This window comes from Leptinotarsa decemlineata, unplaced genomic scaffold (assembly GCF_025532065.1).
Source record: "Leptinotarsa decemlineata unplaced genomic scaffold, Ldec_3_MD MMD2_tig00003736_RagTag_RagTag, whole genome shotgun sequence".
In the NCBI taxonomy this organism is placed as follows: Eukaryota; Metazoa; Arthropoda; class Insecta; order Coleoptera; family Chrysomelidae; genus Leptinotarsa; species Leptinotarsa decemlineata.
Window position 1 is genome coordinate 2,405,617 of NW_027412593.1, and position 288,358 is coordinate 2,693,974.

The 288,358-nt window shown below is 34.7% G+C and overlaps 12 protein-coding genes, 1 long non-coding RNA gene and 1 other non-coding gene across 15 annotated transcripts in view; 6 read left to right on the forward strand and 8 right to left on the reverse strand.

Moving 5' to 3' along the window:
• Positions 1-3,754: 3,754 nt before the first annotated feature.
• On the reverse strand, positions 3,755-68,253 carry LOC111509482 (uncharacterized). 2 transcript variants are annotated; one of them, XM_074178266.1, is made up of 5 exons: positions 63,746-68,253; positions 59,135-59,250; positions 57,285-58,476; positions 55,085-55,329; positions 3,755-6,531 (listed from the first exon to the last, which is right to left on the reverse strand). In XM_074178266.1, the coding sequence occupies exons 1-5, from the start codon at positions 68,220-68,222 to the stop codon at positions 6,340-6,342; spliced, it is 6,222 nt and encodes a 2,073-aa protein (XP_074034367.1). In that variant the 5' UTR covers positions 68,223-68,253; the 3' UTR covers positions 3,755-6,339. The 2 variants fall into 2 exon arrangements, with proteins under 2 accessions (XP_074034367.1, XP_074034368.1); XM_074178267.1 differs by lacking the exon at positions 3,755-6,531 and having other exon boundaries at positions 55,177-55,329; positions 57,265-58,476.
• LOC141483558 (52 kDa repressor of the inhibitor of the protein kinase-like) lies at positions 28,927-32,385 on the forward strand. The gene is made up of 2 exons (XM_074178268.1): positions 28,927-29,329; positions 29,864-32,385. The coding sequence occupies exons 1-2, from the start codon at positions 29,053-29,055 to the stop codon at positions 32,119-32,121; spliced, it is 2,535 nt and encodes an 844-aa protein (XP_074034369.1). The 5' UTR covers positions 28,927-29,052; the 3' UTR covers positions 32,122-32,385.
• Positions 68,254-68,268: 15 nt separating the features above from the next.
• LOC111509486 (uncharacterized) lies at positions 68,269-86,284 on the reverse strand. The gene is made up of 3 exons (XR_012466154.1): positions 86,156-86,284; positions 72,421-72,625; positions 68,269-68,896 (listed from the first exon to the last, which is right to left on the reverse strand). It is a non-coding gene; the product is annotated as an uncharacterized protein (transcript).
• Polr3F (RNA polymerase III subunit F) lies at positions 84,142-86,691 on the forward strand. The gene is made up of 3 exons (XM_023165244.2): positions 84,142-84,445; positions 85,418-85,664; positions 86,185-86,691. The coding sequence occupies exons 1-3, from the start codon at positions 84,267-84,269 to the stop codon at positions 86,674-86,676; spliced, it is 918 nt and encodes a 305-aa protein (XP_023021012.2). The 5' UTR covers positions 84,142-84,266; the 3' UTR covers positions 86,677-86,691.
• Positions 86,692-89,821: 3,130 nt separating this feature from the next.
• Wdr37 (WD repeat domain 37) lies at positions 89,822-116,738 on the reverse strand. Its single transcript, XM_074178270.1, has 7 exons — positions 116,410-116,738; positions 116,244-116,351; positions 115,248-115,436; positions 111,680-111,852; positions 103,411-103,639; positions 101,715-101,853; positions 89,822-98,965 (listed from the first exon to the last, which is right to left on the reverse strand). Exons 1-7 carry the CDS (start codon positions 116,594-116,596, stop codon positions 98,596-98,598), a joined length of 1,395 nt encoding a protein of 464 aa, XP_074034371.1. The 5' UTR covers positions 116,597-116,738; the 3' UTR covers positions 89,822-98,595.
• On the reverse strand, positions 95,346-96,077 carry LOC141483522 (uncharacterized). Its single transcript, XM_074178199.1, has one exon. It carries the CDS (start codon positions 96,075-96,077, stop codon positions 95,346-95,348), a length of 732 nt encoding a protein of 243 aa, XP_074034300.1.
• On the forward strand, positions 107,914-109,626 carry LOC141483560 (uncharacterized). Its single transcript, XM_074178269.1, has 3 exons — positions 107,914-108,410; positions 108,470-108,691; positions 108,749-109,626. Exons 1-3 carry the CDS (start codon positions 108,240-108,242, stop codon positions 109,394-109,396), a joined length of 1,041 nt encoding a protein of 346 aa, XP_074034370.1. The 5' UTR covers positions 107,914-108,239; the 3' UTR covers positions 109,397-109,626.
• A 2,936-nt stretch (positions 116,739-119,674) lies between the features above and the next one.
• Positions 119,675-120,981, forward strand: mRpL40 (mitochondrial ribosomal protein L40). The gene is made up of 5 exons (XM_074178272.1): positions 119,675-119,830; positions 119,885-119,962; positions 120,019-120,189; positions 120,517-120,715; positions 120,788-120,981. Exons 1-5 carry the CDS (start codon positions 119,796-119,798, stop codon positions 120,896-120,898), a joined length of 594 nt encoding a protein of 197 aa, XP_074034373.1. The 5' UTR covers positions 119,675-119,795; the 3' UTR covers positions 120,899-120,981.
• A 1,289-nt stretch (positions 120,982-122,270) lies between these two features.
• mRpL13 (mitochondrial ribosomal protein L13) lies at positions 122,271-124,301 on the reverse strand. Its single transcript, XM_074178273.1, has 4 exons — positions 124,100-124,301; positions 123,925-124,048; positions 123,692-123,846; positions 122,271-122,538 (listed from the first exon to the last, which is right to left on the reverse strand). The coding sequence occupies exons 1-4, from the start codon at positions 124,121-124,123 to the stop codon at positions 122,305-122,307; spliced, it is 537 nt and encodes a 178-aa protein (XP_074034374.1). The 5' UTR covers positions 124,124-124,301; the 3' UTR covers positions 122,271-122,304.
• Positions 124,302-125,573: 1,272 nt separating this feature from the next.
• Acf (ATP-dependent chromatin assembly factor large subunit) lies at positions 125,574-150,954 on the forward strand. The gene is made up of 15 exons (XM_023165247.2): positions 125,574-125,982; positions 126,195-126,542; positions 127,101-127,692; positions 130,856-131,132; positions 131,227-131,428; positions 135,457-135,903; positions 138,709-138,922; positions 138,993-139,309; positions 139,445-139,950; positions 143,605-143,864; positions 144,258-144,481; positions 145,347-145,531; positions 146,645-146,814; positions 150,353-150,516; positions 150,645-150,954. Exons 1-15 carry the CDS (start codon positions 125,870-125,872, stop codon positions 150,766-150,768), a joined length of 4,143 nt encoding a protein of 1,380 aa, XP_023021015.2. The 5' UTR covers positions 125,574-125,869; the 3' UTR covers positions 150,769-150,954.
• Positions 150,955-152,613: 1,659 nt separating this feature from the next.
• Positions 152,614-158,189, reverse strand: LOC111509487 (CDAN1-interacting nuclease 1). The gene is made up of 5 exons (XM_074178274.1): positions 157,988-158,189; positions 157,589-157,916; positions 157,477-157,526; positions 155,301-155,540; positions 152,614-152,886 (listed from the first exon to the last, which is right to left on the reverse strand). Exons 1-5 carry the CDS (start codon positions 158,083-158,085, stop codon positions 152,727-152,729), a joined length of 876 nt encoding a protein of 291 aa, XP_074034375.1. The 5' UTR covers positions 158,086-158,189; the 3' UTR covers positions 152,614-152,726.
• Positions 158,190-186,533: 28,344 nt separating this feature from the next.
• Positions 186,534-204,510, forward strand: LOC141483534 (uncharacterized). The gene is made up of 2 exons (XM_074178210.1): positions 186,534-186,842; positions 204,235-204,510. The coding sequence occupies exons 1-2, from the start codon at positions 186,563-186,565 to the stop codon at positions 204,300-204,302; spliced, it is 348 nt and encodes a 115-aa protein (XP_074034311.1). The 5' UTR covers positions 186,534-186,562; the 3' UTR covers positions 204,303-204,510.
• Positions 204,511-267,034: 62,524 nt separating this feature from the next.
• LOC141483542 (uncharacterized) lies at positions 267,035-267,537 on the reverse strand. Its single transcript, XR_012466147.1, has 2 exons — positions 267,419-267,537; positions 267,035-267,254 (listed from the first exon to the last, which is right to left on the reverse strand). It is a non-coding gene; the product is annotated as an uncharacterized lncRNA (long non-coding RNA).
• A 19,055-nt stretch (positions 267,538-286,592) lies between these two features.
• Positions 286,593-288,358, reverse strand: part of LOC111510536 (forkhead box protein D3-B) — a 17,671-nt gene continuing 15,905 nt past the window's right edge. Inside the window, exon 1 of the mRNA XM_074178275.1 lies at positions 286,593-288,358. This exon is cut by the window's right edge and continues 15,905 nt beyond it. The gene's annotated coding sequence lies outside the window, so the exon portion shown is untranslated.

The window sequence follows — 288,358 nt, forward strand, 5'->3', positions numbered from 1 at the left end:
GTCATCCAGGTGTTCAATCTTTGTTTGGCAAAGCCTCAAGCGATGCCAATGACAGGTTCTGGTTCGATGAAGCTGCTTGCAGAACCTCTTTCGTAAGGGAGTCGGCAGCCCCATTGCCTTCCAGGCCAGTTTGACCAGGAATCCAGACCAGAGACAATCTGTTGAGTTTTCCAATCGAGGAAAGTCGTTTTTGACAATTTGCTACCAATTTAGACGTTGCTCGGTAGGAGCTGATAGCTTTCAACGCCGCTTGACTATCCGAAAATATTTTTATTGACTTGTGTATGAGGTTGGATTTTTCCAATTTCTCCGTACACATATCAATAGCGTTAATTTCCGCTTGAAATACAGTCACGAAGGTTCCTAGGCAGGTTGACATCTCTGTCCTGGGTCTGCGACTAAAAACACCTGCACCAGAACGAGAAGGTGTTTTTGAACTATCTGTGAACCAACAACTATCTGCTCTTAATATTTCCTTCTCCCGGAGGATCCAGTCCTCTCTACTCGGGAACAGTACTTTATAAGGCAGTTCGTAGTTGACAGTTGGTGACATAAAGGCAGAGGTCATTTCCAGAATGTTGTGACTTTCAATGTCAACTAACAGTCTGCTTCACATTGATTTGTGTAGTTGGCAATGTACACAAGTCTATTTGCAGTCCATTTAGCCTCTCTCTCTCCAGAAAAATGTGGAGATGAGGTAGATCTAGAAGGATACCCATGGCCGCTGACGGTTTGGTACTGATGGCACCACTGATGACCAGACAAGCCTGTCTTTGTAGGCCAGAGAACTTTATCTGGGCCGTGTTCTGTAAAGCCTTCGGCCACCAGGCAATTGCACCATGAGAGAACATTGGTCTGACTATCATCACATAAATCCAATGAATGGGACATAAACCCCAAATTTTACCACAAATCCTTCGACATGGCTTGAAGGCAATGAAGGGACAGTCTGACTTTGTGTAAAACTTTTTCCAAGTGAGCGTTCCAGGTGAGTTTTTCATCAAGGACAATGCCAAGATATTTCATTTCCATTCCAAATGGAATGGCTTTACTATTGAGGGAAAATGGAAAGTGGAGTTAGATCGTCCAGTTTTCTCTTCCTGGTGAAGGGAATTAGCACAGTTCTGCTGGGGTTGACAGACATCTGCTCCCCCAGGCACCAACTGTGAACAACATCCATCGTGCTTTGGAGAATATTACAAGCTTCCCGACGTGGACCTTGCCAATATGACAAGGTAATCTACATAAGCTCACAAATGTACTTTTCTTCTGTCGAGTGCCTCAAGTAGACTATCCTTCAGAAGTGACCATAGAAGGGGAGCTAGTACCCCACTTTGAAGGAAGCCTCTGGTGACCCTGAACCTAATGGCCCTGCCTTGAATAGTCGTAGTTGCAGTTCTGTTTACCAGCATGGCATAGATCCAGCCAGTTATGGTCGATTCTTTACTTTTCCCAGACAGAGATGATCCTATAGATTCAGGTAGTGCATTGTCAAATCCTACTTCAATATTGACAAATAGAGCAACCGCAATCTCCTTGTTGTCAAGGGATTGAGAGATTTTCTCTACAAGGTTGATTAATGCTAAATCTGTCGATTTGCCGATTTGGTAGGGATACTGGCGGTTATTTAAAGGGATGCATATAATGCACCACACCCTTCTGATGAGTCCGTTCAGTATCCTCTCGAGTCCTTTCAACAGGAAGGATGTAAGGCTGATTGGTCGTAACGATTTAGGGTGTGAGTCTTTCCGACCCACTTTAGGTAAGTACACATACCACCCTTGCTGCCAACCAACTTCCAGACTAGCTCTTCATAATTTTATGACCCCCCAACTCAACCAAATGAATTCAGCTGCTCCACGAAGCCGATTACTTTATTCAGTGTATCAAAAACCAAAGGAACCGGGCATAAGAAAATTTTATCATTTGAAGATTTGTGCGCAGCCTCATTATTATATCAAAACGTCTGTATGTCATATAAGCACATCGACTCTATAAACAAGTGAGGCCGATCACATGTCGTTGGTTTCTGGAAAGTGTCTAAATTTGTAATGATGTAAACCCAGTTGAATGCTGTATTCATATGTGTACCTAAATAAAAGTGTAAACGAAGTAAATGGGAATATTCACAAAGCTTCAACACCGACTCATTTGCCAAAATTTCTGTTTGAATGTTCGCAGAGTTCCTATACTATATTTCCAAAATAGTAGGCAGTAATAAGTGACTGCCTTGAGCTAATTATACGAAACAGATGATGATAAAATATATAGAATCACAACCTTGACAACAATATTTTCATTTTAATGCAATTTAGAGTACTCAAAATGAGAAATTCATTGAATTCAGAATGTACTTCTGATCACAAATTGCCGTAAATTACTTTTTAAATTTTCTTCTTGAAATTTCATATTCAATTTTCAATCTACTCGAACAGAATAACTACGTTTTTTTAAGGACAAAGCACAAGCACTACAGAAAAATCCTTAAGGCGATCTAAGAGCGGTGCCTGTACGAAAGTAGCGATTCACTTTGGATTTGAATCGCTGGAGATTGAATTTATTTGGGAAAACGTTCCCAGGAAGTTTATTACACATAAACGCAGTTCTCCAGAGGAAAGAGTTCTTGAAAGGTGAAGTTTGAGGTGTACTGAGTTGAACCTCAAAATGATGAGCAGCCACAGTTTGTCGCGTATTTCTCATATGTACCGCTCTTGGTGGAATCAAATGTACCAAGTCACTTGAGCACCTCCCGTGAAAGTATCTATAAAAGAGAGACAAATCTCCAACCTTTCTTTGATGTTTCAGCCTATCAAGGTCGCAAGTGATGCTCGTGTCTTAAATCAGACGGGTGGCTCTTTTCTGGGTGGAATCCATCAGCAGCTTCAGGATATGCTTAGTGTTGGAGCTCCATACATGTGAACAATAATAATGATCTGAGCTTCATACAGCATCAAAAGTTGCTGAAGATTGTACAGTTTTCTGGTTCGGAACATTATTTCAAGTTTTTGAGAAGCAGCCTTTGCAATTTCAGCGACATGATTGTGCCAAGACATATTGGTGTCCATTTCAACCTCCAACAAATTTATCGAAGCAGAAAGCATAATTCGAATGTAAAAACAATTTGAAAAACAATGACTGGAGCTATAACTACCAACAGTTTGCAATTACTTTCAATATCTAACGGTGGTATCGAGACTAACATTCAAGTCTATTGCACCAACGATCTGCGTTCTATTCTCCAAAGAAAACTTTTTTTATGACGTCACGAAACAAAAATGTGTTGAGCGAAAAGCTATACTGTCTGCCGTCTGTCTCGCTCAATCCTCGCTCTCCCTGCTACTATTATCCGGTTCGAAGATATTTATTTTCTTGGAGAAAATCGATGCCTGGGTTTACGTGGCATCGAATTGAACCTGACTACTTTCACCCCAATTCGAAATCACTTCTGGATCCTCATTAAAATATGCAACCTCCTGCTGCTGGTGAAAATGTCCCTCCGCAGCCAATGTCCTGGAATCTGAAGGAAATGACGAGACAAGTGTGCTGTCGTCAGCAAAGCAGTATATTAGATTCTTGGTTTTTTGGTTTTATAATGAATCCTAATAACATATCCTGCTATCAATTCATTTTGCTTTCTGGATAGCACGTTTGAGTTGAGTAGCATATCTAGTCTCCTCATTGGAGGTTGAATCAGCCCTCAATGTGGATAGGATAGTATCTGGAAATCAGATACTGAGGATAAAAATTTCACTGAAACAGTGTACTTCTTTGGATTTATTTCACAATTATCACATAGTATATAGGTGTGAATATATGTTTACGATACACAACGTAAAATTAAAGTTGTGTTTATGAAAATAACTATCAATATCAATTCCTTTTCTTACTCTAAATCACATTATTTAAAATGAATGTTAGTTTATAAAATACTTCCACTTTTATTTGAATACAGTTTTAAGATACTATGTTGAAATTATTGCAGGTCAAAATATCCGGAACTGAATTCAAGGGTCGATATTTCATTATTCACTTGACTTAAAAAGTTGAGAAGATATGTTATTCAATAGCCATTATATATATATATATATATATATATATATATATATATATATATATATATATATATATATATATATATATATATATATATATATATATATATATATATAGATTCCTAACACGGTTGCAGAATCATCCCAGCTTCAACCAGATAAATTCTCTCGAGAAAAATATCTGGTCGAGGCAGGAATCAAACCCACGGCCTTCCGATCCTGAATCGGGCGCTCTACCACCGCGGCCAATTCCACAATCAAATACAAATAAAATAAAAGAGACATTCTACATACATGGTTCTATCACTTTATTTTTTGGTACTTACTAATTATTTTTTGTCATTAATGTTTTTTTCGTGGATGAAACTAGGTTATCTGTTCTTGAATTAATAAGACATTTGCAATATTTCTTTCATTATTAAAAAAAATAATATATTTTCGCAATAATATTGTTTTAATTTATAGAAAGTATCCTTCTCCAGCCGAGATGAAAAAAATGTTCATTTTTGGGAGATGAAGTTTCATTAAAAACCATAAAAAAGTTGGAGTTTTGAACTTGGGCCCTTTCAGAATTTGGTAACTATCAATAGTTACTTGATAACTTCGAATAATCAAGAATATATAAGGTGTGCCACATAAAAGGCTAAGTCTAACGATATTGCCTCTGGAACCGACGTGTATCTTCACATTATATTTGTAAAGTTTTGTTCAATCTATCTAACATTCTGATACTCCAAACTAAATATTTTTCATACTCCCAGTTTTCACAGAGATCAAATCATGTGACCTCTTTCAGGAGTGCATCATATATTATTACCATTGCTCGAATCCTGTACCTCATTTTTTTCTTGTCCATTGCTTCAACTGAATCAACAGTAATAATGAAAGCTCACTATATAGCTCATAAAATATAATGTTCGATATGTTCATACGGACATCAACATTGATGCTTAATTTTTAAGGAAATAATATTAAGTTTTTATGAATTTGATATATCCAAACTTCAAGTTAGAATCATCGGCCCTCAAATTTTAATTGGTTTTGCAACATGATTACCTAGTGTAAAATTCCACAAATCCGTAAAATATCGACCCTGACTTACATTACCTGATTAATGATGTGATGAAATTACAACTTTAATGAGGTGTTAGTGACAGGCTATCGGGTGACTACTGCCTATAAATAGTTGAAAAAGATCAACATGCACAGTAACGTGGGTAAAAGTGATATATAATTTACTGATTCTTTATTCCCAATCATATTTCTGATTCAAGTGAAATCTGGATGAGCGGTAGATTTGTCTAATTCAACATGGATTACTAATTCTTCATCTTATCATTTTATGTATACAATATTATTAGTGTATTTTTATGGCCAACACATGTGGTGGGAGTTAGATTTAGATAAAATGGCTGACCACTTCATGATTACATGAAAGGATTTTTTCATTGGCCTACTTTGGGTGTTTTCACATAATCTGAAAAACATTTGAATTGTAATGGAGAATGTTATACCTACACATGTAAAAAGGGCAAACTTCTCAATATACCACGATAAGTTATTGCGTAAATTCAAAATTTTATTTATTGATGACTTGCCATATTCAATAACTTTGCCTTCTTACAAAACAACAAGTACACTGATATTTATATTCACTCATACAAAAGCCAACTGAGGGCAGTTGCAAATTTTAGCCTATGAAGCGTAAAAAATCTGTATAATTTCTCTGCTCTTTTTTTGATAAATGAACATTTCTTTTGTAAAAATACTTTAAATTCGCGCAGTACATTTTCGTGGTGAACTGAAAAGTTTGTCCTTTCTACACGTGTATACAATTTTTATATTCTTCAGATTGTGGTAGGTGAAAATACCCGAAAGGGGTCATTAGAAAAACTCTGATTCGCGCCATAGAAATGACGTTTGGTGATGAAAAAAGATTTTGCATGTAGGTTCTATCGAAAAAAGTTTTCATAGTCTTCTCCCCAAGCATTGAAAAAGCAGAATTCAGCATAAAGTCAGCCATCATTTTAGAATATTTGCCCATCTTCTAGAATATGGTGTTGAAAGTGACTGCGGAGAGACTGACTTCTCCATACAATCAATATTGTCATAATCAGTTCTGATAAGACATATTTGTTAGAACGACTTAATTGAACTATTGTTAGTAATGCCGTTCCTATCGTTCCTAAATCTACTCAATATATATTACAGTTATATGTGTGCATAGTTTAACACCCTGTATTATTGGGAATATTTATGTCTATATTTATGTCTTCGGAACCGCATCTCACGACTCTTGGTTGTTTTGCTTCTTCTGTCGTCGTCTGACTAGAAATCCTCGAACCCCGGCTTGAATTTTGACTGCTGATTTCTCTTCCACGTCTTTATTTCGACTGTTTTGCGATTTTGCTGAATCCGATCGTGTTGGGCCCTTTCCTCGACATTGCCGTTTTGCGGGAGTCATGTCTGAAGATCCATTCTGAAAAATTTCGAAAAACTGCCATCAGTTTCTGTACTATTGAAATTAATTTTATAGATGCCAACTTGTATTTCAATCATGTCTAAATTTGCTTCAAATTATCTAAAAGAACAATTTGTTCAGGTCATCGAATAGAACTGGCCGATACTTGTATGATTTTCACTATAAGAGGGTGTTACAGAAACCGCGACACGTGTTTCGCAAGCATAAACTCAGTTTATGCTTGAGCAAGCTATTGTATAGCGGAACACGTGTCTATCATCAACAAGAAGTCGATGATTTCCAATAATTGAAAATCGAATTAATTTCAGAGAATCACTCCTCGAACTAGACAGAAGCGAACTAGGCAAATATTTTGATTTGTCCGAAAAACAAATTTTATCTAAGAAATTCTGATGCAAGTTGATACGTTCAGTGAGACTTTCACAAAACTCGATACGTCTATCGAAATCATCTTCGTTCAATTCATAAACTACTCTAATCTTATATGGATGAAATTTGTACTTATGAAGGATCCCGAAAAAATGTGTACGACTGATTCCTGATTATCGAGATAACTTAGTAAGAGACTGCGAATTTTCCATTAGTCCAACGTGCCATAAAATTGCAGTACAAATAGCTTCATTGTTGACAACTCCTGAACGGTTATGCCTTTTTTTTCAATTTATTCACATACAAGTTACACAGTTATACAAAATTAGTATGAAAAATAATGCGTTTATCTATTTTACCAACACATGTCGCATTCCATTTATTGAAGAATTCATTAGCCATTCCAAAATTATCGTATATTTTGATGTGCAGCCCTACTTGGCATGACGAACAGGAAGTACAAAATATCGATGACGAATTAGGAAGGATGCTGGAACTCATTACTAATAACCGTATCGAAGACGAAACTTGGAGTTTTTAGAGGAGGATTAGGAATTCGTTCAGCCACTTCACTCGCTTTGCCATCATTTCTGTCCTCATTTTGCAGTGTTTCCGATCTGATAGAAATCATCTTGCAATACCCAAAGCCAATATCTGATTGTTTTTTGATCGGGGAAAATCTCTTTGGGAATCTAGAACTGACCAAACAATTACAATTGAAGACATGCAAAACCAGAGGGCATGGGATAAACAATTACTAGATCAAGCAACTAGTATTTTACTGAAGACAGCTTCTGACACTTCAAAAAATAAGGCTCGTCTTCTCGCAGTAACTGTGAAAGAATCTGGTGCTTGGTTGAATGCTGTTCCTGTAGCATCACTTGGGACTCTATCGGATGACGACTCTTTCAGACTTGCCATCGGATTTCGACTTGGTACACCACTGTGTGTTCAACACTTTTGTAAATGTGGTGCATTTGTGGATGAATCAGGTACTCATGGGTTGAGCTGCCGTTTAAGCGCCGGTCTTTTATCTCGCCATTATGCAATTAATGATCTAATCAAAAGGGCTTTAACTTCAGCAAAAATTCCTGCGATTTTAGAACCCATAGGCACAAGTCGAGACGACGGCACTAAGTTCAGTGAAGACCCCACGACGTCCATAAAAAATGAACAGTTTGTTCATCAAACACTCCAGTCAGGAAAGGGGGCACAGGGCATAGAAGGCATGTGCCTTTATTTGGCAACCAACCACTCTCATGACCAAACTTCGATACTATTACTTATCGGATCATTTATGTGTATGACTCTTCGGCTTCCTAAAAGAACGTTTTCTGCTGGTGGCCGTCAATAGATATCTCTCGAATACTTTCACCATTAACGCTGGTGTTTCCCAGGGATCCTTATTGTCTCCAACATATCGTCTCCAACCCCCAAAAAAGCGAACTTTAATATACGATTATTCAATCAACAATACTACATTTGTTTGAAGGTGATTGACAATGTTTCATGATGAATTTCACTAGTTCGGACTTCCATTGTCTAATAAATAAAATGACTTGAAATCCCTGAAACAACTAAAAAAGAACAATTGAAAATAAATAGCTGTGAATAACAATTATATCAAGCAAAAAAAACCTGAAATGAAATAATGGTGAAATAAAATAAAAGTAAACATAAAACAATTGAACAAAAAATAAAAATAAAGAAATACAAAATGAAAATAAAGATGAAATTAAAAAAGTTAAAAGATTACAAGCCAAGTTAGTTCACAAGGTTTCGATTGTTAGTGTCCACAATCGTCAGTCATCACCCGAAGACGATTGTGGATACTAACAATCGAAACGTCGTGAACTAATATGGCTTGTAATCTCTTAACTTTTTTATTTTTATCTTTATTTTCATTTTGTATTTCTTTATTTTTATTTTTTGTTCAATTGTTTTATTTTTATTTGTATTTTATTTCACCATTATTTCATCTCAGGTTTTTTGCTTAATATAATTATTATTTACAGTTATTTATTTTTTATTCTTCTTTTTTAGTTGTTTCAGGGATTTCAAATCATTTTATATATTAAACAATGGAAGTCCGAACTAGTGAAATTCAACAATACTACAATCAACCTCGTACACGAGATAAAAGATCTTGGTATAACATATGACAGTAAATTAACATTTACGACACATATAAGGAACATGACTGCTGATGCTAATAAAATGCTTGGATTCATTAACAGAAATGGCAAACCCTTCAAAAGTAATTCCACCTTAAAATTGCTATATTTTGCGTATATCATATCTAAGTTAGATTATGGCTCTGTGTTATGGAATCCAGATTACGACCACCAAAAAACATCAATTGAGAGCGTGCAGAGGAAGTTTCTAAAATACTTATGTCTAAAAGTTGATGGACAATACCCCACTAGAGGCATCGATCATAACATTTTGTTGACACGATTTGATATGACATCCTTGGAAAATAGGAGAGTTATCCTTGGTATGAAATTCCTGCATAAATTATTCAACAACAATGTTGACAGTACGGTTTTTTTTACCCGAGATCAATTTCTTAGTACCAAAAAAGGAAGGTCAACACAATCTGAAATTCTATTGCGAAGCATCATGCACAAATGTTATGCTATGATCACCATTGAATTTTATGTGCAGTAGCTTCAATTTGTGAACATTGCGATATTTATTTCGACTCTCTGAACGCCTTGGTATCATGTATCCACAATCACTTCTATCCTTGTGTCAGTATTGCTACATTGCATGATTTGTAACTTTTTGTGTTATATAATCAATTTTTCATTCCTCTTTTGAAATTCTACTAATATGAATATTTTATATATACTTTGTTTCAGCTTTTACTTTTATACATTTATACATTTCATTATTTTTAATATTTATTTCATATATACTCTGTAATAATAGCATTTCCTGTAACTGGGTACTCCTGTTGGAAATAAATCGCTTTTTATATCAACGACTTATTGGAAAGAAACAAGAATCCAATTTGAATTGAAGGTGTTATATTTTTTAGGAGTGATTAATTTTTTTTTGGGAAAGAAAGTTTTTGGCTCTCTACTACTCCATCTTGATACAAAAAAAAGAAGAAAAGAAAAAAGAAGAAAAAAAGAAAGAAGAAAAAAGAAGAAAAAAGATGGAGTAGTAGAAAGCCAAAAACTTTCTTTCCCAAAAAATTAATCACTCCTAAAAAATATAACACCTTCAATTCAAATAAGATTCCTCTTGGCTGGGATTAAATCAAATATGTGAATGAATGTCATTACGATGTCATCGATGACATAAGCAGATCAAGCTTATTTCTTGGCATTAAAAAATCGTAATTCATGAATGAAGTGTGTGTATTTTCTATAATGTTATCCAATTTGGTACTGAAGAGCCTTAGGGCAAGTGTCTTATGGCGAAACATCGGTGTATACCAGTGAGGATGGCAGTGTTCTATGTAAGTGCAATTTGTTACCATTCATTCAAAGTAGAACTCATGTGAATGATATCTGATTTTTATTCCACAACGAATGTTTGAAATACAAACTGAATAGAGAAAAGTATCTTCTGTATAATTCAGTGTTCATATAGAAGTATTTGTTTCGAAAGAATGTTTTCTTTCGTATAATTCAATGTTTATATGAAAGTAGCTGTTTTAGGAGGACTTTCTTTCAGTTTGTGTCTGAAAGTTACTTCTTTGCATGATCTACACATCCATGTATAAAGTTACTTCCTTCCTTTCTTTGGAAGACTCCCTCATCCTTCTTTTTTTGTATCAAGATGGAGTAGTAGAAAGCCAAAAACTTTCTTTCCCAAAGAATCCAATATATTGCTTTGCTGACGACAGCACACTTGTCTCGTCATTCCATTTGAATTCCAGGACATTGGCTACGGAGGTTCATTTTCACCGGCAGCAGGAGGTTGCAAATCTTAATGAGGATCTAGAATTGAATTCGAATTGGGTTGAAAGTAACCAGGTTCAATTCAAAGCCACAAAAACGCAGGCATCGGTTTTCTCCAAGAAGATAAATGTCTACGAAACGATTATAATAATGTCAGGTAAAACAGCTCTGTTTTCTGCTTCGATAAGTTTGTTGGGGGTTAAAATGGATACCAATATGTATCGGCACAATCATGTCGCTGGATATGCAAAGGCTGCTTCTCAAAAGCTTGAAACACTGTTCCGAACCAGAAAACTATACACACCTCAGCAACATTTGATGCTTGATAAAGCTCTTATCAGACCTTCTTTGGAGAATTGCTCTCATGTATGGAGCTCTGCCCCCAAACATAATCTGAAGTTGTTGGATTCCATCCAGAAAAGAGCGATCCGCCTGATTGGAAACGCGAACATCACGTGCAACCTTGGTAGGCTTGAACATCGAGGAAAGGTTGGATATCTGTCTCTCTTCTATGGATACTTTCACGAAAGGTGTTCAAGTGATTTGGCATATCAGAAATACGCGACGGACTGTGACTGAGGTTCAACTCGGTACTCCTCGATTTCCCCTGTTTAAGAACTCATTCGTCTGGAGAACTGCGTTTATCTGGAATACATTTTCTGAGAACGTTTTTTCAAATGGATTTAATCTCCAGCGATTCAAATCCAATGGGCATGGGGACATTTTCAGTTTGGGCATGGCAGCAACAGAGATAACTCCGATGGGTTGCCGCATCGTCTTTGATAATGTCTGTCGCAATAGCAGAAGTAATGTCGGGTATAAAAACGTTCAGACCACGGCTAATAAACCCGAAAACATCGCACAATTCGTTTCAAAGTATCAATTGACGTTTCAAAAATATTGTTAGATTCTTGCTTTGGCACTACTCCACCGTCGCGTCGTAGGTACGTGTACATCTTTCGGAAAAATCGGTCAATTTATTTTCATACCTGACGACAGACAGGTATTAAAAATCACGTAAGAGTTCGGTTCATGTGTATCGGATGGCCAGTATAAATAGACGTCAATTTTCGGCTCAAAACTCGAAGAATGTACATCCAATTATTTTATAATTAGAACCTGACGAACATTAAAAATACTTGACATGCAGCGCACCACAATAATAACGTCGTTTGTTGTATATTAACGGTTTGTTTAAATGCGGCAAGATTTCAGCTTGTGAATTAGTAATAAGCTATTTTCTTGCCGAAAATCAAAATAAATATGTTGGAGGAGTGGAAAACCTTGATTTATGAGACTAGGCTTGACATAAAACGCGGAAACGAGTTCTTTTTTTTCTCGTTCGAGATCATTACTGTTTTATAAACTTTGCCAAAAAATTCAGTTCATGAAAATCTAGTACAACAAATTAGTTTTGAAACGCTATGTGTTCCAGAATTCTAGAATTTTAAACTGGTTTAACTTCATACGTTCTATTAGTTATTTAATGTTCATGAAATTTTTATATTATCTTCAATTTGGTTAACTCTGTTAAAATTTCAATGAAACTACCTCCTAACGGCAGACCGAATTCAATAATGTCATGTCAGACAATTCCGCTTTCTGCTTCGATAAGTTTGTTGGGGGTTAAAATGAAGACCAATATGTCTTAGCACAATCATGTCGCTGGAATTGCAAAGGCTGCTTCTCAAAAGTTTGGAACACTGTTCCGAACCAGAAAACTGTACACACCTCACCTTCAATAGATTTACAACGACGTTGAAGTTTCTACCAGGCGATTTATCTTTTTAGCCACCAGGCTAAATAACTATTTAGCCACCAGGCTGTGGTGGCTAAATAGCTATTTATGATATGAATGTTAAAAGTATCTAAGGTTTTATTTTGTGAGTGAAAAAGTCACTTTCACTTTTAACACAAATATCATACAAAGTTTTTTGTACAACTGTCCAGTTTTCATAATAAAATAGATAAATTTAATATTTTTATAAAAACACATTTTGGCATCTCTTGTCAGTTAACTATTTTCATGTTATCGCATTTGAAGTGGCCGTGTCTGGTGACGCCGAATCACCTGGTTACCAAGAAATAGTATTGTTTACACTCACGCGTTTTATTTAAAGTTACATTTACAGTTCTTGCTGGTGTTTAGTGTCTTGCATAATAAAGAACAAGAGTGAGGTATTATGTGTTTCTGACGATATTGAAGAGGCTGCAAAAAGAGCTTCAATTGAATTGTTACCAAAAAAAAATCGGCTCATCAGTACGACATCGCATATTCTAATTTGTGTAGCTAGTGTAGACAGCTAGTGTAGTGTAAAAACGTCGAAAGAAAGTTCAGCGAAACCGTTTTCTTAGCCTATCTAGAACAGAAATCAAAAATATTGAACACGTCAACTTTTTACAGCAAGTTTTCAACAATAAAGTCGAGTGCGCTCGTTGAAAATGGTGTCAATACAAGCAAACATTTCAAGATAATTGCATTCTCAAAGCGGAAAAATGAAAGTTATAGGCCCAAAAAATAAATAATTCTTATGTTTGAACAAATCCAGAGGTTTATAAATGAGGCGCCAGATGAAAAATATTTGATGATAAAAGGTGCCACTATTTTCGGAATATTGGGGCCTGCCGGCGTGAAGAGCTGCGCCATTTATTAATAGAAGATATTAAATTAATAGATAAATCATTGATTGTTCAAATTCCAAATACAAAAACGAAAACAGGTCGTTTTTTTTGCATTGTTGGAAAAAACATTGACTATTTTAATTAATTCGTTGCATCACGCCCCTCTGTTATCAATCATCAACATTTTTTTCTGAAATACTCAAATTATAAATGCAGTGCCAACCCAGCTGGTATAAACACGTTTGGGAAAATGTCCTCTTCCATTGCCGAGTTTCTGCACCTCCTGGAGCCAAAGGAATATACAGGACTCTGTTTCAAAAGATCTGCTTCTTTGCTAGCAGAATCACGAGCAAATATAACGAATATCAAGAAACGCGAGGATGGAAGTCTACTACAGTAGCTGAGGCTTACATCGATCAATCTATTTCTTATGAAAACGCTATTACTGTTTAAAAAAAAAAAAACTGTTTTTCCGTTAACCAGCTGTCGCTCCCCTACGAACGACAACCCTCAGAAGTCGAAACTTGTGCGAGCCAAGGATTAACGAGGTCTTACCTTTTAACGTGTGATTCCTAACACGGGTTGTCGGTAGCAAGTGAAGATCGATCGTTCAGACTAGGGCTTGAACCACCGACCAGCACGGCAGTCAATTCGAGTGAGTGAACAAAGCACCCACACCGAACCGCTTGGCTACCGACTGACTGACTGAAAGAATAATCCCAACAGCTAGCTCCAACGTTACAGCATCGTCCTATTCACTTCAAGAATTGATTGAAATTGAATGAAATTGTCAACTCAGCTAGTTCAAATGTATGACAAGGCTCTTCAACATCGCAAGATATTAAAATCAGCAGTTGTTCTAATTATACTTTTCATATTAACGTTCATAAATAATAAAAATGTAATTAATGAATATATTACATTCTTAACAGAATTTTATTGTATCTAAATATATTGTACAAAATGAAACTTTCTTGAAAATTGAATAATTATATTTTGTTTATTGCTATTTGATCGGAAAAAATCGTGTTAAAAATTCTTTTAACACGATACTTTGTAAACATCATCTTTTATTACTCTAGATAACCATTAAAAAGGTCATTTTTAATGACACTTGTACAAAAACGATATTTTTGTGGTTTATTGGATATTTGGTAGTGAAAAATCTATCGTTTGATATAGTTTCAGAGTAATACAAGCAATGATTATTGTAACTTGTGTTACCACGAATCATCCCACAATTTGAATTATCAGACAATTGACAATTAGAAATTGTAATTTCCAGTACAAATGGAAAATTATAATCACATAAATTCGAGTAAATATTTCATACTTCGAACAATGAATCACTTGTAGTCTAATCAACAAGTTCAAAAGTATGAAAAATAGAGATAAAGGTCCTAAAAATATGAGCGATAGCTCATTCGCTTCGGAATCACCTCTAGAAAAATGTTTTTGAAGAACTTTGGTGCAGGTAAAAAAATGGTATTTAGTTTTTCGTTAATAACTCAAAAAATATTAATATTTAAACAATTTTGAAAAAAGCTCGTGAAAGAGGAGAAAATTTTCGATAAAAAAGTACCGACTCCCGAAACTCCATCTCCATTATTTATAATTTTAATTTGACGTTGAAAATAGGGTTCCGCGCGGCTGTTACGGCTTGCGCGCGCTGCCGCTGAAGAGAGTTTATCAAAAGAAATAATTTTTTATGGCATAAAATATCATTTTAAAAATTTGAAAAAAATCTAGTATCTTCTTAGCACTTGAATGAATCGAGTCGCGTAGAAAAAAAGTTTTATCACCATTTTTCAAAAAGTTATTCAATTGTTAACTAACAAATTTTTTCCCAATCTCCGTTGGCATAAATAATGGGATAAAAGTTTTTAAAAATTTATTAATTTGTCAATTATGATTTTTCATAACTATTGCAAAATGAAATAGGTATCTGAAAATTGTTGATGAATTTTTTTTTCAATTGATATTTAGCTATATCTGTTTTCACATTGAACAATGGCAGTTATTAACAAAGGATATGAATTTTTTACGTAATTTGTTTATTAAATTGTTTTATATACTCTCTTTCTGCTCTTTTTCAGCCTCTTCGATATCGTCAGAAACACACAATACCTCACTTTATTTCTTCATTATGCAAGACACTAAACACCAGCAAGAACTGTAAATGTGACTTTAAATAAAACGCGTGAGCTGTAAACAATACTATTTTTTGGTAACCAAGTAATTCGGCGTCACCTGACACGGCCACTTCAAATGCGATAACATGAAAATAGTTAACTGACAAGAGATGTCAAAATGTGTTTCAATAAAAATATTGAATTTATCTATTTTATTATGAAAACTGGACAGTTGTACAAAAAACTTTGTATGATATTTGTGTTAAAAGTGAAAGTAACTTTTTCACTCACAAAATAAAACCTTAGATACTTCTAACACTCATATCATAAATAGCTATTTAGCCACCACACCCGGACAAACTTCGAACTGAAAAACTTCTGACAAAAGAGAAATCTCCTGGTAGATACTTCAACGTCGTAAATCTATAGAAAGCCTATAACAATAACATAAGACACTTCCTACTATGCTGAAGATGATAAGAACAATTATAGACTGAATGAAGTTATATAATTCGGTCCACAAATAGTAGAATTGTCTCGAAGCAATAAAGTTATGGATTACAGATAAAATGAAACAAAAATCAAGAGAATATCATTACTTTGAACTCAATCCAGAAGTTTCTATTTCCAGTCACAGTACACAAAAATGGTGAATGAAAGTCATTTTTTTTAAATAAACCAGAGTTTCTCATTGCTTTTTCTAAGAATTTTTAGTAGTGTTAAAATTTCATCTATCCAAAAAAGTGAAGAATTGCATTGTTTCGGAGATCAAAATCTGCCTGGATCTTCAGAATTGAAAAATCAAAACTATTTCTTGCAGTGTTCCTTCTCAAATTCGAATTATTTTATATATGGAATTTTATATGCGGAAATTAAAAATTCCCTAATTTAAGTTCATCGATAAATCACACTGGCATTCGTCTGTTTCACATGAAACCCATATTATTTATCATTCATTGCAAACAAGTCCTTCGTTAAATATAAATGTTTGTAGCAGAATACAATATATAAAAACAAAATTGTGTAGCTACAATTTTTGTGGTTGACTTTTTAAGTAATTATGAGTTCAATGGTAGGCGAAAGTAATGATGAATAGATAACGTATAAATATTTCTGCTTCAACGACTAAATAAATCACTTCACAGCATATGTTGTTTACCTGCTGCTTACTGGGATAGAAATCCAAGCTGAACTTCACATTACTTGATGAAAGTAATGAGGGAAGAAAATGGCAGAAAATTCATAAGACATTTTTGTAATTCAAAATTCAATAAAGGCCATTAGATAAATAAAAGTCGATGCAGGGATGTTAAATGGGGGTAATATTGCGTATCATAAAACCCATTATCGTGATGCTGAAAAATATCAGTTTACCCTTATACTTTTGGGGATCTAAAAAAAATGATTTTTCATTATAAATTCTGTTAAGAAAATACCGGGGATCGATCATTCAAAAAGCCCGTGTGAAGGAATTGTCGATTTTCTTAGGGACTACAGAAAAATCCTAAGGACGCTCTAAGAGCGGTGCCTCTGCGAAAGTAGCGATTCACATTGGATTTGAATCGCTGGAGATCACATCCGTTTGGAAAAACATTCTCAGCAAGTTTATTCTATTTAAACGCAGTTCTCCAGATGAAATAGTTCTTAAACAGTAAAGTTCGGGGTGTACTGAGTTGAACCTCAAAACGATGAGTAGCCACAGTTCGTCGCGTATTTCTGATATGTACCGCTCTTGGTGGAATCAAATGTGCTGAGTCATTTTAACACCTCTTGTGAAAGTGTTTATGAAAGAGGGAAAAATCTCCAACCTTTCTTCGATGTTCCAGACTATCAAGGTTTTAAGCGATGTTCGAGTCTCCAATCAGGTGGATGGCACTTATCTGGATGGAATCCATCAGCTTCAGGGTATGCTGAGAGGCTGAGCTCCATACATGAGAACAATACTCCAAAGAGGGTCTGATCTAAGCTCTATAAAACATTTCAATCCCCAACAAACTTGTTGAGACAGAAAGCGGAATTGTCTGTTCTAACATTATTATATCTGTTTCGGAAACAAATATTTTGGAGAAAACCGATGCCTGAGTTTTCGTGGCACTGAATTGAACCTAGTTACTTTCACCACAATTCGAAATCACCTCTTGATCCTCCTTGAGATATGCAACCTCCTGATGCCTGTGAAAATGTGCGTCTGCAGCCGATGTCTTGGAATCCAAATGGAATGACGAAATAAGAGTGCTGTCGTCAACAAAACAATATATTGGATTCTTGGGTTTCTCCAATAAGTCGTTGATATACAATATAAAGAGGGCTGGAGACAATATGGATTCCTGAGGAACACCAGGGTTGATGATGAAGTATTCCAGAGATTCCATCGTCGACCACTTGCAGGAATCGTTCTTTCAGGAAGCTGGAAAGCCATACACAAAAATGATCCGATAAGCCATAGCATGGAAGTTTGGCCAGCAAACCCTCATGCCATACACCAGGGGTCTCCAAATTACGGCCCGCGGGCCAAATCCGGCCCGCCAGTGTCATCAATCCGGCCCGCGACAACCAATGATTTACTGTCATCAATCTGGCCCGCGATAGCCAATGATTACCTAATTGTTGTTACTATTGCTGTGATAAGTTGAAGAAGAAAACACAGAATGATAATTACTCGGTTTTATATACTTGCAAGGTAAAACTTAACGACTGAAATGATGACAAAGAAAACTTAACTTGAGTATCTAATTAATAACTTACAAATAATTTAAATGAATCACAGTAAAACAAAAACATCAATGAGATTTATGTAATTGTGATTTTCCACCGACAATACTTTGTAGTTGTGGATGGATCAATTTTACTTGTACCAATTATTATCAAAAGAGATTTAAGATGTTCATCGGTTAATTGAGATCTGTAAACATTCTTTGTGTATTTCATCTTGGAAAACGTTTTCTCACACAAGTAAGTAGTACCAAAAACAGAAAACAACCCACGAGCAAATTTATGCAAATTATCAAATTGTTCCAGTGGAAGACTCTTAAAAAATTCCCAACAAAGATGAATTTTGATATTTGTTCTTAAGCATATCACTGCACCGTAAATCAATAATTTTCATTTGGACTTCCGGAGCCAGGGTTTCTCAATGTCAGAATCAAAAGGATTTTGAAAAAGCTTAATTTCATTCGCAATGACATTTATCTTCAAAGCACTCAAAGTTTCGGTTGCAAAATTGACGGAAATTCAGTCTCTGTAGTGTGGCTGAATATTTCACATGTTTCAAAATGTGTGAAACATTTTTTACGTAATTGCAATTGAAATAGTATTATTTTCTGCCTGAAGAATCTGATATTGGTGTATAAATCAGGAAGAAGCTGATTTTCTCCTTACAATCTCAAATTCATTTCGTTCATATGATTTGTTAAATCGACATAGAAGGCTAACTTCCACTTCCATTCACTATTTTCTAAATCGGCAAAAGGGCGCTGCTTTCGATCGCTGCTTGAAGTTCAAAAAAGCACTTAAGGACTTTTCCGCAACTAAGCCAGCGTACGACAGTATGATATGGTAAATCATTTTCTCCAATCTATTGAATAAACTCGCGGAATTGTCGGTGATTGAGCCCAGTGGATCTGATGAAGTTAACAACTGATATGACTGGTTTTAGAACTTCAGACATATCCAAACATTTTCCGCACAAGGACTGTTGATGAATGATTCAATGTAAGACTAATGGTTTTGAACCACCATCATTTTCTACAGCCTTTGACACAAGTGCAACCACTCCTTTATTTTTACCATACATATTTTCACCTCCATTAGTTGTTATAGATTTCAAATTTCTACATCGAAGGTACTTTTTATTAATGGCATTTTCAACTCCCTTAAATATATCTGCCGTGAATACTATCAATATCAAGAAGTTCTTTATACACTTCATGGCTTTCATCTACTCCGCGAATAAAAATCAACACCTGAGCAGTATCTGACACATCCGTTGACTCATCCAATGCTAGAGAAAACCACTCATGATGTCCATTTTTGTCAGACAGTTGATATATTGAGAGATGATATATTTTCTGCGATGTCTTGCACCCTCCGAGCCACGGTGTTTGCTGACAAACTGACACTTTTAAATAAATTTACCTTTTCGGGGCATATTTCTTCGGCTTCTGCAATCAAGCATTCTTTTATCATTTCTCCATCGGTGAATGGTTTGCCACGTTTTCCGATTTCAAGAGCCACACAAAAGCTGGCGCGAGTTACAGCTATGGTTTCATTACAAATTAAACATAGCGCCTTATTACTGGACTCAATCATAAAATACTGAAAGTTCCATTTTTCTTGGAACGTTCTGCATTCACTGTCGATTTTTCGCTTCTTTTCCATACTAACAAATCACACATAAAAGTCAAATCAAAATACTTTTATTGATGGGTGTTACTTCATTTCACAATAGACAGTTTCGTTTTCTTCGCCTTTCCTACGCAGACTAACTCGCAGTTGCGCCGCTAGCCTTTTTATATGCAATTATTACTCCCACCTCGAGGTGATCGGAATACACTAGCTAGAACCAGAACTTTCTCGAATCAGGGCGGTAATTCCAAATATTTAATTACGCCTAATGCCACCTAGCGGGTAGTTGAAAAAGATAGTACATAGTACCACTACTCGCCACTAGATGTCGTTAAGTGTCACAATATACAATAATAATTGAAATGACAAAAAAGCGTAAGTTTGTTTAGGTCACGCACTTTGCGACTATCCTAGTCTACAAATATAGTCAAGGGCAGAAATTGGAACAAACTGAAAAAATCATTATGGCCCGAAGGCTTCAAAGTTTGGAGACCCCTGCCATACACGATCAAAGGCTTTAGAAATATCAAGCGAAACCGTTCTTGACTCTCCATATTTCTCGATTGCGTTATTCCAAATATGGGTGACATACGATAGAAGGTCGCCTGTTATTTTTTTAGCTAGATTGGCCACAACTGTCCTCTATATTCACGCCGAGTTTGAGCCTGTTGAGCTCTCTTCGATACATTGTTCAGACTTATTTTGTCTTAGACGAAGGTTTCATATATGCCGTCAAGACGCACACTGCTGTTTCATTTCGTTGTGAATTCTCACTATTCAAATATGTGGCAAACTTCATCAGTTGAATACTACTATATCAAACTATAGGAACTCCTCAAAGGGGTTGACTAGGTATGGGAGCTATCCTGGGCCTGTTGCTTTTTGCTATATACACTCTCAATTTGATCAAATCTCTGAAGTTATGTAAGATTCACGTCTATGAAGATGACACCCAAATCTATTACAGTTTTCCTCGCCCACTAGTGGATAATACTTGTGAAATTATGAATCAGAAATTAGCGACTTTCACTGATTCAGCTTCTGATCACTGCTTATTGATCAACTGCATAAATCAAAATGATAGTTATTTGGTTCTGCATATAATCGTGCTGAAACGCAGCAAATAAACGTTAAAATCAATGATGATTGGTTAACTGTAGTAAATGAAGCCAAAAATTTAGGAGTCATATTAGACTCAGATTTAAGATTCGAAAAACATATCAATAAGTTAATTCAACGTGCATATAGCTCATTGAAATTGATTTATGGGAACCGGCAATTTTTTCTAAAAAGTGTTGAAATATAATTATGTGAATCATTAGTTTTGTCAGATTTTAATTATGAGGATTCTTTATATGGTCCAAATCTGACTACTGTTTACATTAAAAAAATCCAGAAAGTACAAAACTCATGTTTAGGATTGATAAGTATATGACATAAAAAAGTTTCAAAAAAATCACACAAATTGCTTGAAATCAGATGATTGGATATGGAAATTAAAAGAATTCACCATACAAATTCATTAAATGATCAACTTGAATTTGAGATTCGGAGGTTTGTTATCTCCACCAGCATTAAAAGCGAAAACATTCAGACGTTCCTTTACATATCCAATTTATAAGTTGCGCAACTCCGTTCCTAAATCCTTGCAAAATCTCTTAAGTCAAATTATAAAAATTTCTTATTTAAAAATCAAAGTCAGTTTTATCATAACTTGCTCTCCTGTGTACTCTTGCAACCTTACTATAGCTAATAATGTAATTTATGTATTCTTTAAACAGGGCTATTCAAATTCGTTTTTGTACATGGGAATCTCATTAACAATAAGAGGTAGAGTGTCGGTTGAAGTTGTGTATTTTAGAGACTTATTCAATGATGTAAAGAAATCGAATATAGCTGTTTTGGTTCTGGAGATATAAAGGAAAAAACAAAAAATCTCAAATTATTTTCTTACCTATATCTTCTTTATTCGCAGACATATTGAAGATCTGTCCACATTTTGCTATTGGCACTTGATGTGGGCTCTCAGAATATATCCATGAATCTTTTATACAGGGTGTATATTGACTTGGGCCACACCCATCTTTGAATTTTTAAATACGGACCTGTATTTTTGTTGTAGTTGTTGAATCGTAGACGTTCACTTTATACTGAGAAATTATATTCACTTTTATATTTCGGGATTTTTCGTTAATATTCGATTATAATTGTGTGAATTATTCCCTTTTAAATTACGGCCCTGAAAATTGGTTGACTGAATTGAAATAAAACACAATAGCAACTTTCACGTCTCCCTCTGTAAAGTAGAGTTTTTCGAGAGTTTTTTTTTTTCATTTTTAGGTACCTATTCATTTTTTTTCCATTACTCTGAGCGTTTTCTACAATGAACTTCGAATAAGAACACCTTTTATGATTATCTGAAACATATCAACAACAAAAATATATTATATGTGTTTTGATGAGCAGAAAAAAAATGGTAGCAATAATAATATCCGAAACAAACACTATAATTATAATGAAAATCGAAAAGAAGTAAGTAATTTATGTACACAAAAAACTTTATTATGCAATGAATGTTCGAATTAGAGTTCTTCCATTTCGAGACAAATAATGGGACAATAAGATGGTCTGCAAGATCAACAGATCTTACTATTTTGGACTATTTTCTATGGGGGACATTGAAAAATTAGATTTACGCTGGCAGAGAGATAGAAAATGTGGAAGACTCAAGATTGAGAATTTTGAATGATTTCGCCACAATGCAGCAAATACATGTATTAAGGGCAATAAATAATATAAAAAACTGAGTTTCAAAATGTTTCGAAATGGAAGGACTTCAATTCGAACATTTATTGCCCCAATATTCTTTTTGGGTACCTATATAAATTACTTCATTTCAGTTTTCATAACAATTATAGTGTTCCTTTCGGATGTTATTATTGCTATCATTTCTTTTTCTGCTTATTAAAACACATATATTTTTGATGTAGATATATTTCAAATAATCATAAAAGGTTTTCTTATTCGAAGTTCATTGTAGAAAACGCTCAGAGCAATGGAAAAATATGAATAGGCACCTAAAAATGAAAAAACACTCTCGAAAAACTCTACGATACATAGGGAGACGTGAAAGTTGCTTATATGTTTTTATTCAACTCAGCCAACCAATTTCCAGGGCCGTAATTCAAAAGGGAATAATTCACACAATTATTATCGAATATTACCGAAATATCTCGAAATATAAAATTTGATTTAATTTCTCAGTATGAAGTAAACGCCTACGATCCAAAAACTACAACAAAAAATGCAGGTCCTTATTTGAAAATTCAAAGATGGGGGTGGCCCAAGTCAAATGACACCCTGTATAAAAGATTCATGGATATATTCTGAGAGCCCACATCAAGTGTTAATAGCAAAATGTGGACAGATTTTCGATATGTCTGCGAATAAAGAAGATATAGGCAAAAAAGTAATTTGGGATTTTTTGGTTCATCCTGTATATCTCCAGAACAAAAAGAACTATATTCGGTTTCTTCACATCATTGAATAGGTCTCGAAAATACACCACTTTGCCACGATTTAACCGATACTCTATCTCTTATCGTTTACGAGATCCCCATGTACAGAAACAAATTTGAGTCGCCCTGTATATTGTCTATACTCACTACCTTATTATTATTGAGTGAAAATATGCTATATAGACTTAAGTGGAAGAACATATTCCTGATGAAGTAAGTGATTGCTTCATGGGAGAAAATGAACTTCGCTCTTTATTTTCCAACTTTTTTAATAAACATATTTTAGTATAGATGTACTGTATGTGGAAAATAATAAAGACGTATTATTATCAATATAGTAAGTTCAAAATGTGTGGGTCTATCCGATCCTCTAATGACTCTTATGCAAGTCAAGATGGTTCAATGCGGCTTTCACGAAGCCGATTACTCAATTTGGTTAGGGTTTATAAACTGTTCAATAAAAAATATGTGAACAATGTAAACGACAGAAATGTCTATCCATTTGGTTTAATAAACTAAGAAACTGCCAAGGTTGGTATAATCTCCTTCTGAATAATCACAAATGTAATATTTCTGTATTTTTATGCATGTAGAAGAAAAAGATGATGTATAATAGTTTTTGTTTTATCGCGTATTTTATTGATAACGCATGTGCATTTTTTCGTCATCCCAACTCTAAGTTTTACAGACTACTTTTTTTGTGATATATTCCCGTATATTGATCATTTCTTGTGATTTATTTCGGCAGTTTGGCATCTGAACTTTAGGTCAGTTATATATTATAATGTCTTGAAATTTCGAGAACTATATTTTTAGGATTTGAGTTCTCTGTTGTTTCTGTGACATTAGTATATAACTGACTCAGGTTCAGGTTAGTTGGACATTTCCAGTCTATCCATATGAGTTATTTCTATATTAATTAATTGTCCTTCAAATTATATCAGATCGGTATCATTGGATCGCAGCCAAATAATATTTCCACATCTGCCGATGCCAGTTGTATCAAGTTATCCCAATTCTTTTAATAATTTCATTTTTGTTGAAACGTTAAGACAAATCATCTAATTATACAAGGTACAGCGCGATAACGGGCGGTTAGCCGTATTTTTGGAAATAATAAGATTCATATTCTGAAAATTGGCAAATATAGGATTTTCAATATGCCTTATCGAATGAAAATAATGACGCTTTTTCAACACTTTCCGTCATACCGGAAGTTGGTACCAACTTCCCCAATTAAAATGTAACAGCCTGTTTTCAACACCTAACATAATTCTCATTTGAGGTTATGTGATACATCATATACCAAAAATACGCCGTTCTCGAGATTAATTAAGTAAGTATTCGGCTTTTGAGTGATGATTGAATACATGACTAAGTTATTACTCATTCATCAAAATACTTAATTCCATCGTTTTGTAGGAGTAACATTTCCAAAATATTATACAAGGTGTTCGGAATCGATGACTAACTCTGAAGATACAAAAATTGGCCAAAACTCAGTTTTTTCAAATGAAACACCCTGTATTTCAGGATAGCTTTGATATTCCGAGATGATTTTGACTCATCATCATGAAACATTCTGTATATCAAAAACCAACCATTCATAGGATATATTTCGATAAATTCCATACTTTCCGTTTCTAAATCGTTGAACTGTCTATTCCACTGTCAATTTTAATATTTCTTTTCTTCCATTTGAAATAATTTTATATTCAATTGTAATTTTGAGGATATATTATTTCTGTCATGGAGTTCAGTTAAAACTTTGTATGTCCATGTTCAAACCATGGATCAATAAAAACAGTGTGATAAGAGACATCTGCTGTTAAAATATATAGCTCTTACTCTTCGATTTTATAAAATTGTTGTCATTCAAAGTGTCCACTCAAGTTAACATCTCCATTTTTTATTTTTATTTTTTATAATTATTCTACGTAAGGACTATTTCTAATTTATTCTATATATTATATTATTTGAAAAGTATATTTGGGTGAATACCAGAACAGAATTGTACCCATACAAGTTATTCCAATTTTTCAATACATTTCATTATCATCTTCAGGGAAAATCTACAAAATGGTTATGATAACATCAATATTCGAATTCACAAAGTTGCGACTTACTGGTTTTGAAGTTGGCCGTGTCAAAAATGATATGAAATTTATAAAAATAAAGCATATCAGTGAAATTAGACAAGCCACAAAATTAAAACAGCTTGGTCCCTCAATAACGCACAATGATTACTTGACAATTTCTAAATGAACATTTCGAATATTGAAAACTAATATACCGATGAATACCATGTGGTTTTAATCAAAAAGGGAGAGACAAAAAACATGTCATTGACATCTGTCATGGAGTTCAGTTAAAATTTTGTATGTCCATGTTCAAACAATGGAACAATAAAAATAGTTCTGGTACAAGTGTAATGAAATGCTACTGCCATTAAAGTATTAGAAACTCTCTGCCAAATTTTTGATATTTTTGAAATTTGTCAATTGTTAGAAATACACAATACCTACTTATGTCCAGAGAATTTTATTATTCCATTTTGAAACAACTTGAATATGATGGATTGAATATAATAATAATAATAATGATAACTTTTATTTGTAGTTCTTTATTACATATAAATACAATAATTATTCAATCAATAAAAATGATTAAAAAAATACAAATGAGGCCGTGAAGACTGGTGAAGAATCAGTTACATTATTTATTAATTGATGTGAAGTATAAGTCAAAAAATGGAAGTTATTATGGTTCTGATAACAATTCAGAATTATTATTAGCTTGAAATTTATCTATATTGCTTGACATTGATTAAACTACACATACATTTCAAACTGATGATAATTATATTTTTGAAAATTTTACCTCATTTTTGACACGGCTAACCTCAAAAACAGTAAGCCTCAACCCTTTCTGTAAATTCGAACATTGATGTCATTATAACCTTTTTATAGCTTGTCTCTGAAGATGATAAAATTTATCGTAATATTATGAGAGAACACTTCTGGCTGTTCTCCAAAATATACTTTCCAATTTTCGTTCTTAACTAGTCAGCAAAGACTATATCCTTGAACTATATTATATTCTCTTCAGTTTGCTTATTTCAGCATATATTTAACACTATGTCTATTCATCTATTATTAGGTCTAGAAAAATATACTGTGAACAACAGTTTATCAAAAATTATTCAACATGGAAGTAAAAGTTGTTTAAACATGTTTCCGATGATTTTAACATGATAACAATTGCCACGATTTTTAAATTGAAAACTAATAATAAAAGTAAAAGAAAATATTTTGGAGTAACTTCAATTAACTTTTCGCATGCTTTTGTACGCGCTGAAATGTTTCGAAAACATTTCTGTTGAGTCAAAACAGCTTTATAGATAGAATAATTGAATGAAATTTAATTTTATTAGTTTGACCCTGTTCTCAATTCAGCACAATCTTCGTGATGCACATCTGCGAAGCGAATTTATCTTGTCATAAATTTCACGCTATTTTTACTGTGACAAACAAGAAAGCCCCACAACAATAAATATTATTGAGTTTGTTGAAACTGGAAGAAAAATAAATAACTACCTTGAATCGTCCGCATTCTGTGATCAACAAATTTTTGCTAACATGCACAGTGATTGAGAAAGTGGCATGAGTAATGGAGTGAGATATAAAAAAATGGACACATGGACACAACAGTCGATTACCTTTTTCTATGAGAATGAGAATAGCTCAATATGTGGTATTCAAAAAACACACTTCAATGTGAAATTTCCACTTGAAAGTTTACAAAACTGCGGAACGTGTTTCGCTATAGAGGGTGTTTCAAATTCGATCCTCACCATTGGGATCTCGAAAACTATGAAAGATACGAAGATGGTTGAATCGGAGCAAAGTTGCGCATTTACTTGACAAACAATGTGACGTTGAAGTTCTGAAGTATATCCGGAGATATCCGGATAAACCAGAAATTTCGGAAAATGGTTTTATTTTTTTCTAGCTATATTTTTCGAAGGATTCGAAAATAAATTACACTTCTACATTGCCACTTTTTCCCTGCTACATAATGGTGTTTTCAGATTTGCCTATCCGACGTTTCGTCTTCCGGCCACCATCATCAACTTTATTTTTAGTTATAGGCGCTACATTGAATTCTGTCTGTTTTGAATAGAACCATATTGTACCTTTTCAATGATGTATCATAAGTTATCATTCTTTTTCAAAAAATTAGAGATATTGAAAAAAATGCATTCTCATTATAATACTTAACTGGAAGCAGTAAGTAAGTGGAAATTAGACAAAGTATTTTATTCCTATATCTAATTGAAGATGAATTTCCACAAAATAAATATGTCATCAATATCACAAACTCATTATAATAGGGTTTGACTTTGATGTTTCTGAATTTGACTTTCAGTTTGTTACACTCAATGACATTTTGTTATTGTACAAGTCATTGAATTTTTGGCGAATAATGGCTTTCACGAATGAAGAAAATTAGATCTGATACAAATTTATTATAAAAACGATAGAAACAGTGTTGGGACATCGGAAATGTTTTTAAACTTGTATCCCGAAAGACGACAACCACATCGAACTATGTTCAAGTTATTGGATCAAAATCTCACCGAGTTTGGTTCATTTGAAAAGCCGAAAAAAAAATACGGGGACAGAATGGACCAAGACATTGTGTCGTTCTAAATAAAAATTAATAATTTGCAGATAAACATGAAGACGGGGAAATCTACACGTCTCTACATATCCCTTTTTTCTTCATTCGTGAAAGCCATTTTTCGCCAAAAATTCAATGACTTGTACAATAACAAAATGTCATTGTGTGTAACAAATTGAGAGTCAAATTTAGAAACATCAAAGTCAACGCCTATTATGATAAGAATTAATTTTTTTCAATATCTCCATTTTTTGAAAAAGAATGATAACTCATGATACATCATTGAAAAGGTGAAATCTGGTCCTATTCAAAACAGAAAGAAGCCAATCTGGATATACTCGGAATTTCAGAATTTTCTTAACGGCATTTTGTTGGTCAGGCCTGTATAGTTTACAACAAAAACAAGATTGAAAGACAGAAAGAATCCAATGTAGCGCCCATAAGAAAAAAATAAAGTTTATGATGGTGGCCGGAAGACGAAACGTCGCACAGCATATCTGAAAACACAATTATGTAGCAGGGAAAAGGTGGCAATGTAGAAGTGCAATTTATTTTCGAATCCTTCGAAAAATAAAGCCAGAAAAAAATAAAAACCATTTTCCGAAATTACTGTTTTTTCCGGATATATCCGGATATACTCAAAATTTCAGAACTTTCTCAACGGCATTTTGTTGGTCAGGCCTGTATAGTTTACAACAAAAACAAGATTGGAAGCATGGATGCGAAAAGTGGAAACGAGTATACCCAACGCCAGTTTTTCCAGGAACTCAATATTGAAACCAAGGGCGTCGCCAAGGGGGGGCAGGGAGGGGCAGCTGCCCCCCCTAGAGATTCTAAAAAAGTTGCCAAATATAATGCAACCAAAGTCCTAAGTATTTGAGTTGATTTGCTTGAAGTTCAAGCCTTGAACAATCATTCCCGTGCGTCGAAACTCGAATGAATTCACCAATTCTTAATATTCCGTACTACGCTGCGCTCTGCTCTACTCTATCGTTGAAGCGGGAGAGAGGGAGTGGGGAAGCAAAGCAACATGTAACCGCGTGGCGCCCGCGCCCCCCGCACAGCCGCCTTTTGTTTTATCGTCTGTCTGTCATTTATTCGTGCGTTAGCGTTGCCTGCCACTGCCCGCTTTTACGTTTGTTTTGTGCGCTATTATCACATCTAAATAGTTGCTGTGACCACGTAATCAATATGGACATCAGAAAGTTTTTTGGTGAGTATCACTTGCGTTTAGCTTTCGTATTTTCCGTCCGTAAAATAACGTCAATTGATTTGATTATAAATGCTGATTTTGCATCGGTTTTTAAAATCGCAAAGATCCGTTTCTAGGCACGATATCCGATTCTTAAGGGTCGTCAGCTTAAACCAAAAGGAAAATTGCTCAATTTAATGGTTCAATCGAAAATAGGACCGTATTAACATAGCTTAAAGTAGAAAATTGTATGAATGAATATCGGCAGTGCCGATTCGGCACAGTCGGCTCGCGTATGCTTGAGACTCCGGCGCGTGCGTGTCGTCGCGCCCGCTCTAGAGTGCTCGAGCGAGGATGCCCGAGACCGCGCGAGCATAGCCGCGGCGGTTAAACCACTCGAAATAGCTAGGACTGTTGATATAAAAAATATCGTTATCGTTGACGCTAGTCCTTGCGCGGGCTCGAGCCTGCCGTCGTCTTGAAGGGCATTTATGCTTTCAATGTGAATTGCGGACCAGAAGAAGTTGTTGCTATTTCAAATATTTTATTTTGCAGTTTTAAAAAGAAAGAAACCTGAAGGAGCAAGCAGTGACAGCGATGATTCCGTGGGTGACCTGGCGAGATCTAGCACATCTAAAGAACCGAACTTAGTTCCCGACTCTTCGATAAATGACTGCAACGAAAATGACATCGGTAAATTTATTGGACAAGCATCAATGTTATCGACTGAAATGAAGAAAGAATTGCTTGAAAACACTTGGTCTCCGTCTGCGACGTATGATTTTGCGGAAGACGCTAAACATTTGAAGAGGAAATTCAATTATTCATGGTTGGAAACGTACTCTCCATGGTTGGCCTATTCCAGGCACCAAAAAGGAGCCTTTTGTAAATATTGTACATTGTTCCCGCCAAATCCAAATTCTTTTAGAGGCGTATTAGGGTCATTTATCATAAGGCCGTTTTGTAAGTTCAAAGATATTCACGAGCATTGCAAAAAGCACATGGAAACCCACTTCCATAAGATGGCACTGGAAGCCGCTAAATCATTTCTTGGAAGTGTGCCTGTAGATTTACAACTCAACAAATACTCCCGAGGCATTATTGAAGAAAACCAAAAAATTATAACATCTATTATTTCCTGCATTACGTTTTGCGGGTCGCACGACTTAGCTCTGAGAGGAAAACATTATGGCGAAGGTATTCTCGAGGACTTATACAAGCTACGAATTGACGCGGGAGATTTAGTTTTGAAGAAACACATTGAGCATGGGAAAAAGAATGCAAGCTATCGATCGATTCATATTCAAAATGAAATTATCGCAATTTGTGGAGATGTTATTAAGGCAGACATTGTGAAAAAAGTTAAAGAAGCAGAAGCTTATAGTGTGTTAGCAGACGAAACAGCTGATATTTCCGGTACTGAACAATTATCGATTGGGCTGCGATATTTTGACGAGGAAGCCAATGAGGTCCAAGAAATGTTCGTCGGATTTGTTGAGCTGAAAGGTCTGGATGTGAAATCTATTGCATATTGCATCGATGAGTTTCTGACTAAAGAAGACCTTAATCCTGCTGATAAATGCGTTGGTTTTGGATTTGACGGTTGTTCGACGATGTCCGGAAAAGACGGTGGAGTACAAGCGATCCTTCGCAAAAAATATACCAAAGCACTGTTCTTTCATTGCTCGTCCCATAAACTGAATCTGGTAATAAATGATCTCAATATTCTTCCTGAAATTCGAAACACCATGGGAACCACTAAAGATATTATTAATTTTTTTCGGGAATCTGTTTTGAGAAGAAAATTGGTACCTAATATTGCCAGGCTCTGCGAAACAAGATGGAGTGAGAAACATAAAACTATCAGAGTATTTAAGGAGAATTTTCCTGTTATATTGGAAGCCTTAGAAAACTTATCGCGTGAAGGAAACAGTGCTACTCGAAAAAATGCCTTTCAACTCCATGCGGCTGCTTTCAAAATTTCGTTTATACTTTGTATTACTTTGATAGCTAAATACTCTGCTTTGTTAGAACCTGTTGTCAACGCACTCCAATCCATAGCTTTGGATGTGGTTAAGGCCTCGCAACACGTCAAACGCATTTTGCAATTGCTTAAGAGCCACCGTGATAATCCCGAAAGAGTCACAGATGAAATTATAAAGGATGCTACTGTTGTTGCGGAGAAAGTCGGCCTGGAGGAGGATATCACTTCAATGCCGCGCATTGTTGGGAAACAACGTCATCGAAGCAATCACCCAGCAGAAAGCCCTTCAGAATTCTGGAAAAGATCATTAATAATACCATACTTGGACTCCGTTATTACATCGCTTGAAACACGCTTTGCTGAAGAAAATACTCCATCATTTGCTTTATCTAAATTACACCCCGCACAAATGCAAACGATGTCAGTCGAAAATCTCACAGAAACTTGTGAAACTATCGCTCAGTTTTATAATTTACCAAACATAAAAATTGAAGTCGAGCTTTGGCAGCAATTCTGGCATAATAAACCAAACTCAACAGATCAAACCGTTGTTGATATCCTAAAAGAAGCAAAAACCTTCTTTCCCGACACGGAAAAAGCGTTGAAAATTTTGATCGCTCTTCCATGCACGACGTGTACGGTAGAGCGATCGTTTAGCAGCCTTAGGAGACTAAAAACCTGGCTAAGAAGCACTATGAGTGAAAATCGCCTCAATGGTTTGGCCATGATGAGTGTGCACCGAAAACTTATACATGGAAACTTACAAGATTTTAATAATAAAGTGGTCGAGAAGTTTACAATGAATCCCCGAAAATTATATTTCAATTAACCTAATATAAACAAACAACGACCATTATAATATTAAAATCTGATTGATAATTAAAAAAAATACGCTGTACACTTATTCAAATTCAAACTCCTTTTTATTCTATTTTTCTAATAAATGTTATTATAACTTATTTACATGTTTTTTATTGCATAGTCAAGAGCTCGTGCTCGTGTAGCTTTACACATTGGACTCTGTACTGTCACAGAATACCTACAATTCTCATTCATAGAGAATGAGAAAAGTATGAATTGTAGTATATGTAAAGTCAACTTGCCCCCCCTGCGCCATCGGCTGGCGACGCCCTTGATTGAAACTATACGACATTGAATGAAATAACAGAAATTCTTTTTTTAGATTGCTTTTCGTTATGAAATTCAAGGATAATAATTATACCCATTCGGCACATCATTCATTAATAAAATTCAATCAAAAATATCTCTGTTATTATTTATAGATACAGTGTAATATTTTAGTAGCGAAAAATGGCAATTACTCGCTCGAGTGGTTTACGACAAACTCCATTCTCACGAATTCCTCTCGTTGAGTAATAAACTTCAAGGTGCAAGATATAACTTAGTCGATGTATTCACTTGAAATACCTCTTGAAATAGGTATGATGATAATATGAAATATAGATTCCTTCTCGATACAGTCTTCTAACTTATTTATTTCCAGCTTTAAGCTTTGTTCACGAGATGGAGCTGTTATCGGTTAACAATCTTTCTTTCAAACAAAGGTTTCATACATGCAGTCGAGTCGCATTGAAACCAATCGAATCCCAAGCACACTGCTCTTTGGATCAGATCTTTCCTGCACTGATGAGAGACAATATCATGAAAACGGGTAGATGATAAACTGAATTGATTTCTGGACGAACGAGAAACATCTGGAAGACCAATATCCGTGAAATATTTTGCATGAATGTTTGTCGGATATAATTCAATGTCCAGTGTGGTATTAGTCGGGGAAGTAGTTGTTTTCCGGCAGGCATTAATCAGAACCTACTCTGTAGGTACTTTGGGGTAGATGAATATTTCCAGATTTTATTTCGAAATATTCATTTTCTTAAACGTATGTATGTCTCTCCGATACATTATTCAGACTTATTTTATCTTAGACAGCTTTCATACACGCCATCGAGTCACATACTTCTGTTTCTTTTTAGTTACGTTCAAACTATATGAACTTCTCAAAAAGGTTGACTAGGTATGGTAAGGGTCTGTCCTCAAATGAGTCTAATGCAACTCAAGATGGTTTAATGTGGCGTTCACCTATTCAAACTCGACCAAATGAATCCAGCTTCCTAACAAAGCCTATTACTCCATTTGGTTAGGAGTTTTCAAGGTCAACTATCAAGCGTTTAATTCTGCCAAATGCTAAAAACCTAATTTGGTCCTCTGCTACCACTGCAAGGTTGACAGACCATGGTACGTTTTCCTCAATCTGATAAGGACCTGATCGGCGGTCAGTCTGCCAGTCTGTAACCTCACAGGTAACTTGTAGCTATTCAGGCCGGAACGTGCAGCTCTGGAATCTACATGTGGACCATTTTCTGGAAGTCTTCTACGGCAGCCATAATGACATGCTAACAGAAATTCAGTTGTTTGGTCGATATTAAGGTTGTCGAATATTTCAATTGCAAAATTCGCACCTTAATGACCGCAACAACTTTCCCTTAATAAGACATCTATAAAATAGCTACAACAGATGACCCCGTAGATTCAGCGAGGCATGGCTCTTCGCCTCTGGTTTGGACGAATCATGGTTTGAGTGTAAGCGTTTGCTGAACTGGTTAGGGAAAGTTTGTTTCCTCTCCTGATGCAGATTCTGCTTCTGCTGATCAAGAATTTGATGCGAAACAGATTTATAACATACCTTGCTCTTGAGAAGGCTGTACTACATAGCCTCTGTCTTAGATTTATTGATAGCATCAAGAGTTGTAGAATGGAAAAAAGATAGGCTTACTCCGATAGGGAAATGTGACAAACCAATTGAAAATCCTTCTTCCTTTCGACCAGTTTGCCTACTGAATGTAGAAGGCTTCTATGCTCGAGCGCATCAACGGAGAATTTAGGCGAACCGGAGCGATATTAGCGACTTATGGTTTCCGAAAAAAAGGACAAACCATGGACTCAGTAAATAAAATGATACGCTGGGCAAGGGAAGCCATAGCCCAGCTCATAGCCATAGCTCTACGTTGCGATCAAGCTGAACATCAAGAATGCCTCCAATAGTGCATCGTGGTAGTTGATTTTGAACAAACTAAGAAACAAAAGAATAGTAGAGAGCCTGCAGGCTCAAAGAAGATAATACCAATCATGATTGGTATTATCTTCTCGTACCTGTCAGAGAAGAAAGTGATACTGAAGAGTGAAGTCTGTTAAAATAAGTAGTGGCGTGCCCCAGGAGTCGGTGTTTGGCCCCACTATGGAGCATCCTATATGACGACTTTCTCAAATCGGAAATGCCTGACGGAATGAAACTGGTTGGCCGCAATAGTGACAGCCAAAACAGAAGACCTTCTGGTGAATTTGGCGAACAGGGGATCACTACGTTTCTCAGATGAGATCAACCACCTGTTATCCTACTCTCTAAAAGAAGGAAACTGAAACCAATAAGATTCGACATCCAAGGAACAACGACAACAAGGAAGACTCAGCAAAACTGTGGAATATTTGAGTATATGGCTAGACACACAGCTTACTTTCACTGAACATATAAGTCAAATGAGAACATGAACACACTTCCTGATACCAGATATACAGGTCTGGATCAATAGACCTTTTGGTGGAGTGGACTCATGCATTTTCGGGGTATGGTTGTTTCCCTTAGGAGCGCAGGAGAGCTGAATCCCCAAATTGTCCATATTGTCATGCAGAAGACGACGTAAAGCATACACTCTTCACTTGTACAAGATGGCAAGAAATAAAGACATGCAAAACGGGAAGAATTTTCTGTGCAGAGATCGTGATACAGTGTCTTCAGGGTAGAGAAAAATCGTAGAAATACGCATATAACACACTTTGATCTATCACCGAAACCAAAGAAGTGGAGAATAAGCAAAGATTAATGGAAGATGATAATCAATTCCCCAAATTAATTAATACTACTGAATCTTTAGTCGAGCTAAGAATGACCTTTGAGTTTTCATAAATTGCTACGAATGAATGATGACAAAATCCAAATCCAAATCTTGATGATTCACCGATGAGAATCATCAAGAATAATAAACCTCTGAGGAAGCCAACCACTCGTGCTAGCGAAGCTTTAGGATGGAGTTCCAAACTACGACGGCCTACAAACCCGATTGAAGATAATAACACATATAGAAACTATTCGTTCAATATCAATTTCACATAAGTTTCATATACAGGGCATGATATTTTCAACAAACGACAGTACCCAGTAATTGAAGACTGAATCAGTTGAATCTACATACGTTCTCTTTAATGATAATCGTGTCATGTAGGTTTTTTCCAGGGTTTCCCCTGCAGCTGGAAAGTGAACGTACCATCTGGAGAATGTTACTTTCTTTCTGAATACGGGTATATGTCTACATTAGAAATATTAAATTGAATCCTGTTCTTGTTTCTTTCATAAAGAAACATAAATATTTTTCATTAAGTTCCTTACGAAAAATTTCGTAACAGGATATTACAGGAAATGAGAATGTACTAACAACCATGAATCGAAAATCTAGTTTTAAACAAAACCAGTGTTTGAACTCATTTCCTATCTGAAAAAACATATTTTCCGATATTTCGAAAATAAACAAAGCAAAAATGTGTTGCTGTTGAACTTGAATCACACATTCGATTATTTACAGAGGAAGTAAACTGTTTGGAGGAATCAAACTATTTATTACCGAGAACCTCATAAAAAGTATAATAAACTCGTAATTTCAGTCAAAGAAAATTTACTTGAGGAGTAACGTTTGACTTTATCGACGCTTCATATAGAATGACACAATCTTTTTAACGGTGGAGTAAAATGTTCCTAATGCTCTAATTGAGTAAATCATATTCTTCGGCAAATTTGATCTTGGGAAGTTTATTCCACAAAGAGCCCTTCTCAAAATGGAAGATTTTTCCAAAAGTGTATTAAGTTGAAGCAATGAGTAGCTTTCATCAACCATTTTTCAAATACATCACTTTTGAAGAAATCAATTGGTCACACGCTTCCCGTAAAAGTGTCTATAGAACAAAAACAATCCCCCAATGGGCATAGAACTGAAGAAAATGATTTAATGCGGGATGCATGATTGCTCAGGCACCCAGTACTGGTAATTGAAGAATTGCTACAGTACATCTGGGTTCAGAAGAATTAGAAGGGGAATTGGGGTGTATGATGAAGACTCAAACTGCAGGAAATGCAATAAAAGGATGGAGAGCGCTCATCGTATTTTTTACGGATGTGAGGAACGGGATTATAAGAAACAATCAATTTATGGACAATCCAAATTATGTCCAGAAGAATATGACAAACATCCAACAAGAGACCTGTGCTACTTAGTACAGGAAACAATATTTTTGATATTGGTGGTATAGAATGAATATGGGTTATCTTCCGACAGGGAAAAACCCCCTGTCTCTAAGACAATTTAAAGAAACTTTTTGCCCAACATTAAAAATCTGACATGGCACAAAACTCATTATAGTATGTTTCAAAATAATCGGTAAATGTATAGGTTTTTAGTGTAGGATGAACTCAAGTGGTCTTTTAACAAGGAGAAATGCCCCATTTTCTGACATATTTGCCTAAATCGAAAATGAACAGATAAATACAATACAAAACTTCATTATTTTCTTTAGAAGATTTTCAGTTATTTTGAAGATTTTCTTTAACCTTTTTGGTGTAAGATAAAGTCGAATGATCTTCCAATAAGGAGAAAGACTCCTTTTCTCTGAAACAAGTCTGCTCAAAATAAAAAAAACTATTATTACACAAAAATTATGATATAGAACTATACTCTTTTATTCCAGAATATTAAGTTGAGCAAGAAGTTTGCAGTTATTTTGACTTTTCTTAATTTGGTTTTGGATAAACTTGAGTGATCTTGTAACATACATATTCCTTGCCAAAAGAGGATTTCTATTCGATTTTGCATAACTAAATAGCATATCAGTACTTTCATCATTTAAATTCATCTTTGATATATTCATAAACGTCTGACAGTTCTAAACAGATATCAACCACGCATTCGTTTTTTCTGTCATAGAAATCAGACAAAGCCTACGCGTTTAAGATGCTAAATGAATCGAGATGCTATTTGATTAAACCAAAATATACAACAATCGAATTTTGACCAAAAACTGATATTTTTGTTACTTCCAGGATTGAGAATTATAAAAATATTACGAATTATAATTGATTAGGGAGAAATAAGCCTTGAAATAAGGATTACGGCAATATAAAAATTTACAAAACGAAGAATAACTAATTTTCATTGTATTGGGGTGCCTACCTATCGAATTTATTGGGATTTCTGTATTATATTTTGAAGAAATCGGAACAATTTACAAAAAATGTAACGACAGAACCGTAATTTGAAATTGTTGTCACTGATGATGTTAGTTATTTCAAATGAAACGCTATAAAAATATCAAGTGTGATATACCTTTGAATTGTGAGTTTATTGCTTCATCAGTATCTGTAATAAAAAAGAAATGTCCCTATATAAAAAAAAAGTTGATGTTGGTCATGTTGACACGAAACGTTTTATTGAATATTTATTATTACATCGTCATAGTACACTTCGAATAAAATAACATTTTCCTCTTCCATTTTTTTATATTCTTCGATATAACAATTCCATTCGAACAAAACCAAAAACAGCATTTTTGGTTTTCCCCGTATAACTCGAGAAGGGGTTGTATTGTTCCCGATGACAGTTACATTTTTTACTATTCAGTCGTCTTTGTTACTGTTACGGTTCCTGAATACTATTTTTCATTCAGGAAGTGTTGAGTGTTTCATTTGTTACTAAGTATTGCTCGGAATAAAGATCAAAATTGAAAAAGCTTTCACTTTTTCAATATAGATTGATTATAGTAATTCAGGTAAATAGAATAAAACTGTGTACGAATATCTCTACGAATAAGAAAGTTGAGGGCAGTTGATGTTGCGCCTGCAAGAATAATTTCGTCAGGCGTGTGGCGTCATTTGACCCATACAACGATATTTACAGTCGCTACTTCAATTTTTGCAGTTGAATTCGTCGCTCGTGTGCATTAAATTCATCACAACATCTAAAATTGAAGAAAAGTACACACAACAATTCGATGATCCAGTTTTCAGTATATTCATTGATGAATTTTCAAAATTATTTCTCTAATTTCAATGTATTGTTTTATATTTCGAGTTGAACTAGATTCATCCGGCATTAACAATATTGTGAAACTTATTCGTTAAATGTGTCAGAAATGCACTGTACTGTTCGCATCCTTGTCTATTATTGAAGGCCATGGAACAAGGTTAACTAGATACAATCATAGTTCAACAACAATAGGTCAAATCGTTTTCCAGAAAATTATTCAAAGTAAATTCAGCTTATCTGTAGGAACATTTATATATACACATTATAAACAACTTTGTACATCTGTACATACCGATAAACTGTTGTCAAGACTGGTTTCAAGAACGCTTCTTGAAACGATTATTTTTTTATAGTTAAAAAAAAACAGTTTCAGTCACGCCTGCAGTGGCTTTTCTATATCGAAACCCATAATGCAGTTTGACAAACTGTATACAGGGACAGGTTTATAAACAAAACGCTTGAGAACAATTGAAAAATTCGATTTCATTTTTGCAATGATGCAAAACTTTCAGATCATAAGTAAATATTATGAACTTCTTTCGAAGAACGACGAAAAAGCTGTTGAAGCTCTTATTGCTGACTAAAAATGCACAGAAAACGAGCCTATATATCATATAAATGAAAATATTTGAAGAAATTGGTCAAAAAATCTTGAAAATTTACAAAATGTTTAATATAAAAACAATAAAATAAAATTTTGAAGTAATAATAACAGTGAATGGAAAGAATATATTCAACATTCCACTGAAAAATAGTATTTACGAAACCTAATGAGTTCAACCAAAAGTCAAGCCAAAATAGTTGATAACTTCAATATTTCTAGAGAAATGAGTTAGCCTCATCACGTGCATAGAGCACTACCACAGACGCACAATGAGAACGTAATTTGCTCTACCTATGTCTAGAGAGATACATTACTAATTAGGCATTTGTTTCCATTTACGACATATAAGAGAGAACAGAAAATATTACCTATAATTTTCAAGAAAGAATTATTATAATGTTATTCACATCCTGCAAATGATCGATAAATAAATATAGTTTGAATAACTTATAAACACGCTTTAAAAGAACATCGAACTAAAAAGTTAAAAAATATTTTTTAAATAAGTTTACAACAATAACGAACAAGAAATACCAGTATTATTGTGAAAAAAGCGACGGACTCTTGATATACAAAAAACATGGCACAAAGCGCGCATGCTTTTTTCATAATAATACTAGTATCTTTCGTTCGTTATTGTTTGAAGCTTATTTCAAAAAAAAATATTTTTAACTTTTTAGTTAGATGTTTTTTAAAAGCGTGTTTTTTGTTTTTTAAACCATATTTATTTTCATTTTTTAGTATCGTATGCTATAAAAGCGTGTTTTTTAGTCTTTTTAAAGCATTGATACTTTCCGATTCCAAGACAGCTGGCGCGCATAGGAGGGTTACAAATAAGGCAGCAGGCGCGCGTGTTATTAAAAAAAAGACTTTTTTCAAATGAAGAAATACATAGATCAAGCAATAATGTCAATAATTCTGTCAAATACAGATCCCGAGCTTGAGAGTTGCGAACAAACATACATACATACATACAGGTGAAGCAAATAAAAGCGTGTTAAAAAGATTAACACATACAGCGACTCTATACAGAAAGTTCATTCTGGAATTCTACAGACGTATCCTCCTTTTTGGAAAACTGCGAGGATTTGTATTTCACTAGTTCGGACTTCCACTGTCTACTATTTAAAATGATTTGAAATCCCTGAAACAACTAAAAAAGAAGGGATTTCAAATCATTTTATATAGTAGACAATGGAAGTCCGAACTAGTGAAATTCATCATGAAACATTGTCAATCACCTTCAAACAAACTGCGATGATTTGTTCAGTTCCGAAATGAAAGGCGATCCAACTCAAATCGAAAATCATCGACCAACATAAATTTTGTGTAATTTCTCCAAACTGTTTGTAATAATGTTGCACAGTGTAATTGGAGAATTCTGTCAAAAATGAAATATCGGAAAATAACTTGGCTCACAAAATAAAAAATCAATCTGTCTTGTATGGCACAGTTCTTACCAAATGCACTTGATAAGAAACCTCAAGTTGATGTCATTCATTCCCACTTACAGAAGGCATTCAATCAGGTCAATTTGGAAATTTTGATTCATGAACTTAATCTATTTGGCTTCAGTACTGATCTGATCGATCCCTTCAGATCTTACTCATTCGATAGATATCAGTATGCTTAAATTGATGGCTACAAATAGGTGAGCTATTTAGCCACATCAAGGACTCCACAGGGTTCCAATTCGGGTCCACTGCTATTTCAGTTATTCAATGAAAGTCTCTCACGAATGATTGTTTCTCCAAAAGTATTTGATGCCAACGATTTCAAGGTTTTCAACAAAATAGATAGTGAATCTGACTATTTACATTCACCGAGTGATGTGTCATAATTGAATATTTGCAAAATGTTCCGTTGTTTCATATCGTAAGATGTATGAGACGATGAGATATAACGTTCAAAACACGAATACGTAGAGATATTAGTGATTTGGGTATCACTTTTGATCATGAGTTGTCTCATACGGACAAAATGATATCCTCAGCATACAAAATGTGAGTTTTTGGTGAGACAGAGTATAGAGTTCACAAATTTTCAAACAATAACAGTGCATTTCATTAAAAGCGAGTCACCCTGAATAACTTTTGGTACAATTATTTGCAGGAAAAATAAAAAACACGCCAACCATAGCATACAGGGGGACACATTTTGACATATTCATATTACATATTACTTCCCCTATCGCAACCCCAGAGCATGTCACCTTTTTTTTTAAATGGATCACCCTATATTATCCATGATGAGCAGATTTCAACAAAGTATAAAACATATAGTCTGAAGCTCATGGTTCGAGAGCTATAAATAATTTGAGTTGTAAGCGAGCCAATCTGAATAACTTTTGGAGCAGTGATTTTTAGGAAAAATAAAAACACTTGGTATACAGTAACAATAGTATACAGGGGGACATATTCACACTTGATCTAACTTTCCCTATCGCATCCCCAAGGCATGTCACCATTTTTTTTAATGGATCAATGGATCAGAGGTTCCATGATGAACAGATTTCAACAAAGTAGAATACATTATGGTCTGAAGTTCATAGTTTGGAAGCTAAAAATTATTTGAGTTGAAAACGAGCCACCCTGAATGAACTTCTGTACAATCTGTCACCTTGGTTTCATAGGTGTTTTTTGTGAAGTATACTTCAAAAAAGTCTTATTTTGCCTAGGTAGGTTTGAATTGGATATTCTCTTCATTTTGTATTCGTCTCATTCTACAAAAACGACTACCTACCAGATGAAGTTACAATAGGGAATGATCCTCAATTTGGGTTATTACAGCAAATGCAAGTTTGAACAAAATAAAGTTGGCTTAAGGCCAATATTGTCAGTCCTTTTCAGTGAATTTGCTTGCATGACGAGGTCTGATTTATTTCTAGTATCATGATGGTGTATGTCTGTACGATAGGTATAATTATTTATATTTAGTCGAATATGTAATAGGTTTTCATAAACAATGACTGAATACAGTGTCATTATTTTGAGATTTTTAAATGTTGGACGGCAAGTTTCATCCCATCTGGCAGAAGTTATACCTCTTACAGCCAATTTCTGCAGGATAAACACTTTTTCCAGATAAAATTTTGATACACTGCTGCAGGATATTATTCCATATCTTAGAACTGAGTGAAAAAGAGAATGATATGTAGTTAGGGCTGCATTCTGGTTCACAGATCTTTTAATTACTCTAATTGCGTATGTTGACCTACTCAGCCTGGTACATATGTTATTTATATGTTCTACCCACCATAAATGTGTGTCAATATAAACCCCTTAAAATTTAACTGCAGTTTTATCAGCTTGGTTTGAGTTTCTTGTTTCAAAAGTTAGTACTTCTGTTTTTTGTTCATTTAAAATCAGTTCATTTGATCCAAACCAAGATTGTGCTTTGTCCAGGATATTATTTAGGGTATGTTGGGGAGTTTTAAGTTCGTCCACTGCTCTGCTCAAGGTTGCATCATATCCGCATACATGGTAGTCTTAATTTCTGATGAATTCAAGAAATGTGGTAGATCATTAATATATATAAGAAAGAGAAGTGGTCCTAATATGGAGCCCTGAGGAACTCCTCTTGTCAATTCTCCGCATTCTACCACTTGAAATCTCTCAGTCAAGTATGATTCTATCATATTTAGGCACACCCCTCTAATACCATACCAGTATAATTTGGTAGTATACAGAGGATTTCATGATTCACACAATCAAATGCCGAAGTGAGATCAGTGAATACACCAATATATTCATTTTCATTGTCAAATGCATCTTTTATGTAATTTGTGAGAGAGTTGATTGCATCAGAGGTTGATTTCCCTCTTCTGAAGCCAAATTGATGTGGACTCAAAATATCGTTGACTTCTAAAAATTCAACAAGTTGTGTGTAAATGGCATATTCAATTATCTTCGAGAAATATGGTGAAATGGAAATTTGTTGGAAGTTTTTTTCTTCTGAGCAGTCCCTTTTTTTGTGAATGGGAAGGACTTTTCCAATTTTCAGCTCTAGTGGAAAATAACCCTCAGTGAAGTATGCATTGACTATATCCGCCAAGGGATCAGTTATGTATTGAGCACAGCTTTTGATAACAAACATATTTACATCTTCTATATCTTCGGTTTTTTTATTTTTCAATTTGTTCAAAATAATTCTAATATCGTCTGATGTTAAAGGTCGGAAGAACATAGATTTATTTATATTATATGCCTTGTCTATTACATTGATTGACTCAGTTTCAGATAAATTTTCCAAAGTGGAATTTATATTATTGATGAAGAATTCATTCATTTGATCCGCAGTTAGGTTTTCAGGGTTGTTTGAAATTTTATTTTTTCTACCAGTTTCAGTATAAATGATCTGCCAAACTGTTTTACTAAAATTATCTGTAGATAGATGTTAATAGACTTTGATAGTACTCTTTTTTAGACATCTGTAATATATCCTGATACTGTTTTTTATATTATTTATATATATGTACGTTTTGCTCAGTTGGGTTTATATTTTGTGACTGAAACAGAAACATCAAGGTTTCTTTAGCTGCTCTAACTTGAGGAGTTATCCATTTTTGTTTTCAGTATGCCCACTATAGGTATGTGAAAAACTATTTCAAATATAAATTGTCCTTCTCAAAATAAAATATTGAAACAAAATCAGTGTTCTCGATATTTCAATAATTTTCGCATCATACAGAATATATCATTGGAAAATTTCTATTAATACCCCCAGTCCGACGCCTATTACTACTGTCTCAACCCAATATGATGAACAGCATCTATTTTAATGGCTCCTTAGCGGCGTCTCAAGGGATATAGTGAGTAGAAATATCTCGGTGACTTTGTGGATGAATTGCAGTGCCACTTGCTTCAGATGACTATGTTGCTTTCTTTGATGTAAAGGCATGTTTGCATTCTTGAAATTCTTTCATTCTCAGATAATATCGAATAGATTATAAGTAATATCGTTTGAATTACTATTTACTTTGGGAACACAAATACCATATCACAACTTTCAATCAACCTAAGCAATGTGCAAAAGTAATATATTTCATTATTGAACAACTGAGTTATGGAGTGGAACTTTGATGTTACTGGCCAATGGCAAATAGTGAAGTTTTCGGTTGAGATGTTCATCATCTTCCATTCCTAGAAGTTTGCCAATTTTTTGTTTCATTCACTCGAGAGTGAAAATTTTCTCATCTACATTTTATTAAAGTTACATTCAACGAAGTACTATCAATTGTTAACTATTCGTGATGAAAATTCTTGATGAACTTATTGACAAACACTTTATTGCGAGATTTCCCACAAAACAGTTTACAAAAACGCGTTCCATGTTTTGCAAACAACTACTATAGAAATCTCACAAACAATTTAATACATTTATTAGAATCAACTTCCAAAGTTTAATTGAAATAATATTGGGTCACACCTATTTCTTGTTTTGAACATTTCAGATTTCCTCCCACGTATGCACCAACATCATTCAACTGTCTCATTTTTGTATTTTGAATCACATCATATAAAGATTCCCATTTCTATTTAGAGTGAAGAACAGATGATGTCTGAATTTGCCAGGGAATGAAACTCTTTGCCAGAAACTTGTAGATTTATTTTTGTTGACGTGCGCAATCAAATATTTATTTATTTTTCAAAAAGAAATTTGAAAGTCACGATATTATTCATTGGTGGTTTTCTAATAGCTTGGTTCTTTTTTGGCCCAAAATCATCAATAGATTGATTGTACGAAATAAAAAATAAACGTTTTAATGTTAAGAAGATGTTTAGCAAATGAACATGTTTGTGAAAAATCCAAGTTGATTTCTGATAGATACTCTAGAATATTTTATAACCGATTTTACGAGGGAAAATGATTCGTCTCAAGGGATTGAAATGGCCTCTTTTCGGTTGATTTCCCAAATAAACATCTGTTAAAAGATGTATACATTTTGCATGAAACTGCAGTTTGTTTTGTGGAATATATTATTTATGCTTGTTGATATAGTCCATTTTTTTAAACCATATCCTGAATCCTGAGATATTATATGAAAAAGAACCATTGAGTTGCTTCGTCATCTTATTTTATTTGAAAACATAAATCGTGTGGATATATTTTCAAGACGTAACAAAACAACGAGAACAAAAATGAAAAATCATGTCAATAACAAATACTATTTTGAATCATCCGTTAGATACTTTGATTCATTAGAGCACGTGTGGATGATTTTAATGTTTGTTAGTATATTGATAGATAGCAAATATGTTATTTCGCAATGTACTTATTGCATATTCCATATCTTTCAATTATTTTTCGATCATCCCTTTTTTTTCTCAAGTTTTATTTTCAATTCATTTCAAAGTTGATTCATTTATAACTTCTTCTTTATTTGCGTTTCTCATTTTTGTCTTCCGTTACTATTCTAAATCTCTTAGTGCTCTTATAACTTGAAATTAACGATAATAATTATTGACTAAGCTCATCAGAATTCTGCCTTGAAAATTAGTGCCGAAATTTAAAGTTGCAACATAAAAGACTGCAGTTTAAAAAAACAGTTTTATGAAATTTATCCAAGATGATTATTGAACAATTTTCAAACAATTTTCAAACAATGAACATTCGTCAAAACTTGTTTTACTGCATAGTAGCTTCTTCAGTTCAACTGTTCTTTGAACTACAGAATCCAATTAGTTACTATTGATTAGTTCTAGGTAAAAATGTAGATTTGGAGATGAAGTAATGACAATACAATATTGGTCATTACGAATAATTCAAAACAATATTGATTTTGGAAAAGCAGATATATTTTGAAAACAATGAATGGTTAATAACAATTGAATATAGTAAATTGTTATGAAAACAAATTCAACGAGGGTGAGTGACTACCTTCTTGTTGTTTGTTTAATAGAGAATTATATTGTATATCGCTTTCCAAGGATTGCAGCAGGTGGAATTGGTTCTCTTCAGTTCAAAACTTCTTTCGTCTTCTGAAATCCTCTTATTGAAATTTCTAGTCGCTAGTAATTCAATGGTTAGATGAGAATTGCAACACGTATAGAAAATAAACATCGACCAGTCGAATATGTCTAAAAATAATATAGGAAGAATGTCTGAAAATTTCGAAACGAGAATTTTATAACACAAAAAAAAGTTCATAACTGAAGAAAACCAATTTAATATATTAATCTTAGGCACGACTCACTTGTCATTAGTCTCATCAATCCATTTGATTATTAATGATTGCGGTCATTTAGAAAGGACCTTTAGAAATTACAAAACGAGAATTTTAGAACACGAAAGTTTTGAACTGAAAAAAAACGGCAATTTCGATATAAACGTTACGCGAAGAACAAAAATTGAACCTGCTGGAATTCCTGAAAATCAGTAATCGGCTGTTAAACGACTAACAAAAAGTTAATCACCCTCACTCTTGATTTTTTTTTTCATAAAAATTTACTGAAATCAATGGATATCGACCACTCATTATTCTTGAAATCTATACCTACTCACCCATAATCAATCGTTTTGACCAATATTGATGACTACTTTTCCCTGAAGTCTACCTAGTTGCCTTGAATTCATAATTTAACTGTTTATCTGTTTTCTGTTTGAAATTTGTTTTCCGATAATCAGCTGTCGTCCCCATACGAACGACAACTCTCAAAAGTTGAGAACTTGTGCGAGCTAAGGACTAACGAGGTCTTACCTTTCAACGTGTGATTCCTAACACAGGAATACTGATTGAATACTGTTGAAAAGTTGAAGGTATCAGTTCAATTGAATAAGAGGCTACTATGTAGTGAAACCCGTTTTGTATATAGATCATTTTGTAAAATTTATTTAATTATTATCACGGATACAGACGTTGTTAAAGAATAAATAATTCTATCCCAAGTTTGGTTTCGAGGAAAACAAACTATTTCAAACAACATCAAATTTGACCGAAATTCCTTTCTCAACTGTACTTAAAATAGTCAAAAACAAACCTTATAAACGCAAGACGGGATGTGATACGGGATTACTGAAACCTTTAGATGTTCATCTAATAAAATCATAGAAAAAAACAATATGACACTGTTACAAAAGCATTGAAATTCCTACAACTGTAATCATTAGGAAGAAATTGAATACTTCCGGCCATAACGTGAGCTCTTCAGAATTGGATAAAGAAACTAAGGAACAGAAGAATAGTGGAATTGCGTAACAAATACTTATAGCAAATAAATAAATATAGACAAGAACAACGGCAAATATTCTATTCAGACGAAACTTGGTATAACACTCACGACACAGTTACGAAAGGGTGGACTGATGGTTCGAGAATGTCTTCGCCTAACATGCATGCGAAAAAAAGGATCGCGACTAATCATTGTGCATTGCGGAGGAAGTAAAGGATGAGTTCCGAATTCTTTGAAATTATGTGGAAAAACAATTGTGGACTGCAATGTTGACTATCATAAGAACATGGAATCTAATATCTTCGAGGAATTGTTGGTTTTAAAACACATTGATCCGAAATTTGGATACGAATAGTGTACCAGTCCTTGACAACGCTTCCTATCATTCGCGACAGCTCATCAAAGTACCGAATAAAAATTCGAGGAAAGATGAAATACAAAGTTTTTTAATGGATAACAATTTTTTTTACAGACAAAAGCATTTGAAAAAGTGTATGCCCTAGAGAGTATTGCGGAAAAGTATGGACACACCATACTGAGACAGAAGAAGACTAGCAGAAAACGAGTAAAAAAGTAATTTTAGTTGACTAGTAGAATATATGGAGATTGGACACTTCCATATTAATAGTGAAAATGAATTCATTATTGATTTAAATGACGACCGTGGTAGTGAAACACAGAATAGGGAAGAGGAATTATCAGAAGCTTTCAAAGAAAGTTAGTGAAGTGTTTTTGAAGCGATCGATTGTGCGGTTTGCCTCCATTTTTTGAGTGTTCTGTCCACGAATTTTCCCTTTTGATTACTATCATACACACTCAATAAAATCAATATCTCTGTATATATATATATATATATATATATATATATATATATATATATATATATATATATATATATATATATATATATATATATATATATATATATATATATATATATATATAATATAGACAGCTGTATATAGACAGCTGTTTCAGCCTATTTGGCATCGTCAGTACCGGGCAGGCGGTCTTCAATTGAAGACAAAATGAGAAAAACCAAGAAAGTACTTGATAAAAATAGCTGCGTAAATGCAAGCGAAACATAAGTGGAACCACCTATTGGTGTGACACCCAAGTCAACTTGCCAAGTTTTTTATGTCAGTGTTGGTGGTTTGACCAATCAACCGACAACTGCGGTAGCAGAAATTTGAGAAGCTAACCTGAAATGCCATCGGAAAACGAATCCACATGTTTCTAGAAATGATATGAAATCTAGAAAGGTTGATGCAGTCAAGCTGCTGCAAAATAATTCCATGAAAATCAAAAAATAAATAGATTAGTACTTCTTGATCACTCCCATATTGATTTCAGTTTGAGAGCCACCGGTAGACAGCTGTTTCAGCCTATTGGGCATCGTCAGTACCGGGCAGGCGGTCCTCGATTGAAGACAAAATGAGAAAAACCAAGAAAGTACTTGATAAAAATAGCTGCGTAAACGCAAGCGAAACATAAGTGGAACCACCTATTGGTGTGACACCCAAGTCAACTTGCCAAGTTTTTTATGTCAGTGTTGGTAGTTTGACCAATCAACCGACAACTGCGGTAGCAGACATTTGGGAAGCTAACCCGCTACTGACGATGCCCAATAGGCGGAAACAGCTGTCTACCGGTGGCTCTTAAATTGAAATCAATATGGGAATGATCAAAAAGTACTTATCTATTATTTTTTTAATTTTCATGGAATTATTTTCCAGCAGCTTGACTGTATTAACCTTTCTAGATTTCATATCATTTCTAGAAACATGTGGATTCGTTTTCCGATGGCATTTCAGGTGTGTGTGTGTGTGTGTGATTATTGAATAACGAAATTAGTAAGCTCCCAACTATATTATTAAAGGGGAGCTGTTGGAAGGTAGGTTGCACTATATCGGTAACTTGTACTATACTAACCTATGAAAGGAATCTATTGAAACTTCATGATATTCTACTCATAAGTTTGTGACTTATTGTGCGGAGAGTGAGGCTACTTTTGTTATTTTCAAAACAATGGATCAAAAACAATTTTGTGTTTTGATTTTGCACTGCTTCTTGATGGAAAAAAATACCGATGAAGCAAACCAATGGCTCGAAAAGTGTTATGATGACTCCGCTCTATCAGAAACAAAAATTAAACGTTGGTTTGCTGACTTCAAATGTGGTCGTAGAAACACCAATGAAGCAGAACGCAGTAGACGTCCAAATGAGGCAGTAACTCCAGAAAACATAAAAAAATCCACAAAATCGTTTTGAATGATCGAAAAGTGGTGTTGCGGGTTAGCTGACATTGTGAAGATATCAAATGAAATGTGTTGGCTTTATATTGCATGAACATTTGTCTATGAGAAAGCTTCGTTCAAAGTGAGTGTTGCGCCAGCTCACTGTTGACCAAAAACAAGAACGTCTTGATGATTCTGAGCAGTGTTTAGCTATTTTCAAAAATAACAAACTTGTGACAATGGATGAAATATGGAATCAAATCACAACGATCATCATCTAAGAGGAAAGCAACTGGTGAACCTTGTTCAAAGCGCCCGAAAGCACACAATCAGCTGAAAAGGTTATGGCATCGTAATTTAGGGATGATCGTGGTGTACCTACTATTCATCGACTATCTTGAGAAGGGAAATGGCCGCACATGGCATATGGCACTAAAACAACGCACTGTGTCACAAATCATTCGAAACAATGTCAAAACAACATCACCTATACATCACCTTGGATTCAGCAAGACGTCAGTGGAACTCCTCAAATCATATTTAACAGATCGTTAACAACTTGTAAAGATTGATGATGAAATTTTAGATAGTCTAACCATTCAACGAGGTGTACCACAAGGTAGTATTCTTGGTCCTCTTTTATATACACTATATACTTCAAACTTTCATCATCATTTTTTCCATTGTAATTATCATTTATATGCCGATGATACTCAAATATATTTTTCTTTCAATATGGATGAAATTGAAAAAGCTAATGTTATAATTAATGCAGACCTGTCGCGACACGTGACATTATCGAAAAAATATTTTCTAAAAATCAATTCTTCGAAATCTTTCGCCATTTTATTCGGAAACGAAATTAATAAAATAGAAGCTACGAATAGATTACGAATCTGTATCATTGATGATGTAATCAATTTTAGCGGTCATGTGAAAAATCTTGGTTTACATTTGGACTCAAAATTGCGATTCGACAAACATGTTACTTCTAAACTGAAAACGGCATACTCAGCTCTGAAATTGTTATATCCTCATCGAAATTAAATGAAATTGAAAACAAAAAAAATGTTATCTGACTCGATGATTTTATCACATTTCAACCATTGTGATACAGTTTATGGTCCTTTTCTTCGGAAATCTGATGCCTTTCGTATCCAAAAGGTACAAAATTCATGTCTACGTTTAATTTATAATCTCAAAAGATTAAGGAAATGGGCTGGTTAAATATGTCTAATCGTCGTTTACTACATTTACGTTGTTTTTTTTATGAAATCCTTAAAACTGATACATCTGAATATCAGTGCAGGAGAGTCACATACAGGACAGATATTCATAATCTCAACTTGAGGAGAAAGAATCTTATTGATATACCAATGCATAATGAAGAAATATTTAAATCCTCCTTTTCTTATCAGATTGCTATAATTTCCTCTTTACTGGATATTTCCGATTTTGCATTGTCCCTGAATTCCTTCAAAAAAAAAAACAAAAAAAATCTTGTTGACTCACCAATGATATAACCTAGTGAATAAATGCATCTTTTCAGTTTATATTTTCTAAATCAGTGGTATATTTTGAGTATTAGATATTTTCGTTTATATTTGTTCAACTAGTGGTATATATGAGTATTAATTATCTATATAGGTTATAGGTACTCACTTTATCATAACTAGGTAGATTTTCATTAATGGTTCATTATACAGCGTGACTCACGGTTGATGGTAGGTTAGACGTTTCTGGAAAACGCGAAGTATGCTTTTTCTGAAAATTTCACCTCTCACATTTCCTTACCTGTTTTATCGATCTAAAATATTTTCAGCATTGCGGCGCTAACACTTCCATCAAAAAGTCCTAGCAACTTTATTTTTTTAAATGGAACACCCCGTATATTAATACATTTTTCGAATCGCTCTGGTATTTTAATACTTTTTTGTTGATAATGTCTTATACCTATCTCTATCCGTTTTCGAGATAAAAAATAAATTGTGCTAAATATGGTCCAAAACATAGCCTTAATTGAAATTAAGTACATCAGTACTCTCAATTCATGAAATGTTGATATTTTGGACAAACTCGAAATATTCAAATAACACCAAGACATCGCCTCCATATCATACAGGGCGTGCTAAAATTACTATTATTTCCATTGTGCATAAAAGTAGTCAAAAGTTTCAAATGAAACCCCTGAATATCACTCGGTAAATTGGAAGATGGTGAAAATTGCTTCAAGATGATATATCATGTCCCTATACCTAAATCGTCAAGTTTTATCTCAATAAAGTCGCTTCTTCTAGAAACATTATTTTTTTTTAGAATTTGGATTTAGGTAGCAGTGGGATTATCAAGCTTATAGCAGTTATAAGAGTTATCGACGGTGTTTCGAATCATCTTCCAAAATGAATGCAAATATCGATTATTCAAACGAAGCTCTTATGAAATTATTTATTATACACATGAAGTGATCAAATCATTGTCAGAACGTGAAAAAAACCCAACCAAATGTATCCTGAATTAACACCAATGAACGAGAGGAAGTTTGTAAGGTTACAAAATAATTTCCTTAACTATGGGTCAAAGTTTCCAGGGAACAACTGTACCAAAAATCACTCATTTCTAGGTAAAAATAAGATTTTGTGGGCTAAAACATGTGAAAGTACAGACAATAACAGAATAGGATGATTCAAAATAACAAAATTGTTAACAAAATATCACATTTTCACAATAAATGCTGAAAATGTTGTCCATTACATTCTAAACACTCCAAATGTTTTTTTGTACGCGACTTGTGGTTGCTTTTTCAATTTCCTGGGGATCCAGATCTTCAATACTCCACACTATTCGCCGTCTCAATTCTTCTTTGGTAGGCACTGGAGTACTATATGTATATCCTTTCTTTTGAAACACCCCATAAAAAAATCAAGTGGCGTGAGATCGGGTGATCTCGGTGGCCGATCCCACGGCCCTAAACCAAGCTTAAACCAACGATCGTCGAAGAGTTCGTCAAGTTTCCTGAAAACTTCCTGGGTGGAATGAGCTGGCGCTCCGTCCAGTTGAAACCACGAATTCCTATATTCCTCTGAAGGCAAATTTTCAAGAAAATCGGTTACAGTCGTCCTTAATATTTGGAGATATCTTTCTGCATTCAGTGTGTCTTCATAAATAATAAAGCTAATTTTATTGTTCTCTAGAATACAGAAAACATTCAGGTCAAATTTTTCTTGAAAACCCATTTCTTTTGTAACATGAGGATTATGATCAGCTCAAAAATGTTTATTCCTTCTATTGAAAATACCATCCCTCGTAAATTTTGATTCGTCGCTCCAAATTGTTTTTGACAAAAAATTCCCGATCTTCCTGTGTATGGATCAAAAGGGATTCACAAAAACGCATTCTACGTTCGAAGTCTTCTGCTTTTAGAGCTTGAACTTTGGTAAATTTATATGGATACATTCCGTGATTTTTCAAAATTCGTTGTACTGAAGCATGTGATACACCTAAATCTGTTTCTGCACTGCGAATGGAAGCTTCTGGATATGCATAAAAATATGCCAAAACGTTAACAGTATTGTCCTCATTTGAAGTAACAGGTTTTGGTAATGTTGAAGGCGCTTTTAACATGGAGCCATAGTTAAGGAAATTATTTTGTAATCTTACAAACTTCCTCTCGTTCATTGGTGTTAATTCAGGATACATTTGGTTGAATTTTCTACAAGTTCTGGCAATGATTTGATCACACTGTCCGTGTATAATAAATAATTTCATAAGAACTTCGTTTGAATAATCAATATTTGCATTCATTTTTGGCGATTTTTTGAAACACCGTCAATAACCATTCATCAATTACTTATAAAAGTCACCAAACTATCATAAGCTTGATATTTCCACGGCTACCTAGAAATCAAATTCTTTAAAAATTATTTTTTGTACTACTGTTATTGAAAATCTCTTTGATAGACACACTTCAATCAGAACACCTACCAAAAAATCATTTAGAAAAGTTCACACATGCAGTTCGTGCTATTGGTAATATTAAATCCCTGTGAAGTTACTGACGATGACGAAGTAGTATTCAGTCCAAATGTAGAAAGTCCTTCATGACTAACCAATAATCCTCCTTGAAATAACGTGAGTTGGCGTATGTAGTTGTAACATATGCCTTGTAATCCAAATATCGTGTGTTCAAATCCCATAGACCCTATAATTTTTTTATTATCAGCAGTAACGTTATACAACAAAAATTTGTATGATACATTTGTTAAAAGTGATTTTATTTTGCTCGTGAGTTTGCTCCACTTGCTGACGCTGGTTTTGCAATAATTCCCACTCACAAAATAAAATGCCACTTTCAACCCTTGTAGGTAAAACGTGAATAACTATTTTTCCACAAAAACTGCTTTATTAAGAAAACTTGACGATTTAGGTATAGGGACATAATATACAGGGAGTTTCATTTGAAAAAATTAACTTTCGACTACTTTTATGCACAATGGAAATAATAGTAATTTTAGCACGCCCTGTATGATATGGAGTCGATTTCTTGGTGTTATTTGAATATTTCGAGTTTGTCCAAACTATCATCTAAATATCAACTTTTCATGAATTGAGAGTACTGATGTACTTAATTTCAATTGGGGCTATGTTTTGGACCATATTTAGCACAATTTATTTTTATCTCGAAAACAGATAGAGATAGTTATAGGATATTATTAACAAAAAAGTATTAAAATACTAGAGCGATTCCAAAAATGTATCAATATACGGGGTGTTTCATTTAAAAAAATATAATTGCTAGGACTTTTTGATAGAAATGCCAACGTCGCAATGCTGAAAATATTTTAGATCGATAGAACAGGTAAGGAAATGTGAGAGGTGAAATTTTCAGAAAAATCATGCTTTGCGTTTTCCAGAAACGTCTAACCTACCATCGACCGTGAGTCACGCTGTATATTTTGTGTTCTTTTAGGGGAGTGTGAAAGAATCGGTCAACTGGCCTAACACTGCTTCTTTTGCTTTGCTGTGTTCTTTAGGTTAAGTTTCACAGTTCTGTAATTATTTTACGGCAAATAATAAACAATTTATTATTATTATTATTATTATTACATGAATTCAACTTCGAATCGCTCCCACATCCACCGTACTCGCCAGATTTGGCTCCCAGTCACTACTGACTGTTCGCAAGCCTCAAGAAAATGCTTACCAGTGAGAAATTCCCCTTGGTTGAAGAGGTTATTGCTCAAACTGATGCCTATTCTGAGACAAAAGATAAATCGTTTTATAAAAGTGGTATTGAAATGTTAGAGCAGCGCTGGAATGATTGTGTGGCCCTTGATGGAAATAACATTGATGAATAAAGCCAATTTTGAACAAATAAAAAACGCATTTTCTTTCTTAGGCCCTGGACTTTTCAACCCATGTTACACTTCACGCCGCTTCACTTTCTGCAATTAACCTAATCGTCCTAATTAATTAAATGCAATTTGGTTGAGCCCCTTTTCAATTCATCAAACCGAAAATCAAGCTTGAATTCCGACGAGATGATTTAAGAGCATCCTGTGCGATTGCAAACATCGCAAGTGCGCGCGCTAAAAATAGCCCCGAACTAATAAAAACAAAAAAAACAAAAACCACATACCTTCAATTTAAGCTGCTTCCTGACCTGGTAGCCTCTGAACCCGGCCTGAATTTTGGTGGCGGCTTGCGCTTCCATGTTTTCCTCTTGCGTTTTTCCGGCTCCCTCACTTTCCATACTCTGCGCAACGAGCGGACTGAACTCATCGTGGATCCGTAAGCTTTCTTTGTGCGACGCCTGCGCGCTGCTTGCTTCGGGAGCGTCGGTGACGTCGCTGACTGAGGACGTCGACGTCACGACTTCAGGTTCTGTTACATAATGTCCAGTTGACAAGGCGAAGGTGAATAATTTGGAATTGGAATTGGGAACGGGTGTCGCAAACAAAATGGGTCACGGCAGAAAATCTTAAACGATTTCGCAAAGTATACAAATTGTTGCAGAACTATTCGTAAATATTTTTGGGGAGTCGGCTTCGAAGTTGTGTATAGGTACAAAGATTTTCGAAATTGTAATATTTTTTGTTGCATGTAAATGAACAATAAACCTTTTGTAGTGTTAGGCTGTTTCAAAAGTTTCGTCAGTTTTTATTAGTCTACTTCAAACCGTAATATTTCAGTGAAAAACTTATTCAATTCAATCGAAATGAGCGACATGACAAACATCATTGTGGAAACTACACGTATTATTAGAAGTATAGATGTAATGTACACAACCCTTTAAGCTATTGACTCTCATGTCAGCGATACCATCTATCAGATCATAGATTTCAAATTAGTAAATTTGCATTATCAAAGGTGAAGAAATTAGATACAGATAACGTATATATTCTGAAATAAACTTAATAACTTTCAGGTGACTACTAATTACTGAAAAGTGGGAAGATGTGTATACAGCTAGTGATGTTAATGAATGTTATAATGCTTTCATACAACCCTTCTCTACTGAAAAAAATTAAAGCTAATAGAAAAAATTCTGACAAACCATAGATAAAAAGAGAAGTCAAGGACTTACATCAAATGGAATGTGATCTTTCAAAGTTAGCCAGTAATACTACAAGTGAAATTATAAAAAGTGAATATAAACAACTCAAATTTACAGTGCATTTCTTTAATGTCCCCCCTCCTTTTATTTTTTGAACGAGTCAACTTAAAAAATTTAAATTTGGGATAATAGAAAGTTATTTTCAATTTTGAAGTGAAATTGACAGAAGAAACTTTCAAGATGGCGACTGGGCGCCATCTGGGAAAAAAAATGAATGGAAAGAGGGGTCTTGTGACACATAGTTTTGAAGCTTCTGACGAATACCTCCTAACCCTTGAATATGAAGTCAATACCTACTACAAAATGACGGAACATTTAATAATTGCCTGAATACATTGACATTTAACTACATATTATCAGGTAATAAGCTTGAGGTCAGTTCAGAAGATGCTCGAAATAGTTGCCTTGAGTAATATTCTATATACCTTAAATGAGCTGATTTCGATCGGGACAACCAGTTGATTTCAAATAATATTTAATCTGCGCCTGCGCTGTCCTCTATCTCAAAAACGATTCTACGTGAGAAAAAATGTTTGAACCAAAAGTTGTAGAGAATTTAATTCTCTATTTGTGTGACTTTCACATTTATAAGTAAAGATAGGAGGGGATTGTAGAGACAGCTACAAGGCCGACGTTAGAGACATGCCTGACAACAACGTGTACCAATAAAGCCTATCTAGTGACAGTGCGGACCAATCAGAACAACACAGCAAAAGTGCGGACCAATCATGAGTTAGCATTGGCATGAACAACCCTCCATCGCTTCTATCAGCGTATCCACCGTCAGCCCTGCTACCGTCCCCACCATCACGCCTACCACCCTCTGAAATTATAAATACAAGTGAGCACGTAGCTCGCCAGTCAGTCGTTGCTGAGACTTCGAGATTCAACGTTCGTAATTGCAGTGAACGCACATACCACTGATTATGACTGACGCAGTAGCAAACGAAACGTTTGATACTCCAGGTTCCATTCAATCAAGACCTACCAGCTTGGATTTTTTCATTTCAATCATGAGTTTGGCCGTGAAAGCCTATATTCTTATATACATTTGTTACAGCAATCTGAAAATTTGACTTCACCGGGGTGTAACTAAAAAACAAACTTGTGCTCAGAGAAAATGTAGAAACGAAGAGCCCACGAGTACGATGTATTTTAACCACATAGATGTACCCAAGCTGTGGGGAGTGAAACTTACTTACTATTATAATAAATACTTGACCTGGAGCACGTAAAACTTGAACCGACACAGACGAGGCACCGCCAGTATCATTCGCCGGCTTGTGGTCAGTTTGTGATTCTGAACTCCCAACAGAATGTTCATAAGAATCTACAGTGTCAGTTCCATTACACTCAGTCTCAGATGAAATTGTCTTTCCTAAGCTGGACAAACTTATTGGCACCACAATTCCATCGTGTAGTTCTCCAGTATGCAGCAGACCTACGTTAGAAAGAATTGACGATAGTTCTTCGGTGCTATCGATAGACTGTGAAGACTCGTTTCCTTGAATATTTACCACCCTTTCTTTTTCAGTGGCATTTTGGAGAGATTCAGCAACTTGTTTAGATAAAGGAATAACTATTGTATCGTGCAATTCTCCCGAATGTAATAGTTTCACATTATCGAGATCTGAGGATTGCATTGAGTGTTTCTTGCTACTGTTTCCTACATTTTGAATATTCTCTATCACCTTAGACTCATGGTTTTCGTTCTTTAAATTACTTTCTACGTAGTCGGATAGGGGTTTTCCGTCTATGATTTTGCTTACATAAGAAGGAGCAGAAGGCATTGAACAGAACATTTGTGGTTCATTTTTCACAGTTTCAGTATCGACATTGTTGTTCTGCGAAGCTAAATTATGATGATTGTTTACTGAAAGGGTTGGTTTTTCATCTGATATTATTCCAGAGTAACTTTCTTCGACTACGCTCTCTAGTTTGCTTTTGGAATAATTCTCTTCGACTTTCGAGTAATTTTTTTCTTGGCCAACCGCTTTCCTCTGCAGTAAAGATGTATGTAACGTATCAATGTCTTTCATATCTTCTGCTTTAATTTCTTCTATGCGCTTCGGTGATAAAGCTCCTATTCTTTCGAAGTCATCACTGGAGTCGCTTCTTTTTCCGGATATTCTATCTAATAATTTATTCTGGTAATCATCTATCAAATGTTCATCCTTTATTAAAGGATATTCCAATATTTCGTCTAATGCTGTATTGTCGTCATCAAGATCGTCGTTATTATTGGAAAACACATGCAGGTGACTTCCATGCGAGGTGTCTTTTTCAGTGTTTTTATTGGAATCATTGACAATAATCGTACCTGTCGAATCATTGGAGTCGATACTATCCGGTCTTTGTATGCCTTCTTCAATATTGCAATCCTCTTTTTTCTCGTCGTCTATTTTATTCTTCATCTGAAAATATTTCAGAAATATTAAAGTATGTTCTGGATGATTTGAATATTGAATAATACGTGGCATGTGAATAATATTCTCCAAAAATGATTTCAATTCAATTTCAGCCTTATTTTCGCTCATTTCAAATAACATGGTAGTGTACAAATTGATAACGATAATGGATGTTATGACCACTAAGAGGTTGAGGGAATCAACTTCAGCGCGAATAGCTTGCAATGTTATTCCATCTGCCTCTCTATGTTGTTAGATTCTTTCTATAGTTTTTGTCAGATTGTACCAATCAAATGAATCAATATATGCTTTGAACTTACGAATCAAACGTATGTGGTGTACTAAATTTTATGAACGGGTTTCTGTAATCAGATAATTCAGTTTCCGAAACTCCTGCTTTGTATTTGGTTGTATCAATATTTTTAGTGATCTTATCTATTATTGAACCAGTCCCTAATTTTCGATCAATTCTAGTTTACTACACAATTGATCTGTGTTTAAACTCAATACTCCTCGAGCTGAAGTACACTTTTTGAAGTCTCTTTCAAACACCACTCTTAGAGTGTATTTGAAAAAGTTTTTGATGAATATGAGGTACTTTCATGGGATTTCATCGTCATAGAGGGGTTTATGAAATAACTGACAAAAATGAGAGGGGACTTACCTTCATCTTCACTTGATCTACAAATTTTCTTGCCAAAAACCCTCTCCATGAAGATTGAATTTTGGTCGCACATTCTCTCTCTTTGTTTTCATCAATTGCCTTTTCGTTTCTTTGACCTAAGAAAAATCAAAATATTTACCACTACTAAGACTCTTATCTCTTGATGATGCTTAGCTTTTAGCGAAACACGCGTCTAGAGAAGTATTTCAGTTCTGTTTTTTTAATCTGTTTAAAATCTGTTATTCCGTTAATCAGCTCTCGCCCCCATACGAACGACAACTCTCAGAAGTTGAGAAACTTGTGCGAGATAAGCACTAACGAGGTCTTACCTTTTAACGTGTGATTTCTAAGGAAGTTATTTAAATGAGTCCAAAAATAGGATTGCATCAGAAATGGAACCTTGTGCCACGTCAGCATTGATAGATAATGAAAGAGAGATATTAACCATGTTTCTCCCTCAATTTGATATGGTTAATAACCCAGCAAAATCCTGCAGTAGTCTGGAATACTGTACATGATCGATTTGTTTAGATTTGAATAGTCTTTAATTACCCGTAGGTTGAGCTATCGGGCGCGTCCCCAGGTGGCGGATAGGGGAACGGCAGGGGACTGGAGGCCCTTCCCGGGAAACCAATACGTGGCCTTACGGACGGGATCGCGGGACTCCTGGTCAGTGGCAGAAATAAGTAGGGTGAGGGGAACAAAAACTCCCCAAAAGCCTTTGCGAAACATGCCACCGTGAACTAGCCTACCCAAGCTAAGGTGTAAGGAATCATGCCGACACCTGAATGGCCACAGGGTGATATACGGTTACGAACGATCTCCTTGGGGAATCGGGCGAAATCTCATTGTAATCAGCCATCCTCTGGTTATGCCAGAGGCTCTGGCTATGCCAGAGGTGACCAACTCTTTCCTTGCTACTCGTGAAAACACACATATATGAAACAAACAAAACAGACACAACAAAAACCAATCCCGATGCTCACCTCAATCTATGGAGGTGGCTGGGGATGAACAGAAATGTCCACCCCAATCTACTGCTCGGAATAAGGCTGGACATAGCAGATCACCTCGTGATATAACACAAAAGCGGCGCATTTGCAGCGCCGAGGTCAAAAGGAGAAAGAGAGGGAAAGAGGCAGGAGTGGCAGCAACTATAAGTGCACACCCCTCCTCCCCCACTCCACCTCCAACAGCAAGGCAGGGAACCGGCTGCCCCTGCAGGAAAGCGCCCTCACTTGAACATCTCCACTAGGGGAACCCCAGGAAGTTTGTAGAAGCCAAGCAATGACAATAATGTGGCTGCACTTCCCAAAACTTCCACGAGGCCACCGTGGGACGCCTCAAGGTTGCTAAAGGTAGTGTGTGTTCGGCGAGTCTTGGCCTACACCTGCCAATATAAAGGAGATGTCTCCTTGTAACCTGTACATTTTCCTGGAAAGGACAGGATGGGCGATGACCTAGAAGGACAACTCCTCGGAAGGATGTACAATGGGTCACATTTAGCCTAGGTGCTGTGGGTATACACTCACCTTCCCTACTATACATACTTTGGTACCTTTCATGAAAAACCCTAATTCTCACACCTTTTCCAAGTAAAAAAGGTACACCTCCTCAACAACGCTGGAGGTGATCGTTTTCGAGATATTTACAATTTTCTATATCGATGCATAATACTTTATAGCCAAATTTGATTTCAATAATTTTTGTCACTCTCCGCTTGCAAATTAAGTTAATTAAATCGAGTAGGCTATGAAAGCTTGTTTATAAAAATAGAAGTTTGCTGTCACATTTTCAACTATTAATTGACAAATTCAAAGTTCGGATTTTAGAAAGTGATTTTTTGGTACCATGCCCGACTTTACGAATGCTGAAATGATTGATATGGTTTTTGCATACGGCTTGGCTGTATGCGTTGATGGAAATTCAAGCGAGGCCAGACGCATCTATCAGGAAAGGTATCCCCAACGCGTGACTCCTTGTGCAGCGACATTTGCGGAATCTTTTCCGGCAAATTTCCGAATCTGAAAGCTTTGAAACAGATTCTGCAGTAGGACGGCCACGAACTACAAGAACTGTAGAATTGGAGGAGGCGGTTCTCGAAGAAATTAGTGAACATCTAGTGGTGAGTGCCGCGGGGTGAGTGGCGGGGGATCACTGTCTCTCTCTTATGGGTGTCTGACAGTCCCCCGGTGCAGACCACACGGCACTCACCCAGTAAAGTTATCGGTCAACCACCCAATCCCGCATCCGCAGGTAACGGGCGTTGGCCGGTTTCTCATCCAACGCTGGAAAGGTAACTTTCCTAACATGAGTGCCCTTCGGGGTAACGTAAGGGTATGCGGTGCAGACCACACGGCGTACACCCAAAAGTTGTTGATGAACCGCCCTATCCCGCACCTACACGGGTAATGGGCGCGACATCTTCGACATATGATGTGTGGTAGAGGATGTTCGAAAGAGTCCTCGACGGTTACTCATCAAACGTTGGAAAGGGAACTTTCCTAACATGAATTCTAGTGGGGAGGTGAGTGCCCGCTCGCGGCTGGAGGCTAGCGAGCCTCATCTCCATCTGGCGTTGGCCTCTTAGGGGCAGCGGCTCCACTAGCGGGTAAAGGGATACGGGGATGCGGTTATCCATTCATGGGTGCATTGCAGCCCCATACCGAGGCACTGGACGGCTTATGCTGTTCCGTGATCCTCGCCTGCTTCTGTACGGATCCGAGCATTCGAGGTGTCGAGAGCTCGCGGTCCTTCCGGGCTCTAGTATCCGAGTCTAGTCTTGGAGGGCACCAAGGCAGACGCTTGAGGTGTCGGACCCCGGTTGGACGGAGCTACTAGTATCCGAGCTTAGGACCCCGACCGGCCACTTCCGGGACCATATTCCCAACTGATTTGGCATGGTTGGCGGGGGCAGGTGTGCGACGCGAGCACTCTCTGGCGAAAGAAGAGCTTAGTTAACTTGTACGAACGTTCGGTCGAACGCTGCCGATGGTCCTGTCTCTTGGTTAGCCACACTAAGTAGATGTAAGGAGGCAACTCCGGGTTCGGTGAGCGGGAGGAAGCCCTGCAAAATCCTGTTGGTCTGGGGTGAGGGGAGGTACCCGCAAGGATTTCCCGAAAATCCACCCCTCCACACCCGATCGCATCCAACGCCAGGGTGCGTCTGGGGGGCCTAACCGGCCCCCCGGTGCGGTCGTAACTATGACTCTCTTAATGGTACAAGAAAAATTTGTCAAACTTTAAATGTGAGTCACATGACAGTTCACAGAATTTTAAAGGAACATCAATTATATCCTTATCATATTCAGCGTGTCCAGGCACTTACGCTACGTGATTTCCAACAACGTATCGATTTTGCTCAATGGCTTCAAAGAAAAGTCGTACAACATCCGCAAATTTTATCAAAAATCCTCTTCACAGATGAGGCAACTTTTTCAAGAAATGGTATCATGAACTTCCATAACAACCACATCTGGGCGGAAGATAACCCACATGCGATAACGCAAACTCATTTCTAAGACAGATTCTTTTTTAATGTATGGGTAGGCATAATTGGGGACAATTTAATTGAGCCCTATTTTCTCCCCTCATATGGAGATGCTTACCTACATTTTTTGGAACACGAGCTTCCACAACTTATGGAAAATGTTCCCATTGGTCTCCGAAATCACTCTCGGTTTATGCACGATGGGGCTCCTGCTCATTTTAGTGTGATAGCAAGATTTTTTTTAGACGTAGCATATCCCCAACGATGGATAGGAAGAGGAGGCACTGATCCTCCTCCGGATATATATACTCCGATATTTCTATTCAAGTCAGTAGTGCTAGAACATTCGAGAATGGTGTAAAAAACCGAAACCTTGGTCATATTAATATCAATACATTAAGTAAGTGGAAATTAGACGAAATATTTTAATCCTATATCTAATTGAAGATGAATTTTCACAAAATAAATAAGTCATCAATATCACAAAATATAATTCATCTTATGACAACAACTTCTTTTGAAAAGTTCCAAAATATGGAAACGTGGAGTCCCATTATATCTACTGATAATATACTCTTTAGGAGAAAAATTAATCCTATCCACATATGATTATCATTATCGTTTCATTATCATCAAGGTTTTTTCCGATATTTGTCTGTTGTGTTTCTGCCAATTGCAGCATCTTCCTCCAAGACGAATAACCAAGTACGATGCATCTCTAAAAAGCTTAAAAACACTTCTCTCCAGATTTGAAAATGCATGCTGATTCTTTGAATTTATGTCTCTTAGCATGGCAAAACTTTCTGTCTTATTCCATTCAACTCGATGGTCACCAACAACTGACAACTTTGATACTGTCAATTGTTCATTTTTGATATGAATCCAATATTGGTTCTTCATTTTTTTTTTCAGATTGTGGTTAATAAAAAAACTTATTTCCACCACAAAAAGTAACTTTCATTCAATATTATCATATTATTTCTTCGAGTTTTTAAAATGAATGACATTCCGCAACATAAATATCATTTTGATGGTGATAAATTAAAAATGAATTTTCAGTAATGAAAAAAAAAACAGTTTTTTTTCAATAAGTCTTTAAATAGGATTCAAAGTCTACTCACCTGGATGAGTTAATGTATTGTCAGTGTTTGAAGCATCAACTATGTGCTCTTTCATGTTCACCCCTTCATGCTTTTCCAAACCATTAACGGATACAACCTTTATATCCTCTTCATTTCGACCATTGTCACTATTCAATGGAGGAACGAGATTCTGAGTATGTTTTGCTTCAGAACCATCAATCATTTCATCTTCTTCATTTTTTACCAATGGCTTTATACTTGGTATCAGTCCTTCTTTGATTTCATCAACAGTCGTTTCATCTTCACCGATTTCACTTCTTGTACTCGTCATCTTTTTTCTTGTAATGAAACCACGCCATAACTTTTGTATTCTTATCGCGGCTCTTGTGGCTTTAAAAACATCATCATCACCATCGATGTTTCTCTTGGTTCGCACACTCTCTGATGACAATAATTCAGGAGCATCATCATTATTTTTTTTGTCAGAGCTAGTATCTGGTTCAGATTCAACCAATTCCTGTTTTTCATCTGCACTAACATTTGAATTTTCATCTCGATGTACCAATGATTCCTTACCATTTAATAGATGAGGAAAACTTTTCCTGACAATGAAACCTCTCCACATCGATTGGATTCTGACAACAGCTGCAGCTTTAGCTAATGAACTAGAATAGCCATTATTGTTTGTAGACTTTTTTAAAAGAAAGGTGTGATCTAATTCTTGTTGAAGTAAGTGGGGATTGGAGGTGTGTTTGTAGCTGGTTTGTTTTGAATCTTGTTCCTCTTTTTGTAGCTCTTCTCGCACTTTAGATCTGTCAAACTTGTTTGATTCTAATCCATTGGGTTTGACGTCGTTATCAGCTTCAGATTTGGTATCGTTGCTTTTGATTTCAGTTATGTTACCTCGTACTTTCTCACCCTCCCCGACGTTGTAGTTTTCTTCATTCGCACCAAATTGTTTACTTCTCTCATTACTGATGAAATCATTGATGAATTTTTTTGCTGGTGCAGAAATCATTCCAGTTTCAGCTATTGATAGAGTTGAGATAATGTTCTTTTTCAACTCATTTCGTTCAGTATTATCGGTTTCCTTTCCAATAACAGATTCTTCTGCAGGAGATAAATCCAATTCTTCGCGTAGTTTGGACCGATCGAAGCTACTTTGGTTCTCACTTCCATTCTTCTGAATATCTGGTGATGAATGAGAGTCATTGTTTTTTTCTAACTCCGAATCTGTTGGTTGATCATTTTCCATACCATTCACTATTTTTTGTGAAGTATTTTTATTACCTATGTCCATATGATCATTATCGTATTTCAATTTCTCCTTATCAATAACGTAGTTAATATAGTTTTTGGCCACCTTGTCTATTATTCCAACGTCTGCTTCATTCTTCGCATTATTTTTCTTTGTAAGATCTGTCAAAGCAGTTTCATCATCACTAGAAATATTTTCAATATTGAAAACATTCTCAGATGTTTTCTCATTCTCCCCATTTTCATCCTGTTCTAGTTTTGCTTCTGTATCACTTTTCTCATTATCATCATGTTCAAACTCATTCTTAGGATAAGCCTCAAAATCTTGGGTAACGTTTTCTTGTGCATTGACATGAGTATCTTCATTTCCAACATTATCTCCACTTTTCCCCATCAACTCTTCTTCCCCACATTTACTTTTTTCATTTTTCACGAGTTCCTTTTTTGTTACTGTGATATTTATGTGATTATGGTCAGTTTCTGAATCGTCCATTTTTGTTCCACCAGAAGATTGTTTACTATTTTCTTTGGAATCATCGCATTCCTTGGAAGACTCAGATTCACATTCATATACTTTGATTTCATTGTCAACTGCGATAGTGTCATTCAGTTTATCAATTATCTCAGTTCCATTCTGGTTGTTTGTTTCCTCATCATTTATTTTCATTTCCTTGGAGCCACATAATTCGTTTGGATTGACAATATGTTTTGTATCAGAGTCATTTGGTGAATGAATAGGCAGTTCTTGTATTTCCGTAGATACTTCTTTCTCATTTCCTTTCTGAATCAAAATCTCTCCCCTAGACCTATTGTCATTTTGTTGAGAATTCACATGATCGCTTTTTGTTTCAACCTGATTAGTTTCTCTTTGGTCGACATTTTTTCTTGCCTCAGGTTCCGTGGGGTGTTCATCAATTTTATTCTCGTCAGCTGGATTGATCCCACCCAATTCGTCAATTTTCTCCTGAATACAGATATCTTCAGCTACTTCAGTGGGATTTGTATCATTTTGTGTGGAATTTTCCGTTTCATTCTGGTTATTCATTTCCTCATGCATTTTCATATCCTTGGAGTTAGATGCAACGTCTCTGCATTCGTTTAGAGTAACTATTTGTGATTTTTCATCATTTTCGTCTGTTTCAGAATCATTTACTAAACGGACAGGTACTTCTTGTGTTTTAGCAGATTCTTTTCCTTCATTTTCTTTTTGAATCGAAATCTCTTTACTAGAACCCTTGTCATCTTGTAAAGAAGTCTCATGATCACTTTGTGTTTCATCCTGACCAGTTCCTCTTTGGTTGACAAGTTTACCCACTTCTGGTTCTGGAGGTGTTTCATCAATTTTGTTCTCGTCAGCTGACTGATTCAGTTTGGCAATTTTATTCTGAATGCAGACATCTTCAACTGCTTCAGTAGGAATTGTTTCATTTTGTTTGGAAATTTCAGTTTCATTTTGGTTGTTATTTTCTTTATCACTTACTTCCTTATTCTTGGTGCCAGATGAATCATCTTTGTATTCGTTTAGATAAGGAATGACGGACTTTTCACCATTTTCTCCCGTTTCAGAAGCAGATGATAATCCCGTCAGGAGTTTTTGCCTTTTGTTAATAATTTGATCATTTTCTTTTTGACTCAAAATCTCTGCACTAGAACTCTCATCATTTTGCTGAGAATTCTTCTTATCACTTTCAGTTACAACCTGGTCAGTTTCCCCTTGGTTGACAATTTTTCTCACCTCGCATTCCGAAGATACCAGATTTGATTTATCCGATTTCATGATTGGTTCTTCACTCTCACTGTTTCCAGTATCATTTGAAGTCAATTGTTTTGTTTCTGAAAGAGTTTGTGTATCATTTGCCATAATTGATTCAATGTGGTCGTTTGTATGAGTATTTTCGTCTACATTCAACTTTTTCTCTACAGAATCAGCTTCACTCTCCATATGAGATAATTCCTTATCATTTGAATTGCCGTTTGACTTCTCGATTTTTTCATCATCGTTTTTGACTGGTATTTTCTGAGAATCTAAAATAGTTTCAGATCCATTACTCGTATCGTTTTCCACTATCCCTTTTTTGTCCGCAAAATCGTCCTCAGAAATAGTTTCATTTTTATCACTGCTCATACTGCTCAACTGTTTTTGACCGGTGCTCGTATCTGAAATGTTATGTTTCTTTCCATGTTTATCTTCCTCATTTATTTCACATTCTGGAGACGCAGTTTCCAGAAGAGGATCATTTGAAACCTCAAACTGTGTATTTCTTCCTCCAATATCCGTTGCATTACCTGTCACTTCTCTCTTTTCGATTGTTTCCTCTGGAGATTCTTCAGTTTCATTTTTCTCAAATTGTGAAAATTGATCACTTTGTGCATTCTCTTCTTTTTTACTATCGCCTATAGGGTTCTCACCCGTAATGATTCTTGAGCTATCATTATGGCTATCATCCTCATCTTTTTGGCTTCTCCCAAGAACATCAGTAACATCTTCTTTTGATTTGTTTGTCGCACTTGTTTCTCCATCGATAGAAGTATCACCATCCATTTTTCCTTTTTTTTCTGCGTCCATTCCATCAGTCCCAATTGCTCCAATAACTTCATTTCCACAGACAAAATCGATATTTCCTTTGGTGGAAACTTCACTTTCATCTAGTTTCTCAGAAACGTCTGATTTTTCAACGATAGCTGATTTTTCTCGATCACTTACATCTTTCATCGAATGATCTAATTCATTTTCTATCACTTCTGAATCAATCAACCCATCATTTGTTTTTTTCTCATCAATCTTCTTATCTGAAACTGGACTCGCCATCTCATGGAATGAAGAGCCTTCATCAACAACATTTTCAATTTGACTTCCTTCATCAATTATTTTGTCGGAATCATCTCCTTGCTCAATTTTTTTATTAGAGTTCTCAATTTTGCTTTCATCAAAATTCAGTAGTTTCTCGGTTGTATTTTCTTGAAGTGCCATATCTCTGTTAAAACCATCTTTATCTAATTCCCTATCAGAAAGTCCTGTATCTACTTCTTTATCATTCACAAGATCACTTGTATTTCTTTTTTCGCGTACAACTGTAACATCATCTTCTAATGGTTTTTTGCTTTCATGTGCAATATCTTCATTGAATTCAGCAAGAGTGTGGTTTACTTCTTCAACTGTTTCTAAATTACCCATTGAATCTTTCACAGTTTCATTGATTTTCTCAGATATAGGACAACTATGTTCATCAAAACCTTTTTCTCCATTTTCACTTTCCATCGTTAGGTCGTCCAACGTGCCTGAAGGAGATTTACATGACATTTTTGTTTCAGCATGGGAGCTTTCATTCCTTCCTTGAATTGATTCATTCATATCATGTCCTGTTTCCATAATTGATTTTGTAACTGCAGCTGTTTCATCTTTCTTAGAGATTTTCTTTTCTTCTGAAAACTTTCTAGTTGCAACTCCAGTTATTGGAATATTTTTTGTCAGGCGGGAGTGTTGCTGAAGTTCTTTCGAAACGTTATTTTGTTTACCACCATTTTTGTTTTTATTATGATTTTGATTGGATTCATCGGGTACTTCTTTGTTTTCCTTTCTGGTAATGCTTCGTTTCCTAATCGGGTTTTTCGGTATGTTACTGTTCGTATCTACTATTTCTTTCTTTCTCTCTGTTGATACGCTTCGCGAATATTTTTTTCTAATTGCAGTGTTTATATGGTTTTCGGGAATAGTAGTAGGGCCGGTATTTCGTCTCTTGTACTTCGATTCGTTTCTATCGTACATCTTGGGTTTCTGGGATATTATTGGGGAATCGAAATTTCTCGCAGGAGACTCACCCCTCACGCTGAATTGGCGTGAAAGTTGTTTCGTTACTCCAACAACTGGAATTTTCGTTGGAGGTCTTTTTTCCCGTTGGTCGGTTAGTGACTGAGCACTTCTGATTGTTGTCACTGTAAAAAGTCAGGTAATTAGTATAGATTAGTACGGGTACATCAACACAGGATGAAATAACACATCTAACGAGTGAAATATATGATGCAATGGACAGGACAATTTCCGCAATTACCATTTTCGTGGATCTAGCTGAGGTTTTTGATACCGTAAGTCACACGGTTCTTCGTGAAACTTTGAAAGGCATCGGTTTCAAAGCAATCAGCCGAGGTCTAATGAGCAGTTATCTTAAAAATCAAAAGATGTGCGTGAAAGTGAACAGGGAAAGAAGCGGATTCAGATTTATTCATTATGGAGTACCACAGGGAACCCTGTTGGGGCCATTTTGTTTACTATTCATGTAAACGAGTTATTCCATTTACCGACAAATGGAGAAGTAATCCGTTCCGCGGATGATATTACAGAGTTTTATGGAGCTGAAACATTGACAGCCACCTCCAATGAAACATACGAGCTAAATATCTTACAAAAAAACTACGACATCTCACTCCCGTATATAAAAATGTCTGAAATGATTTCGCTCAACTATTCTTTGATACAACCTCATTTATCATATGGGATAAATGAATGAGGCGGTCTCACGTAATAATAGTGCGCTGGCTAAAACGTATCGATACTCAAGTGACAAATTGTTCCTGAAAATGGAGTTTTCGACATTAGGCAATGTCAGCGAGAAGAAATCCAAGCGGCCTAGATTGAAAAAAAAAAGATCTTCCCAGGCAATTCAATTATTTTTCAATAAACCCAGTTTCAAAAATGTCCGGCCTGTGCCAATGTGTTTATAGCGGTATAGTGCACCTGCTGCATTCATACGCGCAGTAATTCATAATGCAGTAATACGCGTTTCCTAGCAGCAAGTAATGTTAAAAATCTCATTCCATTATTTGCTGATTGGTAACAATCTCAGTGTTACTAAGTGTTGCCAATAAAGTACCAAGACTTCGACAATCTTCTGCCTGCTAGTTGCTTGACTTTTGACTGGGGGAAAACTTTCACTTATAACTCACCCCTACTACTCATTTGAGTTCAGGAAGATCTACGCCGCCTCAGGAACTCCGAGCACAACAACAGCGTGCAAATGAAGAAAGGAGACAATCTGAAGGCTGCAATGCGAAATGCCGCATTCCTCTCTCAAGGGAAGACCAACAAGAACAGCGGAGACGCCTGCTCCTGCCCCCAACCTGAGTACATCAAGCGCATCGGTAAATTCTGGGGTAGGCTTCCTGTCAGTTCAGGGAAGCAAGTAACGCCGGGCTCTGGCTCGGAATCACTAAGGGGGGATCAGTTAACCCTAAGACTATGGCTATGTTTTGACCGGTATGCAAGATCCTCCTCATGCAACGCTGGATCCGCACCAGTGTGTGAAATTTGGAAACAAGAGTGGCTCGCAGCGCGCATTACTGCACTACAGACAATCGTGTGGAATCAGAAACAGGCAGCACTGTATTCACTGTGGGAAGTATTATGAAACCTTCTGGGAAGTGAGACTACATGAAAGACGTACCCACCCCGAAAAATACCACACAAAGAGCTGCAGGTCCTTTTGCCCGAGGATGAAACGCCTGGCGGCCATTGAGGCCCTACTTTGCCAGACAGGAGATTCAATTGTTATATGGAGACAGCCAGCAAGTTAAACAAAGACCAAATATATGGAAGGCGGAAACTGGGCTATTTATCAAGTCCAGGCATGGTTACCGGTGGGAATATCACAGCGGGTGAAGAAGTATCCCTGTTGGAAACAACATTCGCTGTCTCAAGTGCAATGTCAAGTTTAGACGAACACCGGCTGCTAGCAGCCCTTTGCTGGCACCTCTACCAAATGTATTAACAACGAAAAGGCCGGCAATACACAGTTTTCAAGTTGCCGGCCCTTCTTCTGCTATAGAGTTCGCAACTATATCGTCACTGTCTCTTGGAAGAGAAATGGGTCTGATATCACCCCGTCGTCGACCGGAGAGTAGTCTCAAATTCAGCAGCCCAAAACGGTCATAGATCTCAATAAGTCCACTGCCAACATCATATCAAACATGCATCTGCCGATGTCAATTGTAAGCACTACTATTACATCTCAACTCTCTTCTGATAGTACATCATCCACTGCCATACCTCTCAACCTAGAAATCTTTATTTTGCGTCTGCAGAACAAGCTTGTGGAGGAGTCACATGGCCGGCTGAATGAATACGGTTTTTTACAGTTGATCGAGCCTGGACTTGAAATGGATGATGCCAACTTGGCTAAATTCTCAACTGAATGAATTGGTGTCTCCTTTTCGATTGTAGCGGGCTGTTTAAAGGGAAAAAGGATGCGTCGGCGCAAGTTTCCTAGCAACCGGCCGGAGCTCTCAAAGCCAGGACGGAACTGGTAGTAAACGAAACAGGAAACGAGATAGATAGGCCGAGTCCTATGGCCAAAACTATACAGGCATAAGTTATCATGCAGCCAATTATGAAAAAGTATAAGAGGAATTGAACAAATTCGAATATACGGTTGGTTACCTCGTTCACAGGCAGATGGAGCGATGACAAACATGTTGTTGGTTGTTCGCTTCAGCCTAGTTCGAGGAATTATACTCTGAACGGAATTCAATTTCTAATTATGACACTAACTTGCACTGACGAGTGGATAAACAGCCCAAAACCGGTCTCAAGTGTGTTCCAATAATTGAAAATCGATCCCGGCAGTTGTATTGACAACAGCATATGCAGAAATAGCTTCAGGAAAGAATCCTGCACTGACACCTGTCGGATTAATTCCAATGCCCTTCGTGGTATCAGCCAGAAAAGTAGTTGTTTTCTGATAGGTATCAATTCATTAACCTTAACTTAAGACTGACCTGAACGAATTGTTTTAATGGGTAATTTCATTTATAGTCTTCAAGTATGCCCGTTCACTTCATGTGGGGTTTTTTATTCGTTTGTATAAAAAAACGTTTGTGCTTGATCTGAACAGTTTTGTGAAGAGGTTATTTTGAATTTAATTGATTTCTTTTTTTTTCGGAAGGTTTTCTTTTTTTATATGAAGAAGGAGAAGTAGCTTTTTTCCATGTTTTGTACAAGTTCATAATCTCTTTTCATAACTATTATTGAGTTATGAACACATTTCAACATTATGATAAAATCAAAATATCATATTGTATCCTAAAGGCAAGTTCAAGAGGAGCCACGGGTGCAATTTATGGCAGAAGGGCAACGCATTTTAATTAACTGTTTCTTGGAAATCACGAATTCAAAAATCGAAATTTTGACTTCAATCCTGAAATTTATTCGACTTTATATTCTGAAGTCTAAATTTTGAAGAAAATTGATGAATGCCTGCCGAAAAAATAACTGCTTTTCCGGTTTTTATCACGCTGGACGTGAGAAAAGCCGTTTTTTTTTCAGCAGGCATTTACAAAATCATAACTCTATATTTGCTTCGCCGTAGTCGTTTTGAAAAGAAATAGATGTACAACGTTTCTATCAAATGAAATTTATGTAACAGATTGCAATTTCATAAGTCTCATAGATAACCTGTTAAAATTACCTTTATTTTGACCTTTATCTCTAAGCAGCAGAAGTCGAGCGAAATATTTTGCAGCGAAAAAATAAATATCATCAGGTTTTTTTAAGAGTACTTCTTTCACCAGACCTTCCATCATTTCTTCTAGGCCAATCGGAACGCTCACCCTTTTCACTATCATTTCACCCGTTTCGGTATCCATCTCTATCTTCAAGAACTAAATTATGATCTGAAATAAAACGGAATCAAGATGAATTTTCTTATCGAGAATGAATATAGTTATTATTGAAATTTGAATGGCATGACGAACATATCAGAAGGAGGCCCCATGAGATGTAATAACGCAGGCCGCTCCAAAGAATAAGGCCGCTGAAGCCACAAGAACTGGCTTGTTTGGATGCGGAGGTTGATAGTGTTCTAACAGAAGAGATTGACATCTGGCAAATCAACACCGCCATGTATAGCGTCGTCCAATCGCTTTCCGAATCGGAAGGATGAAATTCCGGCCTTGCGATTCGGAAGATTGAATGGCGTGTACATTAGATGGAGGCTAAGACCACGTCGGCGAGACAACATGCGTCTCGTATCCAATGTGTGATGGATTCCAGGGCGGCCAACAGGCCTTTCACACCCGCCCTTCGGCGAATAGCCGCCAAACTACAATGGACCATCCAGTCAAGGCATACTACTGACCACCAAACAGCAGTGCCTTAATAGGATGCGAATTCTAGTGGCTGCGAAGAAGTCATTAGTGAACCGAGCGAGAAATATCGCGGAAAACCTTAGGTTCCGCGAGAAACCTTCTCGCTTATTCCAAAAGCCTCCACGTATTGTGGATAATCCGCCGACCACTGATCAGGTGAAATCATTCTGAAAGGATATCTATGAACACCCGCAGCCACTCAACTTAGATATAGCGCAGTTTGAAGCCTTCAACAGAGAGCTTCCACAGCCTGAGCTCAATGAACTGCGCAACCTGATAACCCCGGATGACGTTCGAAGAGCCCTTGTGGGTCCCAAGAGCTTTGCTGTTCCAGGCCCAGATGGGCTGAGCACTTACTGGTGGAAAAAACTAACAAGCACCTACCGCCATCTGGTCAGAGTTTTCAACTCATGGTTGCATGGAGATCAGCCGATTCCGGATTGGTTTGTCGAAGGGTGGACCGTTCTCGTCCCCAAAAGCGGAGATTTGTTGATTCCTAAGAATTACAGACCGATAACATGCTTGAATTCATGTTATAAGCATCTTATACACCGAGTAGTTCGAACAGATATATGAGCAGAGAGGGTCGAAGAGAGAAGTCGCTGGATGTAAAAAGAACCTGCTCATCGACAGATGTATAACGCAGAACTCTATACAATATATGCGCAACTTCTCTATGGCTTGGATCGATTACCATAAGGCATTTGATACAATATCGCATGAGCTCATCTTGCTTTTTCTCAGATGCCTTGCGGTACCCGACAAAATAGTGAGATGCATTGAACAACTGATATGGCGAACTCGCTTCACCATAACATCTGGTCAAGTCAGAGTTCAAACAGGGTGGGTCACTATCAGAAGGGGTGTATTTCAGGGTGTTTCCCTTAGTTCCATTCTCTTCTGCATCTCACTATTGCCATTATCCATTGCGCTGTGGTATCCCTGGAAACCGGAGGCACAAGGTCACCCATTTGTTTCATATGGATGATCTTAAACTTTATGCGTCTGGAAAGAAGGATCTCCATCAGTCCTTGACGGTGGTGGAAGAGTACACGCATGCTATCGGTATGAATTTCGGGATAGACAAATGTGCAATGGTCCATCTCAAAAAGGACGATGCGGGGACTACGGAGAGGATGTACAACTCGAAGATGGAAGCATCCTACACCATTAAGATGTCGGAGAGACGCATACTTACTTCGGGGTGGAACAACGCCACTCACAAGAGTTAACAGCAGTGAAGAACTCACCGCGGCAAGTATCAGCACAAACTTCGACAGATCTGTATCCCAAATCGTCCATTCCGCGGTTGTATATCCCCCGACGACAGGAAGGTCTACAGACACAATGGTACTGGATGTAGCCTATAAAGTCGTCAGGAGTTTGGATCTCCTTCTCTGCATGGTCCGCGACCATGAGAGATCAGGAATTGGAGCATTCCTCCTTAGGGCAGCTGCCCAAGCAGCTGATGAACTCGGTTTAGTTTTCAACACTGCACGATATGATAACAACTCTGTAATCATGTTGAAACCCGTTCAGCAATAAGCTCATAATAAATCCGCAGATGTCACCTCACTTCTGCGGAAACACAAGGATAAGCCAATGCATGGGGTCTTATTAAATAACATTGAAAACTTCGGCTTATCAAAGCGCCAGACTTTCGCTTTCCTCAGGTCGAGTGGGCTGAAGTCGGAAACTGAGGGGTTCATCATAGCTTGCCAGGATGGTATCTTCAACACTTTAGTCTACCGCAGTCGCGTGATGGGTATAGAGGTTTCTGACACAAGGTGCAGGGCCTGCCACGAGGAGCCCGAGATCCTAATGCACCTGCTATCAGCTTGTCCAGCATATGCGATCTCGGCCTATATCCATCGACATAACGCGGCCCTAAGAGTTCTCTATTATCATTTACGGCACTCTTACTGTATTGACGAGACATCGGTATTGCCCTACACTCCGGGGGATATTGAATCCGTTATAGGGAACGAGAAGTGCCGAATTTATTGGAACTGTTCGTTCCCCACCCTTGGGCTCATACAAGCTAATAAGCTGATGTAGTCCTTCTCGACCACCAGAGCAAAACGATATTTGTCGTGGACTTTTCAGCTCCTGGCGAGACGAATATTGTCCGAAAAGAGAAGGAAAAACGGATAAAATATCGAGATTTTCTCTTCGATCTCCGCAGACTCTATCCAGATCACTCTGTCAAGATGGTTGTTCTGATTATTGGAGTCCTTGGTGGAATGATGTCCCCTCTACTCGTTCGAATCTTAAAATCATACCGGCTTGCCGCACTAAGGCAGAAATCTTAGCCGCACAGATGCAGAAGGCTGTCATTCTTGGCTCACTGCGCTTGCTCAGGGCAGATGATTCTCAGATCCAATGATCACGTACCCCAGGGTGTGGGGAGTGGTCATTGGTTGATAATGCTGGCGCGCCCTCCCGAATGTATCGGGGCTTCGGGGGATAGGGCCTGGCCAGCGCACACTGCGGTGAAAAAAAATAATATCGTCTTTATTATCTTCAAATACATTTTTCAAGCAAATTAATCAGGTAAAATGTGATTGTTATGTGAAGACAAAAGGCGAAGTTCAATTTGCATGATAAGTCATCATTCAACTACTCTTCCACTCAACCTCAATAGTTTACAGTGCAGTGAGATTCATACCATTATTCGAAGAAAATTATTTTTTATGATCATCTGTGAATAATTGATACAACAAAAAATTTCCAGTGCAATATCTTGAAAATGATTCAATGCACATTAATTTCAAAATAGGAAATTCGATAAATTCAGTCTTTCTGTAGCAAGTGCGATGGAAGGAAAATATTTGTTTACTGTTTTTTCATAATCTGTAACTCATACATTCCTGGCTAGTTCTCTTAGACACAGTCGTATTCAAGCCAATGAATAGTTGCAATGATACACGACCTATAAAGCAACGTATTTACAGAGTATCAAATTGAAAAAAGCCATCAATCATCAATGCATATAATAAGTATGTATCTAGTTGAAGCTGGGATGATTCTGCAACGTTACATGACTGCGAACAGCCCTGATTCTCCATAGGTGCCTCGGGGAGTTATAAACATCACGTACCCAGAACACAAGGCTAATGTAGCGTTTGCGTACGTAATGTCGAAAAAGCATTAATCTATTGAGATAAGTTTCCCTAAATATTCAGTATTTGATTCATTTCAACCGATTCAGTTGATTCGACTGAGACTTGGGTTGACTATATTTACAGATTATTCAAAAGATTTATTATGAATCAAGAATATATAGGGTGTTTCAAATTCGATCCTCACCATTGGGATCTCAGAAAGTATGAGAGATACGAAGATGGTTAAATTGGGACTAAGTTGCGCATTTACCTGAATAACAATATGCCGTTGAGAAAGTTCCTGGAATTCCGAGTATATCCGGAGATATCCGGAAAAAACAGAAATTTTGGAAAATGGTTTTTATTTTTTTCTGTCTTTATTTTTTGAAAGATTCGAAAATAAATTGCACTTCCTTATTGCCACTTCTACCCTGCTACATAACGTTGTTTTCAGATTTGCTATCCGACGTTTCGTCTCCCGAAACTTTATTTTTTCTTATGGGCGCTACATTGAATTCTTTCTGTTTTGAATAGAACCAGATTTTACCTTTCCAATGATATATCATGAGTTATCATTCTTTTTCGAAAAAATTAGACTCTGACTTTTATGTTTCTAAATTTGACTTTCAATTTGTTACACTCAATGACATTTTGTTATTGTGCAAGTCATTGAAATTTTGACGAAAAATGGCTTTCACAAATGAAGAAAAAAGAGATACCCATGATACAAATTATTACAAATACGATTGGAACAGTGTTAGAACATCGGAAATGTATTTAAACGTGTATCCCGAAAGACGTCAACCACATCAAACTATGTTCAAGTTATTGGATCAAAATATTACCGAGTTTGGTTCATTTGAAAAGCCGAGCAAAAAATACGGAGACAGAATGGACCAGAAAATCAAAGAAAATTTGAAAAATGAGGTCAAATGAGGTCAAATGAATATTACTGGAGTTTTTTCCCAACACCAAATCGTTATTTTTAACACCTCGACACGTGTTTCGATCACCAAGTGATCATCTTCAAAGAGGAAGATTAAAACTAAGGCATAAATAGGATTAGCTCGCACTAGTCCTTGGCTTTAATCTTCCTCTTTGAAGATGATCACTTGGTGATCGAAACACGTGCCGAGGTGTTAAAAATAACGATTTGGTGTTGGGAAAAAACTCCACTAATATTCATTCCCACACAGCACTAGATATTCATGGAATATTCCCTGTATATCATAAAACGAACGTATATATTCCAAATATTCATAGAATATTCTTGGAATATATACATGCCTTTAGAATATTCATAGAATATGCTTGAATGAATATGGCAGGATTATTCCCGAAAGAATGTGCATAGAATGTCTATAAATGGATTATTCTCCCTTGAATATTTTAAGAATATTGTCGATCGAATATACCATATGGTATATTCTTAGAATATATCCCCACGATATATTTTGGAATATTCTATACAATGGAATTTTGAATTATCTTATAATAACGTATTCAAATAATTAAATATTATTAAAAACAAAAATATTTGAAGATCTTAATCGAATGCATAACCTAATGTATATAACCCTGATAGTGTTAACCACTTTTTGAACTCAACGCAAAGATTCTGGATGAATTGCTCCAACAGCAACTGTTGGAAACGACAAAAAAATTTGAATGGGCCAATAAATGAACCAATTGCATCAATAAATTGATTAATTCTCATCCTATTTGTCTTTTTGTATTTGAAATTATTTAATTACAAAGCGAAAAATCCTGGAAACAGAGAAATGGGGAAGTGAATAATTGGAGTAAACGTTTCTCATTGGTCAATTGAAGTGTAGCGCGCGACAGTCGAATAAGCTCTGTGAAAGCGGCTGTCCCTTAATGCATGGTACATTTGCGTTTGCGTTAAATTCGACATTTGATTCAACATGGCGGTTGACGTGGCAGGTTCGCGTGTGTAATGCATGATGTGTTGGTGTTATTATCAAAGTATAATTCTGTCACGTTCAGTGTACCATCTATAATTTGGGGTTGTCCAATTTGCAGTACAGCGAATAGTTTGATTTTGGATCTTCAAACAGGAGAGTTGCATCTATTCAGTCTTCAAGAAAAGTAAGTAAAATGCAATAGTATCGATAGTAAAGTCATGGTGATTAACCTACTATACCTCATTTTAGGTTCGAGGAGAGTTGGTGTGTGGGATTTGTTGGTTTGACTAAGTACATGTTTGAACTAGAGTGATTTCAGCTGTGTATCTTCAATAGAGAAAAGAAAGTGAATGACACATTCTTTTGTATCATTTGTTTTCATAATTTTTATCACTCGTTTTCAAGATAGTATCAATTTGCCCAAAAGGAAACAGAGTGGTACCTGGTATAGGCAGGTGCGCCAAGGAACTGAAAACGTAATGATTACTTTTCAACAAGACAATGCAAGTTGCTCTCCAAGTCATAAAATGTTGTAAATGTTCATGAGTAACCTATGCGAAAAATATCTATTTGATTTTTATTCCAGTTTTATTGTGCCACTTTCAAATAGTGATAATGAACGTTAATGTACATTTTGTTCCAGGTATTACTATTGAAACACTGGCTGATGCATTGTTGGACAAATATAAGGAAAACTATTCTGGTGAGCAAAGTTTGAATAACTTTAAGTAAGTGAAATTCATTGAAGAACCCATCATACCACTCATTTTAAATACTTCATTTGTGGGTTTATTTTTCGAAGTGAGAAACCTAACCTAACCTATTTCTTGATGTAATACACTTTTTCTTTTTCAATGAAATGATATGTTTATTATTTTTTAATTAGTGCTGATGAATTCACAGAGTTGTTATTTTAGTATATTTTTTAGTATACATTTGTTTGAGAGTAGGAACATCCTAATTTGAATACATTTCTAATATTTGTAATATGACAGTATTCAGGAATATTTTATTCAGTGAATAAATATTTTGAATTAGATTTTTTATTTTTAATATTGGTTGAAACGTCAAATATTTCAGTGTATATTGTTTTTAAAATATATTTGTTTATGAATATTATGTGTTTTATTATTTGTGTGAATCTTGTATTAAAATGCAATATATACATGCCTAATAGCGGTTACTCGTCACATTCTTGGAATATTCCAAATATTCCTAGAATATTCATAAAATATATTTAAAGAATATTCTATGGTGTTTCTCTATTGTATATTCCTACAATAAACTAAGAATATCCTGAATATTTTATGAATATTCCTCGGGTTCTATTCCTGGAATATTCTTAATAGAATATACCTTAGATATTCTAAGAATATTATAAGATATTCCCAAGGAATATTCCCAAGGAATATTCTTAAAATATATCAAAGGTTCGCCAGGAGCACTTCCAGGGAATATTCTCCAGAAGATATATATATCCATGGCATATTCATAGCATAATACAATATCCTTAAATGTATATTCATGAAATATACCTGGAATATCTATTGCTATGTGGGTTACTACACCAAAGGTTCCAAACAGTGCATCATGAGGTCAAATGAGTCAAATCAACTGAACAATATTTTTTTAACAAATATTTAACATAATTCTCTGAACTGAAATAACATTTTTATTGTGTACCTATATGTATGTAATATAGTTAACCAGAGATACATAGTATTTTTTTCCATCGAAAGTTTAATGTGAATCTTCAAATTGACATAATTTTTTCATTCACGAACCGATTATAATAAATCCAGCTTTTAATGTTTAGTGAAGCATACCACAATAGATTAGTGGAAATAGATTGAGCCGTTTTTGAGTTTATCGCACACAAACGAATAGGCAAACTGGCAAACAGAAAAACAGAGCTTCCAGATAACAGAAGTGAATTCTATAAAGGAGCGATATAAAACTTTCGTTGTGTAAACAGAAAAATCTCCAGATGTTCTCAAAATAAAAGCAAGTATTTCAATAGCTATCTGAGATCTCGAGACTACATTTTGCATTTAACTTTTCTTACGAGTGCCATGTTATTCAACTCATACTTAATTGAAAACAATTGAAGGCTGTAATATACTGAAAAAATAGAGAAACACTTACAATGATGTCTTTCAGGTCATTTTGGAGATATACATCCTCAGAACAATTCACATTTCAAACCGTTAGTAAAGATAAGAAATGTTGAATAATATCATTGATGAAAAGGCAGAACAGCAGTGGTTCACAAAGGGAACCCTGTGGTACTAATGATTTCACAAGTATAGGCTCAGTAACTATGAACTGTATACGAAATGATTGCAAACAACCAATCAAATAGCTGCGAATGCACACAATTTATCGGACAACAAACTATGTGGTACTCTATCAAAAGCTCTCGAAAAATCTGTGTACATAGACCTCACGAGAGCGTTATAAAATACTGGTGGTGTACCACCACCTTATTTTTTGAACAGCCCTCGTATGTGAATATTCCAATGATTTGAATGCATATTCGTCTATAGTGACCAACTCTCTCTTTGGAAAGGAGTTTTGAATGCATACAATAAGGAAATAACACAAAAAAACACCAAAAGATTAAAGAACGTTCAAAAATAACTGTTCCAACTTATATTTATCATAAAAAAATTTCATTGGTAGAAAAGAATCATTTTTAACGTTTTTTCATATCTAAATATAGGTGTGGTCAAAAAGTTAACTGCATTCTCCATCGTGATATTTGACGAACACTGGATCTATGGGTACTATTTCAAAGTACTTACATTATTGGTCCTTGAATAAAGTCAAAAAACGAGTTTAACAAATGAGTCAGTCACTTGAAAACTTCAACATGAAACAGACTGCCCATGTCGAATGTATGTAAGTTCGTCGCCATGGAGAATCGACTAAAATACAAATTTTCAGAATAGGCGCAAAGTTTCTCGGTCAAGTCAATGGCCTTGCTGCCTTTAATATATTAAGTATCAAGAACGGTAAGGGTTGCTTACTGATCGATAAAATGCCTGAGAATATTACAATAGCGTGTCATTATCAGTTTTCGTATCAATTCAGAATTAAGGTTTTCATTAATAATAGTCATGACGAAGAAAACGTAGATTCTTGGACCGCCAACAGGGGTGGCTTAAGGGATGAGGCTGGATTAAGATTTATTCAACTAGAATCGGTCATGATGAATTAAGAAATCGTGAAATGCCGAAAGAATGAGTAAGACTGCTTCAAATAATAGGTTGTTTCAAAAGATTTTTTTTTTTAACGAGTCCACTTCAAACTGTTAATATCCAGTGACGGCTCGTGCATTGGAGAACAGGGGAGGCTTAAGTCATATAGACTATACACACACAGAAAAGCCCGCCGGAGGCGCGAAAATTTTTATGTTGTTGCACGCTTTGCTTAATACTAAAGTTAGGGCATGGGCATGACAATGCGTAAAAAGTGCATGAGGAGCTATAGACTTTATTTTAGTTTGTAAACCATTTAAATGGCCGGTCATGACCGCAGCCCCATCATAGGTTTGCGCAATTAACTTTTGCCTAAAATTATAGGTGTCACACGTACGAATTAAAAAATTAAACAAATCGTCAGCTGTGCGTCCAGATGAAACATCATGAAAACCCATAAAACGTTCTACCACATTACCATCTTTGACATATCTAAAAACGATTGAAAGCTGTGATGTACAAGTAACATCGGTAGTTTCATCAATTTCCCATGTAAAAAAAGAAACACTTTCAATCTCCTTGCTTATATTCTCCTTAATAATGTATGCCACACTGTCTATAATAAGCTCATTTTGAATGGTTTTTGAGGTGCCCGAAAAAACGCTACCGTTTAAAAAAGTGCCAAATTATGAATCATATTTGCCCCATAACACGAGGTAATTTTTTTAAATCGGAGTATCCTATTTTAGACCACGTTTGGTATTCGGTTTGTACGGAAAATAAAACACAGGGCCAACAAAAAAGTTTCTCTCGTTTAATGGAGCCGGTTAACCAATCGCATTTATCGTACCAACTAATATTAAATCCACGATTTTGTCGATTTAATTGAAATCAAATTCGGTTGAGGCCTTCCCAGAGTTTTAATAATGTAAAATTTATTATCAAAAGATAAAGACTTAAAATTATTTGTCAGCAACCAATCGACTATATCGTCAGATTTTTTAATTTCGTCCAACTTATCCATAATAAATGAAAAAAAAACTTCCCGAAAAGTGAAAACCTGAAAACACCTTGAAATTGAAAGAAAACACTTTAAAAACACATTAAAAATATTACCAAAAAACACTGCTATAATATAATACTGGCTGTTTTATACACAAATAACAAATATTATCAAGAAACACTAAAACGATTTACCCGAATATTTTTTTGTCCCGGTCCGTCACGGTATCCCGTCCGAATAATTAAATAAAAAACAAACGCATTCGTACACTAATAGAGACCAACTGGAGGCAAGCCTCCTCTGAAGCTATAATTTCTGCAACTGAAATTACAAATCGGGACATATGTCGCTGGTTGGATCGGTCTCGTGGAGCCTGTGTTTTTTATAGCGGTCGGAGACTTGGCTCCCTTGCAACGTATGGCATTTATTATTTCGGGTTGATAGTTTATTCGTTATTCGTTCATGGGCGGTGCGTTTGAGTTTTGTTGATGCAGGATACATACTACTTACTGAGTGATAGTGATTTTTCGGGCATATCATGTATTTATATTAAAAATTAATGGTAAAGTAATGATACCCAAGCATTTTTAGAAAACAATCATCATAATTATTTGTCAATATCTTTCAATTTACTGCGATGAATAGCCTCAAATTTTATGGGGAGGCTAAGCCTCCCTTGCCTGCTCTGACGAGCCGCCGCTGTTAATATATCAGTGAATGCTTATTCAATTTAATCGAAATAAGCGCAAGTTGAATCAATGCACTTTTGCCAACATAACGCACGTCGTTTAATTCCGTCAGCATAAAAATTGTGAGTTTGGGATGCGATGAAATCTAGCAAGATCGGACCTCCTCTGTTGACCAGTGTCGGCTGCTGCCAAAGCAATTATTGGTACATTTTGTCGATTTCCTCACAATAAGACTCTGCTTTGATGGTTTTTCCACGGTCTTTTTCTTGATGAGTATCCGCCTTTAGGGTGTGCTTGGGTGGCTCATAGATGTCCAACCACTGTCCGGAGCATATCTTTCTGTCGTAGAGATTACACTTTTCATAACACGTGACGATACGATACAAAACAAGATCGTTTTGGTTGTGCAAAAGCAAAGATGAACAGACCTCCAAACGTGACAATTTCTGCCGATCGTTCAAATCGTAGGGCACCCACTCTGTCAAAAACCGCATGGGAGCTGACGCCAAAAATTAATATCTCCTAAAAATATACCCCTTTGAATGTTATCCCATTATGCATTATTAACCACTCTTACCAACGCATACGCCAAATAATTGAGATTTTTTTGCAAATTTCCTATGCTGGATAGAACTTGTTGATATTTAATGAAAATACAACTGTAGTTTTAATTGATGCTGGCACATCTAATATCCTCAGAAACGACCACGAAATTTGTATCAGAAAGAAATCAAAGAAACTTTAACTTGCATCATGACAGTGAAAAAAAGCTAGATTAGTAATGATGAACCCACAACTGCCCTAGCTTTATTCTTCAATCAAGGTACACAAAGAGACCTACCCTATCAGACCAGTGATTCCTTTTGTTACAGCACCTCCAGTGAAAATATCAGGAAAAATATCTCAATCATTCAGAACAAAAGTAATTTTCAGTATGAATTCATTTTTTTGCCGGCAGAAATTTTCATGGATGCTTTGGAACAGAAACTGCTAAAACATTGTTTGATGAGCAACATTGTTTCTTTTAACCTTTCTTTTAATTTAAACTAACGATTATCGGATCTGGATCAATGACACAGACGTCAAGCCTTGAAATACAAATAGAAGAAGAAGTTTCATAAGGTTATGTATGTTATGTTTTCGTTTTCATTTTGTAGGTTTTGTTATGACTGTGTGGAAAGTTCAATAATGTAATACTTGCAAGAAAGTAGTACATCTAATATTGTTTCCTGTGAAAAAAAGTGAAATGAACAAAATTAAAGTTGAGGCATCTGAACATGGAAATCAAAATGAAGCAGAGAGTCAATTATTGGACTTGGCAAAGTCTCAAGCACAGGGAATCTCTGATGAGGATATCAAGGCACATATTCCTGATATACCCATAACTGAACTGGTCGCTATAATCAACAAGTGCTTGAGTAAGGGGTGAGAATATATTTAAGGAAAGATGTAGTCATGCACCAGTTTTAGGTCTGAAAAATGCCAAGCTTTTGGATCATTGATTTTCAGTAATAATACCCATTCACGGCATTGTATATATTATATATACTTACTCATAATAGGTTTGTTCTGGCTCTAACATCTGAAACTGTTTGGAAACTGCGCAAGACATGATGCGTACAAACAAATCTCAAACAATCTGAAATAATCTCGGACACTTGGTTAAACCAGAATGCATTTTGAGGAGACCACTGTACCACCTATTGTATATATGAAGAGATGATGACGAGAAAATACTGTTGATCATGTCCATTTTGTTTTGTAGTGTATCCTTGTAGTCAGTTCAAATGTTATCTAACCTCGATCAATTATTTAAAACAAATAAATAAAAAAACATCCTAGATAATAACCCAAACAAATTTTCACATGAATGCGCATGAGCAACGGAAACAGTTCTCAACAGTTCAGCCTCGAGAGCAAGAATGATTCGGGACGGTTCAGACAGTTTAGGATCATTTCGCAGTCGAAACCTGAACAGAAGATTCATTAATCCGAACATATCCTCAATAAACGAGAATGCTCTATATCAACTGCCCATGATCCTGACGTCCTAGAACCTGAATTTTGTAGAACCAGAACAAACCTATCATCTACAGCTTGTCAAAACTAGGAAGAGACTTAAGAATTCTATATCTCTCTCTCACACAGTGTCCTAACGAACGCGCATCTTAGGGGAGATCCTGAGCCGAGACTTTGAAATCGCTTCCTAGATTTGACAAGCTGTTTATAATAACAAATGATGCCATGAATTCTTACGACTTAAAACTTGCCTTATACAACTTTAGACTGTTGCTTAAAATATATAACCTTTTTCATAAATGTTACTAAAAGTAATTTGATTACAATAAATGAATATTCATGTAGTTTCATGATTATGAATAACCACTATTGTTTCAGAACACTAGAACTATTCAAAAAAAATGGCAAACCATACTACAAATACAAGAACCCTTCAAAAAAAAGCACACCAAAAGGAACTGACAATGAGGAAAAAGTAGTTTACAAAATTATAGAAGAAGCAGGCAATATAGGAATATGGATAAGAGCAATCAGGGTTGCCTCAAATTTAAACGCCATACAACTAAATAAAGTTGTGAAAAGTTTAGAAACGAAGAAACTCATAAAAGCTGTTAAATCTGTATCAGTAAGTTAATTTTTGATCAAAGTTCATAATAAACAAAAACATTAATCATGGTAGTAAAATGCAATAACTCGATTTGATATGATCAGAGTGTGAAACATTAAAATCAATATCTGCAATTATATGTTGAAGATTACAGTGCAAAGACAATGAAATTCCATTTCAAAATATTCTAAGGAAAACTAAATCTTAGATTTCAAGTCTACAGAGTTCTTCCTAGACGCAAAGGAAACTTAATGCTAATAAAAAGAATATTGTCACAATCACAGGGAGGGAACTTGAAATACTGAAAGACCAATTCTCACAGACCACTTTCAGCTTTGGTTACCAGAACACAAACACACCATTGGTAAAACTGACAATGTAATGTAATAGTTAGGAGGTACTAATCAATTTTTTTATAAAATCATAAATACTGATAATATGCATAAATATTTAAATTATACTTAATATTACTCCTTTTTCACTTATTTCTGACCTAGTTTGTAACTTACCAATAATTTTTGAAAAACACTTCTTTTAGGAGAGTAAGAAGAAAGTATATATGCTCTATGATTTGGAACCTGATCGTTCAGTCACAGGGGGCTCATGGTATCAAGGTCATGACTTTGAATCAGAATTTGTTGATGTCCTAAATCAACAATGCCACCGTTTCCTAGTAGAAAAATGGGAGGAAGCGAAGAAATTCGGTGGAGGTCCACTGTTGGTAAAAAACCGAAGTTACGCCACTGCAAGTGATGTTCACAAGTTCATTTCGGAACTAGGAATCAGTAAAGTCTCGCTAACAGTAGATGATATTGAAAGTATATTATACACAGTTGTTTTGGATAACAATGCAGAGAGAATTGTAGCTACCAACGGATCCTACTTGTACAAGGCTGTGAATCGATTTATTTCAGCAACAGGTCTGGTTCAAGCCTCATGTGGTATTTGTCCTTTGGCCAACAGATGTGCTGATACAGGACTGGTTAATCCTAAGGCATGTACTTATTTCACCGATTGGTTAAACCAATAAAAATATTCACTATAAGTGTTTGTTTCATTTATAAACATGGAATCTGCATTGAAACATTTTGCATATACAGTGACACCACTGAATGGATTTGGATTTTTTCATTCATAGATATAATTCAAAGTTGATTTTGCAGTTGACTTTTGCTCGAAAATTGTCTAAATATTAGCTCCACTTCAGTTGTCACATTTTATAGTCCACCAATTTTTTTTATACTCCACCAAATTTCAGCTCTCTATTGTCACTTGTAGTTTTTACACTTTTTTAGTACTTTCACATTGTTTCGTTTTATACAGATGAATTGCCATTGATCTGTTCGAATGCTCTGCTATGAAAATATGTTTTGTTATTGAAAACTATTGAAGTCTGTGCCACTTTTTTTATATATATATATATATATATATATATATATATATATATATATATATATATATATATATATATATATATATATATATATATATATATATATATATATATAAACTGGGCTGTTTATAGGTCTATTGACTATTTTATTTTTGTATTTACTATGACATTTCTGATTGACAGTTACTTGACAACTTTGAAGTATTTATAAATATAATAAAACAGTGGTGTTACATAACATATACAAACAGGATCAAAATAGATATAAATCACTTTATTGGAATTATAAACACGTTCTACTGAATTTAAAGGAAACATTTTGCAATACCTTGTCCAGAAAATTGTTTTGTTGACCTGTTACCAGAAAAATTAATAAATGCACTTCCAAAAATTCTATATTGAAATTTAGTTAGATTTTTCTGGGCCATTTCCAAAGGCAACCCTATTTTTTGAAAATTTCTTTAAAAAATGACAAATTTGAAAAGTTCAAACAGCATGTGACATTTAGAACTGGGTACATATCATTTGTTTTCCAAGCAAAAACTGCCAGGTCATATTTCAATTATGTCTAACAATAAAAAATCCCATATGGTGTAGACTTTAGTGGTGTCAATCAATCAAAAGTTCCTTTGTCAGAAGAATTACATCTCTCAGTAAGAAAATTTGTATGTATATAAATATAATGAAATAAATAACAATGAAACAAACTCTACTATATAAATACATTAGATATATCTAAAGTTAATTCTGAAGACTGTATCAAAAAGTGCGGAAGCGCAGAAAGGTCAACCTATTTTCATTATTTGTTTCTTGGAAATTACGACGTTGAATTTCGACTTTATTCAAGTAATTTAGAAATTACAACTTAAATCTCCGTAGAGGAAAGATACATTCATACAAGAAAACAAATATTTCAAAATGGAATCTGGAGAAACGTTAACCTCTCACAACGTACCTACAAAGTATTCTGGTAAAATAACTTCTTTCCCGGCTAATACCATGCTGGACATTGAATTATATCCGACAGACATTTATGCAAGTTTTGTTAGTGTTAGTGCCTGGGACTTGAATAATTTCAACGCGGCTAGACTGCATGTACGAAACCTTCAACAGCTCCATCTTGTAAAGAGAGCCGCAAGCAGGAAAGAAACATTCCATGTACCAATACTCTGACAGACATCAAAATAATTCTGAAGACTATCGAGAAACGATACATACATATAAGAAAATATTTCAGAATAAAATTTTGAAACATTACCAGAACCTGCTGGATGAACGAGAAACATCTGCAAGAATAACGTCAAGCGTGGTATTAGCCGGGAAAGTAGTTGTTTTCTGGCAGGCATTTTCCAGATCCTACTGTGAAGGTAAGTTTTGAGTTTTTATCCCGAAATATTTATTTTTCTAAAGTTAATTGTATAATACTTGATATAAATACTACAATTGAAATGAAAAAGCAAAACATTCATATTAATTTTTTAATTTATTTTCTTTTGTTCAGACGTCCTTGGTATAATTTCAAAAGATTATAATAATGAAGTAAAAATATTCTCCAATAGAAATAGCATATTCTCTCAATAAGCAATACCTTGAGATCATTTCCGAACTTATTTAGAGATGAAGTATCGAAGTGGATAATCTTAGCGACTGGAGAAATGTACAATAAAATGTACACAAAGAATCCTATACATATTTAACTTTTTCGTCAATTTATATGTTCAATAGCTGTTTTTCACTCATTTTTACTGTCCTGAGGAAGCTTCCCAATAGAAGCGAAAGCTTGGCTAAGTAGAGCAGAGGTTGATTTTTTGACTGAGAGACCCTGTTAATCCATTTTATTATATATATATATATATATATATATATATATATATATATATATATATATATATATATATATATATATATATATATATATATATATATTATATATATATATATATATTTTCAATATTAAATTTCACAAAAAGGATTTGAAGCTTTATGTCTTCTATTAATTATCTACGAGCGCTTTTGACAGTTGGTAGTACTATCATCTTCTAGGCACTCCTCAAACTCTTGTTTGAGGAGATACTGAAAATAAAGGAAAATTAGTTGCATCATTCAAAATATATATATATATATATATATATATATATATATATATATATATATATAGAAATACAAATTCATGGAGCCTCCAGCAGGTGACCAAGTGTTGCCCATCCTTACACTTGGCTGCGCCATACTGATGATGGGCCAAAAGCCCGAAACACGTGTCTATGGTTTGCCACTTTCTTGAATGCTATGTCCGATTAATAACTTCTATTTCTCTATCAAGACACTCAATAACTTTCATATTTATATAATTTCCTGGACCCGGATGTCACTCAGGAGTTATTGCTACCTATATATATTGCTATATATATATATATATATATATATATATATATATATATATATATATATATATATATATATACATATATATATATATATATATATATATATATATATATATATATATATATATATATAGGAGTGACTATTTCCAGATTGAATAGGCTAGGTAGCTTCAGTATGTTTAGGAAAATGATTAGAGGTTTGCAAGTTGCAAGAGTTTTTCTTGTTGCTCTAATTATGTATACACATTTTCTTGGTTTTTTGGCCTAGTTCAATTGAAAACTCTCACTGCATAACACTGAAAGTTTAGAAATTATTCCATCCAATAGATGTAGAGAAACCTCTAGCGGGTGCTTTCTGTAAACACAAATAAATACATTTATTTAAAGAACTTTGAATATCTATATTATTTATTTTCACATAACAACCATAGGAAAACAATTACAAAACCTAATAACAAAACTGTTAATTAGTAGAAAAACAAAATAACTTTGATAATCTAATAATACAATGATATTCACAAAAGAACTCCAGAGAATCTATGTTAACCTTATAAATCATTCAATTCAATTCAAAAGTACATCAAAATAGTTTTACTCCAACGTTTCGTTGAGTGACTTCAATTCTAACTCCTTTCTTCATGAAAGTAACTCAGAGCGAAACCTAGAAAAATAGATTTCTTTTCCAGTGCAATGAATATAAAACATTGTGGCACAAGTAAATAATGCTGAACGTGAATTCCACACAACCTACGAGTACGAATAATTCTAAGAAATTTTATGTCGATATAAGATTTTCTTGAAAATTTTTGTCTACTCTAAAGAGAAAAAGTAGTCATTCGTGGTTTCAACTAAAATCGCTTTAGTTGTTATCTAAAAAAGAATTACAAACATTTTTCAATAAAAAGAAATATTGTTCAGATTTCGTAGACTTAAAACATCCAAATTTTGCCTGCAAAAGGCAGCTGGACTTCTTAATATAGTTATCCTTTTTAATAATAATAATATTTTATTGGATTCGAAAAACGGGATAGATTTCCAAAGTGTATGCAATCAATTCATTTTTGTTTGGAAAACTTTTATTGAGATGCACAGTTGTATATAGTCATTCAGACTCATGTTAATGCCCTGATTTGTTATCTTCATCTGAAAATACAGATGAATGAAATAATAATTTGAAAATTCACCGAATACCACAATTACGAAAAACTAGAGACTCATCAAATTTCAATGACCAAGAATGAAGATAAAAATGTCGATGAACAACTCATTTGATTTGAATCTTCAATAGTTCACTATGACACATACCATGTCGAAGTAAAGACAGATTTAGAAGGGTCGAACATTATTTTTATAGCAAATTCGTTTTTTCATTATGTTTATAGTGATTCTTATAAATTTTGAATACAAAACACGGTAATGAAATGAAAAATTTCGGAACGAGTTTTTTATATAACTTCATTCATCCAAATCATTCTCAATAGCAAACTACCTCAGATCAAGATCTTCAGATGGTGTGGTGCTGCAGGAGTTTCCGGGTTTTCCTGCAGCTGAAAAAGCAAATGCGCCACTGGAATCAATTAAGTCGCCCCGGAAGGGCGACTTAAAGAATTAGGTTATTTCAAAAGTTTTGTCCGTTTTTATAAGTCTCATTTGAACTGTAATATCTCAGTGAATACTTATTTAATTTAAATCTAAAAAAAATAGAAATTTAAATGTTCAAGCCCGTCTCGGATATACCTACACAGTAGGTTGAATGGACTGACGCCTATCAGAAAACAACTACTCCCCTGGCTCCCCAGAAAATTTCCTTCATATGTAATTGGCAATACAACTGAAAGAGTCGACCTTCAATTTTGGAACGGGCGCACTTGCAGACCGATTTCGGGCTCCTTAGCCACTCATCAGTGCAAGATAGTGGCCACCATCGACCTAAAGTCAATGATATTCCATAATTGAAAATCGAAATTTCAGAGTATTTCATTCCTCGTCTTAAGTTAGAGTGGACATCAAAAATGTCACTCCATCTAATGGACGAGGTACTAACCACAAACTGCATATCCGAAATTAGCCCGATTCCTCTGAATAAGGAAGAAAAACTTTCTTATTAGTCAGTGGGCTATCCTTGAAGACAGGCAGTAGACAAATCTGAAGAAATTAACTTTAAATGTTCAAACCCGTCTCGGATATACCTACATAGTAGGTTGAATGGACTGACGCCTATCAGAAAACAACTACTACACTGGCTAATACCACGAACGGCGTTGGATTATATCCGACAGGCGTCAGTGCAGGAATCTTCACAGAAAATTTTCTGCCTATGCAATTGGCAATACAACTGAAAGAGTCAACTATTTCAGTTATATGGTTGAACTTTTGCAACAACTCAACAAAGATCAAGTTACAAAAATTCTACGTCATTTTGACATCGACAATAATGGAGCAGTATCAGATTTGAAAATCAAATTAGAAGCAGTATTCATCAAGAGATATCCCGAGTTTGCGAATCCGAAAGACTTTGACTTTACAACTCTGCTGAATGTATTATACAATGATGAGTGTTCAACTAGTGTCTCAACCAATCGAGATTCTATTACAGCGAGACTGGACAGTATTGAATTTTTATGCATCCAACTTATGGAACAGTTAAAAAATACCTATAAGAAATAAGAACATTTCAATGAAGAAAAGAACAATAAAGCTACTTTCAGTCACAACATACTCAGTCCAGATGAGAATAGATTGAACCAAAGAAAACATTGCGATTTATGAATCAATAAAACACTTCAGTTTCATGCTCGATGGACGTGAATTTGTAATATATTCTGATCATAAACCTTTGATGTTTATCAAAAATTTAAAGTGAATAAACATATTGTTACTCCTGTCGGCAAGTACAATATCTCAAACTCAAGGTTTGAACACATCATTATTGATATCGTCGGACCTTTGCTAGCTTCAAATAGTTAACCACAACTGGAATAACCACAGATCAAGAAAGACAGTTTGAGAGTTCCTTATTCTCTGAATTTTCCAAAATAAAGGGTTTCAATCACTTGAGAACTACACCATACCATCCAAGTTCTAATGGAATGATTGAAAGGTTCCGCAGAACTATGAAAGCTGCTCCCAAATGCCATTCTGGAAAGTTGTCCGAGGATCTATCAACAATTCTTCTTGGTATACAAGTTACACTGAAAGAAGATTTAGGTGGTATCAGTAGCGCTGAGATGGTAAATGGAATGACCCTGAGAATCCCTGGAGAGATGGTTGTTGAAGATGCAAGATTCAACCCTAATCACAAAGAATTTTTAAACAGCCTCAAGAAGAAAATGAATGAAATGAAAACAAAACAAGGTTCTGATCACAGCAACAGGAAAATTTACATATATAAAGAATTACCAACTGCTACACATGTCTTCGTTAGAATAGTTGCAGTAAAAAACCTTTGCAACAGCCATATTCTGGACCATACAAATTAAAATTTGAAAAAAAATGAACAGCATCAATGTAAAGAGTACCAAATTCTCTATCAATCAGCATATACAACGATACTGTAGAAAGAATATTTATTAAGATATGGAGCTACAAAAACATATGACATTAAAACGGACAAAACTTTTGAAACAATCTAATAAAATTCAGTCAGTATTAAAACGCTTGAGAAAGCTATTGTATAGCAAAACATGTGTTGAGGTTTTGTATACTGTCCAGGGAAAATTTCACAATGAAGGCTAACATGAATATGAACAAAACCCTATATCTAACCTGTACCATCTTGTGCATTCTTCATTGGTAACCATAAAATCAATCTTTGATATTCCGATGTTTCAAAAGTAACTCACGTTCATCTTTCATGGCACTCTGTATAATTATGTGAAGTAACGAAGTCTTTAAAGATAGATAAATTTCTAAGTGTGACCACAGTATTTACACTTCAACATATACTTTGAATAACTGACAAAATTATTTACAATCTTGGAGTTAATAATCCTCAAATATCTGGACCAATGCTCCTGCGCATTTTCGTTGTTCAATTTTTCATCAAGTTCTGTAAAAATGTATTCAGGCTTCTCAGTGATTATATTTATGTCCTCATGTAAACCTTCCGAAAGATATCAGACGACCTTATGAGCATCTTGCTGATGCAGAGGCAAACTAACTGTATCTGTTTCTTCAAGAAAAATGTGTTCATCACTCATTTCATGATTCTGTTGACCATAGTTCTTTAATCACTTCTGCCAGAACAAAAAATAAGTTGAAAGACTGTATCGAAAAGAGAAACATACGTATAAGAAAATGAATATTTCAAAATGGAATTTGGAAACATTAATCTCTCTCAACGTACCTACATAGTAGGTTCTAGTGAATGCCTGCCGTGGAACCATTACTTTCTTGGCAATTACCACGATGGATATTTAATTATATCCAACAAACATTTATGCAAGACACCTCACAAAGGTTATTCTTGCAGATGTCTCTCCTTCGTCCAGCAGCAAGACCACGCTGAAACCATCCCAGTGTGCCTGGGACTCGATTGACTTCAACAGGGCTCGACTGCATGTATCAAACCTTCGTCTAAATGAAAAATTGTTAACTAGTAGCCGCTCCATATAATAGAGAGATGTTTTGAGATTCCATTTCAAAATATTCATTCAATTATCATTCTGCAAGAGATTCAGTTAGAGCGCCCGTCTTACTAGAAATACTAGTGTTGAGATCATTTGTGGGAGCATCATTTTTTAAATACTCTAGAAACCATGTTGAGTTTGAAAAATATTATTTATATAACTCCCACGGTCACCTTGGACCGTTTCAATTTATTTTAAGTTAGATTGATTACACCAGATTCTTCTTTCCTGTTATTAACGATTCTGATCTGACACTTCTCATTGCTCCATGCTCAGGAGAAGGTTGCAAATATAGCGGAAAAAATTTGATTTAAATAGTGAAGATACCACAGGGCAATGTTGATTTGGTTTGAGGAAACCTGGACGGATCAGAAGTAACACTCTGAAATTGGTTCCTGTTTCTGGACAAAAAGAAGCATTATTAAGGATGCAATCCGATATTTTTTGCGGTATCAGCCCAAGAAGTAATTGTTTTCTAGCAGAAATTTGCCGGGTTTTGCCTTTTAGAAGAGCTGAGAGAGACAAATGTTTCGAAAGATATTAGAAATTTTGATTTTCTGTCGATTTTTTTCCTTTCAAGCTCAATAATCTTGAACTGATTCGATAATTTGAGATGCACTGTTTGGAACCTTTGGTGTAGTAATGAATATTGTTATATATTGGGTAACTTAGTGGACTGTTTTAATAGGTCTTTGAAAATTATCGAGTAGTTCGTTCTGTTCAGTGATGCTAATGATTGAGAATTAACTAACAATAATAATGATATCAAAGAGAGAGAAATTAACGTGTCTGTGATTTCCTTACCTTGATTTTGGTCACAACGGCACTTGAGGAATCGGTGAATAGAGAGAGAGAGAGAGAGATAAGAAACTGCACTTTTCCAGTACAACTGCAGTTTTCTCGAGCACTTTCGGTTCTTTCTCCGGAATCGAACCTTTTGTCTATATGTTCTTCCTCTCGCGGCAGACAGAAAACCACAGTCTTCTCGCGATAAGAATATAAACAAAAAAAATGAAAACAAAAACTCTACTTAATCAGACAAATACACTATACAGGGAGGTGGTGACGATACATACCGCCCACCTAAAATGCCGAGGCATTTTATTGATTATTTTCGAGTGGTAAAGGGCAAAGCTTTACCACTGACCGTTTGAGCAATCCAGTAGGAGTTTTTACTGAGGCAACGCGTATTATTCCGTCTGTGCCCGGATAAACTTCAACCACACGGCCAAGTTGCCAACGTGAGGGAGGCATTGAGTCGTGCTTAATTAAAACCATCGTACCCAGTTCAATATTAAGTGGGATCAGTCCACTTGCCTCGCTGGAACAAGGTATGGAGATACTCTTTGCTCCATCGCGACCAGAAATCTTTATGTAAATGTTGAATCAACTGCCACCGTGATAGTCTATTTAACGTGACTTTGCCAAGCTCTTCATCGGGGGAAGCATTCAGCGGTTCCAGAGTTAAAAAATGACCTGGAGTGAGAACGGACAGATCATTAGGGTCAGAGCTGATCGGACAGAGCGGCCTAGAATTCAAAACTGATTCTACTTGGACCAATAAAGTGTTGAATTCTTCGTAGGTAAGAAGCTGATTTCCAAGGACTCTAGAGATGTGATTTTTAACTGACTTGATACCAGCCTCCCACAATCCACCGAAGTGAGGACTAGAAGGGGGGATAAAACTCCACTCGATTAGCTCTTGTTGAGCAGCAATATGAAAACTTTTGAGGATTCGAGAAGCTCCAATAAAATTAGTCCCGTTATCACTAAATATCTTTGTAACCCTACCACGTCGAGCAATCAAGCGCCGCAGAGCTGCCAAAAACGTCTCGGAAGTCAAATCTGTCGCCAACTCTAAATGGAGTGCCTTAGTCGCAAAACACACGAAGAGGCAAATATAGGCATTGTGGGTTTTCGCACCACGATGTCGACCGAGAGTTATGGAATAGGGTCCGCCGAAATCGATGCCAATGCAAGAGAATGGTTTCATCTGTGACACGCGTAATGGAGGGAGGTTTCCCATTGGAGCTCGGGATGGAATGGGATTTTGTTTCCAGCATGTAAGGCACTTTGAAAGTTTCTTACGGATGGTGCGTTTCACAGATAATATCCAGTATTTCTGGAGTAAGAGAAAATACAGAGTTTGGAAACCAGGGTGGAAATATTGGCAGTGTACACTTTCGATGATTAAGTCGGTTAACCGATGTTTGCTGGGTAATAATAACGGGTGTCGTTTGTCATAAGTGAGTTTGGAGTGTGTGAGACGACCACCTACTCTCAAGAGACCATTTGTGTCAAGAAAGAGATTCAACTTGCGGAGTGATTTCTCTAAAACTTTTCCACTGAGTAAGGAGGAGATTTCAGAGTGGAACACGTGAGATTGGATATGTTTAACTAGGGAGAGTGAAGCATGATGGAGATCTTCGAACGTGAGGTAAGACAACTTTCGTTCGGAAGGAGGAAGCTGACAATTATGAAGGAAACGCTTTACATAAGCGACAATCCTTTGAATTTTGGTGAAGGAGGAATACTTTTCTAACAGGATATCGAGAAAATTACTTTCTCTTTGGGTGGACAAAACAGTTCTTTTTTCTTCCAGGAGATATTCTGCATCTAACTCAGCGGAGCTAACCACGGAGGGCCAAAACGTCGAAGGTTGGCGAAGCCAAGAAGGCCCCGCCCACCATTGGGAATGATCTATTAGCTGGGATGGAAAAAGGCCTCGAGATGCACAATCAGCAGGGTTGTCTTTTGATGGAACGTAATGCCAAACTTCAGGGGAGAGCTTGTCTTGAATTCGACTTACGCGGTTACTCACGAAAGTTTTCCATTTATGAGGAGACGAACGTATCCATGACAAGGTTGTTGATGAGTCTGACCAGGCAAAAATATTGTTTACGGGAATTTGTTTGTCAAAAATCTTTATAACGAAAAAGAGATCAGCTAGTAGACAAGCCGCAGAGAGTTCGAGTTTTGGGATAGAGAGGGTTTTAAGAGGAGATACTTTGGATTTTGCGCATATCAGGCTAACGCGTATGTCATCCATAGTTTCATATCGACAGTATATAACGGCCGCATAACTTTGGTGTAGTAATGGATATCACAGTAATATTGATTCGATAATATTTAGATTTGACTTCAATATAGTTTTTTAATTATAATTCATCACAAATCACCTTGTAAATACATGAGACCTTATTTTTTGACAAAATTGATGAAATATATGTTAGGCAACAATTCAAAATAATGCTTTGAAGATTTTTACAAGGCTAAATCAAATATTTCTTTAGTTCAATTTTCTTTTGATCCCTACTTACGAAAAAGATGTTTTATAGTGTTCCGAAAGTGCTATTGAAAACTGTAACTGCTTTCACGTGAAGTGTTTGTCCTTTTTATTCTTTTGAAAATGTCTTTTTTTAATTACAAGATTACAAGGTCTCAAATCTTTGAAGAATGTTTTCATGTTGTTCTTTCTAGTTTTTGAAAATCCAAATCACCTCAAGAGTAGCTAACTATATGTTTCCTATTTTTTTTCAAAATACCTTGTTTCCCATCACTGAAAATGACTAGTGCAAAAGGTATTTCCTTTTACATTACTGTTCAACAAGAAGGACTATAACTCGTTTATTGCAAATAAGAACACGAGTGTTAGAATTGTATAACAGTGCAGAACTAATAGACCAATCTCATGATAAAATTGCAACTGACTGAATTTTTACTGGACCTTTGTTTCATCATGACAAACAACCCAGTCTAAGCAAATTATACAAATATTTTTGAAAAATGTTGATATCCCCAGAACCATCAAGAGTAAAATAAAATTAGATGACTCATTCTTTGATAATTATGAAATTTTTAACAAAAAAGAGTTTTAACTATTTTTCCTAAGTCATCCTTTCCCAAAAACACTTATATCAATTTTCTCCAGGAACTATCAAAGTTACAATTAATGATATATCATTGAAGAAAGGTAATATTTTTTTCTCAAGAAATTGTGGTTTTTTAAATTTAGCTCTGAATTTATTATACAGATTTATTCATACCTAGATTTTATTGTATTTTTGATGGTTTCATATATGTTTTTTTATTATCCTTTATTATGAACTGAAAGCCGAATGTTTTCAAATCTGCAACTTCCACTAGAAGAAGCATCAGATTCTTTTCGTAAAGAATTTCATCATTTTATTAGAATTTTGACAATTCCCAGAAGATTTCAATTTTTATGTTGTATTTGAATATATCAACTTTTGAGAAATGGTCATTTCTGGGAAAAAAGTATAAAAAATTTGTTGTAGAATTTTCTAGAATAAAAAAGATAACTCATTTCGTCGCACTCTTGATTGATCTGGGGATATCAGGAAAACATTATTTCTTCATGACAATATGAATTTTTAGTAAATAATTTTTCAGAAGGAAATTCATTAACAGGAAAAGACTAATAATCCCGAACTATAAATGAAGCATGCCTTCATATCTTTTATAACAAAGATAGATGTAACTAAGATCAAGAGAGCCCACTGGCTTTAATACCAGCCATTCTTCTAATCTTTCATCGAAATCACCGACCAACCAATCACTCTCCTATCAAAACCTGCCGTGAACAAATTAACTCCGAAAATTTGTTCTTCCGCCCATGCTACACTGGCTACCATCCTGTTGTGTCCCTGTCGGCTGGATCTAGGCAGCCTTGCAAGTCGTTGGCCAGACAAATCGAATAATCTGATGTGCCTGTTGTCATGAGGAATGGCGATGAGGCCATTTACCGAAACAGAGAGCCTGTTGACTGGTGAATCGACTCTGATCGTTGCAAACGGTGATCTCATGTTCCTCAGGTCCCATACTTTAACGCTGCGGTCGTCTGAGCTTGATACTACCTTATCTTCACGGGAGAACACTGCGGAAGTTACACTCCTGAAAAAAATGTTTTCGTGTGCAATAATTATGATGATGCATTGGTTGCAAGAGTGGACAGATTTTTCTCACAAAACTGACAAATTTGAACAAATATATTGATGGAGCCGATAATACTTTCATTATTAGAAATATTGATTTACAGCTATCTCTAGATTCCATATTAAAAATCACTCCTACAATGTGTTTTTGCGCTATAAATTTCTTATTGAAATCTTTGCCACAACCCCAATACATAATGTGGTGCAAAATATGAGAATAAGCCAAAGAAGCATAACAGATTGCCAATAGACCTTGTTAGTCGATCCAGTTTATCATTTTCGGAATCACAATCGTTTTATTAAGTTTATTGTAGAAAATGTCGATCTGCAAATTTCAGTTTGATGATTTTCCAAAATTGTTGACAACAATTTACCTTTCATATTGACATTTTATGGCAATGGACCATTTCATCTAAGGTACTCTTACATGTTGTAAAATTTCATTGATACCAACTTTGATATATTCAAAATCAACAATAATGTTCATGTTTTCTTATGTCCTTAAAAAAAATTAACTAATCGATAAAGAACAGAGCCTTGAGGATCCCCAACCTAACTTCACATTCTTTTGACACTGATTTTCCCTACTTCACAATTATTCTATAACCATTTAAGTATCATTTGAACCTTTTACAAACCCAGCACATTCATATTGGTTGAAAAATTCATTTGTCGATTCCATAAAGACCATCCGATTGTTAAATTTTTTATATTTGAAACCACAAGACAATAAGACACCTCGTAGAGTTTCTAAAGATTTGTAATTGTAATCGGGATAGTCGAGTAATTTATACCAAATCATTTCCAAGGTTGGTACTTCATTTTTTTGGTATATACCATAAATTGTTCGCCGGATGACATCTTTTGTAGCACCATTAACGTTTGCGAATTTTTTATTCCTTTGTTTTCATCTCATTGAACTATCGAACGAGATAGTCTCGTTAACTCGCATATTCTATTCACAATAACATTCTGAGAAGTGTGACAGTTTTCCTTCCTCAAGCATTCATGAATATTTAAAATTACTCGCTGAACTTGAACATGTAAGTCCTTATTTTCAAATTCCGGATCCCTGTCGATTGACACAGATTCCTCACACATAATGTTATCATTTATTTCAAAAGGTTTCCAGAAAGCCATATTGATTAAAGTACCCAAAAACGATTTTCACAAAAATCCGTTTAAACGATGAGATTGGAACCTTTGGTGTAAAAATTGAAAACTTTTTCTAGAGATCAATTACCCTAACACCAAACTGATATTTTTGCACTCGACGCGCGTTTCGCTAACAAGGTTAGCATTTTCAGGAGAAGCAAATTGATACTGAATCTAAAGACAAGGGTTAGCTGTTTATATACCTAAAGTTTTTTGGTCCGATGTGGACTTTGTTTTTTAAATGATAATTATCCTAATTGATTTTTCGGTAATTAACTAGTGGAACCACTGCCTGCAAATTAATTTGTTAACAATAGATTAAAAAGCGGACAAATTAATTTGCAGGTAGTGGTTCCACTAGTTAATTACTGAAAAATCAATTAGGATAATCATCATTTAACAAACAAAGTCCACATCGGACCAAAAAACTTAAGGTATATAACCCTTGTCTTTAAATACAGTATCAATTTGCTTCTCCTGAAGATGCTAACCTTGTTAGCGAAACGCGCGTCGAGGGCAAAATAATCAGTTTGGTGTTAGGGTAATTGATCTCTAGAAAAAGTTTTCAAAAATCGGTTTGCAAAATCACTCACTTCCTCACCTAACCCCACGAACACACGGCACTGATAAAGAAATATTGTGAAACGGACAAAAATTAGTATTCAGCCAGTCCAGCTAGCCGAGCCTTTATTCCTCAACTACATTTGATAGCACGTTTACTAACTATCTAGGCAACTAGGGGCCACAGGCAAGAAATGTTTATGACTGTACTCTTATTTTTATTGCCGTTCCAATTGGGAATGGATAGACTATAACAGATGCCTTTTTGAATTCACCAGTGCGAGTAAAAACAGAAAACTGTCATTTTTACCTCAAGTATGAAGATACTTTTAATTTAACTTTTGATAACAGTTTTCTTTAATACTTTACTTTCCAGATTTATTAGTTTTTAGTTAACCAGTTTATAATTTCAATTTGATTGAAAATTAAAAAATTGACAAAAAAACTTCGCATGAGCATCGTTCAGGAACTGTTGAATGACATCAACAGGGATCCAGATTTGCTTAAAAGGATCGAAACTGGTTACGAATCATGGCTATCTGGTTATGACATCGAAGTTAGTCTAATCGTCTCAATGGAAGAGCTCAGGAGAGCCAAAACTAAAAAGAGGACGCCAAGTTAGATCAAATGTCAGGGTTTTCTTTGGCGTAGGAGCTCTTGCAATCTAGTCGTGAGATCAATAAGGAGTATTATCTTGAAGTTATGCGCCACTTGCCAGAAGCAATACAAAGGAAACGTCTGGTATTGTGAAAAAAAATGTATGGTTTTTGCATCACAATAATGCACCAGCTCACTAATCATTGCTCGTTCATAATTTTTTGGCCAAAAACATCGTAATCATGCCTCAGCCACCATTCACTAGATTCAGCAGAAATTACTCTTTTAATTATTATGGGATTATTTTTTCATTATATTATTTTTGCTCACTTTTCATGTACACCCTATAACTTATCCTTATTGAGCAGTATCTGAATATTTAGAAAACAACTTACTCTGCGTGCCCTTGAAAAACAGAGACTGAATGAACAGCTTCTCTGAAATCCCACAACCTGAATGTTGTATCTCTAGATGATGTAACTGCCAATTTTTGAGTTGGATGTGTAGATGTATGATTCAATTCTTGATCATGACCTAAAACAAAGATTTTACGAATTCGGAGAAATTAATTTTTGCCTAAAGTCTGTCCATCCAACAAACAAAATAACCCAAACAAAGATAGATGCGTGATCACGCCAGCCAATCAGATTCAACTGCAATCGGGAGGAGGGAATCCATGTTATAATGTTTGAGTGGTCAATTAAGTTTTAACGCCTGTGGTGTGTACATTGTAACCTTTTATTTTTATCAAAAGGTACACTTGCACGGAGCTCTTAGTCAGGAAGCTTCTTTGGGTCGTGAGTAGGAGGAAAATAAAAAAATTTGATGTTGAATCGGACGCCACCGGATTTAAAACAGTAGTATTTCGGAATTTTGCCAAACACGAAAAACAAAATTCATATTATATGACATGACAAAAAAACTATCCAGTGACTACATAAAATATTCCACTATCTCTGTTGTTAGGAAATATCAAAAATCTGGCCTTAATTTCCCTAGATGTATGATGGTGCTTGGAGTTCTTGGTAATGTCCTAAAGAGATGACGACAACTTGTAGCAGTGCCCTTATAAAAAAATGTTCCACTGTTACATGAATATAGAGTAGAGGAGTTCTCAGGAAATGTAGAAATATGATTCTGCCAATTAGTACCAATACTTCGGATTCGGCTGACGAAGGTGATTCGGATACTGGAGTCGATCAAACTTATTATATAACAAATTCTGAAGTCGGAAGCTTTTCTCAGCTGGCTGAGTTGGTACTCTTCAGAAGAAACCCTACGAGAGAATTAGGAATGAATTTTCACGTGATTGGAAAATAGGCCAATTCTCCTTTTTTTTAAAAGCAAATGAAATTATAAAAAAACTATGGACTAAAAAAACTTACCCCAGTAAAGGAAGGTTTCTATTCCAAATAGGTATAAAACCTACTATTAAGTGATCTACAAAGTGATGAAAAAGCAATTAAGAAATAATGCATAAACGCAATTTGCTGAGGCAGAGAGAGGCAAAACCGCTTATCATATCACATCACCTTGGTAACTTTCCACAATATTCAAAAATATTTTCAGAGGACAGAAATGGAGTTTGGGATTCGGAAGAGTGAAGTCGTGTGCCATCTAATAGAGACAGGTAGAACTTGGAATGTTCTCGGTATAGACAACATTATAAATGATAAATATTAGGTTCGAATTCATTGTTGGCTGGTGGCACCTATCAGTAAAGAGCATCACTAGGACAGTACGAAATGAATTGATCGTGATCGAATATGACATGTATACAGGTAATTTCATAAAATAGTTCGCGTTATACTCTGAAGAAAAAAAAAACGTTACATCATATACGGTATTTTAAAGTTTGAAATTTTTAAAATGTCGAATACTGATATGGCTGAAAAAACTGCTAATTTGTGTCTCTACACTCCACCTAAAAAAAATTTCCTACACCCATATGCATATTATTAAAAAAAAAACTCGGATGTTTCTTAGTGCAACTCTGCATGATGAACCTTGTCTAGGAGATCACGTGCACTATGCATGATAATGTTTTGGAGCACACTGTTGCTTAGATGGACAGAATATAGGTTTTTTTACCTGTCAGTGTAGTCAAAATCGAACCGGTTTCAACATCGTGTAAAATAGCCAGTCTATCCCAAGAAGCAGTTATCACTTGATCTGCTCCAGCAAGCCACTCTGCAGCAGATACAGCTCCTGTATGGCCAGATAACTCTTGAAATGGTGTCCTCAGTGTAGAAGCCTTATTTGTTTCAATTCTGTCATCTAGTTCATCTCCTTCTAGCTCTTCTTCAGATGAATGCCCTTTCTACAAAAAAATAAATATCAGTAAGTTTCTCAACGTTTTGCCAATGCTTGTACTACATTCATTTGTGTCAACAAGTTTTGAGAAACTCAAAATGATCGATAGTCAACAATACCGGAAAAAGACAAATAGAATAAATCAATACCTAGTATAAAACAAAGTCACTTCCCACTGTCTTTCACTATGTATGCTTAGATCTTTAAAACTATGCAACGGATTTTGATGCGGATTTCTTCAATAGATAAAGTGATTCAAGAGGAAGGTTTACACGTATATAACATGCATAATATAGTAGAGAAACACTGATAATTTTAGCGGTTTCCAATGTGATGTCGTAAATGAACACATTTTTTGGCACTTACATTGCAAACGCTGGCTGAACCCTACGAGATAGATCAAAATAATGTACTACACCTTATAAAGGTCTACAAAAAAATCTACGATAGTATAAGTCCTATCTCTTAGGGATAACCCACAATAACCATTTTTTGTCCTCTACTTTTTTATGAAGCGATTTCAAGTAATACAGCATTAATCCTTATCCAATTGAGTACCTTAACTAAATTGCGCATTTAATAACTACGAAATTGTATTTCAGAAAAATACATTTTCAATACAAATCATGAAATTATAAAACAACAAGAAAAATTAATTGGCGTTTCGGGGCGACTTCATTGATTCTAGTGGCGCATTTACTTTTTCACCTGAAGGAAACCTGGAAAAACCTGCAGCACCACATCATCTGAAGATCTTGATTTGCCAATGTCCTCTCTTTCATAAAACAAAATGTAGGGTGTCTTCAAAGGCACCAATAAATTCAATACATCGCCAGAACACTTCGTGACACGACTATCGTCAAACTTAAACCAGTCTGTTTCGTCTTTGACCAATGCGTAATAATGACCAGATTCAAAATAATGACCAGATTAAAAATTAGATGATGTAACAAGATGACTATAAGGCTGTTTGAAAAGTTTTGACCGTTTTAATGTCATGTGTTTTTGTAGCTCCATATCTCAAAAATATTCATTCAAGTATGTCGTGGTATATACTGATCAATAGAGAACTTTGTACTCTGATGTTCGTTTTTTCAAAATTTAAATTTTTTGTCTCTTTTCAGCTTATTACTATACGATGTCGTTGAGCGATTTTCAGCCAATTTTTCTTTTCGAATTCAAATCAAACCAGAGGCAGAGGCTACCGAAACACCCTTAAAATGAATCAGCCATTTGGCAATGATAGTGTTAATGAACGTACTATTTAATAATAATAATAATGATAAATGGGCTTTATTCATTGACATACATTGTTTATAAAGAAGTAGATACAAAAATCAATAAAAGGGCGAAGTTCAGCCGAAGCTGTTTTACAACTCAACCTGGGGGATAGCATGTTTTATGTGGAAATATAAAAATAATTACCTAGTATACATTGGTAAGTTAGTAGTTCATGAATCTTTGTGAGACTAAGAAAAAACAAACCTAACCTAACCTATTTATTTTTTATCAGTCCTATACACCACAAAGTATTAATAAAATACCAAATGGAACATAAAAAAAATATTAAAAAGACAAAAATAAGCTTAAAGACATTCAAAACTGATGAATAATTTAATTATAAAACTAAAACGTAACTATGTCAAGTACATTACAGAATTGTAACAAAGTCCCAAATATTACATCAATGTGCAAACAAACCCTAGAGTCAAGTTATTACTTCATATTAAATAAAGGTATGCATTTTCATTTGTCAAATAGTGCATTAAGTTCAAATTCAAAAAAAAAAGACATGTACGAATACTAGAATAAGTTATGATTATTAAAAGAAATAATAAACGACTATTCAGAAGTTTAATAAACAATCTCTTGATGAAGTCGTCTAATTGCCATTTTTTTGAATTTTAAATATGACAAATGAAAAAGATCAAGTTCTGAAAAGTATGTATTGAAATTTTTTTGAAGCCTACAACTTATTGCCATCGAGCCATAGTTAGTCCTGTGAAATCGCAACCCAAATGAAAAAATGCGATTGCTTCTTAAGGATCTTGAGTTAACAGAAAGGCAAAGGTCATCTAAAATAGCTGAACAATTGTAGTGGAAGTTTATTATTTTATGAAGGAATAGAACCATTGCAAGTTTACGTCTCTCCTCAAGTGATAATAAATCTAATACCGACAGCCTCATTTGCGAGGTAAATCCATAGTAGGGTAGGCCAAGTTTCCAAATTATATATTTAGAAAAGCGATTTTGCACTTTTTCAAGCCTCTCTTTATGACAAGAATAAAGAGGACACCAAATTACACTATTATATTCCAAAATACTCCGAACCAGTGAAAAGTATAATGTCTTTATAGCATCATATTCTGTAATATGCCGGGTATTCCTTTTGATGAATCCGAGCATTCTGAATGCTTCATTACAGATATTATTGATATGATCAATAAAGCTTAGATCTTTATCGAAAGTAATTCCCAAATCGCATAGGCTTTTGACAGTTTGAAGAGTTGCATCATTAATGGAGTAGTTTCCAATGATAGGATGTCTCATTCTATAAAATCTCAACACATTACATTTCTTAATGTTAACTTTTAGACAATTAGTATTACAGTAGGTACAAAAGCTATCTAGGTCATTCTGTATACATTCAATATCATTGGTAGATTGCACTGTTTTGAAAAATTTAAGGTCGTCCGCATACAGAGAGATATTACAGTGTTTAAACACTGATTTAACATCATTAATAAAGAGTAGAAATAATATAGGACCAATGTGCGAACCTTGCGGAACCCCTGAAGTTACATGAATTGTTTCTGACACACTGTCAGCTATCCTCACATTCTGCGATCTACCGGAAAGGTAGGATTCAATAAATTTCAAGTATCTGCCCGTTATTCCAAGATTATAAATTCCAAAGTAAATATTAAAAATCTATTTAGCTTAAATAAGGTAAAATATATATCAAAACATACACAAAAGAGAGACAAACGGAAAACCATATGAGCAAGGCATAACATGATTATATTATCTTGTAAAATGTCGTTTCGGAGATTTTAGCCTCGCAGATGAGCCCAGAAGTGTTCGACCTACAGTAATCCAGGATGAGGATTTGAGTACCCTGATGGAGACTGACCCATCACAAATGATGCATGGGATGGTGGACGAACTGTACGTCAGCTCCCATGTTGTTTATGATGGTTTTACACGTATTGGAAAGACCAAAAAGATGGAAAAATGGATGTCCTACAATTTGAAAGATCCACAGAAATTGTCACGTTTCGAGGTCTGTTCTTTTTTGCTTTTGCGCAACCAAAACGATCCTTTTTTGGATCGGACCATCACGTGTGATAAAAAGTGGATCCTCGACGACAACAGAAGACGTTCAGGACAGTGGTTGGACACCAATGAGCCACCCAGGCCTTCCCAAAGGCACTATAGCTACCTGCCAAAACAGCAGAGTCCTACTGTGAGAAAATCGATGAAACGTACCAAAAATTGCGTCAGTTGCCTCACCCACCATACTCCCCAGACCTCTCGCCAACCGAGTACCATCTTTTCAAGCACTTCGATAATTTTTTGGTTTAATGGAGAGCTTGGTCTGAATGTTGATTGTCCAGAAAACTCAACTGCACTAGCTTTATTACATTCATTCAGTTTCCATAATTTATATCAAATCAATAATATTCCAAATTCAAGAAAAGTTTACTTAGATTTAATTTTTTCATCATTCATAAATATGTCTGTTCAAAATCCATCGGACCCAATTTTTCAAAATACGTTACATCATTCTTCGGTATGTTTTGATTTAAAAAATGATACAAAGGAATATCTAAAATATGATGATGAGGATTTTATTGTAGTTACAAATTTTTACAATATTCTCTATACAGACCTGGAGTACTTTGTTCCACTAAAAAAAAAAAAAGACTACTTTCCCAATATGATTCAATTCTGAGCTGAAAAAATTAGTTTTCAAGAAGAAATCGGTTCACAGAGAATACAAAAATGGAAAACTTTGAGAAACACTTGCCATCAAGCATACATAAATAAAACAGAGAATAACATCAACAATAATCCTAGAAGCTTCTGGAAAAAAATCACCCTCCTTACCATCTAAAATGTGTTATGATGACTCTGTCAGTGAAAATGGTGATGATATTGTGAATCTTTTTGCAGAATATTTCTCATCAGTCTACAGTGATGAGACAGTTAACCAAATTCCAGAATATAAATTAAGTAAGTCGGTTGATGTATGTAGTTATAGCGTTGTTATTATAGTTATTTATGTATCAAGGGAATTAGGAGGGCCTTAATTACCGATGGCAAAGTTTGCGTCCCGAGGGCCTCTGGCCCGAGGGACAGCAATTGCCTGAGGTTATTAAGGCTCATTAATTCCCGTGGTACATAGATAATTTTATTTCTGACCGATTTCAATAAAATTTTGTTCATTTTTGAAACGGAAAAATGTACCAATTCATTACCTTCCCGGTATATTTGAATCAGGTACCGTTGATTATAGTAGAGTTTTCTTGTTGCTAGGTTGTTGCTATGTTACTTGTTTATAAACAGAACTTTGTTATCAAGCTGTGTTTTCTACCCCAAATATAATGGAGGATATTTTGAAAAAAGCTGAACAAGCAAGAGAATCATTAATTCCATCGAAAAGTGAAGCCGTATACCAAAAAGAATACAAGATATATCTGGACTGGCTGACACGGAAAAATGTTATGCCAAAAGATGTCACTGAAACTGTATTTCTGGCATATTTTCAAGAACTGGTAAGGAATTTTCTATGTTTTTCGGTAGATTTGGTAGTAATTGTGTTTATTCGTTTCAGTCAGAAACGTATAGTCCGAATTCTTTATGGACTAAATGGTCAATGCTAAAATCGATGGTGACTATACATGAGAAACGAGATATCACCAAGTTCAATGAACTACAGGCTTTTTTGAAACGGAAGAGTAAGAGTTATAAGCCGAAAAAGTCTGCTGTTTTATCTCCTAAAGATGTTATCAGATTCCTAAAGGACGCTCCTAATGATATTCATTTATTGCATAAGGTAATTTTTTTCTTATTTTCCTTTTTGTGTGTATTTATTTCCTTTTTTTTGTTATAGGTTGTTTTGATTATGGGTTATTTTGGAGGATGCAGAAGTCAGGAACTTTTGAATATGAAGATATCGGATATAGAGGACCGGGATTCCGTTATGGTAGTGAACGTACCGGAAAGTAAAACTGGTGTATCGAAGAAATTTACAGTTGTGGATGAAAAAGAGTTCTCCGCTTTGCCTTTATTAAGACTTTATATGTCTTTGCGTCCTAAAGGTATTGAACGATTTTTTTTGAGCTTCCGACAAAATAAATGTACATCTCAGCCAATTGGAAAAAACATGTTTGGGAAAATCACCAGCAAAATCGCAATGTATTTAGGATTGCCAAACTCATCTTCCTATACGGGACATTGCCTTCGTCGCACTTCTGCTACTGCTCTAGCCAATGCAGGAGCAACTATGACTAACTTAAAAAGACACGGAGGTTGGAAAAGTTCCACGGTGGCGGAGGGGTATTTGGAGGATAGCATCGAATTGAGAAATAAAACGGCGCGTATGTTGTCTACTTTGTCATCAGAAGAGGCAGGTACCTCGACTGTAGTGAACAGAAGCTCCAGCCATACAAAAGAAGAAATTGTTTCCAATGGCGGAAGTAATTTTCAGGGAACATTTCAAAATTGTACATTTATTATTTGTAATGACGTGAATAAATAAAATATGGTTCAGTTTTCATTTCTATTTATTTTTACTTGTGAAAGGTAGAGGGAATTATAAAATCTATAATGTCCCAAGGGAGTTATGACCCTCTTTATTGATAGCGTAACTATGACGATATAAGCTTATAATATCCCGGTCAGAAATAAAAGAAATAATCGATCTAGTCATGTCATTACCTGGGAAACTGTCTACAGGTCCTGATGGAATTCCTCTATTCCTAATCAAAAAACGTATTTTTACCCTGGTCAAACCAATTCACATGATCTTTCCAGATTATTGGAAAAACAGTTTTTTGAAACCTAATTATAAAAGTGGATCTCATAATGATATAAAAAATTATCGAGCAGTCTGTAATCAATCAGAATTATCCAAATTGTTAGACAGCCTAATTACAAAAAAACTAACATGGGATTGTAGACATATAATCATTAATCAACAACATGGATTTAGTAGTGGTAGATCTACCAGCACAAATCTGCAAATTTATCAACACTGTATAATAAACGCCTTCGAAAATAGACACCAGGTGGATTCTATTTACACAGATTTTTCGAAGGCATTTGACTGAGTAAACCACAATTTGTTGTTGCATAAACTAAACGCTCTGGTTATTCAAGAAAACATTCTGAAATGAATTGAAAATTATCTAGCCTGCAGAGTACAATTTGTAAAATATATGGTAACTCAGTATCTTCCTCAATCACAGTGTCATCGGGTGTACCACAGGGTTCTCATTTAAGGCCATTGCTTTTCAACTTATTTGCCAATGACTTGAAAGATGTTATTCTTTATGGTGAATTTCTTTTGTTTGCTGATGACCTGAAGATGTTTAAAGTTATTCATGACTCAACTGATACAAAATTATTACAGTACGATTATCTAACTTTGTTCGGAAAATATATTTGTTTGGGATATAAATCTACTGCAATTAAATATAGACAAATGTTAAAAATTTACTTTTTTCCAAAACAAAAATCCCATTAACTGGTCATACAAAATCAATCAATCAGAAATGAAAACAACAAACACAATCTGAGATTTAGGAATCACTCTCGACCCAAAAATGTCATTTATTACAAATATTACTTCTAAAGCGTTAAAAATGTTAGGTTTTATTCTTAGAACTGCAAATGAATTATCTCTCATTTCAATAAAAATCATATTTTGTTCAATTGTTAGATCAATAATCGAATACAATTCCACAATTTGGTGCCCTTCATATCAGGTGGATATTGATATGCTTGAAAGTGTTCAAAATAAGTTTTTAAGGTACTCTGCATATAAATTGGGATATCATATTGGTGAATATGACTATAAAATTATATTGGACATTTTTAATCCGAATATTCTGGCTCATAGAAGATTACAAGCAGACCTTAAACTAATTCATAAAATAATCAATGGTAGCATCAATTCCCCGGAACTTGTCGAACTTATAACTTTGAATGTGAATCCAAGGAGAACAAGGAGAACAAGAAGTACCCTTTTGTTGCAGCAACTATTGCCAAAATGAATCTGTAGGTAGAATTTTGAGAATCGCAAATACATACAATGTAGATTTAGAATTATTTAATTCTTCTTTGAAAACATTTAAAAATACTGTGAAAAGATGGTAATTCATTATTTTTACGATTTTTTTATTTTATTGTATTTCATATATTTTTTCCTTAAACCTAGCTTATATTACTGTTAAATACATATGTGTGAACTTGTTAATTATCTTGTAAAAAATAGGCATTGCCGTAAATAAATAAATAAATTTTCTCACCGGTAGGACCTTCGCGAATCAGGACCAAACAAAAACGGTCTTCGTCGACTTCATCGAATCCCGAGCACGTAATTTTTATGCTGACGGAATCAATCGACTTGTTTCATTAGCAAAAGTGTGCTGATTCAAATAACTCTTAATTAAATTAAATAGAATGAGTATTCACCGAATTATTACAGTTAAAAGTAGATTCATAAAAACGGACAAAACTTTTGAAACAAGCAATATTAGGATTTGATGAAAACTTCACACTTCATTGCAGTGGCCTAATAATTAACGATGCAAAATTATGTGAGTGTTAAATCTCTGAAATATAGTAATGAATGGCCGAAATATTTTTTATACAATTATTTCCTTGCTCTTGAGTGGAAGTTACTTTTTGCTAAGTGTGCATGAAAACTGTGAATTACATCCAAAAACAAATTGGATATAACAATTCTCAATTAATATAAAAGTATGAGGCCCTATGTTTGAATATCAAGTTATTTGGTAAAATTCACAATCTAACTTACTGGTATATCCCAATTCAATGCTGCTTGCCAAATATGAGCGGACGAGTCACCACTGCCAGTTAGAACAAGATCTTTAGAAGGATGGAACCTGATAGAATTTACTGATCCAGCATGGCCCTGATATTGCAAAAGACACTTGGAGCTCTCTATACTCCATAAGCAAGCAGTATGATCTACAAAATAAGTTTCAATAAAGAAAACACATTATTTATTCATGAGACAATCCCAATTCAGTAAAATGAATTTACAAAATACTACGAGCTAATCTTAAACACCAACAGGGTTAAATTGAATAAAACAAAGCAATTCAGTATTGATAAAAAAAGTGTTTTAGTTGGTTTCTGGGTTTCGCCGTGGTCTTCTTTGGTTACGATCTCCAAAAGTTTTGACTGCAACTGCGGTAGTCATCTTCAGTGGCACGGTCGAAGTGCCACTGTATCAACTGAAACTTGTTGATACAGTTGAAACAGTAGATACGCCAAGAACAGTACTTCGACCACGCCACCTGAAGATGACTGCCGCAGTTGCAGTTTGGAGGTTGTAACCAAAGAAGACCACGGCAAAACCTGAAACCAACCAAAATATTGACGCCAGCCGTGAAAGCCTACATTCCAATATTGAAAAAACAAATTGAAGTGTTATCAAATCAAATCAAAATATGCTTTATTACCCAAGATCTGAACATCTTATTGGCAAAGTCTAGTAATAATAGAGGAGCCCAAGCGGGAATTTCGGGATGTACTAAAGCGTGGCAGATTAATATATGAGTAGATATCTTGTACTCGATTAAGTACCACAAAATATGAGCCCCATATATAAGGCCGCCTGTGAGGGATAAAGGATCGGATTAGTAAAAAAAATTGATCATCAGAAATTCTCGAGCGCATCAGATTAAGGTAGGGTGAGTTAATTACCCGCTAAAAAGTGTATATTCCAGTAATCTTCCAGTAGTAAAAAAATAACGTCATTTCGATATTCTCGAGCGTAGCAAATTTTTTTTTTTTTTATTTTGAAGGAAATAATTCAAGGATAACGAAAAATATATAATCTGACGATTTCCGCAAGCCGAAATAACAAAAATTCGTCGATATAGTTTAATGCGTGCAGCTGTTCGATACCTATATTTTCCTCTCCGAGTTTCTATTCCTCTATTATCTATTCACTTTTTCTCTATCTATTACTCTCTCACTCCGTCCCCACTCTGAATTCTGTGCCATGACGCCATCACAGCTGATCACAGAGACTCGTTCGTGATGAAGATGATGATTAATTAATCAATTAATTGATGGATGTAGCCGTTACTACGTGGTAGGAAATCATAATGAAGAAAAGAGAAATTAAACGTTCTATGTTTTTTACCACTTTTATTTGTGTGTAAGTTTGAAAATGTCCTTTTATGTTGTATAATTTCGAAAATGTCCTTATAGGACGAAACTGCAGTAACGTTAGTTACAAATAAAAGTGATAAAAAACATAGAAAGTTTCATTTCTCTTTTCTTCATTAGTTAATCAATTTATTATAATAAATTGAATTTTTTTGAGCATTTTAAAAAAATATTTTCTTATAAATACAAGTTTTCTACTTAAAACTCATACACTCATTTATTTGCATGCTATTTCCTCAGCTTTTCAATTAATTAAGTTCAATGAATTTTAAAAAATGTAAAAAAAAAATTGTTTTGTCAGATTAAGCGAATCCCTCTAGATAATCGTCAGATTATGAGATAGCACGTCTAAAACATAAAGATGAACCATATATATCTTAATCAGACGCGCTTGAGTATTTCAAAATGGCGGATTTTTTTTGCACATTAAAATAATGGCCGCGAGTTTGCGTCAGATCTAAATCGTCAGATTATTGAATGAGACCTTTTTTTTTGTTGCACTTAACACTCCCTTAGAAAATCTGACGCGCTCGATTAAATTTTTTTCTTTTCACTTATAACCCTTACGTACAACCACCCACATCATGCAAACGATCAAATTAACATACCAACATTATTAAAAATACGTAGGACATTGATGTTATCAATATCTGACGCGCTCGAGTATGTCCATGCAACAGTATTTTTTTACATATTTAAAAATCTTATCATCTAAGCTTTACAACCTCGCTCGCTCAAGTAAATCCCCATTTTGCATCGTGGGCTCCCCTGCTCTAAAGTAAAACGTGTATATGGGACAATTAACAAATATAAACTATAAAATAATGCTTAGAGACAAGAACAGAGTATATGGACAGAACAATATTAAGCTCAGCTGAACAGATACAAATATAAGTACATAAATATATGAATATTGAGTAAATGTAAATATACAATTCTACGTAATGAACATTGATAGCTATTTTGTGTTAATTTCAATAACTTGTTTACACAAAGCTACATGCCAATTACTCGATAGAGCCTTGGTAGAATTCGTTCACACTATAATAGGGCCCCCCAACAAGGAATTCTTTTAATTTCTTTCTGAATTTCTTTTCACTATATATTCGCCTTAGATTAATGGGAAGGTGATTAAATAACTTCTTGCTATTGACTGACGTGTACTAAGTTGAGATGGTATTAAATTGACTTTTATATTTTTTGTGGATAAGACACACTGTTTCCAAGATAATAAGACATATTAAGGTCAGAATTTTTTGCTTTTGCATGAATCCCTGTATAGCTAGTCTTGCATAAATATCTGATGGATCTTTTTTGTAGAGAGAATATCATATTGAAACCAAATTGTGCACAATTTCCCCAGAAACAAATTCCATAACGTAAATAGGACTCAATTTGTGCAAAATAAACTGATCTTGTGACAGTAGTGTCTAACTCTCTTGCAACAACTTTCACTGCATGACATCCTGCTGCTAGTCTTTTACATAAGTAGTCGACATGGGAATCAAATTTCAGATTTTCATCAATGAAGAGCCCTAAAAATTTGTTTTTCTCCAAAATTTCAATTTTTACATTTTCCAAGTAGTAAAATGGGAGCAGGTTGTTGTGATGTTCACAGGACTTGTAGTCAAGGTAAATACGGGCCTTCTAATTAACATACATAATATTTAGTGAATATTGTAAAGTGCCTTCCAGGTTTTTGATATGAATCTCAGAAATTCAAAAGCCTGTTTTATGATGGAGGAAATATGCAAATTGAAACTCAAATTAGTTTTGAAGATGACACCTAGATCTCTGATGTTGGATACTGAGTTCAATACCAAGTTATTATCAAAGATAAGTGACGTTTCAGAAGAATGAAATCTCATGACATTTATCGATATTCATGTACATACCGTTTGTGCAGTACCAGTTAGCAATACTGTCCAAGTCACTTTGGGAAATTTAGGCCATCAGAACAAGATGTAATCTCAGAAAATAGCTCATGATTGTTGGCAAATATAAGAATTGTACCATTAGATATGCAGGACTGTTATTTATGAATACATTGAAAAATATTACCACTGTATGTGGCAACTAATAGAAGTAGTTGTAAACTCTCTACATGCAAAGAATGGACCTTTATTCAAATAGGAAACTCCCGCAAATAAACTTTCCTTAATTAATAAATGTTAATAATTTACCAGCTGAAGCTGTTCCCATCACAGGAACTCCTGGGCGTGCAACTGATACTTCCCATATTCCATCTTTGTGTCCAACATATTCTTTAATAAGTCCACAGGCAAAATGAGGAGCCTTGAAACTGGATACAATTTTGCTTGTCTGCGCTCTGAGTTTGTGAGCAGTTTTATTTTTCTGGCTTGATGAACTTACTAAAAATAAAGTTTTTTTAGGAAATCTAATCCTCTGATATGAAAAATTGTAGTAAAAACCAATGCTCATCTAGGTGACTTATTCGTGACTTCGCATTATTTACCTTCCAGAAGTTAAGCATGGTTTGTCAGGTAGGTTGACACTGTTTTTATGACTATGAAAATTCGAAGGGATAGTAAGCTCTTGTGATTAGTACCTTTCTAACTATTCCTTACAACACTTCAGAGTCACTTTTATCAGTGGTTCAAGAGTAACTATAAAGAAAACTGGTCTGTGAGACCAAGGTGGCAAATAATGCAATATTTTTTTTTCTCAACAGGTATTTCATGTAGATTTTTGCCTTACTCATTTGCAATCTGTTTGAGATAAATTTAATTACAAAAAAGAACAAGAGATTATCAAGCTTTTGTTATAATGGGTAATAAGTGATAAGAAATGGAATTATTCTAAAATGAAAATTATAACTGAAACCTCTGGCAAAGAATAAATTCCAAACAAGCACACTTTTCTCGATACATATTTAATCAACCAAGTTGGCAAATTTAGGAGATGAATTTAATTAAAAATGAATGAATTACTGAACTCCAACCTGACAGACCAGAGCAACTACCTTTAAAAAAAATTGGTGTGGCTACTGGAAAGTTAATTGCTCCTAACCATCTTGCTACTAGTCATAAACATTTTAAATTGGAACTAGAATTGATGTATTCAACATGAATTTCAATATCTAAGGAGTCTGTTGTACTTAAAAATATATAATAACACTCAAAGTTTCATTGTGCTAGAATCAGTTTGGGATGTATTACATTTCTTGGTCAATGCCTTGGATAGGTTTGCATCAAAATCTACACAATCTGGCTTATCGAATGTATCTCTCTCCAGCTTCTCATTCAACAAATCGATCTTATCATGTACTGAAATATAACAAATTGAATGTCTCTTCTATTGCAGACACTAGTAAGAGTAACTCACAGTTTTGGTTCTCTTGATACAATAAATCGAATTCTTTTTCTATCTGTCTGAACAATGCAAATAAACGTAATTTATAGGCAGGGGAAACAGATTCATTTTCGATATCAGATCGAAATCCTGTATAAAATTCAGAGTCTATTAGGCCACTGGGTGGTCGATTCATGGGACCTCTTTTACTTTTATACATCTTACTATCTGGACTCTGGACAGTTCTGTCTGTTTGGAATGATCTAGAAGTAATTATTCGTGCATTTGTTAATCTTCCAGAAATCCAATCAATTTCAACACTGTTTACACATCCAATAAAAATATTTACATTTGACAATGACAAATTCAAAATTCACATTGAACGCTGACAATTGACACTGTCATTACAGGAATCGTAGATCGTAGATATTTATTACTCAAGATGCGTTTTGTTCGCACTAAATATATTTTTGTTAAATGATGGAGAAGTGGAAAGCCAAAAAATGTTTTTCCATAAACCTAATCTCTTAAAAATATTTCCTTTTTCAATTCATAATAAATATCAAATGCATGTATGACAACTGACACTAATGACAAATACACAAAAAGTAGTTAACATGAAAAATATGGATGCTGCAAACAAAATGCTTGTTGATAAGGACGATTAAATGTATATAAAGAAAACCACTTACAAACAACAAATACTAAAACAGTCTTTATTCGTTAGACAAAAAATTCTCTTGTCTAAGCTTTATTCGCTATGATACATTGATACATGTTGCAGCATATATTGCAGTATAGTAATGAATAGATGTATGAACAGGAGAAGGCAGGCAGGGCTACTACCCCATGGTTTCCACAGGAGAGGGCTCCCCACAATAAAGATAAAAAAATATAAAATTTTTTACTGGTCTGCAACTTTTGATCGAGCATTTCGGTGGCAATACTTTTTTTAATGTGTGATTTATAATCTGTAACCATGGGTTGGAGAGAAATAAAATAAGTAAAAAAAATCCGAAATTGGTTGACCCTACAGGTCATCTTTACAACTTCCCGGTTCTTCGAAATCAAAATTTTAAAAATGATTCGATGAAATCACTTGAATGGAAATCTTTAAACGATACTATCTATCGAACGCGTCAATTTTCGGTGTGAATCATAAATTATACTGTCTAGTGTAAATATATTATATAGAACTCTTGGATTATAGACTCGCTGTATGTTTTCAAAACAGAATTAATTTCACTTTTAGAAAACCACGTTTACTTTATTTACTTTTACTAGAAACTTTATCATTTATGTAATCTTCATAACATTGGCAACATGGCACCAACATCAACTCAACCCGAGAATACCTATCACAGAGAAGCGACAAAGACGGCCATTTTGTGTCCTTTTTTTGTAGACGCATGCGTCGACTTGGTTGTCTCCACGTCATTCTCGGGATTAGTTGTCTCCATTAGTCTGTGAGCACTAAGCAAACATAATGAGATAGGTAGTTAGTTACAAAAGGTACCTACCTAACTCGGTATACATTAAAATTATGCTATTGAAGCAAGAGTTTTCAGGAGATAATTAGTTTTGAAGAATCTATCGTGAGAAAAACAGTAGAAAATTCAGCAATATTCAAGGCATTTGAAATTAAAATTAAAACAATGCTCGAACAGGATAAGCGATGTGTGATATCTATAGATGAGATATGGCTTTAAAATCCAATCTTTTTTTGTATTGGATAAAAGCCACTAAAAACAATTTTTTAAAACATTCATTTTATTTTGAAGGCAAAAGTACATCTTGTTCTTTTGTTTGCTCTTTTTATGAGCAAGACATAGGGCAATTTTATAGATTCGCACCAAATCTTACCAAATCACATATCAATCCAAACAATTTTGAAAAATGAAAGTGAGTCTAGCAACATAAGTTCTAAGCCTTACAGTTGCCAGTGGAATGAATGCATTCGTGGCAATAAACTTACTTCCTGCTTCTTCTTTTGGTACAATACACGTAATAGAGACATTCAATAACCTTTTTGATTTGTTGAATTCGTGTTCTTTACGACATTCCTATAAATACAAAAACGTTTTAGAAGGTTCGAAATTCCAATTAGATTTTTTTGAAGAGGCTCTAACGTTTTTGAAAAATCTTGAAATTTTCAATTCAGAGGACAAAAATGTCACAAATCGAGTCATATTTAGAAAATGTTGGATTATTTCCATGAATAGTGTAATTAAAATATGGGATGAGCTTTCCAAATCAAATTATAAATATTTAAAAACGAGACGACAAAATTCAGGTTGTCTTGAAAATTTGTTTGGTGCTGTAAGGCAACAATGCTGAAATAATGTTAATCTGTATGTACTCAGAATTCATTCATTTACGTTTGTGGATACATGTTTAAAAAAACTCTTCAAGTGCATACATGTTATGTGTGTCACTCTTTCAGCACGAAGTGCAGGACTTTGGATGTAAATCGTCTGTTGAGCTATTTTAAAACTTATACTACGGAAAAAAAATGTTTTGGAAATTTGCGCTCACCACTAGATGAATTCATCAATTTTATATATCAGTTGGAACGTTTATTTAACAATCGATTCACAAAAATTTCTACTGGGGGAGCAGTTTCGAATATATTATTCAACCTAATGAAGGATGTAGATTTTCTTTATCCTTGTGAAAATTTTCCAAAAACGTACATAATTAAGCTATTCATAAGAATGAAATTTTTTTATGGTATCAAATATACTAATAGAGATATCAATAATACCAAAGGTAAAACTGTAAAAAAAAAACTTAAGATTCTGTCACATTTTTAAATTAGGAGGTTTTGGTAAAATATCTTGTTTCATTATTTTTTCATTCAGAACCTTACTTAATTAGAGTCAAGATTACACAAAATAACAAAAGTCACTTCTATTCATCCTTAGTGGACTTATTTATTTCAGAGGATATAAAATGATTATATATTATAAGCATTATTCTATTATCGTATAGTTCTATCTAATGAATTGGATTTACAAAAAAAAGTAATTTAATTTATTTCTTAAAAGCCAATTCACCACAAAAAATAATAAATTGGCAACATAGTTGAATATTCTCTATTATTACTGCGAACGTTGTTCAATTAGCAATATAAAAATTGAATGGAGTAAGATTCCCTTCACACTATAATTTAATATTTCATAGTGAGCCCACGTACTATACTAGAACGTAAGAGTATGTATTTTTATTAGTGTATATCGCTGAGAGGTCATTTTTCTCAGTGAACCAGGCTGTTTATCACTCAAAATCTTCGGTTCGGAGTTGGGACACCGAACATCAAAGGATCCGCTTAATGTCGCTTCTCTGTGGTAGGTATTCTCGGACTTAACCTCAAATTAGAAATTGAAGTTAACTTGTGAATACTGTCGAATACTATAGAAATGAATTTACAAAATATTATTTCGAAATTCAACAGGTATGTAATATTCAATTTAGTTTTATTATAAAAACTATATTCCTCGAGTTCCAGGTTACACTTTCAAAAACCTCTGGTTAGGGAGATTTATACCAATAATGTGTTACCATTTAGAGCCACTCCTGTGTTACTGTAAGTTTATAGTAAATGCAAGTTCAAAAACTTAAACTGTCTAAAAATAATTTCAGAGCGGAACCTTTGAAAAAAAAGAAAAGGTTAGATCCTGCTATCATTAGGGCCCGAGAAGAGAGGAAGAAAAAGAAAATAGAGAAACAGATTAGGAGACTGGAGAAACATGCCAGACAATTGAAACCAATAGAGGAATGTGAAGTTCCGCTAGATATATCGGAAAATTTGGGGTAATATTGCAATCATTATTTCATTCAATAGAAATCAAAATAAGGTACTGTGTCGAGGAGAGATACATACATATTTAAAAAAGTAAATAATTTGAAATAAATACCTCTTAAAACTACACAGAAAGATGTGGTAAATGCCTCCTGGAAAACGAAATGTCTGCAAAATTTTCTAAATTATTAAACTTGTACATCTCAATTTCTGTCATGGTATTAGCTAAGAAAATAGTTGTTTTCCACCAGACACCTACTACCTAGGGGTGGTAGAGGTGAATATTTCAAATGCAACTGTTGTATTACATTCATTTTTAAACAAATTATTTATTTCAGTAAGCGAAAACGAAATTTACCTGAAATATCAGAGGAAATATTAGAGAAAAGGGTGGATCTTTTGAAGAGATGGTGTATGTTCAGACAACAACAGCATATGGCTGATGTGCAAATGTTAGACCGGCTTATTTATTCCCAACAAAGAGCTCTAGATGAACTGAGACAAGAATCTGAGGAGCTCTATCAAGAAGCGATACAGGCGAGTCAGACAAAATTTGGAAACAGTTGTGCCACTATTTTCATCTTGTAATTTGTATTTTTTCTTTTTCAGTTTGATCCTTTTTTAATGCCGTTCAAATCCCAAGGTCCAGTAGAAAGCCCAGCTATTGAGAATTATGATACTCCTGATGGTGATTATCAAGACATTTCTAGAAAATGGTGAAAAAAAATCAGATGATACATTTTCTCGGTAGTTTATTTATGATGTGTTACTGATTTCTAATAAACAAAAAGTTATTGGTTGAAGTATATTGATAAATACAAAACTCTTCAATGCTATTACGGGTACTAATATGCAGAAAAGCCTAATATATATCTGTGTTCAAGTATGAAACCAATAAACATCACATTCATTTGAATATCCAGGATCTTTCATGTCACAAGTTGATTTTTTTCCACTGTTATCCCTACGTGTGATTAGTAAAAGGGCATTTGTCTCTTACAAATCTAAATTCATGATCAGAATATGATCTTATTATTTTCCATCTTCATACAAAAAAAATGTGGAAATCTTCAAAAGAAATGAAGAAAGCATTCAATGTTAAAATAAACTCCTCACAAAAATGTTTATTTCATGCAAAGAAGTACCTTTCAGACACAAACTAGAAGAAAAAACCCTCTCAAAACAGCTCTTTTCATGTAAACATTGAATTACACATAAGAGAAATTTTAAGTCTTTCATATACTATTTTGTATAGCAATCTTGTAAATGATATCAGAATCAATTCCATAACGAATGTTTGGACTACGAACTGAATAGAAAAATGTTCTTTGTATATTTCAATGTTCATACAATAGTTTTTTCAAAAGTATTTTCCTTTTATGTAAGTCAATGTTTATATGAAAGTAGTTGATTTGAGGGGACTTTTTCTTCCAGTTTGTGTCTGAAAGTTACTTCTTTGCGGGAACTACATACATATTTTTGTAAATAATTTATTTTGAAATTATATGTTTCCTTCCCTTCTTAAGAGAATTCCACATTTTTTTGTATAAAGATGATGAATCCGACAAAATAATCCTTATCAATTTATCGATTTTATAGTCTAATGACTTCAATGAAATGAATGAAAACGCATTGGTCTAATTTCCACTAGTTTTATCCCATTATCAAGTAGAGTTTTTATACTTGATAATGATATAATACCTGAAACTGGTCGTGAAGATAAAATAACTAGTGGAAATCAGACAAAATCGTTTTCATTCATTTCATTGAAGTGATCATGAATTTCCAAAAAATAAACATGTCATCAATTACACACAAAATAGTCTATCTGTCCTGTACTTCAAAAAATTTCAATAAAATCGACCATATTTCAGAATATTATCAATGTATTTGTAATAAATATTACATCTACTAATCGTTTTGGGTCATTTAGCTGCCACCTGTTACCCTCGGAAGTCTTCTACAAGCTAAGGAAAGGCAGCAATATTACATCAAATGATACCGTACCTTACAATTGCTTTACCAAGCCCTAGCTTTTCTTGTTGCCTTCTCAACTGAAGAAAATGAAATATGCTCACAAAAACAAAGAAAATATATCTTCTACCTAACATCATTTTAATATTTTATTATCGAAGAACATAATTTTTAGGATAATCAATAATTTTCGGAAATTGTTTGACTTCTTTCTCTTGGAAATGATCCAGTCTCTTTGGCATTGGTCTCAGTTGCCTTAATTGATTTGAAACGTTAGCCAATAAACTGCTAGGAACATTTGCATCCGGAAAAAGGTGTAGTCGAGCTATGGTGTTTCTTCTTTGCAAATTCTTGTTCAGTTTATTATAAACTGCTTTCCAGAGTACCTATAATTGAAAATGTATTATATGATACCTCTAAGGAAGTTTACTCGGTAAATCAGAAATGAAACGAACATTTTAAAAACACAATATTCTAACAAAATAAACGAGTTCAAAGAAAATGTTTTGAATATACAGAAAAACGTAAATAAAAACAATGTCAGTACATTAATAATAATTACAGTGATAATGTGACATCATCGTCCACAAGAAGAATGCTATCACCTTTTTTTAATAGAAGGTTGATAGATATTTCAATTTTATAACACTGGTTCAATTTTGGATATCAGACCAGCTGTTCCTGATTGATATAGCAGTTTTATATTTTTTAAAGAATAGTAATAATAATATTCTTTATTGGTTAAATAGAAAATAACTGGAATTTTAAGCAATACAGGTTAATTCTGCCACTTAGTCTCTTACATTTAATACTGTAACAAATAAATTTGTAAAGAGGATTCTTTATTGTTAGAAAATGAATAGTGAACATTAAATGTTCCCAATAAATTTTGGATTAAACTGGATTGAGTTGTGAATTAAATTTTATTTGCAGAATCCTAAAAATAATATAAAACTGCTAGTTACTCAGAAATGGCCTGTGTGTGATGAGTAATGCCACACTATTCTTATTAAAAAAGTACTAAATCATGTATATTACTAGAGTTTTTTCCCAACACCAAATCGTTATTTTTAACACCTCGACATGTGTTTCGATCACCAAGTGATCATCTTCAAGAGGAAGATTAAACTTAGTTTAGTAATGAATATTACTGGAGATTTTTCCCAACACAAGATTCAAGTATAACTGCGTTTAATTTTTCTCTTGAAGATGATCACTTGGTGATCGAAACACGTGTCGAGGTGTTAAAAATTACGATTTGGTGTTGGAAAAAAACTCCAGTAATATTCATTACTACACCAAAGATTCCAAACAGTGCATCATAAGTACTAAATCATGTGTTGGAATTTACCGATACTTGATGAAAATCCATAACTATATTCAAGAAACTTATTGTGACAGATTACAAAACCACAACACAATAAAGTGTTACTCAAATGAAAAGTACTAATAATTATTTCTTTCAACATAAACTGTTCAAAAGATGAAGATGGGAAAGACTTTTTGCGTTAGCACTGTATTTTGAACAACATATCTCACCATTGTTGGGTCCTTGTTATGCAACTCCCATGCCAATGTCCAAGTAGCTCCACCCGGGTATCCTGTATGATGAAAATATACTCTTTTCTTCCATTCATCCCCAGGTAAAGCAATGTCTGCAGTATTTATAACTATAACATGGTCTCCACAATCGTCTGCAAAAATCGTAAATTATTGCAGGCAAACATAATTTTCTTAATGTTATGTAGCTACTTTGAGAAACTAAATCTTACTCATTGGATGATAAATAGGTTTATGAGCTCCCATCAAATAAATTTTCAGATAATCTGCAGAACTGAGGGGATTTTGCCAGGCTGCATCATATATATGCCAGATCCGTGCAAATGTAGCCCATTGCTAAAAAATAAAATTCAGTTGGCAGAAAAAGGCACTTTAATTGATACTCACTTGAACCCGTTTCAAAGCGGACATAACTGTTTTAAGTTTTACGGGGTATTTCAAAAAGAAATAAAAATTGAGTAAATATACAAGTAATTGTTACAAGTTTAATGTATCATTTGTATTTCTATCGGTTTTCTTTTTATTTCAATAGGGTTATATTGAGGTTAGAGATACAGAACTATCTTATGTCATAAGTTTACTTCAACCATAGAATAGAGACATGATGATATAGATATTATATGGTTTGGGCGTGACGTCATTTCTACATATATTCCACCTGCGGATCACACAACGTCTTGGCCATAACGTGACAATTATATTCAGTATAAAAATATCAATACATGTATATATTCCACTCATTTCATTCAACACATTCTCAAAATGAAGACAGGGCGAAAATATACAATTCACTATAATAACATTTGATGACAAAAAATGAATTTCCATGTGATAGAATTTTCAAAATGTTACTGTTTCATATATTACGTTGCTTCCTGTTCCATAAGGAATATTTTGAGTACAAACCAACCAGGAAAAAGTGATATTTTTGTAATTCTAGTGTTCTATGGGTTTTGGGAATAGTTTAAAGAAATTCGGTACATCCATGTGAAGAGTTTATTTTGAAGTTGATCACTTGATGAATAAAAATAATTGGGTAACCCTCAAAGGGATACGAGGGAACCCTCAAAGGGGTACCTAATTTCCGGTCAAAATTTATCCACTGCTGTCTCAAAGTATCATTACAGGGAAATCTATGAAAACTCAAAAGTAGGCTCTACCGTGTTAGGAATCACACGTTAAAAGGCAAGACCTCGTTAATTCTCAGCTCGCACAAGTTTCGACATCTGAGGGTTGTCGTTCGTAGGGGTGCGACAGCTGGTTAACGGAAAAACAGATTTTAAACAATAATTGATGAAGGATTAAACATACATCTAGACTTTTAGACAGCACTTCTGTTTTGGCAATATTAAAACATTACAAACAATTAATTCAGTCGATACTATAAAGAGAATAAACAATATTTGAAATACCTATCAGGAATAAAAATGTTCATCAAAAAACTTTCAGGAAAATTCATGAACCAACTGTGAATTAACCTCCCAAAGTAATTTTTAATTGTAAAGTTCAAAGTCTGTATCAGAAACGTCACTATATCACTGATGCCAACCTTTTTTGCAATCACACCTTTTTTCTTTCTTCAGGTAACCCCTCGTCAAAAGTCGACTCTATTTCTCGTGTTAGGAATCACAAGTTGAAAGGTAAGACCTCGTTAGTACTTAGCTCGCACAAGTTTCGATTTCTGAGGTTAGTAGGGGTGCGACAACTGGTTAACGGAAAAACAGATTTCGCATATATGGTAACCCTGCTATATCTGTCCCAATATTTCTGGCAATCGAGATTCAGGAGAAATGAAAAGAAGAAGAATGGGAATCCCTTTTCCAATATGTCAGATGTGCGAATAAAGAGGGAAGAAGATTATATTGTCATCTTGTGTGTTGTTCTTTCGACCTTAAGTCAACCATTTAAGTTACGGCTTGGCGCATCTAAATTAAATGGTGACAAGACGAGTTGGTTTAGAGGCGAGTTGTTGAAGCTTTCAATGAATTGGTGCAAATAACGCTGATCCGGTGAAAAACGATTTTTAATATAATATTTGATTTTTCAATAATAGTGAAACAGTGCAATCTATCTAATGTAATTTAGTGGTTTGATAGTTTCCCTCCAAATAATCTATCGTACCTACTATTGCCATTCGCCTGTGTTCCAACCTCAGATATGCCTCTTTTGAAAAAAAAACCGTTCGAAAAGCATTCAATATCAGAATATCTAAGAGATGATGAGGAAGTATTTTATTGCGAAATTACCGATGAAATATTTCGTGATTATGAGTAAGTATTTTCCAGTTCTTCACATTATAACATAAAATTTATTCAACATTACTGGTGGGAAACATAACGGTTGCTTTAATTTCTCTTTGTCATTTTATACTTTTCATTTCATGAAATTCTTTCCATGATTAGAGATAAAAACATTTATAGGTTATATTAAAGAGACTGAAAATTATTTACCTAATGTTATCTAATGTTGATTTCTTTTTTAGAGAATTTTCCGAAAGAATGTTTTTATACAACTCGATGGTTTGGACATGTTCAATGACTGGAAAACAAAATTTAACATATCAAGAAGCCCTGGAGAGCGAAGAAAATGCCAAGCAGAGCCTAAAAGAATTTCCTATGGAACTACGACTACCTATTTTGTATCTAGCTAGTAAAACTCAAAGGAATTCCTTTGGAGAAATGGCCGAAGATGTATTCATGTTCGTTAAAGATCGCTATTTTATTGGAGAAAACTTGGAAACTTCTTTTACTGGTTCAAAATGGAAAGACTCGCATGTTCTACAGGTTATCGCACCACAAGAAGATCAACTTAAAAATATCACTAAAAATGGGTAAGTTGTTTGATTCTGCAGGATTATTCTGCTTGTAAATTTTACATCAAATTTGTTCCTATGTGCTGTAACAATTTTTGTAGTTTTTTTTTTAGCAGAACAACCCCACTGAAACTCGATTATATCATTTGATTTATTCCATAGATTAAACCCTACTGTAATCCCATATTCAATATTATTTTGTTGAAAAGCCACAATGATGTGGTTAGTATTACATGAAATGTATACATGGAAAACTGTCACATATTCAATATGTTATTGCTAATAGTTATAAACAAAAACTGATAATTGTTTAGTTCTGACAATTTTTGATTTTTTTTTTTGATTCGGCAACTTCTGAAAATTTTACTATCAGTTGAGCAACTTACAAAATGAAATTTTACTAGTTTCATTGCTATTGAATGCATTTTATTGGAAATTTTAACTTTGTTATGTCGGATATACAAAATTACCAAAAATTACGTCATTCTCTTCTTAACGTGATTATCCTATAAGTATCTACCTATCATTATATTTCATTCATCACATTCAACTTTCTTCTCCAATAATTTTTTTAAGGAATGATCCCGACCGTCTATTTTGGCCACCTGCTAGCTTGTTCAAATATGAATTGGAACATCTAGATGCCGATGATAATGACATTAGCGAAATAATGATAGTAGACTGCAATCAGATAAGACGAAAGAAAGGGTCCTTCAACAGAGATAAGTGTAAATTATTCCTAAAACAGTATATCGAACATGGCCCCAATGGCATATTTGCAATCAAACCCTCCATAATAGAAGATTTTGGCATTAACAAAATGAAGTTTGACCAGATATTTGATGGACCTCTACCTAATTTTGAACAGTCGAAAAAAAAAGAGAAGGTTCCAAATGGCAAGAAGAAATCCAAACAAGAAACTCTTGCAAAATTTCTGACTAAACCTAATGGTGCTTCCACGACAGACAAACAGACTAGCTCTGAAAAGAGAGTCAATCTCTTAGAAGAAATGAAGAAGAGGGAGGAAGAGTTCAGGTTGAAGAAGCTCTTGAAAGAAGAGGAAAAGCTGGCTCTGAAGAAAAAACAGAAACAGGAAAGTGTAAAGTTGAACAGTTGTATAAGGGAGTGGTCCAAACCAAAAGAGGATTTGATGCTTGAAGATCAAAAGGTGAGATTTATCACTGATAGTTTTAAATTAGGAAACAATTGCACTTGATATTAATCTTTCACACAATTCAAACTATCGCTATTTTCTTTAACTTGTATAAAATGTAATTCTTTGACAAATACTTTGAGTAGTTTTTTCCACTGTTCTTTTCGATGGATAAAATATGACAGTATAATGTTATAAAATATTAATCGGAAAGTGGTAAAAATTAGAATGACATATTTATTGAGGAAATGATTTAGTTGATTTTTTGAAAGAATCAAAACTAATATCTCTCTGATTGGCAGATTATGAGTTACATTTGAATTTCGATAAATCTTGCTATACAGATTACAAAACGTTTTTTCTCAATTTCAATAATAATTTGATAGGATTTAAGAAATAAGTAAAAATTTAAGGTTTATATCTGGATCATAATTTATCGTGGATTTCACATATCAGTCGACTCGGAAAGAAAATTGCACCTCTTGCAGGTATATTTTATAAAGTAAGAAATATTCCTTTTAAATATTTGAAAACAATATATTTTTCTTTAATTTATTGAAATCTTCAATACCTAACATCAGTTTGGGCAACAGCTAATTTCTCTCATTTGAAACCTTTATAACAGTTACAAAATAAAATCATAAAATGTGTATTCAAGCTGAATAAGAGAGAAGATCCAACAATCTGTATGAGGTTAGAAAATTATTTAATATTAGAAGAACATACCATTTCAAAATATGAATGTTCATTTATAATGTTGAGAATGAAAAAAAAAATTCAGTACCATTTTTCCTCGAAATCACTTCAATTCATGATCATAATACATGGCAAATTCAAAATATAGTTAAGTTTCACAACTACACAAAATCAAATTTGGTCAAAAATGTATTTTTCATGTTGGAGGTAATTTCTATACCAAAACACCTAACTATATAAAAAATTGAATTATACAAAATTCAAAACACAATTGAAATATATTTAACAATTTCGTAGTTTTATATATTTTTATTTGTTGTATTATTTTCAGTATATTTTTTGTCTCTACTATAAACTTTAGATATACCATTATGCATATGAATATTTTTTCATTTGATATAATTTGACCACAAAGGAAATTTAAATTTAGTAAAATGGATTTTTCACAAAAAATAGGTTTGAAAAATGTCCATATTGTGGATTCCGTGTTTCAAAATTGTCAAAATTTCTACATATCTATGGGATTTATCTAGTAATATTGACTTATTTGGTTGCTTGCAGTACTTAACAAACAATAATCACCTACATTTCTCAAAATTTTTTTGATTTTCAAAATATTTCATTTTTTTATTTCATTTCATTGACTTGAAGTTCAAATAACTTTTTTCAAGATCAATTGCCCTAACACCAAACTGATATTTTTGCACTCGACGCGTGTTTCGTCAACAAAGTTAGCATCCTCAGGAGAAGAAAATTGATACCTAGTCTAGCCTGGTTAATCCTTATATACTAAAATTTGTTACCCGAGGTTGTACACCTGAAGTCCAATATGGAATTTCTCAGTAATTAACTACCTGCAAGTTCTTAGTAATTATTCTCTTCCTAACAGAAGATTAAAAGTGGGCTAAACGGGATGGGTCCCTTATCGCCATTCATGCTGTTCTTTCATTTGCAATTTTTCTTTTAAATTGTTTCAAAATATAGTACTGAAAGAATATGCCCATTTGTTTATATAGTACTAGAAGAATATGCCCATTCATTGTATTAAGGCTAATAATTAGATTTTGCTGCTCTATGATAATTCCCATTCAATATAACAAAGTGTTTCCGAAACTTTATTTGAATGAACGTGCAGATGAAAATTTATGAAAATATTTATTTTTGATTTCACAGTTCATTAACGATTGTTAAAGGTTATTAATTCGAGTATTAGTAAATTTTTTAGTTTATAATTAGTGTTTTTGAAAGACAGTGGCTATAAGAACTGAACAAAAGTACTTCAGTAGCAGAAGATATATTTCAGAAGATCCCAGGACCAATTATTCTTGGTTTTTTTCAATAAATTTGAATATTGAATACCAAATATAACTAAGTTTTAGGAACTGAGTATTAAAACTTTTTTGTACTTAAGTGGTTGTACTTTGAAGAAACTCTTTATTAAAATACTTGTAAGTATATTGGGTGCAAGAACTATTTTCAATACTGACAAGTATAAATTTTATCTATTCTGCACCAATAATTCTTGTATAAGTTTTTAGATTTCAAGTACCAGTACTAGTATTTTACACTTGAAAGTACTTAACGTAATTCAAGTCAAGTACTTCTCGAAACCGAGTACATCAACCCTGTTAGAATTATTTGTAAAACAAGTTTTTCTTCATACCATGCTTAAGATCTTGATCTATTTTCATTATCATTTCCATCACTTTCATTTTCAAATAGCAAATCATTTATCATATTGTTTTCAATGAAGAATATTTAATCAATCAATCAAATATGCTTTAATGTCAGAAGAAACCGTTCTTATCGACAAAGTCATTGTATAGGTAAAACATGTTGAAATGTTAAAAACAATAAAATGGTACTGATACAGACTTGGAATCAATGAAGTCGCCCTGAAGCGCCCATTAATTTTTATTGTTGTTTTATAATTTCATTAAATCGTTATTAATAAATTGATAATAAAATAAGTGTCAGTAAAATATACAAGCCAAGTGTTAGCTGGTAAAATGAATAAGTAGGTACAGCAACATGATGAATACATATGGAAATCAATCCTAATAATTAGACCAGCGTATTTTAATGGCAACAAAAAGGTTCACTACTAAAAAATTCCTCCATATTGTAGAATGGACGAGTGAATAGCATTTCTTTAACCTTTTTTTTAACACTCCTAAAGATTCAATTTCCCTTAAGCTAAGTGGTGAAAATTATAAATTTTTAGACCATTATAAATTAGAGATTCCTCAACAACAAGATTGTTTTTTTGATAGAGTTAAAGGTAATCTCAAGTTTTGCAATGATCGCACTGTAATATATTTGTTACTATTCTTAATAATAATAATAATAATCGTCTTTATTGTTATTGTTACCTTGTGTATTAAGCAAGTGGTTTCTAAAATGAAGATCGAAATAACTGAGGATTCTATTATTTTTAAAAAGGTCCCTGCAAGAATTGTAATTTTTAACATTTTTTCAACAGAAACTACCTGTTCCCATGCCAGTCAAAACAAAAGTATCTGACAAGTATTTTGGAGAAATGCTGATGGTAATGGAGTTTATGGAAACATTCTCAAAGTTCTTGTCAACAAAAGACTTTTTTCCTGGCGGTTTCACCTTGGAACTCATGGAGCGAGCGTTAACAGAAAAAGAGGTGGCTGGTCCACTCACTGACATTTTTCAGATGTTTCTCACTGCCCTGTTCAATGTTCAAGATGAGGAGTCTAATCAGTATAGGACGGTCATAGAAAGTACAACAGGTTAGTGATGGTGTCAAAAAAGAAACAATAACACTGTACTTTGATTTAAGAATTAGTTAGCAAATGAATGTCTCAATATGTATTTTTGCTCAAGGAATAAAAGAAGAAGATGTTTCGAATAATTTAAGCTTGACGGATGCGACCCGCTTCGCTACCGTGGCATCCAGCTGGAGTAACAAATACCAAGGCCTTCCACTGGCACGTCTTCCCCTTTACTCTGTTACTGTGTCTGAGGTACTGCGGTTACATCTACTAGCTTCAGGAGCACGCATCAATGAAACTGGAGCTAGATGGAGGTGAGTTTCCTAATTTAACAGACTTCATTGGAATGATTACAATATTTGATAAAATTGGGTGATACTTGATGACGATAAAATATTCAAGTACCACTTCATTGTGAGATTTTTACCAAACAGTTCACAAAACAGTAACACTTGTTTTACTATAAAAAAACTAAACTGTATTGTGAAAATTTATTTATTTAGTCAACGGTTGCAAACTAATTTTACTCAATACATTTATTAGGAGTACAAAAAAAAGAATGATAAAATATAGAGATTTTTTTTTATGTAAACTATTGCACAGCAATGTGGATGCTTTGGAGGTGTTATTTCTCATGAACTTCTGTGTGCTTCATTTTAGAACTAAAAGTACAAAAACTTTTTACTGCCTACTGGCCAGAACCAATTTGTACTTCAAGTGACCTATCTTTTTTAATTGGTAGCAAATTGCGAAAAACAACTCTCCTAGATAGGAAGACTTACAGATTGTCTCAAGGTTGAACACCTGGATGGCAAGAAGATTTATGGACTTCTGGCAGAATCTTCCAGGATTGGCTCACAAGGCGTTTATTTACCCAAACGGTTGTTGGACTACAGTAGGGATGAACTATGATGTCTAATAGGCCTTCTTACAGGTCACTGTCATTTGAATCACCATATGCAGAGATTTGGACTGTCGAAAGACAGTGTGGTCGCCTCTGTTTGGAAAATGATGAAACGGCAGGGCACATACTTTGTACCTGCTTTACTGGGGACGACTCAAGTTTTTAGAATTGGCAGATCCGTACTCTTACCGTCTGATCTGAAAGACCACTCACCATACAAACTAATCGGCTTCGTTAAGAAGCTGGGTTTATTTGGTCGAGTGTAAATAGGTGTGAGCCACAATAAACCCTTGCGGATTGCGCTAGAGGGTCGAATAGATTCACTCACTTTGGACCTAACCTAACATAACCACGTATCTTTAGTATTTGCAATAATTTAAAATGTATGTAATATCAGTTTTGATTTCCTAGAATATATTGTTGAAACTGCATCTCAGTTTTTCATGGAGAAATTTCAATTTCTGGTATAATTTGTTTTTTATTTTATTTTTTTATATTTTTTGTTCTTAATTTTCTTAAATTGTAAATTTGTAGTTAAAAGCACCTATATTACTTTTTAACATACTTAGTTAACCCTGTAAATGGTTTTTAAGTGACTATTATTAGTAATATTAATACTAAAAACAATATATAAAAGTTCAGTGTTTGAAATTACAATCATAATAATCAGAAATATGTATGGAGGAAAATATATCACAGAATTTTATTTATTTATTTCAACGGACAAGCCAATTTTTACAAATATCTTTATATAAATTGTACATGTGCTTACAAACTAAAGATACCCCAGATGTTTTGATTGCTGATGCCTCTCCGAATTCAGCAGCTTTTCAAACTCTGATGCAGAATTAAAGAAATCAGAATCTGTTTTATTTTCCGCTTTTATAGACCTTGGTATGAAGAAACCGTATGACCATGTGGCAAGAAAGATCTCCTGATGCACAACGCCACTGTATTCAAAGAAAACTGAGCATAATCTTGACATCTGATTGAACTTGATGTGCTTTTTTGGTCTTGGCTCTTGACTTTTCCATTGGGACGATTGGACTTTGGTCTCAATGTCATAACCATACACCCATGATTCGTCACCAGTTTTGGCCTGTTTGAGCAAATCTGGATCGCCGTTGCCGTCATTCAACATTTCCTGAGTGATGTTCATGCGACAGTTTATTGGTCAAAATTCTATACTTTTGACGATTTTCTTTACTTTCTCAACATTTTTATTGGTTGTTGATGCGCTGGGGCATCCAGGGCGAGCTTCGTCATTCTCATCTTCTTGGCCTTCTGTGAAAAGCTTGTACCAGTTGTAAACATTTTTCCGACTCAAGAGTACAATCAACATATGTCACTGTCAATATTTCAAGTGTTTTTGAGCACTTGACTCCATGTTTTACACAAAATTTGATCTTTGATCCATTTTTTTTTTTGATACAAGAAAATCGCCGAAAACGGCCTCTTAAACAAACTGAACATGCTGAAACTGTCAATATATGTTCGAGACGAGTGTACAAACATGAAAAAATTTAAAACATCTCTAATCAAATGTACGTAGCCCGCGAAATTTGACGTTTACCTTATTTTTTTGAATAGTCCACGTATGTTAACATGCAAATGACATACGTATTAAAGCTATATAACATTTTTATAGAAAAACACAAACAATAATAATAATAATTTTATTGGTCTCAAGAAACACACAGCTTTTAGGCACGTCAATAGAATTTCTAAAATAGATTTGAGAGAATAAGATTCGTCAATATAGTTTATAAAAAATGCTTGTAGATAAATTAGATTTATAAAAAAATACAAGTTGACAAGGTAAAATTCCATTCTTATAAAAATTGACTAAAATGTAAAGCCATGAACTTTTACAAATTATAAATCACATAGCTAACATATTATATATAATCAAAGTTGAGTAAAAGTTCTGGATGTGACCACAAAAGTGTCTCTTTCTTCTTGAATAACTTCGAAAAATTGATCAAGTTCATATAAAGGATGTTTGGTTAATATTTTCTTCAATAAGTTTTTGAATCTTCTAAATGGCAAGTTACGAAATTTGACAGATAAGGCATTGTACATCTTAATTCCTATATTATCTGTTCTTTTCAACCTATTAGCTGTAGGAACAAGGTTTGATTTATTTCTTGTATCATGTTGGTGTATATCCTTGTGAGCAACTTTATTCATCAAGTTTTGTTGAACAGCAGATTTTCATAGACAATAACTGAATATAGGGTCATCATTTTAAGTTTTACAAATATTGGTTGACACTTTTCATCATAATTGGCAGAGATTATGCTTCTTACTGCAGATTTTTGAATGACAAATATTCTATTAAGATGTATCTTTGATGCATTATTCCAATTGATTATACCATACCTAAGGACTGAATGAAAAACAGAATGATATGTTGCAAGTGCCGCACTTTGATTTACTATTTTTTTAATTCTTCTGACAGCAAAAACTGTCTTACTGAGTTTACTACACATGCTATTTATATGGTATATCCATTTCAGGTTGGAATCTATTTGTACTCCCAAAATTTGGTAGAATTTTTGTTATCTCGATTTAAGCAAAATGTTTCAAAAATTAGAGTTTCTGTTTTTTGTTCATTGAGAATCAAGTCATTTGGTGAGAATCATGATCGAGCTTTCTCTAATATGTCAGTATGGATCATAATATGAGGATCATCTATTTTACATATTTTTTTGCACAGGGTTGCATCATCTGCATACAATATAGTTTCTATGTCTGACGAGTTCATCACGTGAAGCAGGCCTTTGATATAGATTAGAAACAGAAGTGGCCCCAATATTGACCCTTGTGGCACTCCTCTTAATATTTTTATTCTTTTACTTTTGGTATTTCCTAGATCAACAATTTGATATCTTTCATTAAGGTATGACTTCATCATGTCCAGGCAGATACCTCTCACTCCGTAGAAATCTAATTTGGCCAATAAAATCGAGTGACTTACAGAATCGAATGCTGAAGTAAGGTCTGTAAAAACGCTCACATATTTTTCTTGGTTATCAAAGGCGTCTTATACTATTTGTGATGAAGACTCAGAAGATTATTTATACCAAGTCATTTTACTATTTGTTCAGAAATTATGTGTTTGAAAATCTTTTAAAAGGTTGGCAGTATTGCTATCTGTCAAAAAAAATTGTTCTGATGTAACTTAGACTTAGACAAGTGTTGATAGTATCTGTTAACGGTTGAGTTATACATACAATGGCACTCTATATGACTAAAACATTCACACCGTGAAAACACAATATTTTTAAGTCCTTTTGTTTAGTTTTGAGAATTCGTCAGCCTTGCATTTTGAAAGTGTTGATCATTTTCTTCAAATAGGAAACCTGTGCTCTTTTGATTGAATTGTTATGACAAAGTTGTGAGAAATAATTTCTTATACCTGTTTGTTCAATTCAGGTACGCACAAAGAGGTGGCTACACCAGCGAAGATGACCCTGGAATCTTTCTTCGACTACATCAGCCTCACATCCTCAAAGCCTTGGCATACCACAACGTCGTCCAGCTTCCCATTGCTGATAAGCTTTCTATCATTTCATGTCTAATCAATCAACTACTAACGTACGCCGACGTGAGGGACTTTGTAGAAGAGCGTCTGGATCAAATCAAAAACTTGAAAACGGATTTGAAAGTTCTTCAAATTGCAGAGAAGAAGAGAGAGCAGGAATTCGTCACTAATAAAATGAAATTGCAGAAAGAGATAAAGGAAACCAAGGCAGAGAATCAGTCTAATTTGAAAGAAGCATTAGAGAAGCTTGAAAAAGATAACGAAAGGAAGCAGATCGAGAATACCAGAAAGATCAGCAAGGTTATGACCAGTATTTTCAGTGAGCAATCACTTATGGGGTAAGTGTGTTTTTTGAGTGGTTGAACAGATTTTCAATTTTTCTTCGCAGACCCTGAAAAATAAAATCATCAAGATTGTGGACTGGCTATTAAGTCAGATTCACATTGCACTTAGTAAATAACTATATTAGAAAGAGAATACTGTGAAGGATAAATTCCTTGGATGGCAAACTATGTCATCAGTATGGCTATTCTTCTACGCACGTAGAAAGAAATTTGAATAATAAAAGTGTATTGGCACCCCCTAAAGTTTGGATATTGGAAAAAATGTTTCGCATAATGAAAAGTCTTTAAGTGTCATCATTTATTAGTTAGGATATTGGTAATACTCGACAGAATTTATTATTTTTGTTTCTCTGTCAACTATATATTTTTTTAACATTTGGCCGAACAAAGTAACACATATAATCTATTCTATATGCTCAAAATCGACAGGACTACATTATATATTGGGGTAGCATGAGTATGGCAGACATTTCACATTCTATTGAGATATGAAGTTTTCTAAATCAGAAAATTCAACAGGCTGTAAAAAAGACAATGAATTGAGATAAACGAAAAAATTTCAAAACAACTCCATTTGTTTGGATTCTCACAAATTGCCCGAAGGTTCATTTGTTTCCATTTGTTTCGAATAATTTTATAGCAAACAAAAATTCTAAAATGGTGGTTTTTTGTGACAATTGTTTACAAAAACTGCTTCCCAATCTAGAACAAATTAATATAATTTTTGTTATACATACCACACATAAATATGATCTTACTAAACATGAAAGTCACTGCACAATAATATTATAGTGTGGGTTTTCTTGGATGGTGTATGCGGCCTGCTGCAAGTGATTTCCAGATGTTTGTCTAGTTCTATTCATTTTTTTACAAATTTTTGTAGAAGTGTACCCAAGAGAACCATCCACTGAAAGTGGTACGTGGGTGTGACAAAGTATTCTTTTCAATTGTTTTCTTACATATTTACATGCTGGAAAGAAATTAAAAATCAAAATGAGTGCAAAGCAGCTCAACTCTGGAGGAAATTTTCAATTTCGCTCTTTCAGCTGTCAAGAAATTAGTTGTTCTAGGTCTTGAAAGGAATTCAGGTGTTATATTTTATTTCATTTTTGTTTCCATTGGAAGGGGAAGAACTGATTTTTCTATATCTGATTCAAGTTAAGCTTCCGAGGTAATTCCGATTATTTTCTGTGAAGAATTTTTCAATTGAGAAACGATGTGGTTAGCTCATTGAAAATAAAGAAAGTTCAGTATTATTATAACAAAAATTACTTTGTAAAAACTTTGTATGTACTGGAGAATGAAAAAGGTTTTAGAGGAAGTAGAAAAATATCTGAAAAGCAAGAAAATGAAACTTCTATATAATGTAACTCGATTGAATTTTAATTTGTTCGACAGGAAAATCAAAAAGTACATTATACGAAATTGTTTTTATTCTGTACTTGATTTCATGCAAAGTACATATTCAGACTAAATAGGCCGATGGTATGCTTAATTTTTTACATATACATACATACATCTATTCATATCTTTGCGATTTTTTATTTATAATATGATTTTTCATTTTTATCTGCCTTGTAAATCATTTTTACATTCAAATTTAATGCTGCTTTTATATTGTTTATTCCAATTGCACACTAATTTGTACCAACTGTTTATGACTTGTCAGAAATGTATTCATATCATGATCAAATAAAAATCTGTCTATCTATTTCTAACAGATAAATGTTTTACAATGATCATTTTTTTAGTTGTGATGCATTGTTTGGAACCTTTGGTGTAGTAATAAATATTCCTGGAGTTTTTTCCAAACACCAAACCGTTATTTTAACACTTCGAGCCTGTGTTTTAATCACCAAGGGATTATCTTCAAGAGGAAGATCAAACTAAACATACTTACAATGTTATCCTTATTTATACCTGCGTCCTAAGTGTTTTAAATGACTTTCACTTGTCTACTAGTCTTACATTAATTTTACAATGTGTCCTTATGTAATAGTCAGGTGAATGTATTAATTAAAATATTTTAGCAAGCTATATAGTATACTATTAAGTATTGGTCCACCATCATTATTCATAATATTATAATGTTTACTTATTTATACACTCTCATAGGCATCTAGATGCCTGTTGTCAACTTGTCTAACTGATCTCAATAAACTAAAGTGGAATGGTTTTGTTGCAAAATATGATGGGAGACTTCTGATTTTTCAGGTCTTCCATATTTTAAGTGTACTTATATCTTATTTTGATAGATCTTTTTGTCTGTCCATAATATTTTGCATCGCAGTTCTTACATTTAATTTAGTAAATTCCAGACTTTTCCGATTTCTCGACTTTGTCTTTTGGATTTCCTAAACGGCTCTGTAGTGTATGACTTGTTTTAAAAACCCACCTTCATACCTACTTCCTCGAAAATTTTTCTAAAGTTCTTTGTGTATTGATGGTATGGAACTGAGATACATTCATCATGGTTTTGTCGTTTTTAAAAGTCAACATATCATTCATTTTTAACCTATGGTGTAAATAAGGGTAACATTGTAAGTATGTTCAGTTTGATCTTCCTCTTGAAGATGATCACTTGGTGATCAAAACACATGTCGAGGTGTTAAAATAACGGTTTGGTGTTGGGAAAAAACTCCAGTAATATTCATTTTCCTAGTTATCAACTAACTAATACTCACAATGAATTTCCTAATAAGAATAAATAGCTTAATGACTAGTACTTTGTAATATGTAATTTATGAAAAGCCTTTATTTCACTCAAAAACAAAAATTATTAAAAAATTCCTTTTGTAGTACTGATAGAGCTTACCGGAAATACTTGAGGATGGATTCTGTCCCAGCGATATTTGTTGTGGACGAAGATGAAAATTTAGGAGAATGTTTTAGCGACATATGTAAACAGAACCCAGATCTGGTCAATGCCAGTCGCCAGCAGCTGTTGAAGCACATGAGACGACTTCATATTGATGGAAATAAAGAGAATACTCCATCTAAATCGCCAAAAAAGGTATTTATATCCTTCATCGTCACTTTTACCAAAGTCCAAGAATTCAATTTTTGTAACAAATTTTTTCAAGGCCAATGGTGTCCTGAACTCTGTTTGCCATGTCGATGACGAAGAAAGTTGTATGGAACTTCTCATGTGTTCAACTGATCCTAAGACATGCAAGATTCACTGCGTAGCAGCTGACAAGACCAAATGGTCATTCATTCATGACGAGTTTCAACTGGAGGAACTGGAACATGGCCTCAACAAAAGGGGATTGAGGGAAGGAGAGCTGCTTCACGTGATCAAGAATGACAGAATTAGGTTGTCGAATGTGATAGCGCAGACGCCTGTAAATTATTTGAATCCCGATGTTGAGATTGCTGATGACGAAGAAAAACGTACCAAGTGAGTTTCAAATTACTTTGCCTTTTTTATGTGACTTATTATTTCTCTGTTCAGCAAAAAAGTTAATATGAATTCTTTTGTCTCCTTTCATCTGAAATAAATTTCTGTTCATGTCTTATTTATTGATTGATTCAGGAATAAAAAAGTCAAGGACAAATATGAAGACGCTAATTTGGGATATGCGTCCACCATGGCTCCTGAAGAGGTACTTGAGAATGCTCTGCTTGACAACATTCTTGAGATGGAAGAAAAAATATATGCTGGAAGTCTTGGCAGCCTGGCGGTGATGGACAGAGATGAGTGGAGAACATGTTTGACACGAAAAGACTACGATAATTTCGAGAAAACCATAATCAAACATGATAAGGCAAAACTCTTGAAAATTAAGAAAGCAGAGAAGAAGAGTAATAGTAGACCGCCAAGCCCAGATAATTCTAATGTCAAAAACGAGTTCAAGGAGTATCAGGACCCTGGTCGCTATTTGGGAACAACTAGGGATGCTGAAATAGAACAGTGGGATGATGATTGTAAAGTTCCTCTTGAACCACCTGAAAATTTATTGCGGTCAATAGTAGGACTTTCTACAGCGTTAGCTCAGGTCGCCCAGGCAGTTGATCCGAAGTATTTAAAGAAACCTTTAGGTGAGTAATAATAGAATAGAATAGAATAGAATAGACATTTATTGCGCCCATAAAAAATACAAATATTTTGGACAAGTCACCTATTACGTTGCACAGTTACATAAAAAAGCTGTAAATGAACCAATAAAATTAAATGTAAAGTATAAAATGCATTTTAAAAATTCTTAACATATAAAGAAACAGGAATAAAAAGTGGAAAAGATGCACTAGGTATCTCCAAGCGAATCCTTAAGAGTAACATTGAACTCACTCAGAGTATACAGGCTCATTTAAGTGAGAAGTTTTTTCACTGTACTTCTGAAAAGTCTGAGTGGCAGATGTTTGATTTTTTCAGGAAGTAAATTGAAGCAAGTGATGCCAATTGATTTGCTTTTATCCAATCTTCTTAAGAGGGGCACAATATTATTTCCATTGCGTGTTTTGTAGGAATGAATATCCGAGTGTGTTGTGAGTGTGTGATAATTTTCTTTGACATGCAGAACATTGTCAAAGATAATTTGTGAGAATAAAGTCATGATTCCTGTATTCTCAAACAAAGGCTTACAGTGTTCATTATATTCAGTTTTAACAATGCTACGTACAGCAGCTTTTTGCAAGACAAATACTCTTTGAAGATGGTGTAGCTTGCATTACCCCAGCACAGCAACCCATAACTCATTGCTGAGTGGAACAAGGCGTAGTATGTCATTAGAGCTGCTTTCTGACCAGCCGTTGTAGCTATTCGCCTAATGGCATAAAGTAATAATGAGTAGTTTTGAGATATTCTCAGTGCAACGTTTTGTTTTGGAATAATCATTGATATGATTTTTTTACATGGCCCGTAAAAAGATTTAACCCTAATTAAATTGAACTCTCATCATTAACACAACAATGTACTGCATATAGAAGAAGGTGAGTTTCTGATATCCTATTTGACAGATCATAATCAACAAGTCGAAGTTATCAATCAATTATCGAATAGCTTAGTTATACGGCATGTACCACAAGGAAGCATTTTGGGTCCCCTATTGTATTCACTGTACGTATCAAATTTTCACACTTATATTTCCTATCATAACTATCATTTGTATGCTGATGATACACAAATTCATTATTCTTTTGAAATTAACCACACTCGACAAGCAAATGACATGATCAACAGTGATTTATCCACAGTAGAAACATTGTCTGAAAAACTTCACCTCAAAATCAAGGCCTCAGAGTCTTCTGCCGTCATATTTGAAAACGGGATTCAGAAAAAGTAGGCAATTAGTCAATAATGAAAAATTGATTTTCAGTAATCATGCAAGGTTTATATTTAGACACTAAGCTTCAGTTCGATAAACACTTTACTGTGAAATAACTTATGCTGCTCTGAAACTATTATATCCATATTAGAACTGAAAAAATGTTATGTGATCATCGATGTTATTCCATTTCAACCACTGTGATGGAGTATATGGTACTTTTCTTTGAAAAGCTGGGGCCAATTTATATTCAGAAAGATCAAAACTTCTGTCTTTGATCGATTCATGGTATGAGGAGGAGAGACTGAATCTCTCACATACTAAAAAAATGGCTTGGCCTGAAAATGAAACATACCCTTGAGTTACATTAAAATTGCCATTGCCATTTCTATAAAATCCTCAGAACTGGAATCCCGGGATGTTTGCCCAAAAAAAATCACATTCAGAACTATTGTTCACATTTCGAATCTGAGAAGAAAAAAAAATGATATGACCTCCACACAATAAGAAAATTTTGAAGTTGTGTTTCTCACACCAAATTGCGATTGTATGTATTTTACTGGATATACCAAATTTAGATTTTTCTCGTATGTTTTTTTGAAAAATTAGACAATTTTCGATTCTCATATCAAGCTTTTCCTCAAGTAATAAACCATGTCCCATTTTGTAATGAGAAAACTCATCCTCAACCAGATTCAACAACAGAGTTCAAACAAGGCATGTACCTGTCATCGTAGTTAAAAAGTGCGCAAACGAACTCGCACTAGTATTTTTCAGAATTTTCAACCTGTCTGACAAGAAAGGGGTTTTTCCTTCTTTTTGAAAGATTGATCGCGTTCATCCTATTTCCAAAAAGGGCAAATAATTATAGACCAGTCGCTTTGCTATCAGTGATATCAAAAATCATGGAGAAAGTTGTAAACCACCATATCCTCAAATATTTGGAAGGCTTCAACATCTTGAGCGATAATTAATATCGTTTTCAGAAACAAAAATCAACAGGTGACCTTCTATCGTATGTCACCCATATTTGTAATAACGCAATGTAGAATCATGAATAATCAAGAGCTGTTGCGCTTGATATTTCTTAAGGCCTTTGACCATGTGTGGCATGAGGATTTGCTGACCAAACTTCGATGTTATGGCTTGTCGGATGGATCATTTTGGTATTGGCTCTTCAGCTTTCTGAAAGAATGTTTCCTGCAAGTGGTCGTCGATGGATATCTCTCGAATACGTATACAGCGCTGGTGTTTCTCCAGGGATCCACATTGTCTTCAACCCTCTTTTTATTGTATATCAACGACTTATTGGAAAAAACCAAGAATCCAATATATTGCTTTGCTGACGACAACACACTTGTCTCGTCATTCCATTTGGATTCCAGGACATCGGCTACGGAGGCACATCTTCACAGGCAGCAGGAGATTGCATACCTTAAAGAGGATCTAGAAGTGATTTCGAATTGGGGTGAAAGTAACCAATTCAATGCCACAAAAACCCAGGCTCTCCAAACCGGATATAATAATGTCAGGTCAGATAATTCCGCTTTCTGCTTCAATATCACTGGAATTGCAAAGGCTGCTTCAGCAAAGGCTGCTTCAGAAAAGTGTACACACCTCAGAAACTTTTGATGCTTTATAAAGCTCGGATCAGACCTTTGGAGTATTGTTCTCATGTATGGACTCCGCCCCAAACATACCCTGAAGTTGCTGGAGTCCATCCAAAAAAGAGCCTTCAGCCTGATTGGAGACGCGAACATAACGTGCAACTTTGATAGCCTGGAACATCAAGAACGGTTGGAGATTGTTTCTCTTCTATGGATACTTTCACGGGATTTTATAAAAACCTTTCTGATTTTAATAATGTAGAAATTATATTGGGCCTTGAATCTTTATATGGATGAAAAAATGAAGTAACAAAGTTGATGATATCTCCAAAAAAAAAATATCTAAAAACAGCTATGATAATGCGATAATATCAATAATTTTGACCATATACCCAAAATTTATTTGTTTTCTTGAGTTTCTAAAGACTGCATTGATTTCCTCAATTGAATAAAATCAGCAGTTTTGGATCATTACATTAAGTTCATTTATACTCTACTGATGAGTATGTAGCTGTCATATCCAATGCAACACGAACCATTGGCTAGTAATTAAAGCTGACATGTTCTAAAAAATTTGTTACTTGTGTGATGTAACTAGGCGTTTTATATTGATAACTTTATATTTTTTATTCCACTTTGTGCATTTGACTTATCTTATTTGTATTACTATTGTACATCTAAAAGATTAATAAATTTATCTATCTATCTATATGGTTTATTTGAATTTACCGAAGACGACGATGAATTATTGGGGAAGAATTTCGTTAAAAAAATATTAGAAATGATCTCAAATAAATCGAATGTCTGTAATTATATTTCAGGAATTGCTGATGTAACTAGAAACGACAAAAAACAGGAGTACGATTATTTGGACAGATGGGAACAATCACTCTTAGCTTCTACAAGTTATAGTCAAGTTTTCTTACACTACAGTACCTTAGACTCATGCGTGATGTGGTCAAGGTCTGCCCTCTTAGCCCGATGTAGGATATGCCGAAGACAAAAAGATTCTGAAAACATGCTTCTATGTGACAACTGTAACCTGGGACACCATCTTTACTGCCTGAAGCCAAAATTAACGGTATGGTTCAGTTTACAAAATGAAATATTTCGAGAATGTTCCAATCCCCATTTTTCTAAACATTCATTTTTTGATATCTTCATATATCTACCTATTTCTAGAAATGTATCCTGAAAAGTATTTGACAAAAACAATAATTTAGTTAGCTCTTGATCAATTATTTTTGTTGAAATAGCTCATACAACTTTTCACTCGGGTAGATGAAAAAATTACTGGCATGCAAAAAAAATTTGAATTTCTTGAATTGGAGCCACAGGGTTCCGTTCTTGGCCCTTCACTATCCTTTCTGTATGTAAATGACCATCTACAATATTTAGACGATGTTCATTTTTAAAGCATTTGTTGGTGATGCATGTTACATTTTGTGATCACAAAGTTTCTTTCACTTTTTAGAGTATACCCAAAGGAGACTGGTTCTGTGACAGATGTAAAAGGGAAAAAGAGAAAGCAGCCAAACTCCTCAGTCCACAACCCACGCCCACAAAGAAAAGAAGAATATTCAGAGATGAAGACATAGAGGAAGAAGAAGAAAGCAATGGGGAAGTTGAAGAGTGCCCTGTCGATGATGCTGATTCTTCAGATGAGGAAATGGAGGTGGATGAAGAAGTTAGAAATGGGTGAGTCAAAAATAATGTACTATGTTACTTATTTTTGTATATTTAATATCTCTTTGACCTATCTCGTATGCATATTTATTCCTAGAATTTTTTTTTGAACACTTGGGAAAACGTATTCACGGAAACGTCCTGTATTTTTTTAAAAATTATTTATTGCCCAACAGGTAACACCCAAATACAGGACATAATTAAATAGATCAGTACTGATAATAGATAAAATAAATTAACAAATCATGTTCATTCTTGACATGCTGTATGAATATAACAAACAATGATATATAACTTCGAATAGAAAACAAATGAAAGAAAACTAAAACAAAAGAAAAAAACTGATAGTATAACTATTCATTGCGCTACTTGGTAAAAGTGGTTATGATAACTGACTCTCTCACAACACAAAAAAAAAAAAAAACAGATTTGATATCACTTTAAGATTTCCATTGTAACTTTTTTTATATGATTCACCGAGCAAGTATTAATATCCCAAAAGCTGCATATTGATTTATAGTTTTCTAGAATAAAGGAATAGTAATTCATGGTGATACAATGGGTTAATTGAATATTGTGCAACAATTTATAAAATTCTTGTTTTATTTGGATAGTCAAATTTTAGTTTTACCAAATGTTTATTAACAATGATAATACGAAAATGTATTGATACAAATTCAAATCTTCATTTTGTGAGTCAAAAGGTTCACTCTTGAAAGATAAGGAAGTTTTCTGGGAAAATGAGAGTAATCTTGAGAAAAGAATATGTTGTAGATATATAGTAAAAGTATTATTTGGAAATAGAATTGGTGAGCGCAAAAGAATAAATTACTCACACCAAAGTTTTCAATTTTTTTAACGAAACATCTCCTTTCAGGGAAATAAAAATAGAAATCTGTAAGACATGTGGTTCTGGTGGCGTACTGATTTCCTGCGAAAAATGCACTTCACATTATCACATAGAATGTTGTAACCCGCCTTTAAGACGAGCACCAAGAGCTCCATGGCATTGTAATTCCTGTAAAAATCCCAAAGAAAGAAGAGAGAGGAAACAAGTATCAGGTTGGTATTATTTTTCATGTACGAAAAGTGTGGTTGACTGATAGGTATCGATTTATTTTAACAAAAATCTGGGAGAGCGACGCCAACTTCTATTTTGTCCCCGTCAAAGTAGTCCCCCTCAGATATAATGCACTTGTCCCAGCGTTTTTTCCAATCCTCGAAACAGTTCTGATATGCACTTTTTGGTATGTCGTTGAGCTTTTTTAGCGAATCGGTGTATATCTTCTCAATCGTCGCAAAACGCCGTCCTTTCATGGGTTTGACCAAACAACCAAGTGGCAAGAACTTCTCTTGCACTACGCCACGTAATCGAAGGTAATCAAAGACAACGGTGAGCAAAACCTTGACATTTGATCGAACTTGGCCTGTTTTTTGTATCTTGGCTTTCCTGGGCTCATCCATTGGGGCGATTGGACTTAGGTTTTAATGTCATAACCATATATCTTTTATTTGTCACCAGTTAGGACCCATGTGGGTTGCCGTTGACATCATTCAACAATTCCTGAGCGATGCTCATGCCCAAAATTTACTAAAAAATTGCAAGACATGAGCCGACCGAATTTCTCAGCAACTTTCCTATTCGACGACTCTCTTTTACAATTTTTTTCACTTTCTTAACATTTTCATCGGTTGTTGGTGTCCTGGGACTTCTAGGGTGACCAGTCACATCTTCTCGGCCTCCTCTGAAAAAGTTGTACCACTTAAAAACTTTTTTCTGACTCAGAGTACAATCACACTATGCCACTGTCAATATTTCAAATTCGCTGATCCATTTCTTTAATAGCATAAAATCGCCGAAAAGGCAAAACACCTCTCTAATTTTTATGCCTCTAACCAATAAACTAAACAAACCTAACAGCTGAAACTGTGAACATATGTTCAAGACGATTGTACCACCATAAAAAAAAATGCGTTTACCGCAAAATTTGAACATTCACTTTATTTTTTAACAGACATCGTTTATTCTGCCAGTTTGATTTACCTGAAAATGTATTTATTCAATAACATATTGGAACATCATCACAATTATCTCGGCGTTTTTTGCTTTCATTATTTTAATCAAAATAATTTCAATGATTTAAAAATGTGTTGAATGAAATTTTTCTTATTAAGATTCCGAAGAGTCTGGAGACGAAGTCATCATCAACCAAAGACGGTCTCATCGAAGAGAAGATGGCAGAGAGGATCTACCCCTACACAATGTGGCCTTGCAGGAACTGTTGACAGAGGTGATGAGGCATGATGATGCATGGCCTTTCCTCAGGCCTGTACCGAAAAATGAGGTATTTTATTATAAACCAATTTATTTTATAACACCCGCCAACAAATAAGAAAAAAAATTACGACTAATATACTTAAGAGTTTAAACCATCCTGACTGCGACTTCAACATAAAAAATTTTCCATCATGTAAAGATTTTGAGTTATACTTATTTTTATTTTATACAAAAAATTTCACATATAGGGACATATGAGATCAAAATAAGAAAAAAATAATATATTTTGAGGATAACAGACTTAATTTACAATACACATGAAAAAACATTCAAATGAAGTCTTTTGTGCATAACCTTTTTGCAAAGGCTTATATATTTCATCGTTTTTCCTCATAAGGAACCAACAATAATTGCCCATCATTGTTGCATCCCATCTGCCTTGGTAACATTGCTTCATTGTCAGTATGTCTTGGTGGAATCTTTCCCCTTGTTCGTCAGTGACAGCACCCAAATTTTCTGGGAAAAAAGTCAAATGGGAGTGCAAGAAATGGATTTTGAGAGACATGCGACATCCTATTCTGCAGTAGTTTTCAAGTAGTTCAAGTGTTTCATAATTTTCTATTTTCTTGTTCCCTAAAAACTTCGAAACAATTCTTTTGAAAGAAATACAGGCAGCTAATTCAACATTACCTAATTTTTGATGAAACTGTTGATCACTTAGTAGTTTTCTAATTTGTGGTCTAACAAATATACCTTTCTTGAGCTCTGCATCACTTAATTTTGGAAAAACGTGTTTAAGATATTTAAACACATCACCTTCTTTGTCTGATGCTTTTACATAATTTTTATCAACCCCAGTTTAATGTGCAATGGAGGTAACAAAACGTTTTTGGAATTAACAAGAGGTATATTCTTCACGTTAGCTTGACCTGGAATATATTTATCTCTCGGCGGCCACTCTTTTACTTGATAATGGCTCTGTGTTGCCCTACTGTTCCCAAGCCAAACAAAAAATGAAAACTTCTTAAATCCGCTCCGAAGACCTAGTAATAGTCCTATGACTTTTAGGTCGCCACATATTTGTCACTTATACGTATTATAACTTATTGCATTTAGAATAAGTGACATGCTTTCGTGTGTTTCCTTCATAGCAACTGCATGTGCAAGAGGAATGGAGGGTCTTTTGTTACCTTTATGGAGCAGAACAGCTTTTAAACTTGTTTTAGACGAATCTATAAATAAACGCCATTCGTCTGGGTTATGTGCAAATCCTAATTTTTCCATCACACCATTTGAATTTACACAAACACAGTTATCCTGCATAGTAAAAAACGAGGATACCTCATGGTTACAGTTCCTAAACATTGTAACTTTGGTTTTAGGAGCTAGTAAATTCCATTGTTGTAATCTAGACCCTAATAGTTCAGCATTCTCTTTGGACAAGTGGAAGAAAAAGGGAAAAGCAAATTTGGAATGTCGTTTTCATTACATTTTTGTGAAAAAAATCATAACTCAAAATCTTATGTGTTAGGAAATTTTTACTATCATTTTCGCATTTAGGGACCAAAAATTAACAAAGAACTGCCTTTGGCATTACAGTCGTAAATTGGCTGTAAACTAGTGTAAGTTGGAAGTTGTTTTGTGCATTTGTTAATAATATTTCATTGTGACTTCATTCACGGTCTATGGATTTGTAATTTCTCACAGTTCAATCACTGTACTTTATTGTCTAAGAAAAAAATCTTATTGACAAAGCATATGAAAACAATACTATTACAAAATAACATACACATATATATATATATACATATATAACACATATATGCACATATATACACACATATATATATATATATATATATATATATATATATATATATATATATATATATATATGAAATACAAGTTATCAAGTAATTATAAAGAAAAATATAATAGTCGAAGTTATGTAAAATTTCCAGAACTGTAAAAAGTTCAAAAAATAAAACCTAAATCAGAAGCTGGTCTCAAAGCCTGTCTTCAAAATATTCGACCAAGCTGTAATACGCTTTTAAGAGCAAAAGTTCTTTTACACGGTTACAGAATACCTTGTAGTTCACTATACTTTTCATTTCGGTAGGTAAATGTTTTGTTAACGTTGTTATTGGAATAGGCAGAGGTATGTCGTGAATTTGGCGGGTAAAGTAGGTATTTTCTGATCTATAGCATTCTCTTCTTTTAAATATGAGACTTATGCAGTGTACAGTCAGTAATTTATTATTGATAAATAGGGGTTTGCAATGGTCCCTAATATTGGCTTTGTAGATGAATTTCACTTCTCTTTTTTGCAAAACGAAAACAGACTGTAGTAACTGTTTGCTACAAAACCCCCAGAAGTCGACACCATATCTCAAGTGAGATTCGATTAAAGCGTAGTACGCAGTTTTACCAGCAGTTGCTCCCAGTTCTTTAGTGATAACTCTAATGGCATAACAGCTAGATGAAAGTTTTTTGTTCAGATATTTTATATGATCTTCAAATTTCAGAAAGTTATCAATCCAAATTCCCAAGAATTTAGCAGATTGTTCATTTTCTATCATATGAGTTTGAAGGCAGAAATTTCCATGCACAAATTTAAATGATAGAATGTTAGTTTTGCTGAAGTTAAAACATAGTGAGTTTGAGTCACACCAATACTTAATTTTTTCTAAATCAGCTTTAATGGTACTCTTCAAGGAAACCAAATCCTTTCCACGCCACAATAAAGTAGTGTCATCTGCAAATAGTGTAATTTTACCATCAATATTGATGTTAGGAAGATCATTCACATATAGGAGAAATAAGATAGGACCTAGAACAGATCCTTTATTCCTACCTTGACAATTTGATTTCTGTCAGAGAGAAAAGAGCTGAACCATTCGAGGGTTGGCCCTCTGAAACCATAAAGAAATAATTTCTTCAGCAATATTCTGTGATCTACACAGTCAAAGGCCTTAGAAAAATCACAAAATATTGCAGCGGCCGCCTCGCCTTGATTTAGGCCTAAATATAGCTCTTCCAAGAAGTCTTGCCGGAAATTATCACCTTCTACAATCTGAAAATAATAAATAAGATAAAAACTGTTATGTAGGTATAGGCAGGTCAAACTTCTAATTTACTCTGGTAAGTTACTCCATAATTTGTATTTTATAATTTATATAGACAAAATATCAAAATATGACAGTTACATTGAATGTATCAAGTAACTTGTTGGGGTAAATTAGAAGTTTGCCCGTTCTAAACCTATATAAAGTTCTTCTTTACAGTTTCGGTTGGTAGCCGGTCGGTGCAACGTGGGTGCTTTGTTCACTCACTCAAATCGACCGCCGTGTTGGTCGTGGTTCAAGCCTCAGGCTGAACGATCGATTTTCACTTGCTATCGTCCAACCTGTATTAGGAGTGTGACAGCTAGTTAATGGAAAAACAGATTTTTTTTAAACAGAATTATTTTCAGATTGTGAAAGGCGTGAATGTTCAGAATGATCTATAAAAAATGATTTCCTCCACAAAAAATTACTTTTGTTCAATACAAATGTGTACTTTTAACTCGCTACAGTTTTTTGTAACATATCGATTATTTGTTGCAGGTACCTGACTATTATGATGTGATCACAAAACCCATGGATTTCGGAACAATTAAATATAAACTTAATATGGGAGAATATGCGGAAGATGGTCAATTGATGCAGGATGTAGTTCTAGTATTCGAAAACTGCAATACATATAATGACACTGATGCAGATGTTTATAAGTGAGTACAATAAAATAATGCCTGTCAACAAAACTGCAACATATTTTTTTGCAATTATTTATGTTTGACCACATTTGTTTCAAGCATCACGTTTCTTCATTGGTATGAATTAATTATTTGTTTTTTAGGTGTGGTGTTAGATTACTGCGATTCTTTGAGAAAAAGGCGAAAGAATTAGGACTTAAGTTACCTGAGGAAATGGAAACTGAAACTTTGAAACCACCGAAGAGTAAAAAAAGACGCACTAGATAAGAGTATGAATTTTAGTTCATTCACAAACGTATAGCTTTCGAAGCTACTGTATTATTATTATGATGACCTTGTTTTAGATAATTATTTTTTATTTCTCCTTATTTTTTATATGAAATTCTAGGTTCTTCTAGCTTCTCCTGTTATGGTAGAATCACTATTTATAATAAACATGTTAAAATTGTAGTATTCCTGAGTTTTATTTTTGATAACCTAACCTAACCTAACCTAACATGCTGCCAAACAAGCTCTCAAAAAATAAAGCACTCATATTACCTCATTCGAAGATATAGTAATACTCAATAAAACTCAAAATTACTCTCTAAGAGGCAATAGAGATTTAAAAACACGGTTAATTTCAATAGAAAAGTAGAGGCAATGAACAATAAAATCTGGCTGTCTTTAAAGGTAAACAAACAAGGTCAAGTAATCCAATGAACTTTTTTCCAAGTACGAAAAATCACTCACTAGCAGCGCTAGTAGTTCGGTAGGGACAAACACTGCCTAATCCTCATATAAATATATGGTAAAGTACAGTTAAAAAATAATGTTTTTAACAGAAGAAAATGTTCCTGGAGCAAAACAAAAATTTGCAACTGTAAAGGATAACAATGTTGTAACATTAAAACGTTGGCTTGCATGCCGTAATTTAAAAGTAACTGGAAAAAAAGTGAACTAATAGACAGGTTAGTATACAGTATACAGACTCTAGTAAACGAGTAGCGGTAGATTCAAACTGTAATAAAAGAAATTTAAAATAATTATGAATTTCAGACTTATTTCCGAGTGAAATATGAATCAAATATAGATGGTAATGAAATAAATTTAATTGAATATAATGAATATAATTTAATAAACGATTGAGGTTATATCTCATTCTGATCAATGGTGATTAACTATGAAATATTTACTATTCATTTGATGTTTAGAGCATACATATGAATATTTTTTTATTTTTTGCACTGTTAAATCCACTCTCCTTGAAGCATGTATCTATTTCTTACATCTAACCTCATTTTATGAGGTTTTGTAAATGGTATAAAAAACATGTTTTCTTCCGGATATCGATTATCCGACGTACAATTCGCAAAACAGCAATGCTTTGTTGGTATTATACTAGTATAAAATGATTTTTTATATCAGATTAATATTTTTAAATAATTAATTAATATTATGTAAATAACACTGTTTTACATGTGAATAGTTTGTTTGTCCCTACTACTAGTGCTGCCTCTCGTGACACGTCTGCTGTACTATTCTCAGGAAAAAGGCTCATTAAGAGAAACCAAACCATGCCCACTAAGTCATGCCAGAGTCAAATACCAGCATCTTAGTTAATGCGGTCGGAACAACTCAAGCACTGCGACCGTTACCACATCGCCTTTGATGTTTACCGCAGTAGTAGACGAAACGTCAGGTATAAAAACCTGCAGACCACGGCTAAAAAACCCGGAAAATAGCTTTCACAGTTATCTCCGGTCGTGAAAGTTTACATTCTCTTGATAAACAAACCAATTTCACGCCACTATAGGCATAAATCAACTCGTCCCTGGTAAGATCTGTTGTTTGCTATACAGAAAAAAAGATGTGGACCCTGTAAAGTACTATAAACCTGCCTGTACGAGCTGTGGTAAATCATAATAACCACAAAATTTTGTTTGACCACTTTGTTAGCGTTTTGCAGTTATTACTTTTTAATGTTAGGAAACAGTTTCAATACTTGAGTTACCAGGAGCAATATAACAATATGGTTTTTTAGGCAATCAACCGAATTAAAACAATGTAATTTTTCTTAAAGACTCATCAATTATCTTATATATTTAGGGTTTTGAAAAAAAAAACACAAAATATACTCCATAAGTTTATTGTTTCCACTGACTGATCCAATTAAAGTTTCCCACTTCAGAGAATATGTCCCTTTTTCATATCCAGAAATACTAAATCCCCCATATATAAATCTTTCAAGTTCCAGTTCCAGGGGTATCATCCATTTCAAAATTAGGAGGCGATATATGAATCATATTTTGTGGTACATGGTCCCTAATTGTAAACCTTTTGTCATTAGGTTCTACAATAGTTTGAACATATCCAAACCAATATATTACCAAGCCAGGTCCAAATCTGTAAGTAAAAACAAACTATGACAAGCATCCACCTCAAATGTTTCTAGAAAATATTATTGTATTTTTTTCAGTAAAATTAACACTCTATCAACCTGTTGTCTCTACAAAGTACAATGAAAAGTATAACTGAGGTTTTACCTTTTGAAACCCCAGCTACACAATTTTATACCAGTTGTTATAATTTCATTTATTAGAAGTAAAATTATTTACAATCTTAGATTTATGCATCCTCAAATATGTGAGCCATGACTCTTGTAAATTGATGAAATGCACACACTGTGGACACTCATCAGTAACCTTTGATCCTTTCTGGGATTTGTCTTTCTCCATACCACAAAGAACCGGCCAATTGAGTTTGTGGCAATGCTTGGATTCGTTCACAAGAGAAAAAACTCTGGATGGAAATGAAAAACCGACGTGTTCGAAATGCAAGGAAAGTAGAAAATGCACAAAGTCCCCATGAATCCACTTGTTTCCCCATATTTCACTAATTTATTTAAAAAGATTTTCTCCATTGGAAAGATTTAGAGGCAAATTGAATGTTGTCATCAAATTTCCTCTAGAAGGATTGGATATGGATAATTTTGGGCAAGACTCGGCAAGCTATCAAGGAGTCATATGTTATAACAAAGCAACTAGGTTACTAGGAAATATTGAAAATTACAATACATTCAAAAAAGCTTTAATAGACCTTCTCCTAGAAAATGCCTTTGACAATGTCGAAGAATTTTCAGATTTTAATGTATACGCTGCTTTTTCTTCAATTTGTATGACTAGTCTGATAAATATTGTACCAGTAATGTATATGTTATATGTGTATGATATTTTAATGTTGAATAAATTCTATTCTATACTATAATGATTATGTTATTAAACAATATTAAAAAGTACTTGTTTAAATAGAAAAGATTATATTTTTGGGAGTGATTAATTTTTGTGAAAGAAAGTTTTTGGCTTTCTAGTACTCCACCTCGATACAAAAAAAAAGGGAATCTTTCAAAGTTACTCCTTTGCACGATCTATACACCTATGTAGTGAGTTACTTCTTTTGAAATTGATCGCTGATTTGCCATTTTCAATTTTCCTACCTATTTTAATCCGAACATTTTTTCTCTCCCTATAATGACCAAGATGACCCACTCTCTATCTAGCTAGGTAGAATATTGTATTGTAAATTTACATTCATTACATTTTAAACCTTGTAAGAGTACTGTCAGAATGAACCTTGTCTTTTCTACAGCACATCCTGCCAGTCATTTATCTTATCTTACCTTTCAACAAGAGTTAATATAATTCTTGTGTGTGTTAATTATTCATACTTACGATAAAATAATCGTGGGTCAAAACAATAACAACTTTTTTTGTTATTTCATATGAGTACTTACATATTATGTATCAACACTATAGAAAAAAAATATTCAAAACAAGAGAGAAAGAAAATAAAACAAAAAGAAAATACACATTTGAAACTGCGGTGAACATTTTTCTAAATGGTCAATGGCCGGTTTTTTTGTTTGGGCTGGCCGGAAGGCGATGTCAACACATGTGTGCACCGCATGTTTCAAGGATTGGGCTTTTGAAAAGCCGGTGAAATCGCTGGTGAATCTATAATATCCTTAAATTTCGTTTTTATATGAGTGCACGCCTACGGTAAAAGAACGAAATCGGTTTCGCACTTCGTTGCAAAGTCACCGAGAACTTTGTGAATTTAAGTAGTGGGAGTTGACTTACTGGTTGATTATTTTTACTGTGGCCATACAGTCAATAAGTTGTATTATCTTGAAGTTATGCACCGCTTGCAAGAAGCAATACAATACGTTCAGTATTGTGGAAAAATTTTTTTATGACTTTTGCATCACGATAATGCACCTGCTTACTCGTCATCGCTTGTTCATAACCTTTTGGTCAAACACAACACAGTAATTATACCTCAGCCACCGTATTCAGCAGATTTGGCCCTCTGCGACTTTTTCCTGTTTCCAAGATTGAAGAGACCCATGAAAGAACAGCATTTTGCGACGATTGAGTAGATAAAATACGAATCGCTAATAGAGCTCAAGGACATACCAAAAAGTATCGGAACTACTTCGCGGATTGGAAAAAAAGCTGGCATAAGTGTATTATATCTGGAGAAGACTACTTTGAAGGGGACAAAATAGAAAATGACGAATAAATAAATATTTTTTTGAGAAAAATTAAAATTCACTACATTTTTTGAACAGTATGTTATACATCAGAATTGCATTAGACAAATCTAACATGAGAATCTAATGAAAATTTCAACGCTCTTCAGTTTTAATCGCACAATAAGAGACAGTGCTTCAATTCTGGTAAGGAAGAAGCTTTTTCATTAGATTCGTTTTATGCCAGATATTTCAGTTCTTCCTTTCAAACTAATATGTTTCATAATACCTATTCCAGTAACTCAAATATTGATTTTTCATGTAATCCTTGTGAACGTCCTCGTCTCCAAACAAAGCTTTACTTTCAATCCAATTCACCACAAGTCCGTCAATCATTACTGGTACCTCCAACTTGCAATCTGGAGTTTTATCATACCCATGTTTTCTGAGATGTTCTTCATCTCTGAATCCCAGACCAAGTTTAGTTACTTCTCTGCACAGTTTTACCTCATACTGCTGTCCCACAGAACTAAAAGAGGAATCAATGTTTTCAATTTTTTGTCTTATAACGAGTGAAAATGATTTCAGAACCAATAATTAGAATATGAAATATCAATTCTCTATATAATGATTTCAAGAAGCTCATTAATTTTTAAGAAATAAAGGTTTTGGCTTTTTACTTCTCCATCTTTCATTGAAAGATTCCCACAATTTTTGTATCATGATGGAGAAGTGTAGAAAGCCAAAACTTTCGTTCTCAAAAATTAATCTCTCCTAAAAATATACCCTTTCAATTCAAACAAGATTCCTATGGCTGGGATTTAATCAAATAAGTGAATGAATGTTATTTACGTACTGTCATCAATGACATGGGTGGATTTAACCCATTTTCTGACAAAAGTCGTAATTTTATGAACGAATTGAGTGTTTTTTTCTTATAATGTTATCCGTATCTGCTACTGAAGAGCCGATAAAGCAAGTGTCTTACCGAGAAACATTGGATGTTTAGCAGTGCGGATGACACTGTTCCATGTAAGTGAAATTTTACTTCTTTCATTAATTATAATGTGCAGGAATCCTGTGAATGATATCTGATTCGATTCCATAATGTTTGGAATACAAACGGAATAGAGAAAAGTGTTTTTCGTATAGTTCAGCATTCACATGAAAGTATTTGTTGCGAAAGTATTTTTCTTTCGTGTAATTCCGTGTAAATCAAGGTGTAATAATTCGTTGGGTACAAACCAGGGGGCATTGGTTATCATGCGGAGTGCTTTATTTTGAAACCTTTGTATGATTTCAATGTTTGAATGTGATGCAGTACGCCACAGTTGGATTTCATTCGTGCATACAGGCTTCAGTATTGCCTTGTACAGAAGTATGATTAACAAAATTATTATTATAGTGTCCCAGTTGCAAAACCTTTTTGAAAACAAGAGTAGTCAAAAATTTATTCACTTTCTCTTTCTGATTATTTTTTTTTGAACAGATTAAGAAGTACATATTTATTTGTGAACATATTGTGAATATTTCTATATTGTACTTGTACTCAACCTGATACAAACATTTTTTATGTAAAGTAGACAAATGAACATGAGTATTCTACACAACAGAAGTGTATTTCAAACTTGGCTTTATTAATGAACAAAACAAAATGTATCAATTGTAAACTAATTCTAGTGTAATCTGAAAAGTTTTAGGGATTCGAGCATGTATCTAATTTGATGCCAAGATCTTTGATTTGGTTATGTGGGAGGGAATTGATGCAGTATTGCACTATTTTCAAAAATTGACAGTTGTGAATCAGTTTTTAGTTTTATAGCTAATTTTTTTTAATAATCACTTACTTTTTAATTTGCTGGCTGTATTTCAATTTATTTTATTGCCAACATCGCTAAAATTAAAAAAACTAACATAATAGTTCAACAAATGTAAAATTATACAAAATGAGAAACATGTTGACAGGATGGATTTGATTTCCATATGCAAAGTGCTATAGTTTCATTGTATTAGCAATACAGTTTGGGACCTATAAAATGAACATTATAATCCATTAATGCATCAATAACATTGCATTACTTAATGTATAAATTAGGCTCGTGTCTCAGTACAAGTAATTCTGTTATATCTTTAAATAATACTAATTATGAGGTAAATTATAATTGAAATGAAAAATTCTGTTGTTATATATCAAGAATCAAGTGGGAAAAAACAATATTTCACAGAAGAGTGAGTGAGTTTACTATTTGAAGAAATGAAGGCTTCTACAAGTTGATATATATTTTTCATGTCATTTATAATATTGCAATGTAATGTTTCGGTTTGAGGTTTCAGTTTAATTACTAGTAATGATTACTTCTGAATTTAATGCATATTACAAAATTTGAATTAAATGCAAATACTAGGTGCCTTTTGTTAGCACTAATCTAATCCCAGAAATGAAATTCATGAGAAAATTCACTCACCTTCTCATAGTTTCAGTCAAAGGACTATATATATTATCATACAGTGTACACTAAAAATAAATAAAAATATTTAAATTAAAGAGTCTGTACCGGTTAATACAAAAGTACCTACTAAAAAAATTTCAGAAGCCAAATTCATATCCGGAATCAAAGTAGTGTCTCGTAAATAACTATTTACATTTAAGGTTACTTGATCACTCGATCCTGAGCTTTCGTTATTCTCAAAATACTGACTCAAAATAAGTTTTGCAACCAAACATGGTGCTACATCAAGTCGTTCAGCTATCCTCACTATAATGCCTGGACTGTCCATGTTTTTAACTCCTTCTAGGTAAAGTTCCCAATACTTGTTTTTATTCATTTGGGTCTTCATGTGGTTGCATTTCATTCGTTTCTGGTATTCCAGTGACAAAATACTGAATAACGTGTCATAACTTTGTCTGAAAAAGATATTAATAGGATTAAATAGATTTTTTGTCACTGAATTTTCATATGGATTAAAAGGACTCACTCAGGAAATAATTTTACTAACTGCTTCATGCAAGTTCTAGTCAGACCGCGGCTTTTTCTTATGTGAGAAACAATGTTAAAATAAATTTCGGGTTCCATTTACACGTTTTTTGTTCAAAGAAACCAATAAACTAAAATAACAATGACAGGTTCAAAAAGACAGAACCAAACCTATAACTCCCAAACAAAACATCAACAAATTGCTAGGTTATCATTTTCTTCTTCTGTTTTGTAATTGTTGGTTTGACTATTAGGCCACCGTTGTTCTGGAGGACCTACGTGAATTTTTTTATCTCTTTTTGGTACAGGAGAACTTCTAGGACTTGGAGTAGAAGATTGCGGTCTGCCTCGTTTTGGAGTATTTGTAGGAATTCCAGAAAAAGCCAGACTTTCTGCAATTATCATGGTGAACTGGAGTAAATCCAAATGAAATTGTTGATTTCTCTGAACGATATCACGTCGATATTCCAACCAAGCGTTACAAACAGCCAAATTGAAATAATGAAAAATAACTCGTAAAGTCCATTTTCTGGAACGAATGAAGGTGCGGTAGAGTGCAATCAAAAAATCACTTTTATCCACTCCTCCCATGGACATGTTATACAAACGTATGATTGCTTGACGTTGAACCATGATATATATACTCCCTGCTTTTTGTCACATCGCTTGACCTCATCTTCTGGCTCTATTCCAATAAAGTTGGATGCCATGTTGACTACTTTGTTGTCATACCAATGAACAGCAACAACTTCATTGTCACTGGTGACCAACGAGTCGCAGCTACCTCGACCAAGTTTTTGTAGCTGCCGTTCCATTTTCAGCTGACACTTTTTGAGTCTATTATTTCTTATGGTTCCAGCCATAAAAATGCCTCTTTGAAGAAGTTCACGCAGTAATAGGACTGACGTAAAGTAGTTGTCGCAAAATAACTTATGTCCATGATGATCGGGAATTATGTATGACAAATAAGTCACCAATCCATCGGTAGCTGCATATTTTTCTTGAATATCTATAGAAACTGTTGTAGAGCCTTGATATAAAATGGAACGATATAAGATATCAGAAGAACCACAAAGCATAAATACTTTTACCCCCCAAGGGTTCGGTTTACCCTGTATGTATTGCTTTACTACAAGTTGGCCATTGAATGGAATCATTGATTCATCAATACAAAGATTTTCTTCCAGATCTAATTGCTCGCACCTACTTTCGAAAGAACTGATTAAAGGACGTACTTTCCAAAGTTTATCACTTTTATCATACTCTGCATTCACGTCAATAATATGAAGATTATTCCTAAGGCTTTCGAATCTATTCCTTGACATTCCAATGTCACTTATAAAATTGTATCTTTGGGGCGGATGTCCAATACATCCTCAATCTGGGAAAACGAATTATACCAATTACAATATGTAATGCAACAAGTTATTTCATTTCTTGTTCATTCGTATTGAGGCTTTTTCCACCGTGATAAACTGAATTTTGTTTTCTCTGCTAGTTCCAAAAAAACAGAATTTGGGAAATATTTACAAAAATACGTCATTGGTATTTGAATTTCCTCATTTTCGATGGGGTTGTCGGGTGGAACGTAAACTACATTTGGAGGCAAAAATTGCTTTCGTGTCCAAGATTCTTTCATATTGTCATTTTTTTTGTTTTGTTTTTTCAGATGATAATGATATCGCTAATTGTGCCAATGGAATATTATCGTCTTCCTCATATTAACTTTCATCTTTTTCACTACTTGAGTCCGGTGCTTCATAATCTTCTATTTGCTCTTCAATATCAGAGTCAGGAATGGAAGATACTGCTGCTTCAGCTTCTTTCAAAGTCACTGTTCTAGCAATTTTTTTCTGATTGCCATAAAATGTCATTGGCGGTATCTCATCATCTGAAAAAAAAAAATAATATTGAACATACTGCGAAGACCTGATGGTGGCAACTACGTACAACATTTTGAAAAACAACATCAAGAAAAACTACCGCACGCCATTATCAACCGTTTTCATGAAACTCATTTACATCCTATACACTTCATAATTCAGCTATGATAAAACGTATGGAACGTCTTGCAAAATAATTATTGGTACTTACATTGTATGTCGTTTGGCTCAGCCATTTTCTTGACAGGACACACTCTAAAAAATGTTGCTGAATAATATACCGGCACTCAAACTGCCAAAAGAGTGAATCACATACCTTCAGAATGGATCTCACCAAATTTACAGAGCTCTGAATATCGCGGTGGCAATTTTGCCACCGGTAGGGCCGAAAGGGTTAAGGATATAGTGTTTTATTACGGCTTTCTCCGTGATTTATGATGTCACTGATAGCAAAGCGACTGGTCTATAGTTATTTGAAAGATTTGTTTTGCCTTTTTTGGGAATAAGCTGAACGCGATCAATCTTTCAACAAGAAGGAAAATCCCCTTCTTTGTAAGACAAGTGGAATAGTGGGTGGTGCCTTTCCCAGAAAATTGTCTGTGGGGTGTGACGAAAATTGTTTAGCTAGTAGATTTGCAATAAAATGACACCAGAGCAATTTTATAGAGTGTTTGTCAACAAATAATTCTCACTAGAAATTTGTTCAATTTTATTATCGCTCCGAAGTTGACCGGGTTCTTGAATACTCGTAAGAATAGGATAAAAACGAACCATTAGGTATGCACAATTTTCTATTGTATATTTTTTTATTCATATAATTCATTATTTTCTCAATACTCCTATGTTATTATTAGTTCATTATCCACCCTTTTTCCCACCACCATATATCAGTGATACGTAAGATACCACAATATGTAGCGGGTAAAGGATCATTCTGACGGAGCGAGAAGAAATCGGAGAATAATCAGGAGTATTCCAGATATATACAGAAAGGAAAGGCAGTCCTATAGAAATCTGACAAGCAGCGAGAGTAAATAAAATAGATGAAAAGTAATTGAAGTAGGTACAGTGTTTGAATAAAATTGATGAATTTGATTGAGCATACCATTTATTGAGAACCCAAATAAAAATGTAATATTATTTTGTTGATAAGCTATCACTTTCTTATTTGCCAATTAGAATTTTTAGGACATTGCCCATACGAACCGCCGACAAATAAACTTTTGAGTAGGTAGGTAGTATTTATTGTGTGGTATTCCTCCTGTCACCCTAAAATCATTTTTAAAAACGACTCCATCGTCAATTTCTTTTGAAGTATAATGAGAACGTGGTTTCTCAACCTCAAGTATGAATAAAGTTTCGAAGCGAAAGCAGCAGTTTTAATATCTCTCGAAATGAAATTTACGGCCCAGTTTATATTTTTAATTTCGATAGTAATTTGCATCTGAAGTCTTTGTTGTGCAGAAGGGAATATCAAAGTGCGGTTTGAATCCAAATATTGACGAATAGAAAGCCAGCAGGGCGAATCCACAAAGCAATATTACTCCGCTCCGAATTGTTTATGGTTGACTCGAAATGAGAAAATCGCTTTAATCTGCACACCAGGCTTTATTGAAATTGAACTCGAAACTGGTGAGATTTACGCAGAACTGGTTGTTTGCGAAATTTTCGTGTTTTCGCCGTGTTTGTCAAATGTTATGAGAGAAGTTCGATGTAGATTCTGCGAGATAAACAGTTCCGTACTAGTTTAAAATAGTAGAGCAAGTAACAATTTAACTTTTCTCGAGAGTTTTCTATTTTTAAACGGTTTTATTTAGCTTGCTCTGTTTGTTTGTTTGGGTCAAATTTAGTTATTGACCTCCTTCCTATTGACAGATTGATATGATATTTGATACACATACTTAGTTTCGATGACAATACAATTTAATAAATTCGGTATCATCGTAAAGCCAGGATGGCCGCAGCTACAAAATGGCCGATTACAAGTAGTTTCACAACTACCTCAATATGGGTATCAAATGGCAGGGCTCGACTAGTAGAATAGTACTTCCTTTTGAAAAAGATGCAAATTCAAAATGGCCGCAGCTACAAAATGGCGGATTACATATTACCTTGTAATACTGAGGCATTAAATGAACTGAAATAATGGGAAGAATTGAGTAACAAAATTAGAAACTAAAAAGTAAACAAAATTTCATGTTTTAAGGTTTTATTGAAAAAAAAAAGATAATGATGTAGATAATGTACCTACTGAAAACTAAAAAATAATTCGGAAGGTCCTAGGTAGCAGTCATCACACCACTCTCCTCAACAATTTACAGTATTGATCAGATAAAAAAAAATATCGTTGGGCGTGATTTACTCAGGTTATGCTACGCCCAATGATTTTATTATTTTTTTATCTGATCAATACCGTAGATTGCTGAGGGGAGTGGTGTGATGACTACTACCTAGGACCTTCCGAATTATTTTTTAATTTTTAGTACATTATCTATATCATCGATATATTTTGTTTTCGATAAAACCGTTTAATATAATTTTTTTAAATTATCTTATTCACTTTTTAATGACACTTTTTTAGTAACACTCATTGCCAAATAATTATGTATATAAAATGTTCTAACTTACTTGTAAGGATTTAGTTTTAGTCATCTCCTGATGATGCTAATTTGGATAGCGAAACGCGCGAGAGACAGTTTTTGGGTGAGAGAAGTATTTTCAATAAGGTCTTTTTTCGCCAGAGGTTCTATTGTATCGATTGAAAATCAGATTGCTTGAGGAAAAGCTATGAATGAATTTGATGGCTACTTAGATGGATTGCCACTGAACATCCGCTGTGAAATACTATATTTTCAACAAGATGGTGCCTCTCCTAATAATACAACAATAATGAGGGAACACTTAGATGCAATATTCCCAACGAAGTGTTTTCTTTAAGGATAAAATACAAGCACTACAGGAAACTCCTTAAGGCGCTCGTAAAGCGGTACCTGTGCAAACGTAGCGATTCACATTGGATTTGAATAGCTGGACATTAAATTCATTTGGAAAAACGTTCTCAGGAAGTTTATTCCACATAAAAGTAGTTATCCAAATGAAAGGATTCTCAAACAGTGAAGTTCGGGGTACACTCAGTTGAAACTCAAAACGATGAGCAGCCACAGTCTGTCGCGTATTTCTGATGTATACCGCTGTTGGTGGAATCAAATGTGTCAAGTCACTTGAAAACCTCCCCTGAAAGTATCTATAGGAGAGAGACAAATTCTCAACCTTTCTTCGATGTTCCGGACTAAGTAGGTCGCAAGTGATGTTCGCGTCTCCAATCAGGCGGATGGCTCTTTTCTGGAAGGAATCCAGTAGCTTCAGGGTTTTTGAGGTAAGTAAACAACTGAAAAATATCTGAATGATATTATTAAATTTTATTATTTTTATAGTATTAAGATGGATGCCGTAGCAGGTCCAAGTAATGTACAAAGAAAGCGGAAGTTTATGTCGTTAGAAGAAAAACAAATTGTCTGTAGACTGTACGAAAATTTAAAAAATACACTCCGTACAGTGGAAGCTGTAGGCCAGTGTTTATTTTTAACGGGAATATCCGTGTCGACAATTGAACGCATTGTACGTGAAAAAAAGGTGATTCGGATTGTGCAAGCTCCAAAAGTACATTGTCGTGGTAGAAAAAAAATTGAATTGGACGAGTACCAGAAAAATTTTGTACGCTATACCATTCATTCTTTCTTTTTTGAGAATGAGGCGCCAACCATCGAATCCATTGGGACAAAGGTAATGGATAATGATCTCATTCCAAAAATGAACAAAGAGGAGTTAAGGAAAATAAATATCAACAGGGTTACGCGGACCAACGGGTAAAGGGTAACGACTAATTGTCTCCCATATAGGTAGCGAGAGTGGCTTTTTAGACAATAGTGCACTCATTTTTTCATCCAAAAAAACGGGGGATTATCACGAAGACATGGACGTCCAACGCTTTGAAGAATGTTTTGAATCCCCTCTTTCACGAGTCGAGCTTTATTCGGTAATAGAAATGGATAACGCTTCTTATCACAGCCGATCAGTAGAACAGCTGCCAACTATGACCACCAGAAAAACAGACATGCAAAGTTGGTTAGGACAAAAAGGAATTCCATTTTCCGAGGACATGGTTAAGGCCGAGCTTATGAGTGTCATTAAACACCATCGTGACAGATATCGACAGCATGTGGTGGATACAATAGCTCGTGCTGAAGGCATCACCATTTTGAGACTTCCTCCTTACCATTGCGAGTGAAACCCGATAGAATTAATCTGGGCTCAAATTAAGGGTTAGGTACGTAGCTCGTAAAAACGTGACATATAAAATTTCTGATGTCCAACGTTTATTATCGCATTGGAACGGATACGGAAAGAAGATTAGGCTAATGCTGTAGCCCATGAAGAATAGAAAATGTGGAGATTGGACGGGATGGTAGACACTGTTTTCGACCAAATAATAATAGATTCAAGTGTGACTGGGGATTCCTGTTCGGACGAGTCAATGGATTCTGAAACTTCATAAGCATAACATAGGTAATTATTTATTTGCTTTGTAGTTCTCTTTCTATATGTATAAAAGGGACAAAATAATTATTTTGTAAATTTTTCTGTTATTTTGAAGTACTGTATTAGGCATAATAAGAAAATGTAATCAGTTTTACCATTTACACCAGGTAGCGCCACCTACTATAACAATTTTTACGTAATTACCTATGTGTTTGAATAAACAGTTCCAAACAGTGCATTACAAGTGAAGAGATATCTGTCAAAACTATCTGATCAAACCCTCAGGTCAATTGTCGGGTTGAAATGTCTGTCAAAACAATCACCGCCATTGTTTACCTAATAAGAAAGTTTTTCAGGAATTATAAGCAAATGGCGCGTTGAATGCTTTTTATTTATTTTACATGAAACCGTTGAAAAAATATCAAAGGTCATCTTTAACAAAAAATGAGTCGCAATTTCAAAAACAATATCATTAAAAAAACTCAAGAGTTTACTAATAAATTGACTATGCAACTTTAACTTGCGAAAATTGCGAGTTAAACGAAAAAAAAAGACATATCAAATTTGCCATAAAATGAATTGTTATTATAAAAATGGTTTTTAATCTAAGAAAGTTCAATGAAGTACACACATTTTTCCAAAAATATCTAGTCTACATTCCTGTACAGACGTCACTGGTTGGAACCTCAAAAAATCTTCTACATTGATGCTTAGAGGGCATTTTTTTAAGATTTCAACACCCTACAGCTATCAGGACACGAGGTTCAGGTACAACATTGGCCATTTTCAATTTATCAGGAAAAATTCCATATTCTCGTGGTTAATGATGTAGCGCAGCGGATATGATCACCGTTTGCATCCTAGTATTTTAGTGTTTTTATCAAATCGATTATGTCATATTTTCTAGTGGGATGCATAAAAAAGGAGTTATAGCATATAGGAACATTGTTTTCCATAAATTTAATGTCCATCCTATCGTGACACATCTTAGGGTTAGGGGAAGACAGGTCATTGAAGTTACTAGCCGTCTCGATTTTTGATATCTCAACATTACCATCACTCATTTCAATATTATTATTTCGTTGGTCATTTTTCCTGAAATGGTTTATCATCTGCCACATAGTGTGAGATGATTGCTTGCAGTTTTATAACGATCATCTTCCCTGGCACACTCTGAATAAAGAAAAACCAAGCCTTTGAGTTCCTGCGTAATAACATTCAAATATTTTCTCTTTCTCTGTCCACGAACACGAATTGATGGAAAAGCCACTTACTTTACTAATGAACAAACTCTAAAGTTTGTTTTCAAATATTCAGAATTTCTTATGTTTGCGGATGATCTCAAACTTTATCGAGCAATTACTTGCCGGGAAGATGCTGAATTAGTTCAAACAGATCTCGAAGCTTTTTCCATGTGGTGAGAAATAATTTGTTAGAGGTAAACATCGATAAGTGTCAAATCATAACGTTCGCTAAAATTAGAAGTCCAATATTCTTCGAATATACATTGAATAATATAGCTCTTAAAAGAGAAACATTTATTCGCGATCTGGGAGTTAAATTTGAGAGCAAAATTAATTTTAATCTTCAAGTATCAGAAATTGTGGCATAAAGTCTCAAAATGCTATAGGTTTTGTGTTGAGAATTTTTATTGATTTTTCAATTAAAATAAAAAAGATTTTATATTGTGCTTTCGTAAGATCGATTCTTGAATATTGTTCGGGCATATGGGACCCATACTATAATGTGAATATCGATTTGATTGAGAATGTTGAAAAGAAATTCTTGAGAAATTGTGCTTTTCACTTTGGTATTCAACGAAATGAATGGAAGATATGCTTTGAATTATGCTTTGAAAAGTTCAATTCCTCGTATTCTGAAGCTGGGAAATCAATATCATGATAACTTAGATCTGTTTATTGTGTCACTTCAGGTCTTTAAAAATCAATTGAAAAGGCTATTGCGTTTCCAAAGCTTTTCTTTACCTTACCATTTCCTTTGTAAGTACCAGATTTGTTACTTTTTTTTCCTTTAAAGTACCAGAATTGTTTCAATTTTTAGTAATGTAGTCACTAGACATAAGGATTTATTAATATTTTGTTTTTCACACTTCGCTAAATTGTAAATTGTAATGTAGATATTAGACATAAGCATTCAAAAATATTTTATAGTTCTTCACACTTTGTTAAATATGTTTGTGTAAATTGACTTTGCCGTTGAATAAATAAATAAATAAATTATAACCTTGCGTGAAGAATAGAAATAAATGGGTATGAAAAAGAGAATTCATGCAATTTCAATGGAGATCATGGATTAGCGGCAAAACCGAAATTTTCTCTCTAGAAATCGTACGAAACATCATTCGATATGCAGTGCAGTCAACAGTGAATCTGAAAACAACCAACACAATCGATTGGCATTCGAACATCGGAGTGCACTCAATGTCTCTCGACGTAGGTGGTAAAGTGTGCACTAAACGGCATGAATTCATTAAAATTGCTGCCGAAGTTGAACAGTTGTGGCTTCCGCTATTGATCCCTCGCTTATTGGGGATAATCATTTGATTTATGGATGCATTTATACACTTGTTATGAAACCGGGCGAATCAAATTAACTTCTCTTTATGGGCTGCGTAGGGGCTTTGCGTTAATGTTCGTACTTAGCAGGAAAGTTACCCCGGAACTGCCTTCTCTATTTGTATGAACTCGCTGTCGGGTGGTCGGTAAACAAAGGATTATTTGTTCGATAGTATCAAACATTTCAAAGATGGGAAGTACACGGCGGGCCAAAACGTGAGAAGATCAGATTTTTTCTTTAAAGTGCATTATCAAATTTCAAAAAGCCAATGTTTCACGTCTAATAATCGTTTGAAAGGGATAGAAAGTATCCACGATAATAATCATACAACTTTCACACTACCTATAACCTTGCTTGAAAACTGAAGAACGCATTCAGTATGGTGTACCACAAGGGTCCATACTAGGTCCCACCATTTTCTCATTATACGCATCTGTTAACAAAATAAGGGCCTGGTTATTGACAAGGTTAGGTTGGGTTAGGTTAGGTAAGGTTATATATAGTATACGGTGTAGTGACTTGGTGGACAAGAACAAGGCAATCGGGTACGGCTAGGCTATTAGGCGGCATACAGAAGCTGGCGTGCCTAAGTGTCGCGGGAGCCATGAGAACGACCCCAACTGCAGCACTTGAGGTCCTACTCGGACTTCCACTATTGCACATCTAAATACAAAGAGAAGCTCGACTGGTGACACACATGCTAATGCAGGGGCAAACCCCAATCAGCCAGTCACACGGTGCAGAATACTTGACACTGTACAATGAACTCAAGGCAGATTCAATACTAGGAATGCCCGTGGATAACACCGTTCCGCAGTACAACTGTCAAAAAGATTTCAAAAAAACCATCATACCAAGTAGAGAGGACTGGCAAAACGACTCATCGGTAAAAGCGGAAGGAACTTAGTATACAGATGGTTCAAAGACCCAAGAAAGAGTGGGAGCCGGTATATACAGAGGCAGAGCAAATACAAGAATCTCACTCAGCCTCGGACATAATGCAACTGTGTTCCAGGCAGAAGTAGTGGCCATCGAACACTGTACAGGGGAAATAAACAGGCAGAAGGTCACAAATAAAACCATTGCCATTTTCTCCGACAGCCAGGCGGCAATTGAGGTGCTCAGCTCAAATCTTCTCAAGACTGGTGGGAAGCTGCCTGAGCGCACTCAAGGAGCTAAGTACCCAAAAAATGGTCACTCTAGGACATGAGGGTCACAAGGGCAATTAGGAGGCCGATGTTCTAGCCCATGAAGGTGCATCCAAGGTTGTGATCGGCCCAGAACCCTTCTGCGGGGTATCGAAAGCATGTATAAAAACATCCATAAATTCATTGATGCAAGCCGAATCGATAGATTGGTAGAACAAGCTCCCAGGAATGAGGCAGGCGAAAGAGTTCATAGAGAAACCATCGCCCAGATTCACGAATGACCTGCTTAACCACATCCTTAAGGTTGTAAGGGGGAGCATAACCGACTCAGAAAACATATGAGCAACATGGGTCTGACACCCGTGGGTTTGGCTATCTATCGGGCGCGTCCCCAGGTGGCGGATAGAGAAACGGCCAGGGGACTGGAGGCCCTGTCCGGAAAGCCAATGTGGTCTTACAGACGGGGTCACCGGACTCCTGGTCAGTGGCAGAAATAAGTAGGTTGACGGAAACTAAAACCCCCAAAAGCCTTTGTAAAACATGCCACACAAACTAAAGTGTAAGGAATCGTGCTGACAGCTGAATGGCTGAAGGAAGATATGCGGTCACGAAAGATCCCCTTGGGGAACTGGGAGAAACTTCATTGTAATCAGCCTACCTCAGGTAATGCGGGGCTCTGCCAGAGGTGACCAACTCTTTCCTTGCTACTCCTGGGAACACACATGAAATAAACAACAGAAACAACAAAAACTAATCCCGAGGCTGAACAGAAGTGCTTACCTCAATCTAAGGTGATGGCTGGGGATGAACAGAAATGCCCACCCCAATCTACTACTCGCTTGGAATGAGGCTGGACATAGCAGATCACTTCCAACAGCAAGAACACTTCCTGCGGCGGGTGCCAAGAGCTCCGCCTTGAATAAAGGCAAGGAACCGACTGCCCGTGCAAGAAAGCTCCCTCACTTCTGCACCTCCACGGAGGGAACCCCAAGAAGGTTGAAGAAGCCGCGCAACGACAGTATAATCGCTACACCTTCCAAAACCTTCGCGAAGGTCACCGTGAGACACCTCATGGTTGCCAATGAGAGTGTGTGTTCGGCGAGTTTTGACCTACATCTGCCAATATTAAGGAGATGTCTCCTAGAGACCTGTTCACCTTTCTGGAAAGGACAGGATGAACGATGACCTAGGAGGACAACTCCTCTGGAGGATGTACAATGGGTCACATGTGGCCTAAGTGCTGTGAGTCTACTTTCCCTCTCCCTACTTCACAGATACCAGAGATGGGTCTGACAGAAGAAACCCAATGCAGGTTCTGTCAAGAAGAGGAAGAAACCGCTCTGTATGTGCTCTGTGAATGCGGAGAGATAGCAAGGCTGAGACACGCAAGATGCGGGGAAGACAAACCAGAGGCTGCCAGCTATATGAAGGGGTCAGTGTCAAGGCTATGGGGTCTCATCAAAAAGATCAAGCTAGATAATGAGCTCTAACAACAAAGGAACATCACAATAGATCTGAAAAAGTCGCAGTGAATCAGGCCATGGGCAAGCTCCCGGTCAATCTGAAATAAGGGGAACTTTCAATTTTCTCAAAAAATATTTATTTGTTTATCAATTTCTATTTTGTACCCTTCAAAGTAGTCCCCCTCAGATATAATACACTCATGTCAGCGTTTTTCCACTCCTCGAAGCAGTTCTGATATGCACTTTTTGGTATGTCAATGAGCTTTCTTAGCGATCCGGTTCTACTCTTCTTAATCGTTGCAAAACACCGTTCCTTCATAGGTCTCTTAAATCTTGGGAACAGAAAAAAGTCGCAGGGGACCAAATCTGGTGAATACGTTGGCTGAGACTAATGACGAGTCAGCAGGTGCATTATCGTGATGCAAAAGCCATGAATTGCTTTTCCACCATACCGGACTTTTTCTTAGTATTGCTTCTCACAAGAGACGCATAACTTCAAAATAATACTCCTTATTGACCGTACGACCACGGTACGCCGCGGTAATTGAAAAAAACAGTCTTTTCACATACCTATGATTCTTCACCAGTTATGACGCTTTTAAGCAAATTTGGATCTCTGTTGACGTCATTTAATAATTCCTGAGCGATGCTTATGTGACGATTTTTTTTTGGTCGAAATTCAGCAATTTTAGAACCAACCGATATGCCGACATCCTCAGCAACTAATAGTGATTCCACCATTCTCCATAACAATTCAGGTAATAAAGGACCCTCTCGATTACTGGAAAACTTCCCAGAAATTTCCCAATAATTTATAAATAAATCAGTATACAGGTCGTTTCTTTTATCATGTGGCAACATTGCTATATTCTAAACCGTAACAGATACGAAGATGATTAAATGGGAAAAAAGGTAACTTTCTTTGGGAACAATACAGTGGTCGAAGAAACTTTACGGGGACTCTCTGTCTTCTCGAGTTATACCAAACCAAAAATGCTGGTTTTCGTTTTTTTTTCGAATGGAATTGTTATAACGGAGAATATCAAAAAATGGAAAAAAAATGTTATTGAATTCTAAGTGTACTATGACAATGTGATAATAAATATTCGATAAAACGTTTCGTGTCAACCATCAACTTTTTTTTTGAATACGGACCTGTCTTTTTTATTACACATATTGATAAAGCGATAAATTCACAATTCGAAGGTATATCACATTTGATATTTTTATAGCGTTTCATTTGAAATAACTATCATCAGTGACAACAATTTTAAATTACGGCCCTGTCGTTACTTCTTTTGTAAATTGTTTCGATTTCTTCAAAACATAATTCAGATAACCCAATAAATTCGACAGATAGGTACTCTCACACAATAAAAATTCTTACTTTTTCGTTTTAGAAATTTTTGTATTGCCGTAATTCTTCTTCCAAGGCTTATTTCTCCTTTATCAATTATAATTCGTAATCTTTTAATAATTCTCAATCCTGGACGTAACGAAAATATCAGTTTCTGGTCAAAATTCGATTGTTTATAATTTGGTATGATCAAATAGCTTCTCAATTAATTTGCCATCTCAAACGCGTAGGCTTTTGCTTGGTGTATATGGCAGGAAAAATGAATGCGTTGTTGATATCTGTTGAGAACCATCAGACGTTTATGAACATATCAAAGATGTATTCAAATGATGAAAGGACTGATATGCTATTTAGTTATGCAAAACCAAATAGAAATCTTCTTTTGACAAGGAATATGTATGTTGAGCTATACCCAAATCGTCGTATTCCGAACATCTAAATGTCTAGACGATTAGAAAAAAAATTGAGGAACTACGGTGCATTTGATAAAAAAAAACAAGAAAATGTGTGGTTACTGGAAGTGTGAGAGATCAAATAAATGTTATGGGTAAGCAAATATTACCACATAAAAATTTACAAAGTGAAACCATCTTTTTTTTAAATTCAGAATTGGCCAGTTAGAAAAATTATGCTAATAAAGATTGTTCTTTACGAGAAATTGCCCACGAAATGGTGATTTCTCTAAAATTCACCAGAACTATTTTGAAAAAGAATCAATATAAATGCTACAGGATACGCAAAGTTCATCACCTCATTGAAAGGGGTTACGAAAGGGGAGTACGATTTGCGACATGGTTAAAACGTAGAAATAGGGAAGTTGGAAATATTTGTAAAAAAATAATATGGACGGACGAACTGAAATTCATCAACTATGTTTGGTTTACCAGAAATTTCCATTATAGGTGGAATAATACAAAAAAACATTCACATAAGGAAACCAATTTCCAAGGAGGGTTCGGAATAAATGTTTGGTTGGAAATTGTGTGAACAAACATCCTTGGCCCTTTCTTTTACGATGATCATTTGAATAGTGAAATGTATCTTCATTTTCTCTTCAATGAATTCAATGGCTACTTAGATGAATTGCCACTGAATATCCGCTATGAAATATATTATTTTCAACAGGATGGTGCTCCTCCTCATAATGCAACAGTAGTAAGTAAACATTTGGATGCAATATTCCCAAGAAAATGGATTGGAAACAATGGATCAATTAACTGGCCAGCTCGATCCCCTGATCTTACTCCTTTAGATTTTTTGTCCGGGAACCATAAAGGATTTAGAATATAGCAATGTTACTACATGATAAAAGAAACGGCCTGTATATGACATGAGCTAGTGTGGATGATCAGTTCAGAATATTAATTCATTGAATACGTAAATAGAATTGGTCAAAGGCTTGTCGCATGGTGTATAACGATTTTTTCATTCTACCTATGAAGGTGAATGATGTGAAAATATTTCAGTTTTGTGTTTTTACAACGTTATTAATTATACATTCAAACACAACAATGTCTGCAATATGTTTTTCCACCAGAGAGATTAACACAAAAATGAAAAGTAGTAAAAATTTTAATGTAAAGTAGACTTTATCCTATTTTTATCCCCGTCCTAGTGAATATCACTGCGGTTTGATTTTCATAAGACGGTTTTTTGTCCTACAAAATACAGACAATCATTATCATCCACTTGTTCTGCTTGCAGAAGTAATGATTTCCAAAAACTCTTTGAAACATTTTCCTGCCGTTTTCACAATACAAAAGACAGAGCACAAAAGGCACGACGTAATAACGTAAATAATCTCTGGCGTAAATAATTTTCGAAACTTTATTTGGGGGCATTGTGTGTAATTTCAGCCTCTCTAAATCCCCTGCAATCATTGAGGGGATTTGAGAGACAATGGAATATTCAAGGGGAAAATTATACCTTTATCCTGCATCTGTGTGAGTTTCACCCTCGCTCTTTACGATTCGACTTGAGATTCTTGATCTTATGAATTCGGAACATTTCATCGTGAATTGTTGCGATTATTCATTATGTGACATTCAAATGTGGTACAAATGAAATTAATCGTTCTGAGATGAATGCTATGAATTTGTTACTTTGAAATTCTGAAATCAGAATGGAAAGGTAATGAACACTAATGGATTCTCGTGAACACGAAAACAACTTGAGGTTATTGATTTCAGAGACAACATATGAAATACACAATACCTACACTAAAAAATAGCACAGATATCAAAAAGTTTTGAAGTACAGTTACAGATCTATCAATTTTTTAATAAAAAAGCTTATTTTTTGGTCCATGTATTCTACAGTGATAACCTGTGAATTCCACTTTGCGATGTTTGTTTTTTAAATTTTATGACATGTATTGTATTTTGTATTTTTATATTTTATGATATGCATTTCATTTTTTTACAAGACTTTGTCAATAAAATACTAATCTTTCGACAATAAAACATATAAAACAAAACAAACACACAATATTCCACTGTTACAACAATGAATGTTTACAAAAAACTAAAAGAAAATCCAACAAAATCGGTGGAACAAAAGATATATCAAACTTTAGCAAAACACAAAAACATTCTCACAAAAACAAAACGTACTCGACTCATTTCCCATTATGGTAAATCTTCACATTTTTATGATTCTCCAAAAATACACAAACAAAATTGTCCTCTGAGATCAATTGTCATCTCAATCGGATCTCCTCGTCAAAAACTTGCAAAATATCTTCTTCAAATTTTGAAACCTTCGTCTGGAAAAAGAAACAGTTTCATGAAGATTACTTGTGATTTCATTAAAAAACTGAATTACAAATTCGAAACGAAGATCTCCTGGTTAGTTTCGATGTTGTGAGTTTGTTCACCAATGTTTCATAAAACCCTAAGAATTGTGAGAAATAAATCAGAAGATGATAGTAATTTCAAAAATAGAACAAAACTGAATGTAGAAATCATCTGAAGGAACAATTCGTTCAGGCCAGTCTCAACTACCTACACTGTAGGTTAATGGACTGACACCTATCAGAAAACAACTGCTCCCCTGGCTATTACCACCAAGCATGAGGGGCGTTGGATTATATCAGACAGGTGTCGGTGCAGGATTCTTCACTGAAGTTATTCCTGCATATGCTGTTGGCGCAATAGATTTTTTTGAAAATCGAATTCCTTTAGAGTATCATTCCTCGAACCAGGCTGAAGCGGACAACAAGCAACAGGTTTGTCATCGCCCCATCTGTCTGTGAACGAGATAACCAACCACATATCTGAAATTTGCCAATTCCTCGTATAAAGAAAGAAAACTTTTCACATACCATTAAGTGGATGATTTCTGATATTTGAAAATCGAATTCCTTCTGAGTATCATTCCTCGAACTAGGCTGAAGCGGACAACAAACAACAGGTTTGTCATTGCCCCATTTGCCTGTGAACGAGATAACCAACAACATATCTGAAATTTGCCAATTTCTCGTATAAAGAAAGAAAACTATTCACATAACATCAAGTGGATGATTTCTGATAATTGAAAATCGAATTCCTTCTGAGTATCATTCCTCGAACTAGGCTGAAGCGGACAATAAACACAAAGATCATAGAATCATAAAAAATCGTAGAATCGTAAAAAGCATACTGCTGGAGACTGCCGGATTCCCGGATCTCAAGAATCAGAGGAGTATATATACAGGGGTTTGATAACAAATGGGTCAAGGAATTACTATAAGGACTTACCATAGTGCTACAGACCTGAATTATGGTTTGAAACAAAAAAGGTCTCAATACAATGGAATCTCTATTCGCATGCTAAACTTGAAGGTACATACCTCATTTATTGGAGCATATTACATATATATTTTCAACTTTGCCATCAAATCCAATATATTACCCTCTCTGTGGAAACACGCTAATGTCAGACCTTTAGCTAAATATAATAATCCTGCAGAACAGTCTGATATAAGACCAATAGCTTACAGCTAATCTTAAGACTGAAGTTGAATCTGGATTCCGTCCTCAATACAGTACAATCACTGCATTGAGTCTGATTACAAGTGATATTTTCAAAGCAATTGATGAGGGAAATTTGACCTGTCTCATTCTAATAGACTATAGTAAAACTTTCGATACTTTGGACCCGTCTGTTTTATGTAAGAAACTGAAATATTTTGGCTTCTCTGGCGGTGCAGTTTCACTCCTGGAGAGTTACTCAACTGGAGAACTCAAACTGTCAATTTGAATGTTGAACAATCTTCTTCCTTAAGAAGACATTATGACTTTCCACAAGGCTGTGTCTTGGGACCTATACTCTTTGCTCTCTATATATCTCTCTATACACCATTACGCGAATGACACTCAATTATACATGTCGTCAATTATACATGCTCATCATTGCCGAGGATATTATAAATAGAAACTTGAAACTACTCTTTGCATCTCTTGCACACAATTTGAAGCTCAATTAAAAAAAATCGCAAGTGATGCTGTTTGGTTCCAAAGGAAAGAGAAACTCCGTCGCCAACTAACTTACTTTAAGAATTAATAACAGTCCTATTCAATTCGTAGATGAGAGCAAAAATTTGGGTCTTTGGATCGATACTGACCTAAGTTTAATAAAGCATGTTAATCAGCTGTGTAAGGTATCATATAACGTGTTACGGGAGCTATACCCCAGTAGGCACTTGATGTCAAAAAAACTTGAACTGAATCTATGCGAGTCTTTAATATTCTCCCGATTAGCGTATTGCGACATTATTTATGGACCGGCCCTAGATCAGCATAATGCGTTACGGTTGCAAAAAGTCCAAAATTGTTGTATTCGATTCGCATACGGTATACGGAAGTATGACCATATCAGTAATTCATTCAACAACTCAGGTTGGTTGAAAATGAATCAAATGAGAGAAACACACCTCCTTTCTGTAACCCATAAAATTTTGCAATCAGGAACACCATTATATTTGCAAAAAAAATGTTTTATATTTCATCCTGAAATATAAAACCGCATTATACATACGTAATTTTTCTTACAATACAGCAAAAACATACAATAGGTTACCCCATGAACTCAAAGACCTCAGTCTTTACTATCTGATGACTCTTGCAATGATTTTTGGCACATGTACAAACAGGCTTCAATTCTAACGATATGAAATTATTTAATTATTCAGCCACTTTACTTATTAATTTTATTATTATTATTTTCTTTCACCTACTCCTTGTAACTATTATACTATACTTGTACAGACATATTAATATTGAAGGTTTTTGTAATCTCATAGATTAAGTGTATATGTCCAAGGTTGGGTTTAAAAGTAGCTTTAATAGCTGAACCCCTCCCATTCGCCATTCTTGTTGAACATGTATTTTTAAACCAATGAATATGATGAATGAAGGCATCTTATTATTATTGTTATTATTATTTTTCACCGTAGTGTGCGCTGGTCAGGCCCTATCCCCCGAAGCCCCAATACATTCGGGAGGGCGCTCCAGCATTATCAACCAATGACCACTCCCCACACCATGGCGTAAGTGTTCATTGGGTCCGAGAATCATGTGCCCTGAGCAAGCGCAGTGAGCCAAGAATGACAGCCTTCTGCATCTGTGCGGCTAAGATTTCTGCCTCAGTGCGGCAAGCGGCATTTCAAGATTCGAGAGTAGAGAGGACATCATTCCACCAAGGACTCTAATAATCATAACAACCATCGTGACAGAATGATCTGGATAGAGTCTGCGGAGTTCGAAGAGAAAATCTCGATATTTTATTCGTTTTTCCTCCTCTTTTCTGATGATATTCGTCTCGCCAGGAGCTGAAAACTCCACGACAAATATCGTTTTGGTCTGGTGGTCGAGAAGGACTACATCAGGCTCATTAGCTTGTATGAGCTTGAGGGTGGGGAACGAATAGTTCCAATAAATTCGGCACTTCTCGTTCCCCACAACGGATTTAATATCCCCCGGAGCGTAGGGCAACACCGGTGTCTCGTCAATACCGTAAGAGTGTCGTAGATGATAATATAGCCCTCTTAAGGCTGCGTTATGTCGATGGATATAGGCCGAGACCGCATATGCTGGACATGCTGATAGTAGATGCATAAGGGTCTCGGGCGCCTCGCGGCAGGCCCTGCACCTTGTGTCAGGAACCCATCCCGCGACTGCGGTAGATGCGGATGGTGTCTTCAACACCATCCTGGCAAGCCATGATGAACCCCTCACTTTCCGACTTCAGCCCACTCGACCTGAGAAAATCTAACGTCAGGCGCTTTGATAAGCCAAGGTCTCCAACGTCATTGAAGAAGACCCCATGCATTGGCTTATCCTTGTGTCTCCGCAGAAGTAAAGTGATCTCTGCGGCTTTTATCTGAGCTTTTTGCTGAAAGGGTTGCAACTCGGTGACAGAGTTGTAGTCACCTCGTTCAGAGTCGAAAACTATACCGAGTTCATCAGCTGCTCGGGCAGCTGCCCTAAGGAGAAATGCTCCAATTCCTGATCTCTCATGGTAACGGACCATGCAGAGAAGGGGATCCGAACTCCTGACGACTTTACAGGCTGTATCCAGTACCATTCTGTCATGTAGACACTCCAAACTCAAAAGTCCACGGCTTTCCTGTTGTCGGGGGAAGTAGAACCGTGTAACGGACGATTTGGGATGCAAACTCCTATAGAGATGCATCATTTTTCGGGTCTTTACGTCGAGTTGATACACCTCCTCCCGAGTCCACTTCACTACTCCAAACGAGTAGAGTAAGATTGGAACGGCAAGCATATTTGTTGCAGCAACTTTGTTCTTCCCCGACAGTTTCAATGACCAGATCTGGCGTTGTTCCACCCCGAGGTAAGTGTACGTATCTCTGGCATCCAGATGGTGTAGGATGCTTCCATCTACGAGCTGCACATCCTCTCCGTAGTCTCCGCAACGTCCTCTTTTGAGATGAACCATTGCACATTTGTGTATCCCGAATTTCATACCGATAGCATGCGTGTACTTTTCCACCACCCTCAAGGACTGATGGAGATCCTTCTCTCCAGAGGCAAAGTGACCCACCCTGTTTGGACTCTTGCTTGACCAGATGTTATGGTCAAGCGGGTTCGCCAAAGTGGTATCAGTTGTTCAATGCATCTCACTATGTTGTCGGGTACCGCAAGGCATCTGAGCAAATGCAAGATGAGCTCATGCGAAATTGTATCAAATGCCTTACGATAATCGATCCAGGCCATAGAGACGTTACGCTTATGTTGTATCGAGTCCTGCGTTACACATCTATCGATGAGCAGGTTCTCTTTATTATTATACCCTCGAGTATTTCTGAGCGCAACGTATAATGGCAATAGTGAGATGCAGAAAAGAAGGGGACTGAGGAAATTACCCTGAAATACACCCCTTCTAAAAGTGACCCACCCTGTTTGGACTCTTGCTTGACCAGATGTTATGGTAAAGCGAGTTCGCCAAAGTGGTATCAGTTGTTCAATGCATCTCACTATTTTGTCGGGTACCGCAAGGCATCTGAGCAAATGCAAGATGAGCTGATGCGAAATTGTAACAAATGCCTTACGGCAATCGATCCAGGCCATAGAGAGGTTACGCTTATATTGTAACGAGTCCTGCGTTACACATCTATCGATGAGCAGGTTCTCTTTATTATTATTAAACCCTCGAGTATTTCTGAGCGCAACGTATAATGGCAATAGTGAGATGCAGAAGAGAAGGGGACTGAGGAAATTACCCTGAAATACACCCCTTCTAAAAGTGACCCACCCTGTTTGGACTCTTGCTTGACCAGATGTTATGGTAAAGCGAGTTCGCCAAAGTGGTATCAGTTGTTCAATGCATCTCACTATTTTGTCGGGTACCGCAAGGCATCTGAGCGAATGCAAGATGAGCTGATGCGAAATTGTATCAAATGCCTTACGGCAATCGATCCAGGCCATAGAGACGTTACGCTTATATTGTATCGAGTCCTGCGTTACACATCTATCGATGAGATTCTCTTTACATCCAGCGACTCCTCTCTTCGACCCTCTCTGCTCATATATTCGTTCGAACACTCGGTCAACTGCGGTGAGTATTCGTGTGTATATTATTATTATTATAACATTGACACCCTGATGTCTTCATACATATTTAGTATTTTTGATAATGAATTCATTTCAAGGTTGGGGATACAAAGTCCTATTAAAACTTTCGAAAGTAAACTGTATTCCTGGTTTTATTGGTATAATTGAAGTGTATTCTATCCCAGTGTAACTAAGTTGGTCCACAGTGACAAGTGCTGAAAGGAAACTTTTGTAAATGACGTCCAAATAAGAACTTTTACTTTGGTAACCATTTTGAGCACTTGTTTTCGAATATCCATAAAAAAATCAAGAAGCGGCCTGTGCCCTTGTCTCCGCAAATCAAGAGCTAGTTATTCCAAATGGGCACATGTCCCGCATTCTTACTCAAGATTTTCTCAACTCGACAACATGGATTCCGCGCAGAGGGATCAACAGAATAATATCGATGCAGGCAATTTTGTTGCTTTTTTTTGATCTCTCGTGTGCATCTGACAGCCTACAAATGAATTCCATTCTAAATAAACTTGAAAGAAATGGAATAGGAGAGAAATTCTTGAAGTAATGAAGTCATACTGAATAAGATATAAGAGACACTTAGCATACTTAAAATTTGGAAGACTTGAAAAATCAGCAGTCGCCCATCCTATTTTGCAATAAAACTATTCCATAGACTTCAGTTCGTTAAGATTAGTTAGACGAGTTAACAACAACAGGCATCTAGAAGGCTATTAAGTGTAGAAATAAGAGAGTGTAGAAATAAGTTAACACTAATATTATGAATGACGATGCTGGACCAATACCTAATAGTTTACTATAAAGCTTGTTGAAATAATATTTTATTTATTAGATTTACCTGACTAATACATAAGGACACATTGTAAAATTAGTTTAAGACCAATAGATAAGACAATGTTGTGAAATCAATTCAAGGCACTTAAGACGCAGGTACCTAGAACAGTTATCTATAATATAAGTAAGGATAACTTTCGTAAGTATGATTAGTTTGATCTCCCTCTTGAAGATGATCACTTGGTGATCGAAACACGTGCCGAGGTGTTAAAATAACGGTTTGGTGTTGGGAAAAACTCCGGTAATATTCTTTACATGGAACACTGACATCTTCAATGACACACATCCAATGTTTCGGAATAAGACACTTGCCTGATTGCCTCTTCAGCATCAATCTGGACAACATTACAACATGAAGCACGCAGTTCGTTCATACAATTACGACTTTATGTAACGAATGAGTTAAATCTACTCATGTGTTAATCACTCTTCGTGTAAAAGTGTGAAAAGAAAAGTTTAGAACAATTAGTGAAGGGTGGATATTATCATAGTTAATATAATCATAATAATAATAATTATTATTATTATATATATATATATATATATATATATATATATATATATATAATAATAATAATTATTATATATATATATATATATATATATATATATATATATATATATATATATATATATATATATATATATATATATATATATATATATATATATATATATGATGTGTTGTTCTTCCGGGTGTTCATCCGTTGGGTACTATTCGATAGTCGACGTTTCGCCATCATCTCAGTTGGCATTATCAAGACGAGTTACTGCTTCGCTTCGAGAGGTGTAACACCATCTACAAACAGGTCACAAGATTAATTTTGAGTCCACGAAACAGATAGCACAGGTGCAAAACCCAAGAATTCGACAAATCAGGGAAGCAATCGAAATCGAAAAGCAAGGCCTCATCAACAAAAGGGATGACTCACTAAACATCCCAAGGATTTGGAAATCAATAATTAAAAACAACCACCAAAGACAACCACAAATTGATAATGAACCATCGCAGGTAGGAGAACCGCCAGAAGACATTCACAACCCTCAGGTAGAAAAACAGGTAGGAGAACTACCAAAAGCCATCAACAACCGTCAGGTAGGAAAACAGGTAACAAATCCATAAAACTTACGCAAGCGAAACCATATAAAAACACCACAAGAAGAACCTAACATCAGTTACACCTCTCGAAGCGAAGCAGTAACTCGTCTTGATAATGCCATCTGAGATGATGGCGAAACGTCGACTATCGAATAGTACCCAACGGATGAACACCCGGAAGAACAACACATCATATTCTACCATCCGTGAAAACCTACATTATAATATATATAATATATATATATATATATATATATATATATATATATATATATATATATATATATATATATATATATATATATATAAGGAATAACGAAGGGAATGAATCGGGTATAGCAGTCAGAGGCAGAAAGATTGTAAAACTCTTTTTTCTGTTCAAGCTTTCGAGGCGTTTATTGTCTCTTCATCGGGAACTCTACAATAATTATTGAATAAACAAACGGTTATGGACAACGTGTTCATACTTACGAAAGTGAGGTTAAAATGAAGTTAACACATAAGTAACAAAGAGGATCCTCATATATGTATGTCAAGATTAAAATTGGTTAAAAACATGTGATATTCATTCAGAATTTTGCAATAATGTGAGATGATTACACGAATAATATGAAATAATGAATTTGAAAATTGAACTCAACAGGTAGTCAGACATGATTGACACGAAACATTAAGTTTGGCAGAATTTCTTGTTCTGACCAATGCATTGCTGCCAATGAGATTTCACAGAACTGTAAAATGATAAATCACAGAGAGTGAAGGTAAGGGGTTTCTGTTCTGAAATTATTAAGTATTATCAAATTTGTTTTCTTTGTTTAAGCAAAGGAGATAGGTGTAAATCAGGCTGAGACTTTCAATGTCTGACCTGGAATTAATAGTATTTGAATTTTTAACTATGTGACACATTTCTAAGAAAGTTCTTTTTTGAGTATTATTTTCTGAGTCTAAAATTTCAACATTCTCGAAGGAAAAAGCATGATCCAAATTTATGGTGTGATTAGAAAGGGAACATGACGGTTTATTACATCTTATGTCACTCTTGTGTGAAGTGATTCTGTCTTTTAATTTTCTACTAGTTAGTCCAATGTAAATCTTTTCACAACTGGAACATGGGATGCTAGACTTCGCCAACAGTCTATGAATGACAATAAAAGGCGTTTATTATTATTATGATTATTATGATTAAGATTTTTTATGTGCTGAGAAAAACGCATGTCTGTATCTAATACTAAACCAAGATTTCTGGCTGCGTCACAGATTTTCAGTGGAGTATTATCAATTTGAAGATTAAAACTAGTCTTCAAGAAGTCCATATTATTTTTACTACCGAAATATAATACTTTGGATTTTTCAGAATTGAGTTTCAAGTTGTGTTCTTCTGATAATGTCTGGATTTTATTCAATTCATTTTTCATGATTTTTTCTGCAGTCTCGAAATTTTCAGTACGAAAACTGAGATAAAGCTATGTATCATCTGCAAAAGCTTGCACTTTACAAAGTTCTATTCTATTTAAAATATCTGCAGTATCTATAATGAAAAGTAATGGGCCCAGTATAGACCCCTGCGGGACACCTGAAAGAATATCAAGTTTGGATGAGTACGAATCATTAACCAATATTCTCTGAGAACGTCTGAGAAAATAATTTCACATTAAAAACGCTGATTTATTATCGAAGCCACAATATCTCAATTTAGCACAAAGAAGTTCATGACTAGTGGTATCGAAAGCTTTGGAAAAATCAAGTAACACCAAAGCACTGCTTAAACCTTGATCATAAGCTGTTAAAATATCAGTCGTTACAGTTGCTAAAAATGTTTCAGTATTTCTTCCAGGTAAAACCACATTAACAATCAGGAAATAAATTTTTTGAAATGATTACATACACTTGAGTATAAAGAAATTTTTCGAAAATTTTAGATAGAGCTGGAAGCAAGCTTATAATTCTCAAATCTGCAAACTCTTAAGGGTTATTTTTTTTAATAGGTATGCCAACAGAGCTCTTCCATATTACAGGAAAATATGATTTTTCAATGCAGCAATTTATTATATGGGCAATATATTTATTTATGAAAGGACTGCAATATTTCAGCATTTCCGCGTTTATACTATCTGTTCCAAAAGCTTTAGTCCGAATGTTATGCAATATATTGTTGACCTCTTCAATGGTGATCAACCCAAATGAAAAATCACATTGTGTATCTTGAACAGATCTACTGAAGAACATTATTTTATCATCACAATTACTGGTTACATTTTGCAGATAGGTAGAGAAAAAATTGTTCAAAGAATTAGGGTTAGATAAATGCTCAGGTATAAAATTTTTTGGACTTGAGTAAACACTCCAGGATGCTTTCGAATCTTTCATTTGGAGTACATGATTGAGGTAAGCTTTTTTTTCACTTCTGGTTACTGAAAGTGTAAGATTTTTTAGTTCTTTGTATATACCTATCAAAATTTGATTTAATTTTTGTTCTCTTGAATTTCTTTAGTGCTATTTCTCTCTGTTTTCAATACTACAAGGTTTTCTGTTAGCCAAAGAGCTGGTTGTTTAGGTATTTCCCTTTGAACTAAAGGAGCATTATTGTCAAATACCGAGATGCTAAATTCATTGAAAATTTCAATTTTTTTATCGATGTTATTCTCAATAATGATATTGTGCCATGGAAGATCATGAAGATCATCTAAAAGATTAGTTACGTTGAAGTGACGAAAGTCACGATACGTGATGATTCTGGGTTTGCTGTGTAGAATAGGAATATTTACTTTCAAAAATGTCAAATTATGATCTGAAATTCCATGTACAGGCAAGGTACCATATTTGTTCACTAAATCAGTATCCGAAACTAAAATAACATCGAGTGATGTACTAGAAGTGCTGGTAGTTCTTGTTGCAACATTGATAATTTGTGAAAAACCAAATGATTTGAAGCAATGCATAAGCGAATTATCTAAATTGAAGAAATTTACATTGAAATCTCCCAAGCAAGTTATCCAATTCGCAGGGTGATATGTCATAGACAAAATATTATCCACATCTTGTATTACGTCATCGAATAGAGCACTAGGTTGTCTATAAAAAACACCGACAATGAAACTATGTTGTCGGTTTTTGATTTTCAATAAGAGATACTTAACAGCACTTTTCTGTGCAGCATAAGCTGCAACTCCTCCACCCCTACCGATCCTATCCTTGTGGAAGAATGTATACCCAGGAATATCAACTACAGATATTTAGGTACCCAATTTTCATTTCATTTATCATTACATATGATTGATAGTGGATACCATTTTCAGAAAATAAAAAAAGTTCACATACAACACTTTATTTATAGTATGGTAAAAGTTGAAGATAAAGTAAAATCAGTTTTTGTGTTCACAATATGAAATTAGCCAAAACTAGTTTGCACCCGATGTTAGATATAGATATAGATGTAAAGTATTCGTTTTTATAAGAGATAGAAAAAAAGATGTATGCAATAGCATACATCTTCGTAATAGCAAGTTTTTTACCGTCCTTCAAAGCATAAATGTTCCCATTATAAGACCAAACACTATTCTCTGTTAAATCTTCCTTCAAGACTATACGCGATCCTTTAAACATTTTCTTTGTGCTGCAGATGTTTTTTTGCTTTATTCTTAAAGTAGCCAACGTCAGCAAGATACATCTCGGCCGATCGATTTTTTTCTTCCCAATTCTGGTACACATAAGTATATCTTCTTTACTGATTGTTAAGACCAAATGTGCTTCAAAAAGTTCAATTTCAACTTCAGTTAAATTCTGCTGCTGCCTCTCATCTAATTTGAAAATTCTCAAGTTTTGCGATCTAGCCTTTTGATCAATCTCATCGTATTTTTGTAAGAGATACTCATTTTCTGATTTGAGTATAGAAATGTCTTCTTTTAACTCCTTAATAACTGCACTATTGAGTACAACTTCTTTGTTCATATCACTAATCTTCTGTTCGATTTCAGCAATTTTTTTACTGAGAGTTTTTGCTACACTGTCCGAAACTTTTTGTGCAATTTGTTCAATGAAATTCTCCTCTTTTAAAATAGCATGAATACTTGTACTCACGGAATTTCATATTTCTTCCTTGATTTCACATGTAATCACCATTGTCACTACTTCAAATCAATGATCACAGTTTACATAGATAGTGTGTTGAAGAAACCTCACTTTTTTTATCCCAAGTTTAACCACTTTCTTTTCGACCTAAACACGAAGCTCACAACAGATGTGTTTACTGGAGATCACAAACAAACTGATCTTCACAAACTTTGTGGAGATCGAATAGTGAGGTGTAGTTTATGAAATTACTATGGATCTTCATCAAGTAATGACGGAATCAATCAGAAAATTATTGTTTTTACATTTGAAATGCAATGCCCTATAGAACACTCAATATTAAAATTTTTCCTGTGTACCTATAATGGGGTTGGTTCAGTTTATTTTCAACATACGCACCTCTGCTTGCGTTCAACTTTATTTATAATTCAAAAATATAATAAACAAACAAGTAAAAAGTACAATTACTTTCAGCGGAGGCGCAGGTTCCAAATTGTCCACTACTCCGGTATAATTCCTAATACATTCACCAAAAATTAGAATATTTCAGCATAGTAAATTACGTAACAAATCCGGATATACTGTTTTTTGAACGAGTACATAGAAATTCTAGGATGAGCCGTAGGCGAGTCTTGGAAGTCTGCGAGTCCAAAAAAAACTGTTGAGTACACTTATTTGTGGCAACTGTGCTGAAAATGGTTTTAGCCACTGACCAGAAATTATTGAATAGTTGACATTAGCAAGTGGTTATTTATAATTGTCTGGAAGTATGGTGCTTAACTTTCATTCAGTCTCAACTTGCTAATCCGTAGTTATATTAACATATAATCAACAATAGTGGAAAACACATTTCATAGATATATTCTACATATATGGTAGTTTCTTCTATCTATACTTATTTAATAATTACTATAGAGAATTAACTAAGTCATCAATAGATTTTAACTGTTGAACAGTAGAACAATAGCTCTAGATCTAAAACAGGAGATCTACTACAAATATGATGGCAATAATGAACACGAGGCTCCTGGCGTAAGATTTCTTCTTTATCTGCAGTAGACTGGTTCGCAATATTCCGCAATCTTATTACATTATGCCTTCGTTGTGGAAGATTCGATCTGTTTGCTGACGGCATTGCAAGTAATACCGTGATTCTTGGATTATAATAGTTATTAACGTTAAAAGGTCCATATGTAGCAAATAACGGATGAGGTTGAATATTGTGATCCAAGACGCAGCCGGGGATTATAACAACCAAGGATGTAATTTGCGTATCGGCCGTGTGTCGTTCAAGACTTTTCGTAATCCCGCTGAAAGATTACAATTTCAATGGCTTAATGCGCCTGAATGGAAGCAGAAGTCAATTACATTGAGATAGATTACATTTTGATTCCGAGGAAAGAACAAACCACATAGATACCTAGTAATTCTACAGAAGATTCCCAACATCGGGTTGTCATGGAACAGCTTAACAATATCACAACAATATTACAAACAACATCAATTTTTTGTGTTCGCGAATTCGCTTTAACAACGACCATGGATGAAATTGAAAAAATTGAGAAACAAAATCAAATTTCTACAGGAATATTGGGAGAATCGTGTGCACCGAGTATTGATTTACTGCCGAAAATAACTCAAGAGCGATGTCAAAAAGAATATGAAAATTTTGAAGAGTGGCGTAAAAGCATCTATGTAAAGGTGGTTAATGAAGATGTATTTTTAGCCTATATGAAAGTAAAACCAGAGGTTTATTCTCCTAACTCGCTGTGGAGCAATATTTCAATGTTGAAACTTGCTTTGACATTGACAGTTCAAGGTTAGTTTTTTAAATCGTACACCATTTTAGAGTATTACCTACAGAAATTGTATTTTCCGATTTGGGAAATTATTTTAGTTCTTGAGACGAAAGTCTGATGGATACACAACCAAAGAAAGCAAAAATTTTGTCTGAAGAAGAAGTGATTAGGTTTTTTTTGGAGGCAGGTCATACCTGGTTGTTTGAAAAGGTTGTATTAATGTGTGGTATTTTTGGCGAACTTGTTAAGCTGACTGTGGATGATTTTGAAAGCACCAGTACCAGAGTTTTGATTACATTGAGGTACTTAGGTATATTAAGAACAGGATATTCGTCATTCCCAAAGAAGGACTTCCTCTTGATGCCTATGGTACATACCAAAAATACGCAAATTTGCGGCCTTCAAATTTGGAAAATTGGCGATTCTTCATTGGTTATAGGAATGGTAAATGTGTTAAACAAGTTGTGAGCATTCATACTATTGGAGCTGTTCCAAAGAAAATTGCAGCATTCTCAAAGTTGGGAAACCCTCAGCTCTACACAGGGCACTCGTTTTGCAGATCCTCGGCTACTATGCTTGTAGAAAATGGTGGCGATCTACTTTCAGTAAAAGAACTTGGAGGTTGGAACTGCTCTGCGGTGGCGGAGTCGTAAATTGAAAATTCATTTCAAAGAGAATGAGGATAACGAGACAACTATTTCATAGTAATGAGGCCAAACTGACAACAAGTTAAAATACTGATGTTATAGATGGTAAATCTCTCATCGATGGAATAGAAATTTCAAATAGTAGCAATTGTCTAATTACTTTTCAAATTTATGAATAGTTTGTATTATTATGAGCATTGTTATTGTGAGTAGGATACAGTTTTGAGAAAAATATTTGAACAAGTGATTTCTTAACATTGACATTAACTTTTTAATCATCATCTTAATACCGTTGAATCAAAATAACAATATTGGATTACGAAAATGATATAACTGACACGATTTTGAGAATTTGTTTCATATATTCATCACCTCACCTCACCTCACCTTCATATAAAGTGCATTCCATTTCAAACGAGCCACCCTGAATAACTTTTGGTACAACGATTTGCAGGAAAAATGAAAAAACACGTCAACCATAGTATATAGGGGGACACATTTTGAGATATTCACATTTGATATTACTTCCCCTATCGCACCCCTAGAACATGTCACAATTTTTTTTTCAAATGGATCACCCTATATTGTTTCGCATTATCACAGGATCCATAATAAAAGCAGATTTAAACAAAGTATAAAACATGTGGTCTGGAGCTCATGGTTTGGGAGCTACAAATTATTTGAGTTGCAAAAAAGCCACTCTGAATAATTTTAGGAAACAATGATTTTCAGAAAAATAAAAAAAACACCCCAACAATAGTACACAGGGGGACACATTTTGACATATCATTTGATCTAACTTTTCCTATCGCACCCCCAGAGCATATCATCATTTTTTCAATGGATCAATTATTTTGCATTATCATCAGATGTTCCTTGATGAACAGATTTCAACAAAGTAGAAAACATTATTATCTGTAGCTCATAGTTTGGTAGATAAAAATTATTTGAGTTGAAAACGAACCACCATGAATGAACTTTTGTACAATCTGTTATATAGATTTCATATGTGTTTTTGTGAAGTATATTTCAAAACAGTCTTATTTTGCCTAGTTAAGTTCGAATTCAATATTCTCGTTATTTTGTATTTGTCGCATTCTACAATAACGATTATCTACCAGGTGAAATTACAAGTTTATACGCTTCAAGAACGGATTGAAATAGCGAGTTTGTACTACCAGAATGGAAATAGTGCTAGACCTACTGCCCATATGCTCAATGATAATCATCCAGGAAGAAATGTACGACAAAATGAGTTTCGGAATTATTGAATACATTTATGGAAACTGGATTTTTTAACAAAACAACAACAATCAGTCTTGCAAATGTCATCCAAAGATTAGACTAGTTCATGAATTGAACCAAGATGATTTCGATAGACGTATTGAGTTTTGTGAAAGTCTCACTGAACGGATCAACTTCCATAAGAATTTCTTGTATAAAATTTGATTTTCAGATGAATGTACGTTCAGTTTGAATGGAGAGGTGAATCGGCAAAATTATCGATATGGGAGTGATACGAATCCTCATTTATACCGTGGAGTTCATACCCAACGACCTCAAAAACTGAATATTTGGGCAAGAATTTAAGGTGACCACATCATAGTACCCAGTGATAAATATTTGGATATGTTGGAGAATCGAATAATACCGTGCATCAATAGGATAATTGAGGAGGATATAAAATTATTCGAAAACGGAATAGTTTTCCAGCAGGATGGTGTACCTCCTCATTATCGCTCCAGTGCGACAATTTTTGGATGATTATTTTCCTGGTCGCTGGATTGGCAGACGAGGTCCTACAGAATGGCCACCAAGGTCTCCGGATCTCATTCCTGTAGATTTTTTCTATGGGGTTGTTTGGAGTCCAAAGTGTATGAGATAGAATCAACAACACTAGAAGATTTGAGAGAGACTATCATGAGGCATTGCAGACAAATAACTCCCGAGATTCTCAACCATGTGAGGGCGATAATGGAGGCTCGTTTATACCTTTGTATGGAAGTTGGTGGAAACGTTTTTGAACATTTACTATAGAAAAATTTTTTCTTCTCATTGTCCTTATCAGATTTTGATTCAATAAATAATAAAAAATCTCTTTTTCTGATTTATTGTTTCCATATTTGTCTCTAGAACGAATATTTCAAAATCTGTCCTCCTGTATGATTGTTGACCTGTTTTTTTATTTTTCCTGCAAATCATTGTTTTGAAAGTTATTCAGAGTGGCTCGTTTTCAACTCAAATAATCTGTAGCTCCCGAATTATAAGCTTCAGATCATATTTTTTGTACTTTGTTGAAATCTGCTCGTCAATAACCATCTGATAATGCGAAACAATGTAGGGTGATCCATTTGAAAAATCTTGGTGACATACTCTGGGGGTGCGACAGGGGAAGTAAATTCAAATGTGAATATGTCAAAATGTGTCCTCTGTTGTTGATGTTGTTGTTGATGTGTTTTTTTTTTTTTTTCTGAAAATCATTGTACCAAAAGTCATTCAGAGTGGCTCTTTTTAAATGAAATGCACTGTATTATAAACAACAACGATGTGAAACTATAGTAACACTATTTAATTTCTCATTGATATTACCCTCACTCTCAAAACATTGGATTCCTGACAGTTGCCGTTTCTCTCTATCCACTAATAGTAAGGCTCGATCCACACTATGATTCCGTTCTCGGTCCGATCTCGCTCTGGTCTCGGTCCGATCAAATCTCGCTGTGTCTACTTCCACACTCAGTCTATCTCGATCCATGGTCGACATAGGACGTTTCTCGAAGTAATTCGATCAATTGTACTCGCCAACAAATGACATTTAATTTTTCAATCAAAGAATTAGCGATAGCGATTAGCTATTAATTTGGACGAACAGAATACAAATGAAAAAAAAAAAATTACAACATAAAAAGAAAAGAAGAAGAATGTGGATACATCCTAGTTCACTAACGAGAACCTGTCTGAACTCAAGATGGCTATCGTGTTATATCGTCATTTGATAGACGACGAAGAAAATTTCGTACAATACTATCGAATGGACTCAGGATCGTGAGGCGATTTCTCCACGAGAAAAACTGATGGTTTCTTTAAGATAAGTTATTATACTGTTACATGAAATTAAACTCTATTCTAATACACCCTATTCTAAATGAAACGTACTCTACGAAGTTCGTATGTAAACAATATTATCATCACGTAGCATGCGTGTTGCAGGAAAATAGCGTAGTAAAATAGTAGCATGAATATCATTCTACAGATTCTGAGTAATTATCTGTATCGCGCAACTTATTTTTATATCAACTGCCGGCATTTTCGTGGCAGGTTTTTGAATGATTGTTAATTGCGATTGTTTGCTGGACTCATTTCATATAGAGTCGTTTGATACCGCTCTTCAGTATTCATATTCAGTGTGTATTGCGTTGCCAACGGAGATGAAAGAGGATGTTGGATATATTGTGTTTGAGAGTGCACAAATTCAGAAGAAGCTGTTTTTGTTCCATGTTGTTGTTCCATCGCCCACATGAGCAAGTGATGTCGTAGGTCTCAGGGCTCATCCTCAAAATGCATCCTCAATAATTTTAACAACATACATTCTGCATAATATTATTAGTAACACTCGGATCATTAATTTCGAGAATAACTCGGAATGCGCCAATACCGATCACGTACAGAATCTAAGAAGACACGGAGGAAATGCACATGCAGAAGCATTTCAGATAAGGGACATTTTTAAAAATGTCTTCAACTTTCCTGAAGGTTCAGTACCGTGGCAAGAACATCTTGCGATGTAATCAGAATAAGGCTGTTAAATAATTATCAAATTTTGTATAACTTTTGTGCTTCATTTTCCAGCTAATCCAAACTACTTCTTCAATCTCGTTCCACATTTTCCTTTTATAATTATTGTCATTATAGTAATGTGACTGCAAATCATATAAGCCGTGTTTGCCTTTCTCTGATTCGATCAGTATTTCATCTAGAAATAATAAATAAAAATTTGTATTCAATTTATTCCGTTTCACTTTATATATTAGTATATTATGCAACGATCATGTAATGATGGTTATTAAGACACGAGCATTAACCGGGATACGAAACGAGCCGAAGGCGAGTTTTGTATGGTATATGCGAGTGTATTAATAACCATTACATGAGAGTTGCATACGCTATTTTTTCTAAACCCAATAAATAATGAAAAACTATAAATATTATATTTATATTGAACACATTTACAGTAATCAACTCATATTTTTTTAAAAAAACACAAACTTAATGGTATTATCATGGATATATGAAAACTATAAAGATTCTAATTATATTTATATTGAATATAATAACTGTAATTAATCTGATCTTTTAAAGATATTGGAGTCGATGGTATTCCTTCTATTCGCTGTTTTCAGACATTTTGATAATATAGGTAGGTAATATGAAAACTGATTTTGACAAATAAAGCAATTAGTTACTTAGGTTAGAATCTAGGACAAACAAAGGAACAGGATTCTTGATTGAAAAATTATGGGTTTCTATTGGTTGATAATCTGTATCGTTATGAAAAATCTGTATCATAATGGATATCATTATGAAACGGATTGTGGTCATATAAGTGTATTGTTAGAGTACGGGTGTAGAAAAAAAATATTTATTGAATGTGCAGAACAGTCAACTATTCTTTTAAAATGTTCGCGATTTTTTCTCGGGGAAAAAGTTGGCGAAAATAATTATAGTGTGATTATTTCTTATTTATGATCAAATGTTATAAATAACTCAAATAAAGTACTTAACTTTTTCACAATCCCACGATTTATTACTAGCCATAACTAGAAGAAAAATGTAACGTCTCCTTGCAAGACCGAAGAAAGACTGGAGTTGAAACAAAAACGTATTCACACTGTCGGTACAAGTCATGACAGGTCCGATCTCGCTCCAGTCAGGCTCGATCCACACTATGAGTTTTCTTCTCCTGAGGATGCTAACTTTGTTGGCGAAACGCTCGTCGAGTGCAAAAATATCAGTTTGGTGTTAGGGCAATTGATCTCGAAAAAAGTTATTCAAGAAAGAATCAGAGTATTCCCACTATCGTATCGCTCTGGTTCCGATTCGGCATCGCGCCGGTTCCGGTTGGTCGAAAAGAATCTTTGACTGGAGCGAGACTGGAGCGAGATCGGACCTGTCATGACTTGTACCGACAGTGTGAATACGTTTTTATTTCAACTCCAGTCTTTCTTCGGTCTTGCAAGGAGACGTTACATTTTTCTTCTAGTCATTGCTAGTAATGAATCGAGGGATTCTGAAAAATGTAAGTACTTCATTTGAGTTATTCATAACATTTAATCATAAATAATAAATAATCACACTATAATTTATAATAACTTTTCTCCGTCGTCTATCAAATGACGATATAACGTGTGATTTTCGCCTTCTTCTTTTCTCGTTAGTAAACTGGGATGTATCCACATTCTTCTTCTTTTCATTTTATGTTGTAATTTTTTTTAATTTGTATTCTGTTCGTCCAAACTAATATCGCTGATTCTTCGATTGAAAAATTAAATGCCATTTTTTGGCGAGAGTAACGTGTGATATTCGCCTTCTTCTTTTCTCGTTAGTGAACTGGGATGTATCCACATTCTTCTTCTTTTCATTTTATGTTGTAATTTTTTTTTATTTGTATTCTGTTCGTCCAAACTAATATCGCTAATTCTTCGATTGAAAAATTAAATGCCATTTTTTGGCGAGTACAGTTTATCGAATTATTTCGAGAAACGTCTTATGTCGACCATGGATCGAGACAGACTGAGTGTGGAACTAGTAGTGTAGACACAGCGAGATTTGATCGGACCGAGACCGGAGCGAGATCGGACCGTCAACGGCATCATAGTGTGGATCGAGCCTCAAATATTTTTTTCGACCAACCGGAACCGGCGCGATGCCAGATCTGAACCAGAGCGATACGATAGTGAGAATATTCTGACTCTTTCTTGTTTGAGAATACTTTACAGGACCGGGAACGGACCGAGACCGGACCGAGATCGGAAAGAGCTTAAAAGTTGATTGTGACCAAGCCTGTTCGAATAAGTTTTTTTAACGTGAAGCGACTTGATAAAAACGACTAGAACAGACGAAGTGTGTTTTCGAAGTGTTAACTCTTTGTGTATATCTGTGGCATTGAATAAAATCGCTAATAATGCATTGTCATTATCAATTTACCTTAGTAGTTTTCTCCTGAGAGAATTTTCCCGAGTTCAAAGTTGAAAAACGCAATCTCCAATAAAAACAAAACAGACATTCCGAACACTCATCACCGGGATATATTTTCCAATATTCCTTCCTTCTTTCTTAGAATTTTCCGGTCCGCTGGAATGATTGGAAACTGCCAGAAAGAAAATAAAACAAATGCCATCGATGAACAATAAACAAGTTTTCTATTCCAGGCAGTGAAGTCGAATCGATCAGTACGTATCGTTTCTACACATAATGTTGTTATTTGTCAGGTCTGATTTGTCGGTAAATCATGCCGTCACAATCTAAGCGGTCGGGATTATTGGATTTAGAGGAACTCCTGGGTTGGTAGGGGCGAGAGGGGCAGGGGATCCGTCGCCCCGCCCCGTTGCCTTGACGACGGTCGCGATCGAATGGCCGACAGGGGTTGAAAGGGAGGGGGATTTGTACCCTTTGGAACTTTTCACACTCGGGTGAATTACCGCGGCGAGGTAGAGATTGATGTAGAAGAGGGGGCTTGTTCTTATGCGGTATAAGTTGTTTGTCGGATGATGATTAATTTATTATATAGATGGTTTGGAAGGGTCACGCGCAAGATTCAGTTGGATGGATTTTGGGAGGATGAATGGGCTTGCGGTACATTCGTTGAGATGCTGGGATCAGGGCGATGAATAATCATAATGTCATTTCCATACAAATCAAATTCGTTATCGGAATACATAAGATTCGAATGTAATTGAGGGTTTTGTCCCGGTGCTTCCTGCTGAAGTATTTGGAACCAATAAACAGATATAGCGATGTAGGTAAAATTTGTATTGGGAGATCTATTCAACTGCCTGGATAAATCTTTAGAAAATGATTGTTAAACATTGGAGTAACTTTCTGGAAATGCATGTTTAGAAAGAACATGAAAAATATACAAATCTATATAAAAAACAGATTCGCTTCTTATTTGAACCCCTACTTTTCTTCAGTGAGTAAAAATTAGAGTTACTTTGTATATTCTAAATATAAAATGGAAAATGAAAAGGTGTTCAGTGTTATCTAAATTACCCAGGTGTCTCCCAATGGTGATTTAGTTACTACCAATAATATAAAATTGTTCAAAATAGTAAATTACTTGCAATTTTATTGCTGATAGAGCGGGAGAAAGATAGTTTTGTTGACTGTCGTGTTTTCAAAATTGTGAAAAACACATTTTGAAGTGCACTCGGTATGTTATATTTTTGTCTAGATAAACATCAATTTTCAAATGAAAAAACTCAAAACACTTCTACTGAAATAGAACTGAAATAAAAGGCCACATATTTTTTTAATGAAAAAAATGAATAATTTTTTCAAAGAAACAATATCTGTTAATCAAATCATCTGAAGGAACAATTCTTCAGGCCAATCTTCAGTTACCTACACAGTAGGTTCATGGAGTGGCACATATCAGACAACTACTCCCCTGGCTAATACCACGAAGGACTTTAATTATATCTAGTGCAGGATTATATCAGGGCACGATTCAATTCCTTCCGTGGTATTAGCCGAGGGAGTAGTTGTTTTCTGACAAGTGTCAGTCCATGAACTCACTGTGAAGGTATCTAGGTGAAGACTGGCCTGAACGAATTGTTCTTTTAGATGATTTGATTGATAGCCAGTCTTCAAGTATGCCCATCCACTATAGGTGAAGTCTATCTGTTAGAAAAGCATCAGAAAGTGTATCATCAGCCAGAGCTGAAGCAATGAATGAAATTGAACTAATGACGACTCTCCAAACAGATAATAACCTATACTTAGTAGCAGAAAGAAACTTTTCTACCATATTACGTTGCATTTTTAATGATGCTTATAAATAATAGATCTGTGAAAAAAATATGCCATCTGGAGCTGTTAATAAAATGAGGATGGATTCAGACTACATTAAATATAACTGGATGAAAAAAGAAACAAATAATAACAAGTTGAAAGAGGTTTACCGAATTTGAATTAAATGCTGCAAAACTTCGAGTGGTTCCTCAGGATTCGTCATCAGATATTGAAAACCATTACTCATAGCGAAGATTTAGATCCAAATGAGTGTGTTGGATGCATAGAAAAATATGAAGAAATCAAATCTTCAGATAATAATATCAGAGGAATACTAAGGCAGACTTCTTAGCCGGGTCATGGCACTTGCTTGGGGCACATTATTCTTGGACCCAAGGATCTCTTATCTCACGGTTTAAGAAGTGGTCATTAGTTGATAATGCTGGCGGCCCTCCGAATGTATCGGAGATAAGGCCCGACCAGCGCAACTTCAGGAAAAACATTATAATAATAGATAAGCTTTATTGTCAGGAGAATTGATCTTATTGAAAAAATATGTGCGAATGATGTATGAATGCATATATAAGTCTATAATCAGGCTGATTCACGGTGGATGGCACATTAGACGTTTCTGGTGAACCAGACAACGGATCACTTTGAAAATTTAATGGAGGGCATATTCGGACATTCTCTAGCCAACTAAAATATTTTCGACAATGTGGTGTTGCCGCTTCTATTAGAAAGCAGTAGCAACTTTGATTTTTCAAATGGAACACTCTGTATATAATATTATTTTTGGAATCTCCAACAATTGCCCGACAACTTTTCTTGATATTTTCCTATACCTATCTGTTACCGTTTTAGAAATAAAAATTAATTTCAATTTTTTTCTTCGAAAATCATGACTTCTAAAAATGCCGATATCTTTTAGTTAAGAAGTACTATGATATCGAAATTTGGTTTGGAGTTAGGTGATACTTGGACACTTCCCACACGTCAGCCTAATCTCCGTTACTTCAATACAGAGTGGTAAAAAAATACAGTTTTTTCGTTTGCTTGAAAAAGTTGCTGAAATTTGATTATTTTAAATGGAACACCCTGTATATTATTGAAAATTCGGAAAGCTGCTGAAATTTGCTTTCTTTCTATGTATTTCATACCTATACCTAACTAGTCAAGTTTCAGACTTATGAACATTTATTTGTGAAAATGTCCCTTCAGAATGGTATTTCCATTCGGTATTTGGTAAGCAGGCCATGATTACTATTTGACAGTAGCGTTGTGACATTCTCCTAATAATATCGACATTTTCGTCACTTCAGAAGTTGCAAATACCTTCAAAACGATGGAACAAAACTATTCAAACGAAGTTCTTATGAATTTGTTTATTATTTTTGGACAGTGTGACAGAATTATCAGCAGAACATGTAGAAAGTTCAATGAAATGTATCCGAATCTACCGCCAATGAACCTCAAGAAATTTATACGAATTCAGAACAATTTCAATATGTTTGGATAAACTTTAAAAAAGCACCAAGAAACTTGAAATTGGAAATATTGATATGAATAATTATAAAAAAGTAAAACAATCATGTGGAATATTTCAAAATATGTTCGAATCGCTGGCCGTTCACTTCCAAGCACTTTAAAATGCGGGTGTTGACTGCTTTCGTGGTGGCAGATCTGATTTCATTGGGATCCAAATCTTCAAATGTTTGGGCAATCCTTTCTAACAATTCATCTCTCGAACGCACGGGTATTTTGTAAACTTTTTCTTTAAACATTCCCCACAAATAAAAATCTAATGGATTAAGATCGGGTGATCTCGCTGGCCAATTCCATGGTCCCAAGCGCCTCATCCACCGATCGTCAAATAGTCTATCCAGTTCTGCGCTCACTTCTCTTGTGCAATGTGCAGGAGCTCCGTCTAGTTGGTACCAACAGTTTCGATAATCTTTGAGTGGCAGATTATCCACGAAACTGTCTACAGTATTCTCCAAAATATTCAGGTAGCTTCTGGATAATGACTCCTCGTATATCACGTACCTCAATTTGTTGTCTATCAACATGCAGAAGACATTAAAACTAAATTTTTCTTGAAATCCGGCTTCTTTTGTGACGTGAGGATTTTCACTGGACCAATAATGACGATTTTTTCTATTGAAAATCCCTTCTCTCGAAAATTTCGATTCATCAGTCCAAATAATTTTATTTAAAAAAAGTGGATCTTCTTGAATGCGTGTCAACAACATTTCACAAAATTCTACTCTCTGTTGAGGATCTTGAGGCTTCATTGCTTGAATTTTGGTGAATTTATAATCATGCATTTTATGTCTTCGCAAGATTCTTTGAACCGATGAATATTTTATACACAAATCTTCTTCAGCACTTCTTTTCGATGACTCGGGAAATGCGTGAAAATATGCTAAGACATTAATCTGGTTGTCTTCGAAAGTTACGGGTCGAGGCAAGTTTCTTGGTGCTTTTAAAGTTGATCCAAATGCATTGAAATTGTTCTGAATTCGTATAAATTTCTTGAGGTTCATTGGCGGTAGATTCGGATACATTTCATTGAACTTTCTACATGTTCTGCTGATAATTTTGTCACACTGTCCAAAAATAATAAACACATTCATAACAACTTTGTTTGAATAGTTTTGTTCCATCGTTTTGAAGGTATTTGCAACTTCTGAAGTGACGAAAATGTCGATATTATTAGGAGAATGTCACAACGCTACTGTCAAATAGTAATCATGGCCTGCTTACCAAATACCGAATGGAAATACCATTCTGAAGGGACATTTTCACAAATAAATGTTCATAAGTCCGAAACTTGACTAGTTAGGTATAGATATGATATACATAGAAAGAAAGCAAATTTCAGCAGCTTTCTGAATTTTCAATAATATACAGGGTGTTCCATTCAAAATAATCAAATTTCAGCAACTTTTTCAAGCAAACGAAAAAACTGTATTTTTTTACCACCCTGTATTGAAGTAACGGAGATTAGGCTGACGTGTGAGAAGTGTCCAAGTATCACCTAACTCCAAACCAAATTTCGATATCATAGTACTTCTTAACTAAAAGATATCGGCATTTTTAGAAGTCATGATTTTCGAAGAAAAAAATTGAAATTAATTTTTATTTCGAAAACGGTAACAGATAGGTATAAGTAAATATCAAGAAAAGTTGTCGGGCAATTGTTGGAGATTCCAAAAATAATATTATATACAGAGTGTTCCATTTGAAAAATCAAAGTTGCTACTGCTTTCTAATAGAAGCGGCAACACCGCATTGTCGAAAATATTTTAGTTGGCTAGAGAATGTCCGAATATGCCCTCCATTAAATTTTCAAAGTGATCCGTTGTCTGGTTCACCAGAAACGTCTAATGTGCCATCCACCGTGAATCAGCCTGTATAAGTGTTTAAAACCTAAACATATACAGGGCTATTCAAATTGGTTTCTGTACATGGGGATCTCGTAAACAATAAGAGATAGAGCGTCGTTTGAATTGTGGCAAAGTTGCATATTTTAGAGACCTATTCAATGATATCAAAAAATCGAATATAGCTCTTTTGGTTCTGGAAATATACAGGAAAAACAAAAATCTTCTTTGTTCGCAGACATATTGAAAATCTGTCCACATTTCGCTATTGGCAATTGAAGTGGGCTATCAGAGAGATAGAAAATGTAAAAGACTCGAGATTGAGGATTTTAGATGATATTTGGATGATCTACCTTTGGCTAACTATAACAACATCTGGTTTCAACATGATGGTGCTCCACCGCACAATACCAGACGAGTATCTAATTACCTGACTGAAAGGTTTGGTGATAAATAGATAGGGAATAATAATAATAATAATAATAATCGGCTTAATTCATCGAATAATTACAAATTAAACACAGTGTAACAATCGATGAAAGGCGAAGTTCAGCTTGTGCTGTTTTTCAACTTAACCTAGAAATGGGCCGGTGAGGTGTCCAGTAAGGTCTCCAGACTTAAGTGTAATGAAAACATCATACAAATAGAGTTTATGGTCAAAGATAATATCAAAATATTGAAGACCTTCAACACAACATTGTTAGAGAGTTCGGAAGATTGAGGAGGAGGGAAATTAATCGTGCAGTGAATAATATTCGAAGAAGGGCACACTTGTGTTATCATGAATAGAGCCAGAATTTTGAGCATTTGCTGTGATTTACTTTTGTCTTTACATTTTAGTTAATTATTCTTATATGTTCGAAGTTCTATTTTCATTAAAGAGGACACAATGTATAATTTACCTCATACACACCTCATTTACCAAATTTTGATTGTTGATTCTGTCTCCGTATTTTTTTATTGGCTTTTGAATGAACCAAATAACTTGAACATAGTTTGATGTGGTTGTCGTCTTTCGGGATACAAGTTTAAATACATTTCCGAGGTCCTGACACTGTTTCTATCGTATTTGTAATGAATTTGTATCATATCTTTTTTTTTAATTTGTGAAAACCATTTTTCACCAAAAATTCAATGACTTGTACAATAATAAAATGTCATTGAGTGTATCAAATTGAAAGTCAAATTCAGAAACATCAAAGTCAAACCCTATTATGATAAGAGTAATTTTTTTCAATATCTCCAATTTTTCTCCAGAATGATAACTTATGATACATCATTGAAAAGGTAAAATCTGCTTTAATTCAAAACAGAAAGATTTCAATGTAGCGCCCATCAGAAAAACTAAAGCTGATGATGGTGACCAGAAGACGAAACGTCGGATACCAAATCTGAAAACACCATTATGTAGCAGGGAAAAAGTGCAATTCATTTTCGAATCCTTCGAAGAATAAGGCCAGAAAAAAATAAAACCCATTATCCGAAATGTCTGTTTTTCGGATATCTCCGGATATACTGAAAATGTCAGAAATGTCTCAACGGCATATTGTTAGTCAGGCGAATGTGCAACTTTACCCCAATTTAACCATCGTCGTATCTCTCATAGTTTCAGAGATCCCAATGGTGAGGATCGAATTTGAAACACCCTGTATACAGTGTTTTATTTCTCAACACATGTTCAAAATATGCATATTTAGGAGATAACCCTTCTTTGCACAAAAATTCTTTCAATGAGTGAAATAGGCAGACTATGAATTAGCGGTTCAGATTTCCATTGCTCATAAAGATGTTAATAGATTTAAAAACTACAAAAAAAATGCAGATAAAATACTAAAAATATCATAAACGAAATAGTTCTTTGAGTTATTTAAAGAAACGAAGTAATATCAAAAACAATTCCTTCGCTTCGTTTTATATTTATAAAGTATGTGTGCAATTTCAACACTCATGAATATTTATAGATATTATAAAATTAATTTTCTAACAAGTACATAACATCTCTTCGGTACACCTGTATATGGTGTTAAAATATACAGGTGTATTTTTCTGATCAATATCATAAATCACAATCACATATTTTACTCTAATCATTCCTCTTTAAATAACGGCTCCCTTCAGAATAAAATAGCGATAAACTATTAAGGTTTTGTTGTTTCACTCATGCAATATTTTCAAGTTATTTTAATTTATGGCTATAGAATGCAGAGGACGTATAGAGGTGTTGCAACAACTGAATAGGCATCTTTTATTTCCTGCAAATATTTGGAAGTTGATATCTCTTCCTAATTTTCGTCTTGAAATGTTTATTTTTGAATGCATAATATCAAGCCAGTGTTTGTGTTTCTTGGGAAAGGCAATAAATAACTTTCACAGAAGAAATTATTGCATCTATTGCGGTTAAAAGACTGCGAACAGAAAATATTTCTCAGTTGAAAGGTCGGCTCTAGGTCACTGGAAGACATTAGTAGACGAGACGAAACCAACTATAGATATTTATATCAGAACATCAAAAATGTTTGAATATATTATTTCGGATTTATTTGGAAAAGAACGGTTTTGACTTTCTACTTCTCCATCATCAATACATAAAAATATGGGAATATTCCAAAGAAAAAATAACGTTTGCGTCTCGGGACTCCCGACAGAAGTGAACTTAAACTAATCTAAATTGAACTATTCATTATTGAAATTGTTCAACTTCAGAAAAGCTTAGATAATTACTTAAATTTTGCGTATTTTAATATGATAATGTAAAGAAATGTTGTTTGTTAATGAAATTTTTTATTGATTATTTTGTATATGTACATATATTATAGCTACCATAAGTCAATTGTTACTTTTGTAGAATTAAATAATGATACTAATAATGCACATACATACACAAAATTAGTATAAGACGTGCTGTGCTTGCTGGTTAGATTTGTATAATTCTCATATAAATATATATATATATATATATATATATATATATATATATATATATATTAAATTCTACAAAAAGGATTTGAAGCTTTATATCTTCTAATAATTATCTGCGAGCGCTTTCGACAGTTGGTAGTACTGTCATCTTCTAGGCACCCTCAAACTGAACTGGTCATCCTGTTGTCTGCCTCTTTATACGGTCAGAGCATCTTAACTCAGGTATTTCAGGTACTTTAGGTAAATTTGCCTGTATTTGTTCTGCATCAGGTACTCTGTTCTGTGTTAGATCTTCTCTAGGAATGTGTATGGTTTTGTTTAATATATTGAATGTGAGGTCTTGTTGTTTTTTGATTTGTACTTGTTCCTCGGTAAGTGATTCATGACTGTTAAATTTATGTATGTTCAAGTTTTCCCAAATGTCCATGCGGTTTCCCTTGTTGACTTGTTTTATGAGTTTTATGTTCTCTGGTGGGGGGAAATTATGTTTGTTTTGAATGGCGTGTGTTGCAAGGTTTGATTTATATACTGTTGGATTTATGTATGCCTTTTTGTGCTCATTGTACCTTTGGATTGTTTTTTTCTGGGTTTGGCCGATATAGAATTTGTTGCAGTCTGAGCATTGTATACTGTATATCCCGTTTTGGTCTTTGTCTTCTTCCTTTTCATAGTTGTTTATTTTTTGTGTTATCTTCGTGTTCGGCTTGTATGTGATGTTGATGTTCAGTGGTTTGAAGATGTTTGTTAGTTTTTTGGTTTGGTGTCCTACGTACGTAAATGCTGTCCATCGTTGTGTTGTTTTGTCTGTTGGGGTGGCTTGATCCTTGTTCTGTATTTTTTGTTTGATTCTGTTTTCTAGTTTATCTATTGTCTTTTGGGTGTATCCGTTCGCTATTTGGTATATGATTTTCCGTTCTTTGTTTCGGGCTTCATTGCTGAGTAGTATTCTTAACATTCTATATATGAATGCGTTATAGGCAACCATTTTGTGTGATGGTGGATGGTTTGAACTTGCGGGTATGGTGGAGCTTGTTTGTGTAGGTTTCCTGTATATTGCCATTTGAAATTGTGTTTTGTTGTCGTTATATCCTATGGTTATGTCCAGGTAGTTAAGTTTTGAGTTGTGTTCTTCCTCAATGCTGAAACATAGTTTTTGATTTATTTCGTTAATTTATTTTTTTTTATATGGAATAAGAATAGAACGTTTCGGAACTATATTCCCAAACCAATTCTCAAAAGATATCCCATCCATTTCCTCATGATAGTCGCCCGTTTTTTTCGACTCGAAGGCAAAACCGGTTTCGCTTCCTATGTGACAACCATTTTTGTTTTCCTGAAAAGGGATTTATTTTGTTTTAGTTGAAACAGGAGAAGCGGTTCTTTTCATACGAATAACATCACATAACAATAAAAAGTTATCTTGCTCACAAACTTACGCGGTTTTTTGAGAGTATAATCAGGTGATTCTCACCTAAAGGTGAGGTACCCTCAAGCCAGTTGAGGGTAAAATTGAACTGCTTGTTTTGAAGAAGATATTGATTCATCAAACCAAAATTTGGACTTGCTGTGGCCTGAATTTACCAACGTTTTATTCAGGTAATATATTTTTCAATTCTCTATTCTGTAGGCTCTTATTTTCATTAAATATTGTCGTCTCCACAATAATATTTCTGGTTTCTCGGGCAACAAACTATTTCTCCCTCTTTTTAAAATTTTAAACTTGTTTTTTTTAATAATTTGTGGAATGACGACCTTTTGAAAATTTGGTAGATCAGGATTCCATTCAGAAAAGAGCCAACCGCCTGATTGGAGATGCGAACATCACCTCCAACCCTGATAGCCTGGAAAATCGAAGAAAGGTTGGAGATTTGTCTTTCTTCTATATATACTTTCACGGAAGGTGTTCAACTTGACTTGGCATATTTGATTTCACCTAGAGTGGTACGTATGAGAAATACGCGACAGACTGTGGCTGCTCATCGTTTTGAGGTTCAACTCAGTATACCTCGAACTTCACTGTTTGAGAAATCTTTCATCTGGAGAACTGCGTTTATGTGGAATAAACTTCCTTAGAACGTTTTTCCAAATGGATTTAATCTCTAGCGATTCAAATCGAATGGGAATCGCTACTTTCGCACAGGCACCGCTCTGAGAGCACCTTAAGGATTTTCCTGTAGTGCTTGTGTGTAATCCATAAAAAAAAACTTTCAAAACTGAATCTATTGTTGGCATTTCGTTTCGAGAGAGATGTGGTTTTAGAGACAAAAAAGAATGCTTTTGTTTATATTCTCTCATTACTCCATATACACTTCAAGGAGACACTTCTATAATGATTTCTCTCCATTTCATCAACAAGCAATAACGGGTTTGCTTGAGTATGATTTTTGGAAACGTTCATAATCACATTTTTTTCTTTAATATTAACGTACAGTGTTTTGGTCCTTTTTCAGGTGGAGTGCGGAGACACATTTTTGTCTATAGCTTCTACAGCTTCTACAGTTTCAACTGTACATTTTAAAAATTTCAAACTTCAAAATTCCGTATATGTTCACACCACAGGCGTTAAAACAAGCTGACCACTCCGAAACTGTAGTGATATACCTGAAACAATGAATTCCGCCAGCCGATTGCAGTTAACATTGATTGGCCAGCATAATGAGGCTTGTTTATTTTACCCAATAGATGCAAATGTGCGTGACCATGCTTTGATCACGCATCTATCTTTGTTTGGGTTGCTTTGTTTGTTGGATGGATACAGTTAAGAGCGATTCGACGTAGAAGAAATGTCAAGAATTGGAACCAGCAAATCATGGTCAACAAACCGGAAAAATAGCGTTGACACAGATATCTCCGACCGTAAGAGTAATCTCAGTCCTCACTATAATAGCTGAGAAATATTCGATGGTTATAACCCGAGTACACCAATTCGCAAATTCATAATTTTCAAAATTTTTATAAGTAAATAACCCGGTCTCGAGTCTCTTGAGTCACTATACAACGGAAGTATCCAAAACTGTTCTCAACAATCAGAACTGCAACACTCTTCTCGACGCGCGTTCCACCAACCAAGTTTGCGTCTTCAGGAGATGAAATAAACTAATTCCTAAGTCAAAACAAATCTCTTATCTTAACTTAGTCTCCTGAAGACGCCGCATTGATCGGTGAAACGCGCGTCGAGAAGAGTTCTGCAGTTCTGGTGTTTGGGAACATTGTTTGTTTTGGATGTATTTTACGCCAGAAGTTCCAGTTCTACCTTTCATTCAATGAAAGTGTTCGCTCGATAAAAATATTTCAATAAAATTTGGTGTATGAGGGATATGTGTTGAGATTATTATAAAAAAGGAAACGATACTATTTCATTTTTTATCTCGCAAAACTTCTCCATCTTTATACAAAATAAAATAGGTTAAAAAAAATTCATGTTAAACGCTTTTATTGAGAAAAAAGATAATGATGATACAAATAATGCACTAGAAACTTAAAAATAATTCGGAAGGTCCTAGGTAGCAGTCATCACACTATTCTCCTCAGTAGTCTACGGAATTGATCAGATAAAAAATTATAAAATCGTTGGGAATAGCATAACCTGAGTAAATATGTGAACACTACGCCCAACGATTTCATTATTTTTTCATCTGATCAATACCGTAGATTGCTGAGGACAGTGGTGTGATGACTGCTACCTAGGACCTTTCGAATAATATTTTAGTTTCTAGTACATTATCTACATCATTATTTATTTATTTTCAATAAAACCGTTCAACATACAACTTTTTTATTACTTATTTGATTTTCGAATTTTAAGTTTCTAATTTTGCTCAATTCTTCACATTTTGTTCAGTTCATTTAGTGCCTCAGTATTACAAGGCAATATGTATGTAGGGACTGGTGATAGGTGAATTATCAATCAGGCGGACACAGCGTTTACAAATAATAAAATTTAATAATAACACCAACAAAACGACAAACAAAAAATAACAGTGTGCCGAAGAGAATCACAATTAGCATTAGTTTCTGACCGAAATCCTTCAATAGAGTCAATGCATCGGCTAAGAAATGTGTTGGAAGTAACTGACAAATGGTCGAGTCATAAATTTAGTCAAAAAGGATCAACCACTTGGGCCCTTGTCTTAACCCATAAAAGTGTTAACAACGAGTACCTACTCGAAATATCCCAAGTGGTGTATGTCTTCCTAAATATTCATCTGTTTTTCGGCAATAAACTTTCGTTACCAGAAAATAGGGCATTTCAACGAAATGCGCTGAGAAAATATGAAAATGATGAAGTAAAAATTATAATGAAAGAATTAACATAAAGACCCAAGCAGATGGATATTTTGGACGACTGCTCGATGATACAGTTATGAAAAGTTGATTTTCTAACAAAAATTCATAATTCAAAGTAAGAATCAATAAGGAAATAAAATGTTTGCAGCTGCGGCCATCTTTTCGAAGTATACTACTATTATACTAGTCAAGCCCTGTTATTTGATACCCATATTGAGGTAGTTGTGAAACAAAATGGAATCCGCCATTTTGTAGCTGCGGCCATCTTGGATTTCCAATGATACAGAATTTATTAAATTGCATTGTCACCAAAACTAAATGTGTTTATACCAAATGTCAGGTCAATGTGTCAACAGGAAGAGGTCAAACTTCAATTACCAAATTTGACCCAAACAGACAAAGAAACAGGACAAGCTGAATAAGACCATTTTAAAATGTGGGAATCATCCAAAGAAAAAAAATTGATTTCATGGACACATGGCACATGGAAAAAAGTAATTTTCAGACATAAACTAGAAGAAAAAGCCCTCTCAAAACAACTTCTTTCATATAAATTTTGAATCACATGAAAGAAAAAATAATTTCTAAGAAGCTACTTCGAAATGACGTTGAATTATGCAAAAAACACTTTTTTCTATTCAGTTTGTACTCCAAACGTTCGTCCTTGAATTGAATCAGATATCGTTCACAGGATTGCTAAAAAATATAGCACACGAAAGAGGTATAATTTTACTTACACGAAACACTCTCATTCTCTATGGCGGACATCTGATGTTTCGGAATAAGACACTTGCCTCATTGCTCATGTCATCGATGACAATCTCTCTGTTTAAAAAATTATGTTTTTCCGTTAACCAACTGTCGCACCCCTAGGAACGACAACTCTCAGAAGTTGAAACTTGTGCGAGCTAAGGATTAACGAGGTCTGACCTTCTAACGTGTGATTCCTAACACGGGTTGGACGATAGCAAGTGAAAATCGATCGTTCAGACTAGGGCTTGAACCACCGACCAACACGGCAGTCAATTCGAGTGAGTGAACAAAGCACCCACGTCGGCTACATACCGACTAGTGTAGAAACATTTAAATGTTAATTGAAATCTTTGAAAACTCAATTGTACCGGAAAACATGGTTCAATTATGAAAATTAGTTTTAGGTTGAACCTGTATGTTTGGATTCATATGCCTTTTTTATATCTTAAACTAACTCTAGTGTCTTTTGTAAAATTGTTATTACTATATAATGTTTGCAACACGTTTATTTTGTAGATATTCTCCACCGACCAAATACCGACCAATACATAATGACATTCATTCGATCATTTGATTTAATCCCAGCCAAAGGTGAGATGAATATTTGAGAAAAAAGGTTTTGGCTTTCCATCTTTATGCAAAAAAGTGAAAATCTTCCAAAATATACCCCTTTTAATTCAAACAAGATTCCTATGACTGGGAATTTTATCTGGTAATGTTATTCAGATAGGCGCTGAAGAAGCAGTAAGACAAGTGTCTTAGTCCGAAACATCGATGGTGCCATTGAGAATGACAGTGTTCCATGACGATGAAATTTTACCTCTTTTACATACTATAATGTGTAGCAATCTTTTGAATGATATCTGAATCAATTCCATAACGAATGTTCTGGAGTACAAACTTTATAGGAAACATTTTTTGTATAATTCAATGTTCATGTGAAAGCAGTTTTTTTAAAAGTATTTTTCTTTCGTGAAATTCAATGTTTATATAAAAGAAGTTGTTTTCAGAGGGTATTTTCTTCCAGTTTGTGTCTGAAATATACTTTTTTGCCTGACCTACACAGCTTTGTAGAGAGTTTATTTGAAAATTAACTGCTTTGTTCCTTTATTCGGAAGATTTCCACATTTTTAGTGTGAAAATGGAGGAAGAGAAAGCCAAAATATTCCTTTCCCAGAAATTGATCCCTTCTAACCTCTTTCAATTTAAGTATTTTCTATTTCAATATCAACTCAATTCATGACACACCACTCCTATTTGTAAATTTATTCCCAACTAGCTGTAACTATTTCAAAAGCAGGATGCATCACAGATGATAAATTGTCTGCGAGTCTAGTGCACACTAAATATTTACTTTCATTTCGATTCTGAACAGAAGTTTCAAGAAGAAATGAAAAAAGTTACACAATTCTATACGTATCCGACACAATCAACACCAAGTTCACTAGAAGAGTTTTCAAATATGTATACTTTCTTCTCAATGGTCGAGTAAATATCTGAGAAGACTCGAAACGAATTCATGAAACTTTCAACCCTGGACCGATATAACGAATACGAGAAAATTTCGAGAAAAATATTTGTCGGCGGTTTGCACTATATGAGAGAGACTCATAAAACGTGATGGATTCATTTAATTATACAGTGCTTTTCTTTAATGTCTCCCTCTTTTATTTTTTGAACGAGTCAACTCAAAAAATTGAAATTTGGGATAATTTATTTATTTATTTATTCAGAAAATACATGAGACCCAATTACAGGAGTACATAATACAAAATAAAAAGCTTATATTAGTCCTGAAAAACAAAAATTAAACATAAAACGTAATATATATTACCATTACATACCATGTAACACATCAGTTATGTAGTGCATTATATATTGCTTTCCTAAACTGAGATAATGGTAAGAAGAATATATCTATGTTTCGTAGATTATTGTAGCTTCTACACATAAATGTCAAAGGACAGTGAAAGTGGTGTTGTGAGTTAGGTACGTCGATGTAAAAAGTTATATGTGACCTGGAAGTTATACAAGGAACGTTAAAATTCAATGATGAAAGTAAAGTAGAAGAGTCGATTTGATTATGTATGATTTTGTATATAAAAATTAAGTCGTTAATTTGTCGGCGTTTTTTAAGGGATGCGTAATTGAACTCTTCCAAGAGTGAATCATAGCTATACTCTCTTATGGGGTAAGAACCATGTTTTTTTAAATAAAGAAATTTCAGAAACTTTTTCTGTAAGCTTCAATACAATATATATATTTTCCCTGACAAGGATTCCATATGGAGCTACAATATTCCAGTTTGCTTCTGACCAATGAATAATATAGCTAATTGCCTCTAATGATGAGAATTCTTTGCTATTACGCATAACAAATCCTAACATTTTCATTGCACGGGATGTTATTTCTTCGATATGTGACGAGAACTTTCAAGATGGTGACTGGGCGCCATCTGAAAAAAAAATAAATGGAAAGGGGGGTCTTGTGACACATATTTTTGAAGCCCTGACAAATGTTTCACCACCCTAGAATTGTTACGTGTTAATTTACTTTTTTTTTATGATTTTCGTGAAATTAACTAGAAAAAAAAAATATACAACTTCGATGTTTATTTATTTATTGTTATGACATTTTTGAAATAGTGCTTCCATGAGATCCGTTAAATTCTAAGTTTTTGTAACCTGAAAATAATACGCTCTGTATATTCAATTGCATCTAGTTATCATTCAATCACTTACCATCAATCAGTTCTTGTTTATAATTGCCTTGTAGTAATTGGTGCTTCGAGTGTTCTCTGAGATTCCTGTGGAATACAAATACGAGAGATAAATAACCTAACATTCTCATATTTAGTTCTTCAAAATATACATTCACATCACTGTTGAGTTATATTGGCAATCTGTGTCACTTCTGTTAAGTTCATATCATTGAAAGGTTTGATTAAAAGGGTTCACCTGTGACGTCATTGAAGATGATTTTACCCCGAACAGACCGTCTGTGACATCAATAACCATGACGACCAGATAACCGCAATAATTAACCCATTTCATGGGATTGCGAAATAAAACTGACTAGATGACAAGTTGACATACCTTTGAAAGGGGGATATCCTGTTCTTTTTTTGATCATCACGGCACATGGCAGGAGCTGAATTTGAGAATTGTGCTCACATCTTGGATGGATTTGCCTTATACGTATTAGGAGGTGAATATAAGAGTTTCTTATTCTTGAGAAAAGAAAGAAATATCCACTTCAGTGTTTTGGGATTTGAATTATTCTATCTTCCTAATCAAGCCGTAATCGTTAGACCTCACTTCAGGCCGTCCACTATATACAGGTACATCTTCCACTAGCTTGTCAACTATCCATTGAGAGGTATCTTAATAGGCACCTCTCCCAAATAAAACTGGAACTTGGCACAGAATTGTTCGTATAACCTTACTTTGTTTCAGGCCTTTTCATTTTTGGCCCCTTTCGCTTTATCTCTTCGTTGTACGTTGGTTACATCTTGACGATTAGCTTATTGTTACCTTTGTTACGGTACTACAAGAAGTCTCTGACAACCAGAAAATCATTGATTACAACTATAATACTTACCACAGAATCTCAAGATTATTTATGAACACACCAGATCTCTACAAAGTTTCGAACGAAGAGAATATCCATTGGAGAAAGATATACGCTGGCAACACCTTGATCAGGCGAGCTCTTTCCATTATTTCTATTGCTTTACTTATATTAATATTACACCTTTTGTTGCTTGTCAATTATCCTGTTTATTGGTTACATTTGAATGCTGCTATTTGGCTGTGAAGCCTTATCTACCAGTGATTCTGAAAGAAAGAATACAACTAACTAAATATCACACCTCTGAGATTATATTTACTTACCACTTACTAGTTTATATATATGTAAACTCTGATGTATATATACATAGGGGTATCAAATGATCATGTCCTTCTCCCCATGCTGAATGATTCAATGTTAAATCTATATGTAGTTAAGTCTACTTGCAACTTGCACAACGAATAAATCCACTTCCTATCACACGAGAGTATTTCTTCCACGACCCACTCTCCGAAAGTAGCTAACCACAGTATTTTAATTAGTAAAAACCCCATTATAGCCCCCAAACGTTGCTCCTATCATTTAGAGGCGTTTGCAGGTTATAGAATATAATGTCAATATTTTCAACTACTACAAAATGGCGGAACTTTTAATAACTGCCTGAATACATTGACATTTAACTACATAATATGAGGTAATAAGCTTGAGGTCAGTTGAGAAGATGCTTGAAATGGTTGTCTTGAACTTCTTGACATATAAACACCCTATCCGATATTTCGCGTCGAACATTTTCGAACATAGTAACGTCAATATCTCCACAAATATTTATTATTCTCTGCCGTATATCCAATACTGAAGAAGGTTCAGTTTCGTACACCTTTTGCTTCAAATAGCCCCACGAAAAAAGTCCATAGGTGCCAAATCTGGCGAGCGGGCTGGCTATTCTGTAGGACCTCGACGGCCATTCCAACAACCGGAAAAAGTAGTATCCAAATAGTTTCTTACTTGCCTGGAGTACTGTGGTGGTGCTCCGACTTGTTGGAATACAATATCCATATCGAATTCATTAGGATTCGCTTCGACGATTTCAGTGATGAGAGGGTCAACAGTAGTTTCCAGCATATTCAAATACAGTTCCCCTGTTAAATTTTTATCAATAAATAGAGATCCTATAATATGGTTTCTCAATATTCCTGCCCAAACGTACATTTTTCTGGATATTGGGTATGTGTTTCCCGGAAAACGTGAGGGTTGGTTTCACTCCAATCGGCAATTTCGTCTGTGAACATTGCCGTTTGAAAAAAAAGTACATTCGTCACTAAAACAAATAATGTGGAGATAGATAGGATGTCGTGCAATGGTTTTCGTTATTATTTCGCAGAATTCTGTTCTTCGATCAGGGTCATCTTCAGTTAATTGGTCTACCATTTTAATTTTGTATGCATGATACTTATTCCTCTTCAAAAGTCTCCACACAGTAGAAGGAGATACCTCACAAACATTCGCGACGGAATAAGTAGACTGTTCAGGATTTACTACCATCTCACCAATTATTTGCACTTGCTGTTCTTCCGGAATGGACGGATGACCTGGGGGCTTTTTTGTGAATTTGGATAAAGTTCCCTAAAATATTTACTACAGATAGAACGATTAGGAAAACATTCATTGAAAATCCTTTCGGTCTCGTGAAAGTTACGCGTCGTACTGTAAATAAAAATCGCTTCAATTTTTTCTTCCAATGGACGAGAATTGACCATTTTAGAGATTGTTGACGTAGTACCTTTCTGCCAGTAAAACCGAAAACTAAATGAGATAACTGAACAATGATATTCATTTTTTGTCTTTTTTATAAACAAAAAATAAGTTAACAAACCTTATTGGGTTGTTGAAATTGGCATATGGCAAATTAAAAAAATATTTTTAGAAATATCGATATCAATGTGTTTGTCTTCAGGATATTATTAAATATTCCGCCATTTTGTAGAAGGGTTGTGAAGTATTCGTCAGGAGCTTCAAAATGATGTGTCACAAGATCCCCCTTTCCATTAAATTTTTTTCGCAGATGGCACCCAGTCGCCATCTTAAAAGTTTCATCTGTCAATTTCACTTCAAAATAAAGTATTCATGCATTAATTTCATTATCCCAAATTTAAATTTTTTGAGTTGACCCGGTCAAAAAATAAAAGGAGGAGGATATTAAAGAAATGTACTGTATAAATAGGTCTTCCATATGCACAGAAACAGAGGTTATGTAATATACATGGTGTTTCCCAAGTACGGTACGAAACTTTAGAGGGTGATTTGTTAGGTCATTTTAAGAAAAGAAGTTCTTATGAACATATGTCCGGAGTTGCTTCCTTTCTGAGATACAGGGCGTTAAAGTTGAAAAACAGTATTTATAAAATATTATGAATATATGTACACCGATTTGGTGGAAATTTGCTACAGTTATTTGAAGTGATAAGGCGCTCATTTAGCCCAAACTGGATTGAAATTATTAGGTCCAGTGGCGTGTCGGTGGGCACCACAGCCAACAACCAACAGTCAACAACAACTTTTTTGTAGTTTTTTATTTTTTCAGTTTGAGCAAATAAAAATACATAGATTTGATTTTTATCTCGTCGGTCGTCGCAAAACGCCGTCTTTTCATGGGTCTCTTCAATCTTGGGAGCAGAAAAAAGTCGCAGGAGGCCGAATTTGGTGAAAACATTGGCTAAGGTATGATTACGGTGTTATTCATGGTCAAAATATCACAACAAGCAATGACAAGTGAGCAGATGCTTTCTTCGTATTGCTTCTCGAAAGCGGCTTTTTGGGCTCTTCTATTGGGAGGATTGGACTTTGGTTTCGATATAATAATCATATTCCTATAATTCATCACCAGATAATACTCTTTTGAGCAAATGTGGATCGCTGTTGACGTCATTCAAAAATTCCTCAGGATGCTCATGCGACGATGCTCATAGTCAAAATTGAGCAATTTTGGAACGAACTTCTCTGCGACATACTTTATGCTCAAAATTTCTGAAAAAATTGCATGGCATGAGCCAACCGATATGTCGATACCCTCAACAACTGCTCTATTAGTGATTCGACAATCCTCCACAATTTCCTTCAGTGTCTCAACATTTCCATCTTTTGTTGATGTGCTGGAGCGTCCAGGGCGAGCGTCATCATTCGGAGTACAATCACCAAATGCCACTGTCAACATATCAAGTGTTTTTGGGCACTCAATTCTATTTTTTACACAAAATTTGGTGCTAATTTTTTTATCCTCTTTTTTCGATAACGGAAAATCGCTGAACACGCAAAAGTTCTAACTTTTATGCCTCTTACAAACAAACTAAACATGCTAAATAGCTGAAACTGTGAACATATGCTAGAATCGAGTGTGTATAAAAATAAAAAAATCGCTAATCGCATTTACTTATACCGCGAAATTTGAATATTCACCCTGAAACACACTCGATCTAAAATTAACTTGCTTTATTTCGACTTCGGCCTTGAGCTTGTCGCCCGCTTGTCTGGCACAGCACAGCCCGTTCCGTCAAAATACGGATAGGATAGGAACAATGAAAACGAATGGACAACTGCCCATTAGCCCGGCACGGTACAGCCAAGAGCGTTCGCCGCCGGAAGGGATTCCAGCTCTCCGATCCTGCCCGGCAAATAACGGTACGTGCTGTGACGGACTGGCCAAGTGAACGCGTCGCCGGCCAGCGCTTGCCAGAATCAACTTGTCCAAACATACCTGGGAAGTTTCCAACGATTATGGACATACAGGATTGCTTACTTTTGCGATTTTGTTAGAGACGTCACGTGATCTCGTGACGTAACAGTGGTGACTGGATTGATTTGGTACTGCACTTTTAAATGAAAATAAGCAAATTTCATGTAAATCACTTATTGAAATATTATTTTTATATAGGATTAAATACTTAATATAAATGGATTAATACTAAGTACAAATTTTCCTTTTGTGGGAGCTATTTTGCCCTTTTCAAAAGTAAGAGGTATCATCAGTTTCCACAAAAATTTTGTAATGAACTTTGTTTTAGATAATAGTATTATCTAAAAAAAATTCTATAACTTTTTGTTCCATCTTTTATAATAAACGCTCAATAATGAAAAATATATATAAGTAATAAATTGTTTATAGGTGTAACAACTTTTTTTATTTATCTGACAGAAAATACATGATACGGTTTTTATTTTAATAGAATAATTTAACTTAAACTTTGTTCCATAAATGATGAAGTTGATAAATCTACAATTTAATATATTATAATACTACATTAGAGCAAAAAGGAACTACTTTATCCACTAAATATATTTGAATTAATTTTTTTTGAATGAATGTAGAAAAATAAATTTAAAGGGCTAATGTATAACTTTACTTAATTTTCGATTTTTTTTCAATTATCAGAATTGTTTAATTTTTTTCTTTTAAGTGACCTATTTTCGTCACCCTTAAGTTATTATATTTCATTGTGATAATTGTTCTCAGATTGCAAAATTCAAAAATAATATTTAAAGGAAAATCTTTCCTTTTTGCAATTTTTTTTGAAAGAGTTTTCACAACTCCTGGCCCTTTTCTAAATCCATTTAAATGATGTTTTTCGAAAAGCTTGTTCCACTTTTCAATTTTTTCTAACCAATCATCTGTGGGTTTAATAAGACCTCCCAATGAAAGTTGCTGGACCCAAGAAGGTATATTATAATTATGATCTTCTGCTTTTATTTTATAAGTATAAAATGACAATAATTGCTATTACTTACGAAAATGTGAATATTTCCAATTTTTACCTTAATTTAATTTAAAAATGTTCAAAAAACAAAAAAGTTCCACAATGGCCGAAACAAACCTCAAAACGGAAGAAAATAACAGAGTCTTGTATGGCGTCTACTCTTAACACCAGTTTGAAAAATGTCCAAAAGCACAAAATATACGACTTTCACAATAACATTTGTTTCAGAAACCTAATTGGTATAGTTAAATAAAATTTAGTCAAAAAATGAAAATAAATAAAAACAATGTGATACTGTCCAAAAATAATCCTCAAAAATGTTAAAATAACACACATTCAAGCGTGTTAGGGGCGAGTTATTCTTTGGAATCTACAAATCTTCATTCTTGGGAATAGAAACCATCCCTCCTCATACCAACCAGTCTGAAATTTGCTGCTATTTCCAGCTAGGAGTTGAAAACTCCGGTCAGATGGCGATGGGGCTTAGATAGTTTTTTTCACTGATAAGTGTTCAGCCTACCTGAGCCCGGAGCGGCAGAGTTCTTCCAACTCAGCAGGGCTCTTCTAACTTGATCCAAGTTTGTGCAGTCCATTGTACTCATACTGTTGAAGCTGTATATAAAAAGCGCCAGAACTAAAGTGGAAGTGTCTGGATTGAGTGTTTGGGAATGCTAACTAATATTCTTTCAGAAGGATTCCACTCAACCAGGGATCGGCAGATTGTACACATGTGAAAGTTTTGGAATGGCAGAGAACATACCACGTACCTTGAGTTAAACAGAGATTGACATTCATGTGAAAGACCCGCTGGTAGTCCTATGAGTCATCATATATTTGATAGAAGATTTTCAGCTTCCATCTGTCAAACTGTCAAACCACCAAGTCTGAATTCCGTCCTTTCAATTCGGAAATCAACTGAACGACAAGGCACATAGTGGGCCAATTTGGACACTCTTGAAGGGAAACTCCTGTTTTCTAGATAGATAAAAACTGATGGCTGCGTCTGAGTATCAACTTTTATGACAAAAGTAAAGGCGAAAACCGATGTCTATCACTGCTTCTGAGTAACAGCAGGTTTTTCTAAAATATGCATTTTCGAAAAGTTACTGCAACTTTTTCCTGTCAATTTATTTCGTTTCTATGAAAAAATTTTCGGAGCACTTTTTTACGTAGAATTCAATGGTCTAAAAACATTCTACATATTTCAATAGAGCTTAAAATTATCTTTCCAGAAATGTAGCACACTTGATGTTTTGCCAGAGTCACCTTTAAAATACAGAGCTTTAAGGTTTTTTCATGTAGACTTTGAAACGTACACTTTGATCAAGTCGGATTTGGACGGTATTGCGATAAACCAGAATGCACATCTTCACTGGTAGCTGTCAAATTTTGATTCAGGCAGTAAATATACTCTTCAATTAGTGATTTTTGTTCAATTTTCAAACACATTCGCAATGAAGTATGAGAATTATAAAAAATGGGATTACAAACCGAGGAAAATGCAGAATAAGCAAGCAAATTGTATTACGTGAGGTGTCCAGAGAGAAGACAATTTTTCAAAGATATTTTCGCAATTTTGCGACGCAGCCTAGTGGTCAATTTGAAAAGAAAAAGCCAAAACTATATGAATCAAAAAGGGATAAGCAGTTGGAAGAAATAGTTGGAAAAAAAATCCAACACGTCAGCGCAAAATTTGAAAATATCAAAAGACCTCCCCATAAATAACGTTAGGAGGATTTTGAAAAATAACAAACAGTTGTAAAGCTATTCGAGATCAGTGCCATGAAAATTACATTAATCAAATTGAAGATAATATTTCTGATAATCCAAAGGTCTCTTGGGGTTATATTCAGAGTTGAAGGAAGGATTATAAGTTACCTTCAGCCATGTTTTATGAAAATGAAGTGTATAATAATACTTCTGAGATTGTTAATTTGTTTGCCTCTTATTTTTCAACTATATATAATAACCAGACAGTGAATTTTACCTCTGAATATAATTTTGAAAACAATCCCATTACGAAACATCTTCAATAACATTTTTTCTGTAGACATCTTTCCAGATTATTGGAAACATCAGTCAGAGATGGCTAACATGTTCGATTCTATGCTTACAAAGAAAGTTTCCTGGGACTGCAGTCTTCACTCAATTCCCAACAACATGATTTCTCAGAAGGTTAATCCACTTGTACCAACTTTGCTCTTTACACAAACTACTTAACTGAAAATCTTGAGAAGAGGCTACAGGTTGACTGTGTCTATACTGACTTTTCCAAAGCCTTTGACAGGGTCAACCACGGCCTACTTATATCTAAAACTCAAACGCTTGGTATAGGCGGGATTGTTTTGCAAGTATTCAATAGCTGTTTAACTGGTAGAACTCTGTCTGTAAAATACGGAGATGCATCATCTACGCCCTTTTAGGTCAGAAGTACCGCAGGGATCCCATGTGGGCCCACTGCTGTTCAACTTTTTTGTATCGGACATAGAGTTTGTTTTCAAATATTCAGAATTCCTTTGCGGATAATCTCAAACTTTATCGAGCAATTACTTGCTGGAAAGATGCCGAATTAGTTCAAAAAGATCTCGGAGCTTTTTTCCATGTATTGTAGAAATAATTTGTTAGAGGTAAACATTGATGAGTGTCAAATCATTACGTTCGCTAAAATTAGAAGTCCAATATTCCCTGAATATATATTGAATAATATAGCTCTTGAAAGAGAAATATTTAGTCGCGGACTGAGAGTTAGATTTGATAGCGAAACTGTATCAGAAGTATCAGAAATTGTTGCAAAAAGTCTCAAAATGCTAAGTTTTGGGTTGAGAATTTCTACTGATTTTTCAATTAAAACAAAAAAGATTTTATATTGTGCTTTCGTAAGATCCAATCTTGAATATTGTTCGGTTATATGGGACCCATACTATAATGTAAATATCGCTTTGATTGATAATGTTTAAAAGAAATTCTTAACGAATTGTGCTTTTCACTTTGGTATTCAACGAAATGAATATGAGTACAGTCAACTCTCAACCAAGTTAAATATAAAATCATTGGAAGATAGGAGGATTTCTATGAACTTGAGTTTCCTCTCCAAATTAATAAATAGTGAGATAAACTGTCGAAAACTACTACAACTAATAACTTTTCATATGAAACAAAAAGATACGAGAAATCCTGACATTTTTCATATAAATTTTTTCCATACCAATTATACTTTGAACAGTCCGATTACACGTATTCTGAAGCTGGGAAATCAATTTCATATCACTTGTATCACTTCAGGTCTTCAAAAATCAGTTGAAAAGGCTATAGCGTTTTTAAAGCTTTTCTTTACTTTACCATTTTCTCTGTAAGTACCAGATTTATTACATCTTTTTCTTTGTGAGTACCAGAATTGTTTCATCTTTTAGTAATGTAGTAACTAGACATTAGGATTTATTAATATTTTGTTGTATTTCACACTTCGCTAAATGTTTTGTAAAATTGTAAATTGTAATGTAGACATCAGACATGAGCTTTCAAAAATACTTTGTAGTTCTTCATACTTTGTTAAATATGTTATTGTGAATTGGCTTTGCCGTTGAATAAATAAATAAACTCAGAACAGGAGATTTTGAATGCCGCATGGCTTTTTGCTAGTGGTGACTGGAAAGTTGTAACCAAGTGCATAATTTTTCGTTAAATTGTAGTTGAACAGGCAACGCCTATGTGAGCAGTGCCGATATTTTCAACCGCTATAATTCTTGTATTTGGGCACATTCTATTGTGGAGCAGAGAAGTCAAGGTATATTTGGATTTAGTGTGTGGGCAGGTGTTTCCAAAGGAAGAATTATCGGCCTATTTATTTATAATGGCATTCTCACATTTCAAAATTATTTAGAAATTTTAAGCCAAAATTTTGAACCCCTTGTTGATGAATTGACACTAATGGAGCTCAGAAAAATATATTCAACAAAACGGAGCTTCGCCTCACAACACTGCAATTGTCACCAATTTTTTGCTTGCAAATTTTGATAATAATCCGATAGCCAACCAAGGACCTAACCGTTGGCCGGCCAGGTCACCGGACCTAACGCCTATGGATTTTTATCTCTGGAAGAGACTATGCGTTTTGATTACTTCTGTGAATAGCTTGCTCAACATTTGATAGCTACTACTGAACAATTTCTTTGTTTTATCGCTGCTTCGTCCAAAGCCTACTTGATCAAAGTATGCGTTTCAAAGCCAACATGACAAAACCTCAAAGCTTTGTGGTTCAAAGATGACTCTAGCAAAACGTCAAGCTACATTTTTGGAAAGGTTATTTTAAGCTCTATTGAAATATGCAGGAATATACAGGATGTCTCATTAAAATAACTATTGATATCTCATTTGGAAAAATAAGTTTTTTTATATCATTGAATTTTACGTGCTTTGGAAATTTTTGAGAGGAAAACATTTACAGCAACCTCTCGAAAATGCGCGTTTTCGAAAAACATGCTGTAACCTAGAAACAATGATAGAAATCGATATGCGGTTTTCAGAATTGAGTTTGTCTTGAAATTTGACTTTCAGACACAGCCATCAGTGATAATAATAATAATAATAGCTTTATTGTCCAACAGTTACACATTTTCAGAACATTATAAAATTTCATTCACTTAATACTTAACCATACTTAACCATAAACGAAAAATAAAATGAACAAAAAAGAAAGACTAATTCTAATTACTTACTTCAAGTACACGTTTGCAATTCTAATTATGTTACGAAGGTTATTGGAGAATATATCACAATGGGAACAAATGCTATTGAAATTCATACACATAACATATATTGGAGAATTGAGCATAATGTTAGTTCTTGCTCTGAGGTATTTAAAAATGGACTGAGATCGTGAAACTGGCCGTAGTATATTGACGTTAATTTGTTCCGGAATTTTAGGACAGTCAACTCTCTCATTCACTAATTTGAATAAAAATATGAGCGACGCATATTTTCTGCGATGCTCGATACTAAAAAGTTCCATACGTTCATATATGACATCATTACTGATACCTTTCTCAGGGTAAGAACCCTCTATTCTGAAAATTAGAAATTTACAAAACTTTCTTTGAATTCTTTAAATTGCCATGTTATGAATCTCATAGAATGGACTCCAGACGATACTTGCATATTCTATCTTCGAACGTACGTAGGTGAAATACAACGGCTTCATAGCTTTAATATTATGAAAGTGTATGCAATTTCTAACAATCAAACCATAAGCTCTCGAAGATTCTGAAACTTTTTGTGAAATATGTCTACCAAATGTTAATTTATGGTCGAATATTACCCCTGGGTTTTTGATCTTTTTTCGACTATAACTCACTACTTTTCATTTCTCCACATTTAATTTCAATTTATTACTGCTGCACCAAGCAACAAAAAATTCTAATTGAGATTGAAAATTTACATAATCACTTACTTCCTTAATTATAGAAAATAATTCCAAGTCATCCGCGAAGCATAACCGATCACAAGCTAAACTTTCACATAAGTCATTGATGAAAAATAAAAACAAAAGAGGACCTAGGTTGGAGCCCCGAGGCACACCAGAAGAAGCTATATATGTTCTAGATTTATAACCGTTGCAGGAGATGAATTGTTTTCTACATGTCAGACAAGATTGCATCAGTTGACAGGCAGTATTCGAAAAACCGAAACCCATTAGTTTATTAAGCAATTTGGCCGTTGTTACCTAATGCTTCGGAAATAAATTGAGTAATAATGACTAGATTTGTAACATTACAACGATAAGTAACGAATCCATATTGATGTTGAGATAGTTGCCGTTGAACAGTTGCGATTATATAAAATAATCTAAAAAATTTTAGAAAACATACATAAAATAGATATGGGTCTGTAAGTCTCTATATATGCTTCTTCACCAGTTTTGTATACAGGACATACTTTAGCTAATTTCCAAATATCTTGAAATGCTCCTGATATCAGACATGAATTAAAAATTCTTGTTAAAGGTTTAGCTAATGCCCCTGCACAATCCTTCAACAAAAATGATGGAATCATATCTGGACCTGATGTCAGTTTGAACTTTAGTTTTTTAGTTGTAGATATAACCTCATTTTCTTGAATGTGGTAAAAATGAATATGAATATTATTATTCACTGTACCAACTCTGTTCAAAAGTGAGCCAGATTTTGAATATACCTCACTGAAAAATCACTGAAGGCACCAACAATATCTTGAGGATTCCCGAGTTTGTTTTCTAAGTGTGTTACTGATCCTGGTATTCTTGTGCTGCCACTCTAAAAATAACAGCACAAGAATACCAGAATACTGATCCTGGTATTCTTGTGCTCTTATTCTTAGAGTGGCAGCACAAGAATACCAGGATCAGTAACCTACTTATAGGAAACAAACTCGAGAATCCTCAAGATATTATTGACCCCTTCAGTAGTTTTTTCAGTGAGGTGTATTCAAAATCTGGCTTACTTTTGAACAAAGTAATTTTAATTTGCTGAATGTCAGAATAATAATAATCTCAACAGATTAGTTTGGGAAGTTTGCTATTTAAAAATAATACCTACATTTGGAAGGAATTTGATAATTGGACATTCAGCTGTTTATCAGTGACTATTTTGTTCTTCAAATTTGAGATAAATAGAACTATATACTTGCAATCCGAGTATATATAATAATGAGGAGTGCACGTGATGTTTTCATTAACCTGTATCCCCCGCTTCAGCAATATTCACGTCCCATCGACATCCATTGACAAATTTTTCATTAAATACAAATGGAACGAATAAACATTGATCCGCGTTTAAAGTATTTCAACCGGTTGGTAGATTTAATCTGGAAATAATTAAGCGCAGCGATAGAAAGAGATTGGAGTGCCGATAAAATATTTAAGGGTGACAATATAACCCCTCGGGCAATATTGTACAATTTAGTTCTTATTAGGGAGACACTTCCTACACTATCATCGGGGAATGAGATCGCGGAATGAGCTTTTCCGACGGCTGCCGCACTGCAAGTGTGAACGAACAATTTTGATTGAATCTTATCGTCCAGGCGACTGTTGGGGTTTGTCCCGGAGGTTGGCCGATCGTGTCAATGATTGAATTCAAATCGCACTTGTTATTCTGTAAGTAGTATTAGATTAATAAAACGTGAATAATAATTGTGATCATCAACTCACGAGAAAATATATTCACCGTCGGAAAATATACTCGCTAAGTGGTTGATTTACTTTGAAAAAAACTTCTTTTGTCAACACAAAAAAGAATGTTGACAACGTTCATTGAATAGTTTTCAACATCACCATTTTCAGACCATCATAATCCAGTTTAGATTCGAATCCTAAAAAACTTATTAAGATTAAAATTAGCTAAAGAGTATTCTATATGAGATAAATTTGTTGAATACATAAGTCGGTCCTAAAGAAAAACCACGAATGTACAGATTTTGAAAAAACAAGGTGATTTGGTATTGTAACATTTGAAAATATATCACATTAGCGGCCAATGGAGTCGGTTGTAACTGACTCCATTGAATTTGATTTTGACTTTTAACGGAGAGATGTATTTTAATATAATACAATAATTTCATAAGTTTGGGAAAGAAAGTTTTTGGCTTTCTACTACTCCATCTTGATACAAAAAAAGGGATGAGGGAATCTTCCAAAGAAAGGAAGAAAGTAATCAATTCGTAAATAAGTAACTCTATACATGGATGTGTAGATCATGCAAAGAAGTAACTTTCAGACACAAACTGAAAGAAAGTCCTCCTGAAACAGCTACTTTCATATAAACATTGAATTACACGAAAGAAAAAAAAATTCTTTCGAAACAAATACTTCTATTTGAACACTGAATTATACAGAAGATACTTTTCTCTAATCAGTTTGTATTTCAAACATTCGTTGTGGAATAAAAATCAGATATCATTCACATGAGTTCTACTTTGAATGAATGGTAATAAATTGCACTTACATGGACATGTAAATTAAAATGTGACATTAAAAAATCGTAATTCATGAATGAATTGTGTGTATTTTCTATAATGTTATCCAATTTGGTACTGAAGAGCCTTGGGGCAAGAGTCTTAAGGCGAAACATTGGTGTATACCAGTGAGGGTGACATTGTTCCATACGTGGGCTCACTGTGAAATACAAAATTATAGTGTGAAAGGCATCTTCTCTATTCAATTTTTATATTGCTAATGGAACAACTTTCGCAGTAATAATAGAGAATATTCAACTATGTTGTCAATTTATAATTATTTATGATGAATTGGCTTTTAAGAAATAAATTAAATTACTTTATTTTGTAAATCCAATTCATTAGATAGAAAATTGAAAGTTACGATAATAGAATAATGCTTATATTATATAATCATTTTATATCCTCTGTAATAAATACGTCCACTAAGGATGAATAGAAGTGACTTTTGTTATTTTATGTAACCTTAACTTAAAATTCCATTAACAACATCAATACAATCTGAGGGTTCTAATTAAGTAAGGTTCCGAATGAAAAAATGATGAAACAAGATATTTTACCAAAACATCTTAATTTAAAAATGTGACAAAATCTTAAGTTTCCTTTTTACAGTTTTACCTTTGGTATTATTGATATCGCTATCAGTATATTTGATACTATAAAAAAAATCATTCTTATGAATAGCTCAATTATGTGCATTTTTGGAAAATTTTCACAAGGATGAAGAAAATCCACATCCATCATTGATTAGGTTGAATAATATGTTCAAAACTGCTTCCCCAGTAAAAATTTCTGTAAATCGATTGTATGGAAATGGTTAAAATCGAAAGTCCACGTGACGCAGTCAACTACTGTAGATAATTTACGAGAAGAAATAATCAGATGCTTTATGCTACTAACACCTGCTATTCTTCTAAATATAAAGGAGGAAACGGGCACATGTTTATATCATTGTATGCTTTGTTAATGGTGCTGAGTTCGAAGATTTGATGAAGTGCATTTATCTAATTAGTTTCGTTTTCTCATTCAAAATTCAAATGTTCAAATATTTTCTGACATTGCTTATTATTGTAATGTCAAAAATGTTCCAGGGTTGGATACAGAATTGAAAGCTTTTTGAAATAAGGTAATATTCGACTATTATTCCCAATTGAAATTTTGGACTATTTTTACAAATGTATAGGTAGTACTAACCGAATCAGAAAAAGTGATTTTGGTGTAGTTCAATATTCATTTTTGGGAAAGAAAGTTTTTGGCTTTCTACTACTCCATCGTGATACAAACAAATGAAGGAATTTTCCAAAGGAAGGAAGGAAGCAATCAATTTTAAAAGAGTTAATCTGGGCAAAGACGTAACTTTTAGACTCAAAGTGGAAGAAAAAGCCCTCCAGAACAGCTACTTTCATATAAACATTGAATTACACAAAAAAAATTCTCTCAAACCAAATACTTTTATATGAACACGGAATTATACAAAAAACAGTTTTCACTACTCAGTTTGTATTCCAAACATTCGTTATGGAATTAAATCAGATATTATTCACAGGATTTCTACACAATATACTGAATGAAACGTAAAAATTTCACTTACATGGAACACTGTCATCCTCACTGGTAGACATCGATGTTTCGCTGTAAGACACTTGCTCTTCAGTAACAATCTGCATAACATTAAAAAAAAACACACAATTCATTCATATATTTGTTTCGTATCAATTTTTCTTCATTTTGTATTCACAAAAATGAAGAAATAGAAAGACAAAAACTTGTTCCTCAAAAACTAATCTGTCCTAACAATGTTTCTTATTCAATTTATAACCTAACTTTGTTCTCAACCCTTCGGAAGTATCTAGCAGTATATTTTTTTTCGGAAAAAATGCCAATGCTATTCGAATTGAGAATTTAACTATTTCCTAATTGACATCATCCGATATTCAATAATAAATATACAAATTGCAATAATACGTAACTAATTGTTTCCACATCTTGTAAAAATAATTTATTTAGTTTCCTGTCGAGTGTCTACTTGCTGGTGAACATCTCCTTTTGAATTGCCAAACTGATACATCAGTAAAACACTTCGTTCTATCTGTATATATTAACTAAATTTCGATTATCTGTCTAATCCATTCAGACCTTTAGAGGACACGATCTACATTCGTTCAATTACAGCGTTACATTTTCTCTCTCAGAACAATCGAAGTCATGAAAACGCACCTGATGAAGTCTCGTCCGCATCCCAACAAATTACCTCCAAATTAAAATGAGGCAGAGCGCATACCCACTTGCTAGTAAATATTCAACGAGCGAGCCCCTTTCAAACACAGCTGCGCCATTCTGGATGGCTCTCTATCCATTGTGCCCTGGCTTAAGGACTGTGTATTTTAATTTTAACACTCGATATTCATGACCCCGTATAATAAAGATGGATTTGAGTGGTGTATAATGCTCCTCGATATTCACATATTGCCGTTTTAGTGCAACTGTTCGCTAAAACGAGAGCATCACTTAAAAACAAAAAAGATTCCGTGTATGTTGATGGAAAAGCTGCAGTGGTTTGAATGGGTTACTGTAGATTCATTGGAGAAGTTATTTGTCACATGTGGGTACCTTTTAGTGTATTTTGAAACATGTCAGGGTATTGCAAAAACGCTTTTCAAATTGAGAGGGTTATATTTTTAGCAAAGATAAATTTTTGGGAAAGTAAGGTTTTGGCTTTCCACTTCTCCATCTTCATACAAAAAATTTAGGAATCCTAATTAACTCTATACAAAGATGTGTAGACCATGCAAAGAAATAACTCTCAGATAGAAATGTGGTAATGCTGCTTCGGTCCTTGGGATTATTCCTCCGTTACATAATTTTGATGAGGTCATGCATTGCCTTTATTCTAGTATGGAAATAAAATCTCTTCGAAACAAGCCGATATATGTGGATATGAAATAAGAGTGGCAGTCCTCGTCATTCTGGTTTCCTTTCAGTGGAAGAGCTTCTTGAAGCAAGAGCCGAATCGATCCCTTTACGAAACCCTTCATCACTTGGAAAGATCGATTGCAACTTGAGAAATGGTGCTTGTGATGCAGATTCTGTGAAACATGTTCTTCCTTATGAATCAGTAGAAAGTTGTCCTGAAAATCTTGAGAAGAAAATTGGATTAGATAATTCAGGAAACACTTGCTACATGAATAGCATTTAACAAGTGTTGTTCATGATGAAGAATTTCAAGAACGAGGTTTCAATGATAAACGGGAACGAGAATGTTTCCTACTTATTCACCAAACTCAAATACCTGTTCATTCAACTGCAGTTTCGTAATAATGTATTATCTTTCCCTCCAACCGATTTCCTGGAGTCTTTGAAGTCCACTAGATACTCGTTAGGACAACAAGAGGATTAATAGCAGAATCAATACTCCTGACCGCTCTGGATTGAATTATTCCATACAGTCTATCTTGTCTTGTGTCTGTAAATCTTTTGCTGGAAAAGTCCTCACTTTTTTGCTTTGTAGTAAATGTTCAAGAAGTAGCAAAAATGTATGTGAATTTCTGGAACTTCAACTAGCGTTTCCTAATTTGACCAATAACCAGTCCGTGCAAAGCTTATTGTTGAATCATCAGAAAATGGAACTTTTAACATGATCGATTGTATTGCCAAACATGCGCCAAATTAACTGAATGTTACAAGAAAACAAGTATTTCTGAGGCACCAGTCGATCTAATAATAATACTGATGATCTTCAAACATGACTCACCTCTGGCGGAAGCACCAAACTGTTACGAAGGTTCCAAATAAATGAACTCTTCAATCTAGCAGACCACTATTATAATCTTCATGCAGTCATTGTTCACTGTGGTTCCGACGTTGAATCTGGTCATTATTACGCATTGGTCAAAGACGAAACGGATTCGTTTAAATTATATCCGACAGGCGTCAGTGCAGAAATCTTCACAGAAAATTTCCTGCACATACAATTGGCACTACAACTGGAAGAGTCGACCTTCAACGCCGTTCGTGGTATTAGCCAGGGGAGTAGTTGTTTTCTGATAGGCGTTAGTTCATTCAACCTACTGTGTAGGTATATTCGAGAGTGTTCATTTCTTTAGATTTCTTTACTGCTAGTCTTTAAGCATAGTCCAGTGACTACCAAGAAAATTTTTCTTCCTTATTCAGAGGAATCAGGTAAATTTCGGATATCCAGTTGATTAGTACCTCGTCCACTAGATGAAGTGACATTTTGTTGTTCACTCCAACTTATGAAGAGGAATGAAATACTCTAAAAGAATTCCAATTTTCAATTATGGAATATCATTGACTTTAGGTCGATGATGACCATTATATTGCACTGATGAGTGGCTAATGAGCCCGAAACCGGTCTGCAAGTGTGCCCGTTCCAAAATTGAAGGTCGACTCTTTCAGTTGTATTGCCAAGTGCATATGCAGGAAATTTTCTATGAAGATTCCTGCATTGGAGCCTGCCGGATAAAACCCAACCCCCTTCGTGATATTAGTGAGGGGAGTAGTTGTTTTCTGATAGGCGACAGTCCATTCAACCTACTGTATTCGAGACTGGCTAGAACGTTTAAAGTTCATTTCTTTAGATACGAATAAAACTATTGTCTTGAAGGGGTTATATTTTTAGGAGTGATTAATTTTTGGGAAAGAAAGTTTTTGGCTTTCTACTACTCCATCTGATACAAGAAAAAAAAAAAGAAAAAAAGAAGAAAAAAAATGAAAAAAAAAGAAAAAAAAAAAAGAAAAATAAAAAAAATTGAAAAAAGTCAGTGTTCATATAGAAGTATTTGTTTCGAAAGATTTTTTTTCTTTCGTGTAGTTCAATGTTTATATGAAAATAGCTGTTTCAGGAGGACTTTTTTTCAGTTTGTGTCTGAAAGTTACTTCTTTGCATGATCTACACACCCATGTATACCGGGTGTCCCACATTTTATGTGACAGGCAATATCTGGTTTGTTGAAGGAGATACACAAAAATGTTTCATACAAAAGTTTCAGGAGTTCATGGGAGCTATATTTTGATATAATTTTTAAATATACAGGGTGTTTGGTGTAGGTGCTACAGACCAAAATTCCATTTTTTAAAATAGAACAGAACAGAATAGAACATATTCAGATGCTACGTTAAATTCTGATATCATTTCATGATATCAGAATCATTTTGAATATGAAACAATTGCGAAATTGAAAGAGGTGTATTCGAAAACAAATCTTTACTTAATAACAATGTAAATAATATAACTTGATAAATCATTTCATAAGAATGGTAGGTACCTAGAAAGAAGTCATAAAAATTGTTCAAAGTGATGCCCATTAGATATTATACAGGCTTTGAAACGTCGAATCACTTCTCTCGTACAAGTCGCTCTTATAATATCAGGCGTAATATCACTGCACGCTAGTCGAATTTTCATTTTCAGATCATTCACATTCAAAGGGGGAGTAGTGAAAACAATATCTTTTAAATAACCCCATACGAAAAAATCAAGCGGTGATAAATCTGGGGAACGAGCCGGCCACCGAATTGGACCCTTATTACCAATCCATCTATTTGGGTACGTTCTATCCAGATATTCAGTAACAACCTGTGAATTGTGAGGAGGAGCACCATCTTGTTGCCACCAAATTCCTTGTCGTTCTGCTATGGGAATATCTTCCATCAACTGGATCAAATCATTTTCTAGAAAATGTAAATATCGCAATCCATTGAGATTTTCATTGAAAAAGTAAGGTCCTATGATGCGGCCATTGAACAATCCACACCATACATTAATACCCCAAGTAGTTTGAAAATTACTTTCGCGGGCCCAGTGGGGATTTTCTTGAGACCAATAGTGACTGTTATGTCGATTCACAACTCCATTATTGTGGAATCGCGATCCTCGCTCCACAAAATTTGACTGAATATGTTAGGACTTTCATGTAAAATTACTTGAAAACAAGCAATGAATTCAAGTCGTCGTTCAAAGTCCGTGGGTTTCAAACCTTGTACCAACTGAATTTTGAATGGGTGGTATTTATTTTCTTTCAGAATTCTCTGTACATTAGATTTACTCACACCGACTTCTTCTGCAAGAGTACGGATAGAAACATGTGGATGAATAATAATATAAGCCAACACATTGATATCTAAATCTTCAGTTCTAACAGATCTCGTATGATGACGATGCTTTATAGTAGAAGGGAATGACCCAGTTCGCAATTTTTCTACAACTCTCGAAAAAGTCATTCGTGACGGAATGGGTCTGTCTGGAAAACGTTCTTGGTATAGACGTTGTGCTTGACGGCAGTTTTTCTGACATTCCCCAAAAATTAATAACATATCAATGCAATCACTTGGACTAAACTCGAAAGGCATACTGGAGTTTTCGCACAAAGAACACAGTTACTGTTTTGCAAAGAATCACTGAATCGAACTGACAAGTTGATACAATTCAACAACATTTGTTACTATGGCATCAACAAGCATAAGCTACTTGATGACATTGTGCAATATAAAGCAATTCACCCTCAAGTTAGTCACATTCTCAAGAATTTCAATATTATATTCAACTGATATCGATATCGTATCGTAGAGGTGAGAATAATGGTTTGTATTCAGTTGTAGTCTAGTTCAATTTAATAAAAGATATAGACTGGATTTGTGTACGAGTAAATAAGTTTTTTTGAAACTTTATATTTAAGGAAAAGTGCAATAACTCAACAACGCCGTAACCGAATTTCAAAAACCAAACATGAAATGATATCAGAATTTAACGTAGCATCTGAATATGTAATGATATACAGGGCGTTCTATTTTAAAAAATGGAATTTTGGTCTGTAGCACCTACACCAAACACCCTGTATATTTAAAAATTATATCAAAATATAGCTCTCATGAACTCCTAAAACTTTTGTATGAAACATTTTTGTGTATCTCCTTCAACAAACCAGATATTGCCTGTCACATAAAATGTGGGACACCCGGTAGAGTTACTTATTTTCAAATTGATTACTTCCTTCCTTTCTTTGGAAGATTCTCTCATCCCTTTTTTTTTGTATCAGATGGAGTAGTAGAAAGCCAAAAACTTTCTTTCCCAAAAACTATTGTCATTATGAAAAAAGAGTTAACAATGGTGAATGATCAACCTCCTGTTGATCGTTTGAAAGGGAACCCAAACATTTACTCTTATTGACTTCCAGAGACTGAAGCAGGTTTAACTTCTATCCCTTACCTTCTATATGGAGTATGTCGTACTTAGTGTTGAAATCGTGATCGTTCTTCAAAAAGAGGCACGCATAGGTGGAATTGGCCTTCTTCAGTTCAAAACTTATCAACTTATTTTATTTTCGGAGATTCGTTTTATCTGTCTACTCAAGGAGTTACCTGTCTTCTGTATCACTGTGTCTGTGGAGTAGGGAGGGTGAGAGTAGGCCCACAGCACTTGGGCCACATGTGGCCCATTGTACATCCTCCCAAAGAATTGTCCTCCTAGGTCATCGTCCATCCTGTCCTTTCCAGGAAGGTGGGCAGGTAGGCCAAGACTCGCCGAACACATCGTCACTTATTGACGATAACTCCGGACATTCGCATAGTTGAGAAAGGAATTTCGGTCAAATCTGATGTTGCTTGTAATACTTTGTTTCCTTCGAAACCAAACTCGAGATGTAGATTCTTATATACATTGAAACATACTCTCTGTGTTTCAATATTCAAATGCATCCGAATCTTATTCACTGTTATTTTTTTCGCATTGTTTATTTATTTAATTGTAATACAATACTCTACAGGACATAGTTCAATTACAGAGCAGGAAATAACAGAGTATAATAAATACATCACAAACAAGTGACTATAAAGACTACACATTTTATATTTATTATAGGTGACAAAACAATTATTTTAGGAAGTGGGATTTTATATTTGACAATTTGCAACTGAATATATCTAAATTATCGCTAACAGAAATTGTCACTTTACACATAGTATGGATCGGAGAATTCTCCAGAACATTTGTGCGAGATGTTTTTAGCAAACTGCATGATCAATATTCACATCTTTGTTGGTTAGTTTCATGCAGTTAGAGCATTTTTCAATGGATGATTGACACTGATTAAATTCAAGGACACCCCCACAAACCGGACAGGAAATTGGTTTATGGCAGTTGCGAGAGGAGGGATTGAAGTCGTTATACTTGTAACAGCGGTACACATCAATGCCGTCATAAACAGCACAGTTATCATAACCAATGAACACATTTCCAGAGTTGAGAGCCCGCTCATAGGCTACCTGAATAATTGACTGCCAGATATTAGAGTTTATTTTCGTGTGAAATATTTTCAATATTTTACATTCTGAATCATGTGAAAAAATTTCGGAGTTACCATTTACTTACTTAAGCTCATGTTCTGGATGATTGTTGCATTGTTCATCATCGCTATTGGAATCACTACACTGGAAAAAGTCTGAGTTGTTATCACACTCGTTATTACTATTAGTTCTTGTCAAAGAACGCCACACTTTAAACAGATAACAAAAATTTTAAGTAATCATAACTGCACCAATATCGAATTTCAACACTTAAATCGCGATAAGTTCTGAACTGAACATGACGGCGATAACCATCCCCGCATTCCCCGATTTCTACTCGTCACCGTAACATGACTTAAAATTTAATTTTATGACTCTTCAGCGAATCATAAAACTCAGTTATTAAAAAATTATCCAATACAAACTGCCAATTCTACATTCCACGTGGATCAGTTCTCAGCCGGTTCATTTCTATGTATTGGTTTTTTTGGCTTTTGAGAGTGCCGCCAACTTTAAATGTTCACAATATCGTTTACTTCGACTATACCGGACAAAGATATACTCGCATTTATCGAAAGCCTATTGGAAAGCAATGTTTGGAAAAAAGATACATTTATTGAAAGATAATTTTTGTTTATATCAAACCACATTAATTACATATTTCAATGAAATTACCAGTACAGACAGCTTTCAGATTCTTAATGATGGGAGTCACCCCATTGTACTTGAATAATAACAATCTAATAAACAGGATACGTGCGATTTGAATATATGACACCAGCTCAGGAGTAAGCAGCGTGACAAATTTAAACCAATAACCTCACCCCTTAATGGTTATACACAGAGGCGCAGTATCTGTGGGGCATTATATTTGTTACCGATTTCAAAAGGAAAAGATTGAACGTCTATATGGATATTACAGTGGATGACATGGAGAGAACTTTGAAAATGAAAGAAACTGTTTCGAGAAGTCCTTTTCTTCCAGTTTGCGTCTGAAAGTTACTTCTTTGCATGATCTACACATCTATGTGTAGGTGGAACATGTGGAAGGTTCCCATATGTTTTTTTGTATCAAGATGGAAAAGTAAACCTTTCTTTCCCAAAAATTTAACATCTCCTCTTTTAATTTACATGAGCAAAGCATTTCGATAAATAAATATAGGATGTAGAAAATAACCTTTGTCTGATTTCTACTTCTAGTTTCCCATTTGTTTTCACCGGTTTCGGTTTGTTAGGTAAACCAGTAAACTGATGCTTTTCGACAAACAAGTCCTTGAAAATACAATGAAATAGTAAATGTGCTTTTGGTACCTGGCAATAGGTACTTTAAATAACAAATGTTACCTGAATTATCAATACCAATACTGAAACAACAATTTCAACAGCAATCAGGTAACCTCAAAATGTTAAACTATATAGGTATAAGACAGAGCCCGAAAATAAAAATATACAAGCTCAATATGAATGTGGGAAAAACTTAATGAACAATTATATAGTCCTAGAAAATTCATCGAACAAACAAAAAACTCTTTGGACGTTGGTTGGTAAAAACTAAAGAAAAAAAGATGCAAATAGAAATTAAATTAGACTGCAGCGATATTAAGGTTTCACTACCGAGCACAATGGGAAATCTCAAAATCAGTATCAGAAAAAATTAAAACATTAGATTCACGTCAGAATCAATTTTCCTTCATATATGACTCACCATGTTGTTCTATGTATTTTATTCCTTTACAGTAACTCGGAAATGAAAACGACAGCAGGTGTTGACGAGATTCCTATGAAAGTATTTGGGGGTTGTGCTAACTTGGCAAAAAACTTGACTACCCTGATCAATAAATCAGTAAAGGAAGGTATTTTTCCAAACCAACTAAAATTTTTTAAAGTCGTGTCAGTTTATAAAAAAGGGGATCCTACAGCTATGGAAAATTATCGTGGCATAAGTATATATTCTGAGCTCTATCTCGAAAATACTGGAAAAAGCAATTTACAACATAACGGTAAGTTTTTTGGAAAGAAATAATTTGATAAGTACTTGCCAACACGAATTAAAGAAGACTTTTCAATGAAAACAGCATCAACTGATATGATCCAATATATTTTTGATGGTATAAACAGAGGATACTATATGTATAGTTGGTATATTTTTTGATCTAAGCCAGGCATTTGAAACAATGAACCCGAAGTATTTAAGTAAAAAGATCTATAAAATGGGGAATCAGTGGTTTCGATATTATGAGAGTAGTAGGAAAATAGTCGTTGAAGTTCACGACAATTATTTGGATCAATTTGATATGAATCTGGAGACCTCACAAGGAGGGGTGCTTGGACCACTGTTATTTCTACTTTATGTTAAAGAACTACCCCAAAACATAAAAGAGGATCGAATTTTCATGAATACCGATGACACAACAATTATTGTGACATCCTCAGATCTAAATGAAATTGAAAATAAAACGAATTCAGTAATCAATGAATTCAAATGTAGGTGTTTAAATAATCATTCAATAAATAATAAAGACAAAACAACATTCATTCAGCTTCCAAGTAAGTATAGCGCCCTCTTCAAATAAATCTAGGTTTCGAAACAACAGAATATACAAAATTCCTTGGAACACAACTCGACAATGAATTGTCTTTCAATAATTACATCGAATACTTGTGCACTTCTCTGAAAAAAACCTATTTTGCTTTCCTAACAATGAAATCAAAGACATAATCTCTTGGATATATACTATGGTCTGGCGAGTGTATTCTAAGCCTAATATAAATATTACAATTGTCCCGTTGTGTCCAATTCATTTCTGTTCATACGTTGCTAGCAGTTTTTATACTTTTGCCTGTTTTTATGCTTTATACTTTCAGCTGGTAGAACTGTAATGCAAAAAAACTATGCTAAAAAAATTCTGATGACTTTACGATTAGTTCAAATTGACAAATTCGAAATATGATTTTGAATAATGCTTTTAAATTAATATCGATGAATACCTCAAGACTCTCTAAAATATTTCCTTCACACATAGAATCAGTATTGGTTCAAAGTTTAGGCAATGATACCACCTGTTCCATCCCTCATACATAGGCAGCCCATCGATTCAAAGTATGACATTACTAAAAGTAGATATATCTGTCTGTACATCACTTCTCACTCTACTTTCATCAATATAAGAAACAAGTCTATGACTGAACAAAAAAAGAAGAGTACACAGAAGAGTACATATATACCTAACAGTAAAATGAATAAAAATGATCGTGATAAACATGGACTTTGAATAGGTGTCAGTATTCTGATTGTGCAGACTGCCCAGGAGTATTCCAGATATGTAAAAATAGAATTTAGAAATTAAAGTTATTTGTATATTACAATCTATAATTCAAAATTGGCAAAAAGGTTTCTTCGTGTTTCGTAGAAACATGGAATGTTACATATTCATGAATCGAATTATCACCAAATAGTGAGTGAAGTTCATTATAATATTAGTAAAAACCTCTCCAAAATCGATTGAGCTGTTTTCAGGATTAGCGCGTTCAAAAGCACAGACAAACAGATAAATAAACAAACAGACATCGATTAGTTACACTTTCATTAAATGTATCTATTGTAATAATAAAAACCATTTTTTATACTGCTCAATTTGTTTTGCAGTCATATCATTAAATACTATCTTTCAAAATTATTTTCTCGCATAGTGGCTGATTTAGCCGAGCGTGGCCTACCAAAGTTATATATTTTCAAATAGAACACCCAGTATATGAATATGTCATTCGGTTCCATATTTTTTCAGCTCTTTGCTTTCGAATTTCCATTGCAGCATTACCAAGGTATTCAAGAAAAACCTATTTTGCAGACAAAATTTTTTAATTCACCACCCGCATGTCTACAGCAATCAAGTGAATTTTTTCAGGAATGGTAAGTCCATATCACTATGATAATTTCTGTAATCTCAACTTCCAGAAACAGTATATAGGGTGCTCCGTAAAACCGGTCAAGTTTCATTCATTTTCAAACAGACATAATTTAACTTTTTCAAATGGAACACCCTGTATTTTTCAATTGTATGAAATTTTTTAACATTTCACAACATTTTTTATCAGAGGTACACTATACGAAAAACTGATATTTCACAAGTTATACAAAGTTTTAGTAACTGTAACGACAAAAGAAATTATTTTTTTATGTTCACTTACTCAAATTTCTTTTTCCAATTCTCAAACTAATCGCTAGTACATTAGCATTTTTCATACCATCTACTGATAGTTATCAGCACTTTCAACGGTAAGAAATGCGTTAAAAGCCTAAAGAATATTACATATAATAATAATAATAATGAATCTTTATTTCCCGTTGACAGTTACATGTATGGGAATTGTCAAGCATAATTCTAAGGTTATTAAGAGTATTTAAAAAATAAAATATGAATTTAAGATAAGGTAGTCACATACATTAATTTTCAATTGAAAATTCAGAAAGCGAATAAAATCATTTCTCCAATGAAAAATGTTTCAAATCTTTTTGAAATGTCTCACATTTTTATGCTGCTTAATGATATCTGGAAGTTTGTTGAAAATTCGTGGCACCATGTACTGGGGAACATGCAGTGAATACATGCAGTATTCACTTTCGCAAATGGAATATACATGGAGTGTTTATTTCTTGTATTATATCCATGAATATCTTCATTCAATTCGAACAACGATCTATTTTCAAAAATATAAACAGCTATATCAAAAATGTATATAGATGGAAGAGGTAAAATTACGTACATTTTGAAAATAGGTTTACATGAGTCCCATAGAAATATGTATGTAAGTACGTAATATGCGTTTTTGACAGATGAAAAAATCCGATCCTGATGTGGAATTTCCCCAGAGACATATAGCATACCTAAGCCTTGAATCAATTTGGGTGTAGTAAATTGCCAGTAGCTGTGCCTCATTGAGAACATTTCGAAGATTCAAAAGAAGAAAATTCAGTGAATTCAATTTGCCCATTAGTTTATAATAATAATAATAATAATAATAATAAAGGTCTTTATTATTTTCAAATAATATACATATAGATTTTAACATTGTATGCAAAAAAAATAAAAACATTTCTGAAAATAAAGGGCGAAGTTCATTTTCTGCAGAAAATTACAGTAGGTTTTCCAACTCAAAAATTCATCTAGATATACTCCAAGAAATCTGACAGATTCTTGAGTGTTTGTCAAAGTTGTCTGATTAACTCTAAAATCAAGATTTTGTATTGGCTTCTGACGATTGTGGAAACGTACTACCTTTGTTTTTTCCGTATAGAAGAATAAAGAACGTTCATTGAAAAAATTTGATATATTATTCATCACATCACTACAATTAGCATTTAGTAAATTAGTGTCAGGTGAAGACAATACCAAAGATAAATCATCTGCATAGGCAGAGTGATGACGACTTTTCAAAATGCAATTAATCTGAATAATGTACAAAATAAACAACACGGGTCCCAAAACGAAACCTTGTGGTACACCTATATCAACATCCAGGCATTCAGATTTTCTATTATATTTGGTATTAATAGAGTTTATTCGTATAGATACATATTGTTTTCTGTCCACCAGAAATGATTCAATCCATTTTAGTGGGAGACCCCTCAAACCGTATATAGTTCTAACAATTCTAATAGTTTTCCGTGGTTTACATAGTCAAACGCTCGGCTTAAATCGCAAAAGATTGCTGCTGGACATTCATCAGTAGCAATATGATCGATTATTTGGTTGAAAAAAGATAATATGGCGGTTGATTTTGATTTTCCGCCCTGGAATCCATGTTGTTTGTCAGATAAAATCTTATCCTTCTCAATGAAACTCCAAAGACGGTCGAGAAAGGCATATTCAAATAACTTTGAAAATACAGATGAAATAGTTATCGGTCTGTAATTTTCTAATAATTTAGAATCATTTTTCTTGTGAATCGGTATGACTTTTCCAATTTTAATAGCATTTGGAAATGAACCTGTTTGAAAAGATAAATTCACCAAATGAGTTAGGGCAGCAATAATATCCTCGAGGACACCCCTCAAAATAAATCCTGGGATCTCATCTGATCCAGCAGAATATATATATAAATATATATATATATATATATATATATATATATATATATATATATATATATATATATATATATATATATATATATATATATGGAATACATATATGGAATCGAATGATTAGAACATTGGTTTGGTATATTTATTCACCAATTAGTTGCGGAAAGAAATATTTGACTCACTCTTTGTTTGAAAAACTACATGGTGTCTCGCTGACTTAACATCGATACCAATTTTTTTATTAATCAATGTGAAAACAGCCACGATTTCCAGTCATAGATTTGTCGAACCGACGCGATGCGAGAGATCTCCTATGAATTAACTCAATTACCTAAAATTTACTCCGATTACATTGACATTTTTCGTCAGATGTCGGACTTTATATGTCAGACCTTTTGTAGGGCAGAAAATCAACCTCCACCCATGTTTTTATCAATCCATTACTCTCTCAAAACATTTGTGGATGTAAATTGTTTCTCATCAACATATTATTATATTACATATTATAAACAAGTTACACATGTCGAATTTATTTTGTCAGGCATTAAATCATTCCTGTTTTCATCCATTTTCAACAAAAATCGATAACTCCTTCCAAACATTCGTGAATAGAATAAAAAAATAAATTCACAAATGTTTTTTGGAAATGAATAAAAACAGGAATAGAGGTTGATTTTTTGCCCGACAAAGTAATTTGACTTACGGAATTCGTTTAGTAAGTAATATAATATATGTTAATGAGAAAAAAGTCACATCCACGAAAGTTTTGAGAGAGTTACTAAATAATAAAAACAAGAGTGTGGGTTTATTTTCTGTCCTACAAAAAGTCTGACAAGCTTTGATCAACTACATAGTTTACATAGAATTCTCCCGATAAAGTTTTCATCCACGAACATTTTATTGAAATTGATTTTTTATTATTGAGTTTTACAGATCTTTGACTACACCATTAGCATGTTCTAGTTATTAGCGAATTACTTGCGAATGAAAATATTATAATTTCCCGTCGTTTAAACAAATACATGGTTTTTTTGGGAAAGAAAGTTTTTGGCTTTCTACTACTCCATCTGATACAAAAAAAAGGATAAGAGAATCTTCCAAAGAAAGGAGGGAAGTAATGGTGTCTTGCTAATTTGTCACCCCTGTTAAGTTAGCAGAACCACTTTGGAATTTTACATTTATTTTCAGGCCATAATTTAAGGCTAATTTATGCTAATTTTGTATTCTATTGCCGAATTTTTTGCTCTTCATTTAACGTTGATATCATGGGTCCTGCTAGCTTAATGTTAAGCTAGCAAAACCCACCCTTATAAAAAAACATTTTGTCAAATCGGATTCCATCATAATTTCAGGCTCATTTTAGGCACATCTTTTCCCTTATCGCCGATCATCCAGGTGTTCTATTTTTTGAAAGAATGTTGGGTTCTGCTGGCTTAACTGTTAAGCTAACAGAACCAAATCTATATCCTTCACTTTTTAGAAATATTGAATATGCAATAATTTTAGGCTCATTTAAGGCTCCTTCATTAACACATTGAAACATTGTTGGAAATAAAATGTTCATCCAGAAATACTAAGACTTGAACATTATATGACTACTAACAAAAAAAAATTGGGGTGTTCATGAACCCCTCCTGAATTCGGCTTCAAATTGATTCATTAAGTAATTGATTTGTTTTTAGAAGGTTCTGCTACGAAATATTAAATCAGCCTGATTTAACATACACAAAAATCAATTATTTTTCTACCATGATCCCAAACATTAACCGATCAATTTTAATAGATCAAACAATATATTAGAGAGCTGTTTCGGCACTTCGGGGTCGTCCATTAATCAAGTGATATTTTTAGTAACTTTACAACCCCCCTTCTCCCCTCTGGTGATGCTTGGTGATGTTGTGAACTATCCTCCCTCTAGTCAAAATCACTCTAGTATTTTTTTGATAAAAATATTCAAAATATTGTCAAGTGCATAAAACAAAGGATATATTCAAAATTGTAGAATAGAGCAGAGTATTTTATTTGACCATTTTACATACAATAGTACATTTATGGCGAGTGACAAGTACATTGTCCTCAAGCCAGGAAGTATCGAGACTTTTTTCAAAACTTATAAGTGGCTAAGGCAGTATAGGGTATAGGTTGATAACTTGATATCAAGTTAGCGAGACAACATGTATTTTTAAAAAAAAGGGGCTAAAAAATATTTTCTTCCGCAACTAATTACCGAATAAATAGCGGCAAATGGTGAAATCATTCGTTTTGCAAATTTCTGAAAGTGTCTCGTCTACTTGATATACATGACTTTTTTGCAAAGGGCATATATCTGATTTCCAAAAATAAAAATAGATATTGAAACTGAACCCAAAACAATACTCTACGCCACTGGTCGTTCGTATTTCACCCTTATTTATGACAATGGACAAAATTCCCGGAGCACGCGTTTCATATAGATAGCAATCGTGCCGTATTTATTGATTCCTTCAACTGACGATATTATTTGTCATCTGGAACTCTTTGAAGTCAGAAGTAAATATCGGAAGTCGAGATGATGTTTATCTAGGCGAGCAGAGAACAAGACGTTAAGCTCGGATGTCCACATATGACAACATTTCTCGAATGTTTTCCAGAACGTGATATCAAACGACGTTCGAGTCGGAATTCTGAAAATAATAAAAATTGACGGAGAATGGGTTTATTGCTTTGCTCCGTTCTGTTTACGCAGTTATGAGATTGTCGAGATACGAGTTCAAATTAAACTTCAGTTCATGTCGATGAAGTTTTGATTTCCATTTGCTGCTGATATTCATATGTGAATGAATTGGCCGATACTTGATGATAATCTAGTGCGTATTTGCAACCACTACAATAGATTTTGTTGAGGGAACAAGCACTACAAAAACGATTCACGTTGTATTTGATTCGACGAGAATAAATTCATTCGGAAAGAAGATCTCAGGAAGTTTATTCCACATAAATGCAGTTCTACAAATTAAAGAGTTTTTAAAGAGTGAAGTTCGAAGTGTACTGAGTTGAACCTTAAAACGACGATCAGCCACAGTCCGTAGTCTATTTCGGATATGTACCGCTCTTGGTTGAGTCAAATATGCCAAGTCACTTGAAAACCTCCTATCAGAGAGAGACAAATCTCCAACCTTTTTTTGATATTCCAGACTATCAACGTTGCAAGTGATGTTCGTGTCTCCAATCACGCGGATGGCTCTTTTCTAGATGGAATCCAGCAGCTTCAGGGTATGCTTAGGGGCAGAGCCATACATGAGAACAATACTCCAAAAAAGGTCTGATCTGACCTATATAAAGCATCGATTGTTGCCGGGGTGTGTACAGTTTTCTGGTTCCAAGCTTTAGAGAAGCAGTATAAACACATTTCCTGCCACATTGGTCCCATGAGACCAATACTAGTATTGCATTAATGGGCCACGTCCCATGGGACCAACATCTTTTTGAATGCTTGTTAGGCTGCTGGTCCATATTTATGTGCTTTATCTTACATTAAAGGACCAACGTGGCCTAGAAGGCATATTCTGTAAGAATAGTTTATTTATTATTTGGAAATTGTAATTTGTGGTTTAGTTAAGGAGGTGATAAAAATAGAAAATTAAAATTCTTAGTAAAATGTATTTAAAAACTGTCGTATTAATGACGTATTAAGTACATAAAAAAATATTTGTGAACTCCACTAAAACAGTCTATGCAAAAATGTGGCTCATTTTTACATGTTTCACAATATGTATCTACTTTTCTGGTTTTGTTCATGGCATATTTTCGTCCGTGTGTTTCAGATTTTTTTTGTAGCAGTTCCTGCACATTTTTCTTCTGCTACGCTTATTTCCCTCTTTCTTCACTTTAATCACGTGATTTGCTCTACATGTTGATGTCTGAGTAGCACAGTCGTTAGTTTCCTCGGCTCTTATTAGGTGCTTGACCACTTCTTTTTTTAAATCTGTTATGGATATTGTGTTTTCTGTTACCAGTTTATATAAAATATAGGCATTTACTAAAGATGTAGTAAGGATAAGTTCAAATCCCATTTTTCGGAACCATTTTATACTTTTCCTTAGTGGATTTGAATAGGCCCCAAATTGATCTGATGAATCTACAGCTGCCTTACCTTTGTTGTAGTCCAGTAAAACTTTGGGTTACACTTTTGTTTGCTGATTGCATGGCACTTCCATTATTTCGTTTCCATGTTTTGTAGAAAGCATAAGAATGTTCCTCTGAGATTTCCAATTGATAATCGTAATGCCGTATTGATTTTCCATGGAACAAATTTCGCCACGTTTTAACTTGGCATTTACAATTTCTTTGGGGCGACCTTTCCGGTTTTTTCGAATAGTACCAATTACATGTGTATTGGCGTCTAACATTTTTTTGGCCAGAGACAAACTTGTGTACCAGTTATCAATAATTAGTGTTCGTCCTTCATTTACTAAACCTTGAGTTAGATGCAGTACAACTTTTTCAGGAGTGACAGTAGTGTCTCCTTTGCCTGCATATATTTTAATGTTGTATGTGTATCCAAATCCAGAACAAAGTTTGAATAACTTTACCCGATACTTGTGTCTTTTTGTTTTGATATACTGATGAAACCCTAGTCTTCCTCTAAATAGTAGAAAAGTTTCGTCAACACAAACCAATTCATCAGGAACATACAAGGACTGAAAATTTCCTTTTAAAATATCCAGTAGGGGCGTTATTTCATACAATTTGTCACTTTTATCTGCCTCTGTATTGTCAGCAAAATGAATCATCCGTAATAACAATTCAAATCGATTTCTCGACATTACCTTAGAAGCAAAATTATTACTGAACAGCTCATCTGTACTCTAGTAGTTATGCAGTGATGGCAGTTTTACTAATCCCATCCAAGCCACTAATCCGAAAAACTGTCCAATCTCAGACTTTGTGGTGGGAATCCAAGCATGCAAACGGGAGTTTGGTGTAGCATCCTCGGCTAAAACAAGTTGTGTCGCATAGTTGTGTGTCTCGTTGCAAATAAGGGATATTACTTTATCATCCACTACAGCATGAAAAAAGTTATCTGGTGTGCAATTCGCCAACAGTGCTGCTACCTCTGGTTTCACTCCCGATGGAACAGAGAAAGGATATATTGACTTATAGATTCCAATTGTGGGGGTCCCATAATGAATCTTGGTTTGATTGTGAATCTTCTACAGCTGATGATGTCAAATTCGGCGATTCTCGCTCATTATTTGGCATTTCTTGAAACGGCGACACTGGATTCGTTGATTTATCATCTACTAAACAACTGGTTAAAGGTGAGAGAGATTCAACACCCTGAATGCCTGATTTCACTCTTTTTGTTTGCTGTATAAATATCTGTATATTTTCTACAGTTTCTGAATCTGATGACGTTTCTGATTCGGACTCATACTGAAATTATTCATCACTATCTTTGTTCTCAAACGGTTGTCAGTTATCTCCGTCTGACATTTCTCGAAAATTGTCTGCATATTTTTGTAACTGTTCGTTTGTCAGTTTACGTTTACGATGAGACATCTGCGAGCGCTTTCGACAGTTGGTAGTACTGTCATCTTCTAGGCACTCCTCAAACTGAACTTGTCATCCTGTTGTCTGCATCTTTATACGGTCAGAGCGTCTTAACTCAGGTATTTCAGGTACTTTAAGTAAATTTGCCTGTATTTGTACTGCATCAGGTACTCTTCTTTGTGTTAGATCTCCTCTAGGAATGTGTATGGTTTTGTTTAATATATTGAATGTGAGGTCTTGTTGTGTTTTGATTTGTACTTGTTCCTTGATAAGTGATTTATGACTGTTAAATTTATGGATGTTCAAGTTTTCCAAAATGTCCATGCGGTTTCCCTTGTTGACTTGTTTTATGAGTTTTATGTTCTCTGGTGGGGGGAAATTATGTTTGTTTTGTATGGCGTGTGTTGCGAGGTTTGATTTATATACTATTGGATTTATGTATGCCTTTTTGTGCTCATTGTACATTTGGATCAGTTTTTTCTTGGTTTGGCCGATATAGAATTTCTTTCAGTCCGAGCATTGTATACTGCTCGGACTGCACTTGGTGATCAAAACACGTGTCGAGGTGTTAAAAATAACAATTTGGTGCTGCGAAAAAACTCCAGTAATATACTTAACGGAAATGCATAAACTAACAGTTTTACAAATGATTGGTTACGGAGATGAAACCTGAACACAACAGGAAGTAGCTCGCCTATTTCATAAGAAATTTCCTAATTTACCACCCGTATCTCAAGGAACAATAAGTAAAATAGAGAAGCAGTTTCGCGAGATTAGTCATGTGGGGCAGATAAAAAAGAGCTGCCAATGCAATGAATGATGAACTCAAATCAGATGTGACGCGTGATTTTGAGGAACATCCACAAACATCGAGTAGACAGGCATCCACAACATTCAATGTTAGCCACATATCGATAGTAAACATATTCAAAGAAAATAAAATGCATTCCTATAAAATGGTACCTACTCAGGAGCTCATGGAAGACGATTTTGATAGAAGAACTTATTTTTGTGAGCAAATGATGGACATATTGGATAATAATATCATCCAATTAGAAGACGTTGTTGTATAGGGGTGGCCTTTTTACGTTGAAATATGTACAGAACCCGAAATAATGAATTTATTCCATTTGGCTTTTATACACTGTATAATATAAACTATCAAGCCGCCCCGGCTCCGTACGGATGTAATGCCTATACTTAATATACATATAAACGCGTGCGATCGCTGCTATAATGAAGTAGGTACTATAGGGCGAAGCGCGGCCTTCGAAGCTTCATTTATAAGCACGCTCTGCCGGCCCCTTGACCGGTACCGCCGCAACCGCTGTGTCACTGCATTTCAAATGTGTAATATCTTCGAAAATATTCATTTAAATTACATGCCGTAATGGCCATGCACAATGTAATTAAGGTGTCTAATTGGATAAGGATTAGTGCAGTATTGCTTAAAATCGCTTCGTAAATAAGCCATTATTTCTCGAGGATAAAACATTGTTATTGTGGCTTATCCCTAAAGAAAGACATAAATCATAGCGGACTTTTTTGTCGATTTTTTGTACTGAAAACGTTTGTACTGAAACGACTATAAATTATCTGTTTTTTCTGCGAACTCTGTATTTGACAAGTTAAACCGTCCGTTTTCATGTCTAAATTTCACCGTTATTTTGTACGAGAAAAACGTAAAAACACTTTTATTTCGACAAGAGTATAATAGCTATTCTTTGATATTATTCGAAACACTTTCGAATATTTCTTTTAAGATCTTCTGATTTTCAACCCTCTGAAGTTTGAAAAATTCGGCCCAAGTGATTTACCCTGAGGGACACTATATTCATCACTTATTCATCAATTATTTTCTTCAATAACCTGTTTTCCCTTGTAAATAACTGTCCAATAACTTCGATATTCCTATATCTTTTAGGCTATCAATAATTACGGTTACAGTTATGACTTATTGTATGTTTCTCTGAAGCATAAATTGAAATTGAAACAAAACAAAATTTACTGGATTCCTAATAATCAATCATCAACTATCTAATAGAACAGAATATTTACCTGAGACTCAAACTTCTGTTTCAAATGTAACTCTACTTCCTTCAAAATCAGTTGTATATCATTTTGGATAACATCATACGATATTGCCCTTTGAATAGAAACGTATGTTTTGCCAACACCACAAAAGTTAAGAGTCCTACAAATATTTTCCCAAGTACGCAGCTTCAATAATAATAGCGATAAGCTACAACGACAAAACATTCAGGCATATAAGTCTAGTATATACTTGACGTACCGTGACAGATCACACGGTAAACTTAGCCCATTGACGAGTCAGTCGGCCGGAACGTACATCAAAAACTAATAATCCCCGATGGACCAGTGGCTTGTGAACACAAAGAAGGGCGCTGCATCCACCTCGTACCTCCCGTAGTCATCATCGTTACATGGCTCATGGCTTCCTTTGATTTCTTCGCGCTAAATTAACTCGTCGCTACCGACTTACCTGATGGGATGCTTTTCCGCTGATGGACACCTTTTCGACGTTTATTGGGCTTGATCTCTTTTACTCCGGTTGAGTTTATCTTTTCTACGAGATGGGAACGTATCTGGAAGGATATCTGAATGACGGAGTAGCTTGGTTCTTGCATCATGAAATAAGAAACATTTTATTTGCTTATTGATTTTTTTCATAACTCTATTATCGGGCAGTCGTCCAAAATATCCATCTGCTTGGGTTTTTATGTTAATTTTTTCATTTCAATTTTTACTTATCATTTTCGTATTTTCTCATCGCATATCATTGAAATGCTCTCATTGTCAGTAAGGATTTTTCGAGAGTTACTTCGAACACATTTTTTAGCCGAGGTAATTCATTCTATTCTGGGATTTCCGCCGGGAACTAAACCCGCTCTAGAGTCTCCTCGCTGATCGAGAAAATACTTCGTTAGTTCCACGAGGTTACCCTTCAATTTTTTTTCGTGTTTTGTTTGTCGTGTTTTGTTGTTAATAAATTTTATTGTTGATAAACGCTGTGTCCGCCTAAATGATAATTCACCTATCACAAGGCCCGACAATGTCGATGCATTTCATGAAGTAGTAGAAGTTGCAATCGCAAGTATTGTAACTTAATCCATCAACAACAATCCTCCATACAACTTATAGAAACAGTCGTGTATAGCCGTATCTATTGGTCCTCTCGACATATAATATCTGATCTTTAACATGGTTTTATGAATTCTAGATCCACAATTGCGAATCTAGCTGTTTTTGATCAATGTTTGTGTGAATCGTCAGACTGTGGAGGGCAAGTCGATGTGCCGTACACACACTTCTCTAAAGCATTCAATAGGATCAGCTATAAGTTACTTATTTGTAAACTTTCATGCATGAATTTCAATAAAATTCACTGTCAACTTTTGTAATCTTATCTCAGCGGACACAATCAATATGTGCACTATCATGGCTTCCTTTCAAATATGTACTTAGCTACTAGCGGAATACCGAAAGGATCTAATCTTGGCCCCTCTGTGCAACTAGTTAGCCTGCAATAGATTAATGTTTGCTGATGATTTCAAATTTTACCCATATATAAACAAATATATGTATATATATATGTATATATATATATATATATATATATATATATATATATATATATATATATATATATATATATATATATATATATATATATATATATATATATGATGTGTTGTTTTTCCGGGTGTTCATCCGTTGTGTACTATTCGATAGTCGACGTTTCGCCATCATCTCAGATGGCATTATCAAGACGAGTTACTGCTTCGCTTCGAGAGGTGTAACTGATGTTAGGTTCTTCTTGTGGTGTTTTTATACGGTTTCGCTTGCGTAAGTTGTATGGATTTTTTACCTGTTTTTCCACCTGAGGGTTGTTGATGGATTTTGGTAGTTCTCCCACCTGTTTTTCTACCTGAGGGTTGTTAATGGCTTCTGGCGGTTCTCCTACCTGCGATGGTTCATTATCAATTTGTGGTTGTCTTTGGGGGTTGTTTTTAATTATTGTTTTCCAAATCCTTGGGATGTTTAGTGAGTCATCCTTTTTATTGATGAGGCCTTGCTTTTCGATTTCGATAGCTTCCCTGATTTGTCGAATTCTTGGGTTTTGCACCTGTGCTATCTGTTTTGTGCTATCTGTTTTGAGTCCATCTGTTTTGAGTCCACAAAACAGATAGCACAGGTGCAAAACCCAAGAATTCGACAAATCAGGGAAGCTATCGAAATCGAAAAGCAAGGCCTCATCAATAAAAGGGATGACTCACTAAACATCCCAAGGATTTGGAAAACAATAATTAAAAACAACCCCCAAAGACAACCACAAATTGATAATGAACCATCGCAGGTAGGAGAACCGCCAGAAGCCATTAACAACCCTCAGGTAGAAAAACAGGTGGGAGAACTACCAAAATCCATCAACAACCCTCAGGTGGAAAAACAGGTAAAAAATCCATACAACTTACGCAAGCGAAACCGTATAAAAACACCACAAGAAGAACCTAACATCAGTTACACCTCTCGAAGCGAAGCAGTAACTCGTCTTGATAATGCCATCTCCAAACTGTTCATAAATATGTCTGCTAAAAGTGAACTAAGAGGTGAGCACATTGGTAAACCTGAATCCTGTTTATAAAATTTGTTGTTGAACTGTAGGTAACTCTGATTTAGGCACACATTGAAAGCTATTGAAATTTCAAAGGAACTGATATGGTCTACTTTAGCTTGATCTAATATATCTAAAATGAGGGGCTTACATTTATTGTACCATCGTCATTCAACGAACCATGTCAACCTATCTACATCTTTTACAAAATTCTGCCTTTGCCTTGTATACTCATTTTAAACACTTTGTTAGAGATCCATAAAAAGAAAAGTATATTCTCCATCCAATCACTAGAAATGCAGATAAACTGAGACAACCGCTGAATAAACTAGAAATGTCTACACGAAATTCACTGGAACTCAAGTTGTACAACCATTTACCAGTTGATCTCACTCAGCTCAGTACTCCATCATTCAAGAGGAGAGTTAAAACATTCCTTTTAAAAAACTGTTTATACTCAACACAGGATTATATGAATAGTACTTACAGTTGAAGATTAACTCACTTTTCTATATATATATATATATATATATATATATATATATATATATATATATATATATATATATATATATATATATATATATGTTGCTATGTGATGTTCTGTAGCACCAATATTTTATTCTACCTAGCAGTTAGGTTATATTTCAAATGATTAATAATAATTGTATATTATCTTTTAATTTTGTACCCAGTACAGCGTGCATCTGCACTCTTTTTGACCTGTCATAAATGTATTTATTGTATGCATAACATGATTAAATAAATTCTGTTTGTCTGTCTATGGTATGTTGGAGAACATACTCTATACATCGAATGAAACTAAAATTGAATTATATGGTGTGGTTTGGTTCCTTATGTTTTCCACTAAAGTAAGTGAATTTTTAATGATGTGAGGTGGGACGGAATTGGTAATATTTTAAGAGGGGTTGAGACGTAGTCCTAGTTCTCTTACCGGACTATTTATATTCGAAACTACCGGTCTTATGGGGTTATCCTCTTTATGTGTTTCTATCGCATACTATTTTGCATAAAGATGGGGAAGTAGGACACCATAACCTTTTTTTCCGCAATTACTGTATCTCAAACTGCATTTTGCTAACCAAGTTATCATCATCAGTAGATGACTTAGACTAACTTCAGTCATCGCCAGTTTTTTCATTTCATTTTCATGACCTCATGGGTATATTTTTAGGAAAGATGAGTGTTTGGGAAAGAAAAGTTTTGGCTTTCAAGTTCTGTATACAATGAGGCAAGTATCTTATTCCAAAACATGGGATATCCACCATTAAGGATGACAGTGTTCCATGTAAGTGAAATTTTACTTCTTTCATATACTATATTGTGTGTCAATCCTTTGAATGATATCTGATTCAATTCTATAACGATTGTTTGGTGTACAAACTGAATAGAAAACAGAAATTGTCACGCCTCGAGGTCTGTTCGTCTTTATTTTTGCGCAACCAAAATGATATTTTTTTGGATCGGATCGTCCCGTGTGATGAAAAGTGGATCCTCTACGACACCAGGAGACGTTCAGGACAGTGGTTGGACACCGATGACTCACCCAAGCACTTCTCAAAGGCAAAAACCTACCAAAAAAAATATCGTGGTTTCCCTATGGTGGTCAGAGTCTTATTGTGACGAAATGTACCAAAAATTGCATCAGCAGCAGCCGGCATTGGTCAACAGTACAGGTCCGATCCTGCTCCAGGATAACGCCCGTCCGTACGTTTCACAAATCACCGTTCGAGAATTAAACGAATTTAGCATCAAAGTTCTACCTAACCCACTATACTCATCAAACCTCTCGCTAAGCGACTACTATCTTTTCCAGCACGTTGATAGCTTTCTCACCGGTAGAACCTTCGCTACACAAGACTAGGCAAAAATGATCTTCGTCAACTTCATCGAATCCCGAGTACACAATTACGAAGACAACTTTTGAAACAAACTAATATTACGGAGAAATCACCGCAACGGTCTCTTGAAAGTTTAACAAACGAAAACAAACAAAACTATTTGAATATTGGACCCACCGAGGGCTATCGAAACTAAGAAGCTTAACTTGAATGAACGCTGTTCAAACTCTAATGTCACAAACGGGTCACGTGTCAATCGTGTCACGGTCGCTTTTGACATCCTCTCTGGAGAATTCTGAGTGCCCGGGGTGCGCCTCGAGGGTAACTTACACACCATATTCAAAGGTTGTAGTCACACTGTTTTAAGCTGGATGGTAAACAAAACGACAATCAATTTACTTTTTACTGATCGAGATTTCTTTTTGCAGGGACCGTATTCGATTTATTCCGTTGACAACTTTTCACCATGCTATATTTCCTTGAACGGGTAACAACCCTTATGATATCTGGCAACTAAATACTTCAGAGGTACTTTAGGAAAAGTGGATTTATTTAAATAAAGTTATAATGAAAAAAAATGATATCAACGGGTATTCACTTTTTGAATGACGTATCAAAGTTGTGTTTTTTAATGGCTTTTCATTTTTCAAATCCTACTGAAAAGTGGTTTCAAGAAAATATAGATAGATAGATAGACATTTATTCATCATACACCAATTTACATTGGATTGATAAGTCAAAAACATAACAATGTTAAAATAATAAAACACTTTCAAACCAAGCAACACTGAAAGTAGGTAGTACACATTACACTGTTCATTGACAGTCCAAAATAATAATAATAATAATAACTTTATTCACAACGTATACAAATTAGAGTACAATTAAAACAAAATATGTGGACAAAGTGGTTTGGCGATAAGAGCAGAGCTCTTGTTTCGCAAGAAATTATAAAGAATATGTAAGTACATAAATATTTGTATAAAAATATGTAGGGCCTTCATGGAGTAGAAACTACAAAACATTTCATTAAATTTTGTGAATTTGGTGTTATAGTTATGCAAATTATATTTCAGCTTGAATTAAAATAGGCCAATTAAATACTAGACAAACAAAAAGTAAGAAAAATAGATAAAACCTTAGACAAATATTACACGTTCTATAAGAATAAAATATTAATGTACGAATAGATAAAATCTTAGGCAATATGGATAAAATTATGCTACTTACGATACAGTATGATACAACTTTGGTATAAATTTGACTATGACTAATTTATTTCACTCTAACAGAAATTTTAAAAAGTGTCTATCTTTTTCGAGAATATGTTTTCTAATTTGTTTTTTGAATATTGGTTTGGAATAAGAATTTTTTATTTTGTGAGGTACGGTGTTATATAATTTAGTTGCCATGAAAGAATATGCTCTTTGTAAAATTGACTTTTTAACAGTAGGATAGGTTAGTTGGTCGCGATGTCGTGTGTTATAGTCGTGGTTTCATGATGATGCTTTATTTTTGCTGAAATGTTACTTCACGTTTATACAATAGGAATATAATTGTGTTATATCCATAACTTCACACTCTTTATACAGGAGATATAAGAGAAATAAATAAATTCTGAAACACTATAAAATGCCCTAGATAACAGATGACATTTCAATTTTAAATTGAAGGGGTTATATTTTTAGGAGTGATTAATTTTTGGGAAAGAAAGTTTTTGGCTTTCTACTACTCCATCTTGATACAAAAAAAGTGATGAGAGAATCTTCCAAAGAAAGGAAGGAAGTAATCAATTTGAAAATAAGTAACTCTATACATGGATGCGTAGATCATGCAAAGAAGTAACTTTCAGACACAAACTTAAAGAAAGTCCTCCTGAAACAGTTACTTCCATATAAACATTGAATTACACGAAAGAAAAAAAATTCTTTCGAAACAAATACTTCTATATGAACACTGAATTATACAGAAGATACTTTTCTCTATTCAGTTTGTATTTCAAACATTCGTTGTGGAATAAAAATCAGATATCATTCACATGAGTTCTACTTTGAATGAATGGTAATAAATTGCACTTACATGGAACACTGTCACCCTCACTGGTATACACCGATGTTTCGCCTTAAGACACTTGCTCTTCAGTACCAAATTGGATAAAATTATAGAAAATACACACACTTCATTCATGAATCTGAACAGGTCTGGCTCATTCTTCAAGCCATCAAGTATTTTGGGTATTTTTTATTAGTCGAGTAGTTAACAATTTCCAATCTGAATTGGTTTCTTTGACGGTTTGGGTAGTAGTGGACATCCGCATTTTGAATAAAATGGTTTTTATGAATTTAGGCAAATATTTATATTTTATACAAATAGATACTCGTGAATGTCAATGTTCCCTTTTTTCTGAAAACATCTCTGCAAGATTCTCGGAATATCAATCGTATGATTCTTTTCTGTGCTATGAAGACTCCACTGCTGCTAGTAGCGGGATCATAAACTATAATATTATGACTAATAGAAGAATATACCAATGCATAGTAAACGCTCATGAGACCTTCTTCATTTAAGCAGCTCTTTAATTTTCTCAACGCAAAGAAGTTCTTATTCAAGGTGGATCATAGTGACCCAATGCATTTGTCCAATTTGAGGTTTTTGTCGTCGATTGTACCCAAAAACTTGGAGCTACTTTGAAATGTGATTGATGAACTGTTTATATCCAGGTTTTCACCGATGGCTCTTTCCGTAGTCGATATATGGAATTGAATAGAAACATTCTTCCAGTAATTTATTATTAAATTGTTTTTCTGACACCATTGGTCGAATTGATTCGATACGTTTTTTGTTTTAGCTACTAGTTCACCTCTGTTAGCGCCAAATATCAAAATTGAGGAGTCATCTGCGAACATGTAAGCCTTTCCATCTTTCACATGTTCGGGAAGGTCTTTCATAAATAACAAAAAAATCAGTTGGCCCAGGATGCTATCGAGGGACTCCTGAGTCCACATCAGATGTTTTATCATTCACTCTATCAGTCTCCTCCCTTCTAGGAAAGAACGGAACCAGTCCTCAATTTTTCCACGTACACCGAGTGCATATATTTTTGTCACGATAAAATTGAAGTTAAGAGTATCGAAAGGACGGGATGAGTCGAAAAATAATCTAATGACCAACTCGCCTGCCTCCATCTCATCCTGTAATAGCTGAATCAAATCTCAAGTTGCAGTTTCAGTAGAATATCTTTCTTTGAAGCCATGGTAGTTTGGGCTAAGTATATTGAACTTTGTTTTGTATTGGTTCAGCCTGTGCCACCCCTTTCTCCAATACCTTTGGCAATATACTCAATAATGCAACAGGCCTATAGTTGAGCAAATAATCTCTGTCTTTTTTTTTTTAGATAGGTGATACTAAGAATATTTTCAGCCGACTTGAAAACTGACCCAATTCAACTGATTTATCCTAAGTATACGTCAAATATGGTGCAATTTCTGTCGCACTTTTTCATTAGGTAACCTGGAATTTCATCTGTTTCAGTAGTTTTTTTATTCTTCAGGTTTTTATTATAACTTTCATTTCTGACGACAGGAAAGGCTGAAAAAAAAAGAATTTTTTTATAGATCATGTTGTGCAGTTAACTGAGAGACCATTATTGAAATTGGATTTGAGTTGTTCACCTACTATCGTCACGAGTTATCAAATATATTTGCAAGTTCCTGTTTATCTGAGATTCGTTGACCATCATGAAGGAGCTTCAATTGTTGTTCAAATACGTATACGTTACCAGGTTATTGATTTGTACGAAATATAATGGAAAGAGATAAAGCCATTTAACCATCTCTTTCGCAATAAGCAGCAGACTCACTCAGATTATAAATGAGCCAACTAGGATTTACGATTATGATGGAGAATATGCTAGTCTTCTGAATTTGGGTGTTGAGTATATTACCGCTAAATATTGGGTAACAATCTAAGCCGCGCAAAGTTTGGCATTAAAGATCTGCTGAGTGGGATGATTTTCAAGAACATTTCTGAAACTTTCCCCGTCTAGATTACTATTTCAGCTCTAATGATACATCAACTTGTGCTTCTGAAGTCACGGAAATTATTCTATCATCCATGGATGCATATATTCCTTTTCCAATGAAACGAACTTATAATGGCAAACATTGGTTCAACATAAATTGGAAGCAAGCTGTCGCCTCCAAAAATTTCTCATACCCACAGTGGCACAAAAATCCCAGAACCAAAAACTGGTTTGTTGATGCTAACAACAGCTGCAAACTTAGAATAAATGAAAGCAAAGAACTTCACAGTCAGTCAATTAGATATAAACTGCTTGTCAGCCCCAACAAGTCTAGATCCTTCTGGTCGGTAGCTGAAGCTGTTATTAAAACTTTACAAAATTCACAATTCCACCACTAAGACAAGCGGATTCATAATGCGATAACAGAAATTATGAATAATTTTGAAGAAAAAATAGGGTAGGAAGCTTGTACTTTTATCTGTCAAAGGCCTTTGACATGGTCAGTCATACTATTTTACTAGTTAACTAGAAGATTATGGAATGAGAAGCAACGCACACGACCTTATAAAATCAAGTCGTAGACATTCAAAATGACCACCAAACTTATTCTGATAGAAATCTAATTACTCAAGGAGTTCTACAGGGGTCTATCCTAGGACCAGTATTGTTCTTGATATACGTGAATGACCTTCCACAATCACTTGGTAAAGATCTAGTCTGTCAATTCGCAGATGATACGTCGGTAACAGTGTCTGAGTCTGATTCAAGAGCTCTCTCCAGAGGGTTATCTAAGGTAGCGGAAAAAATGTTAGGGTGATGTTCGGAGAACGGATTGAAATTGAATACAAACAAAACAGGACTAATCCACTTCAGAACTTTTCAAAATAGACAGGAATTAATCTATGTCAAATTGGACTGTAAATCTATTCCAGAAATAAACGATTTCAAATTTTTGGGGGTCACAGTTGATAGCAGTATCAGATGGGACACATGCGTGAATAAACTGAACTCAAGGCTTTGTTCTATAGCAGGAGTAATTCGAGCAACAAGAGACCAAGTCTCGTTGAACAGCATGAAGGTATATAACTATGCACATGTTCAAACAATTATTCAATATGGCATTATATTTTGGGGCACATCTACTATGGCGAACAAAATATTTAAAACTCAAACTATCTTAAAAATACCTTATGGGTCAACATGTAGACCATACTTCAAAGAACTTGCTATATTAACCGTTCCTTCCTTGTACTTTCTTCAATTAGTAACTTTTGCAAAAAAAACACTACCACATCTCTACAAGAAACTGTGATCATTATTCCGATCAAATGGCAATAAATACTAGAGGAAGAACCGACCTCAGTATATCAAAACACACAAAATCATTTTATGAGAAGGGACCCCACTATAAAGCCATTAAGGCATATCAGTCACTCCCAACTGAAATAAAAATACTCAGTACCTGACAAAATTCAGACTCCTAACGATAGAGTATCTGAAAGGTAAACATTATTACAGTTTCAACAGCTGGTGATGGGTCTTGATGTAGTTGTCTCATAAACTTTAAAACTACAATAATTTTTAGTAGATGTATTTATGCGTACTTGTATTCACTTTATTTAGTCAATGAATTGTCTTGTAACCTTTGTCACTGTACATACATTTTAATGCATTGTTTTATAACCCCTGACGTGTCATGTCCTCAGTTGATTTTATGGCAGTAAAGAATATTATATAATTATATCAACAAGGCTTCTGGTCCTGATGAAGTGCCCGCCATCCTTCTTGTTGATAGATTGTTCACGTTCAGCCTATTCCCAAGAAGGCAAAAACATTTTTCCAGATAACTATAGACCAGCCGCTTTGCTATTGGCCGTGTGTGGCATGAGGGTTTGCTGGCCAAACTTCGTTGCCATGGCTTGTCGGACGTATAGCTCTCTAGCTTCCTGAAAACACGTTCCCTGCAAGTGACCGTCGCGTCGATGGATACTTTCACCATCAACGCTGGTGCTCCCCAAAGATCCATATTGTCTCCAAACCTTTTTTTTATTGTATATCAACGAAGAATCCAATATATTGTTTTGCTGACGACACCACACTTGTCTTATCATTCCATTTGAATTTCAGGATATCAGCTGCGAATGCACGTCTTCACCGGCAGCAGGAAGTTGCATATCTCAATGAGGATCTAGAAGTGATTTCGAATTGAGGTAAAACTAACCAGGCTCAAGTCAATGCCACAAAAATCTAGGCATCGATTTTCTGCAAAAAGATAAATGTCTCCAAACCGGATGTAATAATGTCAGGACAGACAATTCCGCTTTCTGCTTCGATGAATTTGTCAGGGGTTAAAATGAACACCCATATGTCTTGGCAAAATCATGTCGCTGGAATTGCAAATGCTGCTTCTCAAAAGCTTGGAACACTGTTCCGAACCAGAAAATGTACATACCTCAGCAACTTTCGATGCTTTATAAAGCTCAGATCAGACCTTCTTTGGAGTATGTTTCTCATGTATGGAGTCCGCCCCTAAGCATACCCTGAAGCTGCTGGATTCCACCCAGAAAAGAGCCATCCGCCTGATTGGAGACGCGAACATTACGTGCAAACTTGATAGTCAGGAACATCGACGAAACGTTGGGGGATTTGTTTCTCTTCTATACATACTTCCATGGGAAGTGTTCAAGTGACTTGGCACATTTGATTCTCCTATAGCGATACATATCAGAAATACGCGTCGGACTATGGCTCCTCATCGTTTTGAGGTTCAACTTAGTACATTGAGAACTCTTTTCATTTAGAGAACTGTGTTTATATGGAATACACTTTCTGAGAACGTTTTTCCAAACGGATTTAATCCCGATTCAAATCCAATGTGAATCGTTCGCATAGGCATCGCTTTTAGAGCGCCTCAAAGTTTTTCATTTAGAGCTTGTGTTTTGTCTTAAAAAAATACTCCCCTCTTAATCGTTGGCGGTGTTTTCACGTATGGAGGAATAAAACCCTGTGGGAAAAAAAGAAACCTATTCATAACGCTGTATGAAGTGTATTAATTGGACAAATAAAAAACGGAAATATTGTCTCTCTATTTGGGAATGTGTGCAATAGACAACTATTCATTAACAGTATTCTGTCATCATAATGAGTTCTCATGAATAATAACACATCATCAGAACTAAACGTAATACATGGTGCACCTCAGAGCTCTACACTTGCACCTCTTCTATTCATTATTTATACCTCTGATGTTTCCAAAGTACTGAATAATTTTCAAATGCACACCTCAGTTGATGACACCAATCTAACTTTTTCCGCAAAAATTGATGAATTTTTATCCGTTGAACATTTTTTGAATAATGATGAGAATCATCTATTGCAACCATTGATAAATCACTGTCTGAAAATCAACCCAAATAAATCATCAGGTATAGTTTTTGGTAATGAGGGATATCGGAATAGAGCCATAGATAATTTGTCAATTTTTGTCAATGGAATAATTTGTTGAGGTTGACATCTGCCATATCAACTCTCTGATTCCGAAAGCATATAATCTACTAAAGCATATATACCCTCACAGACATTACCTTACTAAACATCTGAAGATTTAACTATTTGATATTGTCGATGGTCCGTACCTTGATCTAGAAACTTCTTCCAGGATCCAAAAAGTTTGGAATGTTTGTGCCTGAAAATGTTAAATAGAAGGAAACATCAGCTTGTATGATTCATTCAGGAATTATTGAGAAACTAATGTCCAGATTACCTCTTCTCCAAAATTACTCCACGTCACGAGTATCACTCTAAAAAATAATTTGCGACGAATCTTCAAAATCGAAGACGTTGCACAGATGCCCGATGATTTCACTTCAACTCTGCGCGGCATTAGCTGGGTGGGTTGTTGTTTTTCTATTGGGTGTCTGCCACATGTATACTGCCACAACATATACAAAGTTGTAGGTCTGCATGAGAGGAAAGGGGCGATCCAGAGCATGTCACCATGCACCTCTCCGGAATATTAATTATTATTCCGACTCCGACCCCGGAGTATGCTTGTGGAATTGTTTCCTGGCTCTGTCTGCATGTGGCGCAGTGGACATCCCAAAGAATCAACTGCAGAGAGATTCTATGACTAGCTGGAATTATTTCGTGATACTCAAACGGTTCACACCGTTCTGAAGAGACCATGTCCGGTACTGATGATGGGGCAATCACTCCGAAACCGGTCTATCGGTTGGTCAAGCTGCTGGAAAATAATTCCATAAAAATCAAAATATGAATGGATAAGTACCTTCTGATCATTCCGATATTGATTTCAATTTAAGAGCCACCGGTAGACATCTGTTTCAGCCTATTGGGCACCGTCAATACCGGGCAGGCGGTCCTCGATTGAAAACAAAACAAAATGTGAAAAACCAGAAAAGTACTTGATGAAAATAGCTGCGTAAACGCAAGCGAAACATAAATGGAACCATCTATTGGTGTGACACCCAAAAGGTGGTTTCACTTATATATGTGACACCTATTGGTGTGACATATATATATATATATTTTTATCCGTGAAAATGAGATTTTGTCGAAACGTCGGTGAAATTAGAGATAATATCACATACACGGATCAAATACCCGGAAAAACCAGTTCAGCATAGTCCTATCCGTGAAAACTTCAAATTTAATATTCGATACCTTAACGGGAAGATGAGGTCAACTAAGAAGAAGAAGAACTCAGGTAAAACTCAACAACATTTAAGTAGTAGGTAGTAGAGAGTTTATGGACACTCTATATCTGAACACGTAACGAATACCATTTTACCAGTATAGTAAGAAGTGATATATATATATATATATATATATATATATATATATATATATATATATACAGGGTGTTCATTTGAAAACTTCCCACCACGGATTTATCGAAAACTACTGATTGAAAGAAAAAACGCCGAGACACGTCAGAAGATACATCAAAGGGGACAACTTTTTAACCAATAAGTACTTCACCCCCTTTCACCCTCTGCACCCCAGGATCATTTCCTTGAAAATTTTAAATGACAAGGGGTATCGAGTGATAGCTTGTTTGAAAAGTCTTCCGAAGTCCTTCATTTTGACGTTTATTTTTTTCAAATCGGTCGATTCGTTTTCCAGAAAATTAGAAAAATCTGCATTAATTTTTATTTGTTCCGATAGAAAACAAAAACACACGAAAATATCACTTTTCATTTCAATTACATTTAAGGTTTGCCAAATCAACAATTCGTTTATAATTCAAAACGAAAACTACCAACATAAACAGCAGTTCGAATGATTAGACGTGGCAATAACCAAATACCAATCCCAATTTTTCCGCGATTTTTTCATCAACACAGATATCCTAGGCGAACTGTTTTTATTGTTTACATGTGTAGTTATTCTCAGTTGCTAGGTGAAAGAAGGAATTGAATTTCCTGTCAGTTACCTCTGTCACAGTTTTCAGATCGTGAAAAGTAAATCATTGATTCAGAATCTATTTCGAAAATGGTTTACACACTAGCCGAAAGAGTGGAAATTATTCTGATATATGGTGCCCAAAATCAATGTGCTCGGCAAACTGCCGTCACGTTTAATGCCAGACATCCAGATAAGTTAACTTCGCATAGGTATGTTTTGGACCTAGTTACTAAATTTACTCAAACTGGATCGGTTGCAAATAAAAAACGTGATAATAGAAGAGTTTTGGATGAAGCCGCTCAAATTGAAGGTTTAGGTCATTTTGGAATAAATCCTAATACTTCGTTACGCAAAATTGCTGCTGCGACTCATATTTCATTAGGCTCTGTACACACAGTTACTAAACTCCATAAATTTCATCCATTCAAAATGAAAATATTGCAAGAGTTAACCGAAGATGATTTTGATAGGCGAGTGGAGTTTTGTGAAATAATGACTGCAGCGATTAATGATAATACCATTCGTGTGAAGAATGTCTGCTTCACTCATGAATGCACATTTTATCTAAATGGATTTGTTAATAAGCAAAACTGTAGGTATTGGAGCAATGAAAATCCGCATGCTTTTGTGGAAGGGCACACCCAGTACCCTCAAAAAATTAATGTATGGGCAGGCATTTTAGGAAACAAAGTGCTTGGGCCATTGTTCATTGATAGAAATTTAAATGGAGACATTTATTTGGATATGTTGGAAACTACTATCAATCCGCTTATCACTGAAACCATTGAAAACCAAATCGAAGAGGATGGAAACCCTACACTTGATGAGGCTCAGATATATTTCCAGCAAGACGGTGCTGCTCCTCACTATGTTCTTCCGGTTCGACAATGGCTAGACAACGAGTTTCCCTATAAATGGATAGGGCGAAGAGGGCCTATAGAATGGCCTGCTAGGTCCCCGGATTTGACGCCATTAGACTTTTTTCTATGGGGCCATTTGAAGTCCATTGTGTTCACTCCCCAACCTGCAAATTTGAATGAACTTCGTCAACGCATTATCGACAGCTGCCATGATATCCAACAACATGTATTTGAAAATGTCCGTCAGGAATTTGAACATCGCCTATATCATTGTTTGGCCACCAACGGGCAACATTTTGAACAATTATTGAAATAAAATGTAATATTTTTGTATGTATTGTTTCGAAAATTCCCAAATTAGGATCAATAATATTTTTCTAATTTTCTGGAAAACGAATCGACCGATTTGAAAAAAATAAACGTCATAATGAAGGACTTCGGAAGACTTTTCAAACAAGCTATCACTCGATACCCCTTGTCATTTAAAATTTTCAAGGAAATGATCCTGGGGTGCAGAGGGTGAAAGGGGGTGAAGTAGTTATTGGTTAAAAAGTTGTCCCCTTTGATGTATCTTCTGACGTGTCTCGGCGTTTTTTCTTTCAATCAGTAGTTTTCGATAAATCCGTGGTGGGAAGTTTTCAAATGAACACCCTGTATATATATATATATATATATATATATATATATATATATATATATATATGAATTTATGGCAGACTCAGTCACTTTGGAACCGTCCCACAAGGAACATTACTGGGCCCCATTTTATTCAACATATACCCAAATTTGTTGACAATGTTTCATGATGAATTTCACTAGTTCGGACTTCCATTATCTACTATATAAAATGATTGGAAATCCCTGAAACAACTAAAAAAGAAGAATTGAAAATGAATATCTGAAAATAGCAATTATAATAACCAAAATAAACCTGAAATGAAATAACAGTGAAATAAAATACAATATTCAATTGTTCTAATTTTACTTGTATTTAATTTCACTATTATTTCATTTCAGGTTTATTTTGGTTAACATAATTGTTATTTTCAGCTATTCACTTCTTCTTTTTTAGTTGTTTCAGAGATTTCAAATCATTTTATATAGTCCGAACTAGTGAAATTCATATATCTGAATTGTTTATAAAATGTTGATACAGAAGGCCAGATAATCAGTTTCTCGAATAACACCACAATCTTCTGAAATAATACAATAGGCAGAGGTCTTCGTTTTCATTGTAGACTAAGTTTTTTTCAATGAAAAAGTATCGATACTATAAATATCAAATATCTTCATTTATATATGTGTATGCGTGTATATGTATATGTATACGGTAATTGATCTTTCGTCAACAAGTATACACCTTTATCCTTTATTATTTACTATCATTATTTTCTTTCATTGTTCCACGACAGGCATATGTTTTTGTGGATTATCACTCATATTTACTCATTTATATTTCATTTCATGATATAATACTATGTGAATTATGTACAAGAATATAATCAAAACCATTTACCTACCTGATGAATAATGTATTATATAATCAACTCTGTCATTTGTTCTAGTGAATAAGTATATTATTATTATTATTATTATAGAATTGAAATATCACGAGTATATCTTTTTATAATTTTCGATAATACGTCTCTGTTCTAAAATAGATCACTTATCGAATCTCCCATGTAGCCTTAAGCGATCCAGAGCGATCCAGATTAGGAATTGGGGTAGGCTGGGCCGTGCGAAAGTGCAACTGTGATGTCCTCTCCGAGAGAGGAAGGTAAATATCGCAGCAATTACACGCTCATCGCCTTTTTTCTTCAATCTGCAAACAAATACATTGATTGAGGATGATTCCATCATGCTTGTCATTATAGGGGGTCAAATTGCTCGCCGAATAGAATCAGTTTCTCGATTGCGTTATTCCAAATATGGGTGACATACGATAGAAGGTCGTCTCTGTTTTCGAAAGTCAGTAATCGCTCAAGATATTGAGGCGTTCCAAATATTTGAGGTTATAGTCATTTACGACATTCTTTATGATTTTTGATATCTCTGATAGCAAAGAGACTGGTCTACATCTGGTATAGTTATTTGGAATATTTTTCTTGTCCGTTTTGGGAATAGACTGAACGCGAGCAATCTTCCAACAAGAAGGAAAAACTCTTTTCTTGTGAGACAGGCTGAAAAGTCCGCAAAATACTAGTGCGAGTTCATTTGCATTTGCGCAGTTTTCAAGTACGATGACGGGTACTTCATCAGAGCCAGAAGCTTTACTGATATTGAGCCGTTTCAAAATTCGCCTGACTAGACGCTGTCGTAGTAATTTTAGGAATTGTAGATTCCAGTGTGTGAATAGTGGGTGATCTTTTTTCCAGAAAATCGACTGTGGAGTGGGACGCAAATTGTTTAGCTAGAAGATTTGCTTTTTTTATGGCTGTTGTTGCAATTGAACCATCCAAGCAAGCAGTTTATCCTTAATTCTCTAATTGTGAAGTTCTTTGCTTTTGAAATAATTCAAAAACAGGCCGATGAAGAAATACCATTCTTGAATGTACTAGTTAATTGAAATGTCGATAAGAGTCTAGAGTTTGATGTGTATAGAAAGAATACGATCACTTTCACGTATATCCCTGACAGCTCTCTTCATTGCCACAACAAAAAAATGGCGAAATTACAAGTTCTTGTCCATACAATGCTCACATTTCCCTTGAGCAAAGAAAGATATGAAATTGAAAAAAAATATGTTAGGGAAGTGGTTGAAAGCAACGGGTATCCATCAAACATAGTGGATAAATGAATTAGAACACAAAAATTTGGAGGCAATATTCGTAATGCCTCGACTTTTTGAAAAGAGAGACATTCAAAATTCATAGTGCTTCCATATGAACCCAGATACACCAAAGGATTGGTCCGAACATTCAAAAACTTGAATATAAAAGTGGCTTTCAAAACTGCACGTACACTTCAACAAGTGTTGGGCAGTCCGAAAGACAAGACGCTGGAAAAAGAAAAGTCTTGGGATTTATGAAACAAACTGCGAGGCTTGTGATAAGAAATATGTTGCTCAAACTAAACGGACTATATTAGCTCGCTACAAAGAACATGTTTCGGATTCATAGACCGGAGAAATCTAGTGTCGCTCAATAGGCCATAGAGAACGACCATATAATAAGTGAAAAATGTTTAAAATTGTCGAGACTGGTACATGACAACAGATTTCGGGATGCCTTCGAAAGCTTTGAAATCAAAAAGTGCGGAATGAGTTCTATGAATAGTGACAAAGGTCCTGTACGTAATATACGTAATAGTTCTAAATAAAAACCAATAAATATATAAATTAGAGATGATCACTAATATAGATGAAATACTAACAAATTGTAGGTATTAAACACAAGTATTTTAGCATAGGATCAATAACAGGTATTAGATTAACCGGTTAGTTAGGTATTACTAACAGGTAGAAGTTGGGCCACTAGGATATAAAAACACTAATATGTTGGTAAGATTTAGTCATAACGAACTCCTGAGGACGCTCACTTGGTTAGCGAAACGCGCGTCGAGAGACAGTTATTTTTGTTCTGGTGTTGGTAAAGTATTTTTCAACAGATTCATTTATCACTAGAGGTTCCAGAACGAACTATCAGGCAAATGAATGTACTGCATGAATCTGATGATATATTATGAAAAAACGAGTTTGCTACTCATAAAGTCATGAAATAGATAGAAAATAACTACTACAAATATGATAGTCTCTGGTCTCGATTCCTGGCCATACTGGCCTGGAAGGCAATGAAACTGCTGACTCCTTCACAAAGGAGGGTGCTGCAAATAGCTTCATTGGACCAGAACATGTCATTGGCATCGCTTTAGGCTTTGCCAAATAAATATTAAACACCTGGATTGCAAGCAGATTTATGGACTCCTGGCAGAATCTTTCAGGACTGGCTCACTCCAAGGCGTTTATTCACCCTTCGAAGTTTGAAACCAAACAGTTGTTAGACTACAGTAGGGATGAACTAAGATGTCTAACAGACCTTTTTACAGGTTACTGTCATTTCAATCACCATATGCAGAAACTTGGACTATCGGAAGACAGTGTGTGTCGCCTCTATTTGGAAAATGATGAAACATACTTTGTGCCTTCCCTGCTGGGGATCGAATCAGGTTTTTAGAGTTCGGCACAGCCGTACTCTTACCATCTGACCTGGAAGACCACTCACCATACAAACTAATCGCCTTCGTTGAGAAGCTCGGTTATTTGGTCGAGTGTGAATAGGTGTAGACCACAATGAACCCTTGCGGGTTGCGGTGGAGGGTCGAATAGACCCACTCACTTTGGACCCGCCTACCAGTACACATGTCTGGGTATGTCTGATCCAACCAATCCTCCACAGACCTAAAAAGTGTGGAAGTGCATCATTTTGTTGTTTTCCAGATTTGGTACTGAAGAGCTGATAGGACAAGTGTCTTACGGCGAAACATCGGATGTCTAACACTGAGGGCAATTTTTACCTCTTTCTCAGCAAACCTGTGAATGATATGATTCATTTCCATACCGAATGTTTGGAATATAAACGGAATAGAGAACAGTATTTTTTTTTTAAAAGTATTTTTCTATCATTTAATTCAGTGTTTATATGAAAGAAGCTGTTTCGAGAGGGCTTTTTCTTCCAGTTTGTGTCTGAAAATTACTTCTTTGGATGTCAACTCTATACATCTCCGTATAGAGTTGACTTTTTTGATATCGATTGCTTTCATCCTTTCTTTGACAGATTCCCTCATTTTTTTTGTATAAAGATAGAAGTAGAAATCAAAAACCTCCCTTTCTCAAAAATTCTTCTTTCCTAAAGCTATATCCCTTTCAAATCAAATTGAAATAAAAACAGACATGTGGTTCTTTGTTAAATACTTTGGTTCAACTTTATTCTAAAAACGAAGTTGTTTTAATCTTATTTTGGTTGCAAAGTTACAAATTATCATTTTTCCTAACCTCCAATTCATACAGCAATAACTCTGCAACCGGTTTTCCAAATTCAAAACAGTAAGTGAAGGATCACAAGACCCCCCTTTCTATTCAAAAAAGTGAATAGCCCCCTCTCTGCGCCAAGTGATGTCACTCCATTGACTTTTTTATCAAAAGATACTGAACATTTTTTCTTTCCATACCAACTTTGCTCCATTAAAAATTTAAGAGGGTGGAGAACTATTAACGTCCGCACCAAATATACCCTACAATCATCAGTGGGCAGGATCATATCGACATTGATAAAGCTCCACTTTATGAATGCTCTGTATGCGAAAAAAGAAAATTTACCTCCACATCGTATCGATATGATTTCCTTTGTTCTCTAAAACGTTTAGGTTTTCTCTCATGAAATTCACAACACACCTTTGTTATACACCCTGCATCGGGGCAGACTCGTTCCAATCTAAGACATTAATAATGTATTGAATGTCCAATAAAACGGCGATCAATTCGATGTCGCTCCCAATACATCGAAATCCACTATCCAGACAATCGCCGTGACAAGCAGAATTCTCTGTCGAGAACAAATAGGGATGAAAGAACGTAGGAGCATTGTATTCTCAGGGAGATTGTCCATTCCACAGAAGGTCCTTGACGGGGCGTCACTGGTGAAATAAAGGAATCACTCCTACCGGAAAGGGGTTGGTTTTTGCTCAAGGAAAAATGTGTGTGAATGGAAAGGTCCATTAAGAAAAACTTCTTTGGGTGATTTTTACTAAACAGTTTACAAAATCGCAAAACGCATATTTCTTTTACATTTGAAGTAGTGTTCCCAGATCTTTTGTAGTATTGGCATTATCACTGGCTGATGAAAAATCTGAGTCCTCAACAAACATGTAATAAGATCCAGCCCTTTTCTTTTTTTTTATTGGAGTCAGTATGTTGGACTTGGGAACTCTTTTCGTCTTCTTGTTTTATCTTTCTCACTTTCGTAACAAATACTTCTTTAATGTATTCTCTGTTGGCTTTTGGCCCACACTTCATTAAGAAAAAGTGTTAAGATACGAATGCTATCAGTACATCTTTTGCTGTCAACTCCTCTAATTCATAGAATCTCTAAATCGCCCATTTTCAGCATCCTTATTAGTTCTGGTATAAAATATCCGTAGTAAATATCTTTGTCACATTTCAAACTTTAATGTTATCAGCTATAGGCTTTGAACAGCTCAGGTATTCATGGATAAATTGGATTTCAATTTCTTTGATAATGACCAATCCTAGCTTCTTAAAAACTTTACTTTAGGTATTCTTCAGTGTCAGGAGATCTTGAATACAATTACATTATGAATTCCATTGTGTTGGTGTGTTGGACATGGAGAAGTAGGGGATTTTCCGGTTGATTTTAGATATATTTCACAGACTTTATGAGACCGTGAACATAGATTTCAAACTGCTTGACATTTTGCCATGACTGCATCATCTTTTGTATGAATTACTTTGGGATCTAGCCTCATCAATATCTTTTGAAGCTATTAAATGTAATGTGTGTGGTACACCTTTCATGATTAGACAGTTGCAACTCTTTAAATTCTCCAGAAATTGTCTTGGGGTTAACACACATCATCATCACCATCTTCAATATCATCATGCATAACTTCAATATTATGGATAAGAGCTGAATCTTTTTCACTTATTCCTGTATCAGAATCTTGTCCATATATATTAAAAGTTTTGACCATATTTGATCCACTGTCTGTAATAGTCTTTATTATTTTAAACAGTTCAAAATCGATTTCAGAATAATTATCTGCAATCAGCTCAGCCACTTTATCATAACTATGAGTTCCCTCAAACTTTCTGCCAGCCAAAGTTATGTTTTTCAGATCAAATGTATCACAATGAGTCTCAGATAGCTACTCTCAGATGATGACCATATATCAGCCGTGGTACATACAAAATCAATCTTTTTCAATTGTTCTTTTATATTTTCTACATATTTGATGTAATGTTCTGCAATTTCTTGTATTATTATGAATTATAATTTATGACATTAAAAATAAAATCAATACAACAATAAAAATTAATGGGCGCTCCGGGGCGACTTCATTGATTCCAGTGGCGCATTTGCTTTTTCAGCTGCAGGAAAACCCGGAAAAACCTGTATTATATATTTGCCGACACATAATTTTTGGTTGGACAGATAATTGCTGTACAACTTCAATAACAGCCTTTAATGATTAATTTTCTACAATTAATATTAGTGACATGGTATCCACTAAAAAATTCACAAGTAACCTGTGGCCGGAAGAGTTGATTTTTTCAATATTTGAGATGAAGTGGACTCCTCACCAGCATCACCAACACATTATCTCTTCTTGTTATGCTGAATTTTGAGTCTTTCATACTCTGCTTACAGATCAGCATGTCCTTTTCTCTCTAAATTATAAAGAATAGTTCAATTGTTTGCAGCATAAAATATCTGCGATTATATTATTAAATATTGAATAAAATCATATTTCATTAGCTGATCAGTTTTGAAATCGTAATGAACTTTGTTTTACAAAATTAAATATAAATTGAATCTTAGTTGTTTTACTCACGTTTTAAATTATTCAAAAAGTTAGTTGCAGCATTCAAACTTTCTTTCAGTGTTTTCAAACTCTGTTTGTAAGTTGAAGATATATTTCTGTCGCTTCCAGGATCCTTTGTAATATCTTTGAAGAAGTGTTTCAATATGAATAGAATGTTCTTATCCCTGAAAAATATTAGATTTTTTATATCACTTAGCTTATCGTGCAGATCAACGATTACTAAATGTTTTATTGCCAATAGAAAACATAAAATAAATGAATTAAACAAAAAAATAGAATAGAAACGAACAATGCCCATCTACCGCTTGTTGATAACGGTTGAATTCGATTTTAGGTTACGCTACTGGAAATAACAGTATTATCATAGTTAACTAAACTATATCCATTCAACAAAGTAACCCAAACAAAGATAGATGCGTGATCAAAGCATGATCACCAACTATCGGATAAAATAAACAAGCCTCCTTATGCTGACCAATCGGATTTGACTGCAATCGGCTGGAGGCATTCATTGTTACAGGATCGGAGTCATCAGTTACATTTTAACGCCTGTGGTGTGTACATATACGGTATTTTGATGTTTGAAATGTCGAGCACTGAGGCTGAAGGAACTGCAAATTTGTGTCCCTATACTCCACCTGAAAAATTTTCTTATACCCAGCTACATATTGAAAGAAAATAAATGAACATTTAGGATCACGATCAGTGTGTTCATGAATAAATTAACTCTGTAAGAATGAAAAATAAGAATAATTGAATAAGAATAAATAAAATGACATAACTATTTTGTATTTTACAAATACCAAATATTTATATATTTTTTATATATATAAATTATTTTCAAATAAAATACGAAATATATTGAGAAAAAAATATTTAAAATGTAAAAAATGGGTATTTTGCATTTTGTGTTTGTTTTCAAAATACGAGAATTTCTAATAATTCAATTTTTTTGTAATAGAATATGTTGACTTTGTTCAATTCCTTGTGAATATTAACAACATACCGTTATTTTTAACACCTCACCACGTGTTTCGATCACCAAGGGATCATGTTCAAGAGGGCAATAACAATATCAAATCCTAATGATTTTAAAGAGCTAGAATATGAAGATTTTCTTTTTGACTTCAAAAATACCAATTATGTTGGCTTAAATTACTATCTAGCTGGCATTGATTGGGACTCTTATCTTGGCAACATAACTGACATTAACCAAGTTACTGAAAGTTTTTATGATATTTTGTATAACGGGATACATAATTTTGTTCCTGCCGTCCGCCTGTCAAAGCCAAGATTTCCCCGTTGGTTTGACATTAATTTGAAGGTGCTAACTATGGAAAAGAAAAAAGCTCACAAAGCATACAAAACTAGCAAAAGTTGGGATGGCTATCTGATATTTTCCAATATTAGAGCTCAGTGCAAATCAGCATGCAAAGTAGGTTATGAAAATTACAGTTGAAAATAACCTGAGACTATGTATTGTGATAATTTGACCTACGACAATGGTAATGATATTGCAAATGCATTCGCACAACAGTTTCAATCTGTGTACAAGCCTGATACCGTTGATGAAATTCCAACCTTCACCACTGATAAGACTATGGTAATGAATAGTTGTGCAATTAGTTTGAAAATTATTTGTAATAAACTATCTCAATTGGATCCATATAAAGGTCCAGGACCTGACGGTATCACAACAATGTTATTGAAAAATTGTAGATTTACTCTGACAAAACCACTATTTTTGCTTTTTACAGCTTCACTCAGTCTAGGTGAAGTCCCTCTTGTATGGAAATCGAGTTACATAACGCCTATATATAAATCTGGAGACAGAGCAAACATAAAAATGTTTCGCCCCATTAGCATATTGAGTGATATACCTAAATTGATGGAAAGCATCATATGCGATAATATAAAGACCCCTCTGAATCAGGTTATAATCGATGAGCAACATGATTTTTGCCAGGGCAAATCGACCAATACTAATTTGTTGCTCTACTCTCAGTATATCTTAAATGCTTTGGAGAAAAAACAGCAAGTGGTTGTGATATACACAGATTTCTCCAAAGCATTTGACACAGTTAATCACTGGGAATTTATTGAAATGGCTCACAAATTATCTATGTAACAGAACACAAGTTGTAAAAATTCAAGGATTTATATCTCAACAAATCTCTGTTAGCTCACGAGTTCTACAAGGAAAACATTTAGGGCCATTCCTATTTAATATCTTTGTCAACGATATCAAAACCAAAATTAGTCATTCTGCTGATGACTTGAAAATATTCAAAACCATTGTATCCACCGTTGACTACGAACATATCCAGAATGACATTACATCTTTCACTGAATGGTGTGTAGACAATGATATGGATGTGAATGTGTCTAAATGCAAAAGTATGTATTTTTTCTAGATCACTTACTCATTACAACAATATGTATACTATAGCAGGCAAACTATTAGAATCGGTGAAATCCATACGAGATCTTGGTGTAGTGGTGGATGTCAAAATGGATTTTCACCTGCAGTATGAACAGATCTCTAGCAAAGCAATGAAAATGTTAGGCTTTGTATGCAGGACTACAAAAGACTTCACCAACATTAATTCTATTAAGTTATTGTATTTCGTTTTGGTTAGATCGATTACAGAATATTGTAGCTGTGTTTGGTCACCAACTTATGAAATTCATAAGTACACTATAGAAAAAGTACAAAACAAATTCATAAAATATATTGCCTTTAAGTTGTCTATACCTCTCAGTGATCACTCTTTTTCAGAAATTCGGTCTGTAACTGGTTTACCGAAACTTAGTTTACGCAGAGATCATATAGATATTATATTCCTCCATAAATTGCTTAATTTTAGAATTAATTGTTCAACTCTTCTTGCCCAAGTAAATCTTCATGTTCCCTCTAGAAAAACACGAAATAATCTAACCTTCGCAATAGTTTACCATAGGTGTAACTATGGAATGCAGTCTCCTTTATCAAGAATAGTCACAAACGGGAGTAATACAAAATTCGATCTCTTTCATATTTCCGAGGATATTCTTAGAAATAAGTTAAGATATACTTATTCTTAAATTGCAAGTATCTGTCAGTTACTTTTATTCTCGCTTCATTTCAATTCTCTACTATACCTGTTTAAATTGTTATTAATTATAATTAAATTAGATAAGATTAGTGTTAACAATCTGATATTTGTATAACTTATATTAAATGGGAGTTACCCGTGAATAAATAAAATAAATAAAATTAAACTAAGGAGCATACACTATTGTCCTTATTTATACCTGCGTCTTAATTGTCTTACATTAATTTTACCATATTGCCCTATCTACTAGTCTTAAATTAGTTTTACAATGTTGCCTTATCAAATAGCCAGGTATATCTGATAAATAAAATTTTATTTCAACAAGCTAACCATCGTTATTCACAATGTTAGAATAGTTAGACAAGTTTACATCAACAGACATCTAGATGCCTATGAGAGTGTGGAAAGAAGTAAACATAATGATATCATGAATAACATTGGTAGACGAATACCTAATACATACTATACTATATAGCTTGTTGAAATAATATTTTATTTATCAGATTTACCTGACTATTAGATAAGGCAACATTATGAAATTAATTTAAGACAATTAAGACGCAGGTACGTAGCACAGGTATCTATGGTATAAATAAGGATAATATTGTATATATAATTAGTTCAATCTTCCTCTTGGTGCTTTATAAAGCTCAGATCAGACCTTCTTTGGAGTATTGTTCTCATGTATGGAGCTCCGCCTCTAAGCATACCCTGAAGCTGCTGGATTCCATCCAGAAAAGAGCCATCCGCCTGATTGGAGACACGAACATCACTTTCAACCTTGATAGTCTGCAACATCGAAGAAAATTTGTAAATTTGTCTCTCTTCTTAGATACTTTCACGGAAGGTGTTCAAGATACTTGTCACATTTGATTCCACCAAAAGCGGTACATATCAGAAATACGCGACGGACTGAATCGCTACTTTCGCACAGGCACCGCTCTGAGAGCGCCTCGAGGATTTTCCTGTAGTGCTTGTGTTTTGCCCTTGAAAAACAGGAACCTCATGGAGATAGACAAAATTAGTTCTATGAATATTATTTTGATTTTTCGAAATCAGTCAATATTTTCCAAAATGTAATGAATTGCGAAAACAGTCTTATAATTTTCTTTTTGCAACTATTGGAGAAGTGATGAAATCAATCAAATTTTTTTCGAAACTTCATGTGTTTTGGTAATAAGGGAAAAGCCGTTTCTCACATGTCCTGAAAATCCTCTTCCATTTTTCAGATTTTTGTCAATTTAAATACACAAAATTTCTCCACACTCCACATCTATGTCGAATTTTAAATTGAAAAATATAGCGTTGTTCCTAGAATCCGGAACATAAAAATACAGAATCACATATATACAGACAGACGACAGCATTTGAAAAAAAAATCATAAAAAATCATTTCGTCCGAAGCAACAACAGACATATCTCGTCAAATGAAAAAGTTGTAGGTAGTCCGCTTCGAGAATCGTAGAATACTACTCAGAATAGATAATTTTTCGTAACACAATAAATATTGTTCCTTCTCATAAGGTATAAAAATAAATTCAAACTCAAATGACTCGGAATTTTCTAAAAATATATCAACTATCAACATTTCACAATGTGATGTAACACAAAAACAAAGCTTCTATTGTCTTGTTAATTCTTGATGATAATCATTGTTGCGATAATTCAAAACAGATATTTGATAATATTATCTTTATGAAAACAAAACAAAGAGCGATGTGACAGAAATCAGGGAACGCTGCACTGAGATATAGGTTATATTAGTGACGTAAACATTATTTTTTCATATGAAACATATTATTGTACAAATAGTTCAAATTTGAAATTGACTACCATAGCTCAAGAAATAATGTAAGCATTGGGTACCTATATAACCATTCACAATCTGAAAAAATAACAAAGCTAAATCAATAGAGAATATGCTAAAAGGCAACGAAGAGCAAACTAATAAGTTCACCCCGCGGTTCACACTGCGGAATATAAATCCAATTAGTCTCTCACCTGTCGTATTCATACATTTTGCTTGCAAATAAAAAAAAATCAATTGAAAAATATTAAAATTTTATGCTTGGCTTCTTTAGTGGTCGACGTTTCGAAAACTAACATTTTTCCATTATCAAAACCCGAAATTCACTTTAAAACTTCCGGCTCAAATTGTAAATAGCTTCAATTATTTTGACATATGTCAAAAGAATTAAATGTACAGATGCCATATGTGATATTCTGCATGAGTACTTATACTGGATATTTCTTTTACATGCTTTATATTAGCTTCACCTGTATGTATCTTTGTATGTTTGTTTGTTCGTAACTCTCAAGCTAAGGATCTATATTTGACACTATAAGACGATGAATCTTTCAGAATAGCAGTAGGACTTAGGATGGGTTCATCTGTTTGTGTGCCTCATACTTGTATTTGCGGTAGTATAGTTGATGAGAGAAAGGTACACATGGTTTAAGTTGCAGGAGAAGTGCAGAGCGTACATCTCGACATCACCAGGTGAACGACATATTGAAATGAGCTATGGTGTCAGCGGATGTTTCTGCAATTCTGGATCCCTTAGGTACCAGTCGAGATGATCGTGAACAACCAGATGGTACGTCTCTCATACCATGGAAATACGGTAAACCTGTGATATAGAACTTCACTTGCGTTGACACGGTCGCATCTTCCTATCTAGCCGAAAGTTCGAAGTCTGCTGGAACCGCAGCATTGTCTGGCGAAAAATTGAAACGAAAAAAATACCAAAATCTTGGTAATCTGTTCCATCCAGTAGCGGTTGAAATTTTTGGTGTTTATGGCCCGGAGTCTCTGTTATTCGTTCATCAACTCGGAAGGAGAATAGGCCAAGCAACGAAAGATCACCGTTCTACCTCTTTTTTGATAGAAAGAATTATTATTGTTATTCAACGTGGCAATGCTGCTTCGGTACTTGGAACAATTCCTCCTACACATAACTTTGCTGAGATCATTGCCCTAATGTCAGTACGGAACTGAAATCTCTTCGAAACAAGCCGAGATATGTGGATATTCATCAGTCTCCTATCAAGGTTAATTCACAAGTGATTGATCCACCTTCTTCTTTTTCAGTGCGATCAATGGACTTAGGTCATTCTTGCCCCCCAAATATGAGTTGCAGTCCTCGTAGTTCTGGTTCCCTTTCAGTGGAAGAGCTCCATGCAAAGCTTATTGTCAAATCATCTGAAAATGGAATATTTAACAGGTGATGATCGACTGTATTGCCAAACATGCGTCAAACTAACTGACTGTTATGAGGAAACAAGTATAGCTGAGGCACCATTCAATCTAATAATAACACTGATAATCTTCAAACAAGACTCAACCTCTGACGGAAGCAAGAAACTCTTTGGAAGGTTCGAAATAGATGAACATTTCAATCTAGCAGACCACTATCATAATATTCATGCAGTCATTGTTCACTGTGGTCTGGCGTTGAATTTGGTCATTATTACGCCTTGGTCAAAGACGGAACGGACTGGTTTGAGTTTGACGATAGTCGTGTCACGAAGTGTTCTGGCGATGTATTGAAGCTACTGGAGCCTCTGGAGACACCCTACATTTTGTCATACGTGTGGCTCGACGCTGTACATTTTCCAACAAGTCCCTATCGCGCACCAGAGCAGGACACCACACTGGACCTGCATACTCCATGATTGGATGAACGTAGATTTTGTAGAGTTTTATGGAACTTGAATATGATAGATGGAGGAACGTTTTGCGGATGAGGTAAATCAGTGTGTTTGCGCGTTTGCATGTGGATATTATATGTTCGGATTAAGTTAAGTCGGTATTAATAGTCACTCCTACAAGTCTACATGTGAGGACACTGTACGTAACGATTGACCGCTTATTGTGTACGTATGGAGTGGATTGTTCTTTCCTTGATGAAGTACGACGCATCTGTCGACGTTAAGAGGTAGAAGCCAATCCTCGCACCACTGACTAATCAAGAGTATATGCTCTACTGATTCATCGTTAATGAGGTAGTCGGATAGTCAAGGTGCAAGATTCCCACCTGGATACCCGCGACAACTATCTATTATGAGGGTGTTTTGCACGTCAGCTACACCTGACGATGCCTTAGATTCAACCGTGCAGGGCTTTTCCGCCTCTGGTTTTTGGTGAATCATCACTTGAGCGTAAACGTTTGCTAATCAGCTCAGGAGGGGTTTGTTCCTCCACCTGAGCCAGATTCTGCATACGTTGCTCAAGAATTTGGTGTAGGAAGGTTTCATAAGGTACCCCGCTCTTGAGGAGACGACTAAGTCGTTTTCTGGCTGCACTACCAAACCTTTTTTTAAGTTCAGTTATTGGATCAGGATCTGGAGAGTTGAGAGGCTCTCGCTCCTGATCTCAATTTACAGGGAGGTCAGTTAGAGTCGTGAGCTCGACATCCATCTCCTCTGTAGACTCGCTCCTGATCTAAATTTACAGGGAGGTCAGTTAGAGTCGTAATCTCGACATCCATCTCCTCTGTAGACTCGCTCCTGATCTAAATTTACAGGGAGGTCAGTTGGAGTCGTAAGCTTGACATCCATCTCCTCTATAGATTCAACGTCAGAAATAATTCAAGTTTGCTCTGTCCATAAAAGTCCCACGAGTAGCTAGGAAAAGAAGGTCAATCACGGCAGAGCCCCGCATTAGCGTGACAAGGCGATGCTACGACGAGAGGGCGCCCGGTATCTCGAAGGTTCCGTAGAGACAGCTGATAGGCTCAGTGCCATTCATCCTCTCGGCACAGATACACACACCTCAGGATTGAGTCATCGTTGGGATGCCATTCAGTTAGGGAATAACAGCACACCAAGTGATTCAGTCATTTCCGTATCCAGCCGGGCTACGTTGGAAGCAGGCATCCGATGGCCGGTTTGCTCAACCCCCACATCCCAAGCCAATGCACTCGTCAAAAACAGCATGCACAGTGGTTCAGGCAGTGAAAGATGAACAAGGACAACCAAACCACCCTCAAGCTTTAGTATATTTAACTTTGAATTTGGTTCTTTACATTGGTCAAACGTGGCAAACTTTTCCCAAAGAGTAAAAGAACATAGGAGTATTTTCTTGAATGTGAAGGCAAATTCCACTTTCGCAAACCATCTCTTGATAGAGGGGTATGAGTTCAACCATGACAATGAAGTATTAACATCAATCTTTTGGAGTGTTTAAACATTAATAGATTTAGAAAATCTGTAAATTTATTCTTTCCCTCTTTCGAATCAGTTTTCTGATGTGTAAATTGGTAGTTAGTTCGAGGAAGCTATTGTATAGCGAAACACTTGTGCTTTTGTAAACAGTTCAGTGAAAATCTCAGCATAAAGTGTTAGTTGAATAAGTTATTAATTTTAATCATGTATCGGCCAATTCTATCAAATAGAAAAAATTAGTTCCTGGAAAAACCCTTTCAACTTTTTACTTCTCGATCATTGTATAGAAACAAAAATAAATCCAATCCCAGCTTTAGAAATCCCGTTCAATTGTTATTTTGTATCACTGTGTCGAGTGTCTATTTCGTTTACCCAAATGGTTTCACTAGTTGAAAAAGTTATCCAAGAAGGTGCTGATGAGCAATTGAACAGTAGTGTTTTCACCTGAAATTTTTTGAAGTTCACCTGAAGATTGAAATTTTTTCTGGTAAGTGAAATTTTATATCAATAATTTTTCAAATATTTCGTTATCTAGAGTTTCTGTGAATGATATCTATTTCAATTCAATCACGGCCGTTTGGTATACAAACTGAACAATGAAATGTTCTAAATCGAAAGAAGTTGTTTGTACCTGAAATAAATTTGTTAGTATAATTTACATATCTTCACAGAGAGATTTTCCTCTTCATTTCTTCGGTATTTTTCCAATTTATATATTGATTGAGATGCAGAAAGCAAGAAGATTTTTCCCATCATTATGTTCTTTCCTTCTTCTGCTTTCGCTGGGAATAACAGCTGATTCGTCCCTATATTTTCTTAATCGAATTTTTTTATGAGTATGAAACGTTTCATTTTGTACTTAAAAGAATGAATGGAAAAGATGAACACCAATTCAAAGTGTGCTTTCTTCTTTCGAATCAGTTTTCACTTTCCATGTAACTGAGAGTCTATTTGTGAAAATTAGAAATTTGTATCGTATTATATAAGTATCATAAATGTACATCATAGACGAACAGGAATGCGTTCATAAATCTTCCATACTCCATCTTAAATTTACTTTCTGATAACGAACGCAAGAATTTTTGAATAAATGTTATTTTATATAAACTTTTACTCATGTAAATACAGTTCATACAGGTTATTTACCCGCCATAAATATTTGATATTTATTCAACACCTAAATATAAAATGCCTCACTATTTCGAGATAGTAAAAGTGAATAGAATCCAAAAGGTTGGAATACAAAGCCCTATTATTTGAGGTGTTTTATTTGTTTAACTTTTTAAATAGGGTTGATCTGTTTGGAAGAAAGTACCTACTTCCAGTCTGTTTTATGTTGTTTGTGACAGTTTTGTATTATCTCTATTTTCGGGAAAGTAATAAAAAGCCACGCCGGTAAATATAGTTCTTAGGAGAAAAGGAGAGTGATTCAGCTGATAGACGTGGCGTGTCAGTTCAATGTTCGATTTTTATACTGTGTAAAAGTTTGTAAAATTACATTCAGAATAGAATAGAAATAAAATATAATCTATGAATCTATTGACCTTACAACAAGCTATTGTACAACTCTTTTACAAAAATAATACTATACTTACATCAGAACAAACAGGGCAATACGAGTATATAAAATAACATAAAATATATAAAGTTCAAACCAAATTATGTTAAAACCAACACCTAATCAATTTTTTATTTATTTTTTCTAAAGAAAAAACACAAGCACTACAGGAAAATCCTTGAGGCGCTCTCAGAGCGGTGCCTGTGCGAAAATAGCGATTTACGTTGGAGTTGAATCGCTGGAGCTTGTATTCATTTGGAAAAACGTTCTCAGGATGTTTATTCCACGTAAACGTAGTTCTCCAGATGAAAGAGTTATTAAACAGTGGAGTTCGAGATGTACTGAGTTGAATCTCAGAATGATATGCAGCAACAGTTCGTTTCATATTTCTGATATGTACTGTTCTTGGTGGAATCAAATGTGCACTCACTTGCACACTTCCCGTGAAAGTATCTATAGAAGAGAGACAAATCTTCAACCCTTCTTCGATGTTTCAGGCAATCAAGCAATCAAGAAGTGATGTTCGCGTCTCCAATCAGGCAAATGGCTTTTTTCTGGATGGAATTCAGCAACTTCAGGATATGTTTGGGTGCAAAGATCCATACATGAGAACAATACTCCAAAAAAGGTCTGATGTGAGCTTTATGAAGTATCAAAAATTGCTGAGTTGTGTACAGTTTTTTGGTTCGGAACAGTGTTCCAAGCTTTTGAGAAGCAGCCTTTGTAATTCCAGCGACATGATCGTGCCAAGACATATTGGTGTCCATTTTAACACCCAACAAACTTATCGAAGCAGAAAGTGGAATTGTCTGTCGTGACATAATTATATCCGGTTTGGAGACGAGTATCTAATTACCTGACTGAAAGGTTTGGTGATGAATGGATAGAAAATAATGGGCCGGTGAGGTGGCCAGCAAGGTCTCCAGACCAGTGTTATGGATACATTCTTATGGGGACCTTCAACACAGCATTGTTAGAGAGTTCGGAAGATTGAGGAAGAGGGAAATTAATCGTGCAGTGAATAATCGAAGAAGGGCGCAGTTGTGTTATCATGAACAAGGCCAGCATATTGAGTATTTGCTGTGATTTACTTTTTTCTTTATATTTAAGTTAAGTTAATTATTGTTATTTGTTCGAAGTTCTATTTTCTTTGAAAAGGACACAATGTCTAATTTACCCCCTACACATCTCATTTATCAAATGGTGATTATTGATTCTGTCTCCGTATTTTTTCATTGGCTTTTCAAACGAATCAAACTCGGTGTTATTTTGATCCAATAACTTGAACATAGTTCGATGTGGTTGTCGTCTTTCGGGGTACAAGTTAAAATACATTTCCGATGTTCTAAAACTATTTCTAACGTATTTGTAATAAATTTGTATCATATTTTTTTCTCTTCATTCGTGAAAGTCATTTTTCGAAAATAACAAAATGTCATTGAGTGAAAACTTTTTTCAATATCTCCAATTTTTAGAAAAAAGAATGATAACTTATGACACATTACTGAAAAGGTAAAATCTGTTTCAATTCGAAACAGAAAGAATCCAATGCGGCGCTCGTAAGAAAAAATAAAGCTGATAATGGTAGCCGGAAGACGAAACGTCAGATAGCAAATCTGAAAACACCATTATGCAGCAGGAAAAAAGTGGCAATGTGGAAGTGCAATTTATTTTCGAATCCTTCGATAAATGAATCCAGGAAAAATAAAAATAATTTTCCGAAATTTCAGTTTTTTCCGGATATCTCCAGATATAATCGGAATTTCAGAATTTTCTCAACGGCATATTGTTAGTCAGGTAAATGCGCAACTTTAACCCAATTTAAACATCTTCGTATCTCTCATAGTTTCCGAGATCCCAATGGTGAGGATCGAATTTGAAACACCATGTATTGTTCTGTATAGAATTTATTGAAGAGTTCAGCAACGTCTTCCGGATATGAAGTACTAGTGATATTTTGACACCATCTATACTTTCTCGAGAGGAAAAGGGAAAGTCTAGGGACACCCTGAATACCGGGGTATAAGAAATACTTAGTTATTTTTGTTTCCCAACCCGGACTGATTTGCATTGAAACAACTTGCCTATACGTAACTTTACGGCATCTGTACCGGCAACGAATTGCGACGCTGAATCATTCATTATTTGCTCATTACACAAAGTTACTAATATATTACATGTCTTGGAATAGTTTGGAAACTTGGTAAACACAAACTATTGTATTATGGGGCTTAAATCTTCGTTATAAATAAAGCCATAATACGACTAGAATTGTTTGTTTGGTGAACCGTTTTATACTCTTTGATAATAATGAGCCGATTATAAATAATAACTTTTCATAATGAGAACGAGAGTAAATGAAAAAGGAGGACATTACTTCATGTGACCTGAGTGTTTTCTCGAATAATGATGATAGGGGAGAAGTGGGATGACTGAGACGGTTCAAATTACAGGCAAAATGAACATTAGTTTCTATAGTCCGTTCATAATTTGTTGATAGCTCACTGCAAGTTTGACCCTCATTAGAGAACTGAAATACAGAGAGGACAGCTAATATGATATAATAACAAAAACCAAACTAAAACTGGCAGTTTAAGATGTTTTCGACTAACCCACCTTGTATCTGAAGAAATACAATACAGCTATAAAACTTTTAATCCGATTATGTAGGTATTTTGAGTGGAAATGAGTGACCAGTGTCGTAGAGTATATGATTAAAATATTAGTTACTTTAAATAAATAAATATATTAATATTCTTAAACTGTAGGAACTGTAAACTGTATTTTTATTTTAAAAAAATTTCTTTATTTTATTCAAAAATAATAAGTTACTTGCAATTTGTAAAAGATACATTTATTTTATTAATACCTATTTTTAAATGATATAAACTACGATTACTTACAAAACTATTCAAATTCAAAATAAACAGGATCATCTTCGGAATCCGAGTCGTCTTGCAGGTTAATAATTAGCGGTTGTGTCTCTACAGTCGCATCAATTATATTGTCAAGATCCCACATTTTTTGTTCTTCTTCTATTGCATGTCTTACTGCATCTCGCCAATTTTGTTCTGTAATATGTTGTAAAGACTCATATAACAATTCACGTACAGCTTGTATTTTATATGACGTATTTTTTCTAGCCACATAGCCTTTCATTTGTGCCCAAATGAGTTCAAATGGATTTAATTCGCAGTGGTAGGGTGGAAGTCTAAGGACTGTGATGTTTCGTCTTTCCGCCATTTTGTCAACTACGTATTTCTTGAACTTAAATTTGTGTAACCAGGCAATTTTTAAAAGTTCTGCTTTAACCATTCCATCTTCGTAAGGCAGGGACTTATTCCGCAGCCAGTCAATGATATCCTGTTTCTTCCACGCAGTCGTTGGAAGTCTTTCAACTAGTCGTGAATGATAAGGTGCATTATCTAATACTATAATTGAGTTTGGTGGTATATGTTCAATCATCTGCTCAAAATACTCTTCGAAAACATCAGCTGTCATCTCCTCGTGATAGTCTTTTGTGCTTTTGGATTCAAATTCTAACAAACCATGCTTAGCAAATCCTTTTTCACTGCCAATGTGAGAAACTATTAATCTACTGCCTTTACCAGAGGGTGGGGAAATACCAGTAGACCAACCTTCCATAAAGGCTTGCCTGGAGCTTGATATATTTTCATCTGTCCAAATTTTTGTGAGAGTATGACCTGCGTTTACCCACGTTTCGTCCTGATAGTAAATTGGCCTTCCTTCAGTCCGAAATTTTCGTATAGATCTTAGATACTTTCTTCTCCAACATATTATCTCTTCCCGGTCAATCAAAAGTGATTTTCGGTCTGATTTCTCCCACCGGAAATTTAATTCTTTTAGAACTTGCCACAATTTGGTTCGTCCGACATGAGGCAAATCCGGGTCGTCTCTAACTTCTTGTAAAATTTTGTTTAAGTTGGGTATTTCTTTTTTGTAAAAAAATTCGTGAATTTTCCTTCGAATACCATTTTTGGCAAATTCATCAATTTCAATAGGTTTTCTCCCCCTCTTTAAGTATTCGTTTGTATTTGGGTTAGCTATACCTTTTTTTTTCTTTCTGATAGGAACCTATATATTGTTGACTCCCCTACGCCCGTCATGTTGGCACAACTCTTGATTATGTTCTGAACAGTGTTTGTGGGATTCTGAGAAACCAAAGCATCGTGAACGTTCAAAACAATAGTCTTCTCTCTTGGTGAATAGACAGACTTACTGACTGTACGCAACAGTACCGGTGTAAAACTTGATGATGTTGATGATGATGACGAAGCCATCGCAAGCAATCAAACAAAACAAGCAGGAACGAAAGGTACGTATATGTTTGTAGGAATATGAAAAAAAGTTACTCACGCACTGCACAAAATTCGCAAAATAAATATTAGAGACGTTAATTACTGCCGTAGACGCCGAAACACCAACTAGCCGTAAATTAAATGCGATTAAAAAATGTACTAAACCAAAAATTATTTTCGTTCGTAACAACTTCACCCTTTCAAGGCAAGTTTCGAATATAAACTGAAGCTTTATATTTAATGAATAAACACCTCAGGAACCTCCGCCTATGATTTTACGAGTTTTACGTCCGTTTTATGACTTGGGCCCTCATTTTGTGCTATCGACAAATTATGAACGGACTATAGATGAATACAAGGCATTCTCATTTGCATCTGAATTGACGCTGCCGTCAATTCAAAAATGGTGGTATCTTGTATTGTTTTGTAATCGGTACTACCATAAAAATGAAGTTTTTATCAATGTGGGTTGCTCGCAAAACCCTGTTTTTCCTCAATATTGCCAGTGTGAAATGAAGAAATAATGGCTAAATTCTATATTGAATCAAGTGTACCTATACAGGGTTTTCCAAATCAAGTCGGCACCATTGCCAGCTCCGTTATTATTTATGCTACGAATTCGGTTAAATGGGCAAACTAGTAGCATTTTTAATGGCCTTCTCGATGCAGAAAATAAAAAACAAAAAAAATTACAGTCGCGTTTTCAAAATATTTTATAACACCCTATATTTCATTATACATTTCGGTTTGTAGAAACATTCTCAACAACAAAGCTCATATCACCTTTCTTCCCAAAGTTGAAAATTAGCGACTTATGTGGAAATATTTATTTATTTCGCTAGTATACAAAAAATTTTGGTACTTATACTTATGACAATATTTTAGTACTAACAGCAAAAAGAAAATATTGCGCTGGGATTTGAACTCGTAAAACCCGTGATCAACATGTCGTACCACTCACTTGATACCACTGAGCTATTTGGCATTAGTTTACAAAATGATAATTTTCATCTTGAATCCATTCCACTAGCCGTATTCATTTTGTGAATAAAAATATGTCTGCTATAATGATAACATCGAAGCCGTCTTTGTACAGAACAGAAAAACTGGAGCGTTATATTAATGCGGTTGCAGAAAAAATGTTTATTATTCGATAAAACATAATTATTATATGTAATCAAGCTGCCTTGAAACTTTGTTGAAATACTATTCGTCAAATAAATCAAGTATATCACGTCAATGTCATAAATTATTGTAACTGTAATTGTAACTGTAACTGTAATTGTAACCAAGAAAAATGTGAAATATCAAAATCCTACTTGGTTTGTCAGAAAACTAGTGTACGAGCACTCAACACTATAGCAATTCGTTCCTCGATCATGAATAACCTAATCGGCGTTTTTTTGCTGTATTTGAATAATTTTGGTGAGTGTAATAGCATCTTTCTAAAAGAATATTTTAATACTATCATGATATGTTTTGTCTCTTGTGATCTTTTTAACTACAGTAGGCAGTTTATTGAAGCAACTAATGACATTATACTGAGGGGATTTGTATAGTTTGTCATTAGATGATGTGGGATTTTCAGAAGATCACCATTTCTGGTATTATGACTGTGTTCTGAAGCAGTTTTATCATATAATTTATGGTTTTGCCTAACAAACATGATACATTTGAGTATGAAGATGGAGAGGGTTGTCAATATGTTTTTGTTTATAATATAATATCAAAGATTAGCCTTATGACGCGTTTCTGTGCTATAAAGACTCTAGAAATATCCCTTGCCCTGCTCCAAGTCATGAAATTTAAACTTATATGAGGATAGACCAAGGCATAATATAAGCCAGTTTCTTCCAAAATGGATTTCAGCTGTTTAGCTTAACACATATACAGTCCACTTGCTCATCCCAATTTAGGTTGGCGTCTAGGTAGGTCCCACCTATCCCCTTGAACTTTTAGTTCTTCAGAAGTTTGAGAAGTGAGAAGTTAGAGCATCGATTATTTGGAATATTTCTTCTGAAGTGGAAGTTAACACTGATCGATTTGAAAGTTTAAAAATCTGTTTTAAAATCTTGCATCATTGCAGAATACAACCATTTCCCTGTTTGTCATATAGGATTGTATCCAATTCATCATATTTCGTGAAAACCCGAGTATTGAAAGTTTGTTGATGAGAAATTCCGTGCACACTGTATCAAACGAAAAATATTGAGATCCAATTTTTTATGAATCTTTTTCTGTATATAATTCAGAAGGTGGTAGGAAGCTGTCTCTATAGATTTATTTTTCCTGAAACCACATGCTGAGATATACACAGCAGCCAATTATAATAAATTGAACGATCCTATGAACGTTTCCCTCACCGATATATTTGATGATGATATTTTGACTACTATCAAAGAAATGAAATCTAATGCTTCAGGTATTGACAATATAAGTATCAAGATGATTTCTTTAGTGATACCACACTGTATTGATGAAGTTAAACATATTTTTAACGAGTCCTTCAGACAGGGTATTTTTCCAGATATTTGGAAGGTTGCTAATATAATTCCAAATCCGAAAAAGAATGCACCTACCACGTTCAGTGACCTACGCCCTATCAGCATTCTGCCCCCATTCTCTGAAATATTCGAAAAAAATGTTTCCGTACGAGCATATTAATAGGTCAATCGATTTCATATTCTTTCCAAGTTATTCCAAAAAACTTATTTTGCAGGCAATATTTTTTTAATTCACCACCCGCATGTCTACAGCAATAAAGAGGATTGTTTTTAGGAATAGTTAATCAACATCACTATGATAATTTCGGGAATCTCAACTTTCAGAAACAATATATAGGATGCTCAGTAAAACCGGTCAAGTTTCATTAATTTTCAAACAGATTCAACTTTTTCAAATAAAACACCCTGTATTTTTTCATTTGTATATTTTCTTACGTTCACTACGGCATTTTTCATACCCTCTAGTGATAGTTATTAGCGGTTTCAACGGTAAGAAATGCGTAAAAAAACTAAAGAATATTTATACTGCTTTTTTTTAAAAAACCCAGTTTTCCATGACTGACATCAAAAAAATGAAGCTAGGAATTTATCAATAACGCAGTGTGTTGAAGTTTCTTTCGCGAGTAGATTGAATCATTTACATTATGAATTATGTTTAAAAATCTGTTTAAAATCTGTTGATGTCGCCCCCATACGAACGACAACTCTCAGAAATTGAGAAACTTGTGCGAGCTAAGGACTAACGAGGTCTTACCTTTTAACGTGTGATTCCTAAGATATGGTGCAAATGGTTTAGGCTTTGTGGGAAAGTGACGGAAACTGCTTCCTTGCATCTAGAATTTACAAAGAGAACTTCCCCGAAAGAAGACGATCAGATGGAAGGGCATTTCAGGCTCTAAAAACAAGATTGGAAAGAGTTGATGATGTCAATCACGAGAAGCTCGAACGCGTCTGCCCTGTAACAAATGAAGAGGATACGTTTCAAATTGCTCTTCACCTTGTTGAAAATCCCCATGTGAGTACTCGAGATCTGAGCAGGGAATTAGGATTGTCTCATACCAGTGTGTTTCGAATGATACGAGCAAGCAAATTTCATCCTTACCACATGCAATTGATGCAAGAGGTAAGAGGAGGAGATATTGAAAAACATGTTCAATTTTGCCGATGGGGCTAAGAAAAGATCAATCAGGAAAATTATTTTTTCGATTTCGTGTTATTTTTTGATGAAGCATAGAAATGGAACTGTGAATCAGCATAACATGCATTATTATGCAACGGAAAATCTCCATTTTATTCATTGCCTGAACCATTAACAGCGTTGGTCACTGAATGTTTGGGATGGAATTTTCGGAAAAGGAGTCAGCGGTCAGTATTTTTTTAGTAGGCATCTCACTGGAAGAAAATATGTAAGATTTCTTCGGCATGAGTTGTCGAATTTATTGGACAGCGTTTCATATGGAACAAGACTTAGAATCTGGCTACAACAAGAAGATGCACCACCACATTCTGAAACTGAGGTACGGGAATACCTCAACGATAAATTCAATCAAAAATGGATAGGTATGAGTGGGCCTGTAGCATGGCCACCCAGATCACCTGACCTGATCGAAATGGATTTTTTATGAGAGTATATCAAATGGATTGTCTACCAAACTTCTCCAACATCTATAGAATACATGAAACGAAGAATCACTAGAGCTTTCAGGGAAATCCTAGAGGATATGCTGAAATGTGTAGAGGATACTTTTGGACTCCTCTATTCAATGAATAATTTTGAGCAGGTGAACGTAAATAAATGCATTTTTTTCTGTTTACAACAATTAATAAAACTGGGTATAATTTGTAAAATATGTTTTTCGTATAGTATACCTCTCATAAAAAATGTAGTGTAATGTTTGAACATTCCATACCAATGAAAAATGAACAGAGTGTTCCATTCGAAAAAGTTGAATTATGTCAGTTTGAAAATGAATAGAACTTGACCGGTTTTACCGAGCACCATATATGTTGATTAACTATTCCTGAAAAAATCCACTTAGTTGCTGTTGACATGCGGGTGGTGCATTTAAAAATTATTATCTGCAAAATAGGTTTTTCTGGAATAACTTGGCAATGCTGCAATTGAAATTCGAACATTAAAATTGATTTGAGAGCTAAAAAATATGGAATCGAATGATGTATTCATATACTGGGTGTTACATTTAAAGAAATATTACATTGGTTGACCACGCTCGGCTGAACCACCCAGTATGCTAGAAAATATTTTTTGAAAGATAGTATTTATCGATACGACTGCGAAAAAAAAATTGAGAAATTTAAAAAATTGTTCTCATGATAGCAATGGACCTAGGGATTCTTGTTGACTCACCCTGTATATTTCTATTAATTGTAAACTCAATGTTATACAAGGCCATATACATAAAGTTGGTGTTTTAATCAGTACAAATCCTAAAATTTTATTCATATTTATAAAGATGAAAATTTTTTGAAAATGTTGCAAAATGTCCCATTACTAGACGGTTTTAAATAATGAAAAATCTATTCAATATGGAAGTATTTATTCTACAAATTTTATTCGAAACATTTCATTATGAAATAATAGTAATATGTCACTAATCCTAGAGAAAATACATCCACATTAATGTTGCTTCACAGGAGTCATCTACAAGGAATACATGTTGTTATAGTACGAAAAATTCATAATCATTCTGTACAATTTTATATATACTATAGTATATTCCTTTTTATATACACAATATTACTTGGAACAGCTTTGAACTTATTAAACTAAGTTTCTCTGTACATTTCTGATAATTTATTAAGTAAGTACAAGGTATACATTTCCCAGCCGAAAATCAAAATGGAATCGTCAGTGTTTAATGGAGAAATGTGTTCAAAATAATATTCTTCAATTGTTATTACAACTATAATAATAGATGGTGTTATAACAACCATAGCAATGAAACTCATTCATTATGCCAAACACGATTTAGTAGATTTTATGTTTATTGATGTGAATCATCCCCTGAAAAAAAATGCCGGACGGCGCTGATCATCGTTAATCGATTGTGACTTGGCCAAGATCGCGCTCAACACGACTTGCGCTTCACGATTGTTCTCGTTTTCGCGTCGCTTCGAGATACTTCCAACTACTGAGCAGCTTCCCTATCGGCTTCGAGAGACTTCAAATACCATATTATATAAACACTACCCACACGCATATTCAGGAAGTCTAGTTGACAGTGCGGTGCGAAGTGATCTAATAACCATAGATTCTTTAAAAATTTAAAAAAGATTCTTTAAAAAAGCATACCAATCTCTGCAATGAAGTGTGAATATTGTTCAAGGAGCCTTCGTAACTAGATCAATAGATAGACAAAAAGAGAATTAAATCTCATTATTTTTCAGTGTTGATATCATTTTTCAGTTCCTTCAGAACTTCATTCGTATTGAAGCAGCCACATTTTCGTAACTCACGGTAGACTTAAAATATTACATTTAATTTTTTTAAATCTATTTACATATGATTATACTTATTTCCGGGATTTGTGTAGAAATAACGACATTACCTTATCGTAGATAATTTAAAGAATGTTATTTTTAACAATACTCGGGATTGTTATGCCAATACAACAGCACAAATATAGAGTTGAAAATATCGCGATATATTTGATATATTTTTTCAAATTGTACTTGAAGTAGTTGAATCTGGTTTTGACTGCCGTACATAAAATTATGGTCACTCCATAATTTGAAGTTATTTTAAATTTTCTTCATTTTTGGGATCACATATTTTCCTAGACAAATTTATTTGTTAATACTGAAAATGAAAAATTTCACTTCAATATGCTAGGAAATGAAATAAACACATTTACTCTGATATGCATTTGGTTTTAAAAAAATATAAGGGCTTCAGAAACCCTCTTGTAGTTATAACAGCTTGCGAATGACGATGAATGCTTTTAATCAGATTTAGGATAACATTCTGCTGAAGGTTTTCTCATTCTTGTACCAGTATGTCGCTTAGCTCTCTAGAATTTCTGGGAGCCGGCACATGTCTCCGTAAACGTTTCTTGAGCTCATCCCAAACATGTTCAACGGGATTTAAATCCGGACTGTGCGCTGGCCAAACAAATCGCGTGAGTTGAACCTGGTCGAGATACTGAGTAACGATCCGAGCAGCGATCATGCATAAATGTTGCGCCGTTTTCAAAAAGGCATGTATAGTGAAACATGACCTTGTAGAACCTCCGTCAGATACTATGTCCCATTCTCGATGAAAACTAACTCTGTGCCATGCCGTAACT

Coding starts and splice junctions, on each gene's coding strand:
- LOC141483558 (XM_074178268.1), top strand. CDS start 29,053: ATGAATTCACCAATTCTTAATATTCCGTACTACGCTGCGCTCTGCTCT. Junction 29,330..29,863: donor GGACATCAGAAAGTTTTTTG/GTGAGTATCACT, acceptor TTTATTTTGCAG/TTTTAAAAAGAAAGAAACCT.
- LOC111509482 (XM_074178266.1), bottom strand. CDS start 68,222: ATGGAAAGTGAAAATGGAGAAAAAGGTTTTGATGAACATAGTTGTCCT. Junction 58,477..59,134: donor TAGATCAAGTGAAGATGAAG/GTAAGTCCCCTC, acceptor AAATATTTTCAG/ATGAAGAATAAAATAGACGA. Junction 6,532..55,084: donor GGAAGCAGCTTAAATTGAAG/GTATGTGGTTTT, acceptor GAAATTTTTCAG/AATGGATCTTCAGACATGAC.
- Polr3F (XM_023165244.2), top strand. CDS start 84,267: ATGAACAAAATTAAAGTTGAGGCATCTGAACATGGAAATCAAAATGAA. Junction 84,446..85,417: donor AACAAGTGCTTGAGTAAGGG/GTGAGAATATAT, acceptor CTATTGTTTCAG/AACACTAGAACTATTCAAAA. Junction 85,665..86,184: donor AAGCTGTTAAATCTGTATCA/GTAAGTTAATTT, acceptor CACTTCTTTTAG/GAGAGTAAGAAGAAAGTATA.
- LOC141483522 (XM_074178199.1), bottom strand. CDS start 96,077: ATGGGAAACCTCCCTCCATTACGCGTGTCACAGATGAAACCATTCTCT.
- LOC141483560 (XM_074178269.1), top strand. CDS start 108,240: ATGGAGGATATTTTGAAAAAAGCTGAACAAGCAAGAGAATCATTAATT. Junction 108,411..108,469: donor TGGCATATTTTCAAGAACTG/GTAAGGAATTTT, acceptor TATTCGTTTCAG/TCAGAAACGTATAGTCCGAA. Junction 108,692..108,748: donor ATATTCATTTATTGCATAAG/GTAATTTTTTTC, acceptor TTTTTGTTATAG/GTTGTTTTGATTATGGGTTA.
- Wdr37 (XM_074178270.1), bottom strand. CDS start 116,596: ATGTATAAAAGTAAAAGAGGTCCCATGAATCGACCACCCAGTGGCCTA. Junction 111,853..115,247: donor GATGGGAACAGCTTCAGCTG/GTAAATTATTAA, acceptor CTTATTTTGTAG/ATCATACTGCTTGCTTATGG. Junction 103,640..111,679: donor CATTGAATTGGGATATACCA/GTAAGTTAGATT, acceptor ATTTTTTTGTAG/AAAGGGCATTCATCTGAAGA.
- mRpL40 (XM_074178272.1), top strand. CDS start 119,796: ATGAATTTACAAAATATTATTTCGAAATTCAACAG. Junction 119,831..119,884: donor ATTATTTCGAAATTCAACAG/GTATGTAATATT, acceptor CTCGAGTTCCAG/GTTACACTTTCAAAAACCTC. Junction 120,190..120,516: donor GATATATCGGAAAATTTGGG/GTAATATTGCAA, acceptor TATTTATTTCAG/TAAGCGAAAACGAAATTTAC.
- mRpL13 (XM_074178273.1), bottom strand. CDS start 124,123: ATGTCCGCTTTGAAACGGGTTCAA. Junction 124,049..124,099: donor CCGCTTTGAAACGGGTTCAA/GTGAGTATCAAT, acceptor TTTATTTTTTAG/CAATGGGCTACATTTGCACG. Junction 122,539..123,691: donor ATAACAAGGACCCAACAATG/GTGAGATATGTT, acceptor TTTCAATTATAG/GTACTCTGGAAAGCAGTTTA.
- Acf (XM_023165247.2), top strand. CDS start 125,870: ATGCCTCTTTTGAAAAAAAAACCGTTCGAAAAGCATTCAATATCAGAA. Junction 126,543..127,100: donor AAAAATATCACTAAAAATGG/GTAAGTTGTTTG, acceptor AATTTTTTTAAG/GAATGATCCCGACCGTCTAT. Junction 144,482..145,346: donor GATGAAGAAGTTAGAAATGG/GTGAGTCAAAAA, acceptor ATCTCCTTTCAG/GGAAATAAAAATAGAAATCT.
- LOC111509487 (XM_074178274.1), bottom strand. CDS start 158,085: ATGGAACCCGAAATTTATTTTAACATTGTTTCTCACATAAGAAAAAGC. Junction 157,527..157,588: donor TGGCTTCTGAAATTTTTTTA/GTAGGTACTTTT, acceptor ATTTATTTTTAG/TGTACACTGTATGATAATAT. Junction 152,887..155,300: donor TATTTGAGTTACTGGAATAG/GTATTATGAAAC, acceptor TTTTACTTACAG/ATTTGGACCTGGCTTGGTAA.
- LOC141483534 (XM_074178210.1), top strand. CDS start 186,563: ATGGATGAAATTGAAAAAATTGAGAAACAAAATCAAATTTCTACAGGA. Junction 186,843..204,234: donor TTTGACATTGACAGTTCAAG/GTTAGTTTTTTA, acceptor GTCCTTTTTCAG/GTGGAGTGCGGAGACACATT.